General features: G+C 32.8%; 7 protein-coding genes across 22 annotated transcripts in view; 6 read left to right on the top strand and 1 right to left on the bottom strand.

Moving 5' to 3' along the window:
* LOC143230694 (uncharacterized) overlaps positions 1–1,469 on the top strand; it is a 68,328-nt gene extending 66,859 nt beyond the window's left edge. For both annotated transcript variants that reach the window (XM_076464685.1, XM_076464694.1), the window contains one exon: positions 1–1,469. This exon is cut by the window's left edge and continues 319 nt beyond it. In XM_076464685.1, coding sequence (XP_076320800.1) covers positions 1–1,312 — 1,312 coding nt within the window. In that variant the 3' untranslated portion in view covers positions 1,313–1,469.
* A 23,494-nt stretch (positions 1,470–24,963) lies between these two features.
* On the top strand, positions 24,964–48,201 carry LOC143230677 (uncharacterized). 5 transcript variants are annotated; one of them, XM_076464664.1, is made up of 8 exons: positions 24,964–25,028; positions 28,877–29,168; positions 29,632–29,925; positions 32,137–32,231; positions 39,697–39,874; positions 44,915–45,012; positions 45,650–45,830; positions 46,327–48,201. In XM_076464664.1, exons 5-8 carry the CDS (start codon positions 39,808–39,810, stop codon positions 48,042–48,044), a joined length of 2,064 nt encoding a protein of 687 aa, XP_076320779.1. In that variant the 5' UTR covers positions 24,964–25,028; positions 28,877–29,168; positions 29,632–29,925; positions 32,137–32,231; positions 39,697–39,807; the 3' UTR covers positions 48,045–48,201. The 5 variants fall into 5 exon arrangements, with proteins under 5 accessions (XP_076320779.1, XP_076320770.1, XP_076320761.1 ...); XM_076464655.1 differs by having other exon boundaries at positions 24,979–25,446; positions 28,857–29,168; XM_076464646.1 differs by having other exon boundaries at positions 24,979–25,446.
* A 6,427-nt stretch (positions 48,202–54,628) lies between these two features.
* On the top strand, positions 54,629–108,788 carry LOC143230700 (uncharacterized). The gene is made up of 8 exons (XM_076464709.1): positions 54,629–55,268; positions 61,173–61,272; positions 71,325–71,484; positions 76,594–76,694; positions 86,213–86,381; positions 91,367–91,467; positions 99,762–99,918; positions 105,556–108,788. The coding sequence occupies exons 3-8, from the start codon at positions 71,424–71,426 to the stop codon at positions 106,845–106,847; spliced, it is 1,881 nt and encodes a 626-aa protein (XP_076320824.1). The 5' UTR covers positions 54,629–55,268; positions 61,173–61,272; positions 71,325–71,423; the 3' UTR covers positions 106,848–108,788.
* Positions 108,789–113,264: 4,476 nt separating this feature from the next.
* Positions 113,265–168,118, top strand: LOC143233674 (uncharacterized). The gene is made up of 13 exons (XM_076470164.1): positions 113,265–113,817; positions 119,429–119,529; positions 122,863–123,043; positions 127,026–127,114; positions 134,300–134,480; positions 135,929–137,482; positions 141,266–141,396; positions 146,037–146,061; positions 147,586–147,686; positions 154,518–154,695; positions 156,513–156,610; positions 158,438–158,615; positions 165,711–168,118. The coding sequence occupies exons 1-13, from the start codon at positions 113,727–113,729 to the stop codon at positions 167,162–167,164; spliced, it is 4,362 nt and encodes a 1,453-aa protein (XP_076326279.1). The 5' UTR covers positions 113,265–113,726; the 3' UTR covers positions 167,165–168,118.
* A 15,919-nt stretch (positions 168,119–184,037) lies between these two features.
* LOC143230815 (uncharacterized) lies at positions 184,038–202,308 on the bottom strand. 6 transcript variants are annotated; one of them, XM_076465022.1, is made up of 6 exons: positions 201,425–201,821; positions 198,234–198,272; positions 197,566–197,718; positions 194,312–194,418; positions 192,596–192,776; positions 184,038–185,306 (listed from the first exon to the last, which is right to left on the bottom strand). In XM_076465022.1, exons 3-6 carry the CDS (start codon positions 197,675–197,677, stop codon positions 185,092–185,094), a joined length of 615 nt encoding a protein of 204 aa, XP_076321137.1. In that variant the 5' UTR covers positions 197,678–197,718; positions 198,234–198,272; positions 201,425–201,821; the 3' UTR covers positions 184,038–185,091. The 6 variants fall into 6 exon arrangements, with proteins under 6 accessions (XP_076321137.1, XP_076321117.1, XP_076321155.1 ...); XM_076465002.1 differs by lacking the exon at positions 198,234–198,272 and having other exon boundaries at positions 201,425–202,308; XM_076465040.1 differs by lacking the exons at positions 198,234–198,272; positions 201,425–201,821 and adding an exon at positions 201,828–202,021.
* Positions 202,309–225,245: 22,937 nt separating this feature from the next.
* Positions 225,246–239,252, top strand: LOC143230663 (uncharacterized). 5 transcript variants are annotated; one of them, XM_076464613.1, is made up of 5 exons: positions 225,246–225,429; positions 226,101–226,273; positions 227,939–228,039; positions 234,580–234,760; positions 236,458–239,252. In XM_076464613.1, the coding sequence occupies exons 2-5, from the start codon at positions 226,150–226,152 to the stop codon at positions 238,488–238,490; spliced, it is 2,439 nt and encodes an 812-aa protein (XP_076320728.1). In that variant the 5' UTR covers positions 225,246–225,429; positions 226,101–226,149; the 3' UTR covers positions 238,491–239,252. The 5 variants fall into 5 exon arrangements, with proteins under 5 accessions (XP_076320728.1, XP_076320699.1, XP_076320737.1 ...); XM_076464584.1 differs by lacking the exon at positions 225,246–225,429 and adding an exon at positions 225,475–225,607; XM_076464622.1 differs by lacking the exon at positions 225,246–225,429 and adding an exon at positions 225,475–225,607 and having other exon boundaries at positions 226,101–226,261; positions 236,458–239,248.
* A 7,193-nt stretch (positions 239,253–246,445) lies between these two features.
* On the top strand, positions 246,446–275,848 carry LOC143230729 (uncharacterized). 2 transcript variants are annotated; one of them, XM_076464806.1, is made up of 4 exons: positions 246,446–247,079; positions 248,317–248,399; positions 262,672–262,852; positions 266,326–267,859. In XM_076464806.1, exons 1-4 carry the CDS (start codon positions 246,965–246,967, stop codon positions 266,376–266,378), a joined length of 432 nt encoding a protein of 143 aa, XP_076320921.1. In that variant the 5' UTR covers positions 246,446–246,964; the 3' UTR covers positions 266,379–267,859. The 2 variants fall into 2 exon arrangements, with proteins under 2 accessions (XP_076320921.1, XP_076320911.1); XM_076464796.1 differs by lacking the exon at positions 266,326–267,859 and adding an exon at positions 267,915–275,848 and having other exon boundaries at positions 246,453–247,079.
* Positions 275,849–288,358: the final 12,510 nt, after the last annotated feature.

Raw genomic sequence — 288,358 nt, forward strand, 5'->3', positions numbered from 1 at the left:
AATACACCTGAGGGTACATGTTCAGGATAAACCACACAGTTGTAACTTGTGTGGGAAGACATTTAGAACTAAAAGCCAACTTAACAGACATGAGAAAATACACACTGGAGAGAAACCACACAGATGTTTAGTGTGTGGTAAAATTTTTTTTAAAAATAACGATTTAAAAATACATCAAAGAACACATACTGGGGAGAAACCATACAGCTGTTTAGTGTGTGGGGAAACATATTTAACAAATAGTAGTTTAAATGTACATATGAGAACACATACTGGGGAGAAACCATACAGTTGCTTAGTGTGTGGAAAACATTTTTCAACAAATAGTAATTTAAAAGTACATCTAAGAACACATACTGGGGAGAAACCATATGGTTGTTTAGACTGTGGAAAAACGTTTTCAACAAATAATAATTTAAAAATACATTTGAGAACACATACTGGAGAGAAACCATACAATTGTTCAGAGTGTGGAAAAACATGCTCAACAAATAACAGTTTGAAAATGCATCTGAGAACACATAATGGGGAGAAACTACACCGTTGTTTACTGTGTGAGAAACATTTTTTAACAAATAGTGGTTTAAATGTACATATGAAAACACATACTGGAGAGAAACCGTACAGTTGTGTAGTTTGTCATAAAGGATTTCTAAACAAAAGTTATTTAAAACTACATGAGAGAGTACACACTGGAGAGAAACCATACAGTTGTTTAATTTGTGATAAAACATTTAAGACTAAAAGTAGTCTTAACATACATGAGAGATTACACACTGGAGAAAAACCACACAGATGTTTAGTGTGCGGGAAAAATTTTTCCACAAAATCATACGTACGAGAACATATGAGTATACACACTGGAGAAAAACCGTACATTTGTGTGGTGTGTAATAAAGGATATCGAACCAACTGTTTGCTAAAACAACACAACAAAGTACATATGAAGAAAAAACCACACAGCTGTTTAGTGTGTGGTGAAATTTTTTTTAAAAATAGCGATTTCAAAATACATCAAAGAACACATACTGTGAAGAAACCATACAGCTGTTTAGTGTGTGGGGAAACATATTTAACAAATAGTAGTTTAAATGTACATATGAAAACACATACTGGGGAGAAACCATACAGTTGCTTAGTGTGTGGAAAACATTTTTTAACAAATAGTAATTTAAAAGCACACACGAAAATACATACTAAGAAGAAACGATATATTTGTAAGGTGTGCCAGGAAGAATTTCCTAACAATGGTGAATTAAAACAACATGAGAGAATACACTGGGATAGAACCTTACAGTTCTGTTGTTTCTGATAAGACAGTTACAAGTAACTCATCTTAATGAACATTAGTAGTAATCATATTACACATGAGAATACACATTGTAGAAAACCTGTACATTTGTGTAGTGTGTAATAAAGGATATTGAAGCAATTGTCTGTTGAACAATAAAGTTTATATAGAATGTAAACTCTGTAGTGTGTTGGAAAATATTTTCTGACAATATTTAAAAGTACAGCTAAAAATGCGCTGAGGACAAATCATGTTCTTTTAGTGCATAGTAAAAGTTTTCAACAAATAGCAGTTTGAATGTACATCTGACAACACATATTGTAAAGAGTCTACAATTGTATAGTCAGTGATGACGAGAAACCCACTTGTTGAGAAATATATATGCAAAAACAACTTCACATGTGAACAGGAAGAAAACAATCAAATATCATTTCTTAACCTCAAAATTACAAGAACTGATACACAATTTCAAACAGAAATCCACCGAAAAATCATTCATACTGGACTATACATTCCTTGGGACTCAGCACATGAAACAAAACAAAAAACTCAACATACTAAGAAACCAAATAAACACAGCCATAAAACTATGTTCACCAGATAAAATTAACGATGAATTAGACAAAATAAAACAATACTTCACCAACATCAAAAAGTTTCCTCCACAAACCGTAGAAAACATTATACGCACACACCTACACAGAAAGCAAAATCAACCAACTAAAGTAAATACAGCTCACGAATCAAAAAACCACGAAACCATATACTGCTGTATACCATATATTCCCGACATCAGCAAACAAATAACCAACATTTGGCAAAAATTAGTAACAAAATATGACATTCCAATTAATACCAAATTTATTCAAAAACCCGGCACAAAACTGAGGTCTATACTATGTAAAAACTACACTGACAAACACCACACCAACATTATTTATAAAATACAATGTGATAACTGCCACGACTTCTGTATTGGAGAAACAAGTAGAAAAATGGAAACCAGATTCAAAGAACATAAAAAGTCACCTTCACACGTTTTCGAACACTGCAAGTCAAATAAACACAACATAACCATAGAAAACACTCAAATACTAAATAAAGAAACAAACATAAACAAACGTAAAATTAAAGAAGCCTTACTTATACAACAACTTAAACCCAAAATAAACCAATATAAAGGAACGCCTTTATACCTATATTAATATAATAAATAAAATTATATATTCAAACATCTAATACCGCCCTCTACATTTCGACACACAGTTACACAACCCCCTTTCAAACATGTGGTCAGCTTCCGGTCAGTTACCTCTTTCTTTGTGAACCTGACGATGACCGAAGAAGGTCGAAACGTTGTTCGCTCTTCTATGTAAAGTGTTTTCTCAGCCCAAACGAGCCGTTTTTGCATATACAATTGTATAGTGTATCATAACTTGTAAGCAACAGTCAGAACAACAGAGAAAGAACAAACTGGAGAGAAATGTTATAGTTGTATAGTTTGTGATAAATCATATGCACATAAAAGTCATTTTAAGATACATGGGAAGAAACATGCTGGTGAAAAAAACATTCAGTTGTGTATAATAAGAGATTTGTAACAAATGATAAAGTAACAGAACATGATGAAGTACACACCAGGGAGAAACCATGAAGTTGTTTATTGTGTAATAAACATTTCAAAGCAATAACCATTTATAAAAACATGAGATAATTCACACTAGGAAGAAACCATACACTTATGTAGTTTGTGATTTAAAAAAAAAAAAAAGTCAACCTACGTGAGAAGATATGCACATGTGTGTAGTGACATTAGAACACATGAAGTGACACAGAATGAGGAGAACCATTCAGTTTTGTAGTGCTTGGTAAATAATTTGTAATAACCCAAAACTAATTAAGATATACTGATGAAAAACAACACAGTTGGGTTGCTGTGGTGAAGAGTGTGTGGTTTGGGATTTGTAATAAATAGTAACATGGAAAATTTATTAACACACAGTGTAGTAGTTTAGTAAAGAAAGTGTAGGTAATGAACACGTTAAAACATAAAAATTTACAAAGTTGCAGGGAAATTCTTAAATCAAAGTGGTGATATGCTGAGGAAAGATAAAAACATACATGAAGTATACAAGTTTTGTGTGTGGCAGGGATTTTGGAAGGAAAAACTGATAAGCAATAAAAGAATCGCAAAACATTTGGGATTAAACAGTTCTCTTAAGTTGTGTGTTTGTAAAGAAGTGAATTACACAGTGAAGTCATATCCTAAAGTTTATATATCATATTAATCCATGATGTAAAACCAATCTATATAGTTGGATGAGAAATTATACAGTTGTGATGTCAGTAGTGAGAACTTTTATAATGCGTAATATGTAATGAAAGATATTCAATAAAACAACAGTCAATCAGTAAAGAGAATTGATAAAATGTGTTTGTAATATATGTGTTTCTAAGGCTGTTATAGGTACAGTGAAATATGTAAGCAATGTTTTTACACTGGAGAAAAATCTAGTGACTTTGGAGGACATTGAGTTGCATAGATTATGGAAACTATGGCAACTTACATATGTGGTGATTTAATTAACACAGGGGAGAAACCATACAGTTGTAGTGTCTGTCACAGTAATGTACATATTGTTTTTAGTAACACATCATCTACAGTAAGATAATCATACTTTTCTGTAAAGATCTGTAAGAGAAACATAAAGACAACCACAAGGTAAGTACAGATTCTGCTTTGATCTTTGTGTACACACATGTTTTCTTTTAAACCAGAAAAGACAAAAACTTTGATTAAAACACCAGAAATGTGTCTTCTCTAGTGTAGGATTGGAATGAGGTAGACTGACTTGAGTATGAGATTTAAGGCAAACTTTGATAGAAATATTATTAACAAAGGCCATAAAACCTGTTTTCTGCTTCAAGATGAGCTCTGGACGGAACCTGAAATTTCATATTTTATTCACTAGTTGAAGCCATAACATCATTCTAGTTGTTTGAATGAAAACACAAACTTTAAACACACCCTCAAAAATAGAAATAAGTAGAAACAAAGGTCATAACTCTGGTGCTTGATGATGCTGTATCTGAAATTATCATAACAACTCACAAAACTTATTAAAAAACAAAATTCGAAAGTGGTATGTCCCACCAATGTTACATATTTAAGTCTCCCAAAACTCGCCATTTTGTGTCTGTTGTATAAGTTTCCTAAAAATCATTAATCCAGAGTTCTGGAATGATATCCACAAAGCAGGGGTACACTTATTTATTTGATGAATGTGTAATATTTAATAATAAAAACTAGAAATTCAAACTTTCATAATGGAACTGAGATTGGTTTTATTTTGCAAAATATTTATAAGAATAATGTATTAAAGCAGATCTAAATAGATAAGATTTGTACCATTGTACAAGAGAAAAAGTTATCACATAAATTATGAAGAGGTGAAACTTGGTTATGTAATGTTCTTTATACTTTAAAACTGCAAAATCAAATCTTTCATAATATAAGAAAAACATTCTTTTCATGAGTACTTCATCATTGAAGATGATGAAATCACAACAGTCATTAATAAAGGGCTTTGGCATGGCCAGGTGATTAAGGCACTCATCTCTTAATCTGAGTTGCAGGTTTGAATCCCCATCACACCAAATGTGCTTGCTCATTCATTCTGGCATGACAATGTGGCAGTCAATCCCACTATTTGTTGATAAATTGTAGCCCGAGAGTTGGCGGTGGGTGGTGATAACTGCCTTCCCTCTATTTTTATACTGCTAAATTAGGGATGGCTAGTACAGATAACCCTTGTGTAGCTTTGCACAAAATTCACAACAAACCAAACTAATCATAAATTAGGAATGCATAAAATGGAAATATAGTTATAAAAAATAGTGTTTAGGTAAGAAATATGATCCTGTCATATCTTAAAATAAATTTTTTTTTAAATATAACGTACAGACTCTCTGAAATTATATTTAATACTTTAAAAGACTAATAAGTGTCAAAAATATATAATTTACATTTAATTGATTTGTCAGACTGAAACCAGATCAAACTTTCCAAAATCATAAATAGATCGAAATGTGATAGCCTAGTTTGAAATACTTAAACACATTAGCATGAAAAAAAAGCTATGTTGCTCATTGCACACACCTCATACATGTGACTCGAATCCAATCATGCTATGGTGCAAAACTTACAGTTGGACCATTTCAAAGAGAAAAGGCTCCTGTCTATTTAACGACATAAGAAGTAAAGGAATGTTATCTGATACAATTACTAAAACATTGATGAATGATTTCCCATGTGCTTTTAAAGTGGGAAAATGTTAAATTGTTTTCTTACACTTTTTTTCATTCATTCTGAATATAAGAAAACAGAAATTTCTAAATATTTACTTATTAGCCAATGGGATGACAAATACATAAAATCACAAATTATTATTATCTGTTTTTCATTACTACATTTGGAATATGCCTTGTTGTATTTCCTTATAATACACAAATTTTCCAATAGCTTAATAAATGAATTTGATAGAAATATTTATGTTTCTAATATGTGGAAATTTATGTATGTAGTTTGAACTTCCAGTGTCTTGTGTTTTTTATGTAACTTTGCAAAGTAAAACCATGAAATAATAAAATGAAAATACCATTTGTGTACATTTATTAAAGATGCTGTATCATCATTTTTTGAGAAAATAAAAGTATACCAATTTCATAATTAAAAAAGATAGAATCAGAATAGGGTGTATGTAGTCAGAAACAAAGGTGAAAGCTCCTGCACATGCAAAGACCAGAAAATATGTGCTTCACTTGTATAGGGAATACCATGAAGTATATACTGAAGCTTGAGGTCACCACCCTTCATCAGGAACATGGTTTGAAAAAACTAAAAAAATAAGGGGAAGGGTATGCTAATAAAAGAGATGAACATCATACGATATCAGCTCAAAATGGAAGATGAGGTTATCCAAGAGGGATAAAATTTCCAGAGATCCAGCATTTACACTCTGGCTAAAGCTGTTCATAGGTGGAAAGGTTTGTTATTGTTGATAAATTGGAAGAAAACTGATGTGAGATAAATTAAGAGGCTCCACCGTCTAACCAGAGATTAGATAATTTTTTTATTGTGGACGACGGTTTTCGTTAATGGTTGACTACTAACTTAATGCATTGTATTCTGGGAGATATAGGTTTTTTCCAAACCTTTTTAGTGAAACTTTTGTGGGAGAAAGAAAATGTTATGATGATACCTATTATCCATCATCTTGATATCACTACGAATTATTAAACATTGATCAGTTTGGCTTTTAAAATGGTTTGTATTACACATCTCAACATTAATTCTTTTATCCAATTCAGGAATATGTTTATTATTTATTTTAAAATGTTGAAAACTGATATATATATACATATGTTTTGTTTATTATTTCTGTATCTCTGCCATAACTTTTTCGAGTAATTCTTACAAGCACAGAACAATATAATGCTAATATCAATATCTAAACACGTTTGGTAATGATCATTTTTCAAAATGAAGTTACAAACAAATGCTTATTGCTAAACCTACAATACAATAAAATGACAACCATTTCAAGTAAACGCCTGAAATAATTATTTGTTAACAATATTTATTGTTGAGATTCTGCTTTTTAAAGAACGTTAGCTATTTATACATTTTGCTCCCTGATCCTTTATTACATGAATTTTTTTTTAAACTTGTGGTTTATACAATCAAATGCTTTTGATAAATTTAACAACCTAGTTTTGACAAAGCCATTTCAATCTATTATTATCAATAATAATTTTGCTCAGAAGTTAGCTAACATGAATTTATATTATTTAAATTTGGTCAATGTTTTGAATATAAATTAATTGTGGACTTGTGAAAGCAAATCACCTAAAATTCTGACCGATATTCCTATTATAAATGAAAGTTATTTATAAAATTCCAAAATCTAGTGTAAATTGACTTTGCTATATTTTTTTAGAATATATTTAGTTTAGTTATAAGTCTAATAACTGAAATGTCTATAATATTCACAGTCCGACATGACATGGTTGTTAAGGCACTCAATTCGTATTCCCAAGGTCGCGGCTTCGAATCCCTGCCACACTAAGAATGCTCGCCCTTTCGGACATGAAGACGTTATAATATGACAGTAAATCGCCCTGTTTGTTGGTAAAAGAGTAGCCCAAGAGTTGGCAGTGGGTGGTGATGCCCAGCTGCTAAATTAGGAACGGCTAGCGCAGTTAACCCTCGTCTAGCTTTGCGCGAAATTCAAAACAAACTTAAAGTTCTGCTAGCGCAGATAGCCGTCGTGTAGCTTTGTGCGAAATTCCAAACAAGCAAAAATGTATTGTAATGGATAATTTTTTGATATAAATGCTTAAGAAATATTAGGCAATATAAAATTTTTAATATTCTTTACTCTTTAGAACATATATTTGGTAAACAAACTTAATTTTGTCTGAGTAGCTAATCTGCATCTTTTACGTTTCGTTGATTTGTGTTACAAATTGCACAGTGGCATTAACAAAAAATCACATTGCGACTAATTTTCTAATTTAATTCAATCATGCTCACGGATCATAACATGATTTACTTGTTCAAATGACAGGTGTCTCTTTCAGAGACATTACATGTGAAGCCACGATATCTTTTTGCGACTTTTTACATCTATACTGAACACACACAAACAAAAACCAACAGAAATTGAGAAATTACAATAATATCGGAGACAATAGCAAACTTATGGAACAGTCTTGCCCAACACATAATATTTTTAAAAATGTTATTTACTTTCTTTTATATATGTTCTGTTTTAACCAAAAAACAAACAAAACATGACAACTTAGTCTTGTTATTGCAAGTTTGAAATAATTTAACTCTTATTTAATTTATTTGCGTGAAATTCAAAACAAACCTTCTTTTAATTAGTAATAAAATTCAGTAATTGTCTTTGTGAAAGTGTGTTTTGACAACGAGCGTTGCATTAAAATCTCCGGACCGGACCGGCATGGCCAGGAGGGTTAAGGCGTTAGACTAGTAATCTGAGGGTTGCGGGTTCGAATCCCCTACACATCAAACATGATCGCTCTTACAGCCGTGGGGGCGTTATATTGTGAGGGTCGATCCCACTATTCGTTGGTAAAAGAGTAGCCTGAGAGTTGGTGGTGGGTGGTGATGACTAGCTGTCTTCCCTCTACTCTTACAATGCTAAATTAGGGACAGCTTGCACAAATAGCTCTCGTGTAGCTTTGCGTGAAATTAGAAAAAAACAAACTCACCCAGCACAGAAGGAACTTTCAAGAGAATTTGATAGCTTTACATTTAAAATCTTGAATTTACATTCGAGATTTGATGTTATTAAAAGTTTGATATTTCATCATAAAACTTTGATAATTTTTACGCCCTAAGAATATTTCTCAGGACACTGGGACAAATTACCAAAAAACAAAAACAAACAGACAAAAAAGAAACAATTCCGGAAAATCCGAAAAAGTTTTGAATCTATTTTGTGTTCGCATTATTAATTTTAAAAGTAACCTCATAATCCAAACAACAAACTAGAAAGATAAAAGACATATCCGAAGGTAAGAAATGATTTTTGTAAATTAAATTATGATTTTTTGTTTTAATTTTCTTTCTTGAAGAAATTGCTAATAATGTTTCACAACATATGATCATGTTAAATAGAAGAATTCATAGAATGTTTGAAGAGTTCTTATTGATATTGATTTGAAAAATAAAGCAGTATCATATTAAAATGATTTCGTTTTGGCATGGTGGATAGGTTGTTCAATCTGCATATTACGGATATGAATCTCAACCGCATCAAACATGCTTGACGTTTTTGTCGTGAGGAGTGTTGTATCGTTATACTGAATTTCATTGTTCGTCGCAACAACACATACCAAACATGCTCGCCCTTTCAACCGTGGGAGCGTTATAATGTCAATCCCACTATTCGTTGGTAAAAGAGTAGCTCAAAAGTTGGCAGTGAGTGGTGATGACTAGCTGTATTCCCTCTAGTTTTACACTGATAAATTAGGGACGCCTAGCGCAGATAACCGTCGTGTACCTTTACTCGAAATTCAAAAATAAACACTATTCGTCGGTTAAAAAAAGGAAAAGAAAGAAAGAAAGAAGCCCATGAACTATTCTAGCCTATTATAATTAAATTAGAACGGTTATCGCAGATAGTCCTTGTGTAGCTTTGCATGGAATTTAAACTAAACTTAGTCATTCAATTATTCATTTTAAATAAAGTTAAATTTGACCACTTCCTGTGTTCTTCCGGTATATCAATCTTAGCACTTTAACGATGTAAGTCTGTTCACTTTCCGATACAGTATTAGCAGACTATGTTTGTAAAATACGCTGAGTTAAGATTCATATAGTTCATCACCGTAGTGTTCTAGATTTTCTTGTTGAATTTAAACGAGGTACCAGAAGAATGTCTGTCCATTTCCCTGGCTTGCACGTTCCAACTTTTTAGATTAGGTTTTGCAATAATTTTTTACGCTTTAGCCAGTTAAAGAATTTCCTGGTTATTAGATATACTTGGTCCAGGGATTTATGGTGTCTCCCAGTCATGAATTCCCCCCTCCCCATGCAGTCTTCAACTGGAACATGGGAGACCTTTGCCACTCATAGTTCTTGGAATGGTAAATGTAAAGAGTTCCTCATCAGTAATGCATTCCCTCCGGAAATAGTCCATGTATACAGCATAATGTGTTGAGTATAAGGTAGGGATGTCTCTATCAGTGCAGTGCAGGTTATCCTCTGTCAATCACAGAATGGAACAGTGTTATCCTCACTATTCATGAAGGAACATATGCCAAATTATACAGTCTAAAGATTGCTCTAGCCATACTACACTTTGATTGTGGGGTTGATGGGATATCTATGCTCATAACTATTTGCATATAGATGGGAACACTGAACAGAAGTAGCTATATCTGTCACAGAAGATAAGAACCTCTCAGATGTATGTTTTCAGTATAGGAGAATTATAATTTGAGGTCAAGAGAATTGTAACTTTGATGTATTATTTTCTTTTTTGTGGTATTTCAATCTAACTGGTTTCTCATTGAGGATAAGCTTACAACTTTTACACTTTATTTTGCTTCTGGTCAAGTCGAATCTCAAGACAAGCAGTGTAAATTTTGTCTCCTGCCTTATCTGTTACAACTATTCATTGAATGATTCCCACTACATCTACTAGATCCTTTATACCTTGGTTTGATGTTGTAGTAGATAAGATGGGTTTATTTGAAACACTCATTGTATATTTTGTTAAAGAGGATTTTTATGTCTCTATTTTTTTTCCCATAATACGAGATTTACTCTCTAGGTGTTCAAAATACTATAATTTATTTACCATATCTCTGAGATGTATAAATTTTGAAGTAAGTTATTCATTGTAATATTTTTGCTCAAGCATAGCATAAATTTTATATTCTAAATCTTAATTGGTTCCAGAACCATAAATGAAAAAAATCTGACTCCTCTTGTCATGTCCTCTCTTTCATAAGTTACCAATAGTTTTTTCTCATGATTAATAGTATATTTTGTAGTTGGTAAAAAAGCTAAGATTTTCATCTACCGAATAGCATACATAATTTTCTGTACAGTTCTTGTTAAATATTTAAAAACTAGAAAACTGTGACAGTTATAGGATATTGTCTGCTTATTACATGTTGTTATTCTGTATTCTTTGATGCAATATGTAATGAAACAAAAACTTACCCAGTGTTTCAGTGGCATTTTAATGAAAAAGTTAAGTATCATCAAGTCTATACAAGTTACTTTCATTCACGTTTTTTTCATACGCACTATTTATTTATTATTACAAAAGTAACTGAAGTGTAAAAATTAAAAACTTCTCAGCTAATATTAGGTAAAATAAGGTATAACAATGACAAAAGTATTTCATAATATGTGTTCATGTGCAACTGGTGAGTAGCCCACTATATGTCATTCAATAGGGTAACATGAGCTACATGTTTGCCAAATGATTTTCAACTTTTTTGGTTCACACATAGTTCAAAGGGCAATAAAACAATATGGATGAAGTTGACCAAACTTATATGGGACTGAAGTAGAGATAATAAAAAATATTATGTTTTGCTGTAGTAAAATTAAATGTTTTAGGAGATTTTAGAGATTACACAAATTAAATGTGAGATTTTTCAGGTGAAGAAAGTGTTTCTAATCCTTGTGCTTAGACAAGTCAACATTTTGACTCTGTATGTTTTTGGAGACATTTTTAGAGAAAATACTTGGTTTACGAAAGACTTAATTATTTCTGAAAGGCTGTGAAATTTTGTGAAGATACAGAAAATATATTCAAAGTTTTATTATGAAAATTATGAAGATAAATTTAGGTTTGTTTGTTTTCAATTGAATTGGCCAATCCTGTACCAAGAGACTTGACCATGTTACAGTAAACGTACCAGCAGTAAAGTGTTGTTACTTCACTGGACCAACTGATGCTAATACTGTACAGTTTTTATAGAATAAAGTGTATAACATGAAACTCTCTTCATGTTTATCTAATGTTATATTTGTTTGGTGGTGTTCTGGTTGCAAGTAGTTTAAGTAAATATGAAGCCTAATCTATCATTTGGTTTACTATTAAGAGACAGGTGGTTGTAATACTTCAGTGAAAACTTTGTCACAGCAGAAACATTGGTAAGATACCATACATTCATGTTGAAAAACACAAACATTTCCCAAAAGTTTGTTTGTAGAAAAAAGTTTTTGTGGTATGTGCAGATAACAATCTCCCCGTTTCTTTTGTCGTGTACAGATTTGGGTTTTTGGGGTGTGTACTAACTGATCAGTTAGCCAATAGGTTAATTAACTGACAAATACCACCAAATAACAAACACATGTTTACAAATAGGAAGTATAATTTTTATTGAGGAATGTTTGCATGTCTTATAAAATAGGCCATTCAATCAGTGGTGTATTCAGGTAGGGAGGTTCTAGAGGGGTCTCAGCTCCAGGGCCCATTGATAGTTTTATTCAATGTAAAATTATATAGGATTTATGGCCCACAAAATTTGTTAGTCCCTGGGACCACACAGCTTTACATCTGCCAGTGCATTCAACTAACATTTCTTTCACATGTTATCACCCTTACATTTCACCTTCTACATACTCCTGTTAGATGTGCTCAGTTGTCCAATCTACCAACAAACCAAACTCATGTTTTAACCACTGTAACAGACCTGAATGTGTGTAAATATTGTTATCACTGTTTGTTTCAGATTCTGTTGTGTATTGTTCAAGTTTTCATTTAATCTGTGGACACATTTCTTCAAAATAATACCTTTGTTCAAGGTGAAATAATAACTATTTATTATTCAGGCTTGATCTGTTTTGGTGTATATATAACATTTTAATGTTTCGTTATAGAATTAACTGTTTAGTCCATACCAATAGTTATTGATGCAGTTACTAAATCATCATATGTATATTTTTATTAATTCTATGTTTCTTTAAATCCATCTTTTGATTGTAGATCCAAATCCATACCTGAACAACTATTCTGGAAAACCATTACCTAGACATCATGTTGTAAAGACAAAATATCTTTTTTTTTTTAAAGTCAACAAATTACAGGTCACTGAATCAAAGTGGTGATAATATATTTGATGAAACACTGTTGAGAGTGAATCACCAGAAAATATCTCACATTTCCCACAGTGAATTTATGTCATGCAGTAATAATGTGTGTGACAGAGAATTGGGAAAAAATCATAGTCCAGAATTAAATGTTAAGTCACACAAGAAACTGTACAGATGTGAAGAGTGTGGTAAACAAGTTGTATCAAAGAGTAATTTAAAAATACACCTGAGGATACATGTACAGGATAAACCACACAGTTATAATGTGTGTGGGAAGACATTTAGAAGTAACAGCCAACTTAACAGACATGAGAAGGTACACAGTTGTGTAATGTGTGGCAAAGAATTTTTTAACAAATACCTTGCTACAAGAGCATATGAGGAAACACACTGGAGAGAAGCCATATAGTTGTGTGGTGTGTGGGAAAAAGTTTTCCACAAATTCCTGTGGAACAGCATATGAGAATACACACTGGAGAAAAGCCTTACAGTTGTATAATTTGTGATAAATCATTCAAGACTAAAAGTAATCTTAATATGCACAATAAAGTACATACGGGTGTAAAACCATACAGCTGTTTAGTATGTTAAAATTCATCAAAGGACACACACTGGACAGAAACCATATATTTGTTCATTGTGTGGGAAGAATTTTTTTCGCAAATACTAATTTAAAAATACACATCAACATGCACACTGGAGAGAAACCATACAGTTGTGTAGTTTGTCATGAAGGCTTTCTAAGCAAAAGTAATTTAAAACTACATGAGAGAGTACACACTGGAGAGAAACCTTACAGTTGTTTAATTTGTGATAAAACATTTAAGACTAAAAGTAATCTTAATACACATAATAGTATGCACACTGGGGAGAAACCTTATGCTTGTGTAGTGTGTAATAAAGCATATCAAAGTAATTGTCTGTTAAAACGATATAAGAAAGTACATACTGGAGAGAAACCATACAGTTGTTTAGTTTGTGGTAAACAAATTTTAACAAACAGTAATTTAAAAGTACATCTGAGAACACATACTGGGGAAATACCATACAGTCGTGTACTGTGCAATAAAAGATTTCAAAGTAATAGTGAATTAAAACGACATGAGAGAGTACATACTGGAGAGAAACCATACAGTTGTGTTGTTTGTGATAAAGCATTTACAAGTAAAAGTCATCTTAACAGACATAAGAAGTTACATACTGGTGAAAAAACATTCAGTTGTGTAGTGTGATGAAAAAAATTTTTTATAAATAGTCGCTTACAATTACACGTGAGAATACACACTGGAAAGAAACCGTACATTTGTGTAATGTGTAATAAGGGATATCGAAGCAATTGTTTGTTAAAACAACATGAGAAAGTACATACTGAATAGAAACCATACAGTTGTGTTGTAATAAAAAAATTTGGAATAAAAGCCATTTCAACATGTGTGAGGAGATGTATACTTTAGAAAATCTATAGTTACACACTTGAGCCAAGTTCTAAGGTATATTTTTATAATGCAAATTCTTGACATGAAACCAATATATGTAGTTGGATGAGAAATTGTACAGTTATGGTGTCTGTGGTGAGAACTTTTTTCCCTAATGTTAATAAAGAAAGGTTTATATTATGCATAATGAAATGGGGGGTATACCCAACTGAGGCCTGGAATTTTATACAAACCAGGAGACATTATGATGTAACGGTACTCACATTTCAAACACACCTTAACAATGGTTTTGAAAAATGTGTCTTTAACAATAATTCGCAATGTACAACTCGAGCAGTGTTACGCAATGAAGCTTGTTATAATTATCGCATTTATATTTACAACTACATCTCAGAACGGCTGGTATTGGCATTAACAGAGAACAACGTTTCAACCTTCCTAGGTTATCTTCAGATTAAGAGATAGAGATTGTTTGAATGTGACAGTTGACAGACACAATTCTTAGGGACGAGAATATAAACAGGTAGCGGATATTATAGGGGCGTTGCAGTTGGATGTTAGGTTATTAATTAGTGTAGGTTTCAGTTGCATTGTGCAAACATTATCCATAATTTAAAATCTACTAAAAGCCACGTTAAGCTCGAAATATAAAGAACTAATGACCAACAGAAACCAAAAATTAATTTAGACTATCAACTGGCCTACTGCATTCAACCAGACAGTTATGGACTCCTACAACGTTACATCAATCAACTCAATAGTAAGAACGACAAGGAAAAGGTCAGCCACAGCAAGAAACTAGATAAATTAAGGTGACAACAACAAACAAGATGCCAGCACGACAACCCACCAACAAACCTCTTAGTTAACAGATCCGATCGAAAATTAAGCAATGAAGAAATACATAATAAAGGACTCAACTTCGCAGTAACAACAAGAAATATTTCATCCATCGAAATGAAAGCCTGTCTGGAAGACCTAGTTAGAAAACTGGTGATGCACTCAAGTCAAACTGAAAACAACCACCAGGAAGAAGGTTACTTCGACAACAATTTTACCGAAAACCAACAACCCATCTTTCCAGGTAGAACTGAAAATATCTATTTCCCTGAAACACCTCAAAACAATCTTAAAAAACTTTTTCAAAGAATTTTCACACAAAACTATCAACATAATTTCACAGAAAAGAAATCGAAAAAACAACCTTGCACAAAAAGAGATTAATTCTGTAAACACCTGAAGATAACAACATCAAAATTCTAAAAGCAGATAAAGGCAATGTTATAGTCATAATGGAAACAAGAATACGTTCAAAAAATGAACAACATCTTGTGAAATACAAACAAATTAAAACTTCTAAACAAGAACATATGAAAACCAGTTAAACAAAATACTACTACAAATGAAAAAATAACACAATCTCGGAAAATATTTATTCTTACCTACGAAAGACCGACTTACGCACACCACAGCTGCACAGCACCCCGAAACCTCACAAATCTGATTGTCCACTACGACCAATAATGTCGAGCTACAAATTCAAACTTCGGTAAATATACAACGTGGGCATTTTCTAAACATGTAACATCAGCCGGCTTCTTTTTCAAAGAGTCTTTCAGCTTTAAATATATTTTTAATGAACTAAATCATAAAGTCTTAATGGCCAGTTTTGATCTAATCTCTCTCTTTACAGAAGTCCCAACAATTGAAGCTTGCAAGATAGCTTTAGAACTTTGTATCCAAGACCCCAACCCATTGATACACGTCGCCAGCAAGCAATTAGCAACCCTTATAGAATTTACTACCACCAAAACTACCTATAAATAAATGGCCTAAGTATGTGGAATCCCGTGTCACCAGTTCAAGCGAACATTTTTATTACACGGATTGAATCACAAGCGATCAATTCAGCCTTACACCCACAACTATACTGGTACAGATATGTTGATATAATTGCTGAATTCGGGCCCGGCATGGCCAAGCGTGTTAAGGCGTGCGACTCGTATCTGAGGGTCACAAGTTCGTATCCCTGTCGCGTCAAACATTCTCGCCCTCTCACCCGCGGGGGCGTTATTATGTTTCGGTCAATCCCACAATTTGTTGGTAAAAGTGTAACCCAATAGTTGGCGGTGTGTGGTGATGACTAGTTGCTTTCCCTCTAGTCTTACACTGCTAAATTCGGAACAGCTAGCACAGATAGCCCTCGAGTAGCTTCAAAAAACAAACAAACAATTGCTGAATTCACATCTGCAGATCATATACTTAGTTTTTCAATCACGTTAATTCGATACACCCCAACATAAAGTTCACCTGTGAACGGGAAAAACTAACCAAATAGCATTTCTTAACCTCAAAATCACTAGAACTGATACACAATTCAAAACAGAAATCCACAGAAAAATCACTCATACTGGATTATACATTCCCTGGGACTCAGCACATTAAGAAACCAAATAAACACGGTCAAAAAACTGTGCTCACCCTATGAAATCAACAAAATAAAACAACACTTCATCAACATCAACAAATTTCTTCAAAAAAACCGTGGAAAAATTATACGCACATTCCTAGACCAAGAACAATAAATCCCAAAATACAACAAACCACCAAACCTTATATACTGTTGCATGCCATATGTTCCGGACATCAACGAAAAAATAACCAATAACTGTAAGTAAAAAAGTTATAACAAAACACAACATTCCAGTAAACACCAAATTTATTTTAAAAACCAGTTACAAAACAAAAGTCCATACTATGTAAAAACTATACTGACAAACACAACGCCAACATAACTTATAATGCAACAACTGCCACGACTTTTATATTGGATAAAGATGTGTTGTCTTTGAAGTAAGCACAAAACTACACAATGAGCTGTTTGCGCTCTGCGCACCACGGATTTCGAAACCCGGTTTTTAGGGTTGTAAGTCCGCAGACATACCGCTGAGTCACTTGGGGGCGTTGGATGAAAAAGCAGAAAAATGGAAACTAGATTCAAATAACACAAAAAACACCTTCACACGTTTTTGAACACTGCAAATCAAATTAACTCAACCATATAAAACACTCAGATATTAAGTAGGGAAACAAATATAAATAAACGCAAAATAAAAGAAGCCCTATTTATACAGCAACTGAACACCAAAATTAAACCAAAGGAACACCTTCACATCTACACTAATTAATAACCTAACATCTATCTTCAACGTCCCCTGCAATCTGCTTCCCGTTTATACTCTCGTCCCTGAGACGTGTCCATAAACGGTCACATTCAAACACTCTATTTCTTGACCTGAAGATGATTTACGAAGGTCAAAACGTTGTTCTCTCCTGATCAATAAAAGTGTTAATATCCATACCAGCTGTTCTGAAATACATTTTTATTTCAAGTGGGTTTTTGGTCATTAAGTATATTTACAACTCTTACAATGTTACACAATGAAACTTGTTGTAATTATCCCATTTAGAATAACGTTTCACACTTTTTTATGAAAACTAAATAATCATTAAATAAATTAAATAATAACTCTTACACTAAACAGTTTTATATATCTAACAGGTCAGGTATTGTTTGCAATTGTCAAAGTCTGAAAGTACTTTATCAGTACAGAAATATGTATTGCAATGGGACATCATTAATCCAGTAACTATAATATAATCAAACTGAGCTAATATTTTATTATTTTGCTGTATAATTGGTTTCACTATAGTTTATTACTTTCACAAATAAACTTGCTAATTTTAATTTGAGGTCATCAAACTTATATTTATTATCCTTCTTATTGATTTGTTTCACCAACTGCTGTTAATAAAGCCTCCTTGTGGATCAGTGATAAAACTTTGGGTTTGTAATTATGAGTGTTGGTGTTCAGTACCCATATTGGGGAAAGCACTTATAGATTATTGTGTAGCTTTGTGTTTAAAAAACACAAACAAAAACGTATCAGCAAAGTTAAGCATTATGTTCATTCACTTCTCATAAAGAATCTGTTATTATAACATTACCAGTGATTGTGTCACGACATGACAATTTTATATTTTTTGTGATATTTATAATAAAAATTATAATCTATGTCTAAACACATTATACTTAACTTTATAAAAGCCAATGTATATCACGTTTCACTTGATTTCTCAAAATAGGAGATGTTATAAAAGCCAAAATCCATTTATCTAGACAGAATAATTTGATTTCTGTCTGTTCATAACAATTTTAGTGACTGGATGCAAAAGGGCCATGAGGGTGAGTGACATGAAACCTTATAAGTGTAGTTAACGTTTGTATGGTAAACCTAAAGTAAGAACATAGTGTGGGATTACCTAGCCTCGAGTCAAGAATATAAAATATATAATGGAAGTAAAAATATCGATTAAATCGTTTCTGAATAACGATATTTTATGTTATATCATCAATATTTCTAATAAAAAATAAGCCTTTCTATTCATTGGAGACTCTAAATTAATAAATCAACAAATATTTTGCAATTGCTCAATTTATCATAAACTGAAAGCTGATCAAAACCCAGAAGATAATCATATAAATACATACATTATAAGAATGTATTTCAGAATATCACAGATTCCATATTGTGCAGTTTAAGTGTGTATTTTTAAATGTCACAGATTTCATATTATGTAGTCTAAGTACGTATTTTTAAATATCACAGATTCCATATTGTGTAATTTAAGTGTGTATTTTTAAATATCACAGATTCCATATTGTGTAGTGTAAATACATATTTTTAAAAATCACAGATTCCATATTATGTAGTGTAAGTACGTATTTTTAAAAATCACAGATTCCATATTGTGTAGTTTAAGTGTGTATTTTTGAATATCACAGATTTCACATTATGTAGTCCAAGTACGTATTTTTAAATATCACATATTCCATGTTCTGTAGTGTAAGTACGTATTTTTAAAAATCACAGATTCCATATTGTGTAGTTTATGTGTGTATTTTTCAATATCACAGATTCCATATTGTGTAGTTTAAATGTGTATTTTTGAATATCACAGATTTCACATTATGTAGTCTAAGTACGTATTTTTAAATATCACATATTCCATGTTCTGTAGTGTAAGTACGTATTTTTAAAAATCACAGATTCCATATTGTGTAGTTTATGTGTGTATTTTTCAATATCACAGATTCAATATTGTGTAGTCTAAGTACGTATTTTTAAATATCACAGATTCCATATTGTGTAGTGTAAGTACGTATTTTTAAATATCACGTATTCCATATTGTGTAGTGTAAGTACGTATTTTTAAATATCACATATTCCATGTTCTGTAGTGTAAGTACGTATTTTAAATATCACAGATTGCATATTGTTTAGTGTAAGTTCGTATTTTTAAATATCACAGATTCCATATTGTGTAGTGTAAGTACGTATTTTTAAATATCACGTATTCCATATTGTGAAGTGTAAGTACGTATTTTTAAATATCACATATTCCATGTTCTGTAGTGTAAGTACGTATTTTTAAATATCACAGATTCCGTATTATGTAGTCTAAGTATGTATTTTCAAGTATCACAGATTCCATATTGTGTAGTCTAAGTACCTATTTTTCAGTGTCACAGATTACAGGCTCTGTAGTCTGAGAGGGAGAGAAAGAAAAAAGTGAAAAATTAGTGGTAAAATATGTCACATTTGATGTAAAAAGGAATTATGAGTTTTTTGTGTTTTTTTAACAGGCTATTGTGACGTTATTTGTGTGGCAAGATATTTGTGACACTTGTAGGTTATGCTCCTACATTGTATTTAGAATGACTAAATATAATGTAAGTGATGAATATACTCTTTAAATCATGGCAATGTTTTTTATATAGTAGCATCTCTTTCAGTGAACTAGAATTTCTTGTAGTATTGAATGTCCAACTATAAAAATTAGTAGAAAATATTTACCAAACAGGTTCTGAAATGTTAGGCTGTATACCAAAAGGCACCCTGACAGTAAAAGAAATAAAGTGAACAAATAAAATATTACTTACATCTGTTTTTGGTAATGGAGAAACATCAAGTATTGTATTCACCAATTTAAAATCGATGAAACACCTGGATGTGCCGTTGTCCTTCCTAATGATCTGTATAAATTAAAACTCTTACAGTGTACAAATAATAAACATTTGTGTGGATTTTTTTCATTTATTACACATTTTAAAGTAGTTGATAGTTTTAACTCATTATAAATTAACTGTTACAGCTTTTTAATCTTGTGATCATTGTAACTCGTAAGTGAGGATAGGATGTTATGTTTATGAAAGATATTGAATAATATTTTAAGTCATTTTAGTTGGAGCAATATCATACAATCAACTATTTTATATTATCCCATTGTGGAGAATTTAGCCACATATTTTAAAATAATCAGTAAACAAATTTACTGCTGACTTACAACAGTAAAATCTGGGTCGATTCTTAGAAGATAATATTTTACTCGAAAACGAACAAACAAGGAACAAAACATAAACTTACTGGTAAAATTACACAGGACCAATCTTGCTTTACTGTTAAAATTGCATGAAACACTTGCTGGCTCTTTTATATTAGGTGTAGATTACAATTTTTAAACTCTACACTACTTCTTAAAATCTAACAGTATGATTTGTGTGAATCACAGGGGTTACTATAACTTCCTCTGACTACATGTAAAAGGTGTCATTGCAAAATCTGGCTTTGTGTTGCTCGTTTTAGTAGTTATATCCACAGAGATAAAAGTAGAGTGGACAACATTTTTTGCTGAACAAATATTAATGTCATCTTACCCAGAGAAACGTTTCTAGGTCAATAGTGTAAACAATGAGCTTTCACTATTCAGGTTTCAAGCTGTAAATTATTTCCTATTTAGAATTATCAGCACGTATTTATTAGGGTATATCACATCATATTATATCATTTGAATCCAAGTTTTTTACAGATGATGATTTATACTGAATCAACGAGGCTCATTCTGTTTTGAGGCATGAATGTGAACTGATATAATCAGAGTGTCGTAATGATAAATTTTAAGACCAGTTCAGTACCATCATTTTGTCACTCCAGAGGAATTCCCTCTTTTTCCCTTTCACTCAACAACTTTTTTCACCCCCATCATCCTCAGTCTCTGCTCATTAACTTCATCAAAATATTTAATTAACCTTTCTACCTCCTCACACCCCACCTGGCTTCAGGTTTGAGATTGTGTACAACTTAACATTATTTATTTTTTTATTTTCATCTATCATTTAACCACATTCTGTGACATATATATATATATTGGAATCATTATTAAAAATTAAAGTTACTTTAAGCCAGATGGAGAATGAACTCATGGCCTTGCCATATTCTGAGCATCATTGCTTCAAGAAGTGAGTACAAGTGGCACTTGAATGTTTAGAAACAGAAATTGGATAGTTAGATGAACAGTTTATTGTTTTGTTTCATAAACAACATTTCTTGAAATTGTTCAAAGTTAAAAACCAAGTTTTCTGTAGTGTACTGGCGAAGTGAATCGAAGGCAATTGCCAACAAGTTATCAAACTAGACAGCACGTATAGCTTTGGGTTCGACCTTTCATAGTCATCTAAATACCGCCCACTATTTAGAAGATAAAACTGATCAAATTGTAACGAACTTCATTATTGAAGTTAAAGTTCACAGTGCCAACATGCAACTCATTTATAACTTTTGTTAATGGTCTATATTAACTATGTGTTTAAATGCTACTGTTTAAGAAATACAATTCCTTAAATATGTGATACCTTGGATTTAGCTTTTTCAAGGTCATCCAGATTTGGAATTGACAGTACAAAAATATATCTCATATCTCAGATTTTGTTATTGTTTAATAGTAACTATATAATTGGCCCGGCATGGCCAAGTGCATTGAGGCGTGCGACTCGTAATCCGCGGGTCCGCTTTGCGCCAAACATGCTTGCCCTTCCAGCTGAGTGGGCGTTATAATGTTACGATCAATCCCACTATTCGTTGGTAAAGAGTAGCCCAAGAGTTGGCGGTGGGTGGTGATGACTAGCTGCCTTCCCTCTAGTCTTACACTACTAAATTATGGACGACTAGGTGCAGTGAGCTAACAATCTACTCACTTAAAATCCTGTTACAGAATCCACAAGTGATTGCGGCCCTATGTTCCTTGAAGGAATCGAGTGGCAGATGATGATGATGATGAACTATGTAATTGTAAGCACTAAGAAAAATATGGCTGATAAAGTATATATGACCTTAAAATGTCATCTGTGTTTAGAAGTGACAGTGCCAAAATGTACCTAAAATACAAGTTCCTTTTAGTGTTTAGTGGGTAAGCTGAAAATAATACGAAGTGGGCCTGTCTGATCCTAGACACCTGTCTTGTTATTGTGATATGAACAAATTTCTTTTATGTATGATAAAATCAGCAACATTGGAGAGATATAATGTTTTGTTTTTCTTGTTTCACTGGTGGTCTTCAAAGATTTATTTTCTAAATGAGGAATACAAGCATGAATCTAAGTGTGACTGTATAAAAGAGACTGAATTTCTTTTGATACATTTGATAAAATTCAATTCGTGAATGTTAGCAGCACAGGCACATAGCGATACTCTGGACGTCACAAGGCAGCTGACGTGACATTCGAGTTTTACTATCGTTGAGGCCCCTAGAAGCACATCAGTATGTTACTGAACTTACAATGATAGAAACTGTGCTTCGATACCTGTGGTGGACAGAGCACAGAGAGCATTTGGTACAGCTTTTTTGCTTGATAGCGAACAAAAATTGTCCTTGAAAAGATCCAATTTGGTGAGCTTCTACCTTATTAATTTAGTTTGCCTTGGATGTTATACATTTTGGTACTTCTCTTTGTAGACCATTCTGATGCTAGCATTTTAAAATTTTCATTCCCTCTCTGTTTATAACTATTTGGTCTTTAACGTTTTTTCACTTTTAAGCAGCATAACTTGGGAGCTGAAAATATATATATTGACAAATAATTATTCATTTTATCATCTAAGCATATCATTTCATGATAGGGGACTGCTTTTGGTATGTTTATGCAAACAAACTGGGTAAACTTAGAGCCTTTTTAAATAAATAAATACAGGAATTTTGCCATACAAGTTACAGAAGTAAACATAATGAAAAAAGTTATTATTATATTGAGCCTATAGACACACTATGCAAACATCTAAAATATTATATTCTACGAAAATAAAATAAAAACATGTTTTACTAATAAATCTGAAATTTTTGCGAGAAATTTTCCAGTTATAGGAGTTTGAATTGATATGGTTCCTTACGAATTGGATAAGATGTAAGTATTTTACACTTGATACAAGTAATTATGTAGATGTGCATGTAATTTGACCATCTTGTTCACTCTCAGAGCAGGAAGGGGCAAGATGTTTTCGCAAGTTTTTGCTGTCTTTAACAAATCACAATATTATAAAGTTAATAAACTTACTTTGAAAAATATTAGTAGTTGTTGGATGTATTATTTTCATTTTTTGATCTTTTAAAAATTCTGCAATAGATAAATTTATTTTGTCCAACTTAGTATTCTTAAAATAAGATACATATCATGTTGGTCACACGCTGTCACAAATTAAGTTAAAAGTATTTAAGTTGTTTATGAACAAAGATCACAACATATTTAAGCAACAAAAATCAGCTTATCTGTACTTCTAAACTTTACTTTCTTAATACTTATATCGCATACCTTTTATAAATGTTGTAGCAAGTTTATGATTGATGGTTCCACACCATCACGTGGCAGAGTCATTTGACCAGTCATGTTAAAACTAACATTTAGACTTCTAACTCGCATATCTTTTCACAACAAAACTCCGCCGTTTTCTTCCTTCAGGATTTATTGGGAAGTTTAGTAAAAAAAATTACGACTGATAGTCAAAATTTTGTGTCCCTACAGTGACAAAATTTTGTCAAAGTGACCTTCGATGCCGCCAACAGTGATATCCAAAGAAAAAAAGTAAAGTTCATATTTATTAGCCGAATATAACAATTTATTGTTTCTTTAAATATTCAGCCGTGAAAAACTAAAGAAATATTATAATATAAACTTCGATCGTTAAAGAAAGAAGTCATTAATTTGTATTGTCACAAAATCAGTCACGAGCAGCTGAATTATGTGACAGTATTTTCAAAGTTTAGTAAGTATGTGAAAATGTGTAATATATTTCGTGATGACGGGAAACCCACGTGAAGTAAAAATGTATATGAGGACGGCTGGTATGGATATTAACATTTTTACTTATAAAGCAGAGACAGCGTTTCGACCTTCTTAGGTTATCTTCAGATTAACTTTTTTGTTAACCTGAAAAATGACCAAAGAAGGTCTTAACTTTGTTCTCTGCTTTATTAGTAAGAGTGTTAATACCCATATCAGCCGTCCTGAAATACATTGTGTAATGTGTTGTTTCAGGAGTACCTTCTCATTGTAACCAAAAAATATCCGTTCTGTATTATTTATAGAATTATAGAGAGATCTTTTTTTTAATGCTCCATTGAATTCTTTACAGACTTTTAAGCATTTTATACGTCTTTAGAATATAGAGACACCTAGCGACTTTTTAAACTTTCCTAAACGAATTCACGTTTTCCCGCTGGTATTTTGAGGAAAGATCAGATTTGGCAGCAAATGAGAGCGGTTAGTAGCAGTGTGCTTTGTTATTTATATTACAAAATACATTCGAATGTGAAAGCAAGTCAGATATATTAAAATATTGTAACCACATAAAAACGTGCCTTTAAATTAGTACATAATTTTGAAAAATTTTAAACCTTTGAGTTTAAATGTGATTCATGAAACAAAGTAATTAATCTATGATGAATTTGATAGTTTCGATATTCTGTCAGCGTCAGATATATTTTTGGAAAAGTAAGGATAAGTAATTTGTTTCTTGAGAGAAGTTAATACAAACGTTAAGTAACATATAAGAAGATGGTGAAAATAGCAAAGTCTTGAAAAAGTTGAATATGAAACCTGAACACATTTCTGACAAGAAGAATGCTGCTTTAGAAATCGAGCTTCAAAAAAATGAAAGGAAGAAAAATGCCCTTATATAGTAAGTTGAAATACTTAGGATTTGAACTCTTTATAAAACTTAAATATCTTAAAAATTTACTATACTGTGTGGATTGACATTAGCTATATTATAATAATTTCAGTAAATTGCATTACAAATAATACTTTTATTATCAATAAGTGTCAAAAGTACAAATTGTTAATTCCTAACACAGAATTCCAGTAATTTGTATTTACACTTACTGTAACACCACAAAGTGCTACATTAGATATAACGTTGGTCATTTGACCATCATGAGAAGAAGTGTTTCTGGTAAACAGTCATAATTTATTTTAGTGAAGAGTAAACATCGAGCTATATTATTAAAGAATATAATATGTTGACTTAACCAACACATTGGTTTTAAAAGTCAAACATTGTTATAAAAAATCCTTTTATAACAATAAGAAGTGGAAATACTTTCATTGTAAAGATGGGAGCTAGTGTTCTTTTAAAATTTTTTCATAACAACCAGCTTTTATTTTAAAGTACTGAATACTACTGTAGTAATAAACAATAATTACATCATTTTGGTGATTGATTTCAGCTTATATTCCATTTAACTAGTTATGTTCTGGTACTATCAGATCTAATCCCATAACTTGGTGCTTTTAGTTGTTTATCTGTAGGTTTAATATATTCAGTGTTTATTTCTGAATGAAGAGCTTCATTCAAAGATGTACATCTTCAATCTAGTATTTGTGTCATTATGTATTACTGCATATTTAACTTGATAATGTGCCAATGAATCTGTTTTCACATGGAACATGCAAGTAAGTTGATTGGGTAATCCATTCTAAATCCTTGCAAGTTTGACCAATGTCTCTTCATTCCTCTGTTTTCTGCTCTGGTACTTGTAATACTTTCTTCTGGTGTGACACCTGTTGGATGAGGTAGTCACTAATTCTTGATAGTTGTTAGGGCTCTTGTACAGAAGATTGATTAATTTCTCTAGTGTTCTAAAGTATGAATCTGTAGGTATCATCAAGAGTTAACACCTTGAAAACTGAACAAGTTTTAAGTTTGACAGTCTTTTCCCATATAAACTAAATGTAAACTTGTCCTTCCTATAATTTTAATGCACATGTGGAATTCTGTTTTTGCAAGTTTATTTATTTACCTTTTATTTGCATTTATTTTGTCCTGTATTTTCTTAATTAATGTTTTCCTTCTCCTTCACACTATAAAAATTGTAAAGTAAGACAGTATTGCAGACTTTACAAATATATTGCTGTCTGTGTTTGTTACAGTACATAGTTTATAGTTTAAACCTCACAATATAAATTCTGATAAGATTCACTGTCTCCATTCATATCAGCTATTTTCATCTAGTGCTGCCCTCTGTATACAAAATTTGTCTTGCATGTCACAAGCCTTGAGTTCCCATGTACCCCAAGATCAAAATGGTTTAACTGTGTCTTGGATGCAAATTATCGTGTGACAACTCTCCACTAATGCTACTCCGTATGTTTGATTCCAATAAACCCTCTATTCTTGTTTGGCAGTATTATTGTCAAGACATATTTTTGTTTGTGCTCTATTCCTAAGTGTTATTTTAATATCGTACATATTTGAGATAATTCCTGTTTGTTTCTGTGGAACTTTTAATGTTGTTGCTCTTCCTTTTAATTTTTTTTTCCGTTGAAGATTGTGTCTGCTTTGAAAATGTTTACATTTATTTCCACCACAACTACCTGGGCTTCAGGTGGCAACATTCAACTTAAGAATTGTGAGCTTTAATCCATTTGAAGATTGATCATAACGCAAGTTGATTTTCATTGGATGGACATTGAATTTGGTGGACCACATATTTGAGTCCACAGACTTTGGATGGATAAATTGTTTTACTGTTATAGATTTTTTAATATTTTGCTACTGAGATTATTATTTATAGTTATTTGGTTTGAATAACATATGTTTAGTTAAATTTGTACCTACTTCTAGTGATGTTATGGGTTTTTTATCAATATTTGGGGTTTTAATCAATATTCGGTACTACAATGTTAGTTTAAACTTACCATGTGTCTTTTAATTTCAGGCTTACCTATCATTCATCTTACTAGTAAATCATAAATTATATTAAATATATTGTTTATGCAACAAATACTACATACTAAATTTTTCATTGTCAAGGTCCAGTCACTTAACTTTACAATATCACAACTTAGTTTCATAATGACCTATAATTTATACTTCCAATTAATTTTTATGACCCCTGGATCTAGGATCTGTCAAACTTTCTTCCACTATTACTACTTGCTTTCCTCTTTAAACTGCATAACTTGTTTGAGATGTGTGTTTGTTTTCACTGATAATGAATTGGCCTTCTCAGGTAAGACCTATGTAAGTCCTTTCTGGACATGTTTTGCTGCTGTTTTCTCTCTTACCAGATGTTTTATTTTTATTTCACGCTGTGATGTTTTGCCTCTTTTGAGTGATGATACTGGCATGTTTTGGTGGGGGTGGGGGTGTAATCCTGTAAGTTTAGTGTCAGCAGGGGTATCTGTACTGCAACATTCAGTTTTTTTTTTTTGTTGTTGTTTGTTTGTCTCTTTGGACTTTGCATATTTTTTTCATGTTTCTTGTCTGGTACAATAGTTCACTTGCCTTGTATAGTCTGTCACACACTAGCCATTTCACACCTAGAGGCACAACCTTCTAGTCTCACATTGATTTGCTCTGTGTGATTGAGATTCCGATATCACGAGATTCACATTAATCCTTTTGGATTTGCTCCTCTCAGTTTCTGTCCATGTCTGTGACATTTCATTACACACATGGTACAGAAGTGGTGTGGCCTCCCACATATTACCTTGTACTGTGAGTATCTGCTCTAAACTTTCAGGGTGTCCTTCCGATGCTTTTTTTTTGCCACTTACCAGTCTCTCAACCTACCCAATGGCATTTCAGCTATTTATGTGAGAAAAGGTAATGTATCTTATAAGCTATAATTTTCCTCTACTGAAAATGTAATTTTATGTAGGTACTTTCACATTTCCAACCCTTCCTCCACGTGCAAAACCAGTGCTTTCATTTTCTGCCTAAACTCTAAGCTATATTTTGATAGAATGCTTCTGTTTGTGGAAGGTTGTTGTAACATGATTTGCACACAACATGCAGCTCAACCAAATTGTTTTTGGGGATATTTATAAACTTAGAACTTCTAGCATGTGAAACAAATTGCATATAGAGGACAGCACTAAATGATAATAGCTGTTCATGTGAGATGGTGAGTACCTATCAGAAATACAGTTTCAGAAAAAGAAAATTGTAACATTTAAACCCTCGGTAGACTAGTGTGGGTTGTAAGGAAGCGTGGTAGCCTGAACTGTTAAAATGAATAAATACATCTTTTGTGAGCAATATTTAACCATTTATCTTTTATCATGCAACTGTTTACTAATTGTTAGCACTTCCACACCAACTATAGAGGTTTTGCATGTGATGTCACTCTTGACCTAGTTACTGCTGACCGCTATGATGGGTGGCACGCTCGGCATGTTTATATTCCAATACAAGGGTGATTTATAGTCAAAAGTGTGTGATGGTACACTCGTGTTGTGCATATAACTGTTCAAATCGTCATGGACGGGTGGAAAATGTGTCATACCACAGATTTCCTAAAGATCCCGACCGAAGAAGACGATGGATTGCAGCTGTCAATAGGAAAAACTGGACACCCACAGAGCACACCAGACTTTGTAGTAAACATTTTGTGTCAGGTATGTATAATTCATCTATAGCCAGGCTGAATAAATTGAAACTTACATGCATGATATATGTACAGCAGAGCACACTGCAGCACCAGTCAAAGAAATGTTTTTGCACACTTTTCTTTTACTTTTAAATAACTGAATAGTAAATTTACTGAAGGAACAATATCATTCATGATGAATAGGTTATATAGCCATTTGCACATTAAGACAAAATGTTAATATCTCTTAAAGGACCAATTTAAGTGATTCATCAGAAAACCACAACTGGCACAAGATTAAAAAGTGTGCAAATAATTACTTTGTTGGCTGTACATTCAGTTCTTAAACAATGTTTAGCATATTCAGTTGTGTATATATATATATATATATATTCAGTTAAAAGTGTACAGTGTATCTGTTATATGTATAAATATTATCTGATGATGCCTGTAGATCTATATCTTAACTAAATTATTGTACTCGGTTTCAGGGACGAAGAGTGATAATCCCCTATCACCGGACTATGTACCTTCCATATTTCATTTTACACGTTCTCCCCTGAAGAGAAGGAAAGCTGCTGAATTGTGTAAATATGAAAACAGGAAAGATGTGACCAAAAGGAAAAAAGAACAACAAAAGAGACATGAAGCTGCTGCTGGGCTGCTTGAACTTGCTTTCATAGAATCTGCTGCCACTGATAGCAGCTGTACTGATTCTGCTGATGAACTTGAAGCTACATGTGATAATTTTGACTTGTGTACATCGTAATATACAACTGAGACATGTATGTCTATGTCTACTTGTACTATTTTTTATCTATATATTGATTCCTTACCAAAAATTAATCATAAATCAAAAATTAAATTTTGAAACAGCCTAGACAATTAGGTGTCTTAATATTATACAAACATGTATAGAAGTGCTTCTAGGCTAGAGCTTTGACAACAGTCAGTACACATGTAGTACAATAATATTGAACCATTTATTAAAATGGGGGCCCTACTTTACTTCAGTATCTAGTCTTTGTCTAAAATGTAGTTAAATCTATCATACAGAGTACATGATACATGTATGTAATATAGCATGATGTACAAACCTTTGCTGTAATGATGACTTTATCCGACGTTGCCCTGGTTATCTCGACATTCTGTACATATCCTGCCACAAAGTACTTGTACGCATCAAGGCTTTTGTAACCTTTTAGACTTTCATTTGTATAGGTGGAAGTCCTGTTTATCAAATATATATAAATGTCACCATATGTAATATTTGGCAGATCTACTCCGGCAACAGTCTGACTCTGAGCAACGTTGTCTTGGCTGGATATTACTGGCGTAAATACACGCATGGGAGCATATAATGGTCTCCTACACCCAGTTCCTTCACGTTTTCCTCATACCTGGCCTTATCAGCACCTGTCAGGTGTGCTACAAGTGATGAAAAGCCAGCGGCAGCCATTTACATGTGAATAGTACTGAATACAGCAGTTGTTAACTCGTTCAGTCATGAGGGACACTTGCCACCCAATATGGTGGTATGTTTACAAACCTCGTTGTGGTCACGTGACACTAATAGGTTCATGCAAAACCTCTATAACAAAACATAACAGAAGAATAAATGTATCTATGTTAGAGATGGTTGAAAGTACTGGTTATATCCAGTTTTTGTGACACTGAAATTTGTTTTCTGACATGAAATATGTAGCATTCAGAAAGTTAGCTGTTTATCAACATGGTAATATTCTTTACTTTAAGAGAATTACAAAACTTTATCTTATAAATTTGAATACCCAATTTTACATTAAAGATGTTATTTTTGTAGGTACAATACAAGTATAAAACAAGTCATGTTTTTTAAACTTTCATTGATTAGGATATTTTTGAATAATAAAGTTTATTAACTTTGTTAAGTAACTGTTATTTTCAATGTTCAGTTATTTTAGTGCAGTAATCATTTGGAATTTTTTACTGAGAAACTAACACATTGCTATTATTCATATTTTCAGTTTGACAAAGGTTTTATACTATGCTGTGTGATATAAAGTAAATCAGATTGTTATCAAATTAAATAAATGTAGTTTTATATGTACAGTAAGTGATGGCTAAATATTCTGATGACTGAAATTATTTGTTTGTTTTTATCCTACACAAATAAGTTGGCTGAATGGTTATATAATTATTTGTAATTCTAAGCTTAATGTATATTTTAAATAAAAACAATAAAATAATTATCAGTGACAGTTAAACATGTTTTCATTATTTAATTGTCAATTTATTTGACTTCCATAATATGATTAGAGGATTACTGCATGTTTATATGGTCATCACTGGTCAATATTAGAAAATTACCAGTCACAAAATGTCCAGATTATTTTAAATTCAAGTTGGTCCAAAATGTTTACAAATATAATTTTATTAGGTGACAGAGAAGATAATTGTTTGAAACTAATACACTAAAACTTAGATAATATACAAGCGTAATTTATAACTTTGTTGTATTTAGTCATGCTTTTAGGCTGTCTGTGCTGACGTGCAACAAATTTTTAGCAGGAGCTAATTTCAATGTTTGTGGCTCAAAATACATCACAGAATTATTCATTGCATTTTTAACAGTCAATTAAATATGAGAGTGACTGTATCTTCTACCTCCATAATGTTCTTCACATACTGTTATCACATTCATCTAAAAAGTGCATTAATTTATTGGCATCCCATACTACATATTATAATTAGTACACATTAAGTAATATTATTCATTTGTGAATTATTAGTACATAAAAAACTACACTTGAAGGAAGAATATAACACAATTATTTATAATCATTTATCAGTTTTCTTTATTATAATTAAATTTTGTTATTTCTGTAAAACGGTCAAGTTAAGAGAGGTGTTACTGTAATAAAAAAGATGTCAACTCAGAGTGAGTTATTGGTATGATGTAGTGATATCAGAAAGTTATTTTAAGATATAACAAAAAATTTATTTTACACCTCTAGCAATAATAAAAATCACCAGCCCAGAAGCAGGACCTTCATCTACTGTCTTTGGTTGTAAAATAGAAGAAAAGTGTGACGTTAGTGATGTTATTGAGGTAACTGTAGGTTTATAACTGTTGTGGTTCTGTTAATTAGACAAATTAATAAGATATAAATGATACTGAGGTAACTGTAGGTTTATAACTGTTGTGGTTCTGTTAATTAGACAAATTAATAAGATATAAATGATACTGAGGTAACTGTAGGTTTATAACTGTTGTGGTTCTGTTAATTAGACAAATTAATAAGATATAAATGATACTGAGGTAACTGTAGGTTTATAACTGTTGTGGTTCTGTTAATTAGACAAATTAATAAGATATATATGATACTGAGGTAACTGTAGGTTCATAACTGTTGTGGTTCTGTTAATTAGACAAATTAATAAGATATAAATGATACTGAGGTAACTGTAGGTTTATAACTGTTGTGGTTCTGTTAATTAGACAAATTAATAAGATATAAATGCAGAATAAAAGGATGAAGTCAAATAAAAAATTGATAATAAAGTGCAACATGTGTAACAATATTATAAAAGTTATTCACAACAGACTTAATTACAGTTAAGTTGTGTTATAATTTATTAAATTTGGTAGTTCATTCTTAACAGATAAACATTCTTTAATTAAGTATTTAATATTCATAATTAAGATGGTGATGGTTGTTATTTTCACAATTTGTGTTAAAACTGTGTTTATAATGTCACATTTTATCTTCAGTGGCTGTGTTTGTATTATTGTGTTATATCTAATGTACCTGTGATTTTTACTGTTAAGTTTTATTTATGTATCTTTATCTTTATGCTGTCATGGTATGTCTGACATATGTATGGTTACATTGCCACGCTATGTCTACTATACCTGTGGTTATGCCATCTCGTCCCATCTAATGTATCTTCTGTTATGCTGTTATATCTCATATACCTGTATTTATATTGTCACATTTTATCTAATATAATTGTATTTGGATTGTCACAAGTAATCTCATGTACCTGTATTTATATTGTCACATTATATCTAATATAACTGTATTTGTATTGTCACAAGTAATCTCATGTACCAGTATTTATATTATGTTGTGTCTGATATTTTCTCCTCATACTATCATATTGTATCTATTGTTGTACTTTCAACTTTTTTGTTATATCTAATATACCTGAACTATGCTGTCATGAGGTGGTGGTTGTTTTTAATGTGTTCTGAGGTGAAAATGGTGTTTAGATTTCCCAGTGTAAGTGAAATTACAGCCACTATGTGTATTTATATGGACAATCGTGGAACATACAGGAGTAGGTAACAGCTCTATAGACCTCAATAGGTTTTGTATCTTGAATGGTTACCATTGTATCACTTGTAACTCAACTTGTGGATAATAAATTTTTATTGTACTAAAAACTTGTTACTTTACTATGAAACCTTCTTTCTTAAAAATGAACAATCAATTCTTGTACTCATCTACATAGAAAATATCAAACGCTGAATGTTACTTCTCTACAGTAGATAGATATCAAACACTGAATGTTACTTCTCTACAGTGGATAGATATCCATTAACACTAATTGTTACTTTTTTACAGTACATAGATATCCATTAACACTAATTGTTACTTCTCTACAGTAGATAGATATCAATTAACATTGATTGTTACTTCTCTACAGTAGGTAGATATCAAACACTGATTGTTACTTCTCTACATTAGACAGATATCAAACACTGATTGTTACTTCTCTTCATTAGATAGATATCCATTAACACTGATTGTTACTTCTCTACATTAGATAGATATCAAACACTGATTGTTACTTCTCTACCATAGATAGATATCAAACACTGAATGTTACTTCTCTACAGTAGATAGATATCAAACACTGATTGTTACTTCTCAACAGTTGAAAGATATCAAACACTGATTGTTACTTCTCTACAGTAGATAGATATCAAACACTGATTGTTACTTCTCTACAGAAGATAGATATCAATTAACATTGATTGTTACGTCTCTACATTAGATAGATATCAAACACTGATTGTTACTTCTCTACATTAGACAGATATCAAACACTGATTGTTACTTCTCTACAGTAGATAGATATCAAACACTGATTGTTACTTCTCTACAGTAGATAGATATCAAACACTGATTGTTACTTCTCTACATTCGATAGATATCAAACACTGATTGTTACTTCTTTACATTAGATAGATTTCAAATAGTGATTGTTACTTGTGTACAGTAGACAAATATCAAACACTGATTGTTACTTTTTGAGTTGATTTAAATATCATCCCAAGTGACACATCATATAAGAATGACATATGGCAAGAACTGCTTTCTTCATTTTGGGTCTTTTCTTGTGCTCTATAAATAACGAGGAACTGTGGCATCCAGTCTGAACATTTTCATGGTGACTTATTGAAGTTAAGTGCTTCACCTGATGTACCTATGGTTATACTCTTACAATATGTCTAATGTACCTATTTTTATTCTGTCATGTTTCTAAAGTTCCTACCATTATACTATCATGTTATGTTTAACCCTCTTGCCAGTAGTATCCTTTACTGCCCGTGACACAAGGTTTTGGTGTCTCACATTTAATATTTTATTAAAATACTTTGTTTGTGTTATACCAATTAGTACAGTATAAAATCTTTGTTAATAATCCATATGTTAATAAAACATCGGTTTTAAATTCTTACTTTTATGGGGCAATATTATAAAGTATCTTGAATTCTCCTTTTCTCTAATTACCTTCTGATCTCCATTTTGTCCACCACACCTTGAAAAAGTATGGAATGAAACAAAAATTACTAACTACAGAATTGTCATTGTTTTGAGAAACCATAATTTTATAGCCTTCAATTTTGTGTAGTTACAGAGGCGTCAAGTAGAAATATCACTCCTCCTGCCACATTTATCTGTCATATTGTCTCTTTCAGGATTTAGTAACAGTTCTCTCTCATAGTTCCTACAACCAATAGAAATTCAAGGTTTTCATCTGTCATATGATGTGTAATGTTGTGTTCTGAACAAATGAACATTAATTTCTCTTATAATAGAACTCTGATTCCTGTGGGAATCAAAACCTCTTGTTTGAATGAATTTGTAATGGCTCTTTTTTTGCACTGTAAGAAGGCCAGGAAAATTTCAGATTGTTGGAGGACATTGTCTGCTTTTTTTTATGTCATTAGTCCATTACTTCTTTGGCACAATATTTAATTAAATACAAATCATTTAATGGACTGCTATCAATATTATAAAAAAAATTGGGTAAACTATCATTGATGGTCAATAGCAAGAAAAAAATAGTTCTTGGGTTACTACTTTATTCTTCATTTTTCATGTTCATTTTTTATTTATTTTTAGTAAAGTATATAAAGTGTAAAAATAGAGTTTTCTTAGGTTAATTATAGTTAGATTTGGTAAAATCAATAATAATAATATAGTAAAAATATTTTACTATGCAAGCAGCTAGGACTAGCTTGTGGATAATGTAATTTGATAGTGTAATGTAATCTACATGTTCTCCATGTGATTTACAACTTACATTGGTGAGAATATTAGTTAAACATAAATTTCTAACTAGATGTATATTGTTACAAGTGTATAGCTACTTGAGATAAATGATTGTAGTTTCATGTTACATTTGAAGTCTTTCTAGAAAGAGTAATGTAGATTTGTTTAGATTTTTTGGGTCAAGGTTATAAGGTCAGTCAAATTTACCAACCTTGTATAGAGTTAGGGTGGAATAAAATAACAAATAAGATATAAAATTCTTCTGAAAACAAACATTTGAAATGTATTTAAGAAATTTTAGAGATTACATTAAAGAAATTTATGATTTTTGAGATGAATAAAGGTGTTATTTCTCTTTACATAAAAATCAGTTTCAAGTGATGATTTGAAACAAACACCTGATGTGTTTAAGAACAGATCTTTTCTGGTTTGTTAAAAATTCTTCACTATAGATATGAAAAACTTAGTGTTTACTGAAATGCTGCCATATTTCATAAATATACACACACTATATCAAAAACTTGTAGAATCAAATCTATAAAGACTTTATACAAATTTGAAAAAGGTCACATAGTTGGTCAAATTGATTGAACCTGTGCAGAGGAAGTTAACATATCTGTGTTTTTTTCTAATGTCATGTTTCTAAAGTAGCTATGGTTATACTGTTACATTGTATCTAGTATCTTTGGTTATACTGTAATACATTTAATATCCCTATAGGGTCATTCCATGTCAAATCATCTTGATTTTGGAAGATTTTCTGGGTGACCCCCTCAGAATACCTTGAAAAAATTCACATGTGCACATCTACCTATACAATGAAAAATTACCAAATATTAGATTAATATCTCTAATAGTTTCTGATTTACAGCCCTGTAAAGTTTAGTTCATTTTTTGTTATTGGCAAATTCATTTTTGGGCAAGTTTGGCTGCTTAAAGCTGCAAGAATAATGGTGGTAGAAGGCTGAAATAATCTCACAGAATTCAAAAATGGTTTGAAACCAAGTTGATCTTTCTTAGAATTTGCACAGTGAGGCTAAAAATCACCTGAAAACCCAAAATTGTGAAAAACATTGGTTTATGTAATAAGCCATATCTGTAAGACTTAATATGATACAAAATTGAATTTTGTTTTCTAAATTCCTATAACATATCAGTTGATAAATCAGCAATTGTTGTAATTAAAAGTCTATTTGGTCTCCTGTAAAAAAAATGTAGTTGCATATAACTTTTTATGATTTAGCTAAAAATGGCCCTACTTCAGGTCACAGTTTGACCATGTCACCTGTTATTCAGCCTTTTCAATTTTTACCATATATTCTTACATTTCTGAATATGATCTACAAAAACATCAGGATGGTGTTCAACCTACTTTTTGAGTTATAATTTTTTAAAGTATCCTGTGACCATATGTTGCTTATTTGAGAAAAAAAACACTTCAGTTCAGGTGTGTTACTGTGTGCAGATATATCCATACAATTCATAAGTAATTTATGAATCCCATTGAAATATTCTAATCAGCATTTACCATATATTCTTACATCTCTGAACATGAACTTCAAAAAATTCAGGGTTGTTTAAAACAATAAATTATCAAAATTTAAGTGTCTCTGGTATGTACCATTGGGCAAAGGACCACAGTTCTTTCTTGTTAATCAGGAATTAGTCCTGCAGAATTGTGTAAAGTTTGGTCTGCTTGAGCACTGTGAAAAATGTAAAACTGTGGCAGGTATTAGGTCACATCATAGCTTTATTCTACCAACAAATTTTGTATGAGAAGGTGATGATGTGTACACAGTTGTAACTGTTGGTAGTAGCAGTGAAAGTGATGCTGCAGAAGCTCAAATAGAGTCTAATGATAACAATGACAATTATCAGACAGGGACATATGTCACATGCATATACAATCATGAAAGGTATGTGGGAAACATAACAGATAGATCAGATGAACATTCAGATGTGTTGGTGTCATTTGTGAAGATATCAAGAAACGAACTGTTCTCATGGCCTGCAAGGTCACATAAAGATGAAAGCTGGATTCCTTTCCAACATATTCTTTGTCTGATAAGTGCACCTACTGTGAAAAGCAGTAGTGCTCGCCACTATATTTTAAGTCAAAGTGATCTCAACATAATCAAACTCGAATTTCAGAAATTTTTTCATGATGTCTGAACAAAGCAATGATTATTTGATGATGTTAAGGCTAATTTATTACCAAAGCAGTTTTTGAAACATTTCATTGTCACAATTATTGAAGTTTGGTGTGACTATAATCTTTCTCAGTTATCCCCTGTTGTAGCACTGTGTCTGATTTACCTTTGTATTTATTATATTATGAATCTTACACTCAGCCATATCTGCATAACTGTAATGCATACACAATATATTTGCATTGCCATGTGATCTAACTAGTTATGCCAATAAACTTGTTCAGAAATGAATAAATTCTTTCTTATTTCTTACAACTTCATTATTTAACATTGTGAAAGGCTGGTTAGAATATTTCAGTGTGATTCATAATGTTCTGACAGGTATTTTTCAAAATTGTATAGATATATTTGCACACAGTAACACACCTGAACTGAATTTGTTTTACATGAAAAACGTATGGTTAGAGAATACTTTAAAATATTATAACTCAAAAAGTTTGTTGAACACCATCCTGATTTTTATTTGTAGATCATATTGAGAGATGTAAGAATATATGGTAAAATCTGAAAAGCCTGAATAACTGGTGACATGGTCAAACTGTGGCCTGAAGTAGGGCTATTTTTATGTAAATCATAAAAAGTTGCATGCAACTGAAGTTTTTAACAAGAGATCTAATAGACTTTTAATTACAACAATTGCTGATTTATCAACTGATATGTTATAGGAAATTAGAAAACAAAATACAGCTTTGTATCATATTAAGTCTTATGACTTATTACATAAACCAATGTTTTTTTAGAATTTTGGGTTTTTAGGTTACTTTACTGCCTCACCATGCAAATCCTAAGAGAGATAAACTTGGTTTAAGACGATTTTTGAATTCTGTGAAATTAATTCACTCAGTGTAGCAAATTTCAGCCTTCTACCACCATTACTCTTGCAGCTTCAAGCAGCCAAAGTTGCCCGAAAATTGAATCACCAAAAATAAAAAAAAACAACTCAATTTTACAGAGCTGTAAATTAGAAAATATTAGAGATATTGATCTAATCTTTGGTAATTTTTCATTATATGAGTAGATGAGCACATGTAAATTTTTTCAAGGCATTCTGAGGGGGTCACCTGCAGCCCCCTGGATGATTTGACATGGACTGACCCCATACTGTCATGTTTCTAAAGTATCTATTGTAATACTGTCACATTGTATCTATTATCTTTGGTAATACTGTATAACATTTAATATACCTATAGCTGAACTGTGATGTTTCTAAAGTATCAGTGGTTATACTGTCATGTTTCTAAAGTATCTATGGTAATACTGTCACATTGTATCTAGTATCTATTGGACTTTGAAATTCTTAACCAAGACAGAGTGGTTGCTGTTTTTACCATGTGTCTGAATACTGTATTTAGACTTTCACGTTATATCTAATGTACATGTGTTTATTACTATGTCCAGTATACCTATGGTTATACTGTTATATGTGTAATATGTTTGTGGTTATACTGACATACTGTTTATACTGTTTATTTATATTATGTAACATCAGTTATTATTGATCACTTCTTGTTTTATAACAAATCTGTCAAAGTAAAAAGTTTACAATATAAAACGCTAGCTACTGACTTTAGTTGTATTTGTTACGTAAATAAGTTTTGTACTGCAGGTATCATTTAGTGTATTACGGAAACTTAGCAAACATGACTCTGTAGCAAAAATACCAGTTGTGGCTTATGGTTTACAAGTAAATATTTTCAGTGTATTGACAACATTAGTTATTATTGATTGTTGTTGTTGACAACATTAGTTATTATTGATTGTTGTTATTAACATTAGTTATTATTGATTGTTGTTCTAGAACACAGTTGTCAAAGTTAAAACTGAACCAAGTAATTCAACAAAGGATAACATTATTTCCAAGTTCAGTGAGAGTGATAATGAAACTGTTGATTGTTCACAACATGATGTTATGAGTTTGAAAAGTGAACCAAAAGAGGAGTTTCAACAAATTAACTGTGAGTTAGAAGGTTTATCAGGTGAGTGTAACCTTCAATAACTATATTCATTAACCACTTGTTGGTGACGTAATGGTATAAAAGTGGTGATAGTACATTGTTTTAAATAATGTTAATAGGGTATAGTTTTTATGGAATTAAGTTTGAAACACACATTGTCTCTAAGATATATAAATAGTTATGTTAGATATGCTTGGTGATGTTCCTGGACACAAGTACTTTAAGTTAATATAAAACCTTCTTATCATTCTATTGACACTTTAGACAAGCTTTGTTTTTTAAACCCCTTTACTACTGTCATGTCAAATGAATATCAAGACATTTAGCTAAACTACTTTATTAAAATTGTATATTAATATATTTGAAATCAAAATGTGAGAAATGAATGACATTTTAATATTATGTAAGTTTTATATTCTTAAAGATTCTCATTCTCCTCATATGTGAGAAATACAATGTTTTCTCTCATTGTGTCTAACTTGTCCTCTGATTTATTTACTGCCCACCTGAGAAGTATAGAATTAAACTGTTTTATTTAAGTATTCCACTGTCTACAGAAAATACCTTTCATTGGGAAGTTATTTATAAATTCATTTAATAAGGTATTTCTGGATTCAACAAAATATTTACATGTATTTTAGGTATTTGACTCTTACTAACATCCTCAGTATCATATTCATTAAGGTACCTCTTACTTCACTTACTGCAGGCCTCACTGATAATGTTTTTGGTATGACTTGGTTTTTTAACCTTTCAGCCCTTCTTGGGATGTTGAAGTTTACTCACTCACTCCCTAATATTTCAGCTAAGCTTTCAGTGGTTTCTTGTGAAACCAGAAGGTTATAACTGTATACAGTAGTTAATCTTTGTAAGTATACTGTTGGTATCTTATGTATGTCACTTATCTGGAGCTGTTTCTCCTTTGTCACAAGATATGACAAGAACTGCATTAGTGTGTGATGAAATCATTCATGTAAAAATAGCCCTTCACCAGTATTAGGATATCACTTCTCCTCTGTCCACTGCAGATTCCCATAAACACATGTATTTCCTCAATATTTATCCTTGACATTACATTAACAAGTTTTTTTCATTGGGTTTAAACTTGATCAGTTTTGTTACATTTATACTACCTTGTTACCATGTTAACATTCTTTGGTTTCCTCCTAGTTTGCTTTAAGGATACATTGCTACTATATAAGAGAAACCATACAATTGTAAAGTGTGTGGGAATAAATTTAGGACCAAAGGTCACTTTAACAGATGTGAGAATGTACACAATGACAGAAAAAATACAGTTGTTTATCATGTGGAATACCCCCAAGTGATGCTTAATGTACAGGAGTAGCTAAAAAAAAAGGACCATTGAAGAAAAAAATGACTGTCTGTACACCTGTATTAGCAAATGTGGTGAACAAACAGCAGTGCCCCACCCAAGAAGATCGTTAAAGCAAGGAAGCCACTCTTGGAATTAAAGAACTAAATAATGCAAATGTTACATCATGGAGGATGGAGGTATTCCACAAAACCACTAAATATAAGTGGAACTCCTAAGAAAGGAAGTGGGAGATAAACATTAACTGTAGGGAGAGTTAGTAGGATAAAGTGAAACTGAAAAACTAGGTAGGGAGTAAAATGTATAGGATTAACAGGAATCCAACTGATAAAGTGAAGAAGAAAATCTGCCTTATTACAGAGGTAAAGCCTGGATAAGGGTGAAAAATGAGAGACAAAAAAGATCATCAGGAAACAGTGTTGGTAGAAAAAGGGGAATGCATTTTGAAATTGAGATAGGCCTAGCATATTCTGCAGTAAAGGTCTAAAGGGCAATTCACAATTAGATGGAGGAATACTGACAAAATCAGGATCATTTTAAATGGATTCAGGTTTTGTCAGACAAAGGAGAACAGTACTGTAAGCAGAATGGGTGGACTCTAACCCCTTGGGCCCTCACAAACAAAATTAATGGTAAAAGGTGTGTGTTATAAAGAATGAGAAAAATAAAATACTTGATGTGTTGCATGTGAAGGTTCAGAAACTGTGTAGTGATATACATCTATGTATAAGATGTTTTGTGCTGAAGAGAACAAGATATTTAGCTTATTTTCTTTGTAAGTTGAACCACAGGAAAACCAAAAATAACAGTCACTTGTTAAGCCTAATCAAGCAGTGCAAGACAAAAGATATTACTGAACTCTAAAATAAAAATTATAACAAAATGTTAAGTATGTACAATTTTTGCAGAAGTATTTTATGAGGATACCAGCTCAAGGGTTCTACACACACAAAGTGAATGTGAAAAATATAAAAGATGGATTATAACAAAAGTGAAATACATATTATTTTATAAAATTAACTGAGTGTGCATTAACAGTAACATATATACGAGACATGACGTATGGATGAAAAACACTACAGTTAAACTAGTGAATGATATACCAATGAAATGAATTATTACTAATTATAAAGTAACAAAGATCAATAGTCACCCTGAGCAAAAGGTATAGGACAAACGATATAGTTAAGCCTAGTTTTGAACTTGCATCTGAGTATTAATCAGTGTAATATAATTTATATGATAGAATCCAAATAACTACAGGTAATAATACTAACAATCAAATTATTCGAAAACCATATTAGTATAATATCTTAACAAAGTTGGTAGGCTGTATTTCAACATTTATGAGTTACCTCTTGTTTTTGGTCTGATTCATCATTCACTTACCCTTGTGATTGAAACATTCATACACGATTACATCCAGTTTAAAATGTTAGTTTTTCCCATTCCATCCATCTTTTTCCCAAAATGTTTGTTCATCCATGTTACTTTGGTTAAAATGTTTGAGGTTGATATTTCCTGGCTGACATTGGTCTGGCTTTCTCAGTTGTTTCAGCTCTTTTTTTGTTCTAAATCAACTTTGTTAACCTGCAGTTTAGGGGCTCATGTAGTATATTCTTTTGGATTTTCCATTTCTTACTCTCTTCTTATTCTTATTTAGATTCAGATTACTCTCTATGTCCAGTACATGCTGTGAGATGCTTCATTGCTTTCAAGGCTTCTTTCCATTAGATCCTTTTCCCATTTTCTTCCATTACACCACTTCTTTCAGTTTGAATTGTGATTTGACTGGTCTCTCTTCTTGTCATCAGTTCCTTGTGCTTTTACTTCAATAAATCACCTTCTCTTTTCCCTGCATTTCAACACTATTGTCCACTGGATACTTCATCTCTCATTCTCTGTTTACAGTTGGTAATTCTTCCTTAATGGGGTACCATCATTTGCTTATTGCCACACTTCACTTTTCAGTAAAACTGTGAATGGGTAAAATACCTTTTAGTGAACAGGGATTGATATTTACACACTGAGATACTTGTCCTTTGGAAAAATAAACAGCATTTCATACTCATCTGAAGTTTTTGAGCAAAGGAAGACTCAAATTACTCAATGAAACTCCTCTATTCGACTGTCGATAAATATTTTTTATGGCTATCTTCATAATTCAGTTTTATAGCCTCTGAACTTGCTGAAGTTGGGGGGTTTTGTTTCTTTACCTGGCATTTACTGAGGCTTCTAACATCCTCTTCTGATAACATCATTTATCAGTTTGCTTAATATTTAGGGGCACATCCCCTTTATTTTTTATGGATCCTGTTCATGAGTGGCACCTGTCTTGAAAAACTAGTCAAAAAGGCACTGTGAGGCTATAATGACTTAATTATACTTTCCATGGCACAAGACACACACATACACAACTGGGATAGGGTGTTTCACAAGATGTTTTATTTCATAATGTGCCTGTTCTCAACCATACTCACCCATGGGTGAAGTCGAATTGAATAGCTACCCATCCCTCTGATGCCTTAAATTCAATCAGTTACGTGTGGGCTAATTTTCAAAATAGAATTTTTGTGGTCATCTGTTGCACTGACTTAGATGGTGGTGTACCTTCAGACTCTTCACCACACTTTTTCCCCATTTCCAGTGGACTATGAGAACCCTTACCACTTTTCAATTCCAAGCCGCTCGGGTACTGGGCCACGGAAACATTCTCCTGGACATGATAATGTAAAATACGTGATTATACGATGTACAAAGTTGGTAACAAAACTATTCAGTTGAGAGTTGGGTACTGAGTTTCTACCAGAATAGATGACATGCTGTGCAATATAAATCATTGGAATGAGATATAAAATTCCAGTTTACCTCATTGAATTGAATCCCTCATTTTATTTCCACATTGGTGTCAGTTCTCAGTATGTGTGTTTTGGATTTATTGATGATCCAATCAGCAGAAGACCTCATACATGTGTTACAGGTGTCTTTATTTCCTTACTCAATTACACTTGTTCCTCCATCCATGTTGTTGGTTACCTTGATGGTACTTGCAGATCATTATGGTTTTTCCTCTAATTCCATCTCTTGATTTTATTATTCCAAGAATGTTATTGCAGTGGGAATGGTTCTTGTCAGTTTGGTTTTGAGCAGGATAGTTTACATCACAAAGACATCTTTATGATACCAGATGATGGTTTCTAGATTGGTCAAACATTTTCTCGTATCACTATCACGTGTCCTGTTCATAGATCAGTGAATGTGAAATCCCCCTTGGTCTGACGAACTTGAGGTGAAAATGGCACTATCCACTTTTCTAACTCCACCAGAAGACTGGGTTTGGGATTATGGTTCACTTACCACCAATGTGATCTTCTTTTCTACCCCATTTGGATGTCAATACCTGGTGACTTTGGGTTTGGGTGTAGTTTACTTGCAATGTAATTTTATCTGGTGTGATTCCCTTTCCATTAATTTAAAAAGTTGAATTTAGTATTCACACCCAGCACTATATATTATAAGTAGTGTACGTATAAGATATATTGTTAGAATAATTTGTTTCAAAAACTGTACTTGGAGAAAGAATATAACAATTATTTATAATCATTTATCAATTTGCTTTATTATAATTAAATTTTGTTATTTCTGTAAAAAAGTTAAGAGAGAAAGGTGTTACTGTAATAAAGTAAAGAAAATGTCATCTCACAGTATTTATTTCACACATCTAGTTAAAAGAGGAGCTACCAGCCCAGAAGAAGGACCATCATTTACTGTCTTTGATTGTAAAATAAAAGAACAAAAGTGTGATGTTACCAGTGATACTGAGGTAACTATAGGTTTATAACTGTTATGGTTCTGTTAATTAGACAAAATAGATATTTTTTATAGAATATGTGTAATGTTGAAGTTGTATGGTATCTTAGGATGATAATATAGTTATTTTATAGCTAACATTTTAAAGAAATGTTGAGCTGTGATTACAAAATTTATAAAGTTCAAATGTTTTGTAACAAGTAATTAGAATACAAAATAAAAGGGTGAAGTAAGTTGAAAAATAAAAAAGAAGAAAGAATAGGAAATTGTAACGTGTAACAATATTGTACAAGTGTAACAATATTATAGAAATTATTTAGAACAGATTTAATTGTAGTGAAGCTGTGTTATTTGAAGTTTGGAGTTCACTTGTAACAGATATACTTTCTTTAATTAAAACTTTAGTGTTGGATGATCTGGTTGATATGACTTCTTAATCAAGAGGGGATCACAAATACCCATTAAGAATGGTTTTCCCTTTTTGTGTTTTTGTTATTTAAATCAGTTTTCCAGTGAAGATATTTTGTAGTTTATGAAGACAGCTTACCAAACATGGTTCCAAAATCAAAATACAGTTTGTATGTTTTGAGAGCTTATGTGCAGTAATTGTATTCAGTTTCAATTGCATTATTGATTCTTTTTTGTTCTAGAACATGTATGTCACAGTTAAAACTGAACAAAGTGATGATTCAACAAATGATGACATTATTTCCATGTTCAGTGAGAGTGATAATGAAACTGTTGATTGTTCACAACATGATGTTATGAGTTTGAAATGTGAACCAAAAGAGGAGTTACAACAAATTAACTCTCAGTTAGAAGGTTTATCAGGTGAGTGTAAACATTAATAACTGTACCCATTAACCATCTGGTGGGTAGACATATCAGTATAAAAGTGATGTTACTAAAATCATGTTAATAATTTACAGTTCATACTTTTATTATTTCATCTGCTAAATACTCTGTTATATGTGTGCTTTTTTTCTCAGTTATAACAACCAATTGCTTATGTTTTAACTGTTCCAATGACCTTGAACATACTTAAATATATAAATTATTGTTTTGGAATTTTTTGTGCAGCATTTAAGTTGCCATGAAACCAGTGGACACATTTCTTTGAAATAAAACTTTTATTCAAGGGATATGAAATAATAACTATTTATTATTCAGATTTGATCTGTTTTGGTGTATATATACCTTTTTAATGGTTTGTGAAATTCACTGTGTTAAACCATACTCATAGTTACTGATTCAGTAACTAAGTTGTTATATCTACATTTGTATTAATTAATTAGTGTGTTTCTTTAAATGTATCTTTTGATTGTAGATCTGAATCCATACCTGAACAACTATTCTGGAAAACAGTTTCCTGGACATTATATTGTAAAGACAAAATCTCTTGTTTCAAAGTCAACAAATTACAGGTCACTGAATCAAAGTGGTGATAATATATTTGATGAAACAGTGTTGAGAGTGAATAACCAGAAAATATCTAACATTTCCCATGTTGAATCAATGTCATGCAGTAATAATGTGTGTGACAGAGAATTGGGAAAAAATCATAGTCCAGAATTAAATGTTAAGTCACACAAGAAACTGTACAGATGTGAAGAGTGTGGTAAACAAGTTGTATCAAAGAGTAATTTAAAAATACACCTGAGGATACATGTACAGGATAAACCACACAGTTGTAATGTGTGTGGGAAGACATTTAGAAGTAACAGCCAACTTAACAGACATGAGAAAATACACACTGGAGAGAAACCACACAGATGTTTAGTGTGCGGGAAAAATTTTTCCACAAATTCATACGTACGAGAACATATGAGGATACACACTGGAGAAAAACCGTACATTTGTGTAGTGTGTAATAAAGGATATCGAAGCAACTGTTTGCTAAAACAACACAACATAGTACATATGGAGGAAAAACCACACAGCTGTTTAGTGTGTGGTAAAAAATTTTTTAAAAATAGTAATTTAAAAATACATCTGAGAACACATACTGGAGAGAAACCATACAGTTGTTCAGTGTGTGGTAAAAAATTTTTTAAAAATAGTAATTTAAAAGTACATCTAAGAATACATACTGGGGAGAAACCATATAGTTGTTCAGAGTGTGGAAAAACATGTTTAACAAATAGTAGTTTAAAAGTACATCTGAGAACACATACTGGGGAGAAACCATACAGTTGTTTAGAGTGTGGAAAAACGTTTTCAACAAATAGTAATTTAAAAATACATTTGAGAACACATACTAGAGAGAAACCATACAATTGTTCAGAGTGTGGAAAAACATGCTTAACAAATAATGGTTTGAAAATGCATCTGAGAACACATACTGGGGAGAAACTATACAGTTGTTTACTCTGTGAGAAACATTTTTTAACAAATAGTGGTTTAAATAAACATAAGAAAATGCATACTGGAGACAAACCGTACAGTTGTGTAGTTTGTCATAAAGGATTTCTAAACAAAAGTCATTTAAAACTACATGAGAGAGTACACACTGGAGTAAAAGAATACAGTTGTGTAGATTGTGATAAAACATTTAAGACTAAAAGTAGTCTTAACATACATGAGAGATTACACACTGGAGAAAAACCGTATATTTGTGTTGTGTGTAACAAAGGATATCGAAGCAACTGTTTGTTAAAACAACACAACAAAGTACATACGGAGGAAAAACCACACAGCTGTTTAGTGTGTGGTAAAAATTTTTTTAAAAATAGCAATTTAAAAATACATCTAAGAACACATACTGGGGAGAAACCATACAGCTGTTTAGTGTGTGGGAAAACATATTTAACAAATAGTAGTTTAAATGTACATATGAGAACACATACTGGGGAGAAACCATACAGGTGCTTAGTGTGTGGAAAACATTTTTTAACAAATAGTAATTTAAAAGTACACACGAAAATACATACTAAGAAGAAACGATATATTTGTATGGTGTGCCAGGAAGAATTTCCTAACAATGGTGAATTAAAACGACATGAGAGAATACACTGGGATAAAACCTTACAGTTTTGTTGTTTCTGATAAGACAGTTACAAGTAAATCATCTTAATGAACATTAGTAGTAATCATATTACACATGAGAATACACATCGGAGAAAACCTGTACATTTGTGTAGTGTGTAATAAAGGATATTGAAGCAATTGTCTGTTGAACAATAAAGTTTATATGGAATGTAAACTCTGTAGTGTGTTGGAAAATATTTTCTGACAATATTTAAAAGTACACCTAAAAATGCACTGAGCACAAATCATGTTATTTTAGTGCATGATAAAAGTTTTCAACAAATAACAGTTTGAATGTACATCTGACAACACATATTGTAAAGAGTCTACAATTGTATAGTGTATCATAACTTGTAAGTAACAGTCAGAACAACAGAGAAAGAACAAACTAGAGAGAAATGTTATAGTTGTATAGTTTGTGATAAATCATATGCACATAAAAGTCATTTTAAGAGACATGAGAAGAAACATGCTGGTGAAAAAACATTCAGTTGTGTATAATAAGAGATTTGTAACAAATGATAAAGTAACAGAACATGATGAAGTACACACCAGGGACAAACCATGAAGTTGTTTATTGTGTAATAAACATTTCAAAGCAATAATCATTTATAAAGACATGAGATAATTCACACTAGGAAGAAACCATACACTTATGTAGTTTGTGATAAAAAAAAAAAAAAGTCAACCTACGTGAGAAGATATGCACATGTGTGTAGTGACATTAGAACACATGAAGTGACACAGAATGAGGACAACCATTCAGTTTTGTAGTGCTTGGTAAATAATTTGTAATAACCCAAAACTAATTAAGATATACTGATGAAAAACAACACAGTTGGGTAGCTGTGGTGAAGAGTGTGAGGTTTGGGATTTGAAATAAATAGTAATATGGAAAATTTATTAACACACACTGTGTAGTAGTTTAGTAAAGAAAGTGTAGGTAATGAACACGTTAAAACATAAAAATTTACAAAGTTACAGGGAAATTCTTAAATCAAAGTGGTGATATGCTGAGGAAAGATAAAAACATACATGAAGTATACAAGTTTTGTGTGTGGCAGGGATTTTGGAAGGAAAAACTGATAAGCAATAAAAGAATCACAAAACATTTGGGATTAAACAGTTCTCTTAAGTTGTGTGTTTGTAAAGAAGTGAATTACACAGTGAAGTCATATCCTAAAGTTTATATATCATATTAATCCATGATGTAAAACCAATCTATATAGTTGGATGAGAAATTATACAGTTGTGATGTCAGTGGTGAGAACTTTTATTATGCGTAATATGTAATGAAACATATTTAATAAAACAGTCAATCAGTAAAGAGAATTGATAAAAGGTGTTTGTTATGTATGTGTTTCTAAGGCTGTTTAAATTATAGGTACAGTGAAATATGTAAGCAATGTTTTTACACTGGAGAAAAATCTAGTGACTTTGGAGGACATTGAGTTGCATAGATTATGGAAATTATGGCAACTTACATATGTGGTGATTTAATTAACACAGGGGAGAAACCATACAGTTGTAGTGTCTGTCACAGTAATGTACATATTGTTTTTAGTAACACATCATCTACAGTAAGATAATCATACTTTCCTGTAAAGATCTGTAAGAGAAACATAAAGACAACCACAAGGTAAGTACAGATTCTGCTTTGATCTTTGTGTACACATGTTTTCTTCTAAACCAGAAAAGACAAAAACTTTGATTAAAACACCAGAAATGTGTCTTCTCTAGTGTAGGATTGGAATGAGGTGGACTGACTTGAGTATGAGATTTAAGGCAAACTTTGATAGAAATATTATTAACAAAGGCCATAAAACCTGTTTTCTGCTTCAAGATGAGCTCTGGACGGAACCTGAAATTTCATATTTTATTCACTAGTTGAAGCCATAACATCATTCTAGTTGTTTCAATGAAAACACAAACTTTAAACACACCCTCAAAAATAGAAATAAGTAGAAACAAAGGTCATAACTCTGGTGCTTGATGATGCTGTATCTGAAATTATCATAACAACTCACAAAACTTATTAAAAAACAAAATTCGAAAGTGGTATGTCCCACCAATGTTACATATTTAAGTCTCCCAAAACTCGCCATTTTGTGTCTGTTGTATAAGTTTCCTAAAAATCATTAATCCAGAGTTCTGGAATGATATCCACAAAGCAGGGGTACACTTATTTATTTGATGAATGTGTAATATTTAATAATAAAAACTAGAAATTCAAACTTTAATAATGGAACTGAGATTGGTTTTATTTTGCAAAATATTTATAAGAATAATGTATTAAAGCAGATCCAAATAGATAAGATTTGTACTGTTGTACAAGATAAAATTTTAAAAGTTATCACTTGAATTATGAAGAGGTGAAACTTGGTTATGTAATGTTCTTTATACTTTAAATCTGCAAAATCAAATCTTTCATAATATAAGAAAAACATTACAAAACATTCTTTTCATGAGTACTTTATCATTGAGGGTGATGAAATCACAACAGTCATTAATAAGGGGCATGGCATGGCCAGGTGATTTAGGCACTCATCTCTTAATCTGAGTTGCAGGTTTGAATCCCAATCACACCAAATGTGCTCGCTCATTCATTCTGGCATGATAATGTGGCAGTCAATCCCACTATTCGTTGATAAAAGTGTAGCCCGAGAGTTGGCAGAGGGTGGTGATAACTAGCTGCCTTCCCTCTTTTTTTTATACTGCTAAATTAGGGATGGCTAGTACTGATAACTTTTGTGTAGCTTTGCACAAAATTCAAAACAAACCAAACTAATCATAAATTAGGAATGCATAAAATGGAAATATAGTTATAAAAAATAGTGTTTAGGTAAGAAATATGATACTGTCATATCTTGAAATAATTTTTTTTTAAATATAACGTACAGACTCTCTGAAAATTATATTTAATACTTCAAAAGATTAATAAGTGTCAAAAATATAAATTATATATTTACATTTAATTGATTTGTCAGACTGAAACCTACCAAAATCATAAATAGATCTAAACGTGATAGCCTAGTTTGAAATACTTAAACACATTAGCATGAAAAAAGTTATGTTGCTCATTGCACACACCTCATACATGTGACTCGAATCCAATCATGCTATGGTGCAAAACTTAGTTGGACCATTTCAAAGATAAAAGGCTCCTGTCTATTTAACGACATAAGAAGTAAAGGAATGTTATCTGATACAATTACTAAAACATTGATGAATGATTTCCCATGTGCTTTTAAAGTGGGAAAATGTTAAATTGTTTTCTTAGACTTTTTTTTTCATTCATATTGAACATAAGAAAACAGAAATTTGTTAATATTTACGTATTAGCCAATGGGATGACAAATACATAAAATCACAAATTATTATTATCTGTTTTTCATTACTACATTTGGAATATGCCTTGTTGTATTTCCTTATAATACACAAATTTTCCAATAGCTTAATAAATGAATTTGATAGAAATATTTATGTTTCTAATATGTGGAAATTTATGTATGTAGTTTGAACTTCCAGTGTCTTGTGTTTTTATGTAACTTTGCAAAGTAAAACCATGTAATAATAAAATGAAAATACCATTTGTGTTCATTTATTAAAGATGCTGTATCATCATTTTTGAGAAAATAAAAGTAATGCAATTTCATAATTAAAAAAGATAGAATCAGAATAGGGTGTATGTAGTCAGAAACAAAGGTGAAAGCTCCTGCACATGCAAAGACCAGAAAATATGTGCTTCACTTGTATAGGGAATACCATGAAGTATATACTGCAGCTTGAGGTCACCACCCTTCATCAGGAACATGGTTTGAAAAAACTAAAAAAATGAGGGGAAGGGTATGCTAATAAAAAGAGATGAACATCATACGATATCAGCTCAAAATGGAAGATCAGGTTATACAAGAGGGATAAAATTTCCAGAGGTCCAGCATTTACACTCTGGCTAAAGCTGTTCAGAGGTGGAAAGGTTTGTTATTGTTGATAAATTGGAAGAAAACTGATGTGAGATAAATTAAGAGGCTCCACCGTCTAACCAGAGATTAGATAATTTTTTATTGTGAACGACGGGTTTCGTTAATGGTTGACTACTAACTTAATGCATTGTATTCTGGGAGATATAAGTTTTTCCATCCCTAATTTAGCAGTGTAAGACTAGAGGGAAGGCATCTGGTCATCACCACCCAACGCTAACTCTTGGCTACTCTTTTACCAACGAATTGTGGGATTGATCGTATATTATAACACCCCCACAGCTGAAAGGGCGAGCATGTTTGGTGCGACCGGGATTCGAACCCGTGACCCTCGGATTACGAGTCGAACGCCTTAACACACTTGGCCAGAAATTCAAAATAAACCACACTATAATATTCCTTTTTGGATATTAGTGTTATTTTCAAAGAATGCGAAAAATATTTATTTTTAATGTGTTGTAATGGAGGCTCGGCATGCCCTAGCGTGTTAAGGCGTGCGCTTCGTTATTTGAGGGTCGCGGGTTTGCGCCAAACATGCTCGCCCTCCCAGCCGTGGGGGCGTTATAAGTGACGGTCAATTCCATTATTCGTTGGTACAAGAGTTGGCGGTGGGTGGTGATGATTAGCTGCCTTCCCTCTAGTCTTACACTGCTAAATTAGGGACGGCTAGCACAGATAGCCTTCGAGTAGCTTTGTGCGAAATTCCAAACAAGCAAAAAAGTATTGTAATGGATAAGTTTTTGGTATAAATGCTAAAGAAATATTAGGCAATATAAAATATTTAATATCTTAACTCTTTAGAACATATATTTGGTAAACAAACTTAATTTTGTCTGAGTAGCTAATCTGCATCTTTTACGTTTTATTGATTTCTGTAACAAATTGCACTATGGCATTAACAAAAAAAATCACATTGCGACTAATTTTCTAATTTAATTCAATAATGCTCACGGATCATTACATGATTTACTAGTTCAAATGACAGGTGTCTCTTTCAGAGACATTACATGTGAAGCCACGATATCTTTTTGCGACTTTTTACATCTATACTGAACACACACACAAAAACAGAAATTGAAAAATTACAATAATATCGGAGACAATAGCAAACTTACAGAACAGTCTTGCCCAACGCATAATATTTTTAAAAATTTTATTTACTTTCTTTTATATATGTTCTGTTTTAACCAAAACACAAACAAAACATGACAACCTAGTCTTGTTATTGCAAGTTTGAAATAATTTAACTCTCATTTAATTTATTTGCGCGAAATTCAAAACAAACCTTTTTTTAAGTAGTAATAAAATTCAGTACATGTCTTTGTAAAAGTGTGTTTTGGCAATGAGCGTTGCATTAATATCTCCGGTCCGGCATGGCCTGGAGGGTTAAGGCGTTCGACTCGTAATCTGAGGGTTGCGGGTTCGAATCCCCTACACACCAAACATGCTCGCTCTTTCAGCCGTGTGGGCGTTATGTTGTGAGCAAATAGCTCTCGTGTAGCTTTGCGTGAAATTAGAAAAAAACAAACTCACCCAGCACAGAAGGAACTTTCAAGAGAATTTGATGGCTGAAGCGTAACTGATATACTGTAAACGCGCAGCCTATTAATTTACATTCGAGATTTGATGTTATTAAAAGTATGATATTTCATCATAAAACTTTGATCATTTTTACGCCCTAAGAATATTTCTCAGGACACTGGGACAAATTACCAAAAACAAAAACAAACAGACAAAAAAGAAACAATGCCGGAAAATCCGAAAAAGTTTTGAATCTATTTTGTGTTCGCATTATTACTTTTAAAAAAGTAACCTCATAATCCAAACAACAAACCAGAAAGATAAAAAGACATATCCGAAAGTAGGAAATTATTTTTGTAAATTAAATTATGATTTTTTGTTTTAATTTTCTTTCTTGAAGAAATTGCTTATAATGTTTCACAACATATGATCATGTTAAATAGAAGAATTCATAGAATGTTTGAAGAGTTCTTATTGATATTGATTTGAAAAATAAAGCAGTATAATATTAAAATGATTTCGTTTTTGGCATGGTGGATAGGTTGTTCAATTTGCAAATTACGGATATGAATCTCAACCGCATCAAACATGCTTGTCGTTTTGGTCGTGAGGAGTGTTGTATCGCTGTACCGAATTTCATTATTCGTCGCAACATCACATACCAAACATGCTCGCCCTTTCAGCCGTGGGAGCGTTATAATGTGCAGTCAATCCCACTATTCGTTGGTAAAAGAGTAGCTCAAAAGTTGGCAGTGAGTGGTGATGACTAGCTGTCTTCCCTCTGGTCTTACACTGATAAATTAGAGACGGATAGCGCAGATAACCGTCGTGTAGCTTTACTCGAAATTTAAAAATAAACACTATTCGTCGGTTTGAAAAAGGAAAAGAAAGAAAGAAAGAAGCCCATGAACTCGTTTAGCCTATTATAATTAAATTAGAAGGGTTATCGCAGATAGTCCTTGTGTAGCTTTGCACGGAATTTAAACTAAACTTAGTCATTCAATTATCCATTTTAGAATAAAGTTAAATTTGACCACTTCCTGTGTTCTTCCGGTGTATCACTTTAACGATGTAAGTCTTTTCACTTTCCGATACAGTATTAGCAGACTATGTTTGCAAAATACGCTGAGTTAAGATTCATATAGTTTATAAACGTAGTGTTCTAGATTTTTTGTTGAATTTAAACGAGAAAATAGCCATTTCATGATTTTTACTTGTTAATAAAGGTTTTACGTCATAAAATAATGTCATGACGTCTGTCTGCCTGCCTGCACTGATTGGTATTGCGGTAGAATATTGTTTGTAGATGGATAATGGCGTCATTTGTTTAGTGTTCGCAGTGAAGATTTATTTTAGAATGCGTTAAAACTGGTTATGTGTTAGTGAAACAGTTTGTTACGTCTTTTGTAAGGTTCGTTATAAGATATATAAAGGTATAAAAAATCATGTCTATCGTAACGAATTTTTCGAAACGTCAATTATGTACAACAAATTTCCAGTGAAATTGATGTTTATGGTATTACTATAATTCTATTAAATTGCCATAATATTTCACTCAAGAAAATACATTCTCTGCTTCAGTTGTTTTTTGGTTTGTGGTAGGAGGAATTGCAAATTCTAAATAAGACGAGGAGAAACTGATTGAAATATGGAGGTGTTGAAAACAGAAGAACCTTTTATTGATGACGAGAGTACATTGTTAGATGTTGAAGGAAAAAAAGTGGTAAAACGTTACTTAGTCGTAAGTTCAATTAGTTCTTTGTGAATATTTTTAGTATGGCACAAAAGTTATGGGAAAAAAATGTCCATTATTGTGTTGACTGACATTAGCAATATTACCATCATTAGTATTGATGTCTCAAAACATATGATTGAGAAATGTTATATTTTTATGTTTCTTTGTAATTATTTTATCATTCTACCATTTATATTTGTTTACTGTAGCTTAACAGTATAAGATACTGCCGTTAAAGTTTTTATGAGATTTATTGTCCATAAGATAAATGTTTTTGGTGAACAGCCATAATTTATTTTATCAAGTGAACATTTAAATGTCAAGATACATTACTAATGAAGTTTAGAATATCCAAACTTAACCAGTACACTGGAGTAACAAATAAAATATTTTGAAAAAAATCCTATAGAGCTGTTGTGTTGCTTATAAATTGTGTAGCTGATTATAATTGGTTATCAACAAACAGGAGAAATCTGGATAATTTCCGTCCTATCAGTCTGTTAAGTTGCCTTGGCAAACAAATGGAGAAAATTATATCAAATCGTCTGCTTCACTTCTGTGTAATGAATAATATCCTTCTGGAATCACAAAATGCCTCCAGTAAAATTAGACAAACAATAGATAACCTCACACGACTCACCGAATCAATCTACAAAGCTTTTAATAACAATCGGGTAACAATAGTTGTATTTTTAGATGTTAAAAAAGCATTTGATAGCATATGGCACAACACCATCAAGTACAAATTAACACATCTGAAAATAAATCCCACTATTATTAAATGGATATCAAACTTTCTAACAGATAGAACAGCACAAGTAAAAGTCAATAAAACTATATCCAAATCTTTCAAAATAACTGCAGGAGTGCCCCAAGGACCAGTCCTTTCTCCACTACTGTACATTATCGTTGTCAGCAATATACCTTTCCCCAGTTTAACATACACTCGCAATTTGAAATACGCAGATGACATTGCTATCTGGAGTACCTCAAGAAACCCAGTAATGACTATGTCTCGCGTTCAAGAATCACTAAACAATGTCTCAAACTGGAGTAGCAAATGGAGAGTGGTTTTAAATGCAACCAAAACACAAGCAATCATCTTTTACATGAAATTAAAAAGACAAAGAAAAACTCTAGAAAAAGTAAAATTTTCACTTGGAAATATGCCCATTAACATGAGCAAACATATCACATTCCTTGGCATCACCTTCGACACAAGACTAACATGGAAAAATCATGTTAACAACATACATTCATCAATCAGAAAATGCATTTCACATTTAATGATTCTAACCAGCAAACATTCAAACTGCTCACCAAAGACCATTATTCAAATATATAAGGCTTACATCTGTCCGATAATAGAGTATGGATGTCAAGTCACATATAATACGTCAAATAACACACTTCAGAAAATCCAATTACAACAAAATAAAATTCTAAGAGCAGCATACAGACTACCACCATACACTCCTGTAAACTATATACACCAAATCAGTAACTTACCAGCTGTTAGAAATAGACTAACAGAAATGTCATACAAATATTATTTAAAAGCAGAACACAAAAACAAACTAACCCGCATCACTCTGTAAATTAGGCAGTGCACCAACCAAATTTATTTCACCATATAACATATTTCAACAATTACAAATCACACAACAAACTATATAAAGAACTAACTTCACTTATATATTATGTGTTTCTTTTTCAGGTCTTGGGCACAGGACAGGTAACTTTTTCAATGCCTGTCCTATGAAAATGGGTTTTCTTGGGGCACTCCCATTTCCCTCACAGCCAAATCTTAGGCATTGGATCTTTAGATCCCAGCCAAGGCAACTCTATTGCCATGCCCTGAATCGGGTCATTTCACGTTTTTGCGTTTATGTTCATGTTCATATTTACTTTGACATCTGCTGTTTGGGATCTGGTCTGGCTCATTTCTCTGGTGCTACCTTTGTCTTGCTCACCAATATTAGGACCAACCTCACTCCTACACCCAAAAAAAGTCAAAACAAAGGAAAAACAAAAACCCCATGCTAATTTCAATAATCTTTCACAAAAGGGGATGAAGAGGAACCACAACTTTCCTGATCACCCCAGTTGGAGAGAGAATTTTTCAGATTTCTCTCTGTCTAAACTAAACCCCTGCCACATTAGTTTGTGTTTTAATTGGTTATCTTATGAAAGAAGTCAAGAGAAACTTTTGTTAGTTTTCTCCCACTAGTCTGAGTCCTCTGTAGAATAATATAAAAAAAGTGAAACTACAAGTTAAATGTTAAAACAACCCTTTAGTAAGACAAAGAAGTTCATTGTATTAACTGTATCTTAATAGTATTAAAGTAACTTCAAAACATCTGATAAAAAACTTTCAAACTGTACAAAATCAAAACTGTCTTCATATTTTACTAAAATTTTCTGCTGAATGAGGGAAAATTTTAGTTTTAATATTGTAAATACATTAAACTGATTACTTATTCATGATGAATTCAAAACTGTAATTAGCTTTCTAAGTTAAACCTGAAATATAAACTTTGTCACCTTGTGCTCACATGATAAGCAACTTTCACAAGTAACAATCAAACAATGCTCCCAAAGTGTGATAAAACTCCCATCAGTTTTGTTTTGAAATATTGGTATTTGTTTTTGTTAAATAATGTGAAACTGGTCTTGTGCTGTTGTTTATCCTGTATGAAGAAATATCAAAATAATGTGAAATTATTGTAAATTTAAAATAACATTGTTACTTTAATACCAAACATGCAATACTTCAATAAAACTACACATTTCTTGACAGAGTACATGCTAGTTCCAATTTAATGAAACTAGAACAGAATAAAAATTACTGGAGAAGGAAAGGTCAATATTTTTAATAGTCTGCACAAAATATTATTTTTTTCCTTGGACTATTCACAAGCAACTTACACATATGTGGATAAAGTGGATGTTTCAGATTTTTTGAGATCCGTTATAACAATCCAGTAAATAAAATTGTGATATTTAAAGTTAGGGAATGTGAATTTTTTTAAAATGTTTTTTTTAAGAAGAAAATGCTTCTGTTTGTCATCACTCACTGTACTCGAAACTTATTGTAAAGTGCCATGGACTATCTGATGGCTTTGCCACATGCCATCACCAGTTTCATAAACTGAAGGAAGATTCAAATGATATAGTTTTCTTATAGATTAAATTTATCAATTTATTTCTTTTGAGAAAGAAGTGCAAGAGATATTTTAATATAGCATTTTGAAACAACATGGGGATCTATTGGTCCATCGCTGCTGTTTCATTATTTAAGTCACAATTGTTATTATTTATATTAAGCCAGTTGTTATTATTTATATCCTTATTAAGCTTTTTCTTACACTCAAATTTACTGCCTTTACAACATCTGAAGACAACACATTTCAAAGGTCAACTACCCTGTTAGAAAAATAGAACTGTCTTAGCTGAAGATAATCTCTACCCTATGTATATTTGTATTCCTAGTCCTGCTTTCTCTTTGTTAAATAAAACAAAAAATTGACACTATCAGTTCTCTTTAGAATCTTAAACACCTGAACTGGATACCCTCCAACTCTTCTCTTTAAAAGAAAACAATTTGAGAGATTTCAGCCTCTCCTGTTGTGACAATACCTCTATATTGGGGACTATTCTAGTAACCCTTCTCTGAATCATTTCTAATAATTTAGTGTCTTTCCTAAGGCAAGGAACCCATGAATGGATACAATGTTCCAAATATGGGGTAACCAATGACCTATGCAATGAAATTATAACCTCTTTAGACTTGTACTCAGTATTTCTACAGATACAACCTAAAATTCTTATTTGTTTTGCCACAGTACACTGCTTGGGTGACTTTGGAGACTCATGGAGACTTAATAACTGTTGGGGTTATTCCAATCCAAATTATGATAACTCACATGCATTATCTTGTATTTATTATAATTAAAATCTATCTGACATGTAATCAGCAGATCCTCTTCACAGCTAGTGACACCCTAGACCGTAATGTCATCAAATAATTTAAATAATCTATTGACTATTCCTTCATCTATGTTTAACCATGTTTCATTTATTTCCATTACACCAAAATTTTTCTTTCCCACCAGTGCTCCAAAGTCATCTATTTTATTTTTTATACTCCTAACACTATAACAGTAATTAGTAAGCCTATCCTTATGACTACTCCTGTAGTAATTTTCCATGCTAAAATTTTCTTTTGCCTTTTATTATTTTTTGCATGTAGTTTTTCCTGTCACTCACCTTATTTTATGTTCTTTTACAGCTGAGTAAATAGCCTTAGCAAACAAACCAGTCCTTTCCTATTTACATGTCAACTATCCATTCCAAAAAGCTTTCTTATTGCCCTCTGACCTACTTTTCCTTACATGAATCACAAAAGCTGCATCTCTGGTAGTTCTCTTTATTATACCTATCAGTTATATCCTCCACCTGATTCTTTTTTCCCTATTTCTCTTCAGACTATTCTATCCCCATGTCTTGTCAAGAAATCACCCATAACTATAACCTCCTTACCCACAATCTTTGACCCCATTTGTTTTCCTTCCCTCCAGTAGTTTTTCATGCTGAGAGCTGACATTTGTTATTTAGCACAGTAGACTAATGAGTATTAGATTTACTACTTTTAACCCTGGTAGTTCTTTTTTCTAATTTTCTGAAAGTCATTGTTAGTTGATGTCTCTCTTGCCTGTAAAAGAACTCCTGCTGTGATTTCCCACAATCTACACTTCTTTCTATCTGTTACCTCTACTTTAATTATGATGCTGTCTAACTTTGCCTCCATCCTACAAAATGTACATAAAAATTACACTTCTTCATTACTGGCTTCCTTCAAAATATGTGCCAGTCCCATGTTCCAAAATAAATCCCACTCCTTGCACCTGTTACATCTGACAAACTCTCAAAGGTGAACTTCTAGTCTTAACCATTATATCTGTACTTATAGCCTGAAAATAAATACTCAGTACCAGATAGTTACGACCTGTTGTTAATATTGTTACTGTTAAGAGTAACTTTTGAAAACCAATTCTATTATTTTTTGTCACTGCTTCATTTTCACAATAAAGTAATAAAAGTTTAGTTTTAATTATGAAGAACTTAGAATTAATGGAATTATCTCAGTATGTGAAATTTAAAAAAGTTTACTGTTGTTCAGTTTAAGAGTTTTTATTACAATATTTTTGTTTTGTGAGCAATCTTTAAAGTTTGGACTTTGTTTTTCAGTAAAAAATAAATAAAATTACATCTCTAATGATGGGAGACAAATTTAATTTTAATTTTTGATACAAGTGTTAAAACTTTAATATTGTTACACCTTATTAATTTAGTTGGATAAGAACTAGATAATGAACAGTTGTGGTTGATGGTATAATGAGGGCTAACACTTCAGTTTGTTTTATTGTGTCCACTATTAATAGTTTGGAATCCAGATGATCATATTACATGGGTTATTTGACCACACAGTTATTTCATATTTGTGTTATTTGCTTCTCTACACCTGTGATAGTGGGAAAATACTCTTCTGGAGAATATTCCTCAGGTGTAATGTATCACAGCTGTTTAGGTGGTGTGATTCCTATTGTATTCAGTTTATAGAGATTCATTAATTAATGGACACCCCATACTATTGAATATTATATTTGTGAAAGTAATATTATTAGAATAATTATTTTATGAACAAATTAAATATAAATAACAGAATTTTAAGGAAAAATATGTTAAGATCATTACTGGTCATTTATCACTCTGTTTTATAATTAAGTGTCAATATATTAACGTTGTGGTTAAAGATAAACAAACGGAACTTGACCAGAATCTATCATGTTAAACTATGTTAATGTAGTGATACACATTGTTACAAAAGTAGTTATTATTCCCCTCTAGTAACAAGAGAAGATGTTTCCACAGAAGAGGAATCTTCAGTTACAGTCTCTGATTTTAAAATAAAAATGAAAAGTCTGATGAAGTATCAAAGGACACTGAGGTAATCTGTGGGTTAAAACCTTTATTAAGATAATTATTATAACTAAATATTTTTAGAGCATACTTACACATGTTGATGTTACAGAACATTTGGTGTTTGAATTGTTACAGTAAACAAAAATGTTCTCAGCTACAAAATGCCATACTCTTGGTATTCAGTTCCAGATGTGGGAAAGATTGGTTCTTCATCTGGTTCATCGCTAAATATTCTAGTAAAAATGTTCTTTTTTATTACTTTGTAAGATAATTTTAAAATATTAATTTGGAACCAATAGATCAGCTTCATTTGATGTAGTTTCTCATTTCACAAATATTCTCTTATTACTAATAAATTCTTTTATAAGAAGTTTTTATTCTGTAAATCTTATCTGAGGTTGTTTTTGTAACTGATATTTTAAAGGTGAAATAACATTTAGGGAAAGATTAATAGTTCAGATATAGTAGCTTCTAGTTCCTTCTAGATCAAGTTATTAATGATTTTGACACTTGTACTGTAAGTATAACTTTAGTAAGACTAAGTGTATGGTTTAGATATGTGGATAACACGTTTTATTTGACAGCATGGTAATAGTATATTAGTAGATTTTAAAAACCACATAAAGGTGGTTGTCCCTAACATTCAGTTTGTGTTAAAGACTGAACATTGAATTTCAAATTTTTAGACACCTATATAGTAGAGTGTTATGAATGGGATAAAAGTTTAGTTTTTAACACTGCTTAACAAAAAGTCTAACTTCTCTGTATTTGTTTTTGTGTCTTTAAATGTCTCTACTTATCATAAATATTTAATGTTAGAGTTGAATTTACTTGTAGAAGATATATTCCTACCATTATTTACAGGATCTGAAATAAACACTAAATCTGTAGGAGTAATAGTACTTTAGAGGTGTCACAATGTAGCGTATTGTATGTAAATACGGTCTATGTGCTTACTCAGAATTACACTATGTAACAAAATGTTTATTTTTTCTTGTTCTTGGGCAGAAAGTGTTATTTCCCAATTGCTTATGCCTAAAGTAAATGGAAAAGACCTATTTTTCTCTTCAAACTTTGCTTTTGTGACCTGCTGGCATATAACGAAAACATAATGGGAGATTATATTTGGGGCTGATACGTGAAAGTGATTTACATTACAATCAGAAGTCTCGAAAAACTACTCACTTCTAAACATTTTTGTATAACTTTAGTGTAAATACATGTAAATTTTGATTCATATGCTGTTTTATTCAGACCTTATGTAAATGAAAATGTGCAAATTTGCCTGTTTTTACATAGAAAATAGGTTAATTTCTAAATTTCATTATCCAGGTCACAAAAGCAAAGTTTGAAGGGAATAATGGTCATTTTCTGTACTTTTACAACATAAGCAATTAGGAAATAACACATACTAACAAAATTTGTGTTACATAGTGTTATTTGTACATAAATAGGTAATATGTTTGAAAATCAGTAATTTTAAGGTTAACATGATTTCCTTATTATACATTAAGAAACTGTACTATTGGTCTTAAAAGACAAAGTAAAATATGACATCAATAAAATTCTGTGTAACTGTGGTTTAATATACTCTGATCAGACAAGCTGTAGTGGAAATAGTCTACTATAGAACCAAATATAACCTCTTTTTCCTTTTATTCTAACTTAAAAGTGCACTTTATCAAAATACAGATTATGAGGTAAAGAATATGAAAATGTTACAGATAAATATAAAAGTAATGAATTAGCTGTGGCTAAACATGTTGCACTGTCATTTAACAGTAGAGTGTTATTTAACTGTAAACATATAGTTTGTTATATTTTTTATAATTTCTATAAACAATTTTAAAACTGTGTGAAATTTGAAAGTACTGAAACAACTTTTGGCCATTTGTTTCAGTCACCACTTTTTCAGTCAGTTAATATAATGTTCAGTTTTTAATTAGATGTATCATGAGACTTGTTAATTTCTGAAGATTATATAAAATCATGCAAAACTAGTTTAGTTCCTAAAAAAAATGTTGTTCTGGGCATTGTGTGATTTCATTTTTGTAAATCTGTTTTGTATATGTAGAGGGTGTAACAGGTTAGGTAATTATGTAAATTATTTAAATCTTGCATGTGCATGCATCTGTCTCAGTAAATTGTATTTCTAGCAATAATATAGATCATTGCCAAGACATGAGAATGTCTAACAAGCATACGTCCATTTTATTCTGGAATATATTTTATCATTATTATAAATTTTAGTTTTATATATTATTGGCTTTTTTATTTTGCACTTTATCATGTAACTTGCAGATATTGGTAAATAATGTTTTAAAAAACTAAATTTAATGTGTGTTTCTGAAGATTTCTGTGACTTTGGTGTTTATAATGACACTCTTACATGCATATTTTTTTCAACATAAAATACTTTTATTTACAAGCTTTAGGCCTTATTATCAGAGCTTTTGTTCAGCATCAATAAGCTGAGCAATATATTTATTTGTGGAATGTTGTGGGATATATATGTGGACAACAACTGTAACAATAACTTGCATCTGGTATTAAAGTTATTCACCATACAGAAAATATGATGAATGAATAATTTGATTACTTCAATATAATAAACATAAGGAAATTACTATTTTTATTACTTAGTTTAAGTGTATAGCAAGAGGGCCAAAAGCTTGCAAATTAAAGGTATTTTAGTGTAAAAAAAGTCCATGTATGATTGTAATATTAATTTACCTGTGTTATGAAACTTAAAAACAACTGTTAATGTTTTCTAAATATGTACTAGTTTTGCAGGTATACTGTTAAAGTTTTAATTCTGTTGTTTCAAAAGCAGTGTTTTAAGAAAAATGCTTAAACCGCAGTTTTCTTATCACACAATCCGTGAGCTGTGAAAAATCTACTTTATAGGAGCTGTGTGTAAACATTTAAGCTTGTTGTGTTTTTGAATGTGTAGGTGACAGTGTAGGAGCTGCGTGTAAGCATTTAAGCTTGCTGTGTTTTTTGAATGTGTAGGTGACACTGTAGGAGCTGTGTGTAATCATTTAACCTTGCTGTGTTTTTTGAATGTGTAGGTGACACTGTAGGAGCTGTGTGTAATCATTTAACCTTGCTGTGTTTTTGAATGTGTAGGTGACAGTGTAGGAGCTCGCGTGTAAACATTTAAGCTTGTTGTGTTTTTGAATGTGTAGGAGACAGTGTAGGAGCTGTGTGTAAACATTTAAGCTTGTGTTTTTAATGTGTAGGTGACAGTGTAGGAGCTGCGTGTAAACGTTTAAGCTTGCTGTGTTTTTGAATGTGTAGGTGACAGTATAGGAGCTGTGTGTAAACATTTAAGCTTGCTGTGTTTTTTAATGTGTAGGTGACAGTGTAGGAGCTGCGTGTAAACATTTAAGCTTGCTGTGTTTTTTAATGTGTAGGTGACAGTATAGAGATGCGTGTAAACATTTAAGCTTGCTGTGTTTTTTGAATGTGTAGGTGACAGTGTAGGAGCTGCGTGTAAACATTTAAGCTTGCTGTGTTTTGAATGTGTAGGTGACAGTGTAGGAGCTGCGTGTAAACATTTAAGCTTGCTGTGTTTTTTAATGTGTAGGTGACAGTGTAGGAGCTGCGTGTAAACATTTAAGCTTGCTGTGTTTTTGAATGTGTAGGTGACACTGTAGGAGCTGTGTGTAATCATTTAACCTTGCTGTGTTTTTGAATGTGTAGGTGACACTGTAGGAGCTGTGTGTAATCATTTAACCTTGCTGTGTTTTTGAATGTGTAGGTGACAGTGTAGGAGCTGCGTGTAAACATTTAAGCTTGTTGTGTTTTTGAATGTGTAGGAGACAGTGTAGGAGCTGTGTGTAAACATTTAAGCTTGTTGTGTTTTTTAATGTGTAGGTGACAGTGTAGGAGCTGCGTGTAAACGTTTAAGCTTGCTGTGTTTTTGAATGTGTAGGTGACAGTATAGGAGCTGTGTGTAAACATTTAAGCTTGCTGTGTTTTTTAATGTGTAGGTGACAGTGTAGGAGCTGCGTGTAAACATTTAAGCTTGCTGTGTTTTTGAATGTGTAGGTGACAGTATAGGAGATGTGTTTTTGAATGTGTAGGTGCGTGTAAACATTTAAGCTTGCTGTGTTTTTGAATGTGTAGGTGACAGTGTAGGAGCTGCGTGTAAACATTTAAGCTTGCTGTGTTTTTGAATGTGTAGGTGACAGTGTAGGAGCTGCGTGTAAACATTTAAGCTTGCTGTGTTTTTGAATGTGTAGGTAACAGTGTAGGAGCTGTGTGTAAACATTTAAGCTTGCTGTGTTTTTTTAATGTGTAGGTGACAGTGTAGGAGCTGAGTGTAAACATTTAAGCTTGCTGTGTTTTTGAATGTGTAGGTGACAGTGTAGGAGCTGCGTGTAAACATTTAAGCTTGCTGTGTTTTTGAATGTGTAGGTAACAGTGTAGGAGCTGTGTGTAAACATTTAAGCTTGCTGTGTTTTTTGAATGTGTAGGAGACAGTGTAGGAGCTGTGTGTAAACATTTAAGCTTGCTGTGTTTTTAATGTGTAGGTGACAGTGTAGGAGCTGTGTGTAAACATTTAAGCTTGCTGTGTTTTTTAATGTGTAGGTGACAGTGTAGGAGCTGTGTGTAAACATTTAAGCTTGCTGTGTTTTTTTAATGTGTAGGTGACAGTGTAGGAGCTCGTGTAAACATTTAAGCTTGCTGTGTTTTTAATGTTTAGGTGACAGTGTAGGAGCTGTGTGTAAACATTTAAGCTTGCTGTGTTTTTTTGAATGTGTAGGTGACAGTGTAGGAGCTGTGTGTAAACATTTAAACTTGCTGTGTTTTTTTAATGTTTAGGTGACACTGTAGGAGCTGTGTGTAAACATTTGACCTTGCTGTGTTTTTGAATGTGTAGGTGACAGTGTGGGAGCTGTGTGTAAACATTTAAGCTTGCTGTGTTTTTGAATGTGTAGGTGACAGTGTGGGAGCTGTGTGTAAACATTTAAGCTTGCTGTGTTTTTGAATGTGTAGGTGACAGTGTACATCTTTGTGCCTTTTTAAAGTGTAAAATAATTTTAGAAATGTTTTTACAGGAAAAGGGAAACAAGTTTTCCAATCTTTGAAGGATGTCACAGCATTTCTGGTGGTTTATTACCTAAACATTGCTTTAGTTAGAGACAGTTAAACTGTATTTAGGTCTTACATTTATGTTGTAGTTTACTGAATGGTTTTATGATTTTTATAAGTTTAACTTGTCTGAATTGTGGGGATGCCAGAATAAGGTCATAAAGTCCTGTTGACATGTTGGTATAAACAGAGAATTTGAAAGTAAAATTAAGACTATGTGCAAAAATAAAGATGTGAAATTACACCTGAGAAAGGTTACTACTCTTTTGTAGTGAATTTCTATAAAAAGTTTAAACATACAGATATTTTTAATTTGTTAATTTTAAACATTGCAGCACCATATGTAGTTGACAATAGATATGGTTATTAATATATTAAAGAAAATGTAAAATATAAACATTTACCTTAAATGTTTGATATTCATTAAAGAGATTAGAGATGCTGTAAAGTAAATATGAAAACTGTAAGATGAAAATAGTATTTTTACACTTCATATAAAAGTCGTTGGTTGTGAACTATTGGTTGTGAAAGAGACAAATAACTAAATGAAATAAATTTTTATTATAAATAGTAGAAAAAATTAAAAAAATGTACTTTTCTGAAACTTCAGGAACATACTTGTTAAATATCAGTTAAGTTTGTACGTATTTCTGTTGAAACTTCAGGAACATACTTGTTAAATATCAGTTAAATTTGTACGTATTTCTGTTGAAACTTCAGGAACATACTTGTTAAATATCAGTTAAATTTGTACGTATTTCTGTTGAAACTTCAGGAACATACTTGTTAAATATCAGTTAAGTTTGTATGTATTTCTGTTGAAACTTCAGGAACATACTTGTTAAATATCAGTTAAGTTTGTACGTATTTCTGTTGAAACTTCAGGAACATACTTGTTAAATATCAGTTAAGTTTATGCATTATTTCTGTTGAAACTTCAGGAACATACTTGTTAAATATCAGTTAAGTTTGTAATGTATTTCTGTTTGTTAATTTTAAACTTTTCCTTACACTGTACATTGATAATAACAGTTTGTTAATGAATTTAGTAGAAAATTGAAAATAAAATGAAATTTACCCTAAAAACATGTGGTATTCATTTATGAGATTCTAGATATTATGCAAAGGAAATGTGAAAATCTTGAGATAAAAAAATAGTATTTCCAAAGCTTACTTCTCTCCCCTGACTCAGTTACTCTACTGTTGGGGTTTCTTCCTTTGCCCATTGGTCTGATTTTCTCTTGTTAACTTCAGTCTTTCATACTGCACTTAATTGCCATAGTTGATATCTGTCTTCACCTGTCTCGATGTGTCCTCTGTACCATCTTATTCCTCTGTATCATCTTATATTACTTTTTCTCTACAAAATGTTCACAAATGTGTTTCTCTGTTTTATGATTATTAGGACATACCTTGAGCATTGTTTGTTACATAGCTTATTTTCATGAAAGTTGATACTGTTCGTTAGCTTATTGTAGTGAGATGGTGACATATATTTAGTTTGGTGGTATTCTTCCGGGGGGTTTCTGAGGCTGCAGTTTAGGGTATTCCAACAGATTGTGGAGAGAATTTAGAATCACTTTTCCTGTGCCATCGTTTAATCTGTTGCTTTCTCAGGAGGCCACTTTTGAGTGAGCTGCCTTATCAGCTTTTCTTTTTTAATCCAGTTGATCCATTGAGTGTGTGATGTTTCAGATCTTTCCCCAGTAGTTTTAGAGTGTGTACTACCTTAATTGATGGCTGAAAGGCCTGGGAGCAAATACTTAGCTTTTCCCCCATCCGTTAACATTGTGGTTCTTGCAGGGAAATTTATTGGTCAGTTATGTGAAGGAACAACTTTATCTTATTTGGCACAATTGTTGGAACTATGTGATTTAGCCTACCATTGTCAAGTGGAACTACATTCCAAGTGCCAAAAAATGCATCTGCTCCTAGAAATTTGGATTCTAGAGTGGACTTTATAGTTAACCTGAATATATCAATACCCCCTGGTAAGACAACTCTGAAGTCCAGTATCTTGTCTTCCTAAAACTAAACTTTCTTAGAAGACTCTTGGGTTCACCATGTTGAGTTGGATCCATTGTTAGCATGCACATTGGTTTGAGTGTCAGTTTGTACATTCATCCCTGTTGTTACAGGCATCTCAGCTTTCATCAGCTCCTATAGGGGCTCATAGATCCACTGCTGTTTGAGGATTCCAAACCTTAATATTAGTCTTTTGATCCATTAGTACACAGAATAGATTCTCTCTGTATCCAAGGGTTCTGCTGCTTGACTGAAACAGTGCTTGCAGCATTGGTGATTATTGTATGCCTTCAGAGTCTGTGGTATACCTTAACCATTCATCTAGGAACACTGCAGATCCTTGAATGAAATTTTCACCACTATTGTCCATCCAACCTGTACGGTTTCCATCTCCCATAGATCCTCACAAATTGGTATTTAATTCTAAGGCTGTCAGAGAGAGGAGTGTCATGGCAGTTATTCTGGGGTTTTATCTCTCAGTTTTTTGGGCCCAAGAAGACAGGAGATTGGTGTCCACTTATTGATTTTTATCATGTGTATCTATGCATAGATTCTCCAACATTCAAATGTAGCTTCCCTAACATAAACCTTGGTAAAATACTGAAATATGAAAATATAGAATTAGAGTGAAGTACTGTTGTTGTCTCAAATAATCTGTATTATAGATATCAATGTGAAAAAAATATATTTCTAAATCTTTAGTTTATATTTCATTTAAAAAGTTCTGGTCATCAAAATAATTATTTATTCTTGGTTTCTTGTTTCATCTATTTAAGATATAAATATTAAGTTTCAGTATTTGTTCTTGTTTAAGATTTTTGAAGTATTGTAAGTGGTTTGATTTTAGTGAGTTAAAGTGTCTGCTTTAGCAGATGAATCAAAACTTTTTTTGTCATTTCATTCTATATTACATTTACAGTATATGTTATTTTTATGAAATGTAAAATTGATTACAATAGAAAGATAAAATAATATTAGTATGTATACCACTACTAATAAAATAGAAACTCGTATTACTGGTATTTTTATTTGAAGCAGATTTCTATTAAAGATACTATTTATTTTACCAAAGGAACATTGTGACAATTGTTTTGAAATAAAAATACTTTCTTTATTTCATGTTCTCTAAAAAATGTATTAAAGAGACTTTAATATACTCTTCAAAAAAAGAAACACAAAAGGGATATTTTTTATTTGAAAGAGAAATATATGTAATAACGTTACAAGCTCAGAGTATGTGATGTGACACGTGTTAAGGGACTGATTGTCAGACCAAAATGACGATAAAAGATGTGTACTTTGAAAACGGAGGAAAACATCGGATTTTTCGCCAAAACGCATGCGTGTCCAGTAATTTTTTTTGAGAGATCTGAATGTTCTACAAGTGTAACATGTGCAAAATCCCTATAAAAGTGACGGGTTCTCGGTTTTCATAGCTCAGTGTTAAGCCACCGACACGCAATACAGTTACGCCAAGACTGACTGAAGCACAACGTAACAACGCCATTGGTTGCTTGGAAGCAGGCGAATCTCGATCAGATGTTGCTAGAGCTGTGAATGTCCACCCAAGCACCATCACAAGGCTATGGAATCGTCATCAACAACATGGATCAACTCGTGACCGTCCACGATCTGGCAGACCTCGTGTGACCACGCCCGCACAAGATCGCTACATTCGGTTACGTCACCTTCGGGATAGGACCACCACTGAGATGTCTACTGCCTCAACCATACCATGGCTGCATAGGATTTCTGATCAGACCGTACGCAACCGTCTATGAGATGCAGGAATCCGACCACGACGTCCAGTCAGAGGCGTCATCCTCACCCAGCAACATCGTCAAGCGCGGCTGCAGTGGACTCGGGCACATCGGGTATGGCCTCATCGACAATGGAGGCATGTTTGGTTCAGCGATGAATCACATTTTATGCTTCGTAGGCAGGATGGAAGGACCCGTGTGTACCGTCGCCGAGGTGAACATTTTGCAGGAAGTTGACAGATTTGGTGGTGGCAGCATCATGATGTGGGCTGCCATCGCCTACAATGCCAGAACAGACCTTTTGCACATTTGAGGGAATCTTACAGCTTAACGATACGTCGACGACATTCTTAGGCCCGATGTGCAACCCATCATGGTGAACGTCAAGGATGTTTTTCAACATGACAACGCCCGTCCTCACACAGCCCGACTCACCACTGTCTTCTTGAGACACCACAACATCAACATTCTTCCCTGGCCCTCCAAGATCACCAGATTTAAACCCCATCGAACATCTTTGGGACGAGTTGGACCGACGTCTGCGACGGCGACAACCTCAACCGCAGACTCTATCTTAGCTTGCAGCAGCTTTGCAGGCTGAGTGGACAGCCATTCCACAGGATGTGATTCGTCATCTCATCGCTTCCATGTGCAGGAGATGCCAAGCAGTTATTGATGCTCACGGGGGGCATACTCATTATTGACATTGAGTGATGTTAAACTTCAACTAGTGAGCGTGGACTTCGCCTTTGCAGACTTTGTATGTTCAGCAGTGAATGTGCAAAGTTTCACACATGTCATACAGAACTGCCCGGAATAAACTTGTAAACAATGTGTCTCAAATTTTGCCTTTTGCGTTTCGTTTTTTGAAGAGTATATTTGTTATTTATTTACACTTATTATTTATTTCCAAAACTTCCCTCGAAACATCACTAAAGGAGTTTTAGTAAATAGTGTATCAGTCATTATACCTCACAATTTTTGTGCCATTTCTGAACATGTGCATATCATGTGACTAGTTTCCAGCAATAGTACAGCACCACCTTCAGTGGTATAACTTGTTCCCTCTGCTATTCCTTTTCACCTTCTCAGTTGGTATAACACTGTTTAGATGTGCATTTAATATTTCTGAGTATGATTATAAGTATATTTTTTATTTATAACATTAGTTATTATTGATTTATTTTTTTAGAACATATTTGTCGATGTAGAAATTGAACAAAATAGTAATTCACCAAAAGATGGAAGCACTTCCAATGATGAAGTTGTTGATTATTCACAACATACAAGTATGAAAAAAGAACCAAGTCATGAATTTCAACAAACTGACACTGGATTAGAAGTTTTATCAAGTGAGTATAACTAATTAAACATATGAGGATAGACAATAGAAGAAAATTGTGAAATAAAACCATAAACGTTATGGAGTAAACATTGTAATAGAGAAATAGAGTTTATCTAGACTTATTATAATTTTATTTTTATGATATTCATCTTATAAGTCCTTTGTATATCAGCAGGACACCTAGTGAGTAGACCGCTTTTAGATCTGGTCAGTTAAAAGCAGTGTTAAAACTTTCTTATGCATGAATGCAACTGTCTTTTGGCCAGTTTTAACTTTGCAGTAGCACTGAGGCCAAATCCTATTTAAGTCATGACGATGAGACACTCATTTAAATTAAAAATGTTTCGTCTCCAGATTGCTGGTGTGGGTATTAAAACTTTTATTAAAATAAATTCCATAACAATGTTTTTACTTTCTTAGGTCATACTGAAGATGTTAACCTCAAGCCGTCTTGAGAAATCAAATTTAAAGTAGACTGATGATAGTTCAAAGTGATTTCAGCCACTAAAATATGTGATGGATAGCGTTCCAGTATTAGCTTACCTTGAGAGGGTTTCTCTCTTCACTTTGTATACAGTTATCAGTGACAGTTGTTATAAACACAGGATGGAATGGAGTGTTGTAGTGTAATGTAACATCTACCAAATGACGTTACTGTAGTAAGAAGAAAGACCTGCTTGTAGATGTAGTGTGTAATGAACAGTTCTGGTATTACTTGTATAGTTGATAATTTACTGTTAAAGTACACCATACATTGTTGATGTGGTGAACCTTGTAATAGTTGTAGATATAATCTTATGTTAGGTCACAATGTTGCATCAATATGTCTTGATTCTTACAGCAGACTGGACATGCAAGTAGACATTTTGTACTGGCAAATGAAAACTTGTACATTGTTTATTGGATGGTCAGATTCTGGACCTAACGTTATTGTTATATGTAAAGTCTCAGACGTGACACTGGGCTATGGAATAAATGAAAATACATTTGTTTAATGGATTGAAGCTGTGTTAGAATGCTATACATTTGTTCATTATCTCTAACAGACTGACGATTCTTTTTGCATATAAATATCCATGAAGTGTTGCTAGTTCACTAGGTTAACACCATCTTCTGTTATGGCTGTCAGGATATGACTCACACAACTCCATTGCTGTTTCTTAATCATTTGACAGGTTGGTATTTACTCCCTTCAATACCAAACGTTCTACCATTTTTTATGTTAATGTATTGCTGTATTAATCATATTGCAGTGGGTCAAAGGTCATGCCATTGCATTTGTTGATCTGCATTCAAAGTTTTATTGAACTACTGTTTTATGAATTTATGTCAATAAGTTTGGTATCAATTTGTAGATTATAATTCAAGTTGTAGTACGGTTCATTTGTTAATTTCTTAATTTAAAAATAAATATTAAGAGAACAGATTTTAGTTAGTCATGTGGTATGTTGAATAAAACACTGATTAAAGTTAGATGTTTGTAATGTATGAATGCTAAGTATATAGTTTTATACAAATTAGGAACTCAAATTACTAATATTTATGAGCTACAGTATAAAATAAGAATCTTATATCTTTCATTTTGTTGAGCTGTGGCTGATGTACTGAATCAAACACAGTTGCCCCATTCCTCTCTTTCAATTTTTGGAAATGGTCCCTCATGTACATTTGTTTCAATATGTGACATGTTGTCACAGCTTAAAATACTCCCTTAGTGGTTTTCTCTGTTAGAAAGTTACCTCATTCTTTTGAACCAAGATTTCGAGGGTGTAGGTTGTGTCTTTAGTTTGCTTGAAATTTCATTTTTGTTTTAGACCGAGATATAGCTTAGTTCCAAAGTTTTATAGATTATACTCAAATTCAATGGTGTGTGTGTATATATATATAAAAATGTATAGAAAGAGCAGTTTATCTTTTTTTTTTGTTATTCGAATGTGTACATAAAGCATAGAAAAATGTTTCATGTCATCCATGTGCAAAATGTTAAAAGACTTAGCAAACTATGTCAAGTAGCAGCTGAGTTCATAGGTCATAGCTAGAAGAGATAACTGTTTGTAGCAGCTGAGTTCACAGGTCATAGCTAGAAGAGATAACTGTTTGTAGCAGCTGAGTTCATAGGTCATAGGTCACAGCTAGAAGAGATAACTGTTTGATTTACTTCTTTATTTATTGTTTTATATTTTAAGAAAAATAATTTTAATAAATGAGTTCTAAATATTAATAATCTATATTTTATGTACATGAAATGTGAATATATATTACAAGATACTGGTCTACTGAAACACGCCAAGATACGGTCACTTTGTAAAGACTAAAGGTCAGTTTCATTCACATTATTAAATCTGGTAACATGAATGCATGCAGTGGTGGATTTTATGTTTTATGGGTCCAGAGGTTAATCTTTGTGGGACCTACATCCCGTGTAATTTTACATAGAATAAAATTGTCAATGGGTCTCCATCAAAGACCATGGGCTCTGGGTTGAGCCCCTTCTAGTTCCTACCTAAATATGCCACTGTGTGCATGTGCGACATGTTGATGCAATTTTTGTATTGTTAGCCAGACACAACTAGGAAGTCACTATAATTAAAATAATAAATATATAACATTTTGAGATTAAGATATTTAGTCTAAATTTTTTTATTTTATGTTGTTATGTGGTCATTCTAGAATGAAAAAAAATTATTTTTATTTCCTGATTTATTAAGGTGGCTGAAAGATTGGTTAAATTTATTGACACATTATATTTAGGAAAAAAAAATATATAAAGTGTTATTGAAAATGAATGTTTGAAATGTATTTAGGAGGTTTTAGAGATTATACAAATAATAGAGATTTTTGGGATGAAAAATAGTTTTCTAATTATAATGTGTTGAAACAGACTTGATATTTACACAAACAATTCTTTAGTAAAAACACTTCATTAAAAATTGAGTTTTTGTGTACAAAAAATTTGTGATCTTTACAAAAAGGCTACCAAATTTTATGAAGATACACATATTGCATCAAAACTTAGAGTATAAATACGTAACGTGCAAATGTGTTTATGAACTCGTGCATATTATATAAAGCCTGTTGGATTTTGGTCTATTTTGTTTGAAACAGGAATTAATTTAGAAATGTTAAGTTATAATGGATGTTGAGAAATAACTGAATAATTATTAATTGGTAAGAATGAAAAATAAATAGATGTAATTATTGGAGTGATAGAGACTTAAGATACCTCAATATGGCCACTATTTGGGTATCATAGGATGACCGGATGGTCACTGTTCTCTGGCCATGTGTATTGGAGTGATAGAGACTGTTAAGATACCTCAGTATGGCCACTATTTAGGTATCAGAGGATGACCGGATAGTCACTGATCCCTGGCCATGTGTTCTGAGATTTCTTGCGTGATTGTTACAGTTGCATCAGTTATTCAAGTGTGCAGCTCTTCCAACTTTGATACTTTCACATCAACCCACTTCAAATCTAGTAATAACAAACTTCAGAGGTCAGTCTATCACATATAGTTTATTTAATGTGGTTTCTGCTCTGTGCAAAAAAAAAAAGGAATTTAATGATTCATAGACTCCCTGTATTGCATGTTATGGGTAACATGTATTTAGTAATATTATTAGAATAATTGGTTCATATAAAGGCTGTAGCTCAGAAACTGAATATGGTGGAAGAACATTCCAAAATTCTCACTGATTTTAAATATGTTTTAGTTACATCTTAGTGTATCAGTATGGTTGTTAAAGATGGACAGGTGGAACTGTAAAGCATGTGAAATAAACAAATGTAATAGCTACAATTTCACACAGGCTAATGACAGAGTCTTGTCTGTGTAGTGAAATATTAAACAGTTTCACACAGGCTAATGACAGTCTTGGCTGTGTTGTGAAATATTAAACAGTTTCACACAGGCTAACAACAGAGTCATGGCTGTGTTGTGAAATATTAAACAAGTGTTTTGACTGAAATTTCTCAAGTTGAACTGCCACATAAACAAATGCTTTGACTAAGTTTTCTCATGAGCTAAACTATAGATTTTGGACATGTTGCAAAATATTAGTTGTGAAGTGCTAAATGCTAATGAATGTTGAATGTTGAATACACATGTCAAGAACAACTTACATTGTATTAAAATCATCTGTATACTGGTGAGAAGTGGGAAGATTTTCATGTAAAGTGGTTCTAATAAGACAGTTATATAGGTTTAAACGTGTGTTCATGGCTGTGAAAATATCCACAGAGTACCAACAAATGTAATCTGGTTGGAAAGATGTTCATACAAGACAGATCATACAGGATGAGGAATTCTATACACAGATAAAGTTTTACATCATTTGATGTCCAGTCATTGGTCACTGGGTATCAACCACTAGAATGAAACGAGTCCACTGTAATTGCTGCACCAGTCACTTCATGGTTGACCTCCAAGAATTTGAATGGATTATGCTGCAACAATGTATAAAAACTGATGTTTTGTTATTCCTGATATTGGAATTCCTCATCCTCAAGATTGCACCAAAGGGTTCCAGGTTTTTTGGTTGCACCAGCTCTTTTAGGTAGTTTCCTGAGGTATACAAACAGAAAATGGTAGTTTATCTATTCTTTCAAGAGTTGTGCTACTCTAACTCATGCACTTTTAATGGCTTCTCTCCTTTCACTGTTAATAATGTCAGGTGGAAATATGACACATAATGCAAAAGTTGTTAAAGTTATATGATTAATGTTGGTAGGGTTAAAAATACTGGGGAACTAATATAAGTTACTGAAAGTGTAAACTTTTATATAATCAATGTTTTTGTCTTTTCTTTATTATGAGCCTTTATATGTTAATTAACGTTAATAAAGTGTTTATTTTATATGTAGAATTGGACTCTTGTTTATTCCTTGCTTTAGTAGTAAACTTCCTTAAGTTCGTTGACTTGTGTACCTGTTTGCAAAAACATACCCTGGTTTTGTCATCCCTAATGATGCTCTCTTATTCCCACAATAGAGCACCTTGTTGCATCTGTACTGGTGTAAAGAAAACTTGTCATTTCACAGACAGAACTTGTTATAATGTAGCAACACACAGAAGTCAAATGTTCTGTTATAAAAATATTTATTTTATACCTCTAGTGACAAGAGAAGATGCTTCTCCAGAAGAAGGACCTTCATTCTCAGTCTTTGGTTATGAAATACAAAAAGAAAATTCCAATGGAATGTCAAAGGAAACTGAGGTAATTTGTGTATACGATACGATAGCTAGATAATTGTAGAGAACATTTATGTAGTACTGAGGTTGTGTAATGTCTCAAAGGAAACTGAGGTAATTTGTGTATAACGACACGATAGCTAGATAATTGTAGAGAACATTTATGTAGTACTGAGGTTGTGTAATGTCTCTAAGGAAACTGAGGTAATTTGTGTATAACGATAACGATAGCTAGATAATTGTAGAGAACATTTATGTAGTACTGAGGTTGTGTAATGTCTCAAAGGAAACTGAGGTAATTTGTGTATACGATACGATAGCTAGATAATTGTAGAGAACATTTATGTAGTACTGAGGTTGTGTAATGTCTCAAAGGAAACTGAGGTAATTTGTGTATACGATACGATAGCTAGATAATTGTAGAGAACATTTATGTAGTACTGAGGTTGTGTAATGTCTCTAAGGAAACTGAGGTAATTTGTGTATACGATCACGATAGCTAGATAATTGTAGAGAACATTTATGTAGTACTGAGGTTGTGTAATGTCTCAAAGGAAACTGAGGTAATTTGTGTATACGATAACGATAGCTAGATAATTGTAGAGAACATTTATGTAGTACTGAGGTTGTGTAATGTCTCAAAGGAAACAGGTAATTTGTGTATACGATACGATAGCTAGATAATTGTAGAGAACATTTATGTAGTACTGAGGTTGTGTAATGTCTCAAAGGAAACTGAGGTAATTTGTGTATACGATACGATAGCTAGATAATTGTAGAGAACATTTATGTAGTACTGAGGTTGTGTAATGTCTCAAAGGAAACTGAGGTAATTTGTGTATAATGATACGATAGCTAGATAATTGTAGAGAACATTTATGTAGTGCTGAGGTTGTGTAATGTCTCAAAGGAAACTGAGGTAATTTGTGTATACGATATGATAGCTAGATAATTGTAGAGAACATTTATGTAGTACTGAGGTTGTGTAATGTCTCAAAGGAAACTGAGGTAATTTGTGTATACGATACGATAGCTAGATAATTGTAGAGAACATTTATGTAGTACTGAGGTTGTGTAATGTCTCAAAGACTCAATTTTGACTTTTTTCCACTTATACATTAAACTTTTAACATGGATGGATATTGTTTTAGAAGTAATGGATTCAGTTTGTATCTACAACAACATCTGGCTGTTTGACTGCATGGTTAAAGTCTGTATACATTGAAGTTTAATTTACTATTATCAATACATCCAAATGAACTTGATATCTAAACATATTTAAAATTGAAATTTTAATGTAATGTAGATTTAATTTTCTAATATCAATAGGAAATATTTAAGTAAATTTGGAAATCTCCACTCACCAAAAGCCATCTCAGTTGTGGTCTACCCTTTAAGTGTAGCTAGTGTTTTCAGTAACAGTTTGACAGTCTATTACACTCCATCAGTTTTGCATCATTTCAGAACATTCTGATGATGTGACTACCTTCCAATGATGATACTGCACCCTCTCTACTAGAGCAACTAGCTTCCTCTACTATTCTAGAAAACTCATAACTATCTATATTGGCATTATATTGTACAGACATGGTGTTAACTTACTTTCCATGCGACTGCAAAATATTTTTTGTGCTTGATCATAAATTTGTCAGTTCATCATCTTGTATTTGATTTCCATCATTTCTATTTGTTTTAGAAGTATTTCTGTTTTCTGGATTCCAATTTATTTACATGAATTCAAGATTTAATTTGGTGGAATATTAAATTCCATGTGAAAGAAGACTGTTTCTAATACAAGTCCTCCTTTCTTTGGTATGATGATGACTGCTGGGGAAGCACAGGTTTTAGTTCATGGGGAAATCATGTCTTATGTTCAATTGACGATTTCTTCTTTTCACTCAACTGACAATTTCATCTTTTCATGTAACAATTTTTTGATAAAAATATGAGTGAAAATATCCTTCTTTGTTACTGAACCTCCATGTTATCTCCAGGGTTGAGTATTGTTTTTTTCCCCCAAGAGATCTGTGAATTTTTTTTCAGCATGTATTCATCACTTTTAGTAGGTATACTTGTGTTTACTGAGTTCATGTGATCTTCTGTGGATTGATCTGATTTCCTCGTGCAATAATTTAGGTCTCATATTCGCTTAATATTTGGAAAGTTAGATTTTTATAATTCTTGTACAATCTAAGTTACTTTTATTTCAAATTTTTATTTAGATCTTGGTTATTACTGTTTTTGTTTAAATGTTGGTACTTATACAGGTTTTGCACAATAGTTACTGTTTGAGAAATTGTAACTTTTGTCAGTTTTTTAGTGTAATAGTTTGTTATTTGTACTTCTTTTCACTGTGTATGTTATTTAGTTTTCAAGTTGTTTTTTTTCTTTACTACTAATTGCATCTAATTGGGGGATTAGATTTGAGCCAAAATTTGTTATTGTTAACTGGGTGCCTTTTTTGTTCTAATGTTCTTCAGGTTTTACTTTTGTGTCTTAATGTATCTTTGAGTGGTTTTGTACTTTAGGTCATTATTTTTATGTACTTTGTAGCTTATAGTAACTTTCTCTAAATATGTTTTGTCTCTCTGGCTATACTTCACAACAGTTCTGTGTGTTCTGTCTGAATAGTTTTGTCTTCAGTTTTGCTTCCCCCTATCTACCTCTCAGATCTCCTTCAACCCTCCTTGGTATCATTCCTGTTCCACTCATCTTGTCTAGTCTGTTTAAGATTTACTACACAAAGGGGATATCCACTCTTCCTGGTTTTACTCCCATGTACTTATTGGAATATTGGAGACCCGTCATTGATTGTCGAAGTTGAATTCTTATTTGAAGTTGCCTCGCTTTCACCATGGTGTCCTACCTCTCACTTCATGGTTTTGCCACCAGAACTCTGGATAACTAAATCGTTATGATGGATGCTTAATCCTTACATTCTAGCTGCTCCACTGATCACAACCTTTCTCTTTCAATACTGGTTCTTCTACTTATTTTCATGCACCTAGTTCGTCCTTTTCTGCTATTGATCTCTCAGTGTACTCCACTTCATTATTCTCCCATTTTTCATGGAGGATTGACAATAATCCACAAAGCAGTGATCCTTTTTCTATAATTTTGAAAGAGACTGGCTGTGGCTAATGCCACCAGATCCGTGTGCCCTGGTGTAAGCTGGATCGAGCAAACTGGCCCTCTTTCACTAATCTTGCAGAACTTGATCCTGCCATCATCTGTAAGCTGTCAATAGACAACTGTGTGGCAGCAGTAAATGACTGTATTATACAAGCAGCTGCTCAGTGTATTTCTAAAACCTTGACAAGTTTCCCACTGTATCCTGTCTGTTGTGAAATCCTCCCTTTCACATGGCATGGAAGGCTTAAAAACCGCCCTGGGATACTTTCCATCGATATCCCACACTCTCAAACCTCATCACTTTTCAGTGGGCCCTTGCACATACTCAGTGGGTAAGACATCAAAGCCAGAAAGAATCTTTGATTAAGTTCACAACTGGTATATCTTATACCACGAGTTCCAAAGTAATATGGGACTAGATTTGAAAGGTCAGTGGGCAATATAATTCTGTCCCCCTCTTGATCTTGCTCTCTGATGACCAAGAAGTAGATGATACCCAAAGCATTGCCAATACTCTGGGTGACAGCTTTTGCTGGATATCTAGCACTTCTACTTCTTCCTCTTTTTCCACCTTCTTGACCATCAAGACTCGTGGAGAGCGATCACCTCTTTCCTTTTGAGCTGATTGTCTCTATGACCATAATCGTCTCTTTACGCTGATGGAACTCAAACTGGCCCTTCATTGGTCTTCATTCATCAGTTGGATTAGATGATGTACACTATGACATGCTGTGCCATCTGTCTACTGCTTTTCTTGCTATTCTTCTGATTGTTTTTAACTGGATCTGACACGAGAATGTTTTTCCTAATGCCTGGCACCAGGCTATTGTCCTACCTTTCTCTAAGCCTGAGAAGGATCTCAAGATTCCTTCAAATTACTGTCCAATTGCTTTGACGATCTGTTTCTGTAAGACCTTAGAGGGGATGGTTAATGCTCATCTTGTTTGATTACTTGAATCAAACAACCTCCTCTTGCCCACTCAGTTTGAATTCCGATCACAGGGCTCCACCATGGACCACCTGATTCGATTTGAAATGTCAATCAAAGAAGCCTTTCTCAAACAACAACATCTTGTATCTATATTCATTGACATTGAGAAGGCTTGTGATACAACATAGAGGTATGGCATTTTGTGAGACCTCCATATATATGGGTTCTGGCCACTTGTCCAGTTTTAGTAAAAATTTTTTAATGGACAGGAGATTTCAAGTTTGTATGGGTTTGAAACTTTCCTGTTCTTTTCTACAGGAACTTGAGTGCCACACTTTTCAGTATAAAAATTAATGCCATCACTGAACAACCACCTCACTCTTGCAAACGGGCTCTATGTCGACAACTTTCACATCTCGTGTCAGTTGTCGAACATGAGGTATATTGAGTGGCAGCTACAGACTGCCCTCGATTGTTTACTGAAATGGACCACAGCAAACAGCTTTAACCACTCTCTCTCTAAATCTGTATACATGCACTTTTGCCACGAACGGCATATTCACCCTGATCCTGAACTCCGTATCGGTGAAGTTGTGCTGTCTGTGGCCCCTGAGACAAAGTTCTTGGGGCTTATTTTTGATTGTAATCTAATCTTTATACCACACATCAAGCAGTTTTGGGTCAAATGTACAAGAGCACTGAACATCCTCCGTGTCCTGTCTACCACCAATTGGCAAGTTTAATTGATGTTCAGTGCTGAAGATGTATCATATTCTTATTCAATCGTAACTCAACTAGATCACTGGTTCTGCCAGACCATTGGCTTCACAGATGCTGGACCCCATTCATCATCAAGGACTTCGGCTCTGCACTGTGGCTTCCCACACTTCCCCAGTTCAGAGTTTATACATAGTCTCATGAATCTTCTTTGCACCTCTGCTGTTTGCAACTGTCTTTACTATATGCTTTGAAACTTCATTCCTTACCAAAGCATCCCACCTGGGGTTGTGTTTTCTTTCCTCTGTGGGCCATACTTTTCAGAACAGAGAGTTTGCCATTGCTCCTTTTGGCCTTTGTATCCAAGCACAGTTGGATGAATTGGGTCTGTTTATGGATAATATTGCTGTATGGTCAGCCCCTCCCACCATGGCTTTTTACAGTCCCAAATAGTGACCTATCTTTAAGTCATCTGAGAAAAGCAGACACTCCTGATTGGAAATTCTGTCTGCTATTTGCTGAACATCTTTCAAACCATCCTTCCATTCCTATTTACTCAGATGGTTCGAAATCAGGTGACTGTGTGGGCTCTGCCACGGTTTATTGTGGTTTGGTGGTTGTGCGCAGAATCTTCTCTGCATCATCTGTGTTCACTGCTGAACTGTATGCCATTTCTCTTGCCCTGGATCACATAGAAGCTAAGCAGTATTCAAACTGCACTATTTACACTGACTCGCATAGTTCTCTCCTGGCCCTTGAATTGCTTCAAGTTGGATCACACCCTGTTCTCACTGATATTCAAAACTGACTGGCCCATTTCTCTTTAACATCTACTTCTGTTCAGTTTTTCTGGATATCTGGCTGTGTTGTTTTTTGTGGGAACTGGCCCTGACACTGCAGCTAATTCTACCTGATGTGGCACTATCACTGCTGTGCCTGTTCCATTCATGGACTATGGTCCTGTATTCAAGGCTCAGCTCCATGCTATCTGGCAGTCGACTTGGAGTGAGCAATGCAAAACAAGCTATTCCAAATCAAACCCTATATTAGACTTTGGCCATCTTGCTTCCATTAGGATTGGAAAGAGGAAGTTGTTCTAACTGGACTAAGCGTTGGACACAGTTTTTTAACTCATTGTTTTCTTTTATCTGGAACTGATGCACCAGTGTGTAGTTTGTGTAACATTCAGATCACAATAAGCCACATTTTACTTTCTTGTCATCGCACGACTCATCTGTGTCACTATTTTAAACATGTTGTGTCCCAATGTTTGTCCGTAACATTGGAGAGTGTTATTGGTGACGGTGACACTGTCCACCTTGATAAAGTTTTTAGCTTTTTAATGGCCATAAATCTTTTTAATGTCATTTGAGTGTTTGATATTTATTCATTACACCTTTTTAATTGTGGTTGTCTTTTAAGAATCATACTCCATCTCATTCAATTTGAAATTAGAAAATGGCTGTAACATTAAATAACTCGAAACCAAGACTGGAAAGGCAAACTTCAGGAGAGTAACACTGCTGTTTGAACTATCATTTTGAACTACCCATTAGTCATCCTGGCGAGTTATTATTAAAATTTTGCTCTACGTCTTTTAAAACTTTTGTTACTTTCCTTTTTGAAAATGGCCATAACATCAAATAACTCAGAACCAAAACTGGAAAGGCCAACTTCAGGTGACTGATGGAGGTTTTTGTACTTACCTGTTAGTCTTCCTGGCAGGTTATGATAATTACAGTGCTGCTACAACAAGTCCTTTACAAGTTGTATCACTGTAGTTTTTCTCTTAACTTTGTACACTAGATGTCAACATTGGTTTAATGCTATTTTTATTTTTAAATGCTGTTTTGTTTTTACCTTCATTTCCTTTTATGAATTTTACTACATTTACTTTAATTTTAATTTTTTACAGGATGTTTGGCACAGATAGCTGAGCTGGTTTGTATTGACAACTAGTTGGTTGAGAAAAGCTTGTGATCACACTCATTCCTTGTTGTTTTTTTTATCATAATCCTATGTATCTAAGGCATTTCTTTTGGAATTTTTTTCTGTCCTAGAAGGACTGCACTTGTTTGTCATGATATTTTATACAAGGCATTTGTACTGAAAGTTTTGCCCAGGTATACTCCACTATAACTCAAGACACAGTCTTTGGCACATAATTATGTGGGTTCATTTTTGCTCACATACTACACCTTCAGAGTTTGTCCATGCTGTGCTGTTTCAAGTTGTGGTGAAGAGCAGTTTTTCACTAATTTGGTGCTGTACATCTCCTGAATACATTGGTGCCTGCCAATTCAGTTCCACCCTATGTGCTACTATGGTAATTACTGGATGAAGAACATATTTGTTACAGAAGCAGTGTTGTACATCACAGATGTGCTTTCTTTTAACATTCTATTCTTTCAGACTGGTCACTTTTTGCTTTAACAGATATTTATGTGCCTTCACTGGCCCCTTCACATTTGCAGTATGGGACTTTAGCTTTCCGTGAGAAGAGGCAAGACCATTTCAGAAGTTAACATTCTTCAGTTTAACCTGCATATGACTTAGGAAGGTTGAAACTTTGTTCTCGACTTATCAATAAAAGTATTAATTACCCATACCAGCCATTCTGAAATACAATTTTATTTCAAGTGGGTTCCTTGTCATAAAGAATTAACATTTTCTTACTCCGTAATTGTATTTCCGATAGGTACTTACCTCTTTCCATCCTTCTTATCCAGTAATATGCCAGTGTTTCTAGTTTGTACCTGCCAATTCTCTAAAGTGACAATTATTCTAGAGTATTAGAGGGAGCTAGCTGTGTTTGTATAGATGATCCAATATGATTGATGGAGGGTAGTCATATGAATGGTACTTTTCCTGAAATGATGCGTAATGGATGGGGTATGAAAGACTGGTGTGCTGTTAATAAAGTTTTTTTAGCAGTGCTTAAAGAGAAGACCAGCTTTAGGTGATGGGAGGTAGGTACTTATCATAAATACATTTTGAATGTAAGACCAGCTTTAGGTGATGGGAGGTAGGGACTCATCATAAATACATTTTGAATGTAAGACCAGCTTTAGGTGATGGGAGGTAGGGACTCATCATAAATACATTTTGAATGTAAGACCAGCTTTAGGTCATGGGAGGTAGGTACTTATCATAAATACATTTTGAATGTAAGACCAGCTTTAGGTGATGGGAGGTAGGTACTCATCATAAATACATTTTGAATGTAAGACCAGCTTTAAGTGATGGGAGGTAGGTACTTATCATAAATACATTTTGAATGTAAGACCAGCTTTAGGTGATGGGAGGTAGGTACTCATCATAAATACATTTTGAATGTAAGACCAGCTTTAGGTGATGGGAGGTAGGTACTCATCATAAATACATTTTGAATGTAAGACCAGCTTTAGGTCATGGGAGGTAGGTACTCATCATAAATACATTTTGAATGTAAGACCAGCTTTAGGTGATGGGAGGTAGGTACTCATCATAAATACATTTTGAATGTAAGACCAGCTTTAGGTGATGGGAGGTAGGTACTTATCATAAATATATTTTGAATGTAAGACCAGCTTTAGGTGATGGGAGGTAGGTACTCATCATAAATACATTTTGAATGTAAGACCAGCTTTAGGTGATGGGAGGTAGGTACTCATCATAAATACATTTTGAATGTAAGACCAGCTTTAGGTGATGGGAGGTAGGTACTCATCATAAATACATTTTGAATGTAAGACCAGCTTTAGGTGATGGGAGGTAGGTACTCATCATAAATACATTTTGAATGTAAGACCAGCTTTAGGTGATGGGAGGTAGGTACTTATCATAAATACATTTTGAATGTAAGACCAGCTTTAGGTGATGGGAGGTAGGTACTCATCATAAATACATTTTGAATGTAAGACCAGCTTTAGGTGATGGGAGGTAGGTACTTATCATAAATACATTTTGAATGTAAGACCAGCTTTAGGTGATGGGAGGTAGGTACTCATCATAAATACACTTTGAATGTAAGACCAGCTTTAGGTGATGGGAGGTAGGTACTCATCATAAATACACTTTGAATGTAAGACCAGCTTTAGGTGATGGGAGGTAGGTACTCATCATAAACATACTTTGAATGTAAGACCAGCTTTAGGTGATGGGAGGTAGGTACTCTTCATAAATACATTTTGAATGTAAGACCAGCTTTAGGTGATGGGAGGTAGGTACTCATCATAAATACATTTTGAATGTAAGACCAGCTTTAGGTGATGGGAGGTAGGTACTTATCATAAATACATTTTGAATGTAAGACCAGCTTTAGGTGATGGGAGGTAGGTACTCATCATAAATACATTTTGAATGTAAGAAGACATTAACTTTTCAACCTACACTTCTTTGTGCCACATGACACTTCTCTATAAATTTCTCAGTTTGTTTTATTTCTACCCTTAATATGATTTTTTGAGTTTGCTACAACATGTGTGCTTCTAATATTATTATTACCAAGCCAAAATATATGTGGATAAACTCCAAATGTTTTTATCTATTTGTCGTGCATCCGTGTGTGTGTGTGTATAAGTCAAAACTGCTTGCTGTACTCTTCTATCACATTACGTCTTTCAAAATAAAGTTCAGTAATTCTTTTACATTTGTTGTTGAATTATTTATAACCATAAGTGAAAAGTGGTGTTAATTTTTTGTATAAAAATGCTCTTTATCTCATGTTTTTAAATTAGTATTTGTGTATTTTTTCTTGATGGTGTTAGTTGTTTTTCTTTTAGAACATACTTGTTGATGTAGAAATTGGACAAAGTAGTGATGGCAGCACATCCAAGTTCAGTGACAGTAATGATGAAGTTGTTGATTATTCACAACATACAAGTATGAAAAAAGAAAAAGAACCAGATCTTGAATTGCAACAAACTAACACTGGATTGGAAGTTTTATCAAGTGAGTATAACTAATTAAACATATGATAGACAATAGAAGAAAATTGTGAAATAAAGTTAACCCTGTTGTTACTGGTATTCTTTAGTGCATATAACACAAGGTTTTACATTCAATATTTTATCATACTTTTTATTCTCTGTGTTATATTGTCACTGGTATTCTTTAGTGCATATAGCACAAGGTTTTACATTCAATATTTTATCATACTTTTTATTCTCTGTGTTATATTGTCACTGGTATTCTTTAGTGCATATAGCACAAGGTTTTACATTAAATATTTTATCATACTTTTTATTCTCTGTGTTATATTGTCACTGGTATTCTTTACTGCATATAGCACAAGGTTTTACATTCAATATTTTATCATACTTTTTTATTCTCTGTGTTATATTGTCACTGGTATTCTTTAGTGCATATAACACAAGGTTTTACATTCAATATTTTATCATACTTTTTATTCTCTGTGTTATATTGTCACTGGTATTCTTTACTGCATATAACACAAGGTTTTACATTCAATATTTTATCATACTTTTTATTCTCTGTGTTATATTGTCACTGGTATTCTTTACTGCATATAGCACAAGGTTTTACATTCAATATTTTATCATACTTTTTATTCTCTGTGTTATATTGTCACTGGTATTCTTTAGTGCATATAACACAAGGTTTTACATTCAATATTTTATCATACTTTTTATTCTCTGTGTTATATTGTCACTGGTATTCTTTACTGCATATAACACAAGGTTTTACATTCAATATTTTATCATACTTTTTATTCTCTGTGTTATATTATCACTGGTATTCTTTAGTGCATAAAGCACAAGGTTTTACATTCAATATTTTATCATACTTTTTATTCTCTGTGTTATATTGTCACTGGTATTCTTTACTGCATATAACACAAGGTTTTACATTCAATATTTTATCATACTTTTTATTCTCTGTGTTATATTGTCACTGGTATTCTTTAGTGCATATAACACAAGGTTTTACATTCAATATTTTATCATACTTTTTATTCTCTGTGTTATATTGTCACTGGTATTCTTTAGTGCATATAGCACAAGGTTTTACATTCAATATTTTATCATACTTTTTATTCTCTGTGTTATATTGTCACTGGTATTCTTTAGTGCATATAGCACAAGGTTTTACATTCAATATTTTATCATACTTTTTATTCTCTGTGTTATATTGTCACTGGTATTCTTCATATATTCCTGACATCAGCAAACAAATAACCAACATTTGGCAAAAACTAGTAACAAAATATGACATTCCAGTTAATTCCAAATTTATTCAAAAACCAGGCACAAAACTGAGGTCTATACTATGTAAAACTACACTGACAAATACCACACCAACATTATTTATAAAATACAATGTGATAACTGCCAGACTTCTATATTGGAGAAACAAGTAGAAAAATGGAAACCAGATTCAAAGAACATAAAAAGTCACCTTCACACGTTTTCGAACACTGCAAGTCAAATAAACACAACATAACCATAGAAAACACTCAAATACTAAATAAAGAAACAAACATAAACAAACGCAAAATTAAAGAAGCCTTACTTATACAACAACTTAAACCCAAAATAAACCAATATAAAGGAATGCCTTTATACCTATATTAATATAATAAAATAAATAAACTTATATATTCAAACATCTAATACCGCCCTCTACATTCCGGCACTCAGTTACACAATCCCTTTCAAACATGTGGTCAGCTTCCGGTCAGTTACCTCTTTCTTTGTGAACCTGACGATGACCGAAGAAGGTCAAAACGTTGTTTGCTCTTCTATGTAAAATATTTTCTCAACCCAAACGAGCCGTTTTTGCATACAAATTTTTCAACTAGTGGGTTTCTCAACATCACTGAGATATCATCTTATGTTAGGTCACAGTGTTGCATCAGTATGTCTTGGTTTTTCACAGCAGACTGGACATGCAAGTAGACATTTTGTACTGGCAAATGAAAACTTGTACATTGTTTATTGGATGGTCAGATTCTGGACCTAACGTTATTGTTATATGTAAAGTCTCAGACATGACACTGGACTATGGAAAAAATGAAAATTCCATTTATGAGTGAATACTAATCATGCTTAAAGAACAGGTCTTTAAAGGATCTGTATCCATCTTTAGGAACATACTAGTGAACATAGTGTAGAATCACATGACAGCTGGGATACATTTGTTTTAGCCTGTTTCTGCAAGTTTCATTTACTGAGCATAACAGTGTTTTAGTAGTTTTAATAAACTGCTTTTTGTTTGTTATACCAATTAATAACATAATAGTATATACGTTTTAAGCCATTAATATTATAAGGCAATATTTTAAAATATTCTGTATTTCCCTAGTGACACGTTTTCTCTAGACATTTCCTTATGTCTGTTTAATCCCTCCAGTAAACATTAAGTTAAACATAAATAACTCACTATAAAATCATCATTACTCCATCAAACCATAATTTTTTTAGCCTTCAGTTTTGTTTAGTTACAGAGCTATCAAGTAGAAAGTTAAGTCACTTGCATCACATTCTGTCTTTCAGAATTGTTTAATACTTCTGTCAGACATTTAATTCTTCATCATCTGTAACTAAAGCCAATATATTATATTATGTTGTGTTTTGAACAGAAAATTGTCAGTTTTGCTTGTAGTACTAGCTTAGTTTCCAAGGGAAAGATAATGACTAGCTTGGATGAATTTATAACAGCTCTTGTTGGATAGTTAACATGCTTGAAAAATTGTGTTAGAGAAAATTGTATGCTTGTTACATGTTATTCTGTGTTCTTTAGTGTCTTATTTAATTAAATAACAATTCTTTAGTTCATTACTACCATTAGTAATATAAAGTAATATAAAGTCAACTGTTAACAGTTGACAGCAAGAAAAGGAGTGTAGGGTAAGTTCTGTATTTCTTGTTTATTCTTTATTTATGATTATAAAAGTAACTGAAATGTAAAAATAGAGATCTTTTTAGATTAATTAAGGTTAGATTATGTGAAATAAATAATATTTCTGAGGTATGCATGTAAGCCACTTGTAGGTAATGTAATTAGGAAATGTAGTGTGAACTTCATGTTCCCTAAATTATTTAGAAATTAGGACTGAAATAGTAGTTAGACTCATTTATAGAGTAACAAAACAATAATATTTATTTGTAAATTGAAGCATACTGTTAAAAGATTAAAACTAAGTGTGTTAAACAATTATTGTTTCATATTACAAATCATTCCAGAAATAAAACATGGTATATTATTTTTTTTATTTTTTTTAATGTAGTTATGAGTTATAAAATTTTACTGAAAACAAATGCTTGAAATGTAATTAGGAGTTTTTAGAAATTATGTGAATGAAGTTTGAGATGACGAAAAGTGTTTTTAATCTTAACATGAAAATAACTTACCCGGTGGGACTATTCAAAACAAATACTCAATGTTCACAAACAAATCTTTTTTTTTTAGTTTATTTAAAATACTTCTAAAAAATATGCTTTTGAGGATGTGAAAGACTTGATTTTTACTGAAAGCCCATTTTGTGAAGATATACAAACTATATTAAAAGGTAGTAGTATCAAATCTACAAAGACTTTAATCAAGTACAAAGTGCTTACATGGTTGGTCAAATCGACCCAGTCCAAATTGAGATAATGGTTTGAAGCTGTGTTAGAATGCTATATGTTTGTTCATAAGAAGGAATTAGTTTCAAATTTTAATTGTTGTTGCTCTAGAAATGTTAATTTGTAAAGGGTGTTCAGAAATTATTGAATCACTATTAATTGGAAAGAATGAAAAATAAACAACTGCAGTTATTAGAGTGATAGAGACTGTTATGATACCTCTTTATGGCTACTGTTTTGGTATCAGTGGATGACCAGATGGTTGGTGATCTGTGGCCTTGTGTACTAGAGTGATAGAGACCATTAAGACACCTCAATATGGCCACTGTTTGGGGATCAAAGAATGACCAGACGGTCACTGATCTCTGGCCATGTGTATTGGAATTATAGAGACTGTTAAGACACCTCAATATGGCCACTGTTTGGGGATCAGAGGATGACCACATGGTCACTGATCTCAGGCACATGTTCCAAGATTTCTGAAGTAATCAATATGATGTTACCAGTTATTTAAATGTGCAGTATTGTCAAATCTAGTTCCCTCCCATCAACCTGTTTTAAATCTAGTAATAACAAACTCTCCCTGTATTGTGTGTTATGAATGATGTCTATGTTGTAACACTATGTAACAGAATTTGTACTTTTACTTGTTCCTGGACAGAAAGTGTTATTTCCCAATTGGTTATGCCTAAAGTAAATGGAAAAGACCTATTTTTCTCTTCAAACGTTTCTTTTGTGACCTGGGAGCATACAACGAAAACATGATGGGAGAGTATATTTGCAGACTGATACATGAAAGTGATTTACATTACAGTCACAAATCTCGAAAAACTACTCACTTCTAAACATGTTTGTATAACTTTAGTATAAATACATGTAAATCTTGATTCATATGTTGTTTTATTCAGACCTTATGTAACTGTAAATATGCAAATTTGTTCATTTTTACATTGAAAATAGGTTAATATCTAAATTTCATTATCCAGGTCACTAAAGCAAAATTTGAATGGAATAATGGCTGTTTTCTATACTTTTACAATATAAGCAATTAAGAAATAACACATACTATCCACAAACAAAATTTGTGTTACTTAGTGTAATATTATTAGAATAGTTAATTTATGAAAAAGTTACTAATCAAAAATGGAATTTGGTAGAAGAATATTCCAAAATTATTATTCTTGTTAATATAATTATATCTCAGTATATCAGTATGATTGTTAAGGATAGACAGGTGGAACAAGACTAGTGTAAAGAAAACTTGTCATTTCACAGACAGAACTTGTTATAATGTAGCAACACACAGAAGTCAAATGTTCTGTTATAAAAATATTTATTTTATATCTCTAGTGACAAGAGAAGATGCTTCTCCAGAAGAAGGACCTTCATTCTCAGTCTTTGGTTATGAAATACAAAAAGAAAATTCCAATGGAATGTCAAAGGAAACTGAGGTAATTTGTGTATACGATATGATAGCTAGATAATTGTAGAGAACATTTATGTAGTACTGAGGTTGTGTAATGTCTCAAAGGAAACTGAGGTAATTTGTGTATACGATACGATAGCTAGATAATTGTAGAGAACATTTATGTAGTACTGAGGTTGTGTAATGTCTCAAAGGAAACTGAGGTAATTTGTGTATACGATACGATAGCTAGATAATTGTAGAGAACATTTATGTAGTACTGAGGTTGTGTAATGTCTCAAAGGAAACTGAGGTAATTTGTGTATACGATACGATAGCTAGATAATTGTAGAGAACATTTATGTAGTACTGAGGTTGTATAATGTCTCAAAGGAAACTGAGGTATCTACAAACCATCACAGTATATATAATGGAAGTTTGATGTTATGAAGACATAGCTACAGTGACATCGTTTCTATAAACCATCACAGTATATATAATGGAAGTTTGATGTTATGAAGACATAGCTACAGTGACATCGTTTCTATAAACCATCACAGTATATATAATGGAAGTTTGATCTTATGAAGACGTAGCTACAGTGACATCGTTTCTATAAACCATCACAGTTTGTATAATGGAAGTTTGATGTTATGAAGACGTAGCTGCAGTGATATCGTTTCTATAAACCATCACAGTTTGTATAATGGAAGTTTGATCTTATGAAGATGTAGCTACAGCGACATCGTTTCTATAAACCATCACAGTTTGTATAATGGAAGTTTGATGTTATGAAGACGTAGCTACAGTGACATCGTTTCTACCATCACAGTATATATAATGGAAGTTTGATGTTATGAAGACGTAGCTACAGTGACATCGTTTCTACCATCACAGTATATATAATGGAAGTTTGATGTTATGAAGACGTAGCTACAGCGACATCGTTTCTATAAACCATCACAGTTTGTATAATGGAAGTGATGTTATGAAGACATAGGAAAAGTAATTAGTGTATGTGTTCATAAACATCCTATACCTGACTTGTTAATGCTGTCCATTTTGTGCTAGCCAGCATTTTTAACTTTGCATCTTTTTTTATCGACCAGTTTTAGATCATCTCTGCATATCTCCTACTAACAACAAGTGAGTAATCTATATTGATAATATATACAGAATCTCTGTTCAATAGTTTTAGGATATAGTTCTTTAATAAAATAGTGTAACTGTTTTCTATTTTGGCATAACTGTTTCTGAAATTAGTGATAAACATTGTAGAAGACATTGTAACATGCATGTATTTTTTTTTTCTTCTAGCAAACAATTCTCTTGTGAAGTTAGTTCAACTTCCACGGCATTATCCACATATTAGTGAAAGATTAGTGGCTCTTACCTGAAAGTAAGTAATCATTATTTGTAATAAACATAGATTCTATTTGATACTTTTAGGGTATGGCTGTTGATTAAAATCTAATGTAGCTTGTTCATCTTAGCATGCACTGCTTCTGAAACTTGTGGTGTATGTAAGAGAACGTGTGTGTAGAGAAAGAATGCACTTACATAATGTATGTAATATCAATATTTAATGGTATAAAATAAATACAAAGTTTAATGACACAATAAATGCAATATAAACAAATGAAACATTAAATGGTACTAAACAATCTTTTTTATTTCTAGGAATGAAATATAAAGAAAGAGGAGACAATAATTATGTAAAAACAAAGTCCAGACACAGAGTTCCTTCTAAATGTTTTATTTTTGTCTGGTGAAGGGGGTATGTTAGAGGCATCTGAAGTAGAAGAACTGGATTCCACTATTTCAATGCTTCTAATGGAAGCCAGGTACAAAAGTAAATAGGTAAAAATACTGAACAAGCTTTTCATGATTCTGTTCTATGGACAGATAAGGGTGAAGATAATCCTGAAGAACCCAGCCCAGGTACATTTCATGAAGAACCCTGAAAAAGGACAGGCAGAACACAAAGGAGTAAGGGAAGAGGCAGAGTAGCTGGAGCCAAAGTAAGACTATTACTTCCAAGCAAGAAAGGCCACTTTCTTCCAGTGATGCCTGGTTGTGGTTGGAAGTCACTGAAGAGGAACAAAATCTTTTTCCACTTTTTACAGAGGTGAACCTAACATGACCTCTGCAAAAAATGTTTTAGCTTATTGTATGCTATTTTCAGATCAGAAATTGTACACTTAATTATAACAGAAACAAACACATGCTAAAGGCAAACACGACAATGGATCTTAGGTTTCAAAAAACACCATCTTATATTTTCATATTTTGGTCTCACTATAGCTGTATCTCTTAAACCTATCCTTCTGTTTTTGACTTGTGGTATACCTATTGTCTTTTTCTTATCCTGGATTTACTGATGTTTTATCTAGAGATAAGTTTTGTGCTATATATATATAGATTCTTACATTTCAGTAACAATTCTAATGCTCTTCCTAAAACTGGTCCAAACTATGATAAACTTTTCAAAGTAAGACCTGTCATAGAACTTTTTCTGAAATAGTTTTGTGTCACACTATTCTCCTGACAAGGAACTATCAGTAGGTGAACAAATGTTGGTTACACAAGGAACTATCAGTAGGTGAACAAATGTTAGGTACACAAGGAACTACCAGTAGGTGAATAAATGTTGGGTACACAAGGAACTATCAGTAGGTGAACAAATGTTGGGTACACAAGGAACTATCAGTAGGTGAACAAATGTTGGGTACACAAGGAACTACCAGTAGGTGAACAAATGTTGGGTACACAAGGAACTACCAGTAGGTGAACAAATGTTGGGTACACAAGGAACTATCAGTAGGTGAACAAATGTTGGGTACAAAATACAGAATTGTTTCCTCCAGTATATAATTTAAAAAAACTTGTCAAGTGGGATATAAAGTTGTGGTTCCTGGCAGAAGTTGTAAGTGGACACTGTTTTAAAATTACACAGGCAGAGAGGGACAAGTGCCAGCTAGAGGTCTTGCAAACAGTGTTGTGATGGGTACAGTGATAGACTACACCACAGAGTGAGGTCTTACAAACAGTATTGTGATGTGTACAGTGATAGACTACACCACAGAGTGAGGTCTTACAAACAGTGTTGTGATGGGTACAGTGATAGACTACACCACAGAGTGAGGTCTTACAAACAGTGTTGTGATGGGTACAGTGATAGACTACACCACAGAGTGAGGTCTTACAAACAGTGTTGTGATGGGTACAGTGATAGACTACACCACAGAGTGAGGTCTTACAAACAGTATTGTGATGTGTACAGTGATAGACTACACCACAGAGTGAGGTCTTACAAACAGTATTGTGATGTGTACAGTGATAGACTACACCACAGAGTGAGGTCTTACAAACAGTATTGTGATGTGTACAGTGATAGACTACACCACAGAGTGAGGTCTTACAAACAGTATTGTGATGTGTACAGTGATAGACTACACCACAGAGTGAGGTCTTACAAACAGTGTTGTGATGGGTACAGTGATAGACTACACCACAGAGTGAGGTCTTACAAACAGTGTTGTGATGGGTACAGTGATAGACTACACCACAGAGTGAGGTCTTACAAACAGTGTTGTGATGTGTACAGTGATAGACTACACCACAGAGTGAGGTCTTACAAACAGTGTTGTGATGTGTACAGTGATAGACTACACCACAGAGTGAGGTCTTACAAACAGTGTTGTGATGTGTACAGTGATAGACTACACCACAGAGTGAGGTCTTACAAACAGTGTTGTGATGGGTACAGTGATAGACTACACCACAGAGTGAGGTCTTACAAACAGTGTTGTGATGGGTACAGTGATAGACTACACCACAGAGTGAGGTCTTACAAACAGTGTTGTGATGGGTACAGTGATAGACTACACCACAGAGTGAGGTCTTGCAAACAGTATTGTGATGTGTACAGTGATAGACTACACCACAGAGTGAGGTCTTGCAAACAGTGTTGTGATGGGTACAGTGATAGACTACACCACAGAGTGAGGTCTTACAAACAGTGTTGTGATGGGTACAGTGATAGACTACACCACAGAGTGAGGTCTTACAAACAGTGTTGTGATGTGTACAGTGATAGACTACACCACAGAGTGAGGTCTTACAAACAGTGTTGTGATGGGTACAGTGATAGACTACACCACAGAGTGAGGTCTTACAAACAGTGTTGTGATGTGTACAGTGATAGACTACACCACAGAGTGAGGTCTTACAAACAGTGTTGTGATGGGTACAGTGATAGACTACACCACAGAGTGAGGTCTTACAAACAGTGTTGTGATGTGTACAGTGATAGACTACACCACAGAGTGAGGTCTTACAAACAGTGTTGTGATGTGTACAGTGATAGACTACACCACAGAGTGAGGTCTTACAAACAGTGTTGTGATGGGTACAGTGATAGACTACACCACAGAGTGAGGTCTTACAAACAGTGTTGTGATGGGTACAGTGATAGACTACACCACAGAGTGAGGTCTTACAAACAGTGTTGTGATGGGTACAGTGATAGACTACACCACAGAGTGAGGTCTTACAAACAGTATTGTGATGTGTACAGTGATAGACTACACCACAGAGTGAGGTCTTACAGACAGTGTTGTGATGGGTACAGTGATAGACTACACCACAGAGTTTTCATGGACAACTTTTAATGTTTCTCTTATTTAGTTGGCAGATTGTCTGTTGGAATTTATGCATGTGGGACAGACTGTAATACACACAAGAAACATATGGAGATTAGAAGTATTACTTTTTTAAATGTGGAACTTTGTAAAATGGACTGACAAGTGTGACCTTTATGCTCTTTTCACTCTAGTGCTATAATTACAACAAGGGAAGGATACATTGAAATTACAAACAAGTTAGTTGTGCATTACAGAAAGTTTATGGATGTGGGGTAAATCTGAATGACTAACATATAAACTGTTATTCTACTGGACTAAAAACCATAAATTGGTATAAGAAACTATGTTTTTGACTTTTACATTTACCAGTTGTGAATTGTACTAATGCAGACTAACCAGCTGACATTGCTCCAGAAGTCCTTCAGAATGGACCTGATCACTGCTGGTGTCCAACCTTTATTTCAGAGTAGACCAGGTCCTTGTGTATCAAGAACTTCACAGGACTTGGCTGTGAGGCTTGCTCTAGGGTCGGCATAACCTAACAGGACTTGGCTGCGAGGCTCGCTCTAGGGTAGGAGTAACCTAACAGGACTTGGCTGCGAGGCTCACTCTAGGGTCGGCGTAACTTAACATTTTGTGACAGGAGCCAAAGAGAAGAAATGTAGACTTTATCAGAAACTGAGTGGGAACAAATGAAATTTAAACTGTAATGAGTTTCTGTGTGTGATGAGAAACTTCCAAAAATATTACACTAGTACTATTTTTTAAAGAAATTAAACATTTATATAATGTATAGCCACTACTAACGAAATTATAATTGATTTATTTTACTTACTCTAACATCATAAAATTTATCAAAATAAATTAATTATCAAAGTTTCTAAAGTGCTGTTTGTGTACTTGACAAACGTTTGAATAGTTTCTACTATTTTTATAGTTTGTCCAAAATTAACAAATATTGTAGATGATAGCATCTCCCAATTTATGATTACTTTTACCTGTACATAATATTTTACAAATCTACTGTATGTTGTCATAGTTTGTGTTGTATGTTTTTCTGAAATGTGTTTCATGACCTATGCACTTTTGTATATATAATAATGGTACTCCTTCAGTGCATATAGAGCAGTTCTATAATTCTATGTATTCCATCATAAGTAGACTTTTGGAATTTTCTGAAAGGTTTCTAATGGAATATATATATACACACATATATAGACATTTTCATTTAGTGACAATTTTATAAACGCAATGTTTTATGTTTTCTGATAGTTTTTGCCATTCTTGATCCTTACATTCCGTGTTATGTTAACATTTGTATTAGATTTTAACACATCACAGTATACAAGCTTTCATTTATTCATTGTTTAGTATGTACAGCAGTGGTGTCCCATGTCATGAATATATATTGGAGTGTGTGGTTTGTATAACTTTGTTACTTTATATGATTTGTATGTAAAATGTTTGTTTTTATAACTTATTTTTCAAAGACATTTCATCCATTTGTAACTTCATGAATAAATCTTAGCTGACTTGAGAAGTTTTTTGTTCTCTCTCAATCTTATAAAACACACGCAAATATGCATAATTATAATTATATACTTGTGTATAATAAAACTGGCATATATAAATCTCATACTCTTGTATTCTCACTAATATTTCGTAAAATACAGTGACATTTTGGCTGCCGTACATTGCACACACACGTATATATACATGCATACATATTTCACAAGTTTTTAGATTTAAGTTATATTTTGTAAAACAACAAACATTAAATAAAAAACGATTTTTTGTACTACCAGTGTTGGCTCGGCATGACCAGGTGGTTAAGGCACTTGACTTGTAATCAGAGGGTTACAGGTTCAAATCCCCGTCATACCAAGCATGCTCCCACTTTCAGCTGTGGGGGTGTTATAATGTGACAGTCAATCCCATTATTCATTGGTAAAAGAGTAGCCCAAGAGTTGGCGGTGGGTGGTGATGACTAGCTGGCCTTTCCTCCAGTCATACACTGCTAATTTAGGGACAGCTAGTGCAGATAGTCCTTGAGTAGCTTTGCACAAAGCTACATGAGGGCTATCTGTGATAGCCATCCTTAATTTAGCAGCTAGTCATCACCCACTGCCAACTTTTGGGCTACTCTTTTACCAACAAACAGTGGGATTGACTGTCACATGGCTGAAAGGGCGAGCATGCTTGGTATGGCAGGGATTCGAAGCTGCGACCCTGGGATTACGAGTTGAGTGCCTTAACAACCATGTCATGTCAGACTGTGAATATTATAGACATTTCAGTAATTACTAATTTACAACTATACTGAATATATTCTCAAAATTCTTTATTATTTATGGGTTTGTTTGTTTGTTTTTCCCAGATTTTCTCAATTGTGTCATAATTCTAGACAATTTACATGGTTTGAAGAAATTGTCACTCAGAAATGAATTTTGGTTGCAAAAGTTCAGGTGTTGCTTAGTACTATGGTTTTTCACTTGCAGAATCTGGTATGCATTCAAAGCGTAAGACAGCTGATTGAAGCCTAAACTTTCCTCTTTTGTTTATAGCAGTTAAGACAGGAATACGTGCTATTTGTAGCTTGGTTAACTTTGCTTGATTGTGATTAAAAATGTAGTAAACAAAAATACACAAAATATATGTTAAGATTTCTTTCATATTTCACTCAACTTCAGTTGTTATCCACTGCACTTTATTTCTTCATTTACTGTAGATGCATGTTCAGATTGTGTTGTTATGGATTGGCCTCTTCCATGCAGATAATTTATATCTTCAATCTGTTTTAACAAAGGTTTTTTTTTAACAATTCTCAACCATAGATTTGCACTAATTTTGTATTCACTTTACACAGCTGTTGATAGGGTGCAAATGCATTTACACATCTTTGGCAGAAAAGGTGTAAAACTTAGGAGTTATTTACACCTGTGTTAGATATTAAAAAGGGAGGTTTTATAAGAAAAAAGTGGAATTGGACTCTGTAACTCATGAAATGTGGAGAAATCTAGTGTGACCAACTCACAGTTGTCTTTTATAATGATTGTGATGATTTTTGTAACTTTTTTGTGATTAAACAACAGTAAAAAGATCATAATTTGAAACAAGGAACTTAAATATATTGAAAATTATTTAGATTAAACAATGGGCTAAATTGTGAGATACACCAGTGCCTCAATTATACTGTGTTTGTTGTCTGATTTTCTTGAACCAGTGTAGATAATTAAGGGTATATTTATTTACTTTTACAGCAGCAAGGCCACATGAACAATCATGTGATATTAACATCCACTTGCTAGTATTGCTTGAACTAACTGTCTTTGTTCCCATCTGTGTCTAAACACACACACACACACATACACACACTGATTGGTTGAACTGAAAGACAAGATACTCTTGAAACTCCATAATTATTTTCATGTAGTTCAAGAGGCAGAAGTGTTCTTAATTCAAATTCTATTTAGTATTATCACATGCATAAATAAAATGAGATAAAGTACAATGTGTTATGATGAAATATTTAGTCACCATTGTGACCTGGTCACTTGGATTTGTCAAGCTCTGCTCTATCCTAACATTATCTGTAATAAACCTACCTACATACAGTAGAACTAAAGTTGAAAAATAACTTTTTATGAAGTTTAGATGATTTCTATTAACAATATTATTTATTATTTATCATTAGAACATACTTGTCGATGTAGACGTTGAACAAATTAGTGATTCCACAAAGGGTGACAGTGATGATGAAGTTCTAGATTATTCAGGAAATGTTGACATGAGTTTGAAAAATGAAAAGGAACCAGAAGAGGATTTTCAACAAGTTATTTCTGGGATGTGTGGTGAGTGTAAACTTTAAGAACTATATTGTTAACTGTATGGTGGTACACATACTAGTGGAAAAGTACTGGTGTTTAATAATGTACAGTTTCTACAGACTAAAGTTTTTGTGTTTACATCTAGTCATGTTTGATGTGTTTTATGATGTTCTTAATAACAAGTATATTATGTAGATGTGAAACCCTACGTGCCATTCTGGTTATCACTTTCACTGAAGCATACAGGTTTCAGTAGATTTGTTATTGTATTAAAAAGTGGATATATGTAGTGTTTATATTATTAGTAATTATCTGTCTGTTAACTGTCATTGTCTTCAGCTTTTACTTGGATTCTAAGAAGTTTAATGGTCTTCTCCATTACCATAACATTAACTTTCTCTGACTCCTATTCACAATGTGTCTCTTACATACATTTATTTGTCAGCTCAACTTGGTCATACTTAGTATCAGTATAGTACTTGGTTTTCATTGGTGTTTTAATAAAAAAGATGTAACTTCATAGCCATCTCCTCTAGTGTTGCAAATCTAGGAGTTATGTGTTGATTTATTTTTGTCTGTTCGTGTTATCAAAGGCACCTTTTTTTTCTTAGAGGATGATGGCCACTCTTCATGAAGTATCTAGTAACTTATATTAAAACAGCTGTTACAGATATACAGAAACAAATATAATAAGTAATAAATACATAGTTGTGGATCTTTCACTTTCATCACCATGAGAAATAAACACATAGTTGTGGATCTTTCACTTTCATCACCATGAGTAATAAATACATAGTTATGGATCTTTCACTTTCATCACCATGAGTAATAAATACATAGTTATGGGATCTTTCACTTTCATCACCATGAGTAATAAATACATAGTTGTGGATCTTTCACTTTCATCACCATGAGTAATAAATACATAGTTATGGATCTTTCACTTTCATCACCATGAGTAATAAATACATAGTTGTGGATCTTTCACTTTCATCACCATGAGTAATAAATACATAGTTGTGGATCTTTCACTTTCATCACCATGAGTAATAAATACATAGTTGTGGATCTTTCACTTTCATCACCATGAGTAATAAATACATAGTTGTGGATTTTTCACTTTCATCACCATGCGTAATAAATACATAGTTGTGGATCTTTCAATTTCATCACCATGAGTAATAAATACATAGTTGTGGATCTTTCACTTTCATCACCATGAGTAATAAATACATAGTTATGGATCTTTCACTTTCATCACCATGAGTAATAAATACATAGTTGTGGATCTTTCACTTTCATCACAATGAGTAATAAATACATAGTTATGGATCTTTCACTTTCATCACCATGTAATAAATACATAGTTGTGGATCTTTCACTTTCATCACCATGAGTAATAAATACATAGTTGTGGATCTTTCACTTTCATCACCATGAGTAATAAATACATAGTTATGGATCTTTCACTTTCATCACCATGAGTAATAAATACATAGTTATGGATCTTTCACTTTCATCACCATGAGTAATAAATACATAGTTGTGGATCTTTCACTTTCATCACCATGAGTAATAAATACATAGTTATGGGATCTTTCACTTTCATCACCATGAGTAATAAATACATAGTTGTGGATCTTTCACTTTCATCACCATGAGTAATAAATACATAGTTATGGATCTTTCACTTTCATCACCATGAGTAATAAATACATAGTTGTGGATCTTTCACTTTCATCACCATGAGTAATAAATACATAGTTATGGGATCTTTCACTTTCATCACCATGAGTAATAAATACATAGTTATGGATCTTTCACTTTCATCACCATGAGTAATAAATACATAGTTATGGATCTTTCACTTTCATCACCATGAGTAATAAATACATAGTTATGGATCTTTCACTTTCATCACCATGAGTAATAAATACATAGTTATGGATCTTTCACTTTCATCACCATGAGTAATAAATACATAGTTGTGGATCTTTCACTTTCATCACCATGAGTAATAAATACATAGTTGTGGATCTTTCACTTTCATCACCATGAGTAATAAATACATAGTTGTGGATCTTTCACTTTCATCACCATGAGTAATAAATACATAGTTGTGGATTTTTCACTTTCATCACCATGCGTAATAAATACATAGTTGTGGATCTTTCAATTTCATCACCATGAGTAATAAATACATAGTTGTGGATCTTTCACTTTCATCACCATGAGTAATAAATACATAGTTATGGATCTTTCACTTTCATCACCATGAGTAATAAATACATAGTTGTGGATCTTTCACTTTCATCACCATGAGTAATAAATACATAGTTATGGATCTTTCACTTTCATCACCATGCGTAATAAATACATAGTTGTGGATCTTTCACTTTCATCACCATGAGTAATAAATACATAGTTGTGGATCTTTCACTTTCATCACCATGAGTAATAAATACATAGTTATGGATCTTTCACTTTCATCACCATGAGTAATAAATACATAGTTGTGGATCTTTCACTTTCATCACCATGAGTAATAAATACATAGTTATGGATCTTTCACTTTCATCACCATGAGTAATAAATACATAGTTATGGATCTTTCACTTTCATCACCATGAGTAATAAATACATAGTTGTGGATCTTTCACTTTCATCACCATGAGTAATAAATACATAGTTATGGATCTTTCACTTTCATCACCATGAGTAATAAATACATAGTTGTGGATCTTTCACTTTCATCACCATGAGTAATAAATACATAGTTATGGATCTTTCACTTTCATCACCATGAGTAATAAATACATAGTTATGGATCTTTCACTTTCATCACCATGAGTAATAAATACATAGTTGTGGATCTTTCACTTTCATCACCATGAGTAATAAATACATAGTTATGGATCTTTCACTTTCATCACCATGAGTAATAAATACATAGTTATGGATCTTTCACTTTCATCACCATGAGTAATAAATACATAGTTATGGATCTTTCACTTTCATCACCATGAGTAATAAATACATAGTTATGGATCTTTCACTTTCATCACCATGAGTAATAAATACATAGTTGTGGATCTTTCACTTTCATCACCATGAGTAATAAATACATAGTTGTGGATCTTTCACTTTCATCACCATGAGTAATAAATACATAGTTATGGATCTTTCACTTTCATCACCATGAGTAATAAATACATAGTTATGGATCTTTCACTTTCATCACCATGGGTAATAAATACATAGTTATGGATCTTTCACTTTCATCACCATGAGTCATTCAATAAAAGGTTCTTTACTGACTATCCATCTTCCACTTCAATGTGGAAATTCTTTTGTAGTGGATTTTTTGAATATCTGGGTCATCCAATAAAAGGTTCTTTACTGACCATCCATCTTCCACTTCAATGTGGAAATTCTTTTGTAGTGGATTTTTTGAATATCTAGGTCATCCAATAAAAGGTTCTTTACTGACTATCCATCTTCTTCCACTTCAATGTGGAAATTCTTTTGTAGTGGATTTCTTGAATATCTGGGTCATCCAATAAAAGGTTCTTTACTGACTATCCATCTTCTTCCACTTCAAGGTGGAAATTATTTTGTCGTGGATTTCTTGAATATCTGGGTCATCCAATAAAAGGTTCTTTACTGACTATCCATCTTCCACTTCAAGGTGGAAATTCTTTTGTAGTGGATTTCTTGAATATCTGGGTCATCCAATAAAAGGTTCTTTACTGACTATCCATCTTCTTCCACTTCAATGTGGAAATTCTTTTGTAGTGGATTTCTTGAATATCTGGGTCATCCAATAAAAGGTTCTTTACTGACTATCCATCTTCTTCCACTTCAATGTGGAAATTCTTTTGTAGTGGATTTCTTGAATATCTGGGTCATCCAATAAAAGGTTCTTTACTGACTATCCATCTTCTTCCACTTCAAGGTGGAAATTCTTTTGTAGTGGATTTCTTGAATATCTGGGTCATCCAATAAAAGGTTCTTTACTGACTATCCATCTTCTTCCACTTCAAGGTGGAAATTCTTTTGTAGTGGATTTCTTGAATATCTAGGTCATTCAATAAAAGGTTCTTTACTGACTATCCATCTTCTTCCACTTCAAGGTGGAAATTATTTTGTCGTGGATTTCTTGAATATCTGGGTCATCCAATAAAAGGTTCTTTACTGACTATCCATCTTCCACTTCAAGGTGGAAATTCTTTTGTAGTGAATTTCTTGAATATCTGGGTCATTCAATAAAAGGTTCTTTACTGACTATCCATCTTCCACTTCAAGGTGGAAATTTTTTTGTAGTGGATTTCTTGAATATCTGGGTCATTCAATAAAAGGTTCTTTACTGACTATCCATCTTCTTCCACTTCAAGGTGGAAATTCTTTTGTAGTGGATTTCTTGAGTCAGTGATGGGAGAACTTCCTTCATCCACATCCCCCACTATCCTGCCAAGATCAGTTTCTCCTATCTTTAATTCAGAGCTCAGTACTATACATTGAACAGCATGTAGATTTCAAACATATGGTTGGTGTGAACATGCTTTGAGAAAAAACCTGTACACAATGGCCATCACTGAGCTCTTCATGTTATATAGTTGCACAACTGCAGATAAAACAAATAAACTTAGTATTCCATACATTATTTAATCTTCAAAGTCTTTTCTATGATCAGCGTGTATTATTGGGTAAAACTAATTTTGGAGAATTTCACCCTTTTGATTTTTCTGGATATTTACAATATGATGAGGATTATTTGGGTTTTCATCCTTCTCTTGTGAACACGATCCTGATCAGCATTGTTCTCACACTCCAAATTCTTAAGTCTCATTGACTCCAAGCTTCCTTCACTAAGGCTTCTGGTTGTTCCAATTTTCCATTCTTGTAGTCCCTTCTATCAACTTGGGGGAGTAACCCTCTGTCTCCAGTAACACACTATAATTATTCTTTCTTTACCATTTAATTACCCAACTCATTTATTACCTATCCTCTTTTCATCTCTTATCTGAAGCCTTAGTTTTTCTGGAGATCTGTAGTTGTTTTTTCTCGATACCTTGGTCACTCACCAAAGAATGTAACCTCTCCAATACATCACAGATTATCTCCCGTGTATCTTTCATTGTGATGTATCTTTCAAACTGTAATTTCATTGTGATGTCACATGCACATCAAAAGTGAGGACTCTCAAAAATGTCACAACTATCTTTCATTGTGATGTCACATGCACATTAACTCACAAAAATGTCACAACTATCTCTCATTGTGGTGTCACATGCACATCAAAAGTGGTAACTCAGAAAAATGTCACAACTATCTCTCATTGTGATGTCACATCTGAATCTTTCCAAGACTTAATTGAAACATGTTTTACTTTTAAAAAGTACATTGACTCCAAGATTCTGTTATGTATTGTTCAAGTTCTTATTTAATCTGTGAACACATTTCTTTAAAATAAAACCTTCATTCAAGGGATATGAAATAATAACTATTTATTATTCAGGCTTGATCTGTTTTGGTGTATATATACCTTTTTAATGGTTTGTGAGATTCACTGTGTTAAACCATAATCATAAAGTGATTCAGTTTACAAGTTACTGATTCAGTTACTAAGTCATTATATTTAAATGTATCTTTTGATTGTAGATCCGAATCCATACGTGAACACCTATTCTGGAAAACAGTTTCCTGGACATTATATTGTAAAGACAAAATCTCTTGTTTCAAAGTCAACTAATTACAGGTCACTGAATCAAAGTGGTGATAATATATTTGATGAAACACTGTTGAGAGTGAATAACCAGAAATTATCTAACATTTCCCATAGTGAAGCTATGTCATACAGTAATAATGTGTGTGACAAAGAATTGGGAAAAAATCATAGTCCAGAATTAAATGTTAAGTCATACAAGAAACTGTACAGATGTGAAGAGTGTGGTAAACAACTTGTATCAAAGAGTAATTTAAAAATACACCTGAGGATACATGTTCAGGATAAACCACACAGTTGTAACGTGTGTGGGAAGACATTTAGAAGTAACAGCCAACTTAACAGACATGAGAAGGTGCACACTGGAGAGAAACCATACAGTTGTTTAGTGTGCGGGAAAAATTTTTGCACAAATTCATACATACAAGAGCACATGAGGATACACACTGGAGAAAAACCGTACAGTTGTGTGGTTTGTGATAAAAAATTTAAGACTAAAAGTCATCTTTATACACATGAAAAGATGCATACTGGTGAAAAACCATACAATTGTTTAGTTTGTAAAAAAACCTTTTCAAGAAATACCCTGCTACAAGAGCATATGAGAATACACACTGGAGAGAAACCTTACATTTGCTTAGTGTGTGGCAAAGAATATGGAAGAAACAGTCACCTTAAAACTCATCAGAGGACACACACTGGAGAGAAACCATATACTTGTTCAGTATGTGGGAAAAATTTTTTAACAAATAGTAGTTTAAAAGTACATCACAGGACACACACTGGGGAGAAACCGTACAGTTGTGTAGTGTGTGGGAAAGGATTTCTAAGCAACAGCCATTTAAAACTACATGAGAAAGTACACACTGTAGAAAAACAGTACAGTTGTGTAGAGTGTGATAAAACTTTTAAGACTAAAAGTAATCTTAACACACACAAAAGAACACACACTGGAGAGAAACCGTACAATTGTTTAGTGTGTGGGAAAAATTTTCTAATCAATAGTAGCTTGAAAGTACATCTGAGGTCACATACTGGGGAGAAACCGTATAGTTGTGTAGTGTGTAATAAAGGATTTCAAAGTAACAGTAATTTAAAACTACATGAGAGAATACATACTGGTGAGAAACCGTACAGTTGTGTAGTTTGTGATAAAACATTTACACGTAAAAGTCATCTTAACAGACATGAGAAGATACATTCAGGTGAAAAAAATGCAGTTGTGTAGTGTGTGTAGTATAAACACATCTGAGGATACACACTATAAACAAACCATACATTTGTGTTCACATAACATACACTGGAGAGCAATCACTTGGTTATTTTGTGCGTTGTTGGAAATAATTGGAAGATCACATGCATCCATGGAAACACATTGTGTAGTTGTAAAGAAAGTGTAGGTAATTAACACCTTGTAATACATAAAAATTTACAAAGTTAAAGGAAAAACTGGAAAATTCTAGAATCAAGAAGTGGTGATATTTAAAGAAAGATGATAAAAACATACATGAAATGTTCAAGTTCATATATAATATATAGATTCTTGACATAAAGCCAGTCTGTGTAGTTGGAGGCCTGGCATGGCCAGGTGGTTGACAATAATGCTGAATTAGGGGTAGCTGGCACAGCTATTTTTTGTGTCGCTTTATGCAAAATTCAGAATAAACCACACAAAATATATAACTATTATGCTGTCATGATGTTTGTGGTGAGAACATTTGTAAATAAAGGTTTGTGTAATGTTTAATGCAAGATATTTAAAAAAACAAGTAATTGAACATGAGAAGTGATACAGGTTGTTTGTAATGTAGGTGTTTCTGAGGCTGTTATAGTTACAATGAAATATGTAAAAAATGTTACACTGGATAAAAATCTAGTGACTTTTGAGAATATACAGTTGCATAGATTATGGAAACTATGGTAACTTACATATGTGGTGATTTAATTAACACAGGGGAGAAACCATACAGTTGTAGTGTGTGTCACAGTAATGTACATATTGTTTTTAGTAACACATCATCTACAGTAAGATAATCATACTTTTCTGTAAAGATCTGTAAGAGAAACATAAAGACAACCATAAGGTAAGTACAGATTCTGCTTTGATCTTCATGTACATGTGTCTTCTTCTGGACCAAAAAAGACAAAACTTGGTTATAGTTGGGGTATGAGGTGAAAATTTGTGTGCCATGAAAGACCAGGTATTATGCAACTTTTCTCTAGTGTAGGGTACAGTGAGGTACACTGACATGCGTACAAGGTTTGAGGTTAACTTTGATTAATAAAGGTCATAAAACTTGTTTTTCTGTGTTAAGTAAGGTGAGTACTAGAGGGAAGCTGATATTTCATACTCTGACTGAAGCTATTGTTTCAACATTCTGTTTAAATAAGGACACAGGAGCTTCCAACAGACTCTTAAAAATGGAAATATGTAAAAACATAGCACGTCACAGTAGGTCTTGACCCTTTGAAACTTGAAAATGACCACCCTAATATCACCACTTGTGTTATACTGTAAAATATTCCATGATCTTGTACCTGTTGTATATTCAAATATGATATCCACAAATTTAGAGTTGATCTTATACATGTATATACTGCTGTCCAGATGACCATGAACTATGACATAACTTAAAAGTTATTCAGGTAAAGAACTTTGTAATTAGTATATAATATACAAGTTTGATCAAAATACATGCATGAGATCTTGAGATACCTACAATATTAGAATGAATGTACACAAACATGAGGCAGCCCCTCAGTATCTTTTATTTTACATTCTCAGGGGCACTATAGTTTTTATTAAATTATAAAAGATACATTTTTAGTTCCTTAACAATGTCAACAATACTATTTCCTGTATCCTGTGTGAACAAGGCCTCTTGTCCAATACCAGCCCAGGTCAAGACAGCTGGGATAAAACAAACATAATGGTTTATATGCTGTTTGTTGTAGAGTTTCAAGTCAGTTTTATTTATGTACCAGATGATGCAGTATGTTGTAAATAAGTAATTTTAATTGCAGTTAAAAGGAGATACAGGAAAACAAATGATAAAATATACAAAGTACATTGTGAGTAACATATGAAAAACATTTAGTTTTTGTAAAGTTAAATGTATAAATAACCAAGTAAGACATTCAATAAAAAGGTTTTGAAACTTAATTATTTTAATGAGTTTATTTGTCTTGTCTTGGGAATACCATTTGAACGTTCACCAATAATTCTTTATTGTTATATTTTTCAAAGGATGTTGTATATGAGCATATTAAAGTTTTTGTCATAAACACAAAACCAGTTGCTAAATAATTTCTTAAGTATTTCATTTTGTCTTTACAAAGTAACAAACACAGATCTTTTGTAGTTTAAATGTTCTGTTACAAGAGTATTCTGAAGAAGCAACAAATGTTTTATTATAAAACAACCTGTTTTATGATTTTCATAGTTAAATTATGTAGATAAATCCAAAATAAAGTTATGACAAAATCTATTTCCTCCATATTATCAGTAATAACTTCAGGTATAATTTGAACATCTTCTTCAATAGATTTGCTCTTACAAAATCCACAGAAAAATTCAGATAAAATTTATGAACAACATTTAGTTGTACAGTTATTTGCTAGTTACTTTTGAATATATTCACTATACTAATTAATTAGTTAATTTATTTTATATCTCTCTTTGAACATTAATATTATTGCATTTTTCAGAGTCTAGAAACATTACTTTATCAATAGTGAAATAGGTGTTGCGATAGGACAACAGTCGATCCACAAGTTATTAAACTAATGTAATCAAACTGATCTAACATTTAATCATTTTACTTTATCACTGACTTTTCTGTAAATTATTAATTTAACAATTAAACTTCTTAGTTTTGAGATTATTGTAACCTTTCTGACTTATTTATTTCACCAACTACTGTATTCCATTAAACCTTCCCTATGATTCAGAAGTAAACCTTTGGGTTAACAGTTCTGAAAGTTGGATTTCAGTAGTTCCATAAGTTAGAACGTAGATAGTTTATTGTGTAGCTTTGTGTTCAAAAGCACACAATCAAACACCTCTAAGTATCTATTTAATGTTGTTTGACTCGCACAACCATTCCATTCGTTGTCATCTTTTACCAAACAGGTCATTCATTTAGTGTAACTGCATTGAGTCTAGTCATATAATACTCAACAAACATTGACATGGAAACTAAAAGTATCTTTACTTCCAAACTAAATTAAACCTTTCAGTTTCAGGAATAAATATATTTAAGTATGAGAGCTTGGCGTGAAATAATTAAACAATATTATCAACAAAACCAGTCCTTATAGTGCACGTCTTATACATGTGACTTTAATCTAATCATGCTCGGGTGCAGAATCTGGGAAGAAATCGGCCATTTCCGACAGAAAAGTCTCCTGACCATTTAGTGACATCACAAATAAAGGAATGTTACCTCCCTCAGGAGAAGGGAAGAAAAAACTCAGTAAGACATTAATGGATAATTTCCTGTGTGCTTTAAAAATTGGGTGTATGTGTGTTTGTTTTATTTTAGCAGGGTTTTCTGTTGGGTCCACCGAGGAGAATCGAACCGCTGATTTTAACGTTGTAAATCCGTAGGCTTACCACTGTACCAGCGGGGTACAGAGTAAGGAGAAGTTTAATCTTTGTCTTACACTTTTTTCATTCAAACTGAACATAAAATAAAAATATCAAAATATTTACTTATTAACTAACGTGATAGCAAACATATGATTCGATTCAAATTGTTATTATTTGTTTCTGATTATCACATTTGAAATACGCCTTGTTTTGTCCCCTCATCATACACAACTTTTGAAATACCTTAATCAGTGCATCTGATAAAAACATTTTTGTCTGTTATATGTGAAATTTTAAATTTATAATTCGAATTGTTCGCTTTCTTGTGTTGTAAAGTGAAGAAACGTTATCTCTTCTGAAAGAAAACACATTAAGAAATTATTAAATCATTTTCTGTGTGCATTTAAAGTAGGAAAAAGTTGAATTGTTCTTGAGATTTTATTTTTGTTCGTATTGAACGCGAAGTAAATAGAAGTTTCAAAATATTTACTTATTGACTAATGGGATGGCAAATACATGTTACGTTCGAGTACCATTCAATTTTGTGTGTGACTACTACATGTGGAATATGCTTTGTTTTATCCGATTATTAGACAGAATTTTTTTAAATAGCTCAAGCTAATTAATGAATCTAATAGAAACATTTATGTCTGTAAAATATTAAAATCTGTATGTAGTTTGAAAGGTTTACTTTCTTCTATTTGTTGATATGGGCTTAGAAAATAGAACCACGTAATCTTAAATCTGAGCATGTATGTTTGTGGAAGGTGCTGTATCAGGCCTGGCATGGCCTAACGCGTTAAGGCGGGCGCTTCGTAATCTGAGGGTCGCGGGTTCGCGCCAAAACATGCTCGCCCTCCCAGCCGTGGGGGCGTTATAATGTTACGGTCAATCCCACTATTCGTTGGTTAAAGAGTAGCCCAAGAGTTGGCGGTGGGTGGTGATGACTAGCTGCCTTCCCTCTAGTCTTACACTACTAAATTAGGGACGGCTAGCACAGGTAGCCCTCGAGTTGCTTTGTGCGAAATTCCAAAACAAACAAGATGCTGTATCACAGTTTTTTGTAAAGATAAAAGCAAAACATAAATTTCAATAATTACAAAGTACAGAATAACTATTATAATTTATTAAGTGATAGTTATTACACATGCTAACAGTAATAAACAGTCTTAACTCATTCTAAATGTGATATTGCAGTTTTAAATATTGTGAATGTCGTAACCAAGGCTTATGTTTGTGAAATATGGTTAGTGATTTTGACATTTTAGGCAAAGTTTCACAATGAAATATTTCCTTTCACTCATCTCAGACAATGTAGCCTAGGATTTAAAATTTTAAATAAACAAAATTACTGCTGATTGGAAAACTGAATTTCGGGATTTGATTATTTGCAACGGATACAGCAGATAGCCCAATGTTTCTATTTTTTCTGCGTAAAAAAAAACAACAACAAAAAACAAACAAACAAGGTGACTACTGTAACTTCTGCTAACTACATGTAAAAGGGGTCAATGTTCAATCCAGTTCAGTGTAGAGATCAGTGTTACCAATTCGGACGGTTCTATCGCGACTTATAACATTCATATCCAAAGAAAGAAGTAAAACAATGTATTGAAACACCTTATATTCAATAGCAAAAGATAATACTTCGTTCTTTTTATAAATATTCAATTGTAAAAATTAAAGAAACAACAGAATATGAAGTTCTATCCTCAATGAAAGAACTTATCAATTTGTATAATAACAAAATCACTTGCAGTAGCAAAATGGTTTTACACCATTTTCCAGGTTCAGTGGAAATATAAAATATTATTATTCTTAAAATTGTTTAATACAAACTGGAGTTTGTCATGAAACATTTTTTAAAACATAAATAAGAATCGTTATCTATATCTCCAGAATGTAACTTTATTATTGTTTGCTTGTTTTTTTTTAATTTCGCGCAAAGTTACACGAGGGCTATCTGCGCTAGCCTTCCCTAACTTAGCAATGTAGGATTAGAGGGAAGGCAACTAGTCATCACCATCCACCATCAACTCTTGGGTGACTCTTTAACTAACGAGTAGTGGGATTGATCGTAACTTTATAACGCCCTGGCTGAAAGGGAGAACATGTTTGGTGGGACGGGGATTCGAACTCGCGACCCTCAGATTATAAGTCGAGTATCCTAAGCACCTGGTCATACACCATGCAATTTGAACTGTGCTCTAATATAATTCTAATTTGTGTTATTTTCGTTAGAGTTAGTTTTTTTGATCTGCGATTGTTTAATGCTGCAAACTCATCAGCTTCCAGTTACACAGCGGTATGTCTGCAGGCTTACAACGCTAGAAACGGGGGCGGGCAGAGCGTAGATAACTCGTTGTGTAGCTTTGTTCTTAGGTTTGTTTTATTTTGAATTTTGCTCAAAGCTACTCGAGGTCTATCTGCGCTAGTAGTCCCAAGAGCAAAACCAGAGGGAAGGTAGCTAGTCATCACCTCCCACCACCAACTCTTGGGCCACTCTTTTACCAACGAATAGTGGGATTGACCGTGAAATTACAACGCTCCCACGATTGAAATGGCGAGCATGTTTGGTGGGACAGGGATTCGAACCTGTGACCCTCAGATTACGAGTCGAGTGCCTTATCCACCTGGATAACTACACTTTATATAAGAAGTTTTAATTGTTCTTATAAATTGTTGTTTTGTCGGTTTACTGTTATTATACTAATTTGTGTTACAGCAAAATTAACTACTTCCCTATAGTTCATTGCACCAACTTTCAAGAGTGTCTTTTTATTATTACGAAAATTATTCATGTTTTATAATACAAATAATTACAAATAAATTATTTTTTTAATTCTCTACTGAAGTATATGTAGACTTTGTTTAGTGGCGTTTTATATATACCTTTAGAAAAAACAACAAAAAGTTGCCTTCTCCCATTAGCACAGCGATATACCTGTAGAATCACACCGCTGGAAACCGGTTTCGATACCTGTGATAGGCAGAGCACAGATAGCCCATTGTGTAGCTTTATGCTTAATTCCAAACCATCAATAAACAAAAATTCCTATACGGCGACATCTAACGACCTTTTAAAGTTACTGTAAGAACTTGCTGGCCTTTGGAGTTGGCAACGTTGTTTGTTATAATTTCATTGTGTTGTATGAAGAGGGTTGGTGACAATAATCATCACTATTACCGATTGTTTAAATCTATATTAGGATGTGAAAGGAAGATGTTTTGTTTAATTTCTTAAAAATTTCGTTAAAAGATAAAAAAAAAAAAAATTGTATAAACGTCCGTATTGAAGTTAGTGCTTAATTTTGAAACTGGATTAAAACTTTGAAACGTATCACACGCGACAAAGTAATTTCTATTCTAATGAAATTGGAAGTTTGAGATATCGTGTTTGTAAAGCTTAGCGCTAATAACAAATATACGAATTGTACTTCGCTTGTTTTTTGAAAAAGTAATAGCAAATGTGAAATATGATATAAGGACACTAATGAAAGTAGAAAATAGTTGAATATGAGAACTGAACACATTTCTGGCGATGAGAATGCTGTTTTGGAAATCACACCTCAAAAAACTGAAAAAGAAACAAAAAAGTCATTTTGTAGTAAGTCCAAATGTTTAGGATTTTAATTCTCTATAAACGTTTGCAACATAGAAAAAATACTCACAGAAAGTTCTTAAACTGTATTTATTGACGTTATCATAATTTCAACAAATTACATTGCGGTTATTACTAGCGAGTAGTACAGAAATGAATGATTACTTTCTTGCAGAGAACTTTCATAATTTCAGTGTTCATTCTTCATGCTTTTCCTTACTGTATGATGTTACACTAGACATTTTGTAACATCTGTCATTTGCCTATTTTGAGAAGAATTGTTTCTGGTGAACAGTCATAATTTATTTCAGTGAGAAGTAAATATCGAGATACTTTATTAAAGAACTGGTTGGATACGTTGACGTAACAAGCATAGCAGTGTATGAAATGAAATATTGTCATGAAGAATCCCTGTAGAGTTGTCGCTTGGTGGTTAAGGTGCTCATCTGTCAGTTTGAGGATAATGGGTTCATATTGATATTACTGAGCATCCTCACACTTTTAGCCATAGTGGCATTATAATATTACTGTGAATTCCACTGTTTATTTGTAAAAAAGTAGCTGAAGAATTGCTGGTATGTGATGCTCACTAGGTGCCTTCCCTGATTCACTGCAAATTAGGAACAGCCAGCTCAAATAGCTTTCATGTACCTTGCACAAAATTAAAATCCTTTACAGCTTATGTAAAAATGTTTATAATTAGTTATAATGTGATGTTTAATATTTAAATTCTGAAAATTGTAGGTATTTGAAACGTTATTCGGGTATCACAGTAATAAGTACAGTGGATTAAATGAAGTAATACAAAATAAAACACATAATCTATCCCATAATATTCATTAAAATATACAGCAAACAGAACCTTAATCAAAGTTTGTCATTTTGTACAAAATTCATACCTCTAAGAAATCAGATGATATCTTCTAAAAATTTCAATATAAAAAATACTTTGGATAAAAATCAAGCATTGATATGCTGTAATTTAAAGAGTTTAAGACCACTGGATCTAATATAAGTAACTTTGGTACATTCAATAGTTCTATATGTAGGGGCAGCTAACAGGAGGCTTGAACAATGTTATGTCATAAAGTGTGTCTGTTTCACTGAATTATGACTTGTTGGTTCTCTCTTATCAGTCTGATGTGAACCTGTTTGTAAGGCAACAGGAAAGGAAAATTAAACTCCAAATTAATAGTTAAAATCCCTTGAGAAAACAAAAGAATTATTTGTATTAAGTAACATAAAAGTTGGAGTTGTTACAAAATTATAATAAACCTGGTAAAATCTAAATCATTCTAACATATCATGAAACACTCAGCCTAACAGAGGAGAACTTGGTTTTTTTATATTAAAAATGCAGTATTGTCAACAAAACCAAGTTTCTTACAGCCCACAATTTGCAGATGTTTTAATAATCTGGTCTTATTTGATAACAAGGAAGCCCCAAACCATTACATAGCTTTACACAAAAGACAGTTGACTCAGGATATCATGAACAAAGTCACAGGTTAGTAGCTAATTAGTGGATAAAGGTTCTCTGTGCAAGTAAAATAAAGAATTGTCACATACTTGAGTGATGTAACACATATAAATTGAATGCATAGAAAATAAGAAGTTTGAAATAAGTATATATCAATTGAGGGTGTAGCAAATGTTACCATGTTACACCACACAGATGTGAAACAGGTTGTGATGTAAAAACTTTCATTGTAAAGATAGAAGGACTACATTTAGCTAGTGTTGTTTTATAATTTATCATTACAAGCAGCTTCTGTTCAAAAGTACTGAGTACTACTGTAATAACAAACGATGATTACATGTTTTTGGTGATTGATTTCAGCTAATATTCTGTTTAACTAGTTAATGTTCCAGTACTACCAGATCTAATAATCCCATAACTTTTACTTGGTACTTTTAGATGTTTATATGTAGGTTTAATAGATTTTGTGTTTATTTCTGAATGAAGAGCTTCATTCAAAGATGTACATCTTCAATCTAGTATTTGTGTCATTATGTATTACTGCATATTTAACTTGATAATGTGCCAATGAATCTGTTTTCATATGAACATGCAAGTAAGTTGATTGGGTAATCCATTCTAAATCCTTGCAAGTTTGACCAATGTCTCTTCATTCCTCTGTCTCCTGCTCTGGTACTTGTGTCTGGTGTGACACCTGTTGGATGAGGTAGTTACTAATTCTTGATAGTTGTTAGGGCTCTTGTCCAGAAGATTGATTAATTTCTCTAGTGTTCTAAAGTATGAATCTTTAGGTATCATCAAGAGTGAACACCTTGAAAACTGAACAAGTTATAAGTTTGACAGTCTTTTCCCATATAAACTAAATGTAAACTTCTCCTTCCTATAATTTTAATATGCACAAATTTTCTAGTTTTTTAAGTTTATTCATTTACCTTTACTTGCATTTATTTATCTTACTTTAATTTTTCTTAATTAATATTTTCTTTCATTAAGCTAAATCAAACTTTAAAGTAAAACAGTGTTATAGACTGTGTAAATATACTGCTGTCTTTGTTAGTTGTAGCACAGTGTCACGTATAAAAGACTGTTTAGTGTGGGTTGTGTTATTAAGACATTTATTTTGTTTTTGTAATTCATTGATGTCAAAGCTCTCAAGCATTGTGTTTGCAATCCATTGATATCAAGGCTTTAGAAATTTCTGAAAGGCCTAAGTGATAGGTGACTAAATAGCTGTGACAAGATGAGTGCCAATGGGAATGGAGAGAATAAAAAGTAAAGTCATGAGAAAGAGTAGTTCGGTGAGAGAAAAGCTAGAAAACATGAGGTTAACTGTTGGAGGAGTGAAAGGCCTAATAGTTGATGTGTTTTAGTGAGATTAGTAGTTTGAAAGAGATAAGGAGAATAATTTATCAAAAAGTGTTCTTAGGTAATTGAAACAACCTGTGTATGTACTTTAATAAAAAAAAGCAGGTGATTATTGGAAGTACAGTACAAGGTAACTTGTGCAATAGCATAAGTAAATTATATTTGTATGCTGTTGCAATAGAAATGGAAAAAAATAGTTTAGCCTGTAAATAGAATTCTAAAACAGTTTAATAGGCCTTTGTGGACTTTTTAACAGGAAGAGAACTGTGTAATGTTAAAGATACAACTGTGATCTCCATAGTGTAAAGAATTTTGTGTGTAGGTTCAACTTCTTTCCAATATATATTATTTTAAAAATAAGTTAAGTGTTTGCTGGTCATTTATCATCAAATTTATCACCAGCAAGTTACAGACACCTATTGTAGAAGAATCCTTCATTCAACACACTCATGTACCTACACTACTATATATAGTACTAAAAAGTAGTTTTGATACACAGTTTATTGTTTAAACCTCATGATTGTTATAAAGTCTAGACGTTAGTAGCCTATCATTAGTTGTGAAGAAGGGTGGTAGCCTGAAATGTTAGCTTTGGAAAAAATACATTTTTTGTGAGCAGTACGTAACTGTTAGTATTTATATCGCACTGACTTTTTTGTTAACTGTAACTATGATTGTTATTACTCCCAAAACATAATAGAAGAATAGATGTTGCTTATGTTAGATATAGTTAGTGTTTTTGTGAAGAGGTTGAAATTATTGGTTATATCTGGTTTTTGCGACAACAAAATTTATTTTCTTACATGAAACATTCACCATTTAGAAGTTTAGCTGGGTCTGTTTATCTACATGATAATATATGTTATTTATTTTAGAAGAATCACCAAAGTATGTTAATTTATATTTTTAATATTGTATCCAAGTTTTTTGTATTTTTAATTTTGCATCCAAGTTTTTTTGTATTTTTATTATTGTAGCCATGTTTCTTTCAGGATACAACCAGGAAAGCTTGAGAGATGAAAATAAATCATATTGTTTATTTATTTGGATTTTTATGAGTAATAAAGTTTATTATCTTTATCTACATTGTTGATTGAAGATGCCATTTAATAATGTATTTGTTTAAAATATTTAATTGTTTTATTACATTAATTATTTAGAGGGTTTTTGGTGACAAACTGACATATAGCTGTTATTCATATTTTCGGTTTGACACAGGTTTTATACTACCTTACATGTGTGATATAAAGTAAATCAAATTGTTATCAAGTGAAGTAACCATAGTTAAATGTAGTAAGTTAGGGTTAAATATTCTGATGACTGAAATCCTTATTTATATAATATAATGTTTTGTTTATCCTGTACAAATAGCATATACAAATAAGTTGGCAGAATGGTTATATACTTATTTGTAATTCTAAAGTTGACATGTTTTAAATAAAAAACTATTAAAATTATCAATGATAGTCAAACGTTTTCATTATTTAATTGCCAATTTATTTGACTTCCATAAAATCATTAGAGGATTACTGAATGTTTTCATGGTCGTCACTGGTCAATATTAGAAATTTTACCAATCACAAAATGTCCAGATTATATTTTTAAAAAATGTTGCAAATGTTTTGTTTTCAAAAAATGCTAATAATGAAAATAATTTTCTTAAATTATTTCTTTTTGAAATTAATACACAAAAAGTTAAATCATGTATAAGTTTGAAATACAAAGTTTTCATGCCAAGTTCATTGAGTTGCATTGAAAATTAATGTTTTTTACAGTGGAATACACTGATACATGAACATTTATACTGGAATAAAGAAATACTTAATTGACTGCACTTTGTGATACTTTCTGTTATATAAGTTTCAAATCTGATTTGGAATAAAATAAATATTTTTTATTCTGTCTTTACTGATGTGTAACAAATTTATATCAGGGGCTAATTTCAAAGTATAAATTTATTTCTTGTTTGTTTAGAAATGTTAAGTTAAACAGAGTGTCCATATCTTTGTTATTGAACCACCTTATTCATTTAATATAATATGAACAACATAAGAAATGGTTGTTGTTGGTTGTATCACGGAGGCTAACACTTCAGTTTGTCCTAGTCAGCATATACCTTACAATGGCTATTGTTTGTGGCTCAACAGATATATCCTAGGTTAATTATTGCATTTACATTGTTCAGTTATGTATGTAAGAATACCATATCTGATACCTTCATCATATAGACAATGTCTTTCACATATCCTTATTCCATTAATTTTATAAGTAGTGTACATATAAGTAATATTATTAGCATAATTCTTTTGTGAATTATTTGTACATCAAAAACTGCCCTTGGAGAAAGAATTTCAATAATTATTCTTTATCGTACATAAATTTACTTTATTATAATTAAATGTTGCTATATCTGTATAATGGTCAAGTCAAGAGAGGTGGTACTGTAATAAAGTAAAGAAAGTATTACCTCACAGTGAGTACTTCTTGTAGTGATTCACTAATAAAGTAAAGAAAGTATTACCTCACAGTGAGTACTTCTTGTAGTGATTCACTAATAAAGTAAAGAAAGTATTACCTCACAGTGAGTACTTCTTGTAGTGATTCACTAATAAAGTAAAGAAAGTATTACCTCACAGTGAGTACTTCTTGTAGTGATTCACTAATAAAGTAAAGAAAGTATTACCTCACAGTGAGTACTTCTTGTAGTGATTCACAGAAGTTATTTTCAAATGTGTATATATTGTAATAAAAATATTTATTTTGTACTTCTAGTGACAAGAGGAGTTGCTTTCCTAGAAGAAGAATCGTCGTTTACGATCTTTGATCATAAAACGAAAAAGGAAAAGATTCCTGAAAAGAGAAAGAAACTAGAAGTAATCTGTAAATTAAAAACTAATATAATTTTCATAATTAAACAATGTAACTATATACTGTTGGAGAGTATTTATATAGTATTTTATGTCACTGGACTTCATCAGGTTGTAATTTAATTTTTTTAATAAGCAACATTAAAATAAAAAAATAAATTTAAAAGATATAACTTTAACTACTAGCATGGTGAATACTGTTTCTAAATTGTGAACTTACTGTGTATCTGTCTGTATTTAACAGCTAAATCTGTTTGTCAGTGTTACATTCCTGTATGGTTAATCACAGAACAAATGTTATACATCAGTCTGCTTATTTTGAAAAGTACATTAAAGGAAAACTGTTAATTTTTTACCATTTATAAAATTTTTTATTGACATCATCTGTCAGTCTTGGTTTCAGGAAAACCCTGTCACTCACCCTACTCCTTCAACGTTAATTTTCCCTTACTTTCCAGTAGTGTCATCACTCCAACTTCACAGGTGGGTTTAGTCTGGTTTCTTGTAAGATATTCCAGCCTCTCTCATCTTGCCTATTCAAGACAAAGGTGCATGTTCCATAGTTGGTCTCAATGGTTGATGTGCCGTAGTTGGTCTATGTGTCATTGTTTCTTCCATTCATGTCTTTTTATCCCATGTTTGTGACATTTTTCATTAACTTTTTAATCAAAGCTTCTCATTTTTGCCGTGGCTGGTTACCAAGTGACTCTACCTAATACTTTTGTGTTTTTGTTATTAATGTCACATATTCTCCTCTCCTGTTTTTTCTATGCTTTTTTTTGTTAGTTTTGCTACCTTTGTCTTCCTCATATCACAGTTCTTCCTTATTTTGACCTACATACTGTTTGCCACACCCTAACCCTTGACTATTTAATCTCGTGTTCCTTGTATCATCTTTTGCTCAGGTACAACTTCTTACTTTACATCTGTGGCTGAAGAAGATATGATGTTTATGCCAGTGCAGCTTTCTGTGTTTTTTTTCCTTCCATTTCTCAATACAATTTTCATTGTGTTCCAAATCATTTTTTATATTTTATCCATGTAGTTATTTATTCTTTTGCTTGCTGTACTCTTTTTCATGGTTTGTGCTCCTATCTATTTATTCTTAGGAATTTCTTATCTCTGTGAGATATTTCTTACATTACCCTTGGAATGGCTACAACACATTATCCATTTAGTTTATGTGTCATTGGATGTTGATTTACACTGACATTTTCAAGTCTCCTCAACAAATATGAAAACTTATTCTATCTGGTTCTTCACTTTCATCATGCATTAAAGGAGTTCATACAAACTGGCAGGTGGAATACCCCACTCATTTAGAGGAGTTCATACAAACTGGCAGGTGGAATTCCCCACTCACTAAGAGGAGTTCATACAAACTGGCAGGCGGAATGCCCCACTCACTAAGAGGAGTTCATACAAACTGGCAGGCGGAATGCCCCACTCACTTAGAGGAGTTCATTCAAACATTGTGATGGTATACTGAGAATAACAATAACATAATGTTGTTCTTTGTAATTGTTAACATGGAAGCTTCCTTCTGGGCATGACAAACTTCACTCATTTGATAGTAGGATGATGAAGATTATTCTCTGGTAATGTGGACCACAAGACCCAATGCTGCCTGGCTTGATTATTCATTTGTGTATTAAAAGTTCTCCATTTCAGAACAAAACACATAATTCAGAGGAGCTGACATTTATATAATCACCTTGGTGTATATATTTATAAATTGTAATTGGTCTTACTATTATTAAGATGAGAAATCAATACTTCACTGGTGAAATACAGTTCACATAAGTACTAATCATTAGATCAATCTTTCAACTTTTCTTGCTTTATCAGACTATTGAGAATGTCAGATATTTCTAATACTTCAGGAATGTTGGTAGTTCAGTCACTGTTAACAGCATTATTTACATAATAATTTTGAGATCAGTAAGAGACAGAACTTCAGGGGTAGAAAGGAAGAGTGAAAGGTTGAAATTCTTTTGAAAACCAAAAAAACTTGTGTGAACATTTCAGTTAAGGGATCATTTTGAACTACATTTTGTTGTTAATATAACAATACTAGGACTTTTGTGTAGATATGTATGTCTTAGAAATGTCAACTTTGAAAGTTATAGAAGGAATGAAAAAGATAAATCATTACATTTTGTAATTTGGTTTCTGTTTCTCTTTTAAAGCTGACTTTAAATATATTGTTATCATGCATATATGTGGTGTGCAGATATACAACTTTTACCTCCTTATGTTAATACAGAATGTTTTATTTATTCAGTTGTAGAGGCAGTTTCTACATTATATGTTTGCCAAGTTAACTATTAAATTGGTTATTGTTATCTGTCCTTCACTAAAATCAACACTGTCTATCTCTTTCAAAGATATCTGTCAAGTTGTACTTTGTATAAGTGGATAGACTACAGTTTTATTTATTGGAGAGTTAAGTGATGTGTTGAGGTTGTAACCACCCTTATGTACATTTGAAATGACAGTTTATACAAACCTTGAAATGGGCAGGGTTTTAAGTTTTCTATATAACACTGTAATCTATAAGTGAGCTTCTTATATTGACTTTCAGTTTAAGTGAAGTTAACCTTTTTGTTTTCATAGTGCTTCTCTCCTGAAGTTAAACCATTAGACAGGTCTTAATGACCGTCGTAATAAGTTACTAGGAAAGTTCTTAGAAAGTTGATTATCTAGTGTTGGTGCTCTCTTTCATTTCTTTCTTTAACTTGATTGGTTTTTAGTCCAAATAAAGACTTTTGTTTTTTTCTGTTTTACACTGTTTCCAGTTGTTTTCTTTTCGAAACTAAGTTTTGAAGATTTGGCATTACTTCATGATAAACATCTTTTCAAGTCTCCTGTTCTTTTGTGGGTCTTTCTTGTCACTCAGAGGGAGAAACACAGAGTTGAAAGATGAAAAATGTTTTATAGGATATGTTACATCACTGGAAAAAACATGTTATGTGAAGCAGTTTTATCATGAAGATATTGTGTAGATTACTGAAGAAATTCATTGGATATTTTGCAGCTATAGAATATGTTACATCACTGGAAAAAACATAACTTGTTATGTGAAGCAGTTTTATCATGAAGATATTGTGTAGATTACTGAAGAAATTCATTGGATATTTTGCAGCTATAGGATATGTTACATCACTGGAAAAAACATAACTTGTTATGTGAAGCAGTTTTATCATGAATATATTGTGTAGATTACTGAAGAAATTCATTGGATATGATTCTAAGGCATTTTAAACCTTTGTTTTACATTTAGTATTTGCTGTTTCATTGACAACATTAGTTATTGGTGATTTCTTTTTATTGTTCTAGAATGCATATGTTGAAGTTAAAACTGAACCAAGTGATGATTCAACAAATGATAACATTATTTCCAAGTTCAGTGAGAGTGATGATGAAACTGTTGATTGTTCACAACATGATATTATAAGTTTGAAAAGTGAACCAAAAGAGGAGTTTCAACAGATTAACTGTCAGTTAGAAGGTTTATCAGGTGAGTGTAACATTCAATAACTATATTCATTAACTATATGGTAGTAGACATAGTGGTGTTATTATATTGTTACAATGTACATTTGTTTTAGGATAACATTTGTAACACACAATTGTCTTTAGTATATTTATATAGTTATGTTAGGTTTGGTGATGTTCCTGGTTACTACTGCTTTAAGTAAATATAAAACCTTAATCTGTTATTTTGTTGTCACTGGATAGGTTTCTTCTTGTTTCTTTCCCTTTCTCTGTATGGTCAGGTTAAAATATATCTCTCATGACCTTTTATAGAATTACATTCAAAATATAATTAAATTGCTTCCAGTATGGTAGCTCTCTCTTTTCACAAGATCAGTTATTTCTGTTCATTGCTGTCCCTATATGTTAAATTTTTATTTATGCATGCCACAAACCTTCAGCTCTTCCCAACTGGAATCAATCAAGTTATTGCAACATATGTCTCATAAATCATCATTCATCACTTCTTCACCAATAGGAGTATAGTATAGTCACATTATGCATGCGACTCCCTCTATGTGCCTTTACTGAATTATCACTTCTCATTTGGTAGCACGTGTATTCAGACATTATTTTTTTGTCATTACTTACTGTTTCATATATGTATTTAGTATACTTATAAAGTAGTCTTCATTTATTATAACTTCCAGAATTCTGGAGTTTGAGCTTTTTATTCATTTATTCCAGATTAATCTGGTCACATTATGAAGCTGATGTTACTGCTTCAGGAGTCACATCTATGACTAATATTAATTCACAGGTGCAGGTGACCTGGTGTAGGTTATTATCGATGTTTATCCTTTGGGAGATTGAACATTAAAAAGGTGTTTTTGTTTTTTCTGGTTCTCACCCACACTTCCTCCTGTAGACACCAACCCTTTTCAGGTAGTTGGAGATCTTGATAGCATTTTTTTACCAATGGATTTCAAATGTTTGGTTCTTTATTTCTATTATGTTGTCTCCATTTTTAGTATGGAGACTGTGTGTTCTTTTTGCACATTTATAATAACTTACATTCATGTCCTCCATGGACAGTTTCCACCTTATTTCATCAGCAGTTTGATTGTCTATTGTCCAAACGTTCATTGGACCTTATCCTTTGATTCTTGCTTCACCATTTGCCATATAGTCCATCACCAGCTTTGGAGAGATAAAACATTTTTTGGAATTTATAGTTAATATTATTATCTGTTACTGTTTGAATTCCATAACATATACTTATTTATGTTACTTAATACAAAGTTATGTTATGATCTTTAACGAGTCTTTGTCATTTTTATTCTATACCATTCAATTAGCCTTAACATAGTACGTCCTTCATTAGTTTAACTGTGTTATTTCCTTACTTTTATATCATAATTTCTATTTCATTTCACCAAATATGATTATCAAAAGTGTTTTTATTTAGGCTTAAGGTTAATTGTATTTTGAGATTTATACTGCCTCTTTACCATGTTAACATTCTTTGGTTTCTTTAAGTTTGATTTAAAGATACATTGCCATGAAATAATTAACAAACCCCAAATGGTTAATTTGCTACAGTGACTATGAATTCTCATGTGCCTACCACTTCCTTCTGACATTCTGACTACTTTACTAACACTCATCTTATTATTTCTGTAGCCACTCGAGGCTCCTTTACTCTGCGTTATATTATTTCCATAGTTCATCATGTCATGGGTTCTGTGATTCTTAACTTGGTTTTATACCTATTGAGGACAATGTTCCTTGAAATCTGTCCATTTGATTACTCATGTTTGTTTATCACTTGATTACTCATGTTTCTTTATTATCTTTTGACTCTTATTGTTCTTTACTTCATGACTCTCATGCCAAAGATTATTTGGTTTTTCATCCTTCTCTTGTTAACACGATCCTGGATCAGCTTTGTTCCCACAGTCTAAATGGCTAAGCCTCATCAACTCCAAGTTTCCTTCACTAAGGCTTCTGGTTGTTCCCATTTTCCATTCTTGTAGTCCCTTCTATCAACTTGGAGGAGTAACCCTCTGTCTCCAGTAACACACTATAATTATTCTTTCTTTACCATTTAATTACCCAAGTCATTCATTACCTATCCTCTTTTCATCTCTTATCTGAAGCCTCAGTTTTTCTGGAGATCTGTAGTTGATTTTTCTCAATACCTTGGTCACTCACCAAAGAATGTAACCTCTCCAATACATCACAGATTATCACCCGTGTATCTTTCACTGTAATGTCACATGCACATCAAAAGTGAGGACTCTCAAAAATGTCACAACTATCTCTCATTGTGATGTCACATGCACATCAAAAGTGGTAACTCACAAAAATGTCACAACTATCTCTCATTGTGATGTCACATCTGAATCTTTCCAAGATTTAATTGAAACATGTTTTACCTTTAAAAAGTACAGTTGGTTTCTTTCTGTTTCTTAATAGAAATATACACATCACTTTTCATTGAAGAAATAAATTTTATGTTATAGATAAATGAGAAGTGATGAAATACTGGAAGACTGACTGTCAAAGATTGCATAAAAGCACAGTAATCAACAGCTACTCAAAAAAACTAAACTAGCAACAGTAGGTAGGTACAAACGTGCAAAATAAAAATAGGGATGATGGGTATACATGAGAGATCTCCGAGAATTATTACATCGTATCAGTTTAAGAATAGTCTATTTATTAACCTGTTAATGCTAGACTTCATGTAGGAAAACAATTAATGTGATATTATTTTTGTTACAATTATAGGAATTTGCTGACTAGTGAAATTATAGAGTGCAGTTGATTCATTATCACCTTTATGTTTATAACTGTGCCATATGAGAGTGGGAACTTGATATAATGTAGTGTGGACTTGTGTGAAAACAAACTGTTCCCACTCTTATATGGCACAGTGTTTTCACACGAGTCCACACTACATTATATAAAGTTCCCACTCTCATATGGCACAGTTTGTTTTCACACAAGTCCACACTACATTATATCAAGTTCCCACTCTCATATGGCACAGTTTGTTTTCACACAAGTCCACACTACATTATATCAAGTTCCCACTCTTATATGGCACAGTTTGTTTTCACACGAGTCCACACTACATTATGTCAAGTTCCCACTCTCATATGGCACAGTTTGTTTTCACACAAGTCCACACTACATTATATCAAGTTCCCACTCTTATATGGCACAGTTTGTCCACACTACATTATATCAAGTTCCCACTCTCATATGGCACAGTTTGTTTTCACACGAGTCCACACTACATTATATAAAGTTCCCACTCTCATATGGCACAGTTTGTTTTCACACAAGTCCACACTACATTATATCAAGTTCCCACTCTCATATGGCACAGTTTGTTTTTACACAAGTCCACACTACATTATATAAAGTTCCCACTCTCATATGGCACAGTTTGTTTTCACACAAGTCCACACTACATTATATCAAGTTCCCACTCTCATATGGCACAGTTTGTTTTCACACAAGTCCACACTACATTATATCAAGTTCCCACTCTTATATGGCACAGTTTGTTTTCACACGAGTCCACACTACATTATATAAAGTTCCCACTCTCATATGGCACAGTTTGTTTTCACACAAGTCCACACTACATTATATAAAGTTCCCACTCTCATATGGCACAGTTTGTTTTCACACAAGTCCACACTACATTATATCAAGTTCCCACTCTCATATGGCACAGTTTGTTTTCACACAAGTCCACACTACATTATATCAAGTTCCCACTCTTATATGGCACAGTTTGTTTTCACACAAGTCCACACTACATTATATAAAGTTCCCACTCTTATATGGCACAGTTAGTTTTCACACAAGTCCACACTACATTATATCAAGTTCCCACTCTTATATGGCACAGTTTGTTTTCACACAAGTCCACACTACATTATATCAAGTGATACATAGAAGTCATGTTCAGATGTTTCTTTATAAAAATATTTATTTCACACATCTAGTTAAAAGAGGAGCTACCAGTCCAGAAGAAGGACCTTCATTTACTGTCTTTGATTGTAAAATAAAAGAAGAAGAGTATGATATTACTGAGGTAACTGTAGGTTTATAACTGTTATGGTTCTTTGTAAGAGATCACGTGAGCAATACTGTAGTTGTATTTCATTTGAACTAAAAATTTTGTTTTTTAGTAAGTAAAGTTTGAAAGAAATATATCATCAGCTAGGAACAAGAAGATATAACTTGATTATTGGGCCTTTTGGAAATGGATGAATTTTATTTTGAACTGTTAAGTTAATGTGTTTTTATGACAATTTCTAATATCTGAACACTAGGACGACAACCTATTTAAGTATGTAATTCACACAAAAGTTCTTTATGAAAATGAAACTACTTTTAAATTTGTCTTGGGTATCTTAAGATTATGCAGTTTTAGTTATCTAATTTAGATTTTTTTCTACCATTTATAATAAACCATTCATTACTTAATGTGGTTATTTGCACTCAGGTTTTGAATGTGATTTTCATTTTGAGAATAAAAACACTAGTATGCTAATCTGACCCCATGGTTTTCTATAGTTATAAGGTGATGGTCATCCATAAATATTCACTGATGCTTGCACATACGAGTGGTGGCATCTTGCTTAGACATTTCTACAAGTCAAATTACATAACGTTAAATGTATACAATCATAACATTTTCAAATGTGCATGTATAAACACATAACACATAACAAATTCAAATATAAACATAAAACATAGATGCAATCTAACTGTTTATACATATGAGGTAAGAAACACTTGCTAAGCAGTATGTAAGTTTCAAGAGAACAATTAATTGGGTTTATTTTCTATCAGATGCTACAATATTTTCACTGGTATGGGTTTCTTCAGGCTATGACTGAATAGTGGAAAACCTGCTTTTTCTCTTGGTTATGAGCATGCCATTCAACTTCAAACTATCACTTAGCAACACAGCTTTGACTTTGCAAGTGGTTACGGCTGACCTTAAGCTTAGAAGTGTCATAATGTCAAAACCCCATTTAAACGTTTTTGGAGATTTTTCCAGTCACTAATGAAAGACAGCTGGGACTTTAATTTGACCTTCTGTTCCAACAGCTGATATTATTTGCTCACAGTATCATGTACAATGTAAAGTTTAGACTTGCTATCGTGAACAGGACACATGACATCAAAAACTGCAGTTTCAATTACAATATTCAATATTTCTTTCTGAAATAAAGGGATAAAACATTATGTTAGAGGGTACTTGATAATAGTCATATTATTAAATTTTGTTTCTTGTAAAGTGGTGTAATTCAGGTTTGAATCTCATGCCATGTGCAGAAAGGGGTTTAAAGAGTTAGCTGGAGTCATAAGGTAAATAGCTATTATTTGGACCATCATTTTAATTTTATTTATTATGGATTTTCTAACTATGGTGCCATAAAAATGAAAACTGTGCAGAGGCACAGCAGTAACTTTGTGCTGAAAACTGGGCTTTAGTACCTATGGTGAGCACTGAACAACATTTATGGGTTGTGGGTTTGTCACCAAACATGCTAACCAATTCAGTTGTGGATGTATAATGATGTGATGGTTAATTCGACTATTTGTTAGTTAAAGAGTAGTTCAAGAGTTGAGGGTAGGCTGCTAACTAGCTGCTATTACTCTGAGTTATTTCAATTGTATGATGCAGATAGCTCCGGAGTAATTTGTGATGACAAAAAACCCACTTGAAGTAAAAATGCATCTTAAAAAGACTGCTATGGATATTAACACTTTTACTAATAAAGCAGAGAAATGTTATACTGTTACATTGTGTCTAATGTACATACAGTTATACTGTTACATTGTGTCTGATGTACATATGGTTATACTGTCACACTGTGCCTAATGTACATATGGTTATACTATTACACTGTGTCTAATGTACATATGGTTATGCTGTCATGTTGTGTCTAATGTACATATGGTCATGCTGTCATGTTGTGTCTAATGCACATATTGTTGTGCTGTCGTGTTGTGTCTAATGTACATATGGTTATGCTGTCATGTTATGTCTAATGCACATATGGTTGTGCTGTCATGTTGTGTCTGATGTACATATGGTCATGCTGTCATGTTGTTTCTAATGCACATATGGTTGTGCTGTCGTGTTGTGTCTAATGTACATATGGTTATGCTGTCATGTTGTGTCTAATGTACATATGGTTATACTGTTACATTGAATCTAACAAATTTATAGTTGTGCTGTTGTGTCGTTTATATGGATATGCTATTACATTGTATCAGTACCTGTTGATATACTATCATGTTGTATGTAATATACATGTGGTTATGTCATCAAGTATATTACATACAACATGATAGTACAACAATAGGTACAGATAGTTGGTTATGCCATCAAATATATTACATACAACATGACAGTACAACAATAGGTACAGATAGGTGGTTATGTCATCAAATATATTACATACAACATGACAGTACAACAATAGGTACAGATAGGTGGTTATGTCATCAAGTATATTACATACAACATGACAGTACAACAATAGGTACAGATAGGTGGTTATGCCATCAAATTTTGTGTAAGTATCTCTGGTTATATTGTCATGTTGAATGTGACATATATTTAATTATACTATCACATTTTATGTAACATACCTGTGGTTCTACTGTTACATTGTATCTACTCTACCTATGGTTATTCTTTCATATTGTATGTAATGTACTTCTGGTTATAAGGCCATGTATCTAACATATCTATGCACTAGTCTTACTGAAGAATCACTTTGAGCTAATTATGGTGCACTTTATTTACAGTGTTATAAATACATTGGTATGAATTTACACTGTTTTATCCTCTTCATCAAAATGAATGTCACTGATTTATGTCTATCTGAATTTCACCACTATCTAACTGTCCTCTGTAGATGGAGGTTTGAAGTTTTTCTGGTCTTTTTACTTGTCAGACTAACTCACTATGGTCTGCTGAATGCACTACCCATTGAAGATCTCAAGAGCAATTAAACCACAAGTTATTTTGCTTATCCTCCTGTGTGTTTGTGTGTTAAGAGTCAGTTTGATTATTAATCACTTCTGTATGCAAAAATAAAACACAATAAGTCATTCAGATTATTTGATATTATTGTTTTGTAGCTCCTATGTTTCAAATCAGACAGGAAATAAATCCTTACCCATGGTTATACTGTCATGTTGTGTCTGATGTACTCATGGTTATACTGTCACATTGTGTCTGATGTACACATGGTTATACTGTCACATTGTGTCTAATGTACACATGGTTATACTGTCATGTTGTGTCTAATGTACACATGGTTATACTGTCACATTGTGTCTGATGTACCCATGGTTATACTGTCACGTTGTGTCTTATGTACCCATGGTTATACTGTCACGTTGTGTCTGATGTACCCATGGTTATACTGTCACGTTGTGTCTTATGTACTCATGGTTATACTGTCACATTGTGTTTGATGTACACATGGTTATACTGTCACATTGTGTTTGATGTACACATGGTTATACTGTCACATTGTGTCCAATGTACATGGTTATACTGTCACGTTGTGTCTAATGTACACATGGTTATACTGTCATGTTGTGTCTGATGTACACATGGTTATACTGTCATGTTGTGTCTGATGTACACATGGTTATACTGTAACATTGTGTCTAATGTACACATGGTTATACTGTCATGTGTCTAATGTACATGGTTATACTGTCATGTTGTGTCTAATGTAGACATGGTTATACTGTAACATTGTGTCTAATGTACACATGGTTATACTGTCACATTGTGTCTGATGTACACATGGTTATACTGTCACATTGTGTCTGATGTACACATGGTTATACTGTCACATTGTGTCTGATGTACACATGGTTATACTGTCAATTGTGTCTAATGTACACATGGTTATACTGTCACATTGTGTCTAATGTACACATGGTTATACTGTCACATTGTGTTTGATGTACACATGGTTATACTGTCACATTGTGTCCAATGTACATGTTTATACTGTCACGTTGTGTCTAATGTACACATGGTTATATATTTCCTTGTGTGCTACATTTTGTTGCCACATTTATTATTGTGCACTTAAAATTCATTACTTTGATTATAGTTTCATTGTAACTCTGGAAACAATTGTGACATGCACTTTGATCTCCCCGTAGCAAGAAAGTTAACTTGTTTTTGATTTTAAATTACTTGTTTTTACTTCACGTGTTATATTGTGTTCCTTTTTAGTTTAAATGACTTGTGTTTACTTCATGTGTTACATTGTGTTGTTTTTTAGTTTAAATGACTTGTGTTTACTTAGTGTGTTAAATTGTGTTGTTTTTGAGTTTAAATGACTTGTTTTTACTTCATGTGTTACATTGTGTTCAGTTGCTTGGATTTTCATACTCAGTTTGTTTCAGACATTTTAGAATTACTTCCGATAATTATCTTGTCAAATCTGTTATTCTGTAGACCTGTCACTCTTACAGAATACAAACAGAAATGTCACCTTAAGGGAAGCTGTTTATACTATTAATTATTTATCATAGAAGTCATATCTCATTGAAAACATTTAGAAAAAAATGTACATTTTGTAAAAAAAATATTTTCTGGCAGGTAGTGCATGGGAAAAGTATTTGGAGTGTGTTATTTAGTCATACACAACTCATTGCATCGAAATGATTCAATGTGGAAAGTTCAAACTTTCCATAAATTTTATTGATATAAATTGATATATATATATTGATATAAATTGATATATATATATTGATATAAATTGATATATATATATATATTGATATAAATTGATATATATATATATATATATATTGATATAAATTGTTTAAAATTGATATCATTTATTGGGAAATTAATATTTTTTTGAAAACTACAGTTTCTCAGTACTACATCTAAAAATAACATCAATAAAGATATAATCAAACCCTCTCGTACATTCCAGATGAAGGTCATGTTTTTATTGTTCTTATTCTGGGTACTGTTATAAAGAAATGGTTGTTGCATGTGACACAGTTGTTGTTTTTTTAATTAATTGCCTGAATCTTGAATGCCAAATGTGTGAATTGTATTATGGGTTTTTGGTTATGGTGCCACTCAGTAGATGGTGCAGAAGGTTTGGTTACATAATAGATACCGACATACATGCAACATCCTTTTATAGCAAGATAGTGTGTAAGAGTAAAGTTTGGTTCTCTAATTTCGGGATATATTATTATGGAGTTTACAAATGAAAACACCAGCTACTGACATTACTTATGTTTCTTATGCAAATCAGTTCTGATTAAAGACTGAAGATATTTCTTGGTTTACATACAATATAAAACACACTAGCTTGTTATGTAAATCAGTTTTGTAGTGCAGGTATCATTTAGTGTATTACGGAAACTTAGCAAACATGACTCCGTAGCAAAAACACCAGTTGTGGCTTATGGTATCCAAGTAAATATTTTCAGTGTATTGACAACAAGAGTTATTATTGATTGTTGTTGTTGTTAACATCAGTTAGTATTGATTGTTGTTGTTGACAACATTAGTTATTATTGATTGTTGTTGTTGACAACATTAGTTATTATTGATTGTTGTTGTTGACAACATTAGTTATTATTGATTGTTGTTGTTGACAACATTAGTTAGTATTGATTTTTGTTGTTGTTAACATTAGTTATTATTGATTGTTGTTGTTGTTAACATTAGTTATTATTGATTGTTGTTGTTGACAACATTAGTTATTATTGATTGTTGTTGTTGACAACATTAGTTATTATTGATTGTTGTTGTTGTTAACATCAGTTATTATTGATTGTTGTTGTTGACAACATTAGTTATTATTGATTGTTGTTATTAACATTAGTTATTATTGATTGTTGTTATTAACATTAGTTATTATTGATTGTTGTTGTTGACAACATTAGTTATTATTGATTGTTGTTATTAACATTTGTTATTATTGATTGTTGTTATTGACAACATTAGTTATTATTGATTGTTGTTATTAACATTAGTTATTATTGATTGTTGTTATTGACAACATTAGTTATTATTGATTGTTGTTATTGACAACATTACTTATTATTGATTGTTGTTATTAACATTAGTTATTATTGATTGTTGTTATTGACAACATTACTTATTATTGATTGTTGTTATTAACATTAGTTATTATTGATTGTTGTTGTTGACAACATTAGTTATTATTGATTGTTGTTATTGACAACATTACTTATTATTGATTGTTGTTGTTGTTAACATCAGTTATTATTGATTGTTGTTGTTGACAACATTAGTTATTATTGATTGTTGTTATTAACATTAGTTATTATTGATTGTTGTTATTAACATTAGTTATTATTGATTGTTGTTATTAACATTAGTTATTATTGATTGTTGTTATTAACTTTAGTTATTATTGATTGTTGTTGTTGACAACATTAGTTATTATTGATTGTTGTTATTAACATTTGTTATTATTGATTGTTGTTATTGACAACATTAGTTATTATTGATTGTTGTTATTAACATTAGTTATTATTGATTGTTGTTATTGACAACATTAGTTATTATTGATTGTTGTTATTGACAACATTACTTATTATTGATTGTTGTTATTAACATTAGTTATTATTGATTGTTGTTGTTGACAACATTAGTTATTATTGATTGTTGTTATTGACAACATTACTTATTATTGATTGTTGTTGTTGTTAACATCAGTTATTATTGATTGTTGTTGTTGACAACATTAGTTATTATTGATTGTTGTTATTAACATTAGTTATTATTGATTGTTGTTATTAACATTAGTTATTATTGATTGTTGTTGTTGACAACATTAGTTATTATTGATTGTTGTTATTAACATTTGTTATTATTGATTGTTGTTATTGACAACATTAGTTATTATTGATTGTTGTTATTAACATTAGTTATTATTGATTGTTGTTATTGACAACATTACTTATTATTGATTGTTGTTATTAACATTAGTTATTATTGATTGTTGTTGTTGACAACATTAGTTATTATTGATTGTTGTTATTGACAACATTACTTATTATTGATTGTTGTTATTAACATTAGTTATTATTGATTGTTGTTATTGACAACATTACTTATTATTGATTGTTGTTATTAACATTAGTTAGTATTGATTGTTGTTGTTGACAACATTAGTTGTCACTGATTGTTGTTATTAACATTAGTTATTATTGATTGTTGTTCTAGAACACAGTTGTCAAAGTCAAAACTGAACCAAGTGGTGATTCAACAAAGGATAACATTATTTCCAAGTTCAGTGAGAGTGATGATGAAACTGTTGATTGTTCACAACATGATGTTATGAGTTTGAAAAGTGAACCAAAAGAGGAGTTTCAACAAATTAACTCTCAGTTAGAAGGTTTATCAGGTGAGTGTAACATTCAATAACTATATTCATTAACCATATTGTGGTAGACATGCCAGTATAAAAGTGGTGTTGTCACATTGTTTTAAATAACAGTAATAATGTATAGAATAAAACTTATAATATAGAATTGACTGAGGTTTATATTATATGTATTTGGAGATGCTGTTGGTGACAAGTTTTTAAAGTAAATATGGAGCTCATTCTTTCATTTATTTATCACAAAGATGCAGGTGATTGTAATATATTGGTCAGTATATTATCAGAGCAGAAATATTAGTAATAAACTACATATTCATGCCAAACTGACTTGCATCTGAAAACCACATCAATTTTTCAATAAGGGTCCTTTCCAATCATCATCATATCATATACGTTTACTGTTTAATGAATATAGTAGGTGACTGTAACATACTCTGATGGCTCAAGTGTATTAAATATTAAGGATATGTGTGTATTTCCTGATTGAGCCTAAGAAGTCCATGTTTCTTATACACGTTTTATTGTTCTTTATGAAATTAAGTACAATAAGTTTGCCTGTGGTTCTAATAGGACAGGAATTCCAAAAAACTTCAAATTAAAATTAAAAACAGGAAATCCAAACTTCTGACTCATTACATTAGTTTGTTATAACCAAAGACAAGCTGAAACAAAATAAGAAAAGTAAAAATAAGGTACCACCACTTGGAGGTAAGAAAGTTAAATAAACTTACCTTTTGAAGTTAGCATTCCAGCCACCATTATGGCAGAAAGGCACTAATTGGTAGCCCAGTGAACAAATTACACTGGTATTACACTTAATTTCATAAAGTATAATTTATTTACTTGGCTACCAAATAGTGCCTTTCTGGCATAATGGGGGCTGGAATGTTAACTTCAAGAGGTAAGTTTATTCAACTCACTTACTCCCAAGTGGTAGTACTTTATTTTTATTTTTCAATTAATTTTATCTTCTTCCTCTTTACTTTGGAGAACAGTCACCTTCCCACAACAGTCTGCAGGTAGTGTAGGATAATATAGGTGTGGGACATTGTGGGCTGAAGCATCATCATTTCACTCTCCTAATTTCTCATCTGTTGTTTTAATATCTGCTGCTATTTCTTTACGTGAGACTGGCAAATGGAGGTCAAGACTGATAGATGGTGTATCCCCACTGCAATGTGGGTCCTACTTCCACACTCATCTCCAACATAGGTTACACTTTATATCCCACACCATAGCTTGTACCCTGGGATTTTTTCAATTAGTTCAGCAGTTTTTATTTTTGTTTTGGCTTGTTTTTGGTCATAAACTAATATATGTCTATATAATACTTTTAAAGTTGGATTTAATATTTTATTTTTAAATTTGTTGTGCCAAACCATAATTACAGTTACATATTCAGTTACTAAATTATCATATGTATATTTTTTATAAATTCTATGTTTCTTAAATGTATCTTTTGATTGCAGATCCAAATCCATACCTGAACAACTATTCTGGAAAGCAGTTTCCTGGACATCACATTGTAAGAACAAAATCTCTTGTTTCAAAGTCAACAAATTACAGGTCCCTAAATCCAAGTGGTGATAAAATGTTTGATGAAACATTGTTGAGGGTGAATAACATTTCCCATAGTGAAGCTATGTCATGCAGTAACAATCTGTGTGACAGAGAATTGGAAATAAATAAGAGGTCACACCCTGGGAAGACACAGATTAGGTGTGTGGTGTGCAGCAAACAATTTGTAACACAGAGTAATTTAAAAATACACCTGAGGATACACACTGGAGAGAAACCATACAACTGTTTGGTTTGTGATAAAAAATTTAGGAGTAAAGGCCAACTTAACAGACATGAGAAAGTTCACACTGGAGATAAACTGTATGGTTGTTTAGTGTGTGGTAAAGAATTTGTAAGTAACAGCTGTCTAGAAGAACATAGTAGGATACACACTGGAGAGAAACTATACAGTTGCACATTATGTGGGAAAAGATATCGAAGTAAAAAACATTTAACAGTACATGAGAGAGCACACACTGGTGAAAAAACATACACTTGTGTAGTGTGTAATAAAGGATTTCAAAGCAGTAGTCAGTTAAAAAAGCATGAGAAATTACATACCAGAGAGAAACCATACAGTTGTGTAGTGTGTAATAAAGGATTTGGATACAAAAGTCTCCTTCATGCACATGAGAAGGTACACACTGGAGAAAAACCATATGAATGTGTAGTTTGTGGGAAAAAATTTGGTACAAATACCTGGCTACAAGAACATGTGAGGATACACACTGGAGAGAAACCTTACAATTGTCTAGTGTGTAACAAAAGATTTAGAAGGAATACTCAGTTGAAAGAACACGAGAGAGTACATACAGGGGAGAAACCGTATGTTTGTATAGTGTGTAATAAAGGATTTAGAAGCAATAGTCAGTTAAAAATTCATGAGAGAGTTCACACTGGTGAGAAACCTTACAGTTGTGTACTTTGTGATAAAATATTTAGGAGTAAAAGCCATCTTAACAGACATGAGAAGGTGCACACTGGAGAGAAACCATACAGTTGTGTAGTGTGTGGGAAGGAATTTGTTAAAAAGTCTTGGCTACAAGAGCATATGAGGATACACACTGGAGAGAAACCTTACAGTTGTTTAGAGTGTGGTAAAAAATATGGAAGAAGTAGTCAACTTAAAACACATCTGATTACACACACTGGAGAGAAACCATATAGTTGTTTAGTGTGTGGGAAAACATTTGGAAGAAATATTTACCTTAGAGCTCACCAAAGGACACACACTGGAGAAAAGCCATACAGTTGTTTAGAGTGTGGAAAAAAATTTTTAAATAATAATAACCTTAAAACACATAAAAGAATACACACTGGAGAAAAACCTTACAGTTGTTTTATATGTCACAAAGAATTTACAAGAAATTATAGTCTTAAAATGCATCAGAAGATACACAATGGGGAGAAACCATACAGTTGTGCCAAAGAGTACAAACGAAGTAGATACATTAGGGCACATTAAATTATATATAATGGGGGGAACCTTTTAATTTTGTAGTGTACAGTAAGTGATTCAGAATAAATTATCACCTAGGGAACTTGGTAACGAATACATATTGGAGTAGAACGAGGTGGTTGTAGTGAAGAAATCCGAAGAAACTGTGACCATATAAACATTATATCACAGGTGTTGGAAGGTAACTGTTTCATTGTTTTGTGTGTCACTTGAAAATTGTAAGAAATAGGAACATAAAAAACACAAACACATACTTGCTGGGGAGAAACTACACAGTTGTTTTGTAAGGTTATTTTAATATATTTAACATGTTAAAAATAGCTAACTCATACAGTTAGAGGAAAACTGCAAGTTTTAGAAACCAAGAACTTGTAAGCTGTTGAGGGGAGATAATAAAAATAAATATTAAATTTACAAGTTTGTTTTGTAAGGCAGGGATCTTTGAAGGAAAAAAAACTAATATACACACACACATATAATTGGATGAGAAATACTGTTGTGATGTCTGTGGTGAGAACTTTATTCATCGTGTAAATAAACAAGCTTGTGTAACTTATGATAAAAGATGATTAATGAAATAATAGTCATTAAAGAGAACTGATAAAAGGTGTTTGTAATGTATGTGTTTCTGAGACTGTTAAAGTTATAGGTACAGTGAAATATGTAAACAATGTTGCATTGGATAAAAATCTAGTGACTTTTGAGAATATACAGTAACATAGATTATGGAAACTATGGTAACTTACATTTATGGTGATTTAATTAACACAGGGGAGAAACCATACAGTTGTAGTGTCTGTCACAGTAATGTACATATTGTTTTTAGTAACACATCATCTACAGTAAGATAATCATACTTTTCTGTAAAGATCTGTAAGAGAAACATAAGGACAAACATTACCATGAAGACAACCATAAGGTAAGTACAGATCCTGCTTTGATCTTTGTGTACATGTGTCTTCTTCTAGACCAAAGGAGACAAAACTTGATTAAAATAGTACATAGCAAACATTTAGTCAGGATAAATTGGGAACATTGTCGTGCCAGATAAGACCAAGCAGCATGTGTCATCTTGTACATGAAATTAAGTAAAGTGATAATGTATCAACAACAAGATCTGTTGTATCCAACACCAGATCTCATCAAGGCAAATCAGATATAATGGTTTATATGCTGTTTGTTGTAGAGTTTCAAGTCAGTTTTATTTAAGTACCAGAGGATGCAGTATGTTGTAAATAAGTAATTTTAATTGCAGTTAAAAGGAGATACAGGAAAACAAATGATAAAATACATACTGAGTAACATATGAAAAACATTATTAGTTTTTGTAAAGTTAAATGTATAAATAACCAAGTAAGACATTCAATAAAAAGGTTTTGAAACTTGATTATTTTAATCAGTTCATTTGTCTTGTCTTGGGGATACCATTTGAATGTTTTATGACAGAGTAATTATTGAACATTTACTTAATGAATTTTTTAAAAGGTAGTAAGTGATTATCACCAGTAATTCCTTATCAATAGTGTAACGTAATTCATTAACTTAACCAATGACCATTTTCTGTTTTGTCTTTCACAGGATAACTTCAGATTTCAAGTCAAAACAAAATGCTAATGTTGTCCCCACAGTCACTAGATCACCTGCCTCAACATTTATTCCAAGCAGGCATACAAGGCAGTGAGGCCACAACTTATAATCTTTTTACAAGTATTCATTCCCCTTTATGTAAGCCTCACTATTATCAAGAGGCCATCCTCAAAGTGACACTGCAATATGTCTGCAGAGTTAAAATGCTAGAAACCAGGTTTCAATACCTGTGGTTGACAGAGCACAAATAGCTCAATTTGCACTTTGTGCTTAAACTACAACTAATTAAGAGGACAGAATCAGAGTAAGTAGGTTTCATATTCTATGAATTCAAGTTGTAGAATGTATTTTTTTTGTATTAGATAGAGGAAGTTCAAACTTATGACCTTTTTACATCCATTTTACTAGGAAGACTGACTTTTTGCAGGTACACTGCATGAAAAATTTATAAATATTATCCTGATACACCTGAATAAAGATGCATGTATTCATCCTTACCAATAATGTGCATTTTGATTGTGTATAAAGAATTTAATTTTTTTTTTGGTGAATTTCTTTTCGTTCAGAATTTTAACAATCAAACTTAATAGTGTTTTGTGTGAAGGAGGTTGGATGTCAGCAAAAACCTGCAGAGAAAATATATAAATTGAAATTTGCTGATTGCCTAAGTATTCAGTCCCCTAAGTCAGTACTTGGTAGAAGCACCTTTAGAAGCAGTTACTGCTGTGAATCGTTTTGGACAGGTCTCTGTATAAGATTTGCACAATGGTATGATGTGTTTGCCCATTCTTCCTGGCAAAATTGCTCTAATTTGAACAAATTTGTTTAGGATTGTTGAGGGACTGCAGTTTTCAAGTCTTGTCGTAAATTTTTTTACTGGATTCAAGTCAGGACTTTCATCTTCTGAAACCACTCCACTGTGGTTTTGGCCCTTGTGCTTCAGATCATTGGCCTGGTGATATGTGAATTTTCGACCCAGTTTTAAATTCTTGATTTTTCTGTACTTTGTACCATCCATCTTCCCCTCAATTCTAACAAGTTTTCAGTCTCTGCTGATAAGAAGAAACTTTGTAGATGTTTCAAAGTCACTGTTGACTTCACGGTGGCATCACTAACCAGTTTCTCCTGCCTGGTCTGGGTAGTGGCTGGATGGTATACAGCACTGGCCAATCTATGCTTCTCTACCACTTTATCCCTGACCTGTTTGGAAAGCTCCTTGGTTGGATTATTATATCACTGTGTGGGTTCTGGTTTGAACAGATGCATTTACTCTTAAAGTCGAATTAAACCACTTTGATTACACAGAAACAGAGAACATTACACCAATTACTGAACTGATTTATTGTGGATGTTGCGAAGGGTTGCATAGCTATGAAACTGAGAATATTCAAATTTTTCCTTGAAAATCTAACGTATTTACACAACATCAGCATTTTATTAGCTTTCTCAGTTTGGAGTATGTTGTGTAGGTTCTAAATATAAAGTTCTATTTGAAAGTTTCAAAATTGCAAGCTCAGATGTGAACAAAATGTGGAAATTTTCCAAGGAGTGAGTGAATACTTTTGCAAGACACTATTGTAGGGAAGTATATGTGGTTTATGCACTTCAAAAAAATCGTGCTTTGCACGTTGGGCTCATGTGTGCATTATAAGAATAACAGTCAAATTCTACTCTTTGATTATAGTAGTCCACAATATAGCAGTGTTAACTGGCTGCCTTTCTCCTGACCTATCACTTCAAAATTAGGAACAAATGACGTTCAAGTAAGAAGGTGAAAAATCACTTTAAGATGACAATTCAGTCATACCATGTTTAAGTACAAGTCATGAACAATAATGTTATAAGATGTATGCAGTATACTTGCAGAATGTTCACATTATAAACACAGTATTTTTGTAAAATATGCACGTTTTAAACACACAGAATAATTAAAAAATGTGCAATTTCTAAACACTAATTGTAAAGAAAACTTTGAGGTGGTTTGAGGTTTAAATTTAAACTTTTTTAAATTTCAAAATTTAATAATTGTCTTCATTTTGGATACAATACTGAAACTGTACTTAAAGTAGGGAGTACATCAAACATTTATATGTTGTAGGTTTTTTGGTTTGGAACAAACTTATAAAAAGGTAGATAAGTCATTACAGTTCAGAATATTGTGTAAGAAAAATGTGTTCAAGTATGTTATAAATTTTTACAGCCTTTCCTAGTGTATCCAGACATTCATGTGTTTATGGTAATGGAAAAGCAGCATGGAAGTTTTTATACTTGGCTGTTAAAATCAATGCAGAACCTACAGGCACCACTCTTATTCCTAACAGTCTGAAGGCTGTTTGATTTCATATTTTAACATCCATTGTATTTCAGTGCTGGTTATGCCCTTAATGTCCAAGGGTAACCTGTGTGGCATTTTTTAATCAGGCATGTATTTATGTGATGTTATGTGACTAATTGGACTTAAACAATCGTCCAGTTCCATATATATATTGTTGTGTTTTACCAACAAGTGACTAAGTTGATACTGCTATATTGAGTCTTGGATTTCTGAACAGTTTACACACACACACATGTGTATATAGACAACAAAATTCATTTTGTAATAAGTACCATAATATCATTAAATGCAGGTATAACATATGTTTTCTAATTGCTTAAGTGATATATTTCCAAAATATTTCAGTTTTAGGAACTATGTACTGTAATGGCACCAAATATAGTTCAGAAAATTGTTAAGTTTACCATGCGTACCCTGGTGGAACACTGATCTTTGCATTTACAATCCTAAAATCAGGGCTCAGTTCCCCTCAGTGGACACATGCAGATAGCCAGATGTGGCTGTGGTATAAAAAACACAAGCTTACTATGCTCTAAATTGTATTTTTCGTTGTTTTCCACAGAAGTTAATGGTTTGGTTTGAACTTTGTGTAAAGCTACACAAAGGCTATCTTTGCTAGCCATATCTAATTAAGCAGTGAAAAACTAAAAGCTAGCCATTTCTCTGCCCACTAGACACAACTGATACTCCAACGTGGCTTTGCTCTTAAACAGACAAAAACATATTACTTTGTTTACAGGAAAAACTTGAACTTACTAGTGACTTGTTTGTGATTACTTTTACAATTCCATGCAACACACATTGTCATTTTTATGTCAAATACAGAGCACAACTTGTAAACTCTACACTGCATCTTACTTTGAAAGTACGAAATGGAATAACAAGTTGGTCACTATATCTTCTACTGATTTCACACGAAAGGGGTAAATGCTCAGTCCAGTTTTAATGACTCTATCACTAGATCTAACTTGGTGGACTACAGGAAAACACACTAGATCTAGTGATTTTTAAGTTCCCTTAGTTACAAAGTTTGTTAAAGCAACTGTCACTGCCGACAATAGTAATATGCAAGAGGAGTAAACCAAAATATTAGTCCATCTGATTTTCAGCAATCGAAGGTAACTCACTGATCTTTCTTCGTATATTCAACTGTGACAGAGTAAATAAAGAATGTTTGGTATACAAGATTGTGTAGTAAGTAGGTATTATTTAACTTATTTAGTGATCTAACATTTTATGATTATTTTTCATAACAAGAGCATTAAAAGTAATTATTTTAAAAGCGATAGTCATGACAAATTTTATTACGTAACTCGATAAGAGTCGTACGTTGTGTGTGGAATTCAGTTACTGTAAATTGTTGTTACATTACTCAGACTTTCCCTATAGTTCTCATGCATTAAATGAGTACTGTTACATCATTTCATCTCGTAGTTTGTAGAAAGTCCTAGGCCTCAGTTGAGTGATGTATGTGTATATAGGCGACCAAGTGAGAGCAAGTTAAGTCAGAAAACGTAATGTTAGTGAAAGTGAAGTAGACTGCATGATCAATAGTTTAGCCGTAACAAGCAATATTCTACAGTGAATTTCCGAGATTAATAGAGATAAGGAAACAATTTTTCTAGTCAAGGGAATTGAACCCCCTGTGTAGACTCTGATAAAAAGGAGACAATTATTTAAAGTTCTGAATATAACTGTTGTAACCAACAGGGTAATGTAAGTGAATCTATCACAGATTGTGCAGTAAAAAACAGAGCAGAAAAAATAATCATTCTTATCAATTGGGTTCTAAAATAATTGAATTTATCTGTGTTGACTTTTGGTGTGAAATAAACTTATATATGAATACGACTACGATAACCTACAAGATAACGTAAGAAAAAAGAATCATTGATTATTTTATGATATAAAACAGATTTATTTTGTCATTTCAATTAAAGATAAATTGAACCAGTTTCTTTGGGCTTTTGATGTACAAAAATTATTTGAAGCTCTGGATACGACTTTCGTAATCCACAGGGTAACGTAAATTAATGTATCACTAATCCTACTGTGATAAAAGAGAAGAATAAAGTAATTCGTCTTGTCTGCTGCGTTTTAAAGTAACTAAATTAGGCTGTCTGGACTTTTGACGCAAAGGAGAATTATTTAAAGCTATGTAGCTGTGATAACCCACAGGTCAACGTATTTAAACTTATCACTGATTATGTTGTAATAATACAAGAAAAGAGAGATTTATTTAGAGTTTTAGATACAAGTGTGATATTCTTTAATGTAAAGAATTTTTATACGTACGTTTGATTCTTTTGAAACATGTGGATTGTGTGCTGTCAGTTTATTGTTTGAATTTATCCCTAACATCACAGATACCTACTATAAAAGAATCCCAGCCTATATTCAAAGAATAAAACACGAACTTTATCGTTTTAAAAAAAATGTAGCCAATTTATACAGTGATATAATCAATCACAAGCAGCTCAGTAGTGTTACAACATTCCAGTAAATATATAAATTATGTTATATACACTGCTGGCCAAAATCTTAAGGCTAATAAACATATAGAAAAAATATGCATTTTGCGTAGTTAGACTCAACCACGTTTTTGAATATAGCTTCGAAAAATGAAAATAAGAAAAGGGGAAATAAAAAACCTTTTAGCATTTAATAGGGAAAATGTGAACATTGTGAAATTAGCCTAAATGCTAGCTGGTCAAAAGTTTAAGACCATACTGAAACGAAGTGTTAATCGGTAAACACGTAACGAAATTTAGTCATTTGTGTTCAAGCATTAGCGTTGTCAATATCTCCTGTGTTACATTGGGTTAAAACATGCCAAAGGCTAAAAAGTTGACACAGTTTGAACGTGGCAGGTCTCTCTCAACGTGCCATCACTGGTGAGATTGGGCGTTGTAAAACTGCTGTTGCAAATTTCTTAAAAGACCCTGAGGGATACGGAACGAGAATTTCCAGTGGTCGGCCCAAAAAAATTTCGCCGGCGTTGAGCAGAAGGATTCGGCGGGTTGTCCGGCAAGACACCAGCCGGTCGTCGAACGAGATTAAGGCCCTTACGGACGCAGAATACAGCTCAAGAACAATAAGACGGCATCTACGAGAGAAAGGCTTTAAAAACCGTAAATGTCTTCAAAGGTCACGCCTCCTTCCACACCACGAAAGAGCTCGGCTAAACTTTTCTGAGAAGCACCAAACGTGGGACATACAAAAGTTGATGAAGGTTTGTTCTCTGATGAGAAAAAATTTAACATGGATGGTCCAGATGGCTTCCAACGTTACTGGCACGATAAGGATATTCCCCCGGAGACATTTTCTACATGACATTGTGGAGGAGGCTTTCTCCTTCCATGGAACAATGGAGCTTCAGGTTATACAGGGGCGTCAAACAGCAGCTGGCTACATTGGCATGTTGGAAAGAGCATCCTTATTGACTGAAGGCCCTCGCTTGTGTGGAAATAACTGGAACTTTCAGGACAACGCTACAATCCACAATGCTCGTAGAACAAAGGAATTTTGTATGGTGAATAACGTGATTCTTTTGGACCATCCAGCGTGTTCGTCCGAACTGAAATTCTCCATTGAAAATGTTTGGGGGTGGATGGCAAGGGAAGTCTGTAGAAAAGGACGTCAATTCCAAACAGTGCATGACCTTCGTGAAATCATTTTCACCACTTGGAATAACATTTCAGTCAGCCTTCTGAAAACACTTATATCGACCATACCGAGTCGAATGTTTGAAATTATTCGCAATGACAGCCGTGCAACTCACTACTGAGACCTCTTGTTGGGCATTTCCTACCCTGTTTAGGACTTCTTTTTGGTATGGTCTTAAACTTTTGACCAGCTATTATTTAGGCTAATATTATAGTGTTCACATTTTCCCTATTAAAAGTTAAAAAGTTTGTTATTTTCATGTTTCGAAGCTCGACTCAAATAAGTGGTTGAGTCTAACAACGCAAAATGCATATTTTTTTCTTATGTTCATGGGCTTAAGATTTTGGCTAGCAGTCTATTGTTTAAAAGTGCTATTCACTGAAAGGAACATCATCCATTTTGTATTATGTTTGGAAATGTAAATAAAAATTTTGAAATTCTTTCTTGAATTCTATACAGGCTTTATTTAGTGACATTTTATTGACATTACAATGTCTAAAACCGACATCTAGCGGTTTTTCACGGTTTCTTTGACTGCTCCATACTCTATGCAGTTGGTAACATGAACGCAGTAGTCATGAATTACGAATTTTACCGATTGAAAAAGGAAAATATTAAACGAAAATGTCAAAAGAAGACATTTTGTTGAGTTTTGTTTAAAGATGTAGTATAAAAACGTGTTTATTGAAATGAATTTTGAAGCTTAATTAAGTTTGATTCTTCAAAACATGTTTGCAGGATAATTACAAATTTTGTGATACTGTTTTTTTTTAACACACATTGCAATTCTCTTATATGATTATTTACAGAAGTTACTGCAAACTTGAAATAACACGTGACGAGGACACGTTGATGAAAATAGTGAAGTCTTGAAAAAGCTAAAATTAAATATGAAAACGGAATACTGTTCTGATAAAGATAATGTTTTTTTTTTTTTGAAGTCAGTCTTCTGAAAGATGAAAAAGAATGAAAAATGTCGCATTGTTTGAGTTGTAGTAAGTTCAAATATTTTTATAATTTGAAATTGAATTTATTGTGAAACTTTGTAACATGGAAGTTGGAACAAATATCCAGAAAACAATTTACTGACTGCAATAATTGACATTAGCAATATGATAATTTCGATAAATTGCATTGCTATTTATTATTATCCAATAGCACAAAACGAATAGTTGTTTACAAACATAGAACTTCAATAACGCTTTATAGTACACAACAGCTTTGAAGAATATAAGCATATCTTATTAACGCATTTTAATTTTCATGTCTACATGATATTAGAAAGTTGACAATTGCAAAGTGTTCAAATTATATTTAAAAACGTGATAAGAGCTTTGCAAAACGTTTTGGCTGAAAAAATGAAAAAGAGCTGTTTAAATATTTTGTTTTAAATTAACCCTAAAATTTAGGTAATATGTTTCATTCACAAAGTTATCATGCCAAAGGCATTGCCATACATTAAAAATAATATTGTGTGATTAAAATTTCAAATTAACTCTAAAAGTGTTTTGCATATCAGTGTTTACACTACTATATATTTAGAGTTAATTGAAATTTTTGATTAATATTTAAGTTTGGAACTAGATTTAAAAAAACTTCTAGTGCCATCTTTGGTGATGTGCAACAAATGTGCATTAGGAGTTACTTTGAAGTTCATAATCGTTGTTTATTTAGAAGTAATAAGCTGTACATAACTGTAATATTGACCTGTTTTATTAATTTAATATAATGATAACTACATAAGATAATCTGTTGCAGCTTGTGGTATAATGTTCTTTAACACTTCAATTTTCTCTACAGCCAGTGTATTCCTTGAAATACAGTGTTTGTGATTCATAGGATGTCTAAGTGATCATTACAATTGCATTGGTCAGTTATACAGGGTGGCCCATAAGTCCCTACCCATCCATATATCTTATGTATCCAGTGTATCTGTGTGCTGTCCCTCATTCTCGCTGCATAATATTATGTCACAATACGCTCTTCAAGTGTAAATGGGTTTACATCGGCCATATTTCTCTGAAAAAAAAACAAATTTATAATACATGCATAATTGAATATAACATAATAACATATATGGTTGGGTAGGGACTTACGGGCCACTCTGAATATGCAAGAGTACCATATATGATGCTATCTTCATGTAGACTGTGTCTTTCACATAAGACCATCTATCTTGTGAGAAAAAAACAAATTCAGAAGTTAGTCTATTATATGCCATAAGTCACAACTTTATTTTTTTTAAACAGTTTTCATTCTATTTGTTTTAACGGTCTGGTAATCTACAGACATCCTATACTAAATATTATAAGTAGTATACATACAAAAATATTATTACAATAAATCATGTGTAAATTATTTGTATATTAAAAACTGCACATATAGGAAGAATATAACACAATTATTCTTAATTCTTAGTTTGCTTTATTACAATTAAATGTTGGTATATTTGTACAATGGTTATAATGAAAGTTACTTTCAAATATATTCTAACAACAGTGTTTATTTTACATTCCTAGTTAAAAGAGAAGCTACATGCCCAGAAAAACAATCTTCATTTACTGTCTGTGATTGTAAAATAAAAGTAGAAAAGTGTGATGAAGTACCAAAGGGCACTGAGGTAATTTATAGATCAGGTGTTTATATGATTCTCTTATTTAAACAAAACAGATATTGAGTTTATATGATTCTGTTAATTAAACAAAACAGTGAGATATTTTTATTGACTTTATATGATTCTATTAATTAAACAAAACAGTGAGATAATGTTATTGATTTTATATGATTCTTTCAATTAAACAAAACTGAAATATTGTTATTAAGTTCATATCATATTTCACTAGACTTCATAAGTTTGTAATTTAATTTTTTAATAATTGACACACAGAATAAAAATATGGATTCATTTGTATACAACAAAATATAAAGATATACAAACAAAATATATCTTTAACTTTCAAACAATGAGCTTATTATATATCTGTCACAATTTTCAATACTTAGATATCTGGACAATTTTTACTTAATGTATTTTATTGATTTTGTTTAAAATAATTATCTCTGACTGATATTCCAGTGCTTGAAACATTATCATCTGTTAACACTTGAAAACTACAGCATGACAAACCTGAGATATCTCAGTATAAGATCTGCATGTCACTTCTCAGTCTCTATATTATTTAGATATTTATAACGTGATGCGACACAGTAGCTTAGTAATTTGTATATTATTTAGATATTTATAACGTGATGCGACACAGTAGCTTAGTAATTTGTTTTATTTCTCCTTGCTAAATTGAGTTTCATTTGAAAGTTTGAAGTTTCCCTTTTTTTTATGTGAAACTTGCATTTTTTAAGTCTGTCAGGAGAGCACATTTACCCTTTCTTTTTTAGTCATAGTTGGTATATTTATTAATTAAAATCAGCAGGTGGGTGGGGTATCTCATTGGTGTTGTATTGTAATGTCATTTTATATCTAACATACCTATGGTTATACTGTCACATTACATCTAATGTACCTATGGTTATACTGTCACATTGTGTCTGATGTATCTATGGTTATACTGTTATATTGTATCTAATGCACCTATGGTTATACTGTTATATTGTATCTAATGTACCTATGGTTATACTGTTATATTGTATCTAATGTACCTATGGTTATACTGTTATATTGTATCTAATGCACCTATGGTTATACTGTCACATTATGTCTGATGTACCTATGGGTATACTGTCACATTATGTGTGTAAAGTATCTCTGGGTATACTGTCATGTATCTAACATATCTATGCACTAGTCATACTGGAGATTCACTTTAAGCCAGTCATTGATGAGTTATTTAAATTTTTATAAATCAGTTCATGTTGATTTCTTAGGAGTTTTATTTTTATCTGATAACATAATATTTTCAGACAACAAGGGACATATTAGTCCATTTTGGATGTCCAGTCCTGTAAACTAAACTGAACCTATTAAAAAAGTCCTAAAGCCAGCACTTATCATTCATATAATTATCAAGCTTTCTTCTAAACACACTTTAATTTACTGCCTCCACAATGCCCTAAGGCCAGTCACCCTGCAAGAAAAATAAAACCAAGTTGAAAGTGACCCCTACCCTTCCAAAATTTATACTTGTCCCATAGTTATTCTGTTCTCACTGTTAAGTATGTAAAAAAGATGATGCATCAACACTGTCAGTTCCCTTTACAATCTTAAACATCTCAATCAGATCCCCTCTAACTTTTATCACTTCCCTTGGAAAAAGGAGTAACATAAGTTAACTTCCAATCCCTTGTAACCTGTCTACTATTTGTTTACAAAAGTATTATCAACAGGCTCACATATTCCAACCTCAACATCCTTCAAAACCTTAGGTAAAAATATTATCTGGCCCACCTAGGAACCTTATCACTCATTAAAGTTCATGTTATTGTGTGATATTTCTCTCTCTTTACAATATTTGTAATTATCATTCATTGTTGACCCCTGCATTTGAACATTTTCTTTATGCATGCCACAGGCCTTCCACTCGCTTCTTATTGGAATCAAGTTGTTTCAACGTGTCTCATTTAAATCACCATGCTTCACTTCTCCACCAACAGGAGCATAGTACAGACACATGTAACTTCCTCTATGCACTCCTACAATCAAGTTGTTCCAGCGTGTCTCATTTAAATCACCATGCTTCACTTTTCCACCAACAGGAGCATAGTACAGACACATGTAACTTCCTCTATGCACTCCTACCAAACCATCGCTCCTTGGTTTAATTTTGGCCTGATGTCAGTTTGAGATACACTTTCTTCACAAAGTTGTTATACTTTATAACCTATTTAGTTTTCATTCTACCTCATTAGAGTCACCCTTCTTTTTTTATACATTAACCTTCTATTGACTCTTGAAGCAACAATTCCAAAGTCAATGTCACGACTTCAGGTGTCTCAGCTTTGACAGTTGCTTTATCTAAGGTCTTGTGCAGGTGACCTGACAGGAGATTAATCAATGTTTATTTGCAGAGAGATTGAATATTACATGGTTCATTCTTTACTTCTGGACATTCCCCCATTTCCTTCTGAACATGTTGAACCTGTACAGGCCAACAAAGACTTCACTTGCCTGTTTCCACCTCCTGATTTTGCATTGCCTTTCCATGCTTATCATGAGCATTAATTTCAGCTTTCTGAAATTTTAGACTTTATTTTTTGGGTATTTGATGTTTTATCCCATGGCCTTCCTTACTAAATGAACATTTTACCCAATTCTGTTTGTTGTTTTCCTCTTCTTTGGCATTAGCATGCTTCATTCATTATGGGCTTTGGATCAGTCTGCCCTTATTTATCATCATCCAGACTGTTCTTATATTGATCAACAACTGTTTGGTTCTGTTTTACTCATTTGGAGGGAGGGCTTAAAATCTCTATCAGTTTAACCCATGCCTAATTTTCCCACCTACTTTCTAACTTCATGACTCTGCTATGTATCTTTCCACTATACATTTCTTATCTAAAGTTTTTTCTGGGTACATCCTCTCCCTCCTTACCTCTATGTTGACTCCTTTGTTGTCTTTGGCTCTGTCATTACATATGATTTATCTGTTATTGGGATTTTGTGGGTAAGGATGCTGTCTTATTGAGGGCCTATTTACATGCAACTTATCTCCAGAAATTTCATAATGCCCCATTTTTTATGACATTTAATATTTTATATGATCCTGTGGAACCTCACATAGCATTGGAACCTCACGTTGGTCCAACAATAGTCTACCATTTCCCATCTACAAGCCCATGTTCTTCAGTTAGAGCCAAATGTTACAGTTTCTCGTCTTTCCTCTTATTTCTCATCCCCTTCTCGATATGTCACAGTTCATCATTTTCCTTGATGAAGCATATCCCATTGTCAATAGTATCAATGACTACCCAGTTGGAGCTCAAGTTGTGGTATTGCTTCATCAGTGGTGCTCTTTTGACAATGATATCACTGCATAACAAAGTTTTTGCTTCTTGAACACTGTTGAGTGTTCCTTACAGAATTTTGGTTGCTGATCATGAAAATCACGTCCAACTTTGCCTATCACGTACCGTTTCATTGAAATCTTCAGTTTTGTCATGTTTTCTTTTATATTTGTGTCCAAAAATTTTTGTTTCTGTAAGAGACCTATGAATAATGTTTTGTGCAGTCTGGGCATGTCCAGGCATGAAATCAGGCCAGGTTTGCATCTCGTTATTGATTCATCAATTTTAAGCCTCAAAGCTGTTCTGTTACACAATGACAATGTTCACCCTTCAATACTTGTTGGCTATGCAGCACACATGAAAGAAACCTACAAGAACATGGAAATGTTGCTGAAACATACAGTACAGCAAGTACAACTGGAATATCTGTGGAGATCTGAAAGTCGTTGCTCTGTTACTAGGACTGCAACTTGGCTATACAAAGTACTGTTGTTTCATCTGTGAATGGGACAGTTGTGCCAAAGAGTCACATTATTCTAGACAGAGCTGACCACTTCGTAAAAAGTTAATTCCAGGACAGAAAAATATGGTGCATGAACTGCTTGTTGACCCAGCAAAATTTTTTTGCCTCCTCTTCACATAAAATTGGGACTTATGAAGAATTTTTGAAAGCAATGAACAAAGAAAATAAAAGTTTTCATTATTTAAGATAGATGTTTCCAAGAATAACTGAGGCCAAAATCAAAGAGTGCATTTTTGTTGGCCCTCAGATCAGACATATTATGAGTGACAAGCAGTTTGAAGGTCTCTTAGTTGGGCTGGAAAAGATTGCCTGGAAAGCCTTCAAAGACGTTGTTGACACTTTTCTTGGCAATTACAGAGCCCCACATTACATTCAGCTGGCAGACAAACTTCTCAAAGCGTATAAAACAATGAAGTACAACATGTCACTCAAGATTCATTTCCTCCACTCACACTTGGACTTCTTTCCCGCAAATCTCGATGCTGTCAGTGACGAACACAGTGAAAGGTTTCACCAGGACATTGCTACAATGGAAAAACAATATCAGGGCAACTGGAATCCGTCAATGCTTGCTGACTACTGTTGGACACTGCAACATGATGTACTGGACATTGAATACAAACGAAAATTAGGAGCAAAACACTTTTAATTATGTTGAACTTAATAGTGTATTAGAAACATAAATGCAATTAAATATATTATTGTCGGTAAACAGTTAACTGTCTATTTCTCAGAGTTCCTACGTGATGAAGCAAAACCAAAACTATATTTGTGCATACCCACCAGGTACCTGGCACAATCAGCAAAAACTTTTCAAAAAATTGTTGTGCAGTGTATTTCGTTTTTACAAGTTTTGTTGGAAGGATTCAAGATTCCACTTTTGGCCACATCTCTCTCATCACCTGTACCCATTTCATTCCCTCCACCTTGGGATCACATTTTTTTTCAGCATTTGTCTGTTCAGGACCTCATTCAAAAAGCTATTGAACCCATTCTCCACCAGTCAATGTTTGTTGTTTTTTTTTACTCCCAACTATTTGTTGTTCCCAAGAAAACCAGGAACTGGAGTTCTGTCATTTATTTGTTTTGCTTCAGTCGCTTTGTTTACCTTCCCTGTTTTACCATGAAGTCCTGTCTCAGCCTCTGGTGGGAATTTTATCCAATGCTTACCTGCATATTTCAACCATAGCACAGTCTCATTCATATCTTGGTTCATCCATCACAGGGTGTTATACCAGTTTCATGCTCTACCCTTCTGGTTTGCTTCTGCACCTCATGTTTTCTGTTGGGTGGTCAGGGCTTTTGCTCTTCATCTTCATGTCTTGGGGATGTGTTTCCTTTATTATATGGTCCATTTTGAACTGGATTCAGTCAGTCATGCTTGTGAGCTCCTTCAAGCAGCTTATTTGGTGAGCTGGTTAATCAAATTTGAGAAATCTTGCCACCATCCTATCAAGTATCTTCTCCATTTGGGCATATTTATTAATACTTGGGCCCAACTTTCTCCTTTCTGACTTCATTCCATGGAATTGTTAGTTTGCCATAATCTGCTTCCTCACTTTCTACATGTGAGGTTCTATCACTTTTGGGGATGTAGTCTTCCAGGAAATCACTGGAACTTGTAGGTCATGCAGGTATGTATTTCCTGTAGCAGACTCTGCATGATCAATGGAACCTTGCTCATGATCCATGGACTGCTCCTATTACACTTCCTCTTTTCATAGTGGATGATCTGTTTTGGTGGTTAGGAAAGACACACACAGTAACCAGCATCCTGCTTCCTCCTTTTTGTCCAGATTTACATCTGTTTATGGATGTGTCCCTTCAAGGCTGGAGTGCAAGTGTCAATCACCAGGAAGCTTCAGGTCCTTGGTTTATTCATTTGTGTATTAAAAGTTCTCCATTTCAGAACAAAACACATAATTCAGACAAGCTGACATTAATATAATCACCTTGGTGTATACATTTATAAATTGTAATTGGTCTTACTAGTATTAAGTTGAGATTTAGAGTGTTGGTTCATGAAAAGCTGTTCTTAACACATATATACAGGTACTTTCTTTTGTGGAGTCATTAACTGCCAGTATTTGCTTTAGCATGTTTTATATCGTGTTCTTATGCTGTAGTCACATTTCTTGCTAGAGTCATTAATTAGTCCATTAGAGAACTGTGCATGAACTGTTTATTCTGGTTTAAATCAGTAAAACTCATATTAGAAATTGGAAATCAATACTTCATGCATATATATGGTGTGTAAATATATTTTACCTCCTTATGTTAATACAGAATGTTTTATTTATTCAGTTGTAGAGGCAGTTTCTACATTACATGTTTGCCAAGTAAACCATTAAATTGGTTATTGTTATCTGTCCTTCACTAAAATCAACACTGTCTATCTCTTTCAAAGATATCTGTCAAGTTGTACTTTGTATAAGTGGATAGACTACAGTTTTATTTATTGGAGAGTTAAGTGATGTGTTGAGGTTGTAACCACCCTTACGTACATTTGAAATGACAGTTTATACAAACCTTGAAATGGGCAGGGTTTTAAGTTTTCTATATAATACTGTAATCTATAAGTAAGCTTCTTATATTGACTTTCAGTTTAAGTGAAGTTAACCTTTTTGTTTTCATAGTGCTTCTCTCCTGAAGTTAAACCATTAGACAGGTCTTAATGACCATCATAATAAGTTACTAGGAAAGTTCTTAGAAAGTTGATTATCTAGTGTTGGTGCTCTCTTTCATTTCTTTCTTTAACTTGATTGGTTTTTGGTCAAGTAAAGACTTTTGTTCTTTCTGTTTTACACTGTTTCCAGTTGCTTTCTCTGAAACTCAGTCATTTTCAGGTATTTTATAATTATTAATTTCATGATAATTACAACATTAGTTATTACTGATTGTTGTTGTTGACAACTATAGTTATTATTGATTGTTGTTGTTGATAACATTAGTTATTATTGATTGTTGTTCTAGAACACGTATGTCAAAGTTAAAACTGAACCAAGTGGTGATTCAACAAAGGATAACATTATTTCCAAGTTCAGTGAGAGTGATGATAAAACTGATTGTTCACAACATGATGTTATGAGTTTGAAAAGTGAACCAAAAGAGGAGTTTCAACAAATTAACTGTGAGTTAGAAGGTTTACCAGGTAAGTGTAACCTTCAATAACTATATTCATTAACCATATGATGGTAGACATGCTATTAGAAAAATTGTTTCACTGAGCTGTGTTAAATAATGCTAACAATTTACACTTTTTGAAAAATAAAACTTATAACACTGAATATTGATATTAGGGTTTATATATGGTTACCTAATCTCTCATTTGATTAGCCAAGCATTGCTTGAGATAAGCTTCTCTTATTTACCCATTTCATCCAAATATTCCATTGTCTATAAAAAAAAAAAAGTTTATTCCCTTGCTTTCTACTGGAGAATTATTACAGATGTAGTTAGTAAAATAAAGTAAATGTTAATATATAGCATCCCTTGTAATACAGTAGTGACACTTCAATGGTGTAAGGGGAAAATAATGAAAAGGAAAGGTCAAAATAACAGCTGGAGAAATATTGGATTTCAGAACAGGCAGATGTACCACTGAAATATGAAAACCATTTTCAGAACAGGCAGACGTACCACTGAAATATGAAAACCATTTTCAGAACAGGCAGACGTACCACTGATATATGAAAACCATTTTCAGAACAGGCAGATGTACCACTGATATATGAAAACTGTTTCCTTGTTTAGTTGCTGTTTTATGTTAAAGACAAATGTGACTTATTCTGTGGTAACATGCAGATCATGTATTAATTTACCCATAATTCTTCATTCTTCCTCCTACATCAGCTCTAGTTCCCTTCATAATTCATTTTTTCTTGTTGACAATGATGCTACTAACTTTGTTTGTTACAATTGATTTGAAAATTAATGCTAATTCTTATACAAAGAGTTCCAACAATAACTAATCATTCACAATTTCTATGGAGGCTGTCTGTCTTTAGCGTGCAGATCAAACCAGTTGCTGCGTTGTTGTCCCTTATTGATTAATGTTTCAGACTGTTATTTTGTGTCTTTGATTTTCAAAGAAGTTGTCTTTACATTTCAATATTCTTGAAATGTTACCAGTTCGATATTACTACAATCATGTTCCATCATGTATGTCTGGATGTCTTATTATAATCATACTTTTTTCTACTGTTCTTAAGATGTCCTGATGTCTGGTTGAAGACCACAGTGTTTAGTTGTGAGGCTGCCAAGTGTATTTATTGGTGGATAATTTGGTGTACTTCTCAAACTGAATTTCTTTAACAGGATAGTCCTTCCCACAATCTGGGATTTCTGCAGATTTATTTCTTCTTTTGGGTTCTTGTTATTGAAGTCTTTGTGACTTGATTTAATACCAAGCGTTTTATGGTTCTGTTACGAGAAATATTTTAAGGTTTGATTTTGGAGATTGTGGTTTAATAGAGGCTATCATGTTACTCTGTGACCGTTATCAAAGGATAGCCAAATGATCATTGATCTTTGCCTACATTTGTTTTAACATTTCTAAAATGAACATCATAATTGGATCAGTAATATTGTCACATCTGGTACCTTCATCTTATAGACAATATTGTTCACAAAAACCCCATCTAAACAACTGGTAAAACACTTCAGACAACTTCTTATTTATCTAGTGTTATTCCTATTGTATTTAGATTTTAAAAAGTGCCCAATAGTTTAATGTCACTCTGTACTACATGTTATAAATAGCATACATGTAATTAATATTATTAGAATAATTAATTTATGAAGAAGAGTGAAAATATTCAAAGATTATTCTTAATTATTTCACAGTATGCTTTATTATAATTAAATACTAGAATAAATAAAGTCTCATTTTACAGTTAGGACTTGTTGTTATACACAGAAGTTAGTTAATGTAATAATATAACAAAATTATTTATTTCACACATCTAGTAACAATAGAAGCTACCAGCCCGGAAGAAGGACCATCATTTACTGTCTTTGATTGTAAAATAAAAGAAGAAAAGTGTGATGTTACCAATGATACTGAGGTAACTGTAGGTTTATAACTGTTATGATTCTGTTAATTAGGAGGAAAAAAAAAATATTTTTTTTGAGAAGATGTTTGTAATATTGAAGTTTTATTATATCATAATATAATAATGATAATTTTGGTTTTTACCAACTAACGTTTGAAAGATTGCTATCTTCAACTGTGAATAGGAATATATACCAACTAACGTTTGAAAGATTGCTACCTTCAACTGTGAATAGGAATATATAACCTTATGGCATAAATAAATATTGTTTCTAAAATTTACAATTTAAGGTGTATCTATAATTATTTCTGGTATTTTGCCCTTAAGCTAAAAGTTGGTCCAAGGGTATGTCATAAACTTTAGAGAGTTACATTTTGAAGTAAATTAAACTGTTTTGTTATTATTGTATATGAATAAACTTGTATCAAAGCATAATTAATAAATCAAATTTTAATATGAGTTTTACGTTTTCAATTTTATAAGGAAATATATTTTTATTTTCTGATCTTCCCTAACTTGACAGTTGTTACGTTTGTTCTCCAGGTTTTCCTTCTTCTCTAATTTATTTATTACCCCTCTGAGGAGTACATCATTTAATGTAAATTACTCAAGTCAAGTATAATTGTTATAGTATACAATATTATTTGTTTACAGAGCCATGAACTATAACATTAGTTTAGACTAACTTGTCATGCCCACCATTAATTCTCTCTGACTTTTGATACTATACCATTTATAACCAGCTGGGGTTGTAATCTTTCAATTGCTATATTATATTACATTATTTTCTATGTAAAACACTACCTATTTTGCTTTCAGTTTGAAAACTCTTTCTTATGGTATTCACATCAGAGAGCTCAGCTAAATTTTTAAAGGCTGTTATTGCATACCTAGAAAACAAGATAAATTATAATAATTATAGGACATTGTTTTGTGTGTATTATTAGGTTATGTTTTCAGATGCAGTATTGAATCAAATAAAAATTTAGTATAATAATATCATTAGTATAAAAAAATTAGGCTTAAATTTCATTGATGGTTCACAGTAAAGAAATAAGAGAACTTAGCTAACCACTTTATTTCTGTTTTTGTAATGTGTGTATTCATTATTATTATAATATTAAGTAGAATTTAAAAATTAGAAACTTAATTAAATTAGATTAGTTGCATTAATGAAGATAAAAGTCCTCTAAGACATTTGCCAAGTCAGCAGCATGAATGTTACATTAATTGATAGTGTAACATGAGTCATACATTCACCAAGTGATTTATAATTTGTGTGTTGAGATCATTGGGTTAAAAGGAAATAAATTTAATAAACATATATTTGTTATTACAAGCTTTAAGATGTTTAAACAAGTGATTCTAGAAGGTGAAAAATAAGGATAATTTATTTAATATTTTGTTTGGTGATTATAGTATTTGGTCAAATTGACCAATAGAGTATAGAATTAAGGGAGAGAAAATAACATAAGTTCTACTGAAAAAAAGCTTCATATTTATTTAGAGGTTACACAATTGAAATTTAACCATTTTTAAATGAAGTATTTTTAATGTTGAAGATTGTGTAGAACAGTCAACATTCTGACTACATATTTTCATGGACAAATTTTGAGAAGATATTTTTTGGATTGAATACAGTTGAAAACTATTGACATTATTCATGTATATTATACGTGTATTAGTTTTCTAGCAAAGTTATTATTATATCTACTGAGGAAACTTACCAGATATGGTTCTAAAACAAAAATACTAGTTATAACATATTATGTTTTACATACAGTATTTATGTTCTGTATTGACAACATTAATTATTATTAATCATATTGTTTGTTCTAGAACACAGTTGTCAAAGTTAAAACTGAACCAAGTGATGATTCAACAAATGATAATATTATTTCCAAGTTCAGTGAGAGTGATGATGAAACTGATTGTTCACAACATGATGTTATGAGTTTGAAAAGTGAACCAAAAGAGGAGTTTCAACAAATTAACTGTCAGTTAGAAGGTTTATCAGGTGAGTGTAACCTTCAATAACTATATCCATTAACCATATTATGATAGGTATATTTGTAGAAATACATAATGACGAGAAAACCCACTTGTAGAGAATTATATATTTAAAGACGACTGGTATGACCAAAGAACATCAAAACATTGTTCACTCCTCTACTTGTGCTTTATCTACCCATACCAGCCATTTTTAAATATATAATACTGTTAAAAAAGTGTTATTACTGTATTGTGTTCAGTAAAGTTAACAAGTCATACATAATAAAGTTTGTAACACAGAATTAATTTTTTTGTTTTATCTAGAATCATATTCAGTGATGTTTCTGGTTGAAAGTTTTCTAAATAAATATGAGACTCAATTTATTATTTGATATTCCAGCTTTCACTTTAGATAAACTATTTTCAGTAGCACATATTCAATATTACAATATCTATTAAAATTGTTTTTTATTGGAAAGCTGTTAGACATTTATTAAATAAATCATGTAGTGTAAATAAAATATTAATATCTGTTTTTATTGTTTGAGTCTTTCAGATATTCTTAGTATGAGATTTCATTATGGTAGCTCTTACTTCAACAGTATGAGGTAAAAATGAGGAACAAAACAAAACAAAATAACAGACAGGGTAATACTGGATTTCAAAACATTAAGACTTAACCCTAAAATGTGATAAGTTTTATATTGTTGTGTTCCTTTCATAATAAAGACACGTGTTAACAGAGCTCTGTGATAAAATGCAAAGCATATATCAGTTTACCCATAATTCTTCATTCTTGTGTGTGACTTGTATTAGCTCTGCTTTCCTGCTATAGTCCAGTTTTTCCCATTGACAGTTATGGTGTGAAGTTTGGAACAATGTATCAAAAGCTAACATTAATTCTGAAGCAAATAGTTCTAACAATAACTAATTTTCTACAACTTCTGTGTGGGATGTCTGTCTTCAGCATAGAGGGTGTCAAAGTTGCTGCATTGTTGTCCCTTATTGATGAATGTTTCAAACTTGTATCTTTGGCACACTTCCTGATTGATTCGATGCTGGTATTCTTGGCACGTGATTGGTTGGATACTCAGTTTGTAGAATATGTACCATTTTCTCATCATTTTGAGAAATGTAATGTTTTACTTGGGCCTTTTCACTCTTAGTATTTGTAAAACAGCATTCATATGCTAGCCATAGTCATTTTGGAAATGTTTCTAATACATTTTTCTTGTTTCTTTAGGTATGATCTATTTAAAATATTGAACCTGTTGTACCTGAAAGTTTTAATGTGATCTTGAACAATTTGGTACTTGAATCCTTTTCGCTTCAGATGTCAGTAGAATTAGCACGAGCCTCTGCAAAAGAGTACTCATAATTCTAGTTTAGATATAACATGAAATTATCCATTTGAGGTGCGGCTGGTGCTTATATAAGGTGCTGGGGATAGAGGACACATTGATGAGAGTGGGAAAATTTGTAAATTAGATATTGCTGAGGGCATTTTAGTGGGGTATTAAAGACTGAAGCATGCAAGTTGAATCCTTAGGTTGGCAAGGCCAATGTTGAAGAACAGCTTTATTGTCAGTGGAGGTAAGTATCATTGAAAATACATTTTCAGCTTACAAAAATGTTAATACCCATGGCTTAAAAGAAGTCTCTCAGATGGCACAGACATTAGTGATCAGTATTGCATGTTTTTTGGTAGTAGAACAATATTTGGAAACCTATTATGGTTATATTTCTACCTGTCCAATTAGATGGTCTTTGCACATTGGTTTTACTAAATAGCAAAACACTTCTAAAGTACTATTGCTGGTGCTGGCATCATTAATATTTGAGATTTCATAGCATTCATTCATCAAATATTTCTCTGCAGCCTGAGCATCTTCCACTGATTTAGTTTTTACTTTGCTACATCATTTGAAGTCTCTGATTTGCTGAACAACTTTTTCATATTCTCTACAGCAAACCTGAATTTCTACTGATAAATCTCAGTTTCCAAAACAGCTGTAAGCAAAACTTATAGATTGTTAGAAGATTATGTTTTTACTACTGATGTTGTTATGGAATGAATAAAGTGAATAATTTATGGTTTTATGATTAACTGGAATTAGAATCAAATCATAGATTTTGGAAATTTTTCTTTAGACACTTTATTTTTTTCCTGTTAAATTATATCAGTTTTATTTAGTATAACAATAGCTAAACCTTATTTGGTTTAGAGAGTAAGGTAAGTGACCTTATTAGGTTTAGAGAGTAAGGTAAGTGAGGTAAACCTTATTGAGTTTAGAGAGTGAGGAAAAACCTTATTGAGTTTAGAGAGTGAGGAAAAACCTTATTGGGTTTAGAGAGTAAAGTAAGTGAGGTGCACCTTATTGAATTTAGGGAGTGAGTTAGGTGAGGTAAATCTCATTAGGTTTATAGAGTGTGTTAGGTGAGGTACACCTTGTTGGGTTTAGAGAGTAAGTTAGGTGAGGTAACCCTTATTTGGTTTAGAGAGTGATTTAGGTGAGGTACACCTTGTTGGGTTTAGAGAGTGAGTTAGGTGAGGTAACCCTTATTTGGTTTAGAGAGTAAGTTAGGTGAGGTAACCCTTATTTGGTTTAGAGAGTGATTTAGGTGAGGTACACCTTGTTGGGTTTAGAGAGTGAGTTAGGTGAGGTAACCCTTATTGGATTCAGGGTGAGTTAGGTAGTGAGAAGATGACTTTTATGATCAAAATCTATTATTTATTAAGCATTTACATTGATAAAAGAAGCTATACTTATTCAAATGAAAGTATATATATTAGATGTAAATTGGTTTTAACCAAGAGTATTGTTAACAAATATATTCTTACTAAGTTTGACCTTCTGTTATTTTGAATTGTAAAGCCCTTGATCATTGATTGTTTTTTTTTAAGTTATTTTAATTATTTATAACCAGAGGTGGTGAATGTTGCAATCAGCACAATAAAGTATTCAAATAAATATATAGATATGTTGGAACTGATTATGGAATTATTAATATTTTATTTTTAATGTTTATTGAAAGAATATTTCAAGAAAAATGTCTTGCTTTTACAACATCAAAATGATAAAAAAATTAAATAAAATTACGTCAGTCTCTTGAAGTGAAACCTAAATACTCACAGGTTTGCTCATTCAAGTTATTTAAGAGATACCAATCTGATTAGGGTTAACATAATGAAAAAATACAAGAAATTTTGCTTGTACTGGATTATAAGTTATGCTTATTTCACGTGTTCAATCGGAGAAGTAGAAACAGTAACTCACTTCTTTCTGTTTTGTCAAAGATACTGCTCAGATGACAATAATAATCTCTGTAACCATGCAAGCCTGCCTTTTTTTATAAACACTTCATTTTATTGTAGATGAAAGTGTAGCAAAATAGTTTTTATTAGTTAATACTTGGAGGGTATGTCTGTTTTATATGGTCGAAGTTCACACTAAACTGTTGTAAACAAAGATATTAAACTCTCCTGCACTTGGGAAATATTAGAATATATATTAGTACATGAAGAAACTAAACAATTTATTCATGAACATGAAAAGCCAACTCAAACATAATTTGTGTCTTGAATATTAGGTTTAGTCATATTTATTGTTTTACTAGCTTTCATCATGCAACATTGACTAAAACCATGTAATTAATAGATTGCAACTATACAGAGCTTCAAAAACATGTAAGCACTCTTTGGATATGAAACTGTTCTTCTTTTTTTAACTAGGTTCTGTTTTTTTAGGTAAGCATTATGATTGTACATTGTTTATGTGCTAGTTTCTCCATTTCTAGTATGTAGATACCAATAATTTTAATTAATTTGTTACCAAAAAAACTTGACAGCATTATTTCTACAATCACAAGTTCTTGCTTTAACTACATATAATATCTTATTTTTTTTGAGACAAATGGTCCCAGTTCTCCTTAAAGGACAAGTGTAGGTGTACAGCTTGTGATAAATCACTTAGGCTTAAGATGAACATTTAAATCTTCATTATTTTGTAATTAAAACTTTAACAGAACAGTGACTTCAATATATTTAATTTGTTATGTATTTCACGTATAAATCAATCCCCAGATATCATGGTTTATGAAAGTTTTGTTGTATTATATATAGCTTCTGAGGGTAGCTATTTTTATTTATACAGAAAGTTTTGTTGTATTATATATAGCTTCTGAGGGTAGCTATTTTTATTTATACAGAAAGTTTTGTTGTATTATATATAGCTTCTAAGGGTAGCTATTTTTATGAAAGTTTTGTTGTATTATATATAGCTTCTGAGGGTAGCTATTTTATGAAAGTTTTGTTGTATTATATATAGCTTCTGAGGGTAGCTATTTTTATTTATACAGAAAGTTTTGTTGTATTATATATAGCTTCTGAGGGTAGCTATTTTTATGAAAGTTTTGTTGTATTATATATAGCTTCTGAGGGTAGCTATTTTTATGAAAGTTTTGTTGTATTATATATAGCTTCTGAGGGTAGCTATTTTTATTTATACAGAAAGTTTTGTTGTATTATATATAGCTTCTGAGGGTAGCTATTTTTATGAAAGTTTTGTTGTATTATATATAGCTTCTGAGGGTAGCTATTTTTATTTATACAGAAAGTTTTGTTATATGTTAAACCTGTCAAGATGTATTATATGTTAAACCTGTCAAGATGTATTATATGTTAAACCTGTCAAGATGTATTATATGTTAAACCTGTCAAGATGTATTATATGTTAAACCTGTCAAGATGTATTATATGTTAAACCTGTCAAGATGTATTATATGTTAAACCTGTCAAGATGTATTATATGTTAAACCTGTCAAGATGTGTTATATGTTAAACCTGTCAAGATGTGTTATATGTTAAACCTGTCAAGATGTATTATATGTTAAACCTGTCAAGATGTATTATATGTTAAACCTGTCAAGATGTATTATAAAATATATTGTTTCTTAATCACTAGTGCAATGGTCATAAAGTTTTCTCTGTTAAAACAGAACTGTCATCTCAGTTTATTTTGTAAAAACTTATTACTTCATCAACAACTGTCACTCAGGTTTCACAAAACATTAAAATAAATGCTGCCCTGTTAGTTGTTATAAGTTATGACCTAAAGTGAACTGGTCATATATGTTTAGTTTTCTTTTCAAAAAAAACTTGTGGAAAATGTGAAAGTTATAGTAAGATGTAACTTAACCCTTTCTATATCAGAAAGATTTCAATGTAAAACTTAGAGTAGACTGGATACTTCTTTTCCTGAATATGGCTATCATTGAACATTTCAACAATCTGATGTACATGCTGTTTCAGACCTATTGCTCATTAAAGGATGGTTTAAAGTGTCTTAAGATACAAAATGTGATAAACCATATTTAACCTTCAATATTTGATAATTAAAAATAATAGACAGAGAATAATGATAGTATTTTTATATTTATTAAGCATTATATGCATTATTAACTTATACTATGATTTACAAATGTCATGCTTTTGTTATATACTCTTTGTGAGGATAGCTTGGCACATGAACAAGGGTATGATGGGTAATTTTTTATACAGCTAGATGTGTTGTTGTGTTGTTTTAAATGTATAACAACACTGAAGCTGTTTTCGATTGTATTGATGTTACGTTTTGTCTATTTATTTGTTTTTTGGTGAAATATCACTGAATATAAACATTTAAGATTATATAGTGTCACTTATTTTGCAATTTGGTTTTTAAAATTTTGTTTTATATTTATCACAAAACAGTTTCTAAAAGTAAGACTGAGCCTTGCTGCTCAGTATTTGCTTCTTAATTAAAACTTAGTTCAAATGTATTATGTATTAAAAAAGGAAAAATATTTTAATGAAAACCAATTCAATGACTTGTTTAAATTAAACTTTGTACAATTTTGATTTAAATTCTTAAGTAATACTTGGCCCAGCATGGCCAGATGGTTAAGGCACTCGACTCGTAATCTGAGAGTTGTGGGTTTGAATCCCTGCCACACCAAATATGTTTGCCCTTCCAACCATGGGGGCATTATAATGTGATGGTCAATCCCACTATTCATTGGTAAAGGAGTAGCCCAAGAGTTGGCAGTGGGTGGTGATGACTAGCTTCTTTCCCTCTAGTCTTGCACTGCTAAATTAGGGACAACTAGCACAAATAGCCCTCGTGTAGCTTTGTGAAAAATTCAAAACAAACCAAAATAAGTAATATTTCAAAACTTATTAAAAAAATATCACTGTAATTTTTATTAAAACAATACTTTTAGTTATAGGTCAAACATGATAAAGATCAAGCCTGAATATTCACTAGAAACATCTTTTTCTTTCTTTCAATGAAATTAGCCAAAATTCCTGAATATGTATAGATTTTTTACTGTCTAAAACATGGTAATAGACTCATAATTTATTATAGAATGTGCAAAGAAATATTTTATTTGATATACATAATTCAGGGTAACTTTGTTAGTGCTGATTTGGGCTGATGTATAACAATGTTTACAGATGTAAAGTGTTTTATTCTATTCATTTTATGCAAAAAAATGGTAGCTGAATATTTCTACTCAACTCCTGAAACATGGGACACAAATATTTTGGCAAATTCACTTTGCAGGACAAGCAGGACTAAACTTTATGATAAGGATCATGTTAACTGGTTATGTTTTTTATTACAAGTATTAATAGTTTTATTAAGCTTGCAAAATGGGCCATTTAGTTTGTGTCTTTTAAGTGTTTTCTAAGACATTAATTTCATCTTATAAGTATTCCGTTGTCTTGGTTTTATCAAACAACTGTTTTCATGCTTTGTCCACTGTGATAATCTTGGAAAAAAGACTTATGTTAATGTTATATTTCATCCAACTGGTCTTCTAATCTACAACAACATTTCTTAAAATCAAAATATTTACTCAAGAGGTATTGATGACATAACAACTGTACAGTTTAGTCTAGATCTAAAGGTTTGGAGACAACTGGGTAAAAGAAAAACTTTATTATAAACGTGTGACATTTTGACAACAATTTGTTGTTCTCAGGTAGTTGGTTTTAATGTTTTGTTTAATTTATTGAGTTAAACCATATTAACTAAATCTAAATTTGTTTTAATTCCTCTGTTTCTCTTCACTGTAGATCCAGATACATATTTGAACAGTTATTCTGAAAATCAGTTTCCTGGATATATTATAACACAAAACTCTCTCCTTTCAATGTCAAAAAGTTACAAATCCCTGAATCCAAGTGTGTATGAAAGAATGTTGTTGAGAGTGAATAGCCAAGAAAGTGAAGGCAAGTCATACAAGGACATTGTGTGGGATAAACAACAGAAAAAACCATTCAGTTGTTTAGTGTGTGGTAAACAGTTTGTAACACAAAATACTTTAAAAATACATCTGAGGATACACACTGGAGAAAAACCATACAGTTGCATAATGTGCCATAAAGGATTCCGAAGTAGCAGTCAGTGTAAGAGCCATGAGAGGATACACACTGGAGAGAAACCATATACTTGTTTAGTGTGTGATAAAAAAATAAGGAGCAAGAGTGCACTTAATGAACATGAGAAGGTTCACACTGGAGAGAAACCACACAACTGTGAAGTGTGTGGAAAACAATTCTTAACAAATAGTAATTTAAAAACACATCTGAGGATACACACTGGGGAAAAACCTTACAGTTGTGTAGTGTGTAATAAAACTTTTAGAAGTAGTAGTCAATTTAAAAGCCATAAGCGAACACATACTGGTGAAAAACCGTATACTTGTGAAGTGTGTGACAAAAAATTTGGCACTAAAAGTCATCTTAATACACATAAAAGGGTACACACTGGTGAGAAACCATACAGCTGTGTGATGTGTCGAAAAACATTTTACACAAATAGCTGCCTAAAAGCACATGTACGGCTGCACACTGGAGAGAAACCATACAGTTGTGTAGTGTGTAATAAAGGATTTCAGAACAACTGTCATTTGAAAGAACATGAAAGAATACACACTGGGGAGAAACCATACAGTTGTTTCTTTTGTGACAAAAAATTTGGGTATAAAAGTCATCTTAACAGACATGAGAAGGTGCACACTGGAGATAAACCATATAATTGTTTAGTTTGTGGTGAAAAATTTGTTACAGATATCTGGCTACAAGAACATATGAGGATACATTCTGGACAAAAACCATTCAGATGTTTAGTGTGTGGCAAAGAATATGGAAAAAGAAGTCACCTTAAAACTCATCAGAGGACACATACTGGTGAGAAACCATATAGTTGTTTAGTATGTGGTAAAAAATTTGGAAGAAATATTTATCTTAAAACTCACCAAAGAATACACACTGGGGAGAAACAGTACAGTTGTGTGGTGTGCCATAAAGAATTTACAAGAAATTACAATCTTAAAATACACCAGAGGATACACACTGGGGAGAAACCGTACAGTTGTGTAAGTTGTGGCAAACAATATAAAAGCAGTAATCACCTTAGAGCACATCAAATGATACACACTGGAGAAAAACCACACAGTTGTATAGTTTGTGGTAAAGAATTCAGAAGAAATTGTGATTTGAAAAAGCATGAGGACACACACACTTGAGATTAACCACTCAGTTGTTTGGAAGGAATCTTAAAGAAATAGCAACTTATCGAGTGATGATATTCTCTGTAGAAAAATCATGCAGTTGTTTAGTGTGTTACAGAGAGTTTGTACTTGTTTAATGCCTTAAAATAGCAATAACATGTACACAGTTGAATGGAAGTTAAATAATGGGAATCAAAATGTTTTATGAAAACTTGTTGAAAGGGGAAAATATTCCGATAACATTTACAGAACTTTTGGTAGAGTTATCTAAACATACATAAAAATTTACACAGAGTTAAAGAAGAAATGTCTGAAATAAAGAAATGGTGAAATACTGAAAGCAGATAACAGAAATAAGCATAACATTTACACATTTGTTGTTTAGAAAAATATAAAAATACACCTGATGATTAAACCATTCTCTTATGTTGTGTATTTTTTGAAGAAATTAATGGTGAAAGACACCGAAGGATACATCTATACAAGAAATTGTACTGTTGCTCACTGAATCAAATCCTTAAGTTGTGTTGTGTCGACATGATACCATAAGATACAGGTAGTTGAGAAATCAACCAGTCATGATGTCTGTGGTAAGAATTAATATTGTTATCAACAGTGAAAGTGAAGAGAGCTTCATGTAGTGTGTTATAAGGAATATTTTGCTGAGAAATATATTTATTAAAGAGTGGTTTAATATTGAAAAGTAATACAAATTGTTTGTAACGTGTCTGGCACTAAGCCTGTAGAAGTTATAGCTACAATGAAATGTGTTAGTAAGTATTACACTGGTAAAAACGTGACCTTATAGAACATAAAGTTTCATAGATTATGGAAGCTATAGCAACATTGTGTTAAAGATAGTTGTTATCTGAAACATGAAACCACATGCAAGTGAGATAATTGAACATTTGTGTAGTGTTTGTAAAAGATTTGGGATTAAAAAATGAATAATGATAAATGTTATATTTGAGAAGTGTTAATGTCTCCTAAATAATCCATAACTGTTGAGGAAAAATGGTGAAGCCTACTGAGATGTCTTAACAGCCATTGGCATAAATACAAGAACTTAAGCTAACCCTGATGAAAACATGATTTGATAAAGTCAAATTACCTGTATTAAGCTACAGTGTATCATAAGCTGTCTGCAGCTCAGTTGAAGATGGTAAGGAAGGTCTAGAAAAGAACCAGCATTTTACACTCTAACTAACCTCAATCTTACATATTTACATCATCCTAACTGGCCAAATTGAAACAGGAATTTCTAACAAACTTAAAAAAAAGTTTATGTATACAGTGCTTTGCAGCAGGTCTTTGGCCTTTCAAATCCAAAGATGATCTCTCTGAAATCACCATAAGAACTTAAACCATATTCTTTCTATGGCTGACCAAACTATAAATAGAATTGAAAATTATCATATCTTCTTCATGTGAAATCCATGTAAACAGTGGTTTGTATGATACAATAAATTTTAATATAACATCGAACCTCCACTCACAAAGTATTTTCTTGACTTACACGCCCTTCTATTGGTGAAACCTTTTGCTTGTCAGTAGCTTTGATACTTCCATTTGCCATCACTTATGTTAATTTATATATCTGTATACTTCAATGTTGTCTGAATACGCTATCGGCTTATGATGTAAAGTCTGGTTTGCCAAGAGTTGGCTCCATTTGTTTTTACTTCTGAGCACCTGCTGATTGCCCTCTTGTACTTTATATTGCTTTGCCTATACATAGTTTCTCTCTTGCCTATAATTCCCAGTCATATGTCATTTGTGGGGAGGCATACAGGCTTTCTTTCCCTTTGGTAGACATCTTGAATCAGGTAGGATAAGTTTTGTCATTACTTCCTGTTTTTCCTGCTTTTCTCTGTAACAAGCTCTTGGGGTCAGTTTTAGTAGTTTTGAAACTCTCAGATTATTGAGGTCTCACACGTAGTTTTAAGAACAATTGAGCTTCGGGATATGAGGACATCATTGACAACATACTTTGGACGATCATTCTCTGGCATGTCATTGTTCTTGCTTCCCTCCTTAGGCTTACAGAGTAATGTAACTGGTCCCTTGGTGGTGATCAAGTCCCCTTAATTTGGTTTTTGAGTATGAAACTTTGGTCAGTACCAGGTGATGTGTTGGGAGGATTTACAAATTTCAAGAGCTTAGCCCTGTTACTTAACTACTCTTCCACAACACCTTCCATATGTTTGCAGTTCACTGTCAATCTTTTGGGCACTGTTTTCATGGCATCTACAGAGTAGGTTCAAAACTGGTAGGAGTCAGGCTTCTGTCCCACATAGTGGAACAATGTTATGTATATGAACTTTCAACACTAAGGTTTGGGGTTTGATTCCACATAGTGGAAGTGGCAGTTGGCTCAGTGTGGCTTTGCTCTACAATATATGCACATTTGTACTCCATCAGACATGATTCAACAATGTTTGCAACTGTTTTGCCTTAGTTTGGACATACTTTCTCACAAATACTTGGGTTCTGATCACGTTTGGTCTGATTCTTTTTCAAATTTCCCTCTTCCTCAGGTGTCTGTTTCCTGCAAATATTTACAGGAAATAGTTTGGGATTTGCTTTGCAAGAATGTCATTGTTGGGTAGATCCCTATATTTTAGGTTCTTATTCCTGTCTGTCTATTTGTCGTCCCATCTAGGTTAAGGGATTTGATGCTTTTTTATCATTTGGTCAGTTCTGACCCATTCATTAGTCCTTCTGCATTTCCCCATGGGGTTGTAATTAATCCTTTGTTGGGTTTTCCTTCCTGGTTTCTTACAAGTGTAGGTGTTGTGTTAGATGCATTCATCCTCATTAATTCCTCCTCTGCATCCTGACTTTCTTTTTCGTATCCATAAGGGCTGTAGAGTTTTCATTCCAGACTCCTCTGACGGACTTCCTTAATTCCTTATGATTTGGATGGTCTGGGATTTTGCTTATCTTGTTCATTTCCTCAGAGATGCCAACCATTACGATTTTGGTGTATACATTACGACCATATGCTCATACAGACAAATATTACGAGTTGTTGCAACTCCCAAATTATTATATTATTATATAGGCCTATACAATAAAGTGATAAATTGTTCCCCCAGGACTTGAAAGGGATGAAAAGAAAATTTTTGGTGAGATACAAATAAATTTTGATAATAAATAAAAAGACATAGTCCAAATGGCTACTTGCGATAATCATGTTTGTGCTTGAAATAATAAAAAATATTTGTATATCCGACGTCTACCAATAGTTTGAGTGCAGTGCTTTTCCATACTTTGTATGTGGGGGAATCCATAGTTACGTCATCAGTGCTCGTCAGTCAATCAGCGCTTGCATAGATGGGTATTTCTCGTTTTCTAAGCAGCATAGAAACACCAATGTGATCATTCACAAGATGGAAAAAAGTAGGCCTTGTTCACCAGATCGTCTTGTTTCTGGCAAATGTAAAAGGACCAAAACTGTGAATCAAAAATTTAGGAAAGAGTATAGTGCAAAATATCCAGTCATTGCATCAAAAGTCAGTGACAGTCATGTGTTTTGTACAGTTTGTCACATCGATTTTTCTGTGGCGCATGGCAAGATAAAAGATTGTTCCAGACATACAAAATTGGCATCTCACCAACAAAAGGCTGAGGCGAAGACAAAAAACAAAACGCAGATAATGACATTTATGAGTAAGAATTCAGAATACGAAAAATACTTTTTTAATTTATTTATTAAATACACAAAACAGTCATAAATTAACAATCTATAGCAGTAATAAATAATAATAGTTATAATAATAAACAGCTTAGAGACATTGGTCAGGCCTAGTAGCCACAAATGATAAAGGGCTCTGTCTACAATCATTATGCTCAGTCATTTGAAATAGTTGGCATCTCTGTTTCCTGGGACCATCACTTCCATCATGGCAAGGATGTCTAGCTACCTCACAAACTGATCCTGCTTTTCTTTCTCTCTTCTTCCACGACTAGAGGCTCTGGTTGGTTGGTGATGATGAAAAGATTTTTACTTCCATGCAATACCCAATTCATCTTAATGTGTTGATTTATTTCCTACTCAGTTGGGCCAAGTCTCCTCCCTTTTTGAGTTATGGCAATTTTAAGTTGCAGCTTCTCCTTCGGTACTTCTCTCTTTTTGGGGACTTGGTTTCTTGGGAGGCCCTTATCCCTATTGGGTATTACCTCTTGTATTATCTTTCATGTTGGTCTGGCAGAGCCTTGTTTGGGATCCCTTGGAGGCTCCTTTCACATCTGATTGGGTGGATCAAGTCAACAATGTTTTAGGTGTTTTTTCTTTCAAGCCCATAATATCTTCTTTTTGGATGTGATGATTTTCTTAAGGAACAAGAGGTTTTGGCTTGGTGATCTCTCTTTCTTGGAGTTCTTTTTACCTTTCTATTAGTGTGGGCTCCTAGCAGTTTGTTTGGCTCTGGTTCACTTCTTTTTTGATCTTACATGAGGGATGATCAGTGATAGCATTTTCTGACTACTCATCTAAACTCTTGTGCACCTTCAGGCAAGTGGGCACTAGGTTAAGTGACCTCTGATCCTCCTGTGTTGGGCCTCAGGGATTGGATTCTTGTTCTGATTTGTCATATTCCAGCTGACCTGTCTCTTATGGTAGGTTGTTTACCTCTGCCCAGTCTAAATTCTCTCCTGTGATGGAGTGTGCAGTGTTTCTTCATGGTGACTACTACTGTTGTTTATTTGGCACTTGTTCCTGTCTCTCGCTGTTCATTTTCTTTATCTGTTGGAGAACTTTTTTGGTGCCAGTATGTGGACCACTCCCCATACCTTTAAATATTTTCATAATACTTTTATGAAAAAAAAATTTTATGTTGTTCAACTAGGAAAATGTACTGAATATACTTTTCAAAATGGAATATTTTGATTCACCAAAACACCTAAGATTTGAGCCTTGGATTATAATAAATATTCTGGCTAACTTTGAATTTTCTTTATTTCATAAGGAAATACAAACAACAAAAGAGTTTTGAGAGATAAGAATTTTTAATTAAAATTACTAAGTCTATAAGGTCATTAAAGATTATTTCCAAATTTATCCCACCTTTAAGAATATTATGTTTTACAACTAAGGATAACAACAACAACAACAATAAAAGATCTGCTGAAAACAGGAATTTTGAATTAAAATTCCCATGAGTTGAAGGTCAATATAGCTTCTTTTCAGGTGTTGTCTATCATTTTTGTTTTTATTCTATGAGAAAGCTTCTTGTTTTTAACTTTTTAAGTCGTTTGTAATGTTATGATAATGTTGCCTTGACAGCAAACCACATTTCAGGATTGTAGAAAAGAATATTTGATCAGATCAAAAGGCCCTGCTTACAAATTCTGACCAATATATTCTCAACTTGACTGGTGTTCGTGCAGCTAGTCATGAGCTGGTTCTTGTGACTTTTTTTGGTGCGAATAAGAGTATCTTCTCTTGTGCTAGCCTTTTGTGAGAAGCCATGAAGAAAATGCTGATGCAGTGGCTGTTGTTGAAGAGAAACGTAACACCCTGCTGGATATTTTGTAAGATACATCTCATAACAAGACTGCTACTGTTGAGGTCAAAAGAGAAGTGCTTTAAATAATCCAAAACATTCTGCACTTCAATTTATTGGACCTCCTCCCCTTGTGGTAAAATATCTTAACCATTTGAATTATGTTCAGAAGCATCTTTTAAGATCTAATGATGAATTTTCATTAGGCTGCCACAGATTTTCTGTTTTTCAAAGAAAACTCTTTTGGATTCCAGAGATGTGATTACTGATGAGGTACTGGCTTAGGAGAAGCAATGTTGTGAGGCATTGTAGATAGACACTACAAGGTGAGTGACACAGAGGTGGAGGATGGCTGGGGAGAGAGAGAGAGATGCTGATCTAACAACTGAGGAATGCTGTGGATAGATTGCTCCAGGAGACCAGTGACCGATATCAGAGAATTAATGAACTTTACTGATTTGGGTTTCCCTTGGATGTAGGAAATTTATGAGTGGTGAGGAGGATGTTTGGGACAGTTACATTGTTCTGGCAAGTTATGTTGCTGCTATTAGTGGAACAAAGCTGTTCATCGCAATTACTGACCTCCAGCCAAAGGCATCTTTGGAACTCATTGAATTTTTTGTGCATTAGGCAGAAGATGCCTTTTCACATCTCAGGGCAGTATAAATACTGATGACAATGTGAGAGGTAGTTAAACAAGCTAAATCTCATTCTTGCTTACATGCAGACCTTTGTGTCTCACGACTGTCTTTGTGATCTAACAGTACTTATTGTGTAGTGGCCAGGCGTGGTTAGGGAGCTCGACTTGCAATCTGAGAGTTGGGGGTTTGGATTCCCATGACACTAAACATGCTTCCCCTTTCAGCTGTGGAGGCATTACAATGTGATGGTCAATCCTACTGTTTGTTGGGAAAAGAGTAGCCCATGAGTTGGTAACTAATTAACTTCCCTCTTGTCTTTCATTGCTAAATTAGGGATGACAAGTGCAGATATCCCTCATGTAGCTTTGCGTAAGACAAAAAAAATTCCCAAATATAAAAGATCATATAGTTTCTTCTCAAAATTAGTTCACCTTTGAGCTTTGTTTTATTCTGTGTAAATGAAGAATGTTTATTTTTATCATTTTATTATATTTCAATCTTGCTGTTACTCTAAGAAATAAAAAACCTTTGTATATGTGCTATTTCACTAGAAAGATGCACTTGTGTATGCTATTTAAAAAGATGTTGGTCTGCAATCTGAGGACCACAGGTTTGAAACCCCATCACACCAGACATGCTCACATTTTCAGCTGTGGGGGTATTTTAATGTGATAGTCAGTCCTACTATTTGTTGTTAAAAAGAGTAGTCAAAGAGTTGGCAGTGGGTTGTGACAACTAGCTGCTTTCCCTCTAATCTTACACTTCTAAATTAAGGACATCTAGTGCAGGTAAACTTCATGTCGCTTTGTGCAAAATTCAAAAACAAACAAATCATTACCCTGATGAAACCTTTCCTCTTGTTTTTTGTTGACAGAGCTGAGATTTTTAGGGAAATAGTCAATATGTGAGTGTAAGAAATGAATTTTCAAACTCATATTACAGTTCAACTCTTTGAATTTATTGAACATGTTATTGATTATATTATTTGGGTCCTCGTTGTTTCCTAAAATTTTGTCAGTAACATCCTTAAAGGCAGTACAAGCTTCTTTCACTTTCTTTGTTGTCCTTTTCAACACTTTATCCAAAGTTAACTTTCCTATTTGAGACCCAACAAAAATTTACCACAAATTAAATATATGTTAAGGTTACATATCTATCCTCTGTTTTTGCCATGGTAACAAAGATATAACATCAAAATGAAGCACAAATAAATACTATACAGAGATATGTTTCTCGTGGGTTTTAGAATGATTGACAACACCGATTCCAATTGGTCTAAGTATGTATACCCAGTGGTTGTCAACATTTTAAGCATAACAAAATGTGACCTGGTTTCAGTTAAAATGATTCACTTACGTTGAAGTACAAGTCATTTTGTGAAAAATCTGTATATAGAAGGGCTTTGAAAAGTAGGAAAAATTCTACATCTAAAAACTTGTTACACCTTCTAATTTTAGCCTATCTGTGAGCACCGTTTTTTGTCTAAGAGAAATTTAACTCTTTAGATGGTATAATATTTTTCTTTGATATTTTAATATTTCAGTCCTGCTGTAAGAAATAAACACAATTGGAGATTTCACATGTTATTTTGAATTAAAATACACGTTTTTTTGTTTAAGTAAATTAGTTTTGTTGTAAAAAAATCAGCAAAATTATACCCTTGGTATTTAAAAAAAAAATTTGTGAAAAACAAACTTATTTTGTAATAATTTTTTCAAGCAATCTATTGTTTCCTGAACTGGAACATTTGTCAAATACATTAATGGTATGGAATGAAATCTTAAAGCTCATCCACATGTGTGTGTGTTAATGGCCAATACATTTTTTTAAAAGATTAAAGCCTTAGTGATGGGATCTATCCTGTCGTTTCATTTATACAAGTTATTTACGTTGAGTTTTTAAATATAGGTGGTTAACACATCCAAGGTGAAACCTTTATTGTTCTTAACGTACATAGGAGACATGTTTTTGGTTTAGTTAATTACGTACATTAAACTTGAAATAATACAAAAAGATATCTGTGAAGTTTAGAAAGACTACAGTGACAAAACTTAAGTACATTAAGAAAGTAAACATGGAACTTCAAAATAAAATTGATACTAGTAAAAAAACATTTGGAAGCTATAGCGGTAAATGAAGGGTCAGAGTTTACATACTTCTATATTTTTTTATTTTATTTTTACACACAAGTTAATCTAAGACAATGTATTATAAAATAGGATAACCCATTTGGTCTACAGCCATTATCATTAGTGCTGTGAAAAATAAACCAGACCTTCCTAGGCTGGACTAGCTGTGTCATTTTGTAATTCAGTTCAGCAGTGTAGCTGGCTGTTAAACTACATCACACAGACAAGAAACCAACAGATTTTGATAAAAAAAAAAAAAAAAAGTCATGTAAGGCAAAGTCAGTTGAAGAGATTGTCAGCAAGTCCTCCATTTTCCTGCCCACTGTAAACAACCAACCTTAACAACATCAAGCAGACTTCCAGTCAAGTCTTGTAACAACTATCAAGTATTATAATCTTCCTCATGAAACAAGTTCGGACTTTTATATCGGAGAAAAGATTCCAAAGCAAAGTTCAGAAGCAGAATAGAAAGGGGGAAGAGAGATGTCCTAGCCAAACTTACAGAATATGTGGACAGTATTAAAGTACAGACATTATAAACCTGGATGTTCTACGAAGTGATGGGATCTTTGGAAGTAACTAATTCACAAATGATTTAACAGATGATATGAACATTAGGCTAGTTGATTTACATCTTTGAGTGAAGCTGTCTAATTAATGATGGAACTTGATTTAAGTCTAATTCAGAAGCCAATGGAAAGTCAGTTCTTGATGATCATCTAGAAGAAATGATAGCATTAATCAGATAAATAGATAAACAAAATGGAAGTAAAGGGCATGATGACAAGGCTTTCAACTATAATATAAAAAGACCTGTTGACAGGAACCTGAAGTGAATAACTCTTCCCAAAAGGTGACAGAATAAAACTGTTGTAAATGTAAATATGAGGAAGCAGTAGCTTATAATAAACAAAGAAAATTCATAATGTAAGCATGAGTCCAGATTCCAACCACAAAGTGCTAACTTAAAGGGAAAATTTTGGCAGAGAATACTTTACCTGAACCAATCAATATAGAAGAACATCATTTAAAGAAACCAATCAAAAAATTAAACAATTTATTGACCATATTAAATTTGCTGTTTACCTCCCTTTTTGGTATCACATATGAACATACATTTTGTTAAGAGTTTTGGCTATAAAAAAGCCAACACATGCTAGTTTATTTTTTTAATATACGAATTTGTTTTTTTTATTCATAAGCAAAATGCTACCAAATGGATGATTTATTCTATACCTACCACAGGTACCACAATCAAATTTTAATGGAAAGTTTATCTTCTTGTAACATTACAATATTTTGAATCAAGTTTTTGTTTTGTATATTTTATATAACATGTGGCCAAGAAAGACAATAAGTTCTAAACTAATGTGTAGTTCTTGAAGTAAATAATACCTGTTGTACCAGGAAGGATGTCACTCAATACTGTACACTGTGTGAGGATGTCTACAGCAGAGTCCTCCAACAGTTGTTCATGTATGTTGTGTGAGGATGTCTACAGCAGAGTCCTCCAACAGTTGTTCATGTATGTTGTGTGAGGATGTCTACAGCAGAGCCCTCCAACAGTTGTTCATGTATGTTGTGTGAGGATGTCTACAGCAGAGCCCTCAACAGTTGTTCATGTATGTTGTGTGAGGATGTCTACAGCAGAGCCTCCAACAGTTGTTCATGTATGTTGTGTGAGGATGTCTACAGCAGAGTCCTCCAACAGTTGTTCATGTATGTTGTGTGAGGATGTCTACAGCAGAGCCCTCCAACAGTTGTTCATGTATGTTGTGTGAGGATGTCTACAGCAGAGTCCTCCAACAGTTGTTCATGTATGTTGTGTGAGGATGTCTACAGCAGAGCCCTCCAACAGTTGTTCATGTATGTTGTGTGAGGATGTCTACAGCAGAGTCCTCCAACAGTTGTTCATGTGAGGTGATATCTAAATGTTAGAGTTTCACTTATCTTGAGATGGGTAATGGCAGGTAATTCTGGGTAAATGCAAGGTTTGTTACATGATAAGGAACATCAGACAGCCTAATCTGGAACAGGATGAGAGAGAGATACTAGCCAAAAGTGTCCAGTCAGGGAAACTGTCTTATTGTTTAGTAAATATTAATAACCATTATCCATGTTTATATTTACTCTGGTCTTCTTATTTCAACCCTGTTAGTAACATACTTAATGTTTTTTCAAAACTTGTATAATCAGTAAATCTCCTGTTATCAAGTGGACATAGCCAATACAGCTCTTAGGTTAATTATTTCATCTGGATATAATAATGCTTTTTATAACATTTAATTGGCTTTTACATTTATATGGTGCTGAATACTACATTAACAGTAAAACTACATAAATTGTCTTCATTTACACAAGATAATAACTTTCTATAACATAACATTTTTCTTGAACAAATTATTCAAATTTTTTGTTGTATAGTCAAAACAACCTGTAGAACACATTATGTACTACTAACTGGAGTGACAGTTTAAATAATTTTATGTAGCAGGTAATGTGTTGTATAGTCAAAACAACCTGTAGAACACATTATGTACTACTAACTAGAGTGACAGTTTAAATAATTTTATGTAGAAGGTAATGTGTTGTATAGTCAAAACAACCTGTAGAACACATTATGTACTACTAACTGGAGTGACAGTTTAAATAATTTTATGTAGAAGGTAATGTGTTGTATAGTCAAAACAACCTGTAGAACACATTATGTACTACTAACTAGAGTGACAGTTTAAGTAATTTTATGAAGCAGGTAATGTGTTGTATAGTCAAAACAACCTGTAGAACACATTATGTACTACTAACTAGAGTGACAGTTTAAGTAATTTAATGTAGAAGGTAATGTGTTGTATAGTCAAAACAACCTGTAGAACACATTATGTACTACTAACTAGAGTGACAGTTTAAGTAATTTTATGTAGAAGGTAATGTGTTGTATAGTCAAAACAACCTGTAGAACACATTATGTACTACTAACTGGAGTGACGGTTTAAGTAATTTTATGTAGAAGGTAATGTGTTGTATAGTCAAAACAACCTGTAGAACACATTGTGTACTACTAACTGGAGTGACAGTTTAAGTAATTTTATGTAGAAGGTAATGTGTTGTATAGTCAAAACAACCTGTAGAACACATTATGTACTACTAACTAGAGTGACAGTTTAAGTAATTTTATGTAGAAGGTAATGTGTTGTGTAGTCAAAACAACCTGTAAAACACATTATGTACTACTAACTGGAGTGACAGTTTAAATAATTTTATGTAGAAGGTAATGTGTTGTATAGTGAAAACAACCTGTAGAACACATTATGGACTACTAACTGGAGTGACAGTTTAAGTAATTTTATGTAGAAGGTAATGTGTTGTATAGTCAAAACAACCTGTAGAACACATTATGTACTACTAACTAGAGTGACAGTTTAAGTAATTTTATGTAGAAGGTAATGTGTTGTATAGTCAAAACAACCTGTAGAACACTCAGTGTACTGTCAACTAGAGTGACAGTTTAAGTAATTTTATGTAGAAGGTAATGTGTTGTATAGTCAAAACAACCTGTAGAACACATTATGTACTACCAACTAGAGTGACAGTTTAAGTAATTTTATGTAGAAGGTAATGTGATGTATAGTCAAAACAACCTGTAGAACACATTATGTACTACTAACTAGAGTGACAGTTTAAGTAATTTAAAGTAGAAGGTAATGTGTTGTATAGTCAAAACAACCTGTAGAACACATTATGTACTACTAACTAGAGTGACAGTTTAAGTAATTTTATGTAGAAGGTAATGTGTTGTATAGTCAAAACAACCTGTAGAACACATTATGTACTACTAACTGGAGTGACAGTTTAAGTAATTTAATGTAGAAGGTAATGTGTTGTATAGTCAAAACAACCTGTAGAACACATTATGTACTACTAACTAGAGTGACAGTTTAAGTAATTTTATGTAGAAGGTAATGTGTTGTATAGTCAAAACAACCTGTAGAACACATAATGTACTACTAACTAGAGTGACAGTTTAAGTAATTTAATGTAGAAGGTAATGTGTTGTATAGTCAAAACAACCTGTAGAACACATTATGTACTACCAACTAGAGTGACAGTTTAAGTAATTTTATGTAGAAGGTAATGTGTTGTATAGTCAAAACAACCTGTAGAACACATTATGTACTACTAACTAGAGTGACAGTTTAAGTAATTTTATGTAGAAGGTAATGTGTTGTATAGTCAAAACAACCTGTAGAACACATTATGTACTACTAACTGGAGTGACAGTTTAAGTAATTTAATGTAGAAGGTAATGTGTTGTATAGTCAAAACAACCTGTAGAACACATTATGTACTACTAACTGGAGTGACAGTTTAAGTAATTTTATGTAGAAGGTAATGTGTTGTATAGTCAAAACAACCTGTAGAACACATTATGTACTACTAACAGGAGTGACAGTTTAAGTAATTTAATGTAGAAGGTAATGTGTTGTATAGTCAAAACAACCTGTAGAACACATTATGTACTACTAACTAGAGTGACAGTTTAAGTAATTTTATGTAGAAGGTAATGTGTTGTATAGTCAAAACAACCTGTAGAACACATTATGTACTACTAACTGGAGTGACAGTTTAAGTAATTTAATGTAGAAGGTAATGTGTTGTATAGTCAAAACAACCTGTAGAACACATTATGTACTACTAACTGGAGTGACAGTTTAAGTAATTTTATGTAGAAGGTAATGTGTTGTATAGTCAAAACAACCTGTAGAACACATTATGTACTACTAACAGGAGTGACAGTTTAAGTAATTTAATGTAGAAGGTAATGTGTTGTATAGTCAAAACAACCTGTAGAACACATTATGTACTACTAACTAGAGTGACAGTTTAAGTAATTTTATGTAGAAGGTAATGTGTTGTATAGTCAAAACAACCTGTAGAACACATTATGTACTACTAACTGGAGTGACAGTTTAAGTAATTTAATGTAGAAGGTAATGTGTTGTATAGTCAAAACAACCTGTAGAACACATTATGTACTACTAACTGGAGTGACAGTTTAAGTAATTTTATGTAGAAGGTAATGTGTTGTATAGTCAAAACAACCTGTAGAACACATTATGTACTACTAACAGGAGTGACAGTTTAAGTAATTTAAAGTAGAAGGTAATGTGTTGTATAGTCAAAACAACCTGTAGAACACATTATGTACTACTAACTAGAGTGACAGTTTAAGTAATTTTATGTAGAAGGTAATGTGTTGTATAGTCAAAACAACCTGTAGAACACATAATGTACTACTAACTAGAGTGACAGTTTAAGTAATTTAATGTAGAAGGTAATGTGTTGTATCGTCAAAACAACCTGTAGAACACATTATGTACTACTAACTAGAGTGACAGTTTAAGTAATTTAATGTAGAAGGTAATGTGTTGTATAGTCAAAACAACCTGTAGAACACATTATGTACTACTAACTAGAGTGACAGTTTAAGTAATTTTATGTAGAAGGTAATGTGTTGTATAGTCAAAACAACCTGTAGAACACATTATGTACTACTAACTGGAGTGACAGTTTAAATAATTTTATGTAGAAGGTAATGTGTTGTATAGTCAAAACAACCTGTAGAACACATTATGTACTACTAATGTATAGTCAAAACAACCTGTAGAACACATTATGTACTACTAACTAGAGTGACAGTTTAAGTAATTTTATGTAGAAGGTAATGTGTTGTATAGTCAAAACAACCTGTAGAACACATTATGTACTACTAACTGGAGTGACAGTTTAAGTAATTTAATGTAGAAGGTAATGTGTTGTATAGTCAAAACAACCTGTAGAACACATTATGTACTACTAACTGGAGTGACAGTTTAAGTAATTTTATGTAGAAGGTAATGTGTTGTATAGTCAAAACAACCTGTAGAACACATTATGTACTACTAACAGGAGTGACAGTTTAAGTAATTTAAAGTAGAAGGTAATGTGTTGTATAGTCAAAACAACCTGTAGAACACATTATGTACTACTAACTAGAGTGACAGTTTAAGTAATTTTATGTAGAAGGTAATGTGTTGTATAGTCAAAACAACCTGTAGAACACATTATGTACTACTAACTAGAGTGACAGTTTAAGTAATTTAATGTAGAAGGTAATGTGTTGTATAGTCAAAACAACCTGTAGAACACATTATGTACTACTAACTAGAGTGACAGTTTAAGTAATTTAATGTAGAAGGTAATGTGTTGTATAGTCAAAACAACCTGTAGAACACATTATGTACTACTAACTAGAGTGACAGTTTAAGTAATTTAATGTAGAAGGTAATGTGTTGTATAGTCAAAACAACCTGTAGAACACATTATGTACTACTAACTGGAGTGACAGTTTAAATAATTTTATGTAGAAGGTAATGTGTTGTATAGTCAAAACAACCTGTAGAACACATTATGTACTACTAACTGGAGTGACAGTTTAAATAATTTAATGTAGAAGGTAATGTGTTGTATAGTCAAAACAACCTGTAGAACACATTATGTACTACTAACTGGAGTGACAGTTTAAGTAATTTTATGTAGAAGGTAATGTGTTGTATAGTCAAAACAACCTGTAGAACAGATTATGTACTACTAACAGGAGTGACAGTTTAAGTAATTTTATGTAGAAGGTAATGTGTTGTATAGTCAAAACAACCTGTAGAACACATTATGTACTACTAACTGGAGTGACAGTTTAAATAATTTTATGTAGAAGGTAATGTGTTGTATAGTCAAAACAACCTGTAGAACACATTATGTACTACTAACTGGAGTGACAGTTTAAATAATTTAATGTAGAAGGTAATGTGTTGTATAGTCAAAACAACCTGTAGAACACATTATGTACTACTAACTGGAGTGACAGTTTAAGTAATTTTATGTAGAAGGTAATGTGTTGTATAGTCAAAACAACCTGTAGAACAGATTATGTACTACTAACAGGAGTGACAGTTTAAGTAATTTTATGTAGAAGGTAATGTGTTGTATAGTCAAAACAACCTGTAGAACAGATTATGTACTACTAACAGGAGTGACAGTTTAAGTAATTTTATGTAGAAGGTAATGTGTTGTATAGTCAAAACAACCTGTAGAACAGATTATGTACTACTAACAGGAGTGACAGTTTAAGTAATTTTATGTAGAAGGTAATGTGTTGTATAGTCAAAACAACCTGTAGAACACATTATGTACTAGTAACTGGAGAGACAGTTTAAGTAATTTTATGTAGAAGGTAATGTGTTGTGTAGTCAAAACAACCTGTAGAACACATTATGTACTACTAACTGGAGTGACAGTTTAAGTAATTTTATGTAGAAGGTAATGTGTTGTATAGTCAAAACAACCTGTAGAACAGATTATGTACTACTAACTGGAGTGACAGTTTAAATGATATCCCACTTCCTCTATCTTGGACTGTGGTAATCCAAAGTAACATGTTTCCAATAGGTGAGCTCTGCTGGGTCCTTACTTCACCTACCAGAAACTATTTGATAGAAAAACACATTTTATGGAATTTTTTCAAATCTGGTACAATGATAGATCTTTAAAACTTCTACTAAGTTGTCAAATTAGCTCTAACTATAAGTTATGTGTGGAAAGTTAATTGACAAAAAATGCTCAATTTTGTCCAAAGTTTTTGCACACACACACAAAAAGTCACTTGAGCTACATGTACAAACCTTTTACTACAGCTTTACCTAAAAGTGGACCATTTTCAGTTTTTGTCATTTGGATTAAAGATGGTTGATTTAGAGTAGCAAAATTATATGATGAAAACACATGCAGATATGTAAGTATTGATTAGGCCAAGCAAACTAGATTAGCAGTTTCTAACTCAAGTTTAGAAACATAACACAGGTGAATGGTTATTATTCATTACAAACTTAAGTACAAATCTACTAAATTTAATGAAATTATCTTAATTAAAGAGCATTTAGTATCACAAGATACTGGCTTAAGCAATTAGCATAAATAATGATGGTTGATACAGTTGTACCAATTGTATGAAGATAACAAGGAACTGTTAAACACCATGACATTACTATAAAGGAAGTTATTAACACTGTTTTAGAGACAAAAAAGCTACCAAAATATATTTTGAAGATCTGGTTGGTTCTGTAAAGTATACGTACATTGTGAATAACAGGGTTGCAATCCTAAAGGTAACATTGGTTACTATCAAGTGCCACTTTCTTGTTTTGGTTGTTGATATCTAGACAAAACAACCTTAGGTATGAGAAAAACAGATAACGAACCAACAAAGAACAGACCATGTGACTTATGATTACTCTTATTATAATTTACCCATAGCTAAATGTGCAGGAAACATTTTGTAATATTACACATATACAAGCCTGGCTCACTAGATACCCATACCCAGCTACACGTGATTAAAACAACAACAGTTTTTCATTAATTTGGAGGATTGAATTATACGGAAACTTTCAAACCCCAGAAATAAACTGTCATTTAACAACAATTTTAGATTTTGTATTCAGAGGGCAAAATTACAGAAATAAAACTGACAATAAATGTTTACTACACATTTACAATCATTTACTTAAGGATACCAGACTTGAAAGCAACTGTTTTATTTCACCTTCAAGTTTACAAACTAAACGCTGGTTTTAACTTACCATACAGTACCATATACAAACTGTGTGACATATACTATATGGATCTACAGTTTATCCTGAATGGATATCTTTCATTATGTTATTAAAAGCGACTGATTGTGGCTTGTAAATTCTTGGTTAAATGTTACAGAAATGTGTAGCTTCAGATTTTCCGTTTCCTGGGGACAATTCCTTCAGATCTCTTTACAATACAAAGCTAATCTATTCAGGTTAATACCACATTTGTAAGTTGTCTTCCATTATTTCTTCTTCAGAATGTTTCAATATTTTAGTTCTAGTATGTACTCTCTGATGTGTTTTGTTAAACAACTGTAGTTTATCCCCAGTATGTATATCTTTGTAACTTTTATGTTAACAATTACATCCAAACTTCATGCAACACCCTACATAACTGTATGATTTCTCCCCAGAATGTATTATTTGATATATTTTAAGTACTACATATAATTTGTCAGCCACACATTACACAACTGTGTGGTTGTTACCAAGTGTATACATTAACATATTTTAAGATGAGAGCTACATATAAATTGCTTCCCACACATTACACATCTGCATGATTTCTACCCTGTGTGTATTCCTTGATATATTTTTAGATGAGTACTACTTTAGGATTTCTCTCTAGTGTGTGTCCTCTGATGTCGTTTAAGATGAGTGGAAGATATAAACTGACCCCCACATTTTACGCAACTGTATGGTTTCTCTCCAGTGTGTATTCTTTGATGTATTTTAAGATGAGTACTGCATACAAACTGTTTGTTACACACTAAACAGCTGTATGGTTTCTCACCAGTGTGTATTCTCTGGTGTACTTTAAGAGTACTACTACATACAAATTGTTTCTCGCATACTGCACAAATGTATGGTTTTTCTCCAGTGTGTGTCCGCTGATGTGTTTTGAGATGATTTCTACTTCCAAACTGTTTGCAACACACTAAACAAGCGTATGGTTTTTCTCCAGTGTGTGTCATCCGATGTGCTTTAAGATGACTGTTACTTCCCAAACTGTTTGCCACACACTACACAAGTGTACAATTTTCTTTCTCTATCATGTGACCTCATGTGCAAGTCGAGGTGATAACTTCCTCCAAATTCTTTGCCACATGTAACACACCTGTGCAACTCACTTCCATCACTTTGAATTACGTATCTTTTTTGGTTATTTTCCATTGAACTACTTGTTTTTATTGAACTGTAGTCTTCTGTCTCTGTAAATAAAGAAATCTTTATTTTAAGTATTGTATCCAGAAACCTGCTTTATACAGAAGTTTAATAAATCTTCAAGCCTGCAATGAAAATACTCACATTTATAGAAATCAATAAATACAAGATTTTAGTTTAAGAACATTCTTAATATCTTTTATATAGAAGTTTTTGAAATAAGCTTTCGGTTTATTTGTCAAGTTTCATGCAAATATACTGGAGGTAGATATGCCCGAGGTATTTCTCCCTAACTTTAGGAGTAATATAGTTAAATCAGATTGACTATTGCAGTATAGTGCCTCAAGGTCTGACCATATTTAGTGACTGGATTTGAACTTATAACCCACAGATTGCACAATTTAACAACAAAACCACCAGGCCATGCCAGAATTTTACAGCCTTGATGCTGCAGTTAAATTATGGACTTGAGCAAACATTGTAACCAATAAATATTATATATATATATATTAATCTGGGAACTTTCTGAAAAACTTTTTAATACAAAATGCTAAAACAAGTCTTGTGCAATGGTAATACAAATTTATGCAAGTATATACTGAAATAAATAAAACCACATGCATGGGCTGCAATTACACACAATAAATTTCTACACTATATGAATAAAATACATAAATGGATATTTTCTAATGTGTTATTAAATGTAACTGATCACAACTTCCAAGCTCTACACTAAATATTGCAGAAATGTATGGTTTCAGATTTTATATTTCATGGTGACCATTCCTCCACAGTATATAGCTAATCTATATGCAAAAACGACTCGTTTGGGTTGAGAAAATATTTTACATAGAAGAGCGAACAACGTTTCGACCTTCTTCAGTCATCGTCAGAAGAAGGTCAAAGCGTTGCTTCTTCTATGTAAATTATTTTCTCAACCCAAACGAGCCATTTTTGCATATATATTTCTCTACAAGTGGGTTTTCTCGACATCACTGATATAGCTAATCTGTTACAGTTAATCCCTTAATTGAGGAATGTGCCATGTGGCGAGACTAAACTGACAAGCAACTGCAGAGTGCACCATATGATACGACTGTAAACTGACAAACTGCAGAACACACCCACATGATTATTGAGCTGTCATTTTCAACAAAAACACTACACAGTTAAAGGATTAATATATTAGCTGCTAATTGAATGCACCATAGAATAAATAACTGCCAACATAAGGACTATATATATGTATCTAAAAGCAAGATCTGAAGGGAAGATCTCATCAGAAAACAACTGAGCACACAGCAGATCATAAAAACAAAACCCTAAACAACAACAAAACACTAAAATTCCTCGTTTAGCACTGGAATAACTGTTTGTTGTTAAGCACAAAACTAAACAGTGGGCTAACTGTATATTACCCATTAAAGAGTATCAAAATCTGATTTTTAGCTTTATAACCTTTCAGACTTAACTTATCACTGTTGTAAAAGTCAATATTTAAAAAAAAAAAAAATTACAGAATAAAGTGGAGAAAAGCAAAACACATGCAAGAGGAACACAGGAAAATACCTTTCATTAAAAGAAACAACTTATAACTATTTTACTTAATGGTATGTTAAGACTAAAGACCAACAACGTAAAAATTATGAATGTAACGACAGTTAATCAAGTGGAATGTTTGTAGTTTTCAACTTAAAAATATTCTGGGCAACAAGTATTGCTGTAATACAAGTTGTATAAGTAGTTTGGTACTAAAAGATGAAAACAGATGACTAGTGTAACAAAGGGAGAGAAGAATCAGTTTGCAACAACATAAATCATTACTATATTCAAGATATTTTCGTACATATTATTTATATATATACTAAAAAGAATATCTGTCAACAGGGAGAAACAATAGCTTTGGAATACACAATTACCATGCAAGTAACATTTGCATTAGAAACCACACACCAAACTGGGACTTGGGGATTTTTGCAATGGGTGCAGTTTCTGTGGTGATGCAGAATGAAGTGATCATATCAAACCATGTGCAGAGGCAAAAGAAAAACCATTAGCTACTTATTTCTTTCAGATAGCCTATAGGATCCAGAATGACCTGATAGAAAAATAGCAAGATATGGTTGTAGTTCTACATTTGTTAGTTAAGACTAGTGGAGCCAGAGTTGATTCTGGCCAGCAGTTCGGATAAGCTGAGCAGCCACGTTACACCCAACTTTATGATAGTTGTTGTAGACAGCCAAAGACAGTGTATGTGCCTTTATCTATATACAGCTGGGAGATCGGAACTGTAAGTGGATACTGGTCCAGTGAGGGTCTTCACCATCTGGTCACTTACCAGCACTATAATTAAGCCACCAAGTCAGCCAAGTCACTTAAAAACTGTTTACTTAATAAATTGTGACAAGCTAAGATTAAGTGAAGAGGCATGTCCACTGACTGACCTTAAGAGTCTGAACTCAGACAATGGTATCTGAAAAACAGCCTACTGCAAAAATACCATTACTGTCAAGTCAAAGAACAGTGGAATGTACACGTTATGGATGTAGTCTAATACATCATCTGTGGAGAGAGAAATTATAGAAAACATTCACTTCATATGATCTTGAATCTGACAGTTTTGTTATTAAACCAAGAAACAGATCACCTAGTGCATGTGTGGTAACTAGTGCATGTATAGGTAAGCAACCCAAATCAACATTATCCAGTTGGTGAAACTAAAAAAATAAATCATAAAAGAACCATATGTATTCCAATCTAAAATAAGGTATCTCCATTAGAGATTAGTTAAGTCTCCAAACTGTAGATTTCCTTAAAATCCACAAATACAAGTAAAACCTTGGAGAAGCAAGATAAAGAATGTGGCTTGCTTGTTTTTGAAAGATTTAGGACTTCCTGATCCTAACTTAAGTGGCAGGACTAATACAGAACTAAGATCTAGCAGTCCTACAGGTGAACCAATGAAAATGACCAGAATATTCACTCTAAACAGAAGGTGTTGAGTAGATAAAAAATCAATAACAAAACCAACTTGTCTACATCTACACTTGACCATTCAGTACAGTTGAAACAGCTGCCAGTGTCACCTGGAATTAAACAAGGAGACAATAGAGGAGGTTTAAAATTACTTGATAATTATTTTTAAAGGAATACCTTTCACAAGCAAGTTGTAATAAAACAATAACAAGATCCTTTTGGTGTGCTTCTCATGAATTAGCAATGCATGGGTGAAAAAAAAATCCTGCAAAGATAAATTACACAAGGAAGAAGTTTCTCCAATGTATGCTGCAATAAGTTGCCAGAGGAAAATATGAGCCACATGGTAATAAGACCATCAACAAGAGCAACAGGTAAGAAAAACAGCAAGGTAAAAACATGATCCTAACAAAATGACACAGAAAAACAAGAAAAGGTGATACCTAATAATTACCCTCAACAAGAATGTTTCCAAATTAAACAAATCATACCATCTAGAACACAAAACTAACAAAGTAGAAAGCTGTTAAAACTCACCACTTAGGTAAGAGTGATAAAAAAAATTACAGAATTTCTTATATTGTTAGAGGTATATGCTGCAGTTTACAAATGTTAATAACATGTAAAGTTAACAGCATGAATGTCATGAAGAAAATCTGAATTATGGTAGGAAATCAGAGCTTACATGAGATATCCTAACACTTGTACAGTAAGATACACAGAAGGTGTGAGAGTGGATAACTGGAGGTAAATTGGTACATGTTGTATATCACTACAAGGACATTCAGAGATCTGGATAACAAGGCTGACAGCAAGTTAACAAGGAATGTTTCAGCAGTTTAGAGATTTTGCTCATTCAAATGTTGTACCACAATTCTTCATCTCTTATGGTAACTTTAACCATTTCTTCATATCAAAAGATATCACACTAACTCTCTCTACAAGAGCTCAGTCAATTTGACCAACCATGTGACCTTTTTGTACTTGTAAAAAATCTATAAATTTGATACTAGAATTTTTTGATACAGTGTGTATACATTCACAAAACTTGGTAGTCTTTCAATAACCACTAAGATTTTTACATATAAAGTGAAGTATTTTTAATAAACTAAAAAAGATTAGTCTTTGAATGTAGAGTATTTGTTTTGAATAGTCTGTGTGCAAAGCAATTTTCATGTTCATATTAAAAATTACTTTCCTAATCTCTAAGCTCTCACATTTCTTTTGTTTAAACCCTGAAACCTTCTAAACACATTTCAAATGTTTGTTTTCAGTAAAAATATTTTCTATGATTTTCTCTTCCCTAACTCTATATAAGGTTAGCCAATTTGACTGACTTTATAAACCTGCTCAAATAAAACCTACACAAATCTAAATGTCCCTCCTTTTCTTTCCAGAATGACTTCAAACGTAGCATGAAACTACACTTGTTTATCCTAAAAAACTTTAACCTAGTAAGCATACATCTATTTATAATTTTTATTGCCCTTTGAACTGTGTCTAACAACTACTCATACCATTATAAGTTGTAAGTCACTTTCTACTTGGGAAATGTGTAGATCACATTACAACTGAATTACATCACCCACAAACTATTCCAAACTGTTTGCATGCACCTTACAAAATTATTTTATATTATTATTGTTGTATATTTTATTTAATCTAACCTTAACTAATATTCAGAGATCTATTTTTACATTTTACTTAATTCTATAATAACAAACAAACATATAACCAAGAAATAAATTAATTATTCAAGGAGCACTTAATCCTACTTGTTTTCATACTAAAGGAACAAATTAACAAAGTTTTGTTTGTTTTTTTTTAATTAAATAATGCACCAAAGGACAAAATAGAATAGTAATATTTAAAAAGCCAACAATTTCCACAAACTCCAAAAATTTTCTTGGCTTTCTATCTACTCAACAAAACCCACTAAAAATTCATCCAAGCTAGTTGTTAGTTTTTCCCTCAGTAATGAATCTTGCGTTCTTGAGTGAAACTAATTCACATCTGTATAGAACACTACATTTTACATCATTTGGCACACTGAAACCATGATCTTTTATTGGTTGGTTGTAAGTAATATATAATTAAGTGCAAGAGAGAACTATTAAGAAATTCTGAGAGATGCTGTAACAGGAAGTTACAGCAGCAGGGGTATGATTTTCTATTTGATAACTGTGTAACTGAACAGGTATGATTTTCTATTTGATAACTGTGTAACTGAACAAAATTTAAAGCTATAAAAATTATGGTTTGTTTGAACATTGTTTTTTTTAATAATGAGTAATTTATGTTAATTTCATAACTTCTTGGGGGAGAGATTAAATAGACATGAGGAGATACCCTGAGAAAATTTGTTGCATGTATCAAATGAGGGGAAATTCGGGAATTTTTATAGAAATTTTAATATCAACAACTTACACCCTTGTGCAAATTAATTGAAACAAGACGGAAAATTATGACTTGTTCAATTTTTTGCGTTTTATTTCTGAGAATCCAAAAATTACTCACAAATTAATACATGATATGACTGCCTTTATTTTTTCAGAAGATCATTAATCCACTTTGACATCGAGTCCACGAGTTGACTGTAATCTTTACTAATCTTTGGATCGCAGTACCATACCTCAATTATCTTATCTTTCATAGTACAGTCTTTTCCCCGAAGTCTTTCTTTACAAATCGCTCAAAGATTTTCAATACGATTTAAGTCTGGAGAGTTTCCAGTCCAGTCCAGCACCTTTATTCGTGTTGTAGTCATAAAATTCTTCACAAATTTCGATGTGTGGCACGGAATCAGATTGTGCTGAAAAATGCCAAATCTATCTGGAAATCTCTTTTTCAATTCTGGAATGACTCTTCTCTGCAAAACTTCGATGTACTGTGGTCCTCGCATCATACCTTCTACGATATGTAAGCCTCCGATGCCATAATAGCTGAAAAAGCTCCAAAACATCTTCTTCAAAAGATGTTTTATGAACTGACTGATGTGAGATTCTTGAAGTTTCTCACCTGGAGATCTGCAAACATGCAGACTTCTTTGACCCTGTATGAAGAAATGAGTCTCATCATTGAATAACACCTTCCTCCATTGTTCTTGCATCCAGTTCTTGTATTTCAGACCCCATTGATACCGTTTTTTCTTCATTGAGTTGGTAAGAATTTGTTTTTTGACTGGTCTCCTTGCCCTTCTAACGCAATTTCGAATAACGTAATATTCCTCAAAATTTCGTCATATATCCCAAAAATAGATCGACCGTACTGCAAAACACAGCTAATGATGCCATCTGAGTGTAAAAATGATTTAAAGGAAATCAGTGGCTCCAGTGAGCCTACACCGGCCACCATGCTGAAAATATTGTAAAATGACTATTTGTTTCAATTAATTGGCACAAGGGTGTAGAACTTATATTTTATTAACATATGGATTATCAGCTAAGACTTTATGCAATATTAATTGCTATAGCATAAATAAAAAGTAGTTGAATAAACATTTAGTAATGCGAGACACAAACCTTGTGTTGTGCAACAAAGGATACCAGAAATGAGAAGGGTTAATGTTTATTACCACAAGATATGGATACCAGGAGTGAAAAGATTAAACGTTTTATTACCACAAGATATGGATACCAGGAATGAGAAGGTTTAATGTTCATTACCACAAGATATGGATACCAGGAATGAGAAGGTTTAATGTTCATTACCACAAGATATGGTGATGATTTGTTTTCAAATCTCCTTTGTGAATCATAAATGCAAGGTTCTCACAAACCTAACTTTTCTGACACTGTTTGACTATAGCAAACCAATCAATCAGTGTTAGTATTTTAACATAACAAGGGCTTCTATTAATGAATCCCAGAAGATGTATCACAAAATTATTGCCCTGCCCTGAAACGGGTTGTCTCGCGTTCTCGTTCATATTTACTTCAAAATCTGCTTTTTGGGTTCCGGTCTGGCTGGTCTCTCTAGTGCTGTCATTGTCTCGCTCATCAGTATTATAACCAACCTCACTCCTTCACCTTAAAAGAGTCAAAATAAAATAAAAGCAAAAACCCCATGCAAAATTCATTAATTTTTCATGTGAGGGGACAAAGAGGAAACAAGGTTCCTGACCACCCCAGTTGGAGAGAGAATTCTTCAGTTTTCTCTCTCTCTCTCTAAACTAAACCCCTGCCACGTTCATTTTCATTTTGTGTATCATCAAACAAATGTCACAATCGATTTTGTATAATGTAGTTTATTGTTGAAAAACATTGTCCAGGATTGACATTACTTACTTACCTTAAATAATAAACACAATTTTTATCATCATATAATTAAAGAATATAATTTCTTGAAATCTTATACTCACCTAATAAAACTTCTAGTGCAGAATTAATATGTTGTAGTCTTTTCTTTGGTTTCTTTTTTTTTTTTAATGCGATAACATCATGTTCTAAATCATCTTCATCACTTGAACTGATATTGGCAATAATAATTTCATCCTCTGATGTATCATCATATTCTTCAGTTGTTTCTTTGACAAACTGGTTCTAAAAAAATTGAAAATAAAAAATTTAAGAAGCTGATACCAAACAGTTGCTAGTCTATATTATATGTGTAGTCTTAGACCAGAGTTGTGCAACTTCTTCCATAGCTCAAGGCAAATGGTAACATATTCATGAGTATTCTGGATGTTTCCACATGTGACTAATGGAATAATTCAAATAAAAATGAACCCAACAGTTGAAAACAAACTCATTTATTGTTTATAAGTTCAATTCCTTGTGAGCAGTAAAACACTCTTAGTTTTTCTTCTTGATAACAGATAAACTTATAAATTTGTAGATGGCTCACAGGTCAGTTTCAATTATATTTGATGAACCAGGTTGGGAGCAAATGGGCTTGTTGGTAATACATTACACATACTTGTTTTAAATGATAAAATAAGTCTACAGATACTCGATTCAATGCATTATTCTCAGTTGTGTATATCTATAAGTTACATGTAAGGGTCCCTTAACTATTTAAACTCAGAACAACAGGAAGCTGCAAAGATTCACTACATGTATTTCTGTACAAAGAACTCTATGAAAACTTTCCATTGTTACTCACTGTGGAAAGCATCATGACCAGAACATTCACAGCTTTAAACATAATTTACAGAAGTAAGTACTGAAGTCAGCTTTGTTGATAAACATTATAATGATGAAATGTTTCATTGTTTCTATTCATAGCTTGTTATTAAATTTACTTCTGCTTTACATTTGAGAACCAAAGTAACTTCCTGTTTGTTTACAAACCACGTCTACAAAAACGTAACATTAAAAACTACTGTTATTAAAATGTTTGTTTGTGCTCTTCTATAAAAGAAACATAAGATTGTACATTTTGTCAGTGGAAAAGACTAATATAGGCCCAAATTAAACCTTTGTGGATACAAATGTACTGAAATGTACAATGTTAACTGGATGCAAGAAGAAACTCAACATTACAATGAGAAAGATCACACCTGGATCTTTTTTTATTGTTAGTTATAATTTTACAAACTAACCCGTGGGCTGTCAAGATCACCGATACCACACGAACAATATGACAGTGTTAGTGACTTTATTTCCCACCAGGTGTGTATCTAATGTTGGTTTGATTTTCACTGAATTTCATGCAAAGCCGCACAAGGGCTACATACATAAGTGGTCCTTAATTTCACAGTGAGAGACTAGAGAGAAGACAGTTGGTCATTACCACCAACTCTTTTAACGACAAACAGTGGGATTGATTGTCACATGATACTCCCACAGCTGAAAGGGTAAGCAAGTTTGGTGGCACAGGGATTTAAACCTGCAAACCTCAGATTATAAAAGTCAACCAACCTAATTACCTGACTATGCTGGGCCTGTCTAATGTTAACAAAATTTCAGAAATGACAATTAATTCTGGTTGTAAACAGATGACCAGAACCAGTCACAGACATATGTAATTCAACAAGATATCAACTATATCTATAGCACAACCTAAATGTTCATCCACAAGAACACACTGTTATATCTTAATAAAAACATTTAACTGTTTTTAAACAACAAATTACCTCAGTTTCATCTACTAATTTATCCTCGTCTTGCTCTTCTCCTTCCATTTCACTATCAGAAATGGGAAACGAAGATCCTTCCTCTAGGTTAGTATCCTCTCTTGTCACTAGGGGTATAAATTGTATAATATTTCTGTAATAGTACACATCAATATGACTTGTACATCACCACAACGTACATGTAACAAGTTTAACAAGTTTTAAGACAATTTTTCTCTCTGCTAGTTCCCCTTAACCATTTCATGACAGGTCAAGGGGCAAAGGTCGTATCATTCTGTTTGTTAACCTGAATTGAAAATTTTATTTAACTAATATTTTATGAACTTGTGTCAATAAATTTGAAATCAAAGTGTAGATGACAATTCAAACTTCAATATTACATGAGTTAATTTCTTAATTTAAAAGTTAATATTAAAATAACACCTAAACAAAGACTTTAGTGAGTCACATGGAGTGTTGAATGCAGCACTGTTTAAAATTAGATATCTGCAACGTCAAAATACTAAGTCTATAGTTTTGTGTGAAAAAGAAACTCGGATTGCCAATATTAACGAGCTGGAATATAAAATAAGAAACTCATTTTTATTTTGCTCAGCGACTAAATCAAACACATTCACTTCTTTCCTTTTTTGGAAACTATCCCTTATATACACTTTAACATGTGACGTGTGAATAACCAATCAACAGCTTAGACTGTCCCCTAGTGGGGTTCTCAGCCATTTTAATCTATGAAAAGGCTAGCAAGTTCTTTTAAACAAAGATTTTGTAGATTATGTCTTTAATCTGCTCAAAGTTTGTTTTTTAACCTGAATTCATTTTAGTTACTAAGCTCATTAAATTATAGTGGAATGCTATGGTATCAGAATAGTTACTTATGATTCTTTTGGTTATTCAACTGTATATACAAAACATAAAACTGTTTCATATCCTCAACATACAAAAATGTAAAAGGCTTAGCAACCTACGTCAAGCAGCCAAGTTCAAAGGTAGAGAAATAATAGATACTTGTTTGTTTAACTTCTTTATTGTTGTACATTTTAAGAAAAACAAGTTTGATAATTTATTTCTAAATAGTAATATTCTGTACACAAATATATAATGATTTAAATGCAACTGTATATTACAAAATACTAGTCCACTAAAACACAACCAAGACAGTGAAGACTATAAGTCAGTTTTACACTATTGGATACATAACAGAAGTGAAAATGCACCATGTCAATGCAAGTTATGTAACATTAGCTACACATGACTGGAAGGTCAATATACAAAACTTGTATATTTAGTGCTACAAGACTAAACATTTGTATTTGTGTTGTAATATGTAGTCATTCTAGCATGAAAAAACACAACTTATATTCATTTCCTAATTTTTTTATGATAGTTATGAGGTTAGTCAAGTGACAAACCCCATATAGTCAGAATATAGAAAATAACAAAACAAAGTCTTACCTAGAACAAATATTTGAAATGTATTTAGGAGCTTTTAAAGATTACAAAAATATTTGAGATTTTTGGGACAAAAAATATTTTTTTAATCATAACATGAATTCATTTTACATTCAGACTAGTAAGAAAACAGACTCAGTATTTTCAAACACAAATCTTTAGTCACTGTATTTCATTAAAAACCTGAGTTTTTGTGAATATAAAACTTGTAATCTTTTCTAAAGGTGTTCCACATTATGTGAAGATAAACATGTTGTATCAAAAGTTATAGTACAAATACCTAACATATGCAAATGTGTAGACAAACTCATCTATGTTATACCAAGCCTGTTACAAAAGGGTTAATCGTAGAACAAATTTATATTTAATTATAACAGAGCAGGCTGGGAACTGAATACGAAGTAATTTTGTTTGTTCAAGTTCAGTTTCTTCAGGCTAAGATAATCATTGTTACTTTAACAATGTTACTTAAGTTAACCATGAAGCTAGAAATTACAGTTTATACAAACACATTATAACATTAAGTTATAACACAAGTTGACTTTCATACAATGATAAATGAGAAACATTTCTAAGATTTACATTATGAACTTTCATTAATCCACCAAAAGATCAAAATACTGTAATTAATAGCAAACTTACTGGAACTTGTATATTGTCCTCTATCTCAGGTTGACAAACAAGGTTTTAGAAGAAATATGTTAGTTACAAAATTAATTAATTAATGGCTTATAATAAGTCCATTATGTATCACTGATCATATTTTCCTAATTGTTATCCATTTATCAAATATTTGCAATATATTAAAAACCAAAAGTTTTCTCTAAATGATATAATTTATTCTGCACAGGTTCAACTTAAAATGCAGTGTATCTTTACAAGTTTGTATAACTGATGTACTAACTGTTAGAATCAGCTTTGTGGTAACAATGACAACTAGGCTTGAAATACTGGTTTTAAACAAATACATAACTGATTCTCAGCATAAAGATTTCAAACATTTGTTTTCAGTAAGACTATATTTTATGTTAATACCCTGTATGGGGTCTGTCAACTGACTGACCTTGTAACCATCATAGAAAATTAGGAAATAAAAAACAAATTATGCTTTCTTTGTGTTAGAATGGCTACATTCTAATACAAAAGTACAAATGTTTAATCTAAGTAGCTTAAGCTTCATAACCTTATATATTTATATTGACCTTCCAGTCACGTCTAGACAACATTACATAACTTGTATTGACGTGGTGCACATGTACTGATGTTACCATATCCAATAATATTAAATTGGTTGTGTTTTAGAAGACATGTATTTTGTATTATACAGTTACACTTAAATTACTATACATTTTATGTGTATACAGCCCACTTGTGAACCTTTTCCAACAAGAATTGTAACATCCTTTATACAGCAAGAAGCTCAAAACAGAATACAAAACTACAAATAAAACCTAACCAGTGATCTATATAATTGAATTATAGCTTCTTTAGATAACAAATAAGTGTATCACAGTATTGTTACTGTTAGGAAATTATGATATGGAAAGAAAACAGTTATCTTTCACAAAATAAACAGCTTCCAATCAAGTAGAAATATTATGGAAAGTGTCTAAAGTGAAATAGTCAGCTATGATACATTCCTGGTCAAAAGTAAACTAAATCTAATTAAACATACCAGGTATAAAAGACCAATCATTTTGAAGCCAGTTTTATATGACCAGTTGTTAGTGATATTTTTGGTCACAAATGTTAAAGAAATATATGTTAGGAAAACCATTGTTTTTAATCTAAATAATCCAACCTACTAGGAACTGATGCATTTTCAGAATCACTTTCACTTTCCAGCAACTTTACTACAATCATATCATCTTGTTTCTCATCAGGAAATTGTTGAATATTAGTCTTAAATACATCCATGGTTCTCTCAGTATGTCACCTTATCTGCAGCTTCAGTCACCCTAGTGAAAAACAACATATTGAACCTTCATAAAAGATTATTATTACCAACAACTGTTGCTAAAAAATAAATATTTATCCTAATGCAACATTGTATACAAAAATATGCAAGTTTTATTATTCTTACACTTTATGATGTTAGAACTTACTTTGTATCAAATGTAAAGTACTGGACTGAAAAAGACAATTACTGTTCCACCAAGATGTGTTACTTTAAATATGAACAATGATTATATATTGGGTAAAACAACATTATCCTTCAGAAAATAAATACCAAACAATCTACAGTACCCTAAATATCCTGATGATCAAAAAACAACAGTTCTCAATCTTTAACATTACATTACTTACAGCATCAGATTTTTGTCATGAAAAATCAAGGTGAATATATCCCATAGTGGAAAATTATTTTACAGAAGATACAAACTACCACATATTGACATCTATTTAGAGATAGTTGTTAAAAACAAATAGAAAATTGTAGCACCTAATATAAGATTTATGGAGAAAAACTGACCTGTTGGTCCATCTAGGCTATCCCATCCATTAAAATAGGCTGTTAAAATAAAAAAGTCAGAGGCAGTTATTATTCAGATATTTAAACTCTTAAATTTTCTGTTTCCACCAAACCTGAAGGAAGCCCCTTCCAAAAGCCAACTACCCTTTCAAAAAAAAATAAAACTGCCTTGACTGAAGAAGACTTTAACCATCAAAAAGTTTATATTTCTTTCAGCCAATCATCAAACATGGAATAAAATGATACATGAAAACTATTGATTCATTTAACATAAAATATGTTAATTAGAACCTCTAACTTCTCTCTTCATAAAACTTTCAGAGACCTTAACCAGTTCTTGTATGACAACCTACCCATCACAGTTGTCATCCTGATAGCCCTTTTTATTAGCATCATTTATCAGCCTCTCCAACCTCTTCCCAATCTTCTGAAAACTGCCCATTATTAAAGGAATAGCAAGTGATTCACTAATGCAATTCTTAACCCCCTTCAAAAACCTTGGGAAAATATTAAACTTAGAAGATTTATGTTTTAAACACTTAATTTGTTAACAACCTCACAATTAGTGTGATCATCTTGTCTGGCAACTGTTCATTAGTGGAAGGTAAAATAAAACTAGAATATAATACACAAGGTATCTACTAACCATCAGACATTTACCTTCCTTTGTTATGCCTTAAATGTTGTACATCTCATGATAACATTTTACTTTATGTATTTAAAGAAATACTTACTGTTAATTTGTACATTTTCAAACAACCTTTTGATTTCCTTATTTCCTCTTTAACCAATTCTCTTAATCTTCTGTAATACTCAAGACTTTCATCATGGTGATTAATTTAAACTTCTTAAATGTATGAGTTTTTTTAATTTTATCCATTAGCCCTTAAACAGCAGGAGTGTTGTAGGTAGCACCATCAGTTGATGATGGCTGCTGTTTTAGGGTTAAGATCTTTGTGAACCAAACTGGGCTTTTTACTGGTAGTCACCTTTTTCTATTTCTATAAGGAACATATATTACCTTGAATACTGAATTTATTTTTTTAAATTTTTGCATGTTCAGTTAGTGTCTCCAATTAACAACATACGATTCTTGTCAGATCTCTTCAAAATTTGTTTTTCAGAAACTTGGAACCAAAAATCTCATTATTCATGACATCCATTTTCACTAACACACCATACTTAATAAATGAATGACCACCTGCACCCAAATACTCCTCAATCACTTACATTGTTTTCTTCACAAGTTTTACAGAGAAACTATCTTGAATCATTTATGTAGGTTCACAAACCTGTGAAGAAAACTCTCAATTGATTCTGGAAACTTCAGGATTCCATTTTAACATTTCCAAGTCTATATGCTTATAGTTTAAAATCAGTTATAATTCTAACTTCTTTGATAACTGAAATCTCAGTTTAATTTCACCAGTTTAATCTGGTAGTTTGTAACAAATCCCAACTAAAACCCTTTTCTCCATGTATTAAGTAGCATGAACAAGGTCAGTCACCTCACTATTATATCTGATGTCACTTCAACAAGATGCAACTCACAGTTTATGTATGAAGTCACCCCTAACCCTCTCTTTAGTTCTCTATCACTACTAAATAGCCTATAACCCTGTATTTCAAAGACATTTCTCTCAACTATACATTTAACTAAGTATCAGTTATTTCCATTATATCAAAATCCTAATTCCTTACTAGTGTTCTAGTCATCTGGACTAAAAGTCTGATTAGCCAGGACTAAAATTTGTACTGTTGCTACCGTTCCTTAATGTACCCTCAAAGGAAACGACTCCTCGAACCTTGTACTTCTCAGATAAGTAACTGAAAATCTATAGAGTTTATTTATAGAAAATATCAGTTTTATATCATATACACCTTATGAAGAATGTAGCTGCCACAGCTAATTTCAATTTATATAAAATTTTACTGAGTTTAATGCAAAAATAAAGTTCAATAAACAGAAAGAAAAAAGAATAATTTTATATAAAAAAATATTTTTCCTTTGTAAGGTTTCTAGTTTTTCATTTCATTTTTCCCTCCTTAAAACAACATTATAACTTCGAGTTTGTAAAGTTATACAGCTTACATGCACAAAGATGTGCAATTAACATTATAGTATGTAGATCTACATGTATTGCTTCCCATAATAGTAAACATTTTTAACTGTATATTTGGAAAAATGTTCAAAACAACATTCAGCTAACTACTTGAAGGAACTTCCAGAACTGTGTCACCAGTTTAATTTATCTTTGGTGCCACAATTTTATTATAATCATTACAAATTTAATATTTCAAAATACCATTCTAAAACGACAAAAGCACAAAAACTTTCCCAAACTTAAGTACCAAGTTTAATACCATTATATACTCCATCAAAAATGTGTCTTAGCACCATAAATCACAACCGTCAATATGCTGTATAGTGTCCTGACCTTTTTCCCTGGCAAGCAATTTATAGTCCTAGTTTTTCTGTGCACCTTACTATAATTTACAAATAACCTTACAACTATCACTATAGTGTATACAGTATAGTACATTTAGTTATCGACTATGCTGTACTACCCTGTTCACCATCTTGTTCCTCACAGGAGCCATAGCAAGCAGCCAAATGTTAAAGTATATTACTAATAGTATTAAAGAATGATATCTAACTGACCTTAACTCCATACCTTTAACTACTATTTACTATTATTAATGTTTAATGTTATTGAATACCTTTTAGTTCTGTCTGTACCGTGGTTTAACTCGTTTTAGCCCTAACACTAATTCTCACCCCCCCCCTAACGCAACATTTTCTTTGTTCTCTTTATACGAGTAGCTCCATTGTTTGCTGCTGCTTTTAAATCTGATATCTCCCTCCTTATAATTAATCCAGAATACTATTGATTGTATTACTAATTAGTAAAACTGGAGTACAATACTCCTTAAAGCTATCGTTAACCTATAATTTCAAAGGTAATTAGCTCTGCTCTGCATGTGTAAACTTTTTATCTTGTAAGATATTGTATCAGTGTACCAGTATAACTAAGCCTTCCGAAAGTAACAGTCAAACTCACAAATCTTAAACTATGCACAATCTTTATCTTGAATTACTCACTAAATGTTAATAGTTCAGCAATAACGATAATTAACACTAATAGTACTAATAAAAATTCTATTATCTGTGTTACAATTGACAAACCTACCTGCTTACTTCAGTACCTGTAGTGTTACTATTATTGAGCGTCAAAACAAATAGTCTGTTAAACACAAATTACTCTGGTAAAATAGTAGCCCAAGAGTTCGCAATGGGTGGTGATGACCAGCTGCCTACTCTTTAGTTTTACACTACTAAAATAGGGACGGCTAGCGCAGATAGCCCTCGAGTAGCTTTGCGCGAAATTCACACCAAACCAAACTAACAAGGAAGATTTTGAAAAATGAACTGTTAGTAATCAAATATGTAATGTTAGATAAAGGTTTCTCGTCCAGTATTGTTGATACAACTGTGAGAAAAGTTAACAAATCACAAGTGATGTAAAATGATCATTTGAGGTCGCACCTTGTCAAAAATCAAAAAATGTTGTAATGGTAGCCATCCATTCTTACCACGTCATATCATCCAGTGGGAAAAAAAACAACTTATTTTAGCTCAACCGAATAATATGAAAACTAGAAATAATGGGAAAATTATTTAGATAAGTAAACAGTAAAAATAATTATATAACCTTTACAGTACTATTTATACAAGAAATAAGCAGATGTGCAATACAAATTGAAATCTCAACCGATGGCCACACCCACTTGAGATTGCACCATATAAGCAAACCCAATGATTGTTATAATGTTAACTCACCCATTTCTACCTTATTTCCTTATTTTTGGTGCTATAATTCCTAATTCCTATGTTTATTTTAAAAACAACATTTACACTTGTCTTAAATAAAAATGAAGGGCTGGAAAATCAGAAAGTATGTAGATTGAGTGACCTTATTTAAAGTATGTAAACTAACTAGTTACATAACTTGTTTGTTTTTTAATTTTGCGCACTAGGGCTGTCTGCGCTAAGTGTTCCTAATTTAACAGTGTAAGACTAGAGGAAAGGCAGCTTTTCAACACCACCCACCGTCAACTCTTAGGCTACTCTTTTACCAGCGAATAGTAGGATTGGCCAAAAAATTATAACGTCATCACGGCTGAAAAGGCGAGCATATTTGGTGTGACAGGGATTTGAACATGTGACCCTCATACTGCGACTCGAGCGCTATAAACACCAGGCCATGTCGGGCCTATGGCTTTTTAGATTCACATAATTACACAGTTTTTATTTTTACATCACTGAAAATAACTGGAATAGACGTCGTAATATGTAGAATGATTTTCAAGAACGTTGATCGGTTTTAAAATAAGTATTTGAAGTAATCAACAAGATAAAGTTGGTGGTTTGCTTATTTTTGTATGTTTTATGTATTTATGTAAATCCCTTGCATTTTATCCTTTTAATATGTATAACAAGCTGAAATACCCATCGATTGATAGAGAATGTTTAAAGATAATTAAAGCAGTGTAACTTTAACAGTAATCGTATATTTCACAGTGATAATTTAACATCAACTTTATCTCAAAATTATAAAATTATAGCGAATCTTGTTCATAAACAACATCTGGAGTTTGGTTTTCATCTACCAACAACTAAAGATTTTGAGGTAATCCCATGATCCCACCTTTGAACACCCTATGTCCCATTGACCATGAGAAAAGCATGCTTTTTAAAACAATCCATCAACTTTCATACTTTGATTTTAAAAGCAATTAAAATATTCAGTATTGTCTAAAGTGCCAACCTTCCAAGACTGTCTGAGATTGATCGAATAGGCTGGGACTAATTAACCAATTTTGAACTCCTAGGACATTTCCTATAGTTCATGATGTGTACGTACAAACTTTAATTACTTTTGGTCCTTAGTCTTTGAATTAAGGCACTATATAACAATACAGCAAGTGTGGGGTGAAGAAAAACAATTGTTTCTAAGCGCCTTGTGTTATCTTTTGGTTAATACAGTAATGTGATATATTTTCTGAATTTTAAAGATTTGGCCTATGCTTGCGCTAATATTGTCAGTTAGCACCATCTCAAGGCGTTGGGAAAGATGAAACTTATGTGTGTCTGGAGACAGGAAATTAACCAATTTACTAAACGCGGAGAAAAAGTTCAGTATTTAACTCACTTTTCATGAAAGTAAGCCAAAGCCACGTCGAAAAAAAAATGCTACATAGTTGGTGTTTTGTTGAACAGAATGTATGTGAATATTAAGATATTGGATATTAACTTTCTCTAATTTGGATTGAAAAAGAGATCTTGGGGTGAAGTTATTGTGTTGTTAGTTATTGATTTAAGAATGAATCAAAATATGGGGATGGGTTTATGAATAAATAAATAACTAGCAAACGAAGTAAAGTTCTTTTTCAAAGCATGAATCTAAAGAGTCGATCCACAGAAATTTTGTTCTTGGGTTGTTTTTCTTTAGGGGGGGAGACGGAAATAACCTAAAAAAATCCACTGCCACTATCTGGGTACCGAAATTGGAATTGTGTATGTAATATACATTAACTAGAAATAATATCTTTAAGTGACATTTTTAGAATACAAACACTTTCAAACTTGCTGCCATGTTATCTGGAGGCATAAAATTCTGGCATCTATCAAGTTTCAATACTTTTTATAATTTAGCGATAACTTCTTTTGAGAGTAAATATAAAGATTGTAGGGCATTATTCCTAAATTATTATTTGCATTAGGAAACTAAATAAAAATATCGACCATTTAATAGCTCCTTGTAACAATTTGTTAGTAAAGCACACAAATTTTAATGGCTAATAAACTGTTTATTATTATAAACATGAAATTAATTTGAAGCATGTTTTGATTTTCATATATAGGTAGTTCACATCCAATAAAATTAACCAGAGAAAGAAATATTTAATGCAAACACAGCCATAAAAAGTTGACATTATCAAAAACGTTGTATACATTTAACACTAATTTTGCATCAAATTATACTGATAAAAAGTTGTATAAAAGAAAAAAATTCAACAGAAATAACATAATTTCTAAGTTGAGCAACTTGAAATACATTGGTGGAAAAAGGTTTGAATTAACAGTAATCTTCGACAGGAAAACAAAGCTATCAAATGAAAAGAAAAAAAGATTAAATACTTAAAGTTAACATTACCAAAATGAAGGCCCGGCATGGCCTAGCGCGTAAGGCGTGCGACTCGTAATCCGAGGGTCGCGGGTTCGCGCCCGCGTCGCGCTAAACATGCTCGCCCTCCCAGCCGTGGGGGTGTATAATGTGACGGTCAATCCCACTATTCGTTGGTAAAAAGAGTAGCCCAAGAGTTGGCGGTGGGTGGTGATGACTAGCTGCCTTCCCTCTAGTCTTACACTGCTAAATTAGGGACGGCTAGCACAGATAGCCCTCGTGTAGCTTTGTGCGAAATTCCCAAGCAAACAAACAAACCAAAATGAACAGTAAAAAGGGCATGTAAATTTAGAGCTTGTAACTAGAGCACTGAATTAAGTATCTTTAGATATGATGTGTAACTAAAAAACTATGTAAGTTCGTGTATTCATGTTTGTTCACCTGGAAATCCAATATTTCTATCTGTTAATTTTATAGTACTCTTTTTCACTTCTACGAATGTAAAGTTAATAACATTTAGTGTTCATTATTTTATACAAGTACAAAATTACTACTATATAACGTTAATTCTAAAGACAATTGCTATAAACCCGCAAGGAAACACCTGTATTATTATTAATTTCTGTGACTTATAAATAACAGAATGTATTTACGTCTTAATAAAAATTGCAACAAACGTCTGGAAATCGTAGGCGAAGCATGAGTTATCGCACACAATCTTGGGCAACTTAGCCTAATCACAACCTCATTCATTTTCGATCATCTACAAATAACAGATTACATGAAAGAAAATGCGATTTACACACATAATGACACGATAAATTAATTAGAATGTACAACGACAGCTGGTTTTTAAATATTTTTAAGAACTTTTAATTGAACAGAAAAATTAAGCTTAAAGCTTAAATATGCTTTGTACACGAGAGACTATTTTATTCGCTAAGGCGTTAAAATAGTAAATCATCTCCATTATTGATGGTAGTGGACCTAATGCTTTGTTAAACTTTAATAAATAGAGAAAAAAGTTGATATCATTATAGAAAGAAATATAACTGAACTAGCAACAAACAAAGACAGTTGATTTTTTACACTTTTTAATGCTATAGTTTTAAGAATTCGCTATAATAATTTTATAAAGAGTTCGATCAAGAAATACCTCAAGAATGTGGTCAAAGATGACGATTAACCATTAATACAAGGTGTTAATACAAAAAAAAAACATTTTCTGCAGTTAAATATTTCCTTTATAATCATTCCACGTTTTTTCATTTCTTAACTTTAAATCTGAATACTACAATTCCATGTTCTGATTAGGTAGGTTTTGTTTCATTTATGTCCAACTACATGACGAAAAACAGCATTATTTAAGAATTTATATTTAAAGCATATATCCCTCACATACCAATACTATTCACTTGATAGACCTCACCTTTATTTTTATGCGTATGTTAGTTTTGTTTTTTATAGCAAAGGTATATCGGACTATCTGCTGAGCCCACCGAGGGGAATCGAACCTCTGATTTCAACGTTGTAAATCCGGAGACTTACCGTTGTACTAGCGGGGGGCTTATTTTTATGCATCAGTTAGACTACGTGACTCGACATGATCAGCTGGTTAGGGCGCTTGACTTGCAATCTAAGAGTCGCGGGTTCGAATCCCCGTTACACTAAACATGCTCACCATTTCAGCCATGGGGGCATTATAATGTTACGATCAATCCTACTATTCGGTGGTAAAAGAGTAGCCAAAGACTTGACAGTGAGTGGTGATGACTAGCTGCCTTACATTGCCAAATTAGGAACGGCTAGCGCAGATAGCCCTCGTGTAGCTTTGCGCAAAATCCAAAAAAAAGACAACAACTAATAAAACATTTTTCTTCAAACCATTATTAGCCCACTTGACTGATGTATACTAACTAGTCTTAAATGGAAAAGAAGTGGACTTTATTCTTTGTTGTTCTCTAGTGGATATTGCCTTTCTTCTTGAGATTGTATTATTGTACATTGCTAAATAATGCTTAATGTTGTGTTTTCCTGTGGATTCAGGGGCTATTTAGCGGTTACAGTCACATCTATTGGAATCATACTATAATGGAACTCTTGCTTATACGATACTGGAATAAAACGTTTTTATTACTCTCTGTGCAGCCCCCACCTTTACAAAGCGTTTATGCTGTGTGCATGTAGAATTGCAATAGGGGTCATGATTTTGCCTCCGTTTCCCATCACGAAGAACTTTATTCTTATTCTCACGGTGTAGATATGATGTCATGAATACATCACACACAGAACTGATGCACTGGGGCCATTTATATAAATATAATAATACTGTCTGTTGTATGTCAATGTAAATATTTCGCAGGGCGTGGATCGATCTTCTTAATTTACATTTTGCGGTTTTTACGATTTTTTTTTTAGTCACTACTTCGTTTCTGTTGATGGATCTTTACCAAATTTGGCATGGTTTCTTGGATCCATGAGATGCATGCAAATTTGCAGTTTTACATTTTGTGTTTTGCCGTTTTTGTGGGGGATTTGGGTTGTTCGTTTCTAATTATATGTAAAGGAAACAATTTTTATGTTTTAAGATAACCTTTCATTACTCATGAACTTACATAACTTCCGTCCAGACTATGTGTACCACAGCTAATAAATTGCCTCATAGTTAATGCTCGTTATTTTAGATAAATGTAAACTAAGGAGCGTTAGATTTAAATAATGTGGAAAAGGATTTTGACAATGTAAGTCGTTTGAAAAAGATAATCCAAAACAGTAACAGTAATAAAAGCAAGTAAATGTCCCAATGTTCTGTGTTTTTATTAGGACTTCACTGTGTCCAGTCTCATTACTTAATATAATATCATGACTCAGTTATTCAGAGGTTCGGTATTTCTTTCTAATTTGTATTTTAATAAAGTACATGGTTATCAACTAGGCCTGTCTTATTGATGGAATTCTAATTCAGGTTTATCTGAATACTCCATATTGTCGATAGGAAAGTTTTTTGGTTTTGAATTTCGCGCACTATTGTATCTGTCGCAGGTATAACAAGTGATGTTTTACAGGCAACATTTTGATTTACTTCTTAAATCATTGTGCTAGACTGACTGTAATCAAACTTTCCGATTGTTTCCGGATTGAAAAAATGAAAAAATTTGAATTGATGAAAACAGAACCTTACCACTATTATATCTATCATAGGCCTTGTTTGTTAGCACAGGTATAACAAGCAGCGTTTAACAGGTAGCATTTTAATTTACTTTTTAAATCATTATAATTTAATGTATGTTAAAGTTGACTTCATGACCCTGAATTAGAAAAAATATTTTATTCGTACTTCACTATCTTTGTGTATGTGGGAATGTCCCTCACAGAATATACTTTCAACCCGATTGTGTCTCTACTGTCCAATCTTGAGTACAAGGTAATTAAAAATTAGGTTGATGTATTCTCTCCAACTTAACAGCAGGTATAATATACGAGCTTCTTAACCTAACTACTGAAGGACAGAAGCCTGAGCTTGTGAGTGTAGTTCCTGAAAATTTGATAAATGAATTTTGTTCACACTTACACAGCAGTACTACATAATGAAATTAAAGAGGCTTTATAGTATAATAATGATTTCAGAGAGACCACCTTCAAACTCCAAATGCTCAGTACCTGCTGTTAAGTGTTGTGTTTTGATACATTTCCATTTTGGAGACCTTGTTGAAAATTCCCGTGGTCTTATTTAAACAGAATGTTGTGGCAGTAGCTTCAATCAGAGTATGAAATATAAGCTTCCCTCTAGTACTTATTTTCATTAACACAGAAAAAAAAAGGTTTTATAGCCTTTATGTAAAAATAATGTTCCTGTGAAAGTTAGCCTCAAGTTTCATACTATACAAGTGTACTTCATTATAACTCAAACTGGAGAAGACATATACTGTCTGGTCTTCAGTAATCTCATACTATACAAGTGTACTTCATTATAACCCAAACTGGAGAAGACATATACTGTCTGGTCTTCAGTAATCTCATACTATACAAGTGTACTTCATTATAACTCAAACTGGAGAAGACACATACTGTCTGGTCTTCAGTAATCTCATACTATACAAGTGTACTTCATTATAACCCAAACTGGAGAAGACATATACTGTCTGGTCTTCAGTAATCTCATACTATACAAGTGTACTTCATTATAACCCAAACTGGAGAAGACATTTACTGTCTGGTCTTCAGTAATCTCATACCATACAAGTGTACTTCATTATAACTCAAACTGGAGAAGACACATACTGTCTGGTCTTCAGTAATCTCATACTATACAAGTGTACTTCATTATAACCCAAACTGGAGAAGACATATACTGTCTGGTCTTCAGTAATCTCACATCATACATGTGTACTTTATTATAACCCAAACTGGAGAAGACATATACTGTCTGGTCTTCAGTAACACAAGATTTTTTATCCTTTACTCTGGTTATGTTCTGTTACATTTGAAGTTTTCACCTTCTTTGACTGAGAAAAGGAAGCATTTGTACATAGATTGAACTAAGGAGACAAACATGCAGTAAAGCATGTGTTTCAACAAAATCACATTTGTACATAGATTGAACTAAGGAGACATAAACATGCAGTAAAGCACGTGTTTCAACAAAATCACATTTGTACATAGATTGAACTAAGGAGACATAAACATGCAGTAAAGCACGTGTTTCAACAAAATCACATTTGTACATAGATTGAACTAAGGAGACATAAACATGCAGTAAAGCATGTGTTTCAACAAAATCACATTTGTACATAGATTGAACTAAGGAGACATAAACATGCAGTAAAGCATGTGTTTCAACAAAATCACATTTGTACATAGATTGAACTAAGGAGACATAAACATGCAGTAAAGCATGTGTTTCAACAAAATCACATTTGTACATAGATTGAACTAAGGAGACATAAACATGCAGTAAAGCATGTGTTTCAACAAAATCACATTTGTACATAGATTGAACTAAGGAGACATAAACATGCAGTAAAGCATGTGTTTCAACAAAATCACATTTGTACATAGATTGAACTAAGGAGACATAAACATGCAGTAAAGCATGTGTTTCAACAAAATCACATTTGTACATAGATTGAACTAAGGAGACATAAACATGCAGTAAAGCATGTGTTTCAACAAAATCACATTTGTACATAGATTGAACTAAGGAGACATAAACATGCAGTAAAGCACGTGTTTCAACAAAATCACATTTGTACATAGATTGAACTAAGGAGACATAAACATGCAGTAAAGCACGTGTTTCAACAAAATCACATTTGTACATAGATTGAACTAAGGAGACATAAACATGCAGTAAAGCACGTGTTTCAACAAAATCACATTTGTACATAGATTGAACTAAGGAGACATAAACATGCAGTAAAAGCACGTGTTTCAACAAAATCACATTTGTACATAGATTGAACTAAGGAGACATAAACATGCAGTAAAGCACGTGTTTCAACAAAATCACATTTGTACATAGATTGAACTAAGGAGACATAAACATGCAGTAAAGCATGTGTTTCAACAAAATCACATTTGTACATAGATTGAACTAAGGAGACATAAACATGCAGTAAAGCATGTGTTTCAACAAAATCACATTTGTACATAGATTGAACTAAGGAGACATAAACATGCAGTAAAGCATGTGTTTCAACAAAATCACATTTGTACATAGATTGAACTAAGGAGACATAAACATGCAGTAAAGCATGTGTTTCAACAAAATCACATTTGTACATAGATTGAACTAAGGAGACATAAACATGCAGTAAAGCATGTGTTTCAACAAAATCACATTTGTACATAGATTGAACTAAGGAGACATAAACATGCAGTAAAGCATGTGTTTCAACAAAATCACATTTGTACATAGATTGAACTAAGGAGACATAAACATGCAGTAAAGCATGTGTTTCAACAAAATCACATTTGTACATAGATTGAACTAAGGAGACATAAACATGCAGTAAAGCATGTGTTTCAACAAAATCACATTTGTACATAGATTGAACTAAGGAGACATAAACATGCAGTAAAGCATGTGTTTCAACAAAATCACATTTGTACATAGATTGAACTAAGGAGACATAAACATGCAGTAAAGCATGTGTTTCAACAAAATCACATTTGTACATAGATTGAACTAAGGAGACATAAACATGCAGTAAAGCATGTGTTTCAACAAAATCACATTTGTACATAGATTGAACTAAGGAGACATAAACATGCAGTAAAGCATGTGTTTCAACAAAATCACATTTGTACATAGATTGAACTAAGGAGACATAAACATGCAGTAAAGCATGTGTTTCAACAAAATCACATTTGTACATAGATTGAACTAAGGAGACATAAACATGCAGTAAAGCATGTGTTTCAACAAAATCACATTTGTACATAGATTGAACTAAGGAGACATAAACATGCAGTAAAGCATGTGTTTCAACAAAATCACATTTGTACATAGATTGAACTAAGGAGACATAAACATGCAGTAAAGCATGTGTTTCAACAAAATCACATTTGTACATAGATTGAACTAAGGAGACATAAACATGCAGTAAAGCATGTGTTTCAACAAAATCACATTTGTACATAGATTGAACTAAGGAGACATAAACATGCAGTAAAGCATGTGTTTCAACAAAATCACATTTGTACATAGATTGAACTAAGGAGACATAAACATGCAGTAAAGCACGTGTTTCAACAAAATCACATTTGTACATAGATTGAACTAAGGAGACATAAACATGCAGTAAAGCATGTGTTTCAACAAAATCAATCCTGAACTCATGTTTGGTTGACTTAGGTAAGAATATGGTTTGAGTGAGATTTTCTTCTTGTTCTGAAACAGTCAAGACCTTTTAAGAAGTGTTGTATTTTAGAGTACGTCCATTCTGGGGAGTTTGTTGGAGGTTCCCATTTCCCTATATGACCAGCTAGGATGATCTAAAGGTTGGAGGTATAGCTTTGACTAGAATATGAAATGTGATATCCCAGCTCCGACCAGTCCACTTCAATTGTTTGCTAATTTGATTTTCCTTCTCAAGCATTAACATTTACACAAGACACATGACTTACCCTACGTGGTATCTCGGTAGAAAGGTTTTACTGGTATATTCAAACAATTTACTCATTGGAGTTGGCCCCAAATCTCATACTAATGATAAGATACCTCGTGGCATCTCTTTACCAGAGAAGTGACATATTAGCAGCTCAAGTGTCTTCATCATTTTCTCTGATCATGTCTTGTTCCGATCAATCTCTTCAGGAGAAGAGAAGGAATTTATATCTTAGTATGACAAATGTATCAAGTAAATACATATATATGTATGTGACTGAAATATAATATGCTGCCACTTATTGAATAGCATCACAAAGAAAGATCCATAAAAATATTATAATTTCAGTATTCAAGATTCAGAAAAATAAATATTTTGTTATAACAGAACACAATTTTATATAAAAGTACTCTCCTCACAACAAGAACGTGACTTTCACTGGGACTGTACGTGAGGGTTTGATTATATCTTTATTGGTATAATTTGTAAATACAGTAATAAATATGGAATTCTTTAAAATCTTATTGTTTGAGTAAAGAATACCACTTTTAAAATATACAAAAATAACAGTTCTTGATTCAAACCTTTCCTGTACAAAACTTCCCCCAAAAATTCTGTTTTAGAAAATCTTCACTTTTTTAAACCTTTTCAATGAGGTATGAAAACTATGATTACTAATTACTAGCACAAACAGCCACTCTTAAAGCAGAATTCTTGTAAATAACTAGAGAACAAAAGTGGGTCATTACACATTATATGGTTTCTAAAACCTAATATTTAACTCAATTTTTTTTCTTCAAATTTTTTATTATGCATTATACAAACACATCACCTCTCCTAAAGATAATTTCATGTTTTATGTAACATTATGTTAGTCCCTATCACGGACACTACAACAGCATGAACAAATGATTTATACATGAGAGTAATCAAAGTGTACATTACCACAGTTTCCAAAATCAGTTCTACTATATATATTCCTGTGTCACTTCATTTTTTATCAAATATAACATTATTTACATATTACATTGTAAATGTACCTTCTACAGTCTTAGGTATACATACAATATAAATAGATTGTATTAATTGTCATTGTTAACTGAATAGCATTTTTTTATTTTACAAACTACACAAAACTTTTTACTCTTCACTGTGGATACTTATATTATGTAACAATTAGTTTTTGCCACAAACATCATGACTGATTTCTTTTATACCTCCAGATTCTGATTTAATGTCAGTAATATGTTATAAAACCAAACTTAAAGATTTTACTTCAGTGTTATTCTAAATTCCTTCCTCCAGTATGTAACCTGTGATGTTTTCCATCACGCATTTCTTGACAAACACATTACAAAAAATTAGCTAAGCCTTGGGTATATCAAGTCTTTTCTTCTTTTTATCAGTAGCTCTTTCTTTCAAACTATATTCCCCATAAAACAAACATGTACATTTTATTCACCAATCAAAATTTTGTTTTATAATTTCCCTCAACAAGTCAACATTTCATTCATTTAAAATGTGTGGATGGTCTCACATTTCTTTAATGTACTACAAGTTCTGAATTTTTTGCAACACTCTACACAACTATACAGTTTCTCCCCAGTGTGTATCATTTAATGTCTTTTAAGGTGATAATTTGTACTAAACTGTTTATGGCACAGTAAACAGCTGTATGGCTTATCTCCAGTATGTATCATCTGGTGAGTTTGAAGGAAACCTTTACTGTTACATTCTTTACAATGCTCTAAACAATTGAATGGTTTCTCTCCAATGTTTATCCTTTGATGTTTTTTAGTTTTCTTTGCTTAAAAATACATTACCACATTGTTCATAACTGAATGGTTCTCCCCAGTATGTGTTCTCTGATGAGTCTCCCCAGTATGTGTTCTCTGATGGTTCTCCCCAGTATGTGTTCTCTGATGGTTCTCCCCAGTATGTGTTCTCTGATGGTTCTCCCCAGTATGTGTTCTCTGATGGTTCTCCCCAGTATGTGTTCTCTGATGAGTCTCCCAGTAGCTGTTCTCTCATGGTTCTACCCAGTATGTGTTCTCTGATGTCTCCCCAGTGTGTGTTCTCTGATGAGTCTCATGTTCTCTGAAGGTCCCAGTATGTGTTCTCTGATGAGTCTCCCCAGTATGTGTTCTCTGATGAGTCTCCCAGTATGTGTTCTCTGATGGTTCTCCCCAGTATGTGTTCTCTGATGGGTCTCCCCAGTATGTGTTCTCTGATGGTTCTCCCCAGTATGTGTTCTCTGATGAGTCTCCCCAGTATGTGTTCTCTGATGAGTCTCCCCAGTATGTGTTCTCTGATGGTTCTCCCCAGTATGTGTTCTCTGATGAGTCTCCCCAGTATGTGTTCTCTGATGAGTCTCCCCAGTATGTGTTCTCTGATGAGTCTCCCCAGTATGTGTTCTCTGATGAGTCTCCCCAGTATGTGTTCTCTGATGAGTCTCCCCAGTATGTGTTCTCTGATGAGTCTCCCCAGTATGTGTTCTCTGATGAGTCTCCCCAGTATGTGTTTTCTGATGAGTCTCCCCAGTATGTGTTCTCTGATGGTTCTCCCCAGTATGTGTTCTCTGATGAGTCTCCCCAGTATGTGTTCTCTGATGAGTCTCCCCAGTATGTGTTCTCTGATGAGTCTCCCCAGTATGTGTTCTCTGATGAGTCTCCCCAGTATGTGTTCTCTGATGAGTCTCCCCAGTATGTGTTCTCTGATGAGTCTCCCCAGTATGTGTTTTCTGATGAGTCTCCCCAGTATGTGTTCTCTGATGAGTCTCCCCAGTATGTGTTCTCTGATGGTTCTCCCCAGTATGTGTTCTCTGATGAGTCTCCCCAGTATGTGTTCTCTGATGGTTCTCCCCAGTATGTGTTCTCTGATGGTTCTCCCCAGAATGTGTTCTCTGATGAGTTTCAAGGTAGCTTTTACTTTCACATTCTACACAACTGAATGGTTCCTGTCTAGTGTGTATGATCTCATGTTCTTGAAGGTACTTTTAACAAATTCTTTACCGCACACTAAACAAGCGTATGATTTCTCTACAGAGTGTACCTTCTGATGTCTCGTCAGATGTGTAGTACTCCTAAACAATTTATTACACACTACACAAGTTTACAGTTTCTCTCCAGTATGAATTCTCAGGTGTTCTTGTAGCTGATAATTGCTTCAAAATACCTTTTCACATGAACAAATAACTATATGGCTTCTCTCAGTATGTATCCTCTTATGTATATTAAGACGACCATTACACCAACATTTTCTATCACAACTGTGTGGTTTCTCCTCAGTATGTACTTTCTTGTGTCGTTGTAAAAGATACTTGCTTTGATATGCTTTATTACACACTACACAAATGTACAGTTCCTCTCCAGTGTGTATTCACATGTGTACTTGTAGGCAATTTTTTTTTTTTTCCTAGTGTGTGACCTCAAAATTAATTCTAGATAATGATTTCATTCCAAGTTTTTGTCACTAAATGATTTGGCATCAATCTCAGAATTGTTATGCCTTTTTTGGTTATGTTTTATTAGACAGATTGCCAACACTTTGATTCAAGGATGTCACTTTTTGACTTTAAAAAGAGAAATTCTTGTGTTATTACATTATTTCTTTCAAAATGCTTTCCATATTAGTTGTCCAAGTATGTCTTTGAACCTACAATCAATAAAGATACACTTACAGAAAATATGGGAGTTAATAATGTTATATATATATTTATTAAAAACCTCAGTAAGTGACTTTATTTATAGTGTAATAAACTAAATTAACATTAAAAAATCAACAGGCAGTTATTCTGTCACGTCCCTTGAATAAAGATTTCATTTTAGAGATATTTCTCTGTAGGTTAGAAAACAGCTTGGACACATTTCTATATTTAATTAACTTCTAAATTTATATAACAATTTGGCATGGTTTCAGGCTATTTGAAATTGTAAAACATAGCATAATAAATTGGATGCTCATCTGAGATAAATTATAATACATAACAAAGTTGAGTGGCCAATGTTAGAACACAAGTGTAGAGTATGTTTGAAATACTCTCTGAAAAAGAAATAACAAAAAGCCTAATATTAAGAAGTGTCTTGATCTACTAAAGCAAAGAAAACTAATGCTCTACTATATTTAATCACATATTGAATGTAGAAAGAAGAAAATGTTGTAATATTTCATTTGCACACCGTGTCAGAAATGTCTTTTTTCTCTAAGAATTTAAAAATAAAAATATCTATATCATTTACATTCCATATTTCATGTGTTGAACAAACAAAATATTGTTGTTTTGTTGACATGCTTCCTTTCACCATGTAAACATGTATAACAGTAAGTCGATATAAACAATGTTACACTGAACTTGATATCATATAAAGAAGCTATAATATTTTTTTAAACAGGTTGTTTCAAAGGTAAGCATATCATCAGTTTTACACAGTATGTCAGAACCTCAGATGAAATATAATTACATTCTGTAGAAATGATAAAACAGATGATTTGAACAGATGCTTAGAAAAAGATGAAATAAACAGATGTGGGTGTCCAAACCGACATGTCCCAGTCTTCACCACTTTTCACTGCCTTCAGCCTGAAGTAAAATAAAGGTGGTTATTCATAAAAAAAATAGTAAGAAAACGAATAGTTAGAATGAAATACATTCAGAATTTTGTCTAAAGCCCGAAAACAGCTCAGTAAAGTTACACTTTTCATATTTCAGAAGTCTGTATCTTAAAACCAGCATATCTCCCTGACTAGTGCTCTGTGATTTTTTTATAGCCTGATTTACATCAATGATATAATTGAAAGAATGGTCAACACATTACTTAGATATGCTGATGATACAAGGTCTTGGGTGTTGTTGGCTGTGAAGAGGATGCTGCTGATTTACAAAAAAATTTATTTAAATAAGTGGGTTGGGTGAATAAATGACAGATAGGCTTTAATTATAATAAATGCAAGATAATGCAAAAAAGGTTATAACAATTTTAACCCCAAGTATAATTTTAATGATCATAACTAAAGACTTATGGAACAAAAGGCTTTTAATGTAATGGTTGATTAGTCTTTAAAGCAAACCCAGCAGTGTGCTGTTACTAGTGGGAGGGCTATTTGGATTTTAAGTTTTATCTACAGAAATACTGAATACAAATCCAAAAAGGTTAAAACTTCATTATACGAGTCTCTAGTTAAGCCATATTTGGGGTATTGTGTTCAGTCTTAGGCTCCTTAACTGTTGAAAGGGTTCAGATAACAAAATATAATTTTACTTGGGATGGAAGTGTCATACAAAGAGAAGTTAGAATCTCCGAAATTGCTTTCTCTACAAAAAGAAGAGTAAGGGTGGATCTGACTGAAGCATTTAAAACTGTTAAAGGAATTGATGTATTTATTTTATTTCTTCATACTTAATAATGAGAATAAATTCTGGCAGGGTAAGAGATTACTTACTTCAGCCAAGAGGTTTATTTTTCTAACAGGACAGTTGACTTTTGGAATGGATTGCCTTCAGATGTTGTGGTGGTAGTGAGTTTAAGAGAACGCTTAATAATTATATGAATGATGGAATGAATTTTATAAATCATATAACTTTGACATTTGTCTTTTTATAGGTTTAGTTTAGTGGATGGGGTAGTCTTGATAGACTAAAAGATCACTTGTTGTCCCTAAATATTGTTATTCTGTGTCATATTTCACTTACAATTTAACGTTTGAAGACGACTGAAACTATTTAGATTTTAACGTATTACTAAGTGCCATTTTTTCTGTTTCTATTTCATTTTTCAAAGACTTGACTTCCAAAAATTATTTGTTCGTGATATATGTAAATTTTACACATATAACTACAACAACAGATTATAAAAAACACTAATACCTTTTAATTTTACCTTAACTACAGTATGTAAGTGATAAATACATGGTAAACTTAAATGTCTCAAGTGTTCACTCTTAATCAGATACTTTGTACTTATCCGACGGTCGGTTCCGGTTAGACGAACTTGGTAATTCAGGCACGTTGACTGTATATTACAAAACACGGTAAACCTATATTATAATGGACAAACAGTTCAGTTCAGCCAGATAGGTGGTAACTTCTCGTTAGAACGGATGAGTTGATGGTTACGTTGTGTGGACCGGCGACTAGAGTAACTATAAGACACGTACTGTTGACTGTCACATAACATTCAGTAGATCCTGTCGATTACAGCTCACTTCTAGACCACGTTTGTCACAATAATGAGATATGCACGCCAACAATCAACCAAACAGTTTATCGATGTTACTGACGTTGAACTTCCTTCGATGCCATCGTTCTAACATTAACTTCTTCTATTATCACATAGATGTTTCAACCAGATAACGCTATGTTTACTTTTATATTTCTCTTCCTTGACTTGAGTTTGTTTGTTTGTTTGTTTTGGAATTTCACACAAAGCTACTCGAGAGCTATCTGTGCTAGCCGTCCCTAATTTAGCAGTGTAAGACGAGAGGGAAGGCAGCTAGTCATCACCACCCATCGCCAACTCTTGGACTACTCTTTTACCAACGAATAGTGGGATTGACCGTCACATTACAACGCCCCCACGGCTGAAAGGGCGAGCATGTTTGGCGCGACGGGAATGCGAACCCGCGACCCTCAGATTACGAGTCGCACACCTTAACGCGCTTGGCCATGCTGGGCCCTCCTTGACTTGAGAATCACGTAGTAACTGACAGCTTTATGGTTTTGGTTTCGCTTACCTAATATAAAATGGTGCATTAGTTTACTACAAAATCATATCTAATACATAACAGTATTTTCCTTATCCAAGAAAGGTTTCGATTTTCACCTTAAAGGGTTTGAACACTTACATATTACACAAATGGTAATGTCTTGTATCAGATTACCCTGTACACGCAATAACCAAACTGACCTCTTATACACAACTAAAAAGCATCACGTGTAGTTTTAGTTTATTCTGCTGACCAATGTCCATACATTACTATAAAAATTGTTATTTTATTAATAAAACCACAAGAAATGAGGCTTTATGTTTATGAAATTTTATTTTTCACGTATAATAAAAAAACATTTCAGAAAGATCTATGTATTATTTTATCAATTTTTGAAACATGCAAAAGGATACCAAAAATGTATTTTAAGAACCTTCATCAAATATTATCATTTACACAAACCAAAACGTGAAATGGATGTTTTGAATATAATAATGATATTTAAATACATCGGATATCCATTATTTTCAGTCGGCATTTCTGAGAGCTCGTAATGATACCAAAAACGGCAAATTCAAAAAGCGACTATTTTAAAAACTTTGTTAGATATATTTCACGCACACATAAAAAAGCACTTTGGACACAAACAGTTTTAATGTGACACGGATATACGAAAATAATGAAACGCGTTATTTTCAATCGATATTTTTCAGAGCTTATTGTAACTATACTAAGAACGAAACCCCGACCTTTGTCGTCTGAGGATAAGTTGGTGTCCCACATTTCGCTTCGTGTTGCGGTATCAAAACAGCAACAGCTATCCCTTGTCTTCGTACTTGTTAGATGCTCTTTTTTCAAAGGAAATTCTTTGATGCGGCTGATTTCCCGTTAGGATAACTCCAAAAAATCAGGAAATGTCCATTAGATTGGGTCAGCTCATATAAGCATTTTGCAGCCCAAGCTATGGCTTTTACACTCACAAGAACTTTCTACACTATCATCGACTGCTATCACATGGCAGACCCACATCTCTCCCAGAAAGCTCTTTCTGATACAAAGAAAACATATGTTTTAGATGAATACTCACAACTCCCGAGAATACATGCGTTATATTAATCACTCACATTCATTTTAACTCTCCAGGATGGTCATTACTCAAGTAAACTATTCAGCACTTAATCGTGAAAGTGGGATTTCTCAATGTATTCTGGTTTCGCTCCCACATTAAAAGCCCAACTGCTCATAAAATATATATAATGCTATTTAATTATCAGGGAATTATTTCCCTCCCTTTTTGTGTAAAGAATTGATTGTTATACATTTATTGTAATATCTGCGTTTGTTTCAGTTTGACGTATGTGGCGAATATTGTTGTACGTGTATCCCATCTGTTTTCTAAATTTGTTGACGATACTCGAGAATAAGAACCAACAGTATAAGTTTTAAGAAATCACTATCGTATCTTCGAATACTGTTCAACTTTCTAGAGCCTCGCCTAAAGGTTAACAGTAATATAATATTATATATGTAAAAACGACTGGTATGGGTAGAGAAAGCTCTATGTTGTTCGCCCCTCTACATAGAGCTTTCTCTATCCATACCAGTCGTTTTTACATATATATATTTTTCTCTACAAATGGGTTTTCTCGTCATCATGGAGTAATAGAATATTGTTTGGCCGCTACAGTCAGTATACTACAAGCCTCGGAAGCTATAATTGCGATAAATACTTATTAATCGGAAAAATTATAGATATTTGACCAAAAACATTTATAGATTTCGAACATTACAACCTTAAGTGAATTAAATTTGGGCGTTAGTATTTCTACAAAGAAATTAAATATCTTCTTTGGAAAAAGTCAGCTTATAAACGGAGTGAGGCCAACCAAGATATCTAGCTATAGCGAAGTGTAATAATATTAACTCAGAATTAATTTGCTCGTTTGGTTTGTTTTGAATTTCGCGCAAAGCTACACGAGGCTACCTGCGCTAGCTTTCCCTAATTTAGCACTGTAAGGCTAGAGGGAAGGCAGCTAGTCATCACCACCCACCGCCAACTCTTGGGCTACTGTTTTACCAACGAATAGTGGGAGTGACCGTCACATAACGCCCCCACGGCTGAAAGGATTAACATGTTTCGTGCGACGGGGATTCGAAACCGCGATCCTCGAATTACGAGTCGAGTGCCTTAACAACCTGGCTATGCCGGTCCTAATTTGTACGTCGTGGACTTTGATTAATCATTAATCAAAATATTCAATTCTAGACCAGACTGGAAACTCAATATTGTTTGTACGTTTGTAACACTTTTGTATATAAATCATTAATTGTTATTATAATATTTTGTATATTAAAATATATTTGTGTTAAGAAATAAAATTGTGTGTATCAATCTTGTCTGCAAATACAATATATTTAACACATATCGACATTTAATTAACTTCTGGGTGTAAATTTAATTTTCCAGTTATCTGAAATAGTAATATCTAACGTGTGTAGTAACATAATAAATCTGAGACTCGTACGGGATAAACCATAATACGTAAAAACTGAAATTCTATTCTCTCCGAAGATTAATGAACAATTAATTCTTATCCTTATTGATGACGATAAACCCACTTGAAATGAAAATGTATCTCAGAATGGCTAGTATGGCATAAACACTTTTATTGATAAGCAGGGAACAACGTGTTTTTTTGGAAGGTCAAAACGTTCTTCGTCTCTCTCGCCACTGAATGATCATCGCTTGTTGCCACCTACGAGATTCTCCGTTCTCTCCTTCCAGTTTCTTCCTGTCTATATTTTGTGTTATAGCTTTCCCTACCGTCCTGAGGCGGCATAACCAAATTCGGTCAATCCTTCCTGCCAAATTATTCATATATTAACCACCTCCTGCCAACACCTTCACAGATGAATCTTTTGAACTACTTCATCTACTAATGACGAGATACTACAACGTCAAAAGCTCGTCTATCAAATAACCTAACATTTAACCACCAAATTCTGTTGTGGGGTCTAAAAAACACTTTTAGTTTCTGAGCGTCCTAGATTATCTTTTATGGGTCCTCGAGACTTGGAAGATTTTAAATAAATAGCTACCAAGTTTCTTCTTGTGACACTAGGTAAAGCCTGACATCTGAGAAATGTAGGACATTCCACAAATACCTAGTATGGAAAATGTCCAGCAATGCATCTCCCTCTTGGCCACATATCCTGCCCACGGAGGACTTTCTTGAATCTCAGTTTTCCCACGAACAGGCCCTTACACGGAATATTTGAAGGAGGTATAACCTGTGAGATCAAAAGCCAATGAGTATTGTGCTCAGCAAAAACAGCATGAAAAGCATAGTAATGAAACGAAGGTCTGGAAACATGCGGCTATTTCAAGTCAAGAAATGCCAATGCTTTATCAAAATAATGTAGACTATTGTATGTGGTTTTCTATGTAGGGTAGGATTATTCTGTAGTTCAACAGTATTTGTGTGATTTGTTGGCGTTAACTTAGTTGTATCCAGAACTTTAAATGATTGTCTTCTTTTCATAAAAAGTCCACACAAGTGGGCTCACTTATTTTAAAACGCCCTTTGGCAAGACAGATTCTTCTTCTTACCTCTGTTAAATTGTCAAACTCACCGCAAAATATCGCTTGTTACGGCTAAGCTAACAATCACGCAGTGTAACTTCATTGTCACTAACTCAACGTTTTTTGGCCTAACTCCTTAACTTGTTGGTTAACACAGTTGTATCCGGAGCTTTGAAAAATTGTCTGTTTTTTTCATCAAAATCCACACAGGTAGTTTCAGTTACTTTATAACACAAATGACAAGATAAATTATTTTTACTATCTCTATTGCTACAATACAGTTGTGAAACACACCATACAGATCATTCATTACTGCTAAACACTCACACACCGGCAAACTTCATACTTACGTTTACTAACTTTTTTTCTATTTTAACCTGTGTTCGCTTGGTCGTCTCCATATACATATATAGTGACCACTTGAGGTCTGAAACTTTCTACAAATTACGAGATTTATGATGTAATAACACTCACTGTGGCAACTGAACTACACATACAACTTGCGACTGTTACCGAGTTACATACCGAAATTTGTTGTAACTATCGTCTTCAAAACAATTAATTTTAACACTTGTTATTAGAACAAAATAACTATTAAATAACAGTTCACTAAATGAATTAAACAATAACTCGTATACTAAACGGTCTTGTATATGCAATAATAATAATACCCTTTTCAAGAAAAAACATTTGCAATATTTTTATACTATATACAAAGATTGTTCATACGCAAAGTTTTCCCAAGGGTTTGCATACAACTGTTGGTGAGGCGTCACCCCGACAGGATCCCTTGTTTTCGTTTCGATCCTGTGTTGCCCAAGGCCTGTTTTGCCCGGCCTTTTTGTGTTCTAGCACAGTCGCTTATGCAAGTCGTCTGCTTGCCAGACAATTCTTTGTTTACGTTATGTCCTTGTATGTGTTCATCTTCATCCAGTGGTGTTAGGCCTATTAGGTTTTATCTCCTGTAATAAGGTCCGGCATGGCCAGGTGGGTGAAGGCGTGCGACTCGCAATCTAAGGGTCGCGGGTTCGCATCCCCGTCGCGCCAAACATGCTAGCCCTTTTAGCCGTGGGTGCGTTATAATGTGATGGTCAATTCCACTATTCATTGGTAAAAGAGTAGCCCAAGAGTTGGCGGTGGGTGGTGATGACTAGCTGCCTTCCCTCTAGTCTTACACTGCTAAATTAGGGACGGCTAGCGCAGATAGCCCTCGAGTAGCTTTGCCCGAAATTCAAAAACAAAACAAAATAAACATCTGTAATAAAGTCACTGCGTTCAATTCCTGTATCTATGAAAACCACTCTTGCAACCTTTATATTTGTTTCAACAACTGCAAATACTAGGTTACCTTCCAGTGATTTTATGATGTTTTTGGCTTCATTAATGAAAGGCCTACTTCAGACTGGTTCAGTTTTGTACAGGTTTTACCTGTAAACTGTTGTCACACTATTTAAGTTACAGATTTTCTCTTCTTATTGAATTAACAAAAATCATAATTGAGATTCTTATTTTATTAACATCAAAGGTTTCAAACCTTCTTCTAATGTTTATCTATTCCTTAATAAATTAAACTAATGTAGTATTTCTAGGTTGTAACTACATTTACTTAAAGCTATGGAGGATAGTATTTTTATATAACAAAGTATTTGCTTAAGATACCAATTATAAATTAATACTGAATATTTCACTAAGTAAATTAATGTAAAATGAAGCAAAGAGATTGAGTACAATATTTATCAAGACATAAATACAACTATAGTGTATGTACGTGCTTGAATAAAAATGATATACTTTTACTCTGATTAATTTACTATTCATGATTTTGTTTCGGACTAGATTGACTAAATTTGACGTTCTTAGCATGTAAGGAACCTCACATTTACCCAGAGTAACCAGCAATACCGCATGGATGGTCATTCTCGTTGCTTGTTTGTTTGTTTGTTTTTGAATTTCGCACAAAGCTACTCGAGGGCTATCTGTGTTAGCCGTCCCTAATTTAGCAGTGTAAGACTAGAGGGAAGGCAGCTAGTCATCACCACCCACCGCCAACTCTTGGGCTACTCTTTTACCAACGAATAGTGGGATTGACCGTCACATTACAACGCCCCACGGCTGAAAGGGCGAGCATGTTTGGCGCGACGGGGATGCGAACCCGCGACCCTCAGATTACGAGTCTCACACCTTAACACGCTTGGCCATGCCGGGCCCATTCTCGTTGCAACATCAGTGAGGTTTCCACCTCCATAATCAAATAATTGTTGAAGGACACTGTTGTCCTCAATCTCACACGGTGTACAGTATAGAGTAATATTCTTCCTGGGTGAAACAGATATTATCCATTTCACAAAGAAACAAAGCTAAGTAACTTAAAATGAGATCACAATTTTTATTTACTTGTGATTTCTACCAGTACATACTTCACATTTTAAAACCAGTGTACGTCAGAAATTGTCTGAAATATTTACAAGTGTCCTATACATGATTCACCTACCTTTATCATATCTTTATTCTCAATTCATGGGAGAGTAGAACATCCATCCATTAACTGACACCACGTTAGACCTGTTTGAAGTAATTACCAAAATATCCGTTAAAAATGTCGTATTTCACATATTTACCTTCAGTTCTGAGGAGGATATTGTGGTAATCCAACTTTTGCATTATCCGCGAATAGAATTGAATCTAGGATTTCCTACATGTCAGACGAGTGCTCTGCTAACTAAGTTAAACACCCTGTAATAGAGCCCCGGCATGGCCAGATGGTTAAGGCACTCGACCCGTAATCCGAGGGTTGCGGGTTCGAATCCTCGTCGCACCAAACATGCTCGCCCTTTCGACCGTGGGAGTGTTATAATGTAACTGTCAAACCCACTATTTGTTGATAAAAGAGTAGCCCAAGAGTTGGCGGTGGGTGGTGATAACTAGCTGCCTTCCCTCTAGTCTTACACTGCTAAATTAGGGACGGCTAGCACAGATAGCCCTCGAGTAGCTTTGTGCGAAATTCAAAACAAACCATTTATCACAAGCTATACCGATACTCAAAACTTAATTTTATAGTCAGAGAGAGAGTGCACGATGAGTGGTACTTTTTTCGTGGTAGTCCGGTTATCCAGTTTGTGAATTTTTTTTTGAACAGCATTGAATCCAGTAGTATTTGTGCGACATAGTAATGATCTATTTACTGAGCTGAAATGTTTTCCATTAATAATTTCTAAAAGGAGAGTTTTAACATTTCAAACTATCATATTATGTAGTGCACGCAGTTAGTTATTACATACTATATATGTATAGTAATAATCACATCTTGCGATATTAAAACATTTCTATGCTATAAATTTCCAAATATGTTTTTATATACGCCGTAAAGATAGTTATATTACTTGTTTTCATGTAATGATACGGCCCCAGTAGTTTAGAGGTATGTTTGCAGATTTAAAACGTTAGAGACCGTATTTCGATATCTGTGGGGGGCAGGGCACAGGTAGCCCCATGTACTTAATTTCAAACAAACAAAAGTGATGAGCGAGTACAATGATTAGTTAACTTTACCATATCACACTTTATAATAGAGGCTATGTATGATTGTGGAAAAAAATCCGTTTCTCTATGACTTTGTATGTACCACCTTTTCTTTTTACCATGTTTGTGTAAATGTTCGAAGTGTCTTTTTTATTGGTGTTTTCGGCTTATGCTTGTTATAGAACATTATGTTCAATTTTTTTAAAAATGAAATTAACCACAATGCTTTTAACAAAAAATCATGTGAAATACCATAATTTGTGTATATTTTGGGTAGTTACACTTTTATATTTATTTATGTGGCTTTGCAGAGTGCAACTAACTAAAACTAACTTTGTTACAAACTTAAATTGATACTATTTATAGTATTGTAGTATCTGTTAACGAGAGTATCATGTTATGTGAAGTATGACAGGTAACGTAATTTAACTGCGATTACTTCTGCAAATGTAATTATCACATATAGTTTTGATTTATGTTAATTATACCCCGTAGTTGTATTAATATGGTTGGACAATTGCACCTCTTTTTTTTTAAAATTTCACTTACTAATAAAATAAAGTACTTAATGGTGTAATAAAGTTTGTTGAAGTTTTAATTTATAATAACAATATATAAATATTCTGCATATCATAATGAACATTGAAATTTCATTTAAACCGATTTTCGGTACTAATGCCAGTCAGGAAGTTTTGAACTATTGTCTTTTTAGAAAGCTTGGTGTAAGAACCTTTGAAAAAGATAAAAGTTCTTATTCTCTTCATAGGAATAATTCGAACTTTAACCTGGGATAAGATATAAACATTGACGATAAAATGGAAGTTCTGAAAACACTGAATGTGAAAACGGAACCCATTTCTGATGAGGAGAATGCTTTGTTGGAAGTCAGTTTTTTGGAAAACGAAGTAAAGAAAACATCAGTTAGCAGTAGGTTCAAATGTAAAGAGTTAACTTTGTAACATGAGCAAAATATTTCCTATACTGAAAGATAGTTTAGCTGTATTATTGTAATTTATATGAATGAGTGACACTTGTAATTTTGTTTCTTTGTAGTTTTTTTCCAATAGTTTTACTGTATACTATTGCATTAAACATTTGGGAACATCTGTTTGTTTATCATGAGAAGAATTGTTTGTGATGAGCAACAATAATTGATTTCAAGAAATGTAAACTTAAACATCAAGATAACTAAAGAACTGATAGAATATGTTGACTTAACCAACATGGTGGAGTAGAAATATGGACAAAAAAAGTCAAGTTGGTGTATGATTTGTATAGCTAGATATATTTCTTCTTTACACTTAGTTTTGACAATTGTATGTATGAACCACATTCAGTATTGTAGTTAGTAGTATAACACATTACATGATAAAACAACAACTCAAGTCATAGTAGACTAATGTAATTCAGATCTAAGGAATTTATATTTTGAATGTTTTAGATACAATCAGTGAAATTGAGAGTTAAGATGTTTGCTTTATTGTTTGAGTAAAAACTAAATCAAAGTACAGAGATATTGTTTTTTTTAAATAGTTTATTGAAGAGTATACTGTCACTGAACTTGACATAAAAATACTGAAATGTGAAATAGGCTTGTTTTACAATACTCACTCATAAATGTGAGAAACAGGTAAAGGTAATGATGGTAATAATTATTTTAGACTATTAAATGAAAAATAGTGTTTGATTCTTGTTGATGTTAATAAGAATGTGTATAATATGATTTTTGTTTAAAAGCCATATGATAATAGAGAGAATGTTACTCAAGATGACTTTAAAAGGTCAAAATATTGTTCTGTACTTTACTTAAAGATTTAATAACCATACCATAGAATTTTACTTCAAGTGGGTTTCTCATCATCACAAATTAGTGAGAACTTGAACAGTATGATCAGTGTTATTACTGATAAATATGTAATAATTATAAATTAATTTTAATCATGTTGATTGAGATCATATAGAGGGAGAGAGGTATGTTTGAGTAATTATTTAATTTTTATTTACATGATGAAAAAAGTGTCATTTTGATGTTCTTAGATTTTCAAATAGATTATGATGAGATTCAGAACAAGTCTATATAAAAATAAAAACACATTGGTGATGGTTTGAATAGGGCAAGACTACTTTATTGTTTTGAAAAGTGCTAGAATGAGAGAAACCAGAAGTTATTTATGAAACGAAGGCAGTGAAATTATATCTTTGTGGTGTATTTCATGGGTCAGTATTGTTTATCACAATAATAGGGTATAATAACCTCTGAAAACCTAAGTGGACCTGCCAGTTTCTGGCTGAAAATCTTGATTTAACCATCAGATTGAGACAGCAACTAATAACATTTGTATCTCTTTGGCTGAAAACTAACACAAACCATGTTGTTTTCAATGAGAGTAAGAAAACTAAAGTTTTGTAAGGTATGGTGATAATTATTAGCAAACTATGCAAGTAATTTCAGCAGAGCATATATAAATTACAGGCTTAAAGAGTTAACACATTTGTAAAGTGTTATTTTTGTTTGTTTTTAGTATTTCTAACAATATTACAATGTTGATATACTTTTAAATGTTGAAAGTTGCTATTCTAAACATACATATTTTCTACCTTTAGTGACTAGACAGGCTGCTTCCCCAGAAGAAGAATCTTCAGTTAAAGTTCTTGATTTTAAAATAAAAAAAGAAAAGTGTGATGAAGTACCAAAAGAAACTGAGGTAATTTATATATAAAAAACTTATAATTATTGTAGAAGAGATAAAAACGGTGACATTTGTTTGAGAGAAAACTTATGGAACTTTTTAACAAGGAGGAATACTGTATAAAAAATACTGTAAATTTAATGTGTATTTTGAATATTTCAAGTAATTTAATATAGTGATAATACTTTTAGTTTTTACTTTACATCTATTATTGATTTATTAAGTACACTGTTAAAAATGATGCTTCTCTTCCACCAGTTGTTACTTTGTAATCCACTAAGTTGCATGCTTTTTATTTAGTGAGCCTGTAGCCTTGATCACAAACATTTACACATTATTACATCTAGCTAATGTAGACATGTTACCTCTCTGACCTCACACTGTTGTCTTAACTTCTATAAAAAACATATTACCTTGTTTGTTATCTCTACTTTTGTGATGTTATGATCTTACATGGAGGAAAAGATGGGGACATTTCATTTAGTTTTTGGGTCCTGATGCCTGTGTCATGAGCTGTCAAGTCATACATGTTGTATTAAATTAAATAAATATTCGACTGATTTAGTTCAACACATTCTTTAGTGTGTGCCATAAATGACATATTGAGAATCTAAAATGCACTTGAAATCTTCAGTTTTCTCATATGAGAATCATAACATTTGTTTTAATTAATATAACACATCTTTATGAAGTTTGGAGCATAATTTAAATTATTTATTACAATGTAGATATTGCTGAGGCAAGGCCTAATTTTATATAGCTTTCAGTTTTTGAATAAAGAGAATCCTCTATTTTAACAAATTGACAATTATGTTTTCAAGTAGTTTAAAATATGCTATTAATAACCAATAGAAAGACAAAATTTTAATATATCACTGATATATTACTTTGTTTTCAGTGAAGAATACCATGCATTTTGCCTTTAGTTTCAGAGTTTCTCGTGCATTGTTCAAATTGAGAAAGTTAGGAATATATTTTAAGATTTTTATGTCATAATTAGAAAGGCAGTTACATTTTAATAGTTATAGGATATTGTTTTCTTTGTATGTGCATGTTGTTATTCTATGTTTTTTGATGCATTACTTAATAAAAACTTTGTGTATTAATGACACATGAATAAAAAAAGGTTTAAATTTCATTAGCAACTGACAGAAAAAAAGAAAGGTCAAAACATAGGTACAAAATTTCATTTTCATATTTATTTAATGTTATAAAAGTAAGTAACATGAGAAAATTATAAACTTGCAGAGTCAGATAATGTTTAATTAATATAACAAAATCAAAATGTTCTCTACAAAGTGTGCTTGCAGATAACTTGTGTATTATGTCATGCAATACGCTAACCTGGATAATTACTCGTGATTTACAATTTGTGTGGCAGGATTATTAGCTAGACACAGTTCAGAGGGCACTGAGACTAAAATTATGTACAAACAGATATAAACTGTTGTGAATTTCAAGTAATATAGGGTAAACAGATGTAATTTCTTGTTACAATTTAAAGTCATTCTAGAAAGAACAAGAAAAGGCAAATTAAGTTTATTTTAAACAATTTTTACGGTGGTTACAAAGTCATTCAAAAAAAGAAAGTTTGATATCTGTTCATAAGGTTACAAATATAAAGATTAAGAATATTCAGATGGAGAAAATTATTTTAATCTCAACTTCAAAATGACTTTTACATGGAGTGGTCAATGCTTTGACTCTATATATTTATGGATAAAACTTTAGTAAAACTACTGGACTACAGAATATGATATTTTTTCAACAAAAGATTTGTGTACTGAAAACTGGAGATACATACACCATATTAAAAGCAGACACAGAAAGTTTGTACCTCCTTCACAACTTTCTTATGTTACAAATCATGTTATAATAATGTAGTAATAGAAAATGTTGTAAAGGAAGCATTTTCATGTTGGGTTATATTTATTGTAACATGATTTTAACCCTTTTGCTACGGGCTTGGTATAATATACACGCGCTCACCTACAAATTTGTACACATTAAGTATTTTCACTGTAACTTTTGATACAACATGTTTATCTTCACAAAATCTGGTAGACTTTTAGTAAATATTACAAGTATTTTGTACACAAGAAATCAGATATTTTAATGAAATATTTTTGTTTGGGAAAATAGTCTGTTTCATAACTAGTCTGAGTGCAAAGTGTTTTCATGTTATGATTTAGAAAACTATTCTTTGTACCAAAAATTTCAAATATTATTTGCATAGTCTCTAAAACCTCCAAAATACATATCAAACATTTGTTTTTAGTAATACTTTATGTTTCATGTTATTTTCTGTACTCTAACTAAGTGGGGTCTTGACCAACATCATAAACAAAATTAGGAAGTAAATATGAATTATGCTTTTTTCATGCTAAATGACTACGTATTATAACACGAAAATACAAATGTTTAGTCTAAATAGTTTAAGTCTCATAACACTATACATATATTAACCTTCCAGTCATGCCTAGCTAACATTACATAACTTACATTTACACGATGCATATAAATTCATATTATGTATCTAGTAATATGAAACTGATCTTTAGTCTTCCCTGTCGTGGCTGGGTTTTAGTGGACTAGTATTTGGTAATATAGTCACATTTCAATCATTATACATTATGTATATAGATTATTACTATTTAGAAATAAATTAGTAAACTTGTCTTTCTTAAAATGTAGAACAATAAATCTAGAAGTAAAGCAAGCAAATATATCTTCTCACTATGACCTTTGAACTTTGTTGTGGCTGGACATAGGTTGCTAATTCTTTTGAAAAATGTTTTTGTAGGTTTTGTATATACAGTTGAATAACCAAAAAAAAATCATAAATAACTATACTGATACCATAGTTTTCTATTATAACTTTCTAAGCTTGGTAATTATGATGTATTTAGATTTTAAAAACTTAGAATAGACTAAAGATACAACCTACCTTCATGAAATCTTAGTTAGAAGGAATGTGTTAGCCTTTTTACACATTAAAATCGCTGAGAAAACCACAAAGGAAACATTATAAGCTGTTGATTGGTTATTCACATGTCATATATTGTACTAAGAGTATAAAAGAGACCGTTTCAAGAAAATGGAATGAGTTGAACGGTGCCACTGTGTCTCATAAAGTACATCAGCCATATCTCAGTAAAATAATAATATGGGATTCTACTTTATATTCTAGCTAATCAGTATTATCAGTTTCAGTTCCTAATTTGTACAAAACAGTGGACTTAGTATTTTGACATCACAAACATCTAGTTTTAAACAGTGGTATATTCAACATACCATGTGACTCACTAAAATATATATTTGGATGTGTTTTTTTAATATTTACTTTTAACTTAAGAAATTAACTCACCTGTAATATTATAGTTGGAATTATAATCTAGAATTTGATTCTAAACTTATTGACATAAATTTATAAAATAGTAGCTCAATAACATTTTGAATGCAAGTCAACAAATGCTGTGACGTGGCCTTTGATCGTTGACCTGTCACAAAAAGGTAAATATGCTTCCTTCACAACTTTCACCACTATCACCTTTTTTAACATGATATTAATGAGCTTCCATCACAACTTTCTCCATTATCACATTATTCTAACATGATATTAATGAGCTTCCATCACAACTTTCTCCATTATCACATTATTCTAACATGATATTAATGTGTTTCCTTTACAACTTTCTCCATTATTACATTATTCTAACATGATATTAATGAGCTTCCATCACAACTTTCTCCATTATCACATTATTCTAACATGATATTAATGTGCTTCTTTTACAACTTTCTCCATTACTATATTATTCTGATATTAATGTGCTTCCTTTACAACTTTCTCCATTATCACATTATTCTAACATGATATTAATGTGCTTCCTTTACAACGTTCTCCATTATCACATTATTCTAACATGATATTAATGTGTTTCCTTTACAACTTTCTCCATTACTACATTATTCTAACATGATATTAATGTGATTCCTTCACAACTTTCTCCATTACTACATTATTCTAACATGATATTAATGTGCTTCTTTTACAACTTTCTCCATTACTACATTATTCTAACATGATATTAATGTGATTCCTTCACAACTTTCTCCATTACTACATTATTCTAACATGATATTAATGTGCTTCATTATTACATTTTTACAACTTTCTCCATTACTATATTATTGATGATATTAATGTTCTTCCTTTACAACTTTCTCCATTATTACATTATTCTAACATGATATTACTTTTACAACTCTCTTCATTATCACATTATTCTGACATGATATTAATGTGCTTCCTTTACAACGTTCTCCATTACCACATTATTCTAACATGATATTAATGTGTTTCCTTTACAACTTTCTTCATTATCACATTATTCTAACATGATATTAATGTGCTTCCTTTACAACGTTATCCATTATCACATTATTCTAACATGATATTAATGTGCTTCCTTTACAACGTTCTCCATTACCACATTATTCTAACATGATATTAATGTGCTTCCTTTACAACGTTCTCCATTATCACATTATTCTAACATGATATTAATGTGCTTCCTTTACAACTCTCTCCATTATCACATAATTCTAACATGATATTAATGTGTTTTCTTTACAACTTTCTCCATTATTACATAATTCTAACATGATATTAATGTGCTTCCTTTACAACTCTCTCCATTATCACATTATTCTAACATGATATTAATGTGCTTTCTTTACAACTTTCTTCATTATCACATAATTCTAACATGATATTAATGTGCTTCCTTTACAACGTTCTCCATTACCACATTATTCTAACATGATATTAATGTGTTTCCTTTACAACTTTCTTCATTATCACATTATTCTAACATGATATTAATGTGCTTCCTTTACAACGTTATCCATTATCACATTATTCTAACATGATATTAATGTGCTTCCTTTACAACGTTCTCCATTACCACATTATTCTAACATGATATTAATGTGCTTCCTTTACAACGTTCTCCATTATCACATTATTCTAACATGATATTCTCACTCACATTGTTTTGTTTTTAAAATAATTTTTACATTATCCTTGGTTATATATAGTAGAACTTATCTCAGGGTTACCATTTGTGCATTTTTTGTCCAAGATTTATATACCAATAATGGTAATAATGTTTTTATTTGAAACCTGTCACAACTGGAATTAGAAGTAATTTAAGTGTCCAGTTTGTTTATATGTGTCATGTCAAATATAGTATCATGTCATGTCAATATAATATCATGTCATGTCAAATATAATATCATGTCATGTCAAATATAATATCATGTCATGTCAAATATAATATCATGTCATGTCATGTCAAATATAATATCATGTCATGTCAATAGAATAAACAAAACAGTAAAGATTCAATTATCATAATAGTTTGTAGTAACATGCTATACTCACTAAACATTACAGAACACTAAATAATGCAAATATTATAGAGTTTTTTGTCTGTTTTTAATTTAAGTGTGTGAGTAATGTTATGATATTGCATCTAATTCATTACTGATAAAAAGAAATCTGTAACACATACATAATTATCAGATATCTTGTCTGCTGTGTAATATCAAATAGTGAATTATGTGTGATATCATGAAATTGTTCACTCTACAAAGTTAATTACTGTATTATGAATTACAATGGAGTCAAAACCTTGTATACATATAATTATTATAAGAGGCCTAACTGTATTTGCTTTGTGACCCACGTTGTGCTGCTGAGACTTGAACAGGTAAAAGTGTTGTCCACAGCAAAGGGTAGAACAACTGAAGGAATGTCATTAATGAAAAATATCCTACAGAATTTCCTGATATTTTGTGGACTTGTGAGGGGGAAAAAGTATTACCTCAGAATACCACAGTGTAGATAGGAATAGAAAATTGTGGTACCATGACCACAGGATGTTATCATGATGAGAAACCCACTTCAAGTAAAAATGTATATCACGACAGCTGGTATGGGTATTAACACTTTCAACAAAATAAACCTTTATAATTATTATAACTTTATAATTTATAAAGGTTTATTTTGTTAAAAATGTTAATAACCGTAATAGCTGTCCCAAGATACAGGATATATTCTTGCAGAGTTTACAATTTAAAACACACCAGCTACTGACATTACTTGTGTTTGTTACGTAAATCAGTTTTCCAGTAAAGATATTGTTTATTTTAATAAAGAAACATAACAGATATGATTCCAAAACAAAAATAACAGTTATAAGTAATGTTTTGTTTGTGGTGTTACTGTTCTATATTGACAACATTAATTATTGATTTTGTTGTTGTTCTAGAACATGTATGTCAAAGTTGAAACTGAACCAAGTGGTGATTCAATAATGATGACATTATTAACAACATTTGTTATTATTGATTGTTGTTGTTGACAACATCAGTTATTATTGATTGTTGTTGTTGACAACATCAGTTATTATTGATTGTTGTTGTTGACAACATTAGTTATTATTGATTGTTGTCATTAACATTAGTTATTATTGATTGTTGTTCTAGAACACGTATGTCAAAGTTAAAACTGAACCAAGTGGTGATTCAACAAAGGATAACATTATTTCCAAGTTCAGTGAGAGTGATGATGAAACTGTTGATTGTTCACAGCATGATGTTATGAGTTTGAAAAGTGAACCAAAACAGGAGTTTCAACAAATTAACTGTGAGTTAGAAGGTTTATCAGGTGAGTGTAACCTTCAGTAACTATATCTATCTACCATGTGGTTACAGATATAATTGTAGAAAAATGGTACGACAACATTGTTTTTAGTAATAATAATTTTTAGTTTTTGTAAAAAAATGAAAATATTATGCTAATTTGATGGATTTCTGTTGTAAATGTACTTAAACAACATTTGTAGCAGGAATAAACAAAGTATATGTAGGTAGTTTTGATATTTGGTTCAATCTTATCTATTCATCCTCACAGTACTAACATTGGTGTTAGTAAAAATGAGTTAATTGTGAAGAAAAAGATCAATCATGAAATGTATATAATGATCCTTTATCACACAAACAAATTAATATCACAGTTTAACAAAACAAGAACAGTTCATCTGTGTTGGACTATCAAGAGAGAGAGGGACAGGTAGTGAATTATCTCTCACCAGTCCATTGTATACCATCTGTAAGATAATCTACAGGATTGTAATGTTCAAGTTCAAACTAAAATAAAACTACTATACTGGAACTCTTAAAACAAAGTTAAAGCTCTCATGAAATATGAAATTAAGAATGTTACCAATGTGTTATTTAAGTTATATTATGTATTCAATGTCAAAAATAAGTTAGTCTTCTGCTAAAGTGTATGTTTTAAAAGTTTAGCAGAATTTGTCTAGCAAAGGAGAACTTGTCTTATAATACTAGAAAATAAAAACTTAATCCACATTTACACATAAAGTATTCCTCTGTGTGTGAACTCTGTCCATTTACACATGAAGTATTCCTCTGTGTGTGAACTCTGTCCATTTACACATAAAGTATTCCTCTGTGTGTGAACTCTGTCCATTTACACATGAATTATTTCTCTGTGTGTGAACTCTGTCCATTTACACATGAAGTATTTCTTTGTGTGTGAACTCTGTCCATTTACACATGAAGTATTTCTTTGTGTGTGAACTCTGTCCATTTACACAAAGTATTTCTCTGTGTGTGAACTCTGTCCATTTACACATGAAGTGTTCCTCTGTGTGTGAACTCTGTTCATTTACACATAAAGTATTTCTCTGTGTGTGAACTCTGTCCATTTACACATAAAGTGTTCCTCTGTGTGTGAACTCTGTCCATTTACACATAAAGTATTCCTCTGTGTGTGAAGGAGAATTGTAACACTGGAAACAAACAAAGAATCGTAAATAACAATCATTCAACAAAAGGGACCCAGTCAGTTTTTTAATTTCTTCTCATACCAACTCTATACCTTACACTTACAATATTATAGTTATGTAGAGTTCTGTAAGAAGGGAATCTTTTGCTGAAGAAGACCATTCAGAGTCGGAGCCCCTACGACACTTTTTCAGCACTGGATGCAACCTTTTACTGTAAGAATCCAGGACAGAGGACACATTAGTGTTATAGCCAAAAGAAAATCTTTGTTTAACTCTTTTCAGCTTTGGTTTGGTCTCTGGGACCAACCTTGTAATTTTGAAAGTGAGTCAACAAACATGATGACATGGCCTTTGACAGTGACCAGTCTGGAAAGGGTTAGTGGTTATGACAAATTACCATTCATTATGGATGTATTTTGTTATAGATGTATCTTTTTTTAATGTTTTGAAATTAACCATAAATTGAAGTAAAATTAAAATAATTATTGACTAAAAATGACATTTGTGTATTATTTTAATTCCTTTGTTTCTGTAATGTATCTTTTGATTCTAGATCCAAAGACATACTTGAACAACTGTTGTGGAGAGCAGTTTTCTGGCTGTGATATTATAACACAAATATCTCTCTTATCAAAGTCAAAAAACCATGACTCCATGGATCCAAGTGGTGTTAGTATGTTTGATAAAACATTGTCAAGAGTCAATAACCAAAAAAGACATAATGTTTTCCTTAATGAAGATGAATCATTCAGTAGCATAGAGTGTGACAAAGAAGTGGGAAAAAGTCATCACATGAAAACAGATACTGGGAAGAAAGAACACAATTGTGAAGTGTGCGGCAAACAGTTTGTAACACAGGGCAACTTAAACATACATCTGAGGATACACACTGGTGAGAAACCATACACTTGTGTATTGTGTAATAAAAAATTTAGAAGTAAAAGTCAACTTAATGAACATGAGAAGGTACACACTGGAGAGAAACCATACAGTTGTTTAGAGTGTGGAAAAGACTTTTTAACGAAAAGTCACTTAAAAATACATATGAGGATACACACTGGGGAAAAACCTTACAATTGTGTAATGTGTAATAAAAAATTTCGAAGCAGTAGTCAGTTTAAAAGACATGAGAGAACACACACTGGTGAGAAACCATATGATTGTGTTTTGTGTGGAAAAAAATTTGTAACGAATACCTGCCTACAAGAACACGTGAGAATACACACTGGAGAGAAACCATATAGTTGTATTGTATGTAACAAAACATTTCGAAGTAACAGTCAGTTAAAACAACATGAAAGAGTACATACTGGGGAGAAACCATATACTTGTGTAGTTTGTGATAAAAAATTTAGAAGTAAAAGTCAACTTAACACTCATGAGAAGGTGCACACTGGAGAGAGACCATACAGTTGCTTAGTGTGTGGTAAATCATTTGTATCAAGTACTTGTTTACAAGATCATGTCAGGATACACACTGGAGAGAAACCTTACACTTGTGTTGTGTGTAATAAAGGATTTCGAAGTAGTAGTCAGTTAAAGAAACATGAAAGTGTACATACTGGAGAAAAACCTTACAGTTGTGTAGTTTGTGATAAAAAATTCAGAAGTAAAAGTCAACTTAATGGACATGAGAAGGTTCACACTGGAGAGAAACCGTACAATTGTTTAGTGTGTGGTAAAGAATTTGGGAGTAATAATGAACTTAAAAGACATGAAAGAATACACACTGGAGAGAAACCTTACAGTTGTTTAGAGTGTGGTAAAGAATATGGAAGAAGTAGTCAACTTAAAACCCATCAAAGGACACATACTGGAGAGAAACCATATAGTTGTTTAGTGTGTGGGAAAACATTTGCAAGAAATAATTATCTAACTGTTCACCAAAGGATACACACTGGAGAGAAACCATACAGTTGTATAGAATGTGGCAAGAAATTTGGAAGTAATGACAAACTTAAAGCACATAAAAGGATACACACTGGTGAGAAACCATTCAGCTGTTTAGTGTGTCATAAAGAATTTACAAGAAGTAATGATCTTAAAATACACCAGAGGATACACACTGGAGAGAAACCATACAGCTGTATAGTTTGTGGCAAAGAATATACAAGTAGTAGTCAACTCAAAATACATAAGAGAACACATACTGGTGAAAAACCGTACAGTTGTATAGTGTGTGGCAAACAGTTTCGAAGCAGTTGTCATCTGAAAACCCACCAAGCAATACACACAGGTAAAAAACCACACAGTTGTGTGGTATGTGGTAAAGAATTCAGGAGAAACTGTGATCTTAGAACTCATCAAAGGATACACACAGGAGAGAAACCGTATAGTTGTTTAGTGTGTGGTAAAGAATTTGTAAGTAACGATAACCTTAAAACACATCAGAGGATACACAATGGGGAGAAACCATACAGTTGTTTAGTGTGTGGTAAAGAATTTGGAAGACGTAGTAATCTTAAAACTCACCAAAAGATACACACTGGGGAGAAACCATTCAGTTGTATAGAATGTGAAAAAAAATTTATAAGTAAAGGTAAACTCAGAACACATCAGAGGGTACATACTGAAGAGAAACAGTAGATTTATGTGCAGGGTGTCTAAAAAGTCTGAAACCACATGCATTTCAACAAATTTTTAAGTATGTGTTGCATGTGGTACCTTTGTAATTCAAAAGAAATTTGGATTAATAACAGGATTAACTTGAACGACACATTTTTTTTAAGAGATCACACAGTATGTCAAGCTTCTTGTAATTTATGAAAATGATTATAGTATTTGGAATTTTCCATGTGGGCCATACATGGATGTTGTGGTGTTAACATATTGGCTGGTGACATATTTCTTTCTGTAACAACAAGATGTACCTGCATTTGTACTAAAAGTTGGTTTTTTAATGATATTGTGGGCCAAAATGGGTTTAATGATGTTATCATGCTTGTAACTGACAAGTGGATGTTGCTTAGACAGTTTGTGAGTTGAGAGGTCATCAGTTGGGACACTGAAGTTTTATTGGATGGTCTTGTCAATTTTTGTGATATTTCAGAGTTTCTAGACTTAGGTTTACTAAACAGCTTTAGGGTATATTCTTGGATTTCAATGGTGCTTTGGGCAGCTTTCTCTTTATTAAAACCTGAGGCTGGAGCAGTTGGTAAATCAACATTATAATTTAACATTATAGTGTTAAATGTATATTGCATGGCCAGGCAGTTAAGGCGCTGAACTCATAATCCGAGTGTCGCGGGTTCAATTCTCTGTCACACCAACATGCTCGCTCTTTTAGCCAAGGGTATTATAATGTGATGATCAATGCAATTATTCATTGGTAAATTTTAAATTATAACTTGCAATAACTTTTCTACTGCAAAGTGTACAAACTATTATGAAATGATAGTATTGGAGTGACTGAAATGATGGGAAGAGTCGTATTAGAGACGGGTTTTAATGGACTGATGTAGAAAGTGACAGTCTTCATTGGATACTGAAGGTCTTATAAAAGGTTAACTTAGTAAAGAATCTCTGTGGAATGAGGAATCAAGTTGTAAACATTTTAAAGTCAAATAAGAGTGCATTAGCTACACCAACAGTCTCATCAATGTGATATTTGTAAGTCAGATCGATCCTTATCGGATTGTAGCAGTTAATGTCAGTAATCTGTCTTTCAGTATGAGCAAAGTACAAATCTTTAACACTGTAGATCACTACCTGGAATTTTGGTGTTGAAATGAAGTTGTTCATGTGACGTTGATTTCAAACAATAAGCTGTTAATCTTACCCTATACTAATATATACGTTGATTTCAAACAATAAGCTGTTAATTTTAGCCTATACTAATATATACGTTGATTTCAAACAATAAGCTGTTAATCTTACCCTATACTAATATATACGTTGATTTCAAACAATAAGCTGTTAATCTTACCCTATACTAATATATACGTTGATTTCAAACAATAAGCTGTTAATCTTACCCTATACTAATATATACGTTGATTTCAAACAATAAGCTGTTAATCTTACCCTATACTAATATATTTCTCAGTCCTTTCAAATGGCAAATTCATCAGTAGAATTTCTGGTTGAAACAAATAAGAGAGAGGTATTCAAGACCAATAGTTCCTTGTCAATTAATAATAAGTCATCAGGAATAGTGACAACTAAACTGACCAACCTGCTAGACTTCTGTGTCAAAATCAGTACACTTTATGTAATAATTATTTTCACCAAAGTTTTGTGTATTGTTTATCACGTATCTTGTTTTCATCTGTATTGTCTTCTCATTAACATTTGGTTTTAGTTATTTCTCCATTTAACATGAATTTTACATGACTTCAGTTACAATTATTTTTATTACATATTTAGCTTTTAATTTTGATTTTAATATTTCATGATGACGAGAAACCCACTTGAAGTAAAAATATATCTCGGGATGATTGGTATAGGTATTAACGCTGTTACTACTAAAAGTGTTAATACCCATACCAGATAACCTGAGATATATGATTTAATGTTTGTTTAATAATCACTGTAGCTTCTTTGTTTCTTTTTGTTTTATATCAGTAAGTCATGGTTTATTCAGTTTTTATAGAATTGACTATCATATGTCTCCATTTCTGATTTATATCAAATTTTCATTTTATATTGAAAAATAACATGTTCTTATTTATGCATTTTTCTACCAGTAGTTAAATAAGGTTGTATTATGTACACTGAAATGTTTTGTTTATTATTGTACATAAAGGGTTTGTTCTATGTAGGATGTTTTAAATGGTTAAGTTTATTATTTTCAGGGGGGGGGGGGGGGGGGTGTATATTTTGTGTATCAAATAAACATTTTATTATTTTGTTGTACATTTGATTGGTTTATTGATGTAGTTTACTTCTATTATTAATCTTATGAGGTAGTTGAGAGTGTTTGTTGCATGTGATGGTTGAATATGGTGTTTTAGTAATTCTTTCTACACGATTTCCTTTGTTCTTTACCATGTTGTGCATTCTTTCCTAGTATTTAAACAGCGCTGTAAGTTTTAAATTGCATAAAACTTAGATCAGTTAAAGAATGAATCTAAGTTTAAATTCACATTAGGGATATCCTAAGTCTGTTGGTGCTCATGTGTTAATAAATTCAACCTTAAGTGTTATTTTCATTCACAGGGTCTGATCATGTGAAATGTCTACTGTTTCATTGTATAACTGTATCATGTCCTTATTTACCATGTGTATGAAAGACTGTTATTCAACTGTCATGTAGCTGGACAGCTGTGACCCAATTTTTTGATTGGTCAGCTGCAGACAGACCAAGACAAGTGTTTACAAACAAGTTTGTTTGTACTTGAAAGAATCAGGATTCTCCAGGGAAGTCCTTACAGTAAACACTTGGTTTTTTAACCTTCAGTTCTTAACCGGAAGATAACCTAGGAAGGTCGAATCGTTGTTCTTTCCTCATAAAAAAAATGTTAATACCCATACCAGCTGTTCTGAGCTACATTTTTATTTCAAGTGAGTTTCTCGTCATCAAGAAGTAAGAAAATTGTTATTATAAATCCTGGTCATTTCTTACATTGACATAAGTACCAAAGTGAAGTACAGAATATTAATATTTATTAAAAAATTAAACAGCTAGTTTGTTGATATCACTACTAAAAACAGATGCATATCTTTTGTACATGGACCTATTCATTCAAGATACAATTCACTGACCACATTATTTGTAAGTGAAATAATTAATTTGGGCTTATGGGTAAAAACATCAAAAACTGACTAATGTGTACATTTCACTCTCACAACACAATTCTACTGTTTGAACACAAGCAACATGAAAGAACCAGTCATTAATATGATCATTTGACTCTCCCACAACACAACTTGAGTAAGCCTACCAGAAGCCAAGTGACAAATGCACTTTTAAGGACCAACAGTTGAAATTTTATGAAACAAATGTTTTCAGGTTTGGTGAGAATGTGTGTGTGCAACATCCAAATTTCTCAAAACATGGTTGCAAAAACCTAGGATCAGGAATAAAACATTAAAATCTGAGTGATTTGGAAAGCAGATTTTCTTTTACTTGTGATGAAAACCCCTGGGTGTGGATTCCTGTACGTGGTGAGGGACCTCCCAGGGAAGGTTCTGTTCTTTAGTTTACCTCCTCTGGAATCTAAACATCCACCAACGTGTTTGCTGTGCATGGCAACCTGTGAAGGGAAGGAGAGGATTCTGGTCATTGAGGGGTCCAACCCTAACACACCACTTTGGCTTTGAATTCCTGTAGATGGGAGGCTTTGGCGTGGCCCCCCTTGGGTCAATCAGCTTGTCCATTCGGGCTAGGGTCAACCAAGTACCAGTGTTGGATGTTCTCAACAGTTGTTGTGGACATTATATCTGATGCTGATGTTTGTATATAGTGCTTATGAAACCCTGGCATTACTGCAGTGTCCTTGCTTGACATAAAAGTGCATCCCCTCGTAGGGCTTCATAGTAAGTGGGGTCAGTGGGCAGTTGCAAAAAGTAATGACCCATAATTATCGCAATTTACCTCATGTTTCTTAGAGGCTCGCTGGGAACCGTTAAAACCTCGTACACCTAAACAATGTCGTTCCTACGGGGGAAAAAAAAAAAAACACAAAGGGAAGTATAACTCTATGTACGGAAAACAACGTAATATTATACGTCGAAAAACGTAAATATTATACGTCATTTGATAGGTAAAAGTCTTGCCTGTCTATTGGTTATAATTAATATTGTAAACGTAAGAGAAGGCTACAAAAAATTTTACCTATCTCAAAAGAAAAGATCTTACAGGAGGTGTGTGATTTTCATATTTATAACTCTGCAACCAAACGAAATTGTAGGCAAATAAAATACTTGCTTTTCCCCAGAAATAACGACATTATAGTTAGTAATTTACGTTAAATTTCATACTTAAGTGGAAGTGTGCTGAGTAAAATAGAGCGGAAAAGATGTTTTTACGATAACAAAAATTAATTTTAATCAGGCTTTGGTGGCGTAGAATTAATAATAATATTCAATAACAACTGTTATTTGTAAAATATGACAGGTGCGGATCCAAGATGTGTCGTGTGACACTGTCCGAATATTTTCCCACCCTTTTAAACAGTCTTTAGTGAATAATACATTTTTAATGAATTTTTGGTGGTTTCTGACCATCTGAGCTTGGGAAGGTTTGTAATGTGAGTGTACAGTTACAGTTTTGACCCATGTTCTCGTTCCATGTCATATATTTATGTCATAACGGATTTGCTATCATATATTTTATTTTAATATCGATATTTGTGAAAGTTAAATTTATATATAAGAAATGCATGTAACTCATAGTGTTTGTTTGTTTGTTTTGAATTTCGCGCAAAGCTACACGAGGGCTACCTGCGCTAGCCGACTCTTAATTTAGCAGTGTAAAACCAGAGGGAAGGCAGCTAGTCATCACCACCCACTGCCATCTCTTGGGCTACTCTTTTACCAACGAAAAGTGGGATTGACCGTAACATTATATCGCCCACCACGGCAAAAACGGCGAGCATGTTTGGTGCGACGGGGATTCGAAACCGCGACTATCAGATTTCTATTGCATGGCCAGGTGGTTAAGGTGCTCGACTCATAAATCAAGGATAACGGGTTTGAATCCCAGTCGCACCAGACATGCTCGCCTTTTCAGGAATGGGGGCGTTATAATGTGACGTACAATCCCATTATTCGTTGGTAAAAGAGTTGGCAGTGGGAGGTAATGACTAGCTGCCTTCTCTCTAGTCCTACACTGCTAAATTAGGGGCTTATAGCCCTTCTGTAGCTTTGCGCGATATTCAAAATAAACCAAACAGACAAATCCTTTTGCTTGCTACAATTGGTATACTATAAACCTTGGAAGTTAAAAGTGTGATTAATGCTTATTAATTGGGAAAGTACGGATATTTGACAAGGAATGTTTATAGATTTCTAACATTACAAACCGTTTAACTTCGAACCTTAGTATTTCTATCAAGACATTGTATAACTTCAGCGAAAAAACTCACGTGTGAAGAGCCAGCTAGCAACTCATTAAGTGAGCCACCACACCAATAATAATGCGTGATGACGACAAATTCACTTGACGAAAAATTTTTCTCAACACGGCTGGTATGGGTATTAAAACTTTTATTAAAATAGAGAACAACGTTTCAATTTTCTCATTTCATCTTCGTAACCGATAATAGCTCGAAATTAATTCGCTCGTCATAAACAGTTGATAAAATATTCAGTTCCAGACCAAATGGAAGATTCAGTATTATTTGTACGTTTGTGAAACCTTTGTGTATAAATCATTATTTGTAATAACCGTTGTATAAGTTGTATTATTGCTTGTATATTAAAATATATTTGTATTAAGAAGACATTCTGTGTATCAACCTTGTTTACAAACATTATAACTTTAATATATCTCTACATTAAATTTTCTAAATTTAAATTACAATTTGACTTTTTTCAGGCTATTTGAAATGGTAATACATAATATAATAAATTGGGAGCTCATCTGGGATAATTTATAATGTGTAACAATGTTACAGTGAAGCATTGGTCATAATACACTGAAAATACATGGAAATAATATCAAACTCACTCACAAAAGCGAAATCACGAATGAACGAATAAAGAAAAGCTTCCAAATGATTCAGTATGTACAAATTAATTAATTAAGTCTGTTACTTTTACATTCTAATTGAGTCAATTGATTACGTTTTATACGAACAGTAAAACAACAAAAAAAGAAACACCAAGTTATGGCTGTTAATAATTCCACGGGTTTTGTACAGACAAGAGCCTGGCATGGCCAGGTGGGTTAAGGCGTTCTACTCGTAATCTGAGGATCGCGGGTTCGAATCCCCGTCACACCAAACATGCTCGCCCTTTCAGCGGTGGGGGCGTTATAATGTGATGGTCAATCCTGCTATTCATTGGTAAAAGAGTTGGCGGTGGGTGGTGATGACTAGCTGTCTTCCCTCTCGTCTTACACTGCTAAATTAGGGACGGCGAGCGCAGATAGCCCTCGAGTAGCTTTGCGCGAAATTCAAACAAATTGAAGAGCTCAGTAATTTTCAATATGGCACTTTCATAGGATGCCACCTTTTCAACACGCCAGTTCGTCAAATTTCTGCCCTGCTAGAGTTGCCCCGTTCAACTGTAAGTGCTGTTATTGTGAAGTGGAAACGTCTAGGAGCAACTACAGCTTAGCAACGAAGCGATAGGTCACACAATCTCACAGAACGGGACGGCCGAGTGCTGAATCGTGTAGTGCATATAAATCGTCTGTCCACAGTTGCAACACTCACTATCGTGTTCCAAACTACCTCTGGAAGCAACGTCAACACAGAACTGTTCATCAGGAGCATCATGAAATAAGTTTCCATGGCAGAGCAGCTGCACACAAGATCACCATGTGCAATATCAAGCGTCGGCTGGAGTGGTTTAAAGCACACAACCATTGGATTCTGGAGCAGTGGAAACGTATTATCTTGAGTGATGAATCACGCTTCACTCTCTGGCAGTCTGACGGATGCCAGGAGAACGCTACCTGCCTGAATGCATAGTGCCAACTGTAAAATTTTGTGGAGGAGGAATAATGGTCTGAGACTGTTTTTCATTGTTTGAGATAGGCTCTTTAGTTACAGTGAAAGAAAATCTTAATGCTACAGCATGCAATGACATTCTAGAGAATTGTGTGCTTCCAACTTTGTGGCAACAGTTTGGGAAGGCCATTTTGTATCTCTGCATGACAGCCACCGTGCAAGCGAGGTCTGTAAGGACATGGTTTGCTCAGGTCAGTGTGGAAGAATTTGACTGGCCTGCACAGAGTCTTGACCTCAATCCCATCGAACACCTTTGGGATGAATTGGAACGCCGACTGCAAGCCAGGCCTTCTCGCCCGACATCAGTGCCCGACCTCACTAATGCTCTTGTGGCTGAATAGAAGCGAATCCCTGCAGCCATGTTCTAAAATCTAGTTAAAAACCTTCCCAGAAGAGTGGAGGCTGTTATAGCAGCAAAGAGGGTACCAATTCCATATTAATGCGCATGGTTGTGAGATGAGATATTCAACAAGCACATATGGGTGTGATGGTCGTGTGTCCACATACTTTTGGCCATGTAGTGTATATTTTAATGTTGTCTTTAATGTGCTTTAAATATTAGTTACAGAGCATGGCATATTAAGTTTAATAAAGTCATAGAAATGTCTACAATATGTTTATTTGTTTGTTTGAAGTTAGGCACAAAGCTAGACAATGGGCTATAAGGCGGTTTCTAACGTTGTAAGTTCGTACACGTCCCGCTGTGCTACTGGGCAACACTAGAACATGTCCAGATAGATTAAATATTTCATTTTGCAACAGATTTACTATTGTGTATTTATTGTAATATCGATATTTGTTCTAGTTTAAATATATATTTATATATGCATGTAACTTATATTATTTACTCACAATGTATTTATGAAAATTACCCATGTGAATTGGCCAAATTCTTTATAGTTTGAAGAGTTTACACTACTTATGTTTAGTGTATTGATATAGTTTTGCAAAATAAAACAAGCTAAATTAAGAGTCGATAGATGATAGTGATGGATGGTATTGTTATTGCTAACGAGAGTAATGTTATGTTTGTGAAGGAATTTCGAAGGATGACAGAAAATGTATTTCTCCAGATTTATTCATCACATGTACTTTAAGAACAATGTTCATTTTACACACAAGGTGTACAGATAATATATCAAACTTATTTATTTTTTGTTATCGACATGAATAAAGTACGTTAAAATAAGCTGTTGAATTTCATAGAAGTTTTATTAATGTGAATATATATATCATTCGTATATATCGGACTGAAAATTTGAAGTTTAATTGAAATTGATTTTCGTAACTTATGCGTGTACGAAGTTTTGAGATATTGTCTGTAGAACTTCGTGTAAGAATTTTTCAAAAAGATAAAATTTATATTCATTTGTTTCTTAATGACAGTAGTAATCGCAAGCTTCAAATAATTTACAAACCAAAAGGTGTCACGTTAACGATAACATGGAAGATTTAAAAATCTCACACGTGAAAATCGAACCTATTTTGGATAAAGAAAATGCTTTGATGGAAGTCAGATTTTTGAAAAATGAAGGTCGAAAAACGTCAGTTCATAGTAGTAAGTTCATTTGCATATAAATTTAACCCTTTGTGAAATACTAACGTTGCCCAATTGTATACAAAAATAAATCCTGCATTATTATAATTTTTATTATTACTATGAGTATAAATCAGTAACACAGAACAAGTGGTTAATACTAAGGCTGACCATTTATCACATTTATGTTTTTCTGTACTTTTTGATCTATAGTTTTGCTATATAATGTTCCATTAAGCGTTTTGTGACGTCTATCCTTTGTCCATCATAAGAATTGTTTCTGATGTGCAGTCATGATGTTTCATTAAATAAACATTTAAGCACCAAGATATATAATAAAAAAATATGTCATCTTAACAAACAAAGTGGAGTAAGAAATGATGTTTTTTTAATAAATTAAAAGCTGATATATGATTTCTATAGCTAGATATAATTAAATGTAATTCTTGTTTTTTCTTTAAATTCCTACAGATGTATGTATGAATCATATCTTTCAGTATCCAAAGTTATTGGTTTGAATTAAGTTTGTATGTGAGACTTACTGAAATGTGTTTACTATTGAAATATATTGATCATACTTGTTATTTTGAAATTTGTGGTTATAAAATCTTTCATTAATTGTAGAGTTTTTAAAAGAGGAGTTAGATTAGCTTAAGCCAGCTGGGACTGAAGTCATGATGAATGAAAGTCGGGAATACAAATGTATGTGGTCTACAGCCAGGAGTTTCAAGGGTACAAAATGCTTAATAACAAATGTAACTTGCAGACCACTTGATAATAGAAAGAATGGCAGAGCAACTACAATAATTGGTTTTTAACTTGCCATAAATCACAACTGTGTAATGTTATATATTTCAGTTAAACATGTAAATATGACTTGCCGAAATGTGGTTAATTGTGGAAGATATTGACAGTTTTAATTATTTTGAAATTCTTCATTATAAATTATTTGAATAATGATAAGAGGTTCAGTGATGTTTGGACTTACTGTACTACACATTTCAAATAGCATGCATACATATTATTATTAGACTAATTAACTTTCAAGTAAATACTAAATCACAAGCTACACTTGGAGTAAGAATATGCTAAGATTACTTTTAATTGTTTTTAATTAGTCTTATTATAATAGACTATATAGAATATTAGAATGATGATTAAAGAAAGGTGTAACTGGACTAGTGTTAAGAAAACATGCCATTTCATACTGAGAAGTTATGTTTAAATATTCTGTTATAAAAATATTCTATTCCTTTAGTGACAAGAGAAGTTATTTCCCCAGAAGTTTTTGATTTTAAAATAAAGAATGAAAAGTGTGGTGAAGTATCAGAAGAAACTGAGGTAATTTATATATAAAAAACTTAATTATCCTTGTATGATAAATAGCTAGAAATAGTTTAGAGAACATTTATGTAATATTAAATACAATGTAGTTGTTCATTATTTCCAGAATTGGTGTTTTTGAATAAGTAACATTCAAAAATGTCTTAAGCTGTGAACAAGAAGATATAACATTGGCTTTGTTTTTCTATACTATATCATGGAATCATTTGACGTGGATGAATATTGTTTTAAAAATAGTTAATTTAGTGTGCATTTCTGAGGATTCTGGCAATTTAATGTTCATGGTAATCTGGACAATACTAAAATCAAATTGTATTAATTTTATTCATTAGTGGTATTGTAAATGTGTGTTAAAAATATATAATTCTTTCTGGATCATTTTGTATCATTTTACATTTTATAATTAATTAAACCTTGTTCTGAAAGTACAACACTCAGCTTATACTCTTTGTATTCAGATTTTCTGGACTTGATCATAAATAGTTGTATAATATTATGTCTAACAAACATCCATGTGTTACTTCTCTGATTTCACATTGTCTTAACATCTTTCTGAAATTTAGTTACCTTGTTTGTCAGCTCTATTTTTCTGCTACGATGTTATTTCTTGAGCCTACAGTTTACTACTGTCGGTTTACCAGTAAATTGAGTTTTACTTCATGAATTTAAAGTGTTTTTTTTTTTGTTTTTTTTTCATTTTCTGAAAGTGAGACACAAAATGTTTAGGTCTTTTAGGTGGTCAGTGTTCTTTTTTTAGTCATAACTCATGTCTTAGTTAAGCAACTTTTTTGTCACTGTTGGTCATGGTTAGAAATTTTTCTGATATTTTAATGGTAACCTCCAGTATTAAGAATTTTTATAGTTGCTCTGTGTACTTTAGTTACCTGCTTATTGAATTCTATGCAGGATATTGAATTATTCTATGATAATTTTCCAATATAGTCACACTTCCATTTACACAAAGCTATTTTTATCTTTTTACTTATCCTTTGAATATTGGTAAAATAATATAAAGCTCAGTGCATCAGTCTATATACATCATCAATGTTTTCACCATTTTTGAACATGTGCATATCCTATGACTACTCATCACCAATAGTATTGCACACCTATATCTGTTATCCCCACTCAATTTTACTTTCTTGATTGGCACTACATTGTATATTTTTGCATGTTAATACAGTTTTTGATTGTGCTTTGTTGCTACTTCTAATAATATTTTCAAGAGTTTTAATATTCTGTGTTTGAATTCAGTGGTTTCAGTAATTTTGAATTTTTTTTTTCCTGAATTCTAAATTAACTTACTATGAATTCAAAGCTCAACATGTCAGTGTCTGTGACAGTTGACAGAACAAATAGTACAATTTTCCAGGACTCAGGTTTGACTTCCCTGAACTTTTTCAGATGAATTTAAGGCCTTTCTTTGGTTCACTGTCACTCATTTAATAGCTTCCATCATTTCTGTAAATTCCTGGCTCCTGTGTTGTTTGGAGTTGGTGAGAAGGATGCTTTACTTGCTGGGTTCCATGTCCCTCACTTATCACTATATGGTCTGTGTCAGACTCTCTTCCCATCCAATACTTTATTTGAGGGTCATCCTGATCCCTTTGTAATCCAGCTCTGATGTGGCTAGATTTTGTTGTCTTCTCTGGCCACACATCACTCCTTTTCTTCATCCCATTAGTCACCTGTTTTTGTTTCACATCCTTCTCCTTCCCCACCTATTTCTTGCATTCTTCTTGGTACTCCCATTCCTACTTCATTTTACTGCATCAGACTGAATTATGCCAGCATTACAGATGACACAGCAAAGATTCCTAGACTGTTGGGGTCGTATTGCTCTATTTTTGGCTGTGTGGTTTCATTCCCTAACAGATCTGTGGGTTCTACATGTTGTCAAAAGATAACTTCCTTCAGTTCCAATCCCTCACTCCCCTATTTCTTATCTACGTCCTTCTAATCCTTCATCTTTTGAACATCTTACCGAGGCCATCCATAATTAATTCCAAAGAAGGCAGGAGACCTATCATTGATCAGTCCTGGTTGATTTCTTTTCAGTAACCCCCTCACCTCACTATGGAGTCGTATGACTTTGGTGGGTATTTTCTCATGACTCTGAACAATGAAGTTTGAAGTAATGGACACCTGTTTTCACATTCTTGTTGTTCCTGATTCATTTTCTTTGGTTCCTTCACAAGGGTCGGGTCTTCCAGTTCAGGGCTCAGCCATTCAAACTGACCTCAGTTTCTTATGTTTTTTGTCAGGTGGTATGCACCTTTGCTCAACACCTTCACTTGATGGGTCTTCAATGGATAATTGGCTCTTGCTTGCTTTTTCCTTTTAACAGTACAGAGACCACATTTGTCTTCTACAAGAAGCAATAGGGGGTCGGTTTTTTGATAAAGGTGTAGAAGTCTATTCTTAACCCCACTCAATACCTTGCTCATTTGGAGGTTTCCTTCAGTCAGGCCCAGCTTTCTCTTCTTTGTCTTCAGGATATACAGTGAGCAGCCACCATGGCTCTTACCTCGCATTCTTTCATGGCTCAAGAAATTCTATCTCCTTCAGGAATGTGGACTTTCATGAAAGTTCTCATTCTTATGGGTTGAGCTATTTTTTGTGTTCACCTCAGTGGACATTCCTCAAAAAGTCAGACTTTTTTGGATCCCTTCGACCACCCTTTTACCTTTTCTTCTGTAATCAGGGCTAACCATGGTTTTACTTTCTCCACCTTATTTAGATTTTCATCTATTCATGGACACATTTGTAGAGGTTTCAGGTACTTACATAGACTCTCAAGGGATTTCTGGTTTCTGTTCAGTCAAGGAGTCTTCTCTCAGTGTCAAAATTCATGAACTTATGGTGTTTCATTGAGCTTTGTCTCACTTTCTTCCTTTTCTGTTGGGGAGGGTGGTTATGGTACATTCAAACAACTTCATTTATATCATCATGCAAGGAGACATTAAATCCATGTGTCTGGACTTTCAGACTCTGGGTCTCTTTTTCTGGACCCACAGTCACAACATTGCAGCTTTAACTTGCCATATTTCTGGTATCCTGAATCTGACTGCAGATCAGTTATCTTCTCCCATAAAGACTCTCCAATTGGGAAGGTTTTTCAATCCTCTTGTCTTTCAGTGAGTGTGTTCACAGCAGGAAATGCCTAATATTGATTTATTTGCCAACTAGTGGAACTCTAAACTTCCTTCTTTTGGTCTTACATTCCATACTTGCTTCACATGTGTGCTTACTTTCCTATTGAAGTCCTCTCTAGAGTTATACCCCTAATCCAAACCATTCTTTATCTATCCCTACTTGTGGCTTTGTATTGGCTGGCAGCCATAGTTTCCTCTGCTCTAACCTTGCATGTACAACCTTCTCTACCTTAAACCCTGTGTCAATCCATACTCCTTCAACCTTGATCAGACATTGTTTATCCAGACATCACCACACTCTATCTTCACACGTGGCTTTTATCACATCTGCTGCCTCAATCCAGGGATTGACTCCACTTGATATATCTTTCCTTTCCTGATCCATCAGATCTTCTTCCATGCCCATTTACTAAAGGCAGTGGTCTACCTTCTGCCTTTGGTTTATTCACAGTGGTTTCCATCTTTCCCCCCCTCGGTGTGGATTCCTGTACATGGTGAGGGGACCTCCCAGGGAAGGTTCTGTTCTTTCAGTTTACCTCATCTGGGATCTAAACATCCATCCACGTGTTTGCCGCGCGTGGCAACCCGTGAAGAGGAGGAGAGAATCCTGGTGGTTGAGGGGTCCAACCCTAACACACCACTTTGGCCTTGAATTCCTGTAGATGGGAGGCTTTGGGGTGGCCCCCCTTGAATCAATCAGCTGGTCCACTCGGGCTAGGGTCAACCAAGTACCAGTGTTGGAAGTTCTCAATGGGTGTTGTGGACATTGTGACTGATGCTGGTGTTTGGGTACAGTGCTCCTGTAACCCTGGCGTTGCTGCAATGTCCTTGCATGACATTGTAGTGCGTCCCCTCATTGGGCTCCATGGTGGGTGGGGTTCAGTGGGTACTGAAATTTTCCTTTTTTCCTATGGATCCTCCAACAAAAAATTTAAATAAAATAGTGAAAAAACAGTCAATAGGTAAACAACCACGTCTTGAAGACTCTGAGCAGCAATATTCAACATCTGTAACACCTGTACCCCATTTTCTTATATTACATTCTCTTTCAGAAAAACCTTTAGAGCAAATGTCCCCCTTTTTTGTTCAGAAGGGACTAGAGGAACTTGCTGGCTCTACAAAGTCAGTAAAGAAGCTTCGATCTGGAGACATATTGGTTGAAACATCCACATCCCAACACAGTGAACTCCTCTTTAATTCAAAGGCAATTGGGGATGTACCTATTGAGGTTACCCCTCATGCTACCTTGAATTCATTACGAGGAGTTATTGTTGAGAGGAATTTGAAGAATGTCCCTGAGTCAGAGATTCTTGCTGGTCTATCCACTCAAGGAGTTTCTGCAGTGAAGTGCATCTCCACTCGCAAAGATGGAGTTACACTGCTGACAAATATCCTTGTTTTGACATTTACATCACCACGTGCACCTGCCACCATCAAGGCAGGTTATCTCTTTGATGTTTTCAATGTCAGAGGTTCGGCCACTCAAAGACGTCCTGTCGTGGTTCCCTGACAAATGCTCGTTGTGGTGGCAAGGACCACGATGCCTACGAGTGTCACACGGACCCACATTGTGTCAATTACAATGGTTCCCACCCTTCCTACTTTCGTTCTTGCCCAAAATGGTTGGAGGAAAAAGAGGTGCAATACTTGAAAATGATTCATAACATTACTTATCCTGAGGCTTAAAAATTGCTGTCCACCACTTCATCTCGGACATTTTCTGCTGCACTTCATTCCACAACTACAGTGGGAGTGCAGACAGATCTCTCTGTGCCTCCAAGAGAATCGTTTTCAAAACAAATGGAAAGCCTTTTGACCTCCGTGGTTAAAAAGGTTGATGAATCGACTTCCACACCCATCTCTGTTCCTCCCATACCTTCCAACAAACCTCATGATTCACATCCTTCAGTTTCAGATACAGGCATTTCTTCTGATACATCTTTTTCTCCCACCCCACGATGCAAAACAATCATTCGTTCGCGTCCTCAGTCACTGGAATCCCCTACCAACAACAAAGACCTGCCCAGTCGACCCAGGGCAGAATCCATGGAGGTCGATAGACCTCCTCTGAATAAGGAAAGTAAGGAAAAATGACATAGTCATAAACAGAAGGGTTCTCCAGCCACTTGCCTACCCATCATTAAAAATGGCCACCTTGATACAATGGAACTGTATAGGTTTACGTTCTAATGTGGATGATATCAAAACACTGATTGCTTCCTACCATCCTGTATGTCTTTTCTTACAAGAAACACTTATAAAACCTGCTGATACAGTCACCATTTGGCAGTTTTCTCTGTACAGAAATGACAGGCTGTGTGATGGAGTACATGGAGGGGTGGCACTGTTGGTTGGTCAGCATGTGCCCACCCTGTCTTTGTCACTCAACACACCCTTGGAGTCCGTAGCCATCAGTGTTTCCTTGGGTCATACCATCACTGTTTGTTCTCTCTACCTGTGCCCTGGAGAGACATATGATCAATCAGACCTTGATGCTCTTGTTGAACAGTTGTCGTCTCCATTTCTAATCCTGGAAGACTTTAATGGACATCATCCCCTCTGGGGAAGTGCTGTTATTGATAGGAGGGTCACTCTGTAGAGTGTATGCTCTCTGATCACAATCTTTCTCTTTTAAATACTGGTTCTTCCACTTATTTTCACACACCTATTCAGTCCTTTACTGCTATTGATCTCTCAGTTTGTTCCCCTTCATTACTTTTCCATTTTTCATGGAAGGTTGACAGTAATACACTAGGCAGTGATCATTTTCCTATACTTTTGAGAGAGACTGGCCGTGGTCGATGCCACCCTATCTGTGTGCCCCGGTGGAAGCTGGATTGGGCAAACTGGCCCTGTTTCACTCTCTCGCAGAACTTGATCCTGCCATCGTGAATCAGCTATCAATAGACGACTGTGTGGCAGCGGTAACTGACTGTATTATACAAGCAGCTGCTCAGTGTATTCCTAAAACCTCAACACGTTTTCCACAATATTCTCGTCCGTGGTGGAATCCTGCTTGCCACTTAGCACGGAAGGCTCAAAAGCGGGCCTGGGATACTTTTCATAGATATCCCACACTTTCAAACCGGGTTGCTTTCCAACGGGCCCATGCAGATGCTAGGTGGGTAAGACGTCAAAGCCAGAAGGAATCTTGGATTAAGTTCACAACTAGCATATCTTCTACCACCAGTTCCAAGGTCATATGGGACAGGATTTGAAAGGTCAGTTGGCACTACAATTTTGTCCCCCTCTCCATTTTACTCTCTGATGACCAAGAGGTAGCTGATGTCCGGAGCATCGCCGATACTCTAGGTAAAAGCTTTTGCCGGGTATCTAACACTTCTGCTTGTTCATCCACCTTCTTGGCCATCAAGACTCGGGCAGAGCGTTCACCTTTTTCCTTTCGAACTGACTGTCTTTTTGACTGTAATTTTCTCTTTACACTGGTGGAACTGAAAATGGCCCTTCATCGGTCTGGCAGTACATCTGTTGGACCTGATGATGTACACTATAACATGCTGCACTGTCTCTCTCCTGTTTCTCTTGATATTCTTTTAATTGTTTTTAACTGGATCTGGCAGGAGAATGTTTTTCCTGATGCCTGGTGTCAGGGTATTATCTTACCTTTCTCTAAACCTTGGAAGATCCCAAGATTCCTTCAAACTACCGTCCAACTGCTATGTCGAGCTGTCTCTGTAAGACCTTTGGTTCCTCGAATCAAACAACCTCCTCTCGCCAACCCAGTATGGGTTTTGATGACAGCATTCTACCATGAACCACCTAATTCGACTTGAAACATCAATCAGAGAAGCCTTTCTCAAACGACATTTTGTGTCAATATTCTTTGACATTGAGAAGGCTTATGATACAACATGGAGGTATAGCATTTTGCGAGACCTCCATATATATGGGTGACATGGTCATTTACCCATGTTTGTTAAAAAATGTTTAATGGACAGGAGATTCCAAGTTCGTGTGGGTTAGACACTTTCCTATTCTTTTGTACAGGAACTTGGGGTCCCTCAAGGCTGTGTTTTGAGTGTCACACTTTTCAGTATAAAGATAAATGCCATCACTGAACAACTTCCTCTCACTGTTGCAAACGGGCTGTATGTCAACGACTTTTAAATCTCGTGTCAGTCATCATGAGATATATTGAGCGGCAACTACAAACTGCCCTCAATCGTGTACTGAAGTGGACTACGGGGAACGGATTTAATTTTTCTCTCACTAAAACCACTTGCATGCACTTTTGCCGCCAACAGGGCATCCACCCTGATTCTGAACTCCGTATCGGTGAAGTTTCACTGCCAGTGGTCCCTGAGACCAAGTTCTTGGGGCTTATCTTTGACCGTAAGCTGACCTTTATACCACACTTAAAGCAGCTACGGGTCAAATGCACAAGAGCACTGAACATCCTCCGTGTTCCTCTCTACTGCCAGTTGGGGAGCGGATTGATGTTCTATGTTAAAGATATATCTTGCTCTTATTCGTTCAAAACTCGACTATGGATCAATGGTTTATGGCTCTGCCAGACCCTTGGCCTTAAAGATGCTGGACCCCATTCATCATCAAGGACTTTGACTCTGCACTGGGGCTTTCTGCACCTCCCCAGTTGTGAGCTTATACGTTGAATCTCACAAACCTTCTCTGCACCTTTGCCGTTTGCAACTGTCTTTATTCTTCGAAACTTCGCTCCTTACCAAAGCATCCCACTTGGGGATGTGTTTTCCTTCCTCAGTAGGCCTTACTTTTTCAGAACAGATGATCTGCCATTGCTCCTTTTGGTCTTTTATCCAGGCGCAGTTGGATGAATTGAGTCTGTCTTTGGATAACATTGCTGTATCCACTGTATTCCCACCATGGCTTATTACAGCCCCCAAATGTGACCTTTCTTTAAGTCATCCGAAAAAGGCAGATACTCCTGATTGGAAGTACCGTCTTTTATTTACTGAACATCTTTCGAACAATCATTCCATTCCAATTTATATGGATGGTTCCAAATCAGGTAATTCTGTGGGCTCTGCCATGGGTTGTTGCAGTTAGGTGGTTGCGCGCAAAATCCCCTATACAGCTTCTGTGTTCACTGCTGAATTGTATGCCATATCTACTTCTATCCAGTTTTCCATGTTGGTATTCGCAGGAATGAGCTTGCAGACATGGCAGCTACATCTATCTGCTCTGGCACTATCACCACACTGCCTTATCCATACATGGACTGTGGTCCTGTATTCAAGCTGGCAGTCCACTTGGAGTGAGCAATGTGACAACAAGCTTTTTCAAATAAAACCCTATATTGGGCATTGGCCGTCTAGTTTCCATAAGGTTCGGAAGGAGGAAGTTGTTCTAACTAGACTACGCATTGGTAACAGTTTTTTTACTCCTTGTTTTCTTTTATCTGGAACTTATGCACCAGTGTGTAGTTTGTGTAACACTCAAATCACTGTAAGCCACATTTTACTTTCTTGTCATCGTTAGGACTCTGAACGATGGCACCATTTTAAACATGTTCTGTCCCAGGGTTTTTCTGTAATATTGGACAGTGTTTTTGGTGATAGTGACACTGTCCACCTTGATAAAGTTTTTAGTTTTTTAATGGCCATTTATCTTTTTAATCTCATTTAAGTGTTTGATATTTATTCATTACACCTTTTTAATTGTGGTTCCCTTATCAGAGTCTCAATCTCTCTTGTTTAATTTGACATTGTGAAATGGCCAGAACATTAAATAACTTGACACCAGGACTGGAAAGGCCAACTTCAGGTGAATAACGCTGCTGTTTGAACTATCCGTTTGAACTACCCTATAGTCATCCTGGTGAGTTGTTATTACACTTTTGCTGCATGTTTTTTAACTCTCTTATTATTTTACCTTTTAGTACTGGCCATACTGACACATAACCTGGAACCAGGACTGGTTCAGGTGACTGACGGTGGTTCTTGTACTTACCTATTAGTCTTCCTGGCAGGTTATGATCATTCCTATTAAGCTACAGAAAGTCCTTTACAACTTCTGTTACTGTAGTTTTTCTCTAAACAATGTAGACTGGATGTCAACATTGGCTTTGTGCCATTTATGTTTTCAATTGCTGTTTTGATTTTACCTTCATTTCCTTTTATGAATTTTACTACATTTACTTTACTTTTACCTTTTTACTGGATGTTTGGAGCAGATAGCCTAGCTGCTTTGTGCCATAAAACACTAAATCAATCAATCCACCTTTTCCAAATCTTTATTTCTTTGTTTTACAAAGGCTTGCCCCTTAAACTGCATCTATCTATTGGCTGGCCTTGTCAAACAACTTCCATTTCACTAAGTTGTGGTGATTTTTGTCATCTCCCTCCTTTTCTGCTCCTTTCAGATCATGTGACCTCCTCCTTCCTTTCGTCTTCCTGATTTGGATACCATTGTGGTTTTTTATGCCCTTCCTTTGAACGTTTGTCTACTTTTTCCATGTATCATCTCACTCACAGTATCTATTTGCTTCTCCTCTTTGCCTGTGGACATAATCAGATATTTAATGTTATCTGCATCCTCTACTGTTCCTCTTATGTCATTCTATATCCTAACTGGCCTTTCTTTCCTAAAACTTATGCTGCCCATGAAAGTAATTTGGCTTTCACACCCATTTCCTCATCATTCCTTCTCATTCTAATCCTGATCAACTTCTTTTGGTGTTATGTGACATGTACTGCCACCTTTTGGGGTTTACATTCCTGACTCTTTTTTTCTCTGGAACCCTTTCATTTCTTGTGATTTATTCCCTGTTATGCTAACTGGTTGAGTTCATAAACTTCTTAGGCTGGTGTATTCAGACTTACCCATGGAAGGTCATCATCTCTACAACATTTCTTCTCATCAGGTTTGTCATATTGCTTCTTGCCTTTGCCATTCTTTGTTAGTTGACAAACACAAATATGGTATCTGTGTAATTGCTTTTGACACAGGACATACTTCTGTTGGATCTTCTATATTTGACTGTTTGAGCTGAATCAACATTCCAGACTGACTAAATTCACAGGAAAATCCTCTTTACCGAGAGTGACTGGCACTACCTGTGTGACTTGCTGTTCTCACTTAAACATATATGAGACCATAAACTCAATATATTATGATGTTTGAACATAGTAGGAAAAATCTTTAATAGCTTTCTCAAACATGTATTATTTGAACCCTTCACATATTCAGAATAGGTGATAAATTGAGAATAAATTATATAATATATACAAGAAAATATTGTAATTACAAATTTTGTTTGTTTGTTTTGTACCTCTGGAGTTTTGATGAGTGCAAAATGTTTAATAAATGCTTCCTATTATTATATTCGTGTTTTATCATTAAGTTATGTTTTCTGAAAAGCTGGTTGATTATCAAAATACCTTCTTTAACAATGAATTCAGTAGTCATGATTAAAACCATAATCAGAGAACTAATATGTTTTTCCTGATGATCAACAAAAACCTTCCATGAATTTGTTATTAAAACCTTACGTGCAAGCAAATATCTGACTTCACATTAGGGGCAAAATGTAATGAAAATCGTGATAAGTTATGTGAAACTGTACGTGTTTATAGGGGATATGTGTGTATGTTAATGTTGATTTTTGCAATAAAGTACCCTTTCATTCAGTTATCTAAATTTATCATTTAAACTGTGTTCCTTCATATTCTTATAACTTTTAAATATTTTAGGTAAACTAACAGTTTGTGTTGGTGAGTTTAAAACTTCATTAACCTGTTGAAGTGTCAAGCATATTTAGAGCACAGTTTCAAAACTTGTAATGATTTTACTGGAACTCACATCAAAGATTTGATAGATTTTCACTAATTTGTTCCAGTCATATAAACTAAAGCTGAATGTGTTGTTGCAACAGCTGGATTTAGTAGTTTTGTTGAAACAACTAGCAGGATTTTCTGATCATATTTGACAAAATAACTTGATATTTATTCATCCATGCATATGGAGACTAAGACATGTTGCACTTGTGATTGTTAGAAATCTATACTGTATACATCTGCCTATACATGTGGCAAATGTTACTGTGTGTCTGCTAAGTCTGTTTGAACACCAACAAAAAACTGTTTCTATTCAAGTTTTTTGTTATGAAAAGTATGAGACAAAAAATGTACAGAGAAACTGTTGTTATGGCTGATCTATACCAACTTTGTGTACATCTCTTTGTAATATTAACACAGATGTATAAGCATTCCTCTAAATGGTATAGCATTCACTATCTAACCAATCTTCTCCAGTAGGATAAGTATTCTACTAAAAGATATGGTAGTCACCACATGGCCAGTCTTTGTCCACTTCACTTTCTGTAAACCTTATTGTTCATTCACAATTCATTTATCCACACACATATTAGATATGTAGATAGATATTTAGACAGTTTCTAAAACATTTGTAATTCTGCACTTAGCCATATTTATTATCTTATCCAATGGGTATCCAAAAGATAGCTTTGCTGTCATTCCATGCATTTTTGGACAGTAGTTGTCATTATATATGCAAAAACGGCTAGTTTGGGTTGAGAAAATATTTTACGTAGAAGAGCGAACAATGTTTCGACCTTCTTCTGTCATCGTCAGGTTCACAAAGAAAGAAAGAGGTAACTGACTGGGAGCTGACCACATGTTTGGAAGGGGTTGTGTAACTGAGTGTCAGAATGTAGAGGGAGGTGTTAGATGTTTGAATATATAATTTTATTTTATTATATTTAATATAGGTATAAAGGTGTTCCTTTATATTGGTTTATTTTGGGTTTAAGTTGTTGTATAAGTGAGGCTTCTTTAATTTTGCGTTTTTTTATGTTTGTTTCTTACGATGACTGAAGAAGGTCAAAACGTTGTTTGCTCTTCTATGTAAAATATTTTCTCAACCCAAACGAGCCGTTTTTGCATATATATTTCTCTACAAGTTGGTTTTCTCGACATCACTGATTAGTAGTTATCATTGAAAGCAACAAGAAATACATGGTCACCAACAGCTGAGAGACAAGTTGTAGTACATCTGTTCTTTTATAGATACATTGACCCTTCTTGGTGCTAGGTGGCATTAATTTAGGGGACATGAAAATTAAATTTTTTATTATATATGTCAATTACTACATAATAATGCCAGTAATTGTTTGAAATTTTGAGGTACAGCACATTCTAAAACAACTCTTGCTAGAACCCTGCACCAATCCATAACTGAATTGAGTATGATCCATCTTTACTTTTATTTTTGGTTCTAAGTCCATTTCACAATAATATGTACATTGTAGCTAAATATTACAGTAGAGGTGAAAATTATATTTTAAATAGTTACTTTACATGTAGTTCAAATAAATATTAATCTTACCTATATAAATCCTATTGCTTTCTCACACCATTGACTTGTGGGAAAAATCTGACTATATGTGGAACTATAAGGGATATGTTGATATCTCGTAGTTTAACCACTTAATGAATGCTGTTACTTGGTTGAGAGATCTTTACAGTTCAAATCACTATTGGTATAATTATTTTCAGAGTTTATTTACATGATTTTAAAGTTAAGAGTGGAAGAAAACAGAAGAAGATTAATAGAAAGAAAATAATGAAAGTCATAAATTTATTCACAAGAACAAGAAAAGTTAACTGAATGTTTCAGTTGAAGGATTTGCTTTAGTTATTTTTTAACACTTCAGTAACAGTAGAATTGTTTGATTTATATCTTTAAACATCATATTGTATTAACCCTTTCTTTTTGCTTTATGTATTAAATATGACTTCAGTTGTTTTATTTTTGGTGTCAGGTATGTTTGAGTGACTGCCAGTTACACCACTTAATAAATACATTATTAGTTTTATTCAACTGTGTCTTAGTTAATTATACATATATATAATTTGCAGTAGTATTTTGTGATTAGTGTATTTTAATAATTGATTAATTATTGAACACATTGATTAATTACATTCAACTAATTAGTTATGTGAAATTTGGATATTTTAAATAATTTAAAATAATAGTAATTTGACTAACAAATTTTGTTATTTTTGTGAGTTATGTCACTAATCGGTTAAGCTGAGCAACTTTTAATTTATTAATAATAATAAATCATAATGGCAGTACTTCAGTTACTTCGATACTTGTAATAATCAAGAAGAGTAATAATTATAATAAACATTTATTTTTATTAGTTGATTATTTTTACAACACTAATCAATCTAACTGATGCTCATAGTAAATTGGGTAAATTACTTAACTGTAATTGGGTAGAGAATATAATACAGAAATTTTGTCTCAACAAAACTTGAAACTGTGATGAAGAAGTGACTGGTGTTATACTGGTAAACCATTGTTTGTGAATAACCTGTGACTGGTGTTATACTGGTAAACCATTGTTTGTGAATAACCTGTCTGGTGGTTATTTGTATTATGAGAATGTCTTTGTAAAGTTTTGTGTGTGTGTGTGTGTTTACCATTGAACTGTGAAAAATTCAGATCACATTTTTTTAAGCTTTAATTTATAGTTTATTTTTGAAGCACACAAATAATTTTTTAAGTTAATTTTTAATATGGTGTTTTCTTTTTATATTTAACTATAGTACTTTCAAGGACGTATCAAAATATGTCAACATATTTTAAAATATTAAGTTATACGTGTAATTACAATGTATATTTCAGCGTACTTACATTTTCTCTCACATGAATGTATTGTAATTCATGTATTTCCACATAATATATTGGTCAAACAAGTTGTTTTCACTCTGCTTACCACTGTTTTGAGTTTAAATAAAGACTTCCATCGTTCTGTGTTTTATATTGTGTCCACTGTTTCTTTCCCAAACCCAGTCACATTAAGAAATGTCAAAATTACTTTGTGATAAATACCTTGTAGACTTGTCTTAGTTCTGTAGACTTCATTGTTTTAGGAGAAATCTGTGTCACATAGAATACCATAGAGTTGGTAGGAATAGAGAATATTGGTTCCATGACCACAGGGTGTATTATTGTGTTTATTTTGTAAAACAGTTTTAAAGCAAAGATATTGTTTGCTGTGAAACCATAACTGGTAAGTTTTACATACAGTATTTATGTTCTGTATTGACAACATTAATTATTATTTATCATATTGTTTGTTCTAGAACACGAATGTTAAAGTTAAAACTGAACCAAGTGATGATTCAACAAATGATAACATTATTTCCAAGTTCAGTGAGAGTGATGATGAAACTGTTCATTGTTCACAACATGATGTTATGAGTTTGAAAAGTGAACCAAAAGAGGAGTTTCAACAAATTAACTGTGAGTTAGAAGGTTTATCAGGTGAGTGTAAATGTTAATAACTGTATTCATGTGATAGACATAGCAGTGGAAAGTTGTACTACTGTATTGTGTGAAATACTTCTGGTAATTTGTAGTTTTGTAGAAGAAAACAAAAGGTGATTATGAAAAAAATTATGTTAATTTCATGGATTTCTACCACACATGTCTATAATACAGCATTTGTTAGTGTACTTGAAATATTAATGTTTAGATAGTTTTAATCTTTAAAGCTTTATATAAGTAATAATAGCACTTACTCCAGTGGCATGAGATAGAACTGCTGATTAGATAAGTCTAAAATAATGGTCGGGAAAGTATTTAATTTTAAAATGAACAAATTTATCAGTTTAAACAATTTACTATGGCTTGGACATTTATTTCCAAGTGCAGTGGGAAATGTACATCCCAGCTGCAGTGAAAGAGTTAATCCTAAAAGTGCAAAATCATAGCTTCTAGTTGTTTTTATTTATATGTGATTTAAAATAATCATGCAAAGTAACTGTAAGAAGGAAGAAATTGATGAAGAATAAATATTGTATTTAATATATGTGGATATTTGTGGATTTCATACCTGAATAACATAGTTCAAGTCTCAAGTATTCACTGGTTCCCTGTTATATGTTGCATTGCTGTGCATCATTTTATTAGATAATTCACCAATTACTACCTATGCATCAAACAACATTGTCTTGTTTCATTATAACATTCCAACATGATCAACTACTTTTCCAATTACTACCAATATTTTTGAAACACTGTTGCCTTGTTTCATTACCAGTGTTTTCTAGGCATCCCTATTCTCTAATTTATTCACACCCCTCCAATAAGTATAAAATTTAATATAAAACACTCAGTATAATATGGTAGTTGTGGTTACAAGCTTCATTCCCAGAGGAAAGGCATCACATGGTTGGTCAGTTTGATAGAGCCTGTGTAGAGAGAGCTAGTTAAAACATGGTCAGATGTAAACATGTTGTGTTCACACACCACTGTCTGAGCATATTGTTTTGTCTGCTGCATAAAAACAACTTTGTTTCCACTCTTCCAACATGGTTCCAAAGTGGTCACTGAGTGATAGTAAAGTGTCTCTTATCAAGAAGTCTAGGAAAACAATTAACTTTAGTATTAACTGGATCTTTTACAATGCTTTGACACAGATGAATGGGCTGTGGACCTTTTCAGTGCTCTAAAGATGATTCATGCAAATTCTGACAAGAACAAGGCAAGTGCTTGAAATGCTTTATCGTTAAGTGCTGGAAAGATTAGCCACTCGAGAAATTCAGTGATGTAAAATATGGAGCATTAGGATAAGGACAGATTGACAGTCAGCACCAGTGAAAAATTCTTCTCAATTTTGGGATGATACAAAACATAGAAGAAACAGAAATGCTATGAAACCAACATGGGACTTCATTTGCTTAAAAAGAGAAGGAAAGTCACCACAAACAGCCTAAAAAAGAGAATCAACAGCATCCACAGAGGGTCCACCAGAGGAGCTACCATCTGGATTATTCTGACTCCATCATCTTTACTCACTCACTTCATACAAGCCTTACAACCACTATGGTACTCATAAATATTAAATATAATCAGTGTTTAGCCCTTTAATGTGCATCTTTTGTATAGTACATTGTAGTTTTAAAAAATGTTTCACCCTTTAAGAAAGTTATTCAAGAGTGGACTGAAATTTTGCAGGAATGAATCATGACGTATAACGGGGACCCTCTGTAATTCATTTTTTGTATTTTGTAACATTTTTATAATGAAATTTGCAGCAAAAGGGGGGTAATATGTTTAAACTTGCATTTCTGCAAAGGTTTGAAGAGTTTCACCTCTGAAGTATGACTTTTATAGCTTTTTGCAGAATTTTTCTACCTACCCTAAAGCACAATTTAGAAGCTGTCATCCCTTAAAATATAGTTCTCAAGGTTTTATTTTTATGTAATTTTCCTTTTTTTTCTCTGAATTTTATATCCTGTTGATTTATACACACTTATTATCATGCAACAACTGATTGAATCACTACTAATGGAACAACAACTGATTGAATAACTACTAATGGAACTCACCTTTGAAACATCTACAGGGAAAATTTAAATACCATTGGATAGAGTGTATTACAACCTGTTCACATAAATGTAGATTGAACAAAGTAGTGTGATATGTAGTTTGTTGTTACTGAGCAAGTAATGAGATCTAGTTGAATCAGAGAAAAACAGCTGAACTTAACAAGAAGTTTAGAAGATTTGGGTTAAAACCACATGTCTAGATGTTCTTTAGACATATTACTTGGTCCTGAAAATGTTTTCGTATTCAAACTGCCTGAAAGTTACAAGACATCAGGGAGATGTTACTGGGTATAGAAAGTATGTTAACTAGTAGCAAAAATATCTGGTGATTAGATTTTTATTTATTGAATATTACTGATGTGTTTATCATATTCAAGCATTACAATATTTTATCGTATACATAGAAAGCTTTACAGAAACAAAATTAAGATGGTTGAAGATAAAAACTATATGTAAATTGAAGTTGTGTAAACAGTGTTTGTATCTTCTCACTGTTAATATTTAGAGATTTGATGAGGATACTGATCATTCTAATATTTAGCTCAAACTTATACCATTCTTTTTTTTTAGATCTGGCATAGCATTGTCCAGTATATCTGTGGCAAAACATGAACAATAACAACACTCAAGGTTCTAGTCATTTGAGCATTTGTACTTTTATAGCTGTAGGGAAAACTAAATCAAATGTTCTCATAACATTGAATTCAATATATTAAATATTGAGAAACTATATTCAGTTTGTTTAATCATTTATAGTAGAGACAATTGTATAAGTTTTGTTGGAAGGAAAATGCATCCAGCCAAGCATGTGTTATGTATACCATATATATATATATGTCTTATGTATACCATATATATATATATATGTCTTATGTATACCATATATATATATGTAAAAAAAGCAGTGGTAAAAGTTTTACATTGGACCATCATCTTCACAACAAAAGATATATTAAAAGTACTACATAAGTAATACTCATAAAGAAAAGGTGAAAATGTTAACCCTAACAGATGTAATAAGAAATTTTATCCTGATACAGGACTGTGACACAGACATCAAACTATCTCAAAAAAGTAGAAAAACTGCAAAACATAAATTGTAGGTAAATTTTACAGTTAAGCAATAAATATAAAAGTCCACCAGTAACAACTGTTACAAATAGTATCTCAATTCAGTAACCTTTCAAGTGTCACAGAAGTTTGAATGTACTTCCAACTGGTTATCCATTACACCATCGTAAATGAAGGAAAGGGGTGGTTATTTGTCTTATAATGAATCACATAGGCCAAGGTCAAATAGTTAAGCTTTTACTGTTTTATGGTGAAGAGTAAAATGTCAACGTCAAATTAAACATTTGTTTCTTTATTTATTAACAGTTTATGTATATTATGTTTTTATATTAGGTACTGGTAGCTTGACAAAAGAATGGGGGTACAATGAATACTTGTTTCACTGATGTCCTTTCAAGCATTAGGGATGTTTTCTGCTCTATTCATGTCATTGTTTGCTTTTGTTTTTATTTAATTTTTAACTTTGCTTTTTTATTTTAATTTTGATTAAATATGACTGAAATTAAAAATTGTACATGATACAGTTACTCATTTGTAACTTAGTTTTAAGAACTTTATTTTACATTGATCAAAAAGTTCCACTGAAACAGTAGTGTTTGTTTTTAATTCATAAGTGAAATATATTAAAATTTTAATGAAGAATCAGTTTTAACATATGAACCAAACTTTGCTTACTTTTCTTTAAATTAGTCACTGAAATAATATTTTCAAAATTTTAAAATCTGTCAGTGCAATATGAAAACAGATATTAAGACTTTCAAAAGAGATATTGTTTGGATCTTTACCTGTTTGTATGTGTCCTTGAAAACAACTCAAAATATGATTTGATCTGTCTTTTTTAAATTGGTAAACATTGTGTACAGTTTTCTTTGGGTTTAATTGCAATGAAGGTAGGGAAAAATCATATTTAAAAACATGTAAACAAAGGAATCATGACATATTTTACTATATTAAACACAAAAAAGATTAAATCTTGACTGGGAAATATAGTTCAGGATGACTTCATTTTTACAGATTCAAACTACCAAGTAATAGTAGTATATAAAGTAGTGGTTCCCCACTGGTACAGTAGTAAGTCTACAGGTATACATTGCTAAAATCAAGGGTTCGATTCCCTCGGTGGACTCAGCAGATCGCCCAATGTGGTTTTGATGTAAGAAAATGCACACACAAAGTAATGTTTGTATGGTGGAAATTGTCTATCTTGGGAAAATGACAAGATTCCATTTATTTTGTACAAACAAAGGTTTGTTACACCTTATATAATACCATATAAGAAATGTTTGCTGCATGTGGTTTAGGAGTGCGTTGATAAAAAACAACAACTTAACCACTGTCTATTAATGATATATTACATTTATAAATCATGTTTCTCTCTCTACATTGAATATGTCAATAAATAAGACAGAATATTCATTCTGTCCTATTATTAATATAATGTTTGTTTTTTATTCAACATATTTTCTAAATATAGTCTGTGTATGTATTTTAAAATGGGCCACTCGACACACACATTTATTTTGTGTTTTCTAAATTTTACGTTTCATTTTTTAAATACTCCTATTGGATATGTTTATTCATCTCTTTTATAACAACCAATCATTTTCATATTTCCAGTGTTCTGAATGTGTGTAAATATTTTGATCATTGTTTGTTTTAGAACCAGAACCTGCTGTATATCATCCAAGCTGTCATCTAGTTTACAGAAACATTCCTTTAAGAATTTTGACATGATAACTGTACCATTTAACCTAGAACTGCTTTAGTTTCTGGTATCTATATACATTTTCAGGGTTGGGTTTAATGTATTTTTTTAGCTTACTGTGTTCAGTAGTGATTAAAATTATTTATTTTGTTATTAAATCAATATGTGTATATTTCTATTAATTACCACATTTCTTAAATTTATCTTTTGATTGTAGATCCAAAGTCATGCTTGAACAACACTTCTGGAAAGCCTTTAACTGGATATCATATTGTGAAACAAAAATCTATTTTTACCAAGTCAAAGAGTTACAAATTCCTAAATTCAAATAGAGTTAATGGATTGAGTAAAAAACTGTTGAGGGTAAATAACAAAAGAGCACATAAAGTTTCCTACAGTGAAGTTAAATCATGCAGTAACATTCTGTGTGAAAAAGAGTTGAAAAGAAATAACCTAAAATTAGATGTGAAGCCACAGACTGGAAAGAAACAGCACATGTGTGGAGTGTGTGGCAAACAATTTTTCAAAAATTGTTACCTAAAGATACACTTGAGGAAACACACTGGAGAAAAACCATTCAAATGCATAGTGTGTGAAAAAGAATTTGTAACACAAAGTAATTTAAAAAGACATCTGAAGATACACACTGGGGAGAAACCGTACAGTTGTGTGATTTGTGGCAAAGAATTTGGAACAAATAGTTGCCTCCAAGCACATGTGAGAATACACACTGGAGAGAAACCATACAGTTGTGTGGTCTGTAATAAAGGATTTCGAATTGTTGGTCATTTGAAAATACACGAGAGAATACATACTGGGGAGAAACCATACACTTGTGTACTATGTAATAAAAAATTCAGAAGTAAAAGTAATCTTAACAACCATAAGAAGATGCACACAAGAGAGAAATCACACAGTTGTTTAGTGTGTAGTAAAACATATGAGAATGAAAGTAAACTTAAAAGACATGAGAAGATACACAGGGGGGGGAAATGTTACAGTTGTGTTTTATGTGGCAAAGAATACGGAAGAAGCAGTCATCTTAAAACTCACCAGAGGACACATACAGGAGAGAAACCTTATAGTTGTTTAGTTTGTGAGAAAAAATTTGCAAGAAATAGTTTTCTTATTGTTCACCAAAGGATACACACTGGAGAGAAACCATATTCTTGTTTAGTGTGTGATACAAAATTTAGGACAAAATGTCATCTTAACAGACATGAGAAGGTACATAATGGAGAGAAACCATACAGTTGTTTAGCATGTGAAAACAATTTGTAACAAATTCCTATTTACCAAAACGTGAAGATATACAGTGAAAAGAAACCATATAGTTGTATAGGGTGTGATGAATGTTTTAAAACAAACAGTGATTTGAAAAATATGAGATTGTATACACAGACACTCACTGAGTTGTTTGGTGTGTGTGGAAAATTTAAGAATCAGTAAACTAGAAGATTTGATTATACATTATGCAAATGAATTTGGACATAGTTATTGTCTTAAAAATGTACACAGTTGAAGGAAAATTGTAAATATCAGAAGCACAGCTGGATATTTGATCCATAACATGCAAGCACCAATCACACCAAGTACTGTCATAAAAACTACTTAATATTTCCAGTTATTACTGTTTTTTATTACTCAAACAATCTAAATAATCATTACCACTAAATTTGCATGCCCTGCAAGGTTATCTATTACTAATTCCAATAATGATCATTATAGTTCAGCTCATGTAGGTAGCTATTCTCATTCAGTTCTGTATCTGCAAAAAAACATTTGTGGCTTTATTTCATTGGGAGATTTATTGTACAATCAGTTAACCTTCATTGGGCCTCAACTCAAGTTTGAGGGCTAACACAATTTGCTATCTTTGGAAAGAAAAGACATACTGTTATGGATTTTGTAATTGTTAGTAGTTAGTATTCTTATCTATAGTTACTTGGTTTCCAAAATACAAGTTTTTTAGATTGGTCAATACTCACAGTAAAGTTCAGGTTCAAAATTAGGCTTAGTTGTATCCTTGTACTACATCATTTGTTTAGGCTTAATATTGATCTTTGTTATTTTAGAATTACCTGCAATTCATCTTACTGGTATATCAATCATCAGTTTAACTATATTGTTTTTCTTCCATACATCATCCATCATACATATATTCTTGTTAATACACACTTAATTTTACAAAATAATTACCATTTCATTCTTGTTATTATTTATCACTTATACTTCATATTAATTTGGTTTGTATGGGACCATGGAGCTGAGGTCCACATGTGGTTCTCCAAATAATGTACATACTTATTGTTAGTTTAGGGTTTTTATTTTAGAGCTAAGTGATGTATTATGCCCTGCTGTGTTTGATTAAGCTTAACAAGTGCCTATTATTTTTGGTTTACCTGTAGTTCTACTTGTGGGCAAATCAATAATTAGGTTAAAGATCATGTTCTTCAACACATATATATTTATTTTATTAACATTTATAATATACTGACTATTTAATTTTTGTTGTTCTTTATAATTTACACTTCTTACCATTAATTTCATTTTTAAAGGTTCCTGGGAGCTGTGGTTTATCATATACATGCCATCTCTCACTCTTGCTTGTCTTCCTCCCATAACACCAGAAATCATTTCAGATGAACCAGATTTTGGCAGTTTGCCTTCACATGATCATGACTTGCCTTCCCAGCCCTCAACTGCAAAATCTGATAAGCCTATTTCAGTTATTTTTTTTGATGTTTCATAGTATAATATTTCTACCTTCTCCAGATGTTGAACATTTTTGTCTCTGTGTTAGGAGTGGGCATTTGTGAGCTTCACCATATACAAGCTTTGGTTCTTTTTCTCTCAGCTTACTATTAGGCAGATTTTCTTCTTGATTATAATTCTTTAGAATTTCAGTCATCTGTATGGGACACATCCTCTGTCAGTCCTATCTTTTTTATCTCCTACCTAGTTTTTCAGCTTAGTCCTACCATACTGACTCTTCTAGCTGCAGTTAATGTTTACCTTACATCTCCTTTCTTAGGCATCCCACTTATATTTTAGAGATTTTCATGGTACATTTCTTTCTTTTTCCCTCCATGTTTCCATCTTCAGAACTTTCTTTCCATGTGTAACATCTTTACTTTTAGGATCTTCTAGAGTGGGACACAGCCTTTTAACTTTTGTTTACCATCCATTTCTAATAGGGACTTATGGTTGACTCTTGTATTCCACTGACCTGTTTTTAAGAGCTATTCCTGTACATTTAGCATCACATGAAGTATCTGGAATGCTATATTCTGATCTTTTTTATTGCTATTTTGTTTAATTCTGAACCATTGTTATCCTTATTCATTGTCCATATCTGGCACCTTCCCATCTTTTACCTGTCCTGTGTACATGTTTCTCATTCATCTCGTATGCTCTGTGCTGATTAAAGTTTTAGATCCATCAGTCCCACCTGAATCACTTCTTGAGTCTTCCCCAGTTTAACATGTAGTTTTTAATCACATTCAGGTGGGCTATTTCTGTAGGACTTAGAATGGTAATGAAACCCATTCTTAATTTTTCTTTCTTAGAACATTATCTTAAGTTTATTTCCCACATGATTTATTAAAATTTCTATGCTTTGCCCTTTGGACTTGTTTAGATTCCTTATATCTTTTGTTCAATAGTCTAATATTACTCAACTTCCACATTTTGAATGTTTTTTTTACCTACACCACTGCTTTGATGTTTAGCTTTGGTTAGCACCTTCTGAATGTGGGTGGCCATAACATATTCATCTACTTCTTCCACAGTCAGCATGGATGGTTGGATTTTCATGTTAAATAAGATTTCTTCTGTTACATATCTCTCATTCTCATCTACTTGGGGAATGTATTTACCTCCCCCCCCCCCTCCCCTTCATCTGTTCCCTTCTAATGCATTTGATAGCATTTTCCCTTATCTTAAAATTTGCAATATTTTCAGGAGACACTGCTTGTTAGAGTTTCTTGGATTTTACTATTAATTAAGGAACATATACAAGACCATTCTTTAAAACAACAAAAACATTTATCAGCACTGTATACATTGACACACTCATCATCACAAAATTCACAATAAACCAAAACTAAACACAATAAATCTATGTAACCACAATTTGAATCAATAACTCAAGTTAGGTATTAAATTTAACATAAAATCAAAGTAATTAATCTTTATTCATGATTAGTTTACAGGTCTGATGTAAAGAAATCATACACTGGTTGACACTTTTTCATTGTCCAAAATGTTCACTAATTTTATCTGCTTTGGATGAGCTCTTGCAAAGCTATTTTTTATTATTATATTTAAGTTTATGTTTATGTTTCTATAAATATTCAACAAGGTGAGGCCACTTAATCCGTCTTGTTTCATTGTAGAGTGTGGGTTACCTCTGAGATTTCTCAATCAACTGAGGGAATCCTCACAGTTACACATAGTGACTGGTTAGTTGCACTGACTTGGAACAAAATATATATATTTAGATAAAATAAAGAGGAGATTTTTCTGAGTGAAGCTGTCAGGGAGTTGGACAGGTCTGATTTCCAAGCATTCCATTTCTGCTGCCAGCACTCCATTTCTGTTTCATGACACGAGTGATGGAAGATCATTGACTCTTTGTACTTCAGAACCTATTTCCTTCATTCTGAGTCACTCATCAATAAAGATGGAATAAGGGAGAGACCCAGAAGAGTGTGTTGTTGAGCTTGTGAGTTTCGAGTTCACAGAGCAAATTGTCAACAAAAGGAATTTTGTGATGGAAACATTCTTAGGAACTTACTGGTTTGTTACAGCTATTAATTTGCCTTCTTTTTATATGAGTTACTGATGGTCTAACAGTACTGACTGATTTAGTAAGGCAACAGCTTCTGTGTACCAAGTGTCACCAACTTGATCAATATCACCACAACACTTTTAATGGCACAGATAACATTGTTTATCTCTGATATAGCTGTGCAAATTGTCATTATGTAAGGAAGTGCATTGTGACACACAGTAAATGACATCAGAAGTTGAAGTTGCATAATTACAAGGAACAGTTTTTGCTTTAGAAATTGACTCCAAGTTCTGAGATTTTCTGTCCTCAGCAATATTTTGCATAGTTTTGACAACAGTAATGTGTGCCAAATATGTAAATGATCGTGTCATGCAACCCAACAAGTCTTACATAAAGCAGCTAACTTTACCATTTTACCCTGAAATTCTAATGGCACATATTGACTGTCATATTCAAGCACTTGCTGGTGCTGAAGTGAATACTTGAAATATGTGTACATTTCAGTCAGGGTACCCATCACATTCCATACACACTGAAGCTGGCTTGTCTTACCTACAGCAAAACTAAACACATGTGAACTACAGTGAATGTATGGTGCATATGGACACAAGTCATTAATGATAGCACCAACTCCCTCATTTTTACCAGACATAACTCCTTCTCCATCATAACTGTGACCACATAGCTTCGATAATCTAAGCCATAACCACAAAGTTTTTTCAATAATTGTGTTAGCTAATGTAACACTATCAACATTGTCACACTCAATGAATACCATAAAACATTCCTTAGTATTTACCCCATCATCAAACATAAGCACAAATGAAATCTGTTCTTTGTTATAAACATTCATCACTTTGTCTGAAAAAATGCTAATGAAATTGTCTTTTTCACTTATATTAATTATTCATAAATAAATTTTTCACACTCACTAATGAGCTCATTCTTAATCCTTTTGGACTTTTATGCAGCATTCTTAGGACTATGCTTGAAATGTTGAGTAAGATGTTACATAAAAATCCAGAAGAGCTAGTAAATTACCAGGATTGAACTCTGGAAAGATATCTGATTCTTCAGTACCACAAAAAGCAATATTCTGTTGCCCACACAAGATAACTGTTTCTAAAATTTTCTGAAGTTTGCAACAATTCTCCTTGATACATGCCATTGTCCTGAACCTTGCTTATTGCATGTCATTGAACTACCACCGTTCCATAATGTTGACGAAAGAAGCATAGACTTGTAATGATACTCTGTTTCACAATGCTTCTTGAGGTTGGAAACACCAACCTTGTACTTTGTTACTAGAAAATTAACTAATGTTCCAGTTTGGTGGTGTTCTGACTTTGTAAAGAGTAGACACAGGAGACAAAAACCCACCATTAAGTGCTTCACTGAAAAGTCTCCAACCAGGTAGAAGGAAATTGGTGTATATCATCATATGTCTTAAATATTTTCTGTAACTTCATAATGGATGGAAGTTTATGACTTTTGCTGTACATTAGACCTATATCATGGTGTGCAGCATCCACGAAACTGGTTATCTGAGAATATGTCAAACAGAATTATGCTTGTCTGTCAGTCTTGCTTCTCTGAAGCATCAATCTTCTGGTGTTTTTGAGGATTGAAGGGTATCTGCAGTGTGCTTGCATTTCTTCACTACTATCATCAGTTGTTTTTTTTTTTAAAAAAAAAGCATAAACAGGTGACTGATTTTGATTTTTGACATTGCTAGTATATCTGAAAATAGGAATATTTACTATTATTGTTTTTGTTCAAACACATAAACATTTACACTTGCACACAAAAATATACATATCAACTAGGAAAATATATTAACTGTCAGATACCACAGCAAACAATTTAACAAGGAAACACCCTGTTACACAAACCATGTGATCATGATTGATAGGATAAGATAATTCTGCATTCAGACTATGTCCATTCAGGTCAGGTCACACCCAATTTTCTTCTCTTCTACAATGCCAAATGTACAATTCTTTGTTGGTGCATATTTGGCTAGATAATAGTAAAATTTGTTGACTGTAAAATAATACTGTCAGGTCTCTATATGTGGACCCATGTTTCAGGGCTCCAAGGACATATTTGCATACATATAAGGGGCATGTGCCCCTTAGGCCTACCCTGGATCTGAACCTGCTTATACTACATTGTCTGTGATTTTTCCTTCCTCCCTTACCTATTGGGATTGTATTTTGATTCAATTGACCTCTAATTTCTTGTCTCCTTCTAATAATAAATTCCTGGTGTCTTTGTTCCGATTAGACACCTTTCCTTTTCCCATATCAACCCTGTTGTCTGTTGAAGGTAGTTCATCTGTCACGCACTGGAACTACATCTCATATGTTGTTCTTGCATTTTTCCTTGTTGGAGTACTGTCATCTACCTGTTACCATCACTCACTGTTCAGTGAGGCTGTAATTGGGTAAGTTTTACTCTTTTTTTTTTGTTATATATTTTATTCTTCATGAGCCTGTCCCATATTTTCTAAGGATCCTGCTCTAAGTGCCATGATATTTATTATTTTTCCCTTTCAATATGCAGAAAAGTATGCTTCCTAATAAACTGAACAGTTCAACAATAATGTCGCTTTTCCACAAAGTTACTACATGTTCGTGGTTGTACAGTTAATGAGCAGCAATCCAGCAAAAGTTTCTAACTCAGCAAAGAGTAGAAATATGCAATAAACCCATCCACACATAGTCCTTGCCCATATTCCAATGGTGAATCATCTCTTAATCATGTTAGGTTTGTGTATAATCAAGATAAGTGTCACAATCACACAACAAAATATTTGGGTTGAGAAATTTTAGTATTTCATTATAAGTACACACTCGGATCTACTCGTGACTTTGTTAACTAAATAAGGAGTAACACTAAATTTATAGTTACGAGAGTTGATAGTATGAGCATCATATAGCAACTGGAATTTTGTTTATTGTGTTTGTTCATTATTATTATTAACTTTGAATTTTAGTGTTTGTAAAGTGATCATTATTTTGTAACTTTACACTGTGAGCAGACCAGGGTTTCTCCTACTTTATGTGTATCATTATAGGTCTCATTTTGTTAATCATGACAAGTTTTTGTACATGTACTTCTATCCATAGTTAAACAAGCTTGTATTTTTTACAGCTTACAGTTTCCTAGTGTATTTAGTAAGTGCATTTTGTGTATTATGTTGTAAATGATTTTATATGTGCAATGTTAAAGTGTGTACATTATTTATTTTGTATTCTATATTTGGTTTAGTTTAATTGTATTATCTTGTGTGTTATAGTTGAATATTGTTACCTGTATTGTATATTATTGTTAATATTAAAATTAACAATAGATTATGAGGAAGATACAATAGTTTCTTTTAACCTGTAATTTGTGTCAGATAAGACCATTTTATATGACTCAGCTCATTTCATAACTTGTAATTTTTCACACATTTACAATGTTTTTGTCATAGATATCACTTCTTTTTTCACACACACAATACATACAATGTTATCTGAACTGTGTGTTCACTGTCACTGACTTTGGTTGTTGTCTATCAAGTATTAGATTAACCAATCACAGAATGAATATATTTTGTATGTATCTGCTACTGACATTTCTTTTGGAAGAGCTGATACATGGCTTTATTTCTACACATCTGATGTGGTTCATATTTAGAAACACATACTTTGTATGTAACCTGAAGTGTAGCCTTGTGGTGAAAATCAGAATTTAATATACAGGTTTGACACTACCCTAGAATGATTTCTTTTTCCTCTTTTATCTATGTAAGTACTCTATTTTAAAATAAATAGTTTAATTTCAGTGGTATAAATATCAGAGTGGATGGTTTATATTGTTGTTGTCAAATAAATAAAACGAAAGTTTGAACAGTGTGTAATGTAGGTAGAGTGTTACAAAAGTCTCTGCATTTCTATTGGAAAACCCAGCAAAAAATGAAAAATGGAACTTTTCCTTACATTTACAACTTATTCCTCTTACTTTATGACACGTATTGAACTTTTTTTAGATATCAAATTAAATGTGTGACCCAGTAACAGCAGATTTATTCATGCTGTAATAGTTGCTGGAACAGTTGGTCAAGTAATTTGAGATAATCAATAGCCTATTAGCACGGATTATATAAATTGGTTTTTATACTAATCAATAAATTGAAATTATGATTCCTTAACACTCCTACGAAAAGTAGGGCCTAATAGGACCCAGAGCAACTTGAAAGGTTATTAATATTAGGCTAATAATTTTGTATTTAAATGAAATTGCCATTTAAATCCATTAATGAATGGATTAACGAGATTCCCACTGTCCCTATCTACTATCTAGCGAAACCACAGCCAGGGAACGGGCTTGGAGAAATCAGGACTAGAAACGTCTTTTTCAGTAGGAGTGTTAATTTATGTCACAAAAATATCAAACTTAAAAAAACAATGTTTCCAGCTATTTTAAACTGATTAATCTAAAGTACAATTGAATCAATTGTCACACAAATAGAATGTAGTGATAAAAATATGATACACCTAACCTACTGTCACATGACAAGTATATTTAATTATAATTATGCTTTTGTTAACTTGTAAAAGGCATTGACACCATATCAGTCATTGTAGTAAATGGCCTGTGTTTGTTGTATCCCTTCCAGCAAGAAGAACTCTGGATTGAAGGAAGTGCATTATCAGCTACAAATATAACTAATATCACATGGTTTACAGCAAGAAGAACTCTGGATTGAAGGAAGTGCATTATCAGCTACAAATATAACTAATATCACATGGTTTACAGCAAGAAGAACTCTGGATTGAAGGAAGTGCATTATCAGTAACAAATATAACTAATATCACATGGTTCAAGTACTGTTATTATACACTCTTCTAATTCTAGATTAAGAATGTAGTGTTCAAAAATATAATAGGCCTAGCATAATGTTCTATGACAAGTATAATTATTACATAAAGTGTCTGGACAACAAGGAACTTATTGTTCCATCTCAGCTATTCCATCCTTTGAACTAAACTAAACCAGTTGAGTAAATAAATAAACAAAAAATCTAAAAGTCATCCCTTATTTTTCACATAGTTATTAAACTTTGTCTTAAACTCACTACTGTACTGCCTTCACAACATCTGAAGGTAACCCATAAGTGTACTGCCTTCACAACATCTGAAGGTAACTCACTACTGTACTGCCTTCACAACATCTGAAGGTAACCCATAAGTGTACTGCCTTCACAACATCTGAAGGTAACCCATAAGTGTACTGCCTTCACAACATCTGAAGGTAACTCACTACTGTACTGCCTTCACAACATCTGAAGGTAACCCATAAGTGTACTGCCTTCACAACATCTGAAGGTAACCCATAAGTGTACTGCCTTCACAACATCTGAAGGTAACTCACTACTGTACTGCCTTCACAACATCTGAAGGTAACCCATAAGTGTACTGCCTTCACAACATCTGAAGGTAACTCACTACTGTACTGCCTTCACAACATCTGAAGGTAACCCATAAGTGTACTGCCTTCACAACATCTGAAGGTAACCCATTCCATCTTGTTAAAAAAATAAAACTGTCTTAGCTCAAGATGACTCTTACTCTGCCAAAAATGTATATTTGTGTCTCTTATTCCTACTGTTATTGCTGTTATGTACGAAAAGAAATAATGCATCAATATTGTCAAATCCTTTTAAAATCAAAAGATCTCAAGTCTTTCTTTTTCCAAAAAAAAAAAAAAAACAGTTTGAGAGATTTCAACTTTTCTTCATATGACAACCACTCCATACCAGTCACCATTCTATTAAACTTCTTCTGAACCTTTAGCACAATTTAGTCTCCTTCTCAAGGTAAGGAGTCTAAGACAGAACAAAATATTCGAAATGTAGCCTAACCAGTGACTGTACAATAAAATTATAACTTCTTTACATTTGTATCCAATCTCTATAGATATGAATTACCTTGCATTTATTTTAACTAAAAACCATCTGCCAAGTATTTGCTGCACTCACTACATGTTCTAAATCCTTGTGTAAATCAGCAGCATCCCCTTCACAGCTAGCAACACCTAAGATCTTAATACCTGTAAATTTAAATAATGTATTGACCATTCCTTCATCTTTGTCACTGATGTAAATTAAAAAAGAGCAACAGTCCTAAGACTGAACCATAAGGTACCCCACTTATGACATTAATCCAGTTTGATTGAACTCCATTTATAACAACCCTCTGCTTTATTCTGTTCAGTTTTTTTTTTATCCAATTTGCTAACTTATTCCACACACTTACAGAGATAATTGAGCTTTTTATGCAACACTTTGTTTAAATGATTTCTGAAAACTATAAACACACTAAATCTACACACATACCCTCATCTATAGAAGTAGTAACCTTTTTAAAGAATGTCAGTATTTTTTATGGCAGTATTTTCCCTTAGTGAAAACATAGTGTGTATCCAATAAAATTCTAAACTTTGTTAAATATATTTTATTAGTCTTTCCAATTGATGTAAGACTAATAGGTCTGTAATTACTGGGGCAATTTTTATCACCTCCCTTGAAAAGAGGAGTAACTTTAACTAACTTCCAATCTTTTGGCACCCACTTACTAATCAAGTACTTGCAAAAGTATTTTGCAAATGGCTCACATATTTAGTCCTTAACCTCCTTCAAAATCTTTGGGGAAAATGTTATCTGGCCCAAGAACCTTATTTGGTTTACTTTAACTTCAGGAAACATTTGATAAGGTTCCTCAAAAAAAATTTGTGTTAAAGAAATTAAATCTGTGTGTGTGGAAGACATGTTATTAAACTGGATATAAAATTGGATAGAGAGTAGAAATCAGAAAGTAGTAATAAATGGAGTTAGGTCTGACTGGATCACAGTTGCAAGTGGTGTGCCTCAAGTTCTGTGCTGGATCCTCTTCTGTTTGTGATTTATATTAATGATATTGACTGGCTGTATGACTCTGAAATGACCAACAAAATTTTGATATATTATACCAATGTGGCAAATGATGTTTAACTATCCAAAGTGTAAAGTGATACATGTAGGCTTTCACAATTCAATTTATTGTTACAATTTATATGGGAATACATTGAATACTGTGGTTTAAGAAAAAGATCTTGGTGTTGTGATTGAAAAATCACTTAAGTCATCTGAACAGTGTATTGTAGCTAACAATAAGGTACATTATTGTTTTACTGTATAGATCACTTTGAGGACTCATTGAGACCTCTGTGTACAGTTTTGGATTCCCTTCTTTAAGAAGGACATCGAATTGTTGGAGACGGTTCAGAGAAGAGCCAATGGAGTAGTATCTGGGATGGTGAGACTGTCTTATGAGGAGAGACTAAAATCTCTAAACTTTTTTCTCTCGACAGGAGAAAGACCAGAGGGGATATGATTGAGGTGTTTTAAGATTATTAAAGTTATTGGTAACATACATCCTTCAAACTTTGTGTTTAGCAGTGAAAACAATAGGACAAAAGGTCATAAGTTTAAATTTTTGCAGCACAGGAGTTGTCTATAGTTTAGACAATATTACTTTTCAGACAAGATGGCTGACTTTTAGAATGAGTGGTCTTCAAGGATGGTGGAGGCAGAAACTTTAACTAAATTGAAGCAAAAGACTAAATGAAAACATGAGTATGAGTGGTTGTAGTCTGGAGCTAGAATGCACATCCTTGGTAGGCTGTTAAGTTCCTTTAAAATTTTATTAATTATTCTTTAAACTTTCCCAGTTTTTCCTTAATAAGCCAAAACTAATGTGATCATCTTCTTTGACTCTATTTCCTTATATCAGTTGTTCAAGAGGATTATTGCTTGAACCTTCATAAATAAAAAATTTAAAGAAAAATAGAATTTAATAACCAAACCTTCTTGTAAAATTAAGATATAAGCCTTGCTCTACCATCCCTCAAGGATCCCAACATTTATTTAAAGTATTTACAGAAATCCTTACTGTTGATTTTTACATTTTCTGCCAGTATTTTTGATTTCTTGTTCAACCAACTTTATTGGTATTCTACACCTCTCTTCATACCAGTAAATTTATTTTTTTTGTATTTGTAATTCCTTTATCTTTTATACCCTTTATGAGCCAACCTGATTTTTTTACTTGCAGCAACCATTTTGTTTCTATAAGGAATGTGTATCTTAAATTATTATAAATTTCCACATTTGATTAATGCTTCCAATTACCTCAGTTGCCCAACTCACAACATATATATTTCTTGTTGCTTCATCATCTAAAATTTGCCATTTGAAACTTGTAACCAAAATATCATTATTCCTTATTGCTAGATGTAGCAAAACATCAAACCTAATAGAGAATGATTACACTCTGATGTTTCCCAGTTTTCATCTTAACCATTTGTGTATTAGAAGTTAACAATAAGTCTCAAATAGCATTGTTTCTAGCAGGTTCCATGAACAGTTGGTGAAAAAAATAATTTTGAACAGTTTCTAAAAACTTCTTGATGACGAGAAACCCACTTGAAATAAAAATGTATCTCAGAACAGCTGCTATTAACACTTTTAGTGATAAGCAGAAAACATTTCGACCTTCTTTGGCCCTCTTCAGGTTAAGATGAAGATGACCTAGGAAGGTCAAAACGTTGTTCTCTCATTATCAATAAAAGTGTTAATACCTATACCAGACATTCTGAGATACAGGTTCCAAAAACCTTTCTCTCTCATGGTTTGATTGTGGTGTTTCTCACATCTATATGCTTGAAACTAAATCTACCTATAACTGTGATCTCATTAACAGATGAAATTTTAATTTTACTGTAATGTTTCTCACCAAAAACCTTTTCACTATATCCACTAGTAGAAACCGAAATAGATTCAGCTGTCTTGCTATTTTCTTTGTCCTTAACCTTAACAGGATATAAATCACATTTTACATATAACCTCTTACTGTATTCCTGTTTTACTGCTAGTATTACTACAGTTAACCCACTACCTGTATAACTACTTCTCTACTTATTTCCTACACTAACTTTTCTGTTGTTTTTGTTTTCATTCAGGATATTTTACCTTCCCTAATATCTAGCTCTATTTAAATCTTCCTTTATATCTCAGTTTATAGCTTTCCAAACAATCCAGATCCTATCATATTTAAACATAACACACCTATTCCAAAGAGCTTTCTTCTCCCATTAACTGATTTCACAATCTGGTCATTCTTACTTACATATTGACCTGTGCCTAGCATTTCACCCTAGTGACTTACTTTCATTCCCACAAATAATTCTTGGCAGCATTTCTGACAATTGGCTTATGGTGGCCTGTATATTTAAATACTTTTGTCAACCTGTTTTTCCCTACATCCACTACAATAACTGCATCACTGCTAGTCCCCTTTATTATATATCGTGTTCTCTCAGTTATATCTTCCACCTGTACACCTGGATAACATAATCTGATTCTTTTTTCCCTATTTACCTCAGACATACCTTGTCATGAAATCACATATAACTATGGCTTCCGTATCATCCATATCCTTCTCTAACCCTTTTGTTTTCCTTCCCTCCATTTGTCATACCATTATAATAGGTATGACTGTATAATTAACAGCTCTAACCCTTTTGTTTTCCTTCCCTCCATTTGTCATACCATTATAATAGGTATGACTGTATAATTAACAGCTCTAACCCTTTTGTTTTCCTTCCCTCCATTTGTCATACCATTATAATAGGTATGACTGTATAATTAACAGCTCTAACCCTTTTGTTTTCCTTCCCTCCATTTGTCATAGCATTATAATAGGTATGACTGTATAATTAACAGCTCTAACCCTTTTGTTTTCCTTCCCTCCATTTGTCATACCATTATAATAGGTATGACTGTATAATCTAACAGCTCTAACCCTTTTGTTTTCCTTCCCTCCATTTGTCATAGCATTATAATAGGTATGACTGTATAATTAACAGCTCTAACCCTTTTGTTTTCCTTCCTCCATTTGTCATACCATTATAATAGGTATGACTGTATAATTAACAGCTCTAACCCTTTTGTTTTCCTTCCCTCCATTTGTCATACCATTATAATAGGTATGACTGTATAATTAACAGCTCTAACCCTTTTGTTTTCCTTCCTCCATTTGTCATACCATTATAATAGGTATGACTGTATAATTAACAGCTCTAACCCTTTTGTTTTCCTTCCCTCCATTTGTCATACCATTATAATAGGTATGACTGTATAATTAACAGCTCTAACCCTTTTGTTTTCCTTCCCTCCATTTGTCATACCATTATAATAGGTATGACTGTATAATTAACAGCTCTAACCCTTTTGTTTTCCTTCCTCCATTTGTCATACCATTATAATAGGTATGACTGTATAATTAACAGCTTTTAAAAGAAAACTTGAAACATCCATCCAGTTTACCAGCACGATAATTATTTTTATAAATATGATTATAAATAATTATAGGTATTTAAGTTTGTATTTTCTTATCACATTACTGGAAGTAAAGATATTAGCTTTGTAGTTATTGGATTTTAACCAAACTGAGCTAATCTGTTACAAAATACATTATTTTAAGTGCATGACACAGGTTACTTTAGGACTGTATTTGCTTTACTTTGTTTCAGTGTGTTTGTCCAACAAGTAAATATGTTGTTGTTATACATTTTCTTTGAATGGTTACAAAGCATTTAAGTAACTACACAGTTATAGTTACAACATTTATAGTCCCAATGTTGTCATAAACATACTTAATATATGCAAAACAATACTGAACTGTCTGGAAAAGTGTACACAATATTATTGTAACAGCTGGTCACTAAGTGAACTTTTATGATTTCTAAATATTAAACAATACTTTTGCCCTGCATTGCAAATGTGTTGACTTAACATTGGATAATGTAATTTGGGGTACCTGGAGAAAAGCTAACAGATATTCTCACCAACCTGTCAGATCATGTTTATTCAATGTTTAAACTGTAGACACAACACAACAGCAGTAATGACAAGTCAAGCTAGTGGTAACAATTCTAGATTTGGATGGGCATCTAAAATTACTGGTCAGGAACTTTAGGATTTGGTTGTTATTAAGATGTGTTGGCTGTACAGAGAATAACAATTTCTTGAACTTTGAAAGATTCACGTCAATCAATCAAGAATCATATTACAACAGTTAGTGGTTTGCTGGGTTATGCTGTTACGTACTTTGAAAATATACAAGAATGATGGTTGGACTAAAAAGGTGATTCAAATTCAAATATATGTTTGTTGATATTATTAACACTAACAGCACTGATTGGTATGACTATTGTAAGGGTTCACAGAACAACTAATTATTCTTTAAATCTCATGATATTCAGATGAGAAGTACAGCTCCCACTGGATCTTATGTGTGTCTTCGTGGTACAGATGTTCTGCAGTATCTACAGAATGGCTGTAATCTAAAATAATTGATGTACGTGAACTTAAGACATCAGGAAATGGATGGAGCAACTGTGTACCAAAAAAGAGGTTAAATAATAACAGAATAAAATACTGAGCCTAATAACTGGGTTTGGCTATGGTACTTAGTCTGGGCTAGACTGAACTGTATGTTGACAGAATAGCAAAGTGAATTAAGAGTTATAACAGTGGCATCAAGTACGTAGACATATCTGATTTCATATGTCACTAATGACCCTCCTTAGGAACAGGTTACTCCAGAACCTGGGGATCAAAATGAGAGATACAATAAGATCCATGTTCTATTATCTGAACTCAGCTGATAAAGGGAAAGAAACTGATTGTATATGTTATGTGAAGAGTTATATAAGTAACCTATTGTGTCAGTCTCTGTTCTTACAATTGGTCAGTGACAATTTATTCATTATAACTGGGATCAACTACTTGACCATGTTTCAAGATGGTTGGTAAATAAATGGAAGTACATTTCTTACTTAGAAGAAGATTGTTCAAAGTAAGATATATCCACTTTACAGTTAAGAGAACTGGATTAGTAGAAACAGCAATAGTTGAAAGGATCAAAATCCATAAGTAATTTACTATTGATGGCAAGAAACTGTCAGTTCTAGTTTTCTGGGATTAAGAAGATGCCATAATCTTGTTGAAACATCACATATTTATACTAAAGTGTTTCACTATCCAGTCAAGCTGCCCCCAAACTGTGAGATTAGAAATTAGATGTTTGTTTATAAAAACTTCCCAAATGATCTTTGTGTTGCCATGTGAGATTGCATCTATTATTTGAAGAAATCTGTTTTTATTGGAGCATTAGGCCAATATATTTTCATTAGAAGTGACCTTTACCAACCAATAAAGTAACTGAAGATTTAATAAAGACATTTACCGAGAAGTAATCTTTAGTTGTTGATTTTTAAGGAACTGTATCACGATAAAAAAAAAAATAAGATTAAAGAATTATACAATAGCATCAAGAAGACTCTTATTCACAAAATAAGGAGAGCATTAACTGATACTGATAACGTTAATCAAATTGATAAAGTTAGGCTTAAACAAAAGACTCGATACTACTTCCCACATGACTTGTATCTGTGTTGAAAAATAAAGGTGTGTATAACCTCAAAATGTCAACAGAAAATTCAGCTGACAACCTTCACATATTAGCTGAAGTTCTACAAGTTACAGCTACCATTGCCACGGGAAAACTAAACTTGTTAACTTCAGGTGAAGAACGAATACTAGTAATTAGCAACTTAACGATTTTCTTGGAGTTATATGCCATATTTGAAATGGTTATATTAAAACAATAAGGTAAAAAATAAACAGTATGGTTACACCCCATTCTCCTTTTCAGGCATTTCGTCAACTTTATACATATACTGAGTTCTAAGACCAGTTACATTTATAATATCCAAGCAATGCTCAGGAAATCGACATAAGTTTATCATACCTTTCTAATAATTGTATGGAAAAACCTATGGCAAAACTTCAAAAATATACCCTTAAAATGATAGCTTTTACCAATTAAATAAGTCGTTGTCACCACATTAAAATGAAACAAAGATTTAAGAACAAGAGGGGCAGTCAGTTCACATAACACTTATCATATTCGGATATAAAAGAATACAAAAACGTGTCCCAAAGCTGACGTTGTCAATGGATTTTTTGTAGCATAATAAGGAATAATATTTTATAAAAATCCACGAATTGTCATTAAAACCCGTTTGGTTTGGCTGAATTATACTTTGTTTTTTTAAATTTCGCGCAAAGTTGCACGAGGGCTATCTGTTTAGCCATCTCTAATTTAGCAGTCTGAAAGAAGAGAGAAGGCAACTAGTCATCACTAACCACCGCCAACTCATTTACTAACGAATAGTGGAAATGACTGGAATATTATAACGCACTCACGGCCGAAGGGGCGAGCATGTTTGGTGTGACGGGGATTTGAACCCGCGACCCTAAGGCTACTACTTGAGCGCCCTAACCACCTAGCTATGCCGGTCCGCCCGAGTAATAATGAAAAAATTCTGTGAAATATCGGTCTCCATGTTAACAAAGAGGGGCTTAAATTTTTGTGAATTTGACACTCAAAAACTAATTACTTCTGCACTGAGTCAAAATCTATTCAGTCGCTTTCGACAAAACCGATTGACAAATACAAAAAAAACAAAAAACAAAAACGGGTGAAAAACATAACCTCCGCCACCAAAAGGAGATTGAGGTAAAGATTAAATCAACCAATTCATGATGACGAGAAACCCATTTGAAGTAAAAATGTATTCTCAAGACGGCTAGTATGGGTATTAGCACTTTAATTAAAATAAAGTACAGAACAACGTTTCAACCTTGTTAGGTCATCTTCAAGTTAACAAAGAAAGAATTTGCAACTGACCGTTGCAAAGGCACATATTTAGGGACGAGAGTGTAAACATATAAGGGATTGTAGGTGATGTTGCATTTAGGTGTTAGGTGATTCATTAGTATAGGTTTAAAGGTGTATCTTTATTTTGGTTTCAGTTGTTGTACTAGTTGGCCTTTGATTTTGCGTTTGTTTATATTTGTTTCCTTACTAAGAGTCAGGGTATTTTAATTTGGTATGTTGTGTTTGTTTGACTTGCAGTGTTCAAAAACGTGTGAAAGTTTTTTGTTTTGTTTTTTAATCTGGTTTAATTTTTCTGCTTGCTCTTCCAATACAGAAGTCGTGGCAGTTGTTGCATTGTATTTTATAAATAATATTGTTGCTGTGTTTGTCAGTGTAGTTTTTACATAGTTTTGTACCTGTTTTTTGAATAAATTTGGTGTTAATTAGAATGTTGTGTTTTGTTATAAGTTTTTTTCCAAATGTTTGTTATTCTTTCGTTGATGAAGCAATGTAAGGTTTTGTAGTTTTTTGTATCTTGGGATTTATTATTATTGATTGTATTGTTAATCAAGGTGTGTGCGTATAATTTTTCAACAGTTTTTTGGGGAAATTTGTTGCGTTGTTTTATTTTATTAATTTTATCGGGTGAGCATAGTTTTGTGGCTGTGTTTATTTGGTTTCTTAATGTGCTGAGTTTTTGTATTGTTTCTTGTGCTGTGTCCCAAAGAATGTATAGTTCAGTATGGGTGAATTTCTGTTTTGAATTGTGTATCAGTTCTTGTGATCTGGTGGTTGAGAAATGCTATTTTGTAAGTTTTTTCCTGTTCACAGGTGAACTTAATCAGGGGCGTAGATTTTTTACACCCGATGGGAGGGATGATTTTTGCAACCACTTATGTGGACTGTTCAATTTGAAAATTGGTAATCTGATTACGTGAACCTGAAAGCTGTAAGCATGCAGTCACAGAGTAATCTTTTTGCCACGATACTTCAAGGTTTCCATGTAGGTTTGTATAAGTGAGGTGTTGTGAACAGTTTTCAATTTAATAGAATAAAGACAAATGTGTTACAATTTAACTGTCACATGAATTTATTCTTGCACACTGCACAGTATAAAAGATGGCCATTATATTTGACAAGTTTACTAATAACTTTCATTGCATGAGTTACGTTTTCAAATATTAATAAAATTATTAATTACCCTTGAAAAGTTTATATCTACTGAAAAACTGTTCATATTGTTTGATAAAAATAATTAAAATGTCTTTGTGAACTCTTGAAAATTATACATCAATACAATGTAGCACATAATTATTCATACTTTTCATTGAAGTAAGATTCATTTTGTCCTCTAGTCTACATGTTCCCAAACGTAGACCTCCTTTGTGATGACCTGTTTATGAATTCTTTCATAAGCTCTTCTATATTTATCTTGTCGACCCCATCTTTGTGAGTGTGACAAACTGCCACACGGTTGAGGACGCACTGAGACATAGTTGACCTTAACCACGTCTTCAACCGTCTTAATGCAGAAAAGCTGCGTTCACATTCGCAGCTGGATACTGGACATACAAGCAAAATTTTCATGAGAAGAAACACTTCACTAAACATCTGCTGGTTGTTTCATGCATTTTACAGTAAGCATCCTTCGTACCTTTCAGAGATACTGCTTTTGCTGTTCCTTTGAACATGGGCAACTGAAACTCGAGCCGTTGTGTAGAGATTTCTGGATAGAAGTTTATAACTGAGTTGTCAATCTTGCCAGATGTGATCATGTTCTCAAGTGCCAGATATTGCCTCAAGTCATTGTTGTCTGCATCGAATCTAGTGGTCAGATGTTCTATGACTGTGTCCACAAATTCAAAATATTGGCTTTTGCAGTAATCTATAGGTGTTGCAGATTGGTGTGCTGAGCCATCACCTGTGATCCTTCTGAGGGGTCTACGAATGCGTGGTAGTTCAATAGGCACCAGATCTAAGGAAGTTACCTTTTTCTCAGCTTCATCAAATATCTCGTTGTAATTTTCCTCTGTTTGCAATACCCACAATTGC

This window comes from Tachypleus tridentatus, chromosome 1 (assembly GCF_004210375.1).
Source record: "Tachypleus tridentatus isolate NWPU-2018 chromosome 1, ASM421037v1, whole genome shotgun sequence".
Lineage (NCBI taxonomy): Eukaryota > Metazoa > Arthropoda > Merostomata > Xiphosura > Limulidae > Tachypleus > Tachypleus tridentatus.

What these genes read in the sequence shown, in the direction of transcription:
- LOC143233674 (XM_076470164.1), top strand. Translation starts at nt 113,727, where the DNA reads ATGAGAACTGAACACATTTCTGGCGATGAGAATGCTGTTTTGGAAATC. An exon ending in TCAGTTAGAAGGTTTATCAG is followed by an intron (nt 134,481 to 135,928) that starts GTGAGTGTAACA and finishes TTTTGATTGCAG; the next exon opens with ATCCAAATCCATACCTGAAC. An exon ending in AAGTACCAAAGGGCACTGAG is followed by an intron (nt 147,687 to 154,517) that starts GTAATTTATAGA and finishes TTGTTGTTCTAG; the next exon opens with AACACGTATGTCAAAGTTAA.
- LOC143230700 (XM_076464709.1), top strand. Translation starts at nt 71,424, where the DNA reads ATGAAAAAAGAACCAAGTCATGAATTTCAACAAACTGACACTGGATTA. An exon ending in GAATGTCAAAGGAAACTGAG is followed by an intron (nt 76,695 to 86,212) that starts GTAATTTGTGTA and finishes TTTTTCTTTTAG; the next exon opens with AACATACTTGTTGATGTAGA. An exon ending in TGGATTGGAAGTTTTATCAA is followed by an intron (nt 86,382 to 91,366) that starts GTGAGTATAACT and finishes TTATATCTCTAG; the next exon opens with TGACAAGAGAAGATGCTTCT.
- LOC143230663 (XM_076464613.1), top strand. Translation starts at nt 226,150, where the DNA reads ATGGAAGTTCTGAAAACACTGAATGTGAAAACGGAACCCATTTCTGAT. An exon ending in AAGTACCAAAAGAAACTGAG is followed by an intron (nt 228,040 to 234,579) that starts GTAATTTATATA and finishes TTGTTGTTCTAG; the next exon opens with AACACGTATGTCAAAGTTAA. An exon ending in TGAGTTAGAAGGTTTATCAG is followed by an intron (nt 234,761 to 236,457) that starts GTGAGTGTAACC and finishes TTTTGATTCTAG; the next exon opens with ATCCAAAGACATACTTGAAC.
- LOC143230677 (XM_076464637.1), top strand. Translation starts at nt 25,419, where the DNA reads ATGAAAGGAAGAAAAATGCCCTTATATA. An exon ending in TGAGTTAGAAGGTTTATCAG is followed by an intron (nt 39,875 to 44,914) that starts GTGAGTGTAACC and finishes TCACACATCTAG; the next exon opens with TTAAAAGAGGAGCTACCAGC. An exon ending in ATGTTACCAGTGATACTGAG is followed by an intron (nt 45,013 to 45,649) that starts GTAACTATAGGT and finishes TTTTTGTTCTAG; the next exon opens with AACATGTATGTCACAGTTAA.
- LOC143230729 (XM_076464796.1), top strand. Translation starts at nt 246,965, where the DNA reads ATGGAAGATTTAAAAATCTCACACGTGAAAATCGAACCTATTTTGGAT. An exon ending in AAAAACGTCAGTTCATAGTA is followed by an intron (nt 247,080 to 248,316) that starts GTAAGTTCATTT and finishes CTATTCCTTTAG; the next exon opens with TGACAAGAGAAGTTATTTCC. An exon ending in TGAGTTAGAAGGTTTATCAG is followed by an intron (nt 262,853 to 267,914) that starts GTGAGTGTAAAT and finishes TTTTGATTGTAG; the next exon opens with ATCCAAAGTCATGCTTGAAC.
- LOC143230815 (XM_076465002.1), bottom strand. Translation starts at nt 197,677, where the DNA reads ATGGATGTATTTAAGACTAATATTCAACAATTTCCTGATGAGAAACAA. An exon ending in AATTAGTAGATGAAACTGAG is followed by an intron (nt 192,777 to 194,311) that starts GTAATTTGTTGT and finishes CAATTTTTTTAG; the next exon opens with AACCAGTTTGTCAAAGAAAC. An exon ending in TGCACTAGAAGTTTTATTAG is followed by an intron (nt 185,307 to 192,595) that starts GTGAGTATAAGA and finishes CTTTATTTACAG; the next exon opens with AGACAGAAGACTACAGTTCA.